The 288,358-nt window shown below is 40.6% G+C and overlaps 5 protein-coding genes and 1 long non-coding RNA gene across 14 annotated transcripts; 3 read left to right on the forward strand and 3 right to left on the reverse strand.

Annotated features, from left to right (window-relative positions):
• Window positions 1-728: 728 nt before the first annotated feature.
• Window positions 729-33,250, reverse strand: SLC22A16 (solute carrier family 22 member 16). The gene is made up of 8 exons (XM_035564846.1): window positions 33,201-33,250; window positions 14,144-14,620; window positions 11,209-11,326; window positions 8,813-9,362; window positions 7,079-7,206; window positions 6,577-6,686; window positions 5,988-6,087; window positions 729-941 (listed from the first exon to the last, which is right to left on the reverse strand). The coding sequence occupies exons 1-8, from the start codon at window positions 33,248-33,250 to the stop codon at window positions 729-731; spliced, it is 1,746 nt and encodes a 581-aa protein (XP_035420739.1).
• Window positions 33,251-59,297: 26,047 nt separating this feature from the next.
• CDK19 (cyclin dependent kinase 19) lies at window positions 59,298-186,355 on the reverse strand. 3 transcript variants are annotated; one of them, XM_035564833.2, is made up of 13 exons: window positions 186,074-186,355; window positions 167,698-167,773; window positions 138,510-138,620; window positions 126,565-126,705; window positions 96,377-96,434; window positions 95,049-95,180; window positions 77,712-77,855; window positions 77,385-77,454; window positions 76,122-76,194; window positions 73,106-73,203; window positions 71,479-71,557; window positions 67,282-67,548; window positions 59,298-63,627 (listed from the first exon to the last, which is right to left on the reverse strand). In XM_035564833.2, exons 1-13 carry the CDS (start codon window positions 186,199-186,201, stop codon window positions 63,496-63,498), a joined length of 1,509 nt encoding a protein of 502 aa, XP_035420726.1. In that variant the 5' UTR covers window positions 186,202-186,355; the 3' UTR covers window positions 59,298-63,495. The 3 variants fall into 3 exon arrangements, with proteins under 3 accessions (XP_035420726.1, XP_050565821.1, XP_050565822.1); XM_050709864.1 differs by lacking the exon at window positions 186,074-186,355 and adding an exon at window positions 181,509-181,537 and having other exon boundaries at window positions 59,299-63,627; XM_050709865.1 differs by lacking the exon at window positions 186,074-186,355 and adding an exon at window positions 171,792-171,814 and having other exon boundaries at window positions 59,299-63,627.
• Window positions 186,356-205,378: 19,023 nt separating this feature from the next.
• LOC118257132 (uncharacterized) lies at window positions 205,379-210,415 on the reverse strand. Its single transcript, XR_004781473.2, has 4 exons — window positions 210,379-210,415; window positions 209,018-209,098; window positions 207,474-207,560; window positions 205,379-205,999 (listed from the first exon to the last, which is right to left on the reverse strand). It is a non-coding gene; the product is annotated as an uncharacterized LOC118257132 (long non-coding RNA).
• Window positions 210,416-215,076: 4,661 nt separating this feature from the next.
• Window positions 215,077-232,052, forward strand: AMD1 (adenosylmethionine decarboxylase 1). 2 transcript variants are annotated; one of them, XM_035564779.2, is made up of 9 exons: window positions 215,077-215,539; window positions 224,696-224,782; window positions 226,275-226,401; window positions 226,885-226,987; window positions 227,800-227,842; window positions 227,933-228,077; window positions 229,063-229,155; window positions 229,235-229,390; window positions 229,909-232,052. In XM_035564779.2, exons 1-9 carry the CDS (start codon window positions 215,409-215,411, stop codon window positions 230,047-230,049), a joined length of 1,026 nt encoding a protein of 341 aa, XP_035420672.1. In that variant the 5' UTR covers window positions 215,077-215,408; the 3' UTR covers window positions 230,050-232,052. The 2 variants fall into 2 exon arrangements, with proteins under 2 accessions (XP_035420672.1, XP_035420673.1); XM_035564780.2 differs by lacking the exon at window positions 215,077-215,539 and adding an exon at window positions 216,306-216,473.
• A 20,500-nt stretch (window positions 232,053-252,552) lies between these two features.
• Window positions 252,553-259,890, forward strand: GTF3C6 (general transcription factor IIIC subunit 6). 6 transcript variants are annotated; one of them, XM_035564807.2, is made up of 6 exons: window positions 252,553-252,707; window positions 253,515-253,595; window positions 256,440-256,503; window positions 257,058-257,102; window positions 257,241-257,354; window positions 259,057-259,890. In XM_035564807.2, exons 1-6 carry the CDS (start codon window positions 252,645-252,647, stop codon window positions 259,428-259,430), a joined length of 741 nt encoding a protein of 246 aa, XP_035420700.1. In that variant the 5' UTR covers window positions 252,553-252,644; the 3' UTR covers window positions 259,431-259,890. The 6 variants fall into 6 exon arrangements, with proteins under 6 accessions (XP_035420700.1, XP_035420698.1, XP_050565698.1 ...); XM_035564803.2 differs by lacking the exon at window positions 252,553-252,707 and adding an exon at window positions 252,831-253,077; XM_035564804.2 differs by lacking the exon at window positions 252,553-252,707 and adding an exon at window positions 252,831-253,077 and having other exon boundaries at window positions 257,244-257,354.
• Window positions 259,891-261,037: 1,147 nt separating this feature from the next.
• Window positions 261,038-273,202, forward strand: RPF2 (ribosome production factor 2 homolog). The gene is made up of 10 exons (XM_035564801.2): window positions 261,038-261,176; window positions 261,342-261,474; window positions 262,310-262,347; window positions 263,018-263,057; window positions 265,420-265,501; window positions 265,606-265,682; window positions 267,118-267,217; window positions 271,551-271,653; window positions 272,642-272,786; window positions 272,940-273,202. The coding sequence occupies exons 1-10, from the start codon at window positions 261,154-261,156 to the stop codon at window positions 273,117-273,119; spliced, it is 921 nt and encodes a 306-aa protein (XP_035420694.1). The 5' UTR covers window positions 261,038-261,153; the 3' UTR covers window positions 273,120-273,202.
• The last annotated feature ends 15,156 nt before the right edge of the window (window positions 273,203-288,358 follow it).

A 288,358-nucleotide genomic window follows, 5' to 3' on the forward strand; every position in this document is an offset into this window, starting at 1 on the left:
CCTAAACTAAAAAGAATTTACTCAGACAGCAATAAATCCAGTGATTTTTTTTTCTAAGCCTAATAAAAATACATTTGCCATTCAACAGAATGAATAGTATACAAACTATTTGCACATTTTGCAAACTTAGTATTATTTTTTCAGTCAGAAGCTGTTCCACAGAATACTTCTCTTTGTTAGAAATGGCAGCTTTTCTAGTAGCAAATTTGAAAAAAAAAAAAGAATAAATTAGTTTAACTTTGAAATTATTAGTATGATGATGCAATGTTAAGGCTTCTCTCTTGGATTATAACTGTGTGTTTGAGTTCACTGTGTTTTGAAGTCTCAAGCCTGTAACTGTCAACTGCAAAAGGACAAGAGTGGACAAGGCACACTGTGGTGGGTTTACAAGTGTAACTGCAGAAAATGTGAAGCAAGGAATTGATCTGTTTTTTACATACGGACAATCAGGTGGGTTCCAAAATTTAGAGTAATCATTCCAACTGGTCACAGCAAGTCAGATAGGTTTCCTAAGGGCCAGGTAAGTTTGAGAAGTGATCTAGAAATCTCATCAAATTTTCTGCAGCACCTCAGTCACGTAGAAAAGGTTTCATATATTTGCTCTACTGAAAAAGCAAGACTGGTTACAAATTAAAAGGCACAGATATAGAACAGTCACGTTTCTTGAATAAAATGATCTTATAAGTTATTTAACTGTTAAAATTGGGAACAGCCATTTTGTTCTTGCTTTATTTCTCAGTGCTGACTGTTTCTGGACCACCCATCTCTATCTTTTCTAATGCTGCACCACTCTGTGCTGGAGGAGTCTTTTCTGAACAGCTTTTCTCGTTTCTTCCTATTTCTGTAGCTTCCTCCAAAGTATTAGTCAATGGTTTTCCAAGTGTTTCTGGTAGCATTATTGTTAGTATTCCACTCAGCAGAGCCATGATTCCAACGAGTAACTAGAAGAAACAAAAAGTAGCTGTAAGGGTAGAAAAGTCTTTCAAGTTATGCACATCTTTGCTTTTGCTTGAGAGTACACAATATAAAACTCAAGGAACAGTAATGTAAAGATCATAAGTCTAAATGCTGACTGTATACTGTATGGAATACAGTATACAGTGAAATATAGAATATATAGAATATAAGCATGTATATACTTTTTTTGCTGTTGTTTTCTAAATGAAAGATATGCAGCAGAATTAACAAAGAGAAAGTGAAGTGTTTTGTTCTATAAGGGATCAATACAGTGCAAGGAGGAATAATTCTGTTTGAGAAAAGAGAATACGTATATTTTTATTTGGTATTTCTACTACCAGGTATGTATTTACTAATGGATTCTAGGGTTGCATACATTTATCTTTACATGCACGTTCACAGATAAATCCCTGAAATATCCCTGCCACCTGCAACGTCAATTCTTACTCTAGTTCCTGAACTTCTCCCCCTGTATTTGCACACCCACTCCTCCTGTGCGCAGCCAGACCAGAATTTCTCAGTACAGATTGGAGCTACAGAAGTGTACATCCCTGTTCAGGAGAGCACTTCAGCAGATAATGTAGCTCTCAACAGGAATAATTTGCTCAATTGCCATCAAAGATCCGATAGGGGTGCAGGCATCTACTGGCATGTGTGCTGTGGCTACCTCTTGAATTTGTCCATGGTGTACATGCTACCTCAATGACAGCATGCTTCAGCGTGATGGAGAAAGGACCAGGATCATGTGGGGCAGATGCAGAAGCATGCACATGCTCCAGGACTCTCTCTTCTTTCCTTGCATTTCTGTGCCTTGTTCAGTGAGAACAATTTTCACTTTCCTCCTTTGAAGTACAGAACAGGCATTAAAACCCTGACATTCTTCCAATCTTAGATGATAAATGATCCAAATCTCTCTTGATTCAAATGCTTCCACACAATACATCATGCCTGGCCTCAGTGTTTTTCCATTTCATGACTGTGTACTTTGATACTGTATTATCTTCATCTTGCCTTATGCTAACTCTCAGGTCTGTCCTGTTTGTTTAATACTCGCCTTACAAGTGTGAGAGGGGACATTTGGAATTACTGTGCCTATGTCCCTCACACAGTGCTTGAACCAGCCAGCTACCATCTGCATCTAAGTGAGACTTTCTCCTCAGGTCAGAAAGCAGCTTTAAAATTGGAGTTCTCCATTGTGACCTTGAACAGAGCTGTCTTCATGCAAATGCACCATCCTGGTTTTCCTTCCCCCCTGAGTTAAGAGGACAGCTTGTCTCAAGCAAGCTTTTGAGAAGCAGAATTCACACTGTTGCATACACTCTTTCTGCAAAATACCATTGAATACTACAAGTGACAGAGAAAATAAAATGCTTATTCCCTTACCATGAGAAATTACAAAAAATCCTAACAGTAATAGGACCAGAGGAAATGGTACGAAGTGACAAAGAGAGAGGGAAATCCTTGCAGACTGGAGACATATATACATGGCAGGAGTGATATTTATAAACATAGTTCAAACCATTAGAGTCTCACCTCTGAGTGACAGAACTCTACTGTTAAGATTTATCTTCTGCCATGGTAAGACAGGATGAATTGCAATGTCAGCTATTCCACACTAACCTCTCTTATGTACTTCCTTTAGGCTGTCATGAGATTATAATTGAGAATATTGAGGGATATTAAGGATATTGAAACTTAACCATTACTAATTTCTTTGGATACCCGTATATTTTGAGTGTATGAGAACGGGGTCATTACTGACGCCCGACAGAGCAAGGTTAAAGCAACACTCTGTGCTTTGAGTATGTGTCTTCTCTGTTCCAGTTAGCTTTTCAGACACTTTGCATTCTTCTCATGTTTCCCTTCCTCATGAAACTACTTCTTTTTCCCCTGCGAACTCCCACTGTCCTGGATGCCTGCACACTACCTTTCCTGCCTTTTAATCTCAGCTCTATTCTTTTCTGTATTCCACTGCCATACGTTAGGTTGTTTTTTTTCCATTGTGAAAGCTGCTGCACACACTTATTCCCTGTGTTTCCCTTCTCCCTGGCTTTATAAAGCATTTTTCAACACTTCCTATGAAAGACAGAATATGAAACAATTAAGTCACAGTTTGTTAATGAATGGACTTTTCAAGCACCATTTACTTTTTTTTAGGAGCAGTATCCAAACTTATCCATGAAGTTACATTCAGTTAAGTAGCAGACTTTAGATCTTTAGCAGACTTGGCATCCTTCTTCACAAGGCATTGGACAGAATTTAGCCCTCTGTTTGTTCATAACAAGTGTGTATCTTACATATGTGTGTAATATTTTCCATATATAATTCAGCATCAGAAAATGTTTTTCTGATATAGCTAAGGAGTTAAATGTTTATGGATTGAAGTGTACTATTGTGCAAAATATTCATCGAAGTTTATGTGACAGCTATACCTATTTAATTCATTGCTTTTTTCAGGGTCTTAATTTGAAATCTGACTTTCTGCTTTGTCAAGCTCTTAGATTATTCCCAACGCTTCAGCGTAGTCAGCAGCTTCTAACAACTGTCATGAGTAACTTCAAAAAAGATTTGCCACTATTTTTCATGTCTTCCACCCTGCCTGGAGCAACAATTTTAATTGCACACTGGTGTAAGGCCAGAACTTAATATACTTGGACTAGAGAGAGAGATAATTTGCATTAAATATTCCTACAAAATAACACTTTTACTTCTGAGAACAAATTATTTTTCTAGTCTGCCAATCAAATATATTTATATCCACCACATCTGATTGTTCAGGACCAATCTAAAAACGTGATCTTATTTACAAAATCCCTACTTCAACAACAACAAAAAAAAGGTTAAATTTTGTCCTGAAAACCTCTCATATTAGACGTAGGCTTTGCATTCATGTAGCTTTACTGACCACAGGGGAGTTATTTTTTATTTACACTTTATGTTCTGAGCAGCCAATAAACACAAAGTTTATACATAGAGCAATTGCCTTTGTGTAAGTTTTCTAGAAAGCTGTCACATGAAAAACATATTTAGCAAGTATTCAAGATTTATAGGCATTCAAATGAGATGCTTGCATTACTCACAGGTGGCTCAACTGTACGTGAGGCAGGCTGTCAAACAAATAGTAGTATTAACTGCTCGACAGTGTGTGGTGTATACAACAGGTCAACGTGATGCAGATCAGTTTACTCAGAAATGTAATCCATTTCATTTCACTTTCAGTCCAAAACACTTACGTTACCTGAGACTTGGCAAGCTGTGCTCCAACCTAAGACAAGCCTATTTAATAAACTGACAAATGTTTTATAGTAGGAGCTAATAATGAAAATATATTCACAGTTAACTACTACACAGTTCTACAAATACTATGGACAGTTTTTGTACACTGAGAGTTGCTCATAGCTGAAATAATTCCTCCGTTTATACTGCCATTTGCACTGTTCTCCGGCATGTTTGAACATTCATCATCTGTGGTTTGACTGCAGCTCTTCTGCACAGATAAAGCTTATCTCAGCTAGTAAAGGAAAAACACTGACTGGAGAAAGAGAATGTTCTCCCATGGCTGCTCTGTTGTGCAAATGTTGTTTTCTGTGTCTTTTCTGGGATGCTATCTTGGCTACTGTGGAGTCATTATTAAGAAAGAAAACAGTTTTTAGGAGCTTGAGGGAATAAATAAGTTTGTGGTCTGCTTCATCTTAATAATTTTCATCCAAAGCAACTGAAAGTAATTAATTTAAATAACAAAACAAGTTCCTAAGAATTCTCTCAGACTGATCTCTAGCATCTATAATTTAAGATTTTATAGTTGCAAAATCAAAAGGACACAATGCCATTTTTTCAGGAAATTCCAATGTGGTAGACAAAATTAGTGTAAGAATCTAGGCCAAAGACAGATTCCATTACATTTTCACCTTCTGACACGTATAATCTATATATAACGTTGGTGTGTTAGTCACAGTGAATTCTAAGGGGTTTTGAAAGAACTCAGACTATTTTTAAACCATTAATAAGCTCTTCTCCACTTTGATCTTTAATGTAAGCTTTGTAATTATTTGTATTTTTGTATATATGGGCATAAATTATCCTTCCGGAAAAAAAAAGTGATTGAATAGCTGCAAGATTTCTAAGCAGCAAATGCCTCACAACAGGATTGTAATGAAGAAATACAATTCATTAGTGAGCAGGAATATTATATTATATTTGTGAGAAGGAAAAATATTTTGTCCAAAATGGATTTGAAGCTACTTAATGCAGAAGAAATGCCCAAGAACCATGAAGGAATGGTCCCACCTGTCTTTTCCTGGGGCATTTGGAGATAAGGATTCAATAGTAATATGACCTGGAAATCATCTACATTAGCGTGTGCTTAATGAATCCAAGGTTCTTTTCTTTGCCAAAGTCACCATGAATTTCATTAACATACCATTTGTCTCTCTTTTTCCCTCTCATGTATTGTTTTCTTTGGTTCATGTAAATGAAAAATGCAAAAAAGGAGCTATGGGACAGATTTGAAGACCAAGCAGAGTAATTCTTGATCTTTTGGAAAGCTGCTCCAAAAGTGAAGTATCCCAGGGAAGCCAGAGAAAAGATTAAAGAAGAATATTAAGAAAAGATAGCTATCATAGTGAATTCCTTTGAAAAAGGGTAAGAGTAAGTTATGAGCACGGTCAAGAACTGCTAGGCCTGCAGAGTAAAGAAGTATGGACCAAGACACCTCTCAAATATTATATGGGAAATAAAGTATAATTTTGTGGAATATATTTTTGTCAAATTTATACTAGGATTCAGTGCATACATATGTTTGTGCACCCTAGCAACTTTTCAGATTTCAGTGATTCAAAGTCTCCCTTTTGCTTTAGCTGCATTTTTTTTAACAATAGGAAGTTACTAAACTTTGAGACCTAAAATTTAGAGTAAGAATGGTTCATTCAATTTTGAAAGAAAAGTTCAGCCTCTTGTCCTGAAAAAAAAAAAAAAGTTACATACGTACTTTTTCAAAATGAGAAACATTTACCATTGAAATAAATACTTACAAGTGGCATGAAAATCCAAACACTTCTCAAATACACACAGAAAGGAGCAACCACACTGCCTACACGGCACATCATGCTCCCGCTTCCAACAGCAAGTGATCTACACAAGAAAAAAATATTTGTTAAGAATTCTGGCAGATACAGCAAAAAATTAGAAATGCATAGACACTTATCACATCAGTAGGATAATATGAAATTATACTAGGAAGCTATTGCTACGCCAGTGTAAATTTAGGTTGTTTGTAGTGAAATTCAGCTACTTCTATAATGAAGATTAAAAATACAATCAGCATTCAGCATAGACTATGAGACGAATGAGAACTTTTAAGAAAGGTATAACTAATATATAGGAAAATACAGAGTATTCTCTTTCCTCAGTGAAACCAATCAATGCACGTGGAAACGAAAAAATAAAAATTTACTGTACAGCCAAATATTAGACAACTCTGAAGCAGCAGAGGGACTCATCCTATCCTATCTTTTGGACCACTGCCATTAGTGTCAAGAGCTGCTGGATATGGCCCAAGAGTGTAAAAAATTGAAATAACAACAAAACAATGAAAAATACCTGCCTGGCAAAAATTCTTACCTTACAATTGTTGGGTACAGTTCTGCCGTGTAGAGGTATATAAGGCCAAATGCCACACCTATTGAAAATTTTCCAGCCATATTTGCCAAGATAATTAATACATTAAAATCCTATTGAAAGAGATCACAAATAAATAAATAACCATAAAACATCATTGTTCCAAATGTGAATTAAATCCTTCAAAAGATGTGACTCTTCTTTAAACATAAAGCAATATTTATTGCTTGCTTTTTTAAAAATTGGTTTCAAAAAGTAACTCATGTCCATAAAACTTTACCAGTCCTGGTTCACTGAAGCCCTAGGAACATTTTACATCTGACTCCAGCAACGATAGCGTGAAGTCTGTCTGAAAATACAGAAATCTATCCTTGACTGGCAGCTGCATTTTAAAAAAAGCCTTTAATCAGCCATATCATTTAGAAAGAGCAGCTGCATCTACAGACTTAGGGTTCTATAAAATTAATGTCTACTATAGGAACACTTTCAACAGTATGTGACTAACCTGAGGTATGAACATAATTAAAACACAGATCAGTGCACTTAAAATAAGGAACGGAATGAGTGTGTTTCTCCTTCCCAGTTTGTCCATCCCAATGCAAGCAATGATATAGCAAGGCAACTCCACAGCACCTGTCAGTATGAAATTATTTGGGTTTAAATCACGATTACACATGTTCATTTTATATTCCCCATTCTTTATGGGGATTCATTTAATCTAGGAAGTTAGCTTGACCTTACACATCATGAGTACGTCAAATCTAGAGGTAATCAATGTGTTAGGCAGTTCATTTGGTCACAGAAATGGCCACAGGCATCAGAAAACATGGCCTAGGATATGGTAGTGGGGGGTGAAGAAGGACAAGTGGAGCAGATTTTACAGCATGGAGAAGCTCCAGGTCTCTTTGGGGTGGAAAATTACAGAAAACAGCAAGGCTCTCTTTGAAGAGAAGGCAGCTGCTTACAATATCCCACGTGTGCGCAGATTTTGTCTTCCTTATGTCTCGTTCTGTGGAAAAATTTCTGCAGCCATAAGGGAGTGGCATTTGGTGAGAACTGTTCACAAATGCTGTTTAAGCATGGTTTGCTCCTAGATAAATTATATTGAGCCTAAGTCCGTCTGGACATGTTTTAAACCAACTTGCTCATGAAGAATGCTCCTATGCCTGGTGTAATGACAGGGAAGAATATAAGAACAAATATGCTGCATTCCTCTACTGAGCACATGTTCTGTGTTGATGCACCTATAATATTGGGAAACAATCTTTGAGGTTTGCATCGGTAAAAGAAGAGGCAGCTAGTCACTGTATGCCAGTCTGCTAAAATATTTTTGGAAGAGGTGGGTACAGTGATTTATGCACTGCACTCCATCATAACAGTTTAGTTATCCACTCATCCACTCTTCTCCACACCAGACTACCAATATACTATAAAACATGACAACCCAAACTGAACTCATGAGAGTCCCAGTCCTCCTGCGTGCTGATGTACCTGGACAGCCACATGCACTTCACTGAGAGCACTGGATCGCATAAAACAAAGCACATGATTTAATCCTTTGCTGACTCAGAGCTATGTGCCCTATTTGAAGTCTTCTGAAGTCAATGGGATATTTCCACTGATCTTAATGAGCTTCAGATCAGGTCTTGAATGCACCGAGCAGCCTTTATAAACAACTTACATACCACAGGACGATTACAGTCAGACCAGCAAAAGAACACCCTGACTAAATTAAAAATACACTTTTGAGAAAACTGAAATTACTATTGCTTCTGAGCATTGTGAATCTATTTTCTGTACTGACTGACATAGTATGTTATGACTGCACATGACTATAGCAGTAACTTTTTCTATCTTCTTCTTGTTTGTGCTTTTAACAGAACAGTATGAATTTTGTGTTGCTGATCTGCTGCCCCTGGGTTTTGCGTGAATCTGCTAGATGCTTGCAGGGCAAAGAGGAGAAAAATAGAACATGGTTTTACAATCACAAAGAGAGAGAGAAGAATTTTGTACGCCAACACATTCTTAATTCTTTTCTTTTCAGAAACAGTGAAATTTGGCGTGAATGATATCCTTCCTGTGTTAGTCAGCTTTATGAACAATTAACATGAAAATTTTTGATCCAGGTCCATAATTGAATGAATAAAGTTAAAAAAAAACGGCCATCAAATCTCTAGACATTTCTGAATTTCATGTCCTAGTTCTGTCAGAAACAGCATGAAGTACAAAAAATATTTACCTATGAGAAACAGATTTACATATTCATTGCCTCCTAGATTGACAGAACTCAGGGAGAAGACGTAGTACCCCAGGCTCCCAGTGAACCAGACCAGCCAGACTGTGACGGTCCTTCTTGCAATGTACCAGTTACAAAATAGATCTAAGATGTTGTGCTTCTTGGCTGAGGGCGCGTCATTGTCACCTGTTCCGCCACTGACTGAACCATCGTGTTGGACTGAGTACAGTTCAGCCACTTTGCAGGGAGTGCTTACTTTGTTCCATCTTGCCATTGTATTTATTACTTTTTGTGCATCTTCATATCTTTCCTCTGACAGGAGCCAAAAAGGTGTTTCTGGGAGCATCCAGCAGCACAAAACAAAGGGAAGAGTTGCTATGGAGAGAAATATCTGATAGACCCACCAGGTCCGAACCAAAAATCCCACGAGTGCCACAACCATAATTCCCATAGCAAAAAAAGCATGGACATGCATAGAAGCCCAGGTTCGTGCTTTAATGCCAACAAATTCAGTCACATAAACAAAAGCCACAACCAGATAGCCACTCGAAACCTGGGGAAGGGAGAGAGAAAACAAAAAAAAAACACAGTGTGAGATTTGTATCTACCCTCCATGTGCAACAGCTAACAGCGTTCCCCATTTGTGTACCTTTACTTGGCACTGCGGTGGCATATTGCTCACTGACAGAAAAAAACGGGTACCCTAAAAACAAATCAGCTGGACAAAAAGCTCACTCAAATTTTCACAATACCTGGCATTGTGTTTAAAGATGTGAAGGGCTTTTGGATGCTTTCCTTTAGTGGGGTAGAGCCAGCAAGAGATACCTGAAAAAGAGCCTAATTTGCTGGTGGTGCTAAGTTCTTCACCTCCAAAAATCAGGTCCTTAATGACATCACAGACTAGACATGAGGAAAAATGAGGTCCCCTGAAGTGCCATTTCTGAAAATCTTGACCTTGGCTTTTAAGTTGACTATTACGAGTCTGCATGTTACAGAGCAACAAATTTACTGAGAATCACCTTCCATACCATTTTAAATTACCTCATTAAATCAATTTTTTACAATGTTAGAAAAGAATCTCATTTACACAGTTGCAGGTTCTCATACATTTTCTAACCATGCTCACAGAATGGAACTACTGGCATATTCTGCATTTAAGTATTTTTTCATTCAATGCATATATATTTGAATATATATTTCAATTTCTCTAGTAACACTCTGAACTCTTGATAACTCAAAGCATTTCAAAACACAGCTAGAAAATCTATGCTAGAAAATACTCCAGTATATTATTTTGATTAATCAATTCAAAAATCGATTTTCTGGTTACAAGTCTTCCAGTTAATAAACTGAGCCCACCGATGCTGACAGAAAAGCTGCACTGATCTCAGTGGCACAGAACTAGAGCTTCACACCTTCACCTCTCAAATCTATCCTAGTGGGCAGTTAAAAAGCATCAGTTTGGTCAGAGCTTTTTGCTTTTATAAACTACCATAGTCCCTAGAATCAACAGCCAGAGAGTCAGTGGAGGGACTCCTGTTGATCTCACTGATCAAGGGTGAAATGACCATGCAGTTTTCCTGCTGGGAAATCATTCTGAGCTCTAACCAGGCAAAGGGAGCTCCAGGTGCAAGCTCCTCTCTTGACTACCCACCCACAGGAAAAAAATAAATGATGTGATTATTTTCAAGTTTCCAACCTCTTTTAAATAACTTATGTAATTTTTCTTGTGATAGTCTTCTAATTTCTTGAGGCATAATATAGGGAGACTATAAATATACCTTCGGATGTAAGAATGTAATTTAAAGTTGTTTACTATATATATTATATAGATATTATATATATGTGTATATAGATACACATACACACATATACTGGAATACCCTTCAGTACAGTATAAACATCTAGGTGCTAAACATGTCTACCTATATATCGAGTACTTCAGATGTACTTTAAAAGAACAAAGAGATGCATGGAAGAGAAAAAGTGCATCTCTCCTCCATCGCTGAGAATGGCAAAGATAAAGATCATACTTGTTATAGATTTGTTACTTTAAGTAAAATATACTCCATTTGTAACAACACGGAGAAATGCAATGCCAGCTGCAGTGCAGAAACCAGAATTCGCTGCTCACACTTGGTATTTAATTACCAGTCCAGCAGAGGTTGGGATGGAGGAGGTACCAAACATTGCTTCATACAGATGCTTTCTATTAATTCAAAGAGGAAAAGTGCTGTGGTCCAAGAATATTCAGACTCTCCCTGCTCTGCTGAAATAAGTGCAACAGAGGGGGCTTTAGAATAATGAAGTAAGGGAGGAAAGAAAGAATAAAGGGAGGTTTTCCTGAGAAGGGGTAGGAAATAACACATAAAAGAGAAAGGGTGAGCATCCTTTCTTACCATAGCAAGGAGAAAGCGCACAATCACGAAACTGTAGTAGTCAGACGTGAACGCCACTGCGATGCCAAATACAAACTGACCAGCACTTGTGAACCACATAACACGCTGTCTTCCCAGCCTGCAAATCACAGCAGCAGTAAAATGATGAGCAACCATAAACATCCTGTCAAAAATAAAACTGCAACTTCAGAGACCCTGTCTGGAAGTGAGTCTGAAAATACTGTACTTAAGACTTCCACTCACCACAGAACCATTGGATTAGTTTCCTGTATTTTCCTTACCATGTGAGAAAGAAAATTCTTAATTTTTCAGTAAATTTCCAACTAAACCAAAGAGAAAGGAAACTCCTACGGAAGGAGCTTCCATTCCAGAACTCTTGGCTGGAATCAAAGCGCAGAAGTGGTGTTACATATGCTCATGTCTAGTATCAAGCTTAACTTCTATGTAACTAATCCACAAATTTACTTTGTCTTATTTATGACGTCAGTTCCTAATAGTCACTTTTTCAGACATTTTATATTAGATAATATCTAGTTAATAAGCTAGTAATTTCTAACAAAAGTTATCTGTGATGACATATGCTATCTTTTGCCAAAGTAAAAACCAGTCTGGGTAGTACTTAGAGGCTTCTGTAATGTATCTTTGTCCTATCATTTTCAGTTAAATTGTCTAATAAATGACAGTTACGTGGTTTCCCTGAATTTTCTGATTGCATCACAGCACACATGCATGCACGTACAAACACAGATGCTAGTACAGTAACAGCAAAAAAAAAAACCAAAAAACAACCCACAGGTTAAGTACTAATTTCTCATCAACAGCATAGTACTTTCCAGTGCAAAAGAAGGGTGTTTATTAAAAATGAACTAATGTTTGTCTGTTTTATTCCCATACCTCAGGGAGAAAATATGCCTAGCATACTCACTTGTACCTAAACAAGTGAGTGTGTGCTAACAATGAGAAGCTCAACCGAGGAGAAGACCTAGAAATCTGCAGTCTACTACACAACACTCTATTGAGGAATCATTTTATCCCATTTTGTCTACAAAATGTACAGAATCATTTTTATTCCCTGATAATATTATATCTTGGGCTCTACTACCTACTCCAATGCAAACAGCTTTTCACAGATGCAGATATTACATTTAGATGGAGAGTTTGAGGACTTTCAGGGGTGGGGGCTCGTTTGTCTGTTCTTCTCCGTGAATATTTGGTACTATAACAAAACAACCCTGGGAAGTGACATTGTAAACAGGCGGTGTAGCCCAAACAGCAACATGGCACAGCTCTTTCCAGCGCCCTCCCATTTTTCTCCAGCCCTGACCTGGAAGGTCTGGGACGAAGGAGTCATCATTCACATTTGGTCTCTGATCCCTGCCAGAAGAGATCCCAGTGAGTCCCAGCTGTCCAGGCTCTTCTGTTGGGAAATCTGTTAATTGGGAATGGGAGGAACCCACAAACTTATTTCTCACCAGCCAGGATGTGTCAGAAAATAACAACTTTCAGCTGTAAATCCATGGTTGTAAATCTGCAACTCGGGATGTGTGTATTATCTCAACTGGCTGTCCATGGCTTGAATTAATGGAAATGAGAACAATATGATCATAACCTCATAAATCATGTCTGGGTATTAATTAACAAAGCCACGAATGATTTAAAGGGACACAGAACAAATGTTGGCATTATATTCTGGTTTTGTATTAAATATGGTTTTACAAATCCTTGAATAAGGAGGAAGGATTGATTCCATGTGTTCCAGAAGACAAATTAAAGGAAGATCATCTTTGATTTGCATTCCCATGTTGTCACACCACAGTGCTGTGCTAATGAACAATGTGCCTAGTCTCCTTTTCCTGCTCATACTTTTAGCTGTGGAACACATCTTCACTGTCCATATAGCAGAGCTGTTAGTCAACAAGCTCCTTTATAGAATAAGTAACACTGAAGGAGTCTTCAAATCAAAACACAAGTATATAAACTGCCTAGGACAGCACAATGTAGCTTTGAAATTAGAATGCCACGTGGGCAGACAGGTACAGCTAGGTGTTCTTCTGAGGCATTTGTGTTGAGAGAGAAAACTAAGAGATGCAGGAGGACACAGGCATACATCCTGGATCTCACTGCTGCTTCCGAGTCTGTCTGTGAAGTTGGCTCTCAGTGCATGACCTCAGAAAACACCCAGGGAGGCAGAGCCAGAGGGGGCTGGCTGAAGGACAGCCTTGGCACCGCAACCACGGGACAGCTCTGATGGAGGCCCTGCACCGGCTGACGCTCCTCGGGCCCAAACAGAACTCTGACCATGCTAGTAAATAACGGGAACCACAGCAAAGCTCGCTGATGACCAATTTTCCTCCTGTCTGGACCAACCTTCAAGAAACTGATGTTTAAACTAACCTTCTAGGGAAAAACTGCAATTGGACAGCAAGAAAAAATAGGGGCTTGATCAAACCCTCAAAGCCTTTGAATCAGTCCCACAGAGCTGTATTCATGATGGAAGTTGGGATGAAGCCCTTCAGCTGTTCATCATATCCAGAAATAAACAAGTATATACCAGGAGGTATCTTTCCTCATGGAAAATGAGGTGAAAACCTACTCCCAGGTTTTACTATTGCTAATACTACTATTACTATTCCTGTTAAAAAATAATAACAATAAAAAAATTAATCTAAGGGTAAAACACTAGCTGCATAGGAAAATTTAAGGGATTAACAATGGATGATATGAAGTAGGAAATAAATTCCAAACGCAAATGATTTGCAAACACATTTTAAAACTTATACTTGCAACAGGAAAAAAAATGAGTTAAGCATATCTGCGAATAAAACAATATCAAAACCTCCTAAATTCATACACAATAAATAAAACAACAAAACAGATAGATACACATGGAGTTACTGCAGTCTGAGCCTACAATGTTGAGAGGATGGAACTTTACCTGTCAGCAATATCACCAAAAATCACGGCTCCAATCAAGACTCCAAGCATGAATGTAGGCTGGATTAATTTTGCAAGCCATTCTCGGTCACAGACCAGATCCCACTGCGTAACAACAGTGCTCTTCCATTTTGTATCATCATAAAGAAATCCATCAGAACAAGAAAATACGGACTTGTTGCCTCTATATTCATATGCTAGATCCAAACTGACTTCTCGTTTGGCCTTGCTGCATTGATTAAGTTCCCAGATTTCTCCATTTTCCAGCTGGACTACAATGTAATTCTCTGTTGATGTCCATGTTGTCCAGATGTCCTCTAGACTTGCTTCAGAGGAGTTGTACAAGAGAACACTACTCACGTTCCCTGGGATCCCACATACGAAGTTAGGAGTAACGGCCATAAACACAGACGCTAAGTAATGGATGCCACATGACATAGCTTGAAAGACAGACGCAAAATAAACACATGCTTGAAATCTGCAAAGGGAAAGAAAAAAGGTTTACTGAAGAAAAGCCCTCTATATACACAAAACCATCAACACAACCATTTTGCTACGATCAGCCCAATCATTTTGGCAAAGTTGTAAATGGAGGCATCATCTAGCGTCTAGTGGTTTGTTACAGTATGGCTTCAAAATTAGCTAAGCTCTGCAAGAGACCAAAGATGAGGAAAGATGCTCAGCAGAAGCCATCTATCCTCAGGAAATATCAGGTGTCCCTTTTGTCAAAAAAATAAATGCTGCTCTTAGACACATGTACAGCTCTACACAGAGAAGACTATTTAAAAAGAAACAATTCTTAACTTAAATACAGAATTTGAGGTAACTCCCCACCCTACGATCCCATCCAGTACATCCCTCAAAACAAGGCCTAAGATTACTGGAATGGTTAGAGGAACCAAAATGTCGCAACCTCAGTTTCTGAGGGATAGAGATAGGCACATCAAATAAAACAGAGCAAACGCATTATGCCCTTCATTTCACCTCACTGTATCCATGTACCTGGACTTGACCTATCTTCTACCTCGTTTTATTGCCTCTGAAAGACAAAGAGAGAATACATGTAGACACATGTAAGAAGAAGACAGAATGTGAACAGTGTGAAAGGCTTTGTACCAGAACATAGCTGTAATTTGGGCTGGGTTTTCGCTTAAGCAGGGTGTGCAGTTATGCATTAAAGATTGTATCATAAAACAAACGTACTAAAAGAATGTTTTATACATAGCCTGAATTCTGGCATTTTAACAGCTTTTCAAATATGCTTGAGGTGCAAGCAAATCTTTGTGTATAAAATGCACACATATTCTGAATGTCAAAAGACTTGCAATGAACGAGTATCACTGATTGCAAATTCTAGGATAGCTTCTGACAGTCTAAACATTAAGGAATCTTTTCCTCAATTAACTTATAATTACGCACAGAATTAGTACATTTGTTCAGAAAAAAAACGTATCTGTTTTTTCCTCCAGTTCTTATTTCCTGGAGGCCAATCAATTGCGCTAACTTGAAGAAGCATTCAGTGTGCTTCTATATACACATCTTTATCACAGCATGTTCTGGGCCTTGATAGCAGGAAACAAAAAGATTTTTTGAACATGATCAGAGTCTCTGCTGAAGTTACAGGAAACGATGCCTATAAAGCAATTGCCATGTAATGTCTTGTGTGCCTGTAACAAATGCAACCTCCAGATCACTCCTCTCTGACATGTATCCAATCTAGCCTTGAATTCCTCTGATAAAGTCTGCAGCAGGACCTGGCCTAGGACCTTTAATCATCTGTCACCACAGTTTCTAATGAATTTCTAAACTACCCAGAGCCAAGGTACTTAAATAGAATTTGCTGGATACATTGTCTTAATGTCCAAATAACATTTTCAACGGAACAGTTCTCTAGTGTAACCTAACTCCACCCACCATCCTCACCTCACACAGCATCACAGGAGCGCTGAGGTGGGCAGGGACCTCTGGAGGCCACCTGCTCCAACCCCCGCTCAAGCAGGGACACCCAGAGCTGCTTGACCAGGTCCGGGTGGCTTTTGAAGATCTCCAAGGAGGAGACCCCACAGCCTCTCTGGGCAACCTGTGCCTGTGCTCCGTCACCCGCACAGCACAGAAGCGCTGCCTGGGGCTCAGAGGGAGCCTCCTGTGTTACGCTTTGTGCCCGTTGCCTCTGGTCCTGGCACTGCGCACCACTGAAAAGAGCCTGGCTCCGTCCTCTTTGCCTCCTCCCTTCAGGTATTTCTACACATTGATGAGATCCCCCTGAGCCTCCTCTTCTCCAGGCTTGAAGAGTCCCAGCTCTCTCAGCCTCTCCTCATAGGAGAGGTGCTCCAGGCCCTTCATCATCTTGGTGGTCCTCCATTGGATTCTTTCCAGTATGTCCAGGTCTCTCTTGTACTGGGGACCCAGAACTGGACACAGCCATGAACTCCAGGTGTGTCCTCACTAATGCTGAGCAGAGCAAAAGGACCACCTCTCTTGCCCTGCTGGTGATACTCTGCCTAACACAGCCAAGAATACCATTAGCCTACTTAGCAGCAAGGGCCTTCTTAGACCAAGGGCAATCTCCTCTGCCTTTTATCTGGTGTTGCTTAATTCTCTCCTTGGTAAAGGCAAACCCACTTGCATTTCCTGTCTTTCCAATTGCATTGCTGCTGTTTAGATGCAACGGTTTTTGTCCCGCTTTCTCTTGACAACAGCTCTATTGATCAACAGCAGTCTGAGGAAAGGGCCAGATTGCTAAACCCACAGGGGCAGCTCAAAAAGCTGGTTCCAAATCCCTCTCAAACCTTGCGAGAGATGTGGTCAAGAGAAATTGGACTTAACAACAGCAACCCTTAAGTCTATTGATACCCTGTCAGGAGAACAGCTTCTTGAGGACTAAGCACCTAGCCATAAACTAAAGCAAGGGTAAACCTGCTCTGAAAGGCTTTTGGACTATCTTGGACCACCCAAAACCAAAGGTTATTCTGAAATGTTACCTTTGTCCCCCTGCTAATGCAGACAAATATGGTTAGCAACAATTTTTAGTTCTTCAGTGTTATTTTAACTGCAACTGTTCTCATCAAAAGACAAACTAGTTTTAAAAATAGCAGAGCAAGCCCAAATTCAGTAACTTGGGCTATTGTTGCAGCATGCAGAATTGGCTAAAATCAAGACTAGATGACCTCTAGCAGATTAGCAAATTAAAACCCTAGAAACTGCACAGTTACATCTTCTAATAGGTAATAAAGAGTAGCATGGTTGGAACCAGGATGCCCAGTATTTGCAATATTTGTCATTATGCAACAAGACATTGTAGTGTCAGATAGCCCAGTTGATATTTCCCAGACACAGGAAGAATGAAATAATTTCAAACTCCCATACATTCATCTTGAGCTTACTAATTAGCTCTCCCAGCACAAGAAACACGAGGTTCATCATCTCTCTTCTGCCCAGTAAGAGTGAGAAAAAAAAATAAAAATGATTCCCCTTTTTGTTGGAGAGGCTCAGAAGAAGATAACCTGTTAGGATACGAGCTGAGAAGATGGCATGAACCAATGCTCTGTATCATTTTTGTAAAACCCAAATCCCTAGAGCATCGCTAGGGCCATAATTTGGATCATTTCCAGCTAATCTCTGCACTAACTTCTCCCTTGAGAGTTTCATTTTTTATCTTCCTGAGCACTTGTGATCGCGCTTCTACAACCATTTTGACAGACTGCTCTACTATCAAAGCTTTCTGTTGGAAAGTTTCTCATTAAATCTAATCTCGATGTCCCCTTTTTCAGTGTAAGACTATCAGCAGCTTATAAAACATCCTTGTGCAACCTTGAATAAATCTTCCTTGTCTCCTATCATTTATTCATAAAAAATTATCTGTTTTCCCCGTCTAGTTGCTATCTAAAACTGTATAAATTGCAATCCCTTACCCTTTCCTCATTTTTCCTTTGTGTCCTACAGAGCAGTGTCCAACTCTATAAAAAGCAATGCAGGATTTATTTTAGAGAAATATCTGTGCCATGCCACTTTTCACTCCTCTTTCAAGGGTTTAACTTAGAACTAGATATAACTGGTTCTTGTAAAAGTGTTCTTCAGTTTTCAGTGTTACAAAAATCTTATTCAGCTCCAACAAAGAAATCCACTCTACAGTGTCATTATTTTTCTTACTTCATTTGTAGCACCTATGCTAAGCAAATACAGAAAGTCAAACAGTATGACAGATACATGGTGATAGACATAATTCATAGATACACAGTGATAGACATAATTCATGCTGTTTCTGACTTAAGAACATGAAAATGTGTTTTTACAACAGAATGGCTGTGCTGTTGCTGAATCTTGCAGGATGGACTTCACTGCAGTTTTTAACCTCTAACTGTTCAATAAAGAAGCCAAGGAGCAGGCAAGAGAAGCAGGAATAGGAGAGAATAAGGCCAGATGTGAAGCTACAGAAGTGTGTGGCAGCACTGGTGGCTGAAGGCATCCCACAGCTCTGCCTCCGCTGCTTCCCTGCCTGTAAAAACGCCCTACTGCTCTCTCCAGTAAAATTCCACAATGGGCTGGCTAGGGCTCTTTCAGTAAATACACACACCAAAACCTAAAATCCCTCCTTTGATGTGAAGAGAAAATTCACTGCTGAATACACGACGATGTTGGATTGAAAAGCCCAACCTTGTGAACTGCTGAGCATCTCCTGGGGGTAGGAAGAGTTTTTCTTCTAGACAGGCTGGTTGCACAGAGGTCAGGAAATTCATTAACTTGCGTAGTTACCAAAAAGGAGTTAATTCGGCTGTCACTGACAACATATAGAAAGCATGAAAAGTATGTAAGGAGGATGATACGTGGGATGGGAGAGTACTATAGATGCATTGAGCTTTGCTTGCCACAGCAGCTGCAGAATGGATACAGGACAGAGAAAGCCACAGCAGCAGCCTCATGACAGACACCGGTTTGCCAGAAGTGTGGACGGGGCAGCAGAGGGTGCTGAGCAAGGAGGCACACGAATCTGCTCCATGGCTAGCCGGGGACCCCTCCCTTCGCACAGCTGGGTGCACGAGTTGTCCCAGCCTCCTGGTGTGGCTGTATCGCTACCCTTGCCCAGCCTTAAAATCCTGGGGCTGCTTCCTGGCCATGCTCACGCAGCGTCTCCTCTTTGCGGGAGGACTGGCGCGGGGGGCAGCTCAGGGACCCTGGGCACCCCCCACTGCAGCAGGCTGGGCTGTGGCAGTAGGTGACAGCAGAACCTGTGCACTTCGCTGCCCATGAGGCACGGGTTAAAGTCTGCACTGTCCTCGCTACCTGCTGTAAATGATTGACTTCTTCCCCTAACACTTGAGTTAAGAACGCTGGGTTGAGAAGAAATCCTCTATTACTAAGCTTAAAGCTCGCAATCGCTGGCAACCATGTAATATAGTAACCACACCAAACTCCATTTTAAAATAAGTTAAATTTCCCTGACATAAGAGAGTGTTGCTCACACCTCCAGATGTCAAGAAAATCCCATTGCCATAGGAATAAATACTACCAACATTTACCAAGAGAAGGCAAGGCTTCTCTCAGCAAAGTCTGAGATCTGTTTTCCGGGGCTGATTTCAAAAAAGGCCGGTTTTGGGGAGGATATTTTATATGCCAGTTATCCTCACATACACATATCAGATTAAGTAATGCATATCGTTGCAAGCAGTAATTTTCAACAGCATTTTATATGTTATTTTTCTTCTTAAAACATATTCTTTTTGCCATTTTTAAGATCTGTGAACATGATGACTGTCCTAAAAAGTATGATAATCTCTGGCTCTTCACAGTATTTTTCCATCTCTTCAGTGACTTGCCATGGGAGATAATTATTTGGCAAGTACATTTTGTCACTCTTGCCAGGAGTGTCAAATATAGAAGTCAAGAAGACTTTGTAGGTTACTGCTCCAGTACAGAGGCACTTAATGAATGCCAGAAGTCAAATGAGCATAAAACTGTCTTCATAAAAGCTTGAGCAAGACACAGCATGAAAATGTGCCAGCCCTTCCTAAAATATTTTTGTGAAATTTCGCCCCAGTTAATTCTTTTTTCAGTCTACTGCTTTCAGAAAAAAAAAAAAAAAGAAAAAAAATGCATTTTCTGGCTCTTCTGCACAGGTTTTATAATCTAAGAAAAGCAAATGCTAATATTGCAATTTCAGTACCTGAAATGAAGAAACAGTCTTGCATAAAGATAATGAACTAGATCTCAGACCACTGCCACTCTGGCTGTATTCTCATGACACAACATACCCTGTGGCACTGTCATCGTATTTCCTTCCCTCTCTTTTCCCACTGTTTATTTACCCCCTGAGACACAGTGATCCCCTGAGACTCCCCTCAGATGTGGTGGTACTTTTTATGTGGCCCGGCTGTGGATTTTATCTGGAAAACTGATCTTGAAAAAACGTCAGAACAGATGATGATTAAAATAACAAAAACAAAAACAAGCCAGATCAGTTGCTTGATCTAATTTGTTTTCCATCCAGGCAAACGATCTGCAGCAGTCTATTTGCAAGGCGGTACATCTGGGAGGCAACAATATCTGAAGCGGACATTGACACGTAGATGTTAGGGAATAAAAAGATAGGTTAGAGATAAAAAGATAATAGAATAAAAGCAAATATATTAGATTCTCCTCAAAAGCTAATATAAAACTTTAAAAATCCTTTCAGTGCATGATAGAGCGACAAGGCTGTGCTGTGATTAACAAGAGACTTGTACTATTCCACAGGTTTTACAAGAACTATTTTGACTGTTTGCCTTTTCAACCACCTTGTTAGCAAACCACTTAGTCAGAAAACACGGCATGTTTTTGCTGTGCAGCCTACACTCAACAGCATGGCTTCGGTGGAAAGAAAATTCCAGATATTTACTATTTCTGAAAGAATTTGTGTTCAGTGACCACTTTTAGCTCTGTATTCTATGCTTTTTTTTTTTTTTATGTGAAAAAAGCCATCCAGCATTCTTTCCACTTAAAACCAAAAAACTGTTATGCATTTCTGTACACTTCCACATTTATTTTTTGAGAGGAAAAGAGCTGAATGAGACTCGGGAGCAGTATTTTTGCTATGGTACAGAGAGGCAGATTTGGAAGCAGCCTTAAATACACAACTGACATGGCCTTATTTGCCTTGCAGCATCAAGAGCAAACTTCCTTCCCTCCTAGGTAGGGGTGGTTTAAACTATGCAAAGACTTGGTCTCAGCCCACATCAGCAAAATGGTCGTTTCCAGAACTGGTGTTCAGAGGAAGAAGATGCTGTGTTGGATGCAGATAAACACACCAACGGCACAGATGCAATGGGAATAAGAAAGCCTGTAGAAATCCGGAGTGCCCCATATACATCATCACTAGTAGTAATGTGTGCATCAATATGCAGTCACTGCAGACACCAAAACATTCTTACAATCTTTTAGAACTGATTTTCTGAAGAACTCTAACACTTCTATCCCAGCTATCATTTCTTTATGGATCTGTATCTAGGCGTCAGATGAGCAAACTCACTCAAAGTGAAGTGACGCCAGCATTTGTTGAGTGGTATGACGGAACGCTTTCCATTTATCCAAACAGCCTTTTCTCATATACTTTTTGTCCATATGCATCATTTTTACATTGTCTGGAAGAGTCATTAAAAAGACATTGTTGCCAGCTACCATAACAAACTGGTATCTGAGATACGATTCCTATGCTTGGGTTTCAAGGTTTTGCAAGAAGAGTACCATTAATTTTCATACTATCTTTTGGGAATGTTTACCTTTAACAGTGGCTATGGCAGGTCCTTTTTATTGCAGTGTCTATCTATGTAAATGACTCTTGACATGCACACAAACACAAGAAGAAAACTCTGCTTAAATTAAAGCAAACAACAAAAACCTGGTTTGTAAACTCCAGTGTAATGTCAAATAAAATTCATTCCATTTTATATACCCTAAGAAATGAGTACAAGGATGGCAAAGTAAAATTTTAGTGCAAATCCTGGAAAAAAAGATATTTTCTACTCAAAACCTTTACCAAAAAGAGGAAGTGAATTCTCTCTTTTTGCCATATTACGAATGTATTTCTGATATTTTTGTTTTCCTCTTCCACTGCAGCAAATATAAGTCAATCATCAGAAGATTCCAATAATTACTGCCTCTGAAAGTTTTTTGCTTCTCATGAAGTCTCCTCCTGATTTTTTTTACATGTTTTTCTATATAAGTCTGAAATTTAAAGAAAATCAAGATTACTTTCATTTTCTTGTATTGCATTACTTGATTTGAGGTAGTTGAATGCATCCCATTACTAATTACACAGTGCTTCAAAACATATTAGGAACTCCTTTTTGAACGTTGATTCAAACAAATCACATTGATTTCTAACTTTCTTCAGGTCGACCTTATTTTTGATGATCAAAGTCAGCACGAAGCACCTTTTTGTAATTTCTGAGCATTTGCACCCATCCAGGTGCCAGCAAAGCAGCCCCCCAGCTGGCGGTCGTGGCGCCACGTGGGGCTGCAGCAGTTATCGGTGGAGCACTGATCGATCACAAGAGGAGCAGGGCTGGCAAGCGGGGACGGACTGCTATTGCAACAGCATGGCTAACGCCTTCCAGTGGCAATGCTGGAGCCTGCCGATTTCCTTTTAGTTATCCACTTGTCCTTTCTGCCTTACGTGTCTCAAGGACATGTACCAGGTAATTAAATTAAAAAAAGAACATGACCATGCAGCTTTTAAGTTATTTCAGTTTGGTTTGGAATTATTTGGATCGGTGCTAAACACAGTGGGTAACTGTTCAAGAGTAACTGCTTCCAGCCCTGTACTTTGATGCTTCCTTTCCAGGAGCAGCATTTGTACAAACATCTACCATTCAGAAATTCAGCATGTACTCCATCTGCATAATATATTAGTAGCGCTACTTCTTACAGGGAAAACTGAATTCTAGTATCTTCAGTAACACCGTTTTCTTTTGGTCAGCCTCTTTTTTGGGGACAAAGCCAAACTACGTCTTTAATTCCCTCCTGTGCTGTAGTGTTTCCATCAGCTTACGTAAGCAAATCATTTCACGCCACAATCCCTAAAGTGTCTACTAGAATTTAAATGTTTTTACCGAGATTCCACCCAATTATAGGCAGAGGTACTACTTCGTGTACAAACTGTTAGCATGTTTCATTCCTCCTTTCCACTTCATGTGTTTTCAGATGTTTTCTGCTGTTTAACCTGATTACACATAGCACTAACTTTGTTCAAACTATGGAAGTTTATTTAATCTGAATTTTTTCCATCTATGGTCTTGAAATAAAACTCATCAGTTTTCATATGAATTCTGTGCTTACTTATTTGTTTATGTATTCCTATTGCGAGACCATGCCTGGTGTAATTGAAGGTACAAATACATGGAATGAACACTTGCCATTGCAGTGATTACATGATGCTTCTTAAGAATTGTTTCTTTGGTCCATATTCATATCAATGCCTAACAAAATTTGGATGGCGACAGCTCATTTTCAGTCTTAATTCTACATAAATTCTCTTGCCATGCCACATATTGTTAAGCAATAAAGGCTATAAATTTCTATATAGGAAATCTCATTGCTCCCCACTTGGAAAATGATTATCAAGTTTCTCATTCTTCACAGGTTTTTGAAAGATCTCATGGGAAAACGCAAAACAAGTAAGAAATCTGCATAATCAATTCAAGCATACTGGATGCCACTTTCCTAGCATGTTTATAATCATTTTTGCATATACTAGTATATTCTGAGTTTTCACTTAAAATAATAAAGAATATTAGCTCTACAAATCAAATTATATTTAAACCATTTCTGTAAGTTTCTTTCTTCCTTAATATAAGCAATAATTTTATCCATAACATTACTTTTGCAGCCAAGAATATTATTAAGATGACCTAGGCCATTTCTGTGGGCTGCATAAAGCCTTGTATCACCTGGGTAATGGGCATTTTACTATCCCTGGCTCCCTTTGAAACTTTTACAGCATTATGGTGTTAATCGTGACTTTCAACACAGTAAGTCGTCATCAAGAGCAAAACAGAAGAGCTAAAGCAGGTACATTTAATGTCTAATATCTTTTTAGGAATATTTCACAAATAGAATCACTTCAGATGTTATTAGTTACACTGCAGAAATTAAGTGCTAGATAATACGGTGCCTTGTAAAATTTGAGGCAACACATAAATCAAAGTATTGCTTAAGGAAAAGCAAATCAATTTCAACCGGAGATTCTTTGCTGCCAAAGACAACACAGCAAGTTGCAATTCTCCATGCATACAATTCTACATATGTAATTCTACAACTTGAAGAAAGGGAGTCAGAGCAATCTACAGTGTGATATGGTCTACATACTTTGTTAAACTTGTCTCTTGGCTCTTCCAAGGTCAGATGGTCCGTCCCACCCATGTTCCTACTTCTCAGCCAGGTTATTATCCCCAATGGGCTATCTTCTCCAAGATAAGCCAGGTTATCTCTACACCTACATTAAAAAAGGTTTCTGAGCTCAAGAGGACTTTCAGCTACTTTTGCAGGCTCACAGCTCACCTTCCCTCCAAACTGCCCCTACTCACTGTAAATGTGCAGCCCGCTCTGATTAGAAGTCCTCAACCGCTTTTCCCTGAATGGTCATGGGAATCTGCCCCATAACAAGACACAATTAAATGATTAATTCCCACTGGGGAGTTTTCAGTTTGTTTTGTTTCGCCTAGCAGCCTGGTCATGAACTTCTGTCCAGTTCTTATTTCCTTAGACCCCTTCCAGTTTCGCTGTTGGACAGTGGTTCACCTAACCTAACTGTGACTTCACAGGACAAGAAATATATTCCTGCTTTCTCTCTTCTGAGAGATTTACACCGTCGAGTATATACAATACTATGAAATGTCAAAAGTTGATTTAATAGATTTTGTATATTTGAAATACTGCCTTTCAATTTAATTAGACAGAGAGCTTTTTCACAACCTCTCCAAAGAAAAGTCAAAATCTTAACAGCATTATTGATCTTTCCAAAGAAAAGATATTTTCATTAGTTTTATTGGTCATTTGTCTCTTCCATCACCAACAGTCTGATTTCTTCTATACTGTTCTTGATTTCTTCATGGAAAGCAGACAACACTTCCATTTCCTGTCATTCGAGGAAAATGATTCTACCACCTTTCTCATTAAACTCTAAAAATTAATTTAACTTAAAAACAAAGAAATCCAGATGACAGATTTCACTGTTTCCAAGGCCAAGAATGCACTTTAACATCTTACTAAACATGTTCTGTAGGGTTCTTTTATCTGGTTATACCTCCACAGTAGAGCCAGGTGCTTTCTTTGAGTCTTTCTCTTATGGTACAGGGGAGTGATCTGGCATAATGCTGTTTTCAAACCTTACATAAATATTTATAAGAAATACATGGGGCTCCCATTCTCCAAAAGAATCCAATAAAAAAGCTGTATTCTGCTCAGACCTGCCAGGACTCTTCTGCACAGATCTGGTTTTGTACCACCCGCATCCGTTCAGAACAGAGACCAAACAGAGCTCACTCAGCTCCACCGATCTACAGAGGACTACGGTTCTCCAAGGAGCCTAAAATGCAAGTGTCAGCGACAGGAGGTTCCAATTGCTCTGACCCTGGACCAAACACAAATTCTCTCGCAGAAGGGTGGAGCTGAAACAAGTTTCTTGGTAATTCCCAGCTCTGCTGACCTAAGCCAGTGCCAAAGATCTAAACAGCAGAAAAAAATCCAAATGGCAATTTGTTTTGGAGTCTGACATGAATAAAAGTTATTTTAATGAAATGTGGTCTCATCTGTATAATTTCACCATATATTCAGTAGCTTTGTGTCACAAAATGCTTTTGGATATTGCTTATCTTATTGCTTATTTTCCACCTTTCATATTTGACTTTCTCTCTAGTACTAGACAGACATTCAAATGAAATATTACTTCGTAGATATGGTAACGTTTACTTATTGAGCAAAGGCTAAACGAATAGTATCAGTAGTATTTTCTAACTTTTCACCAAGGACACAAAGATCTATCAGCAATTTAAGAGTTATAAAAACGTATTTTTGCCTACTTTGTAAGTTCTAAATGACTGTATTAATCTTCCTTTTTTTCCTTTCCATGAAGTCAGTTGCAGGTTTTGATTCCTCACTTTCCATCTCTTCAGGACTCCAATGTTTTCAGAATTGGCTTGACCTCTTTGCTCTGATCTTAATGCTCTCAATTCAATCCCTGGCCAAACTCAATCTTTCCTGGAATTACCTGTATTCAAGGAACTGACAGCAGGTATTGCTGATGGAATGCCAACAAGGTGGCAAGCACTGTAACAGCAGTACAGTTGCATACCTGACCGTTTTCTGATATCTGACATTCAGCAGAGCTCAGGGTACCTGCTTTGAGTTGTCTTGAGAGAAAGATGTTGGCTAATACTGCGATGCAGAAAGCGTGCTGCCAGAAGCAGCTCCCACATCCCAACCTCCTAGCTAAGCCTTAGTTAGTTAACATAAGTTGAAAGTGAAGAATCTGGATGTATACTGTACACTTGGATGCAATATACGGTATACAGTGTGCAATCCAAATACATCTGTAATTCTCTAGATCCCCTTTTCACTCAATGAGGAAGCACAGACAAATCTAGGTGCAGCATTCATCCTGTCCTAAAGCACTCACTGAAAATGAGACAGATGAATTATGCCCTTAAAGGGTATTCTCCCCCTTGACAAGGTGACTAATGCAGGCATCTGAGGTTTACACTGTACACCTGTAAAGTCAGTGAGATGAGCTCACTAACTTTATTTTATTTACTCTATTGAGCCTTGATTTGAACAGCTAACTTCCCTGTACAGCTAGCATAGACTTATATGGATGGATCAGGTGGGAACCTAGATCCTTCCAAATCTCCTTCACAGCTTAGAGAGGAGAAGGTTGCAACGTGGCTGGAAAAGGCCAGGCTACATCGATCCATGGAGACAAGACACTGAAGTGACACTGAGCCCCATCCAAAGTGTGGTGCTGACTGCTCTTCGTAGAGCAGCAAATTATTCCCAGTTTTCTGAAGCATCTTTTTGTATTCTGTTTCCTGCTGTCTTACCAGCCTTTTCCATCTGTTCTCCAGGCTGCGGCCTCTACTCCTGTCCCAGCACCACTGCACCTCTGATGCTGCTAGCTAATAGTAATGCCTACAAATGACAGGAAGAGGAATCCCAGCTTCTCCTCTTAATGAAAACATTTTCTTGAGGAAAGGGTTCGGTCTCTGATCCAATGGATCGTGCTTCTAGATTCCTCAAACCACCTTTTTGTTGCACGTGAACTTCAGAGAACATCTGGTCTGAGTGAGCTAGGCATTACGATTTGGCTGTCAATGCATGATATGAAGGCACACATTAGCTGTCTAGGTAATTTCAGTATTTTTCAAGGAGATGAGATTTCTCCCCAGGTATGTGGACAATCTGTCAGATCAATCATCATTAGTACTTATAAATCTCTGTCTCATTTGTCTTCACACTGTTTCTAGTCTTGCCCTTGTAATAGAGACCTCAGTTGATATTTTCTGTCTTGCTATTTTTTCCATATTTCTGAGAAATTGATAATCTCATGTTCTTGCTCATATAGCTTAATACCTCAAGCCACCTGAAATGAAACATCAGCTGGGTACATATTTCAGTCCCATTCTTGTTGCATACAGCAACATGGTAGCACAGAAAATTTCATAGCATGTGCTGAAGGTTTCTGAGGCCTTAGACAAATCCTCTAAATATCCCACTTGAATCATTTCACTTCCCACAGTAAACTGGTCAAACTTCTTGTGAGTAAGCCCTTTCATAAAACATGTCCTTCCCACTTTTGAAAACCTCTGTGCTGCTGAAAATCATGACAATTATGAGAAAATTACTGGCAGAGCTTTTATAGCAGCAATAGAGCTTTCACAGGAGTGACATATCACGCACCAAATTACAGAGAACACACTGTGCAGTGCCTTGCATGTTTAATTTTTATTCATACCACAATATTTGGGGACGAAACAGCTGATCATCAGCTCCTTGATGCGTGTGATAATAGCCTCAGGCTGTCATAACTCTGTCCATGCTACAGCTTTGTCGAGAAGCCACCCTGGCGGGCTGCCGACATTTCAGAGGTGCAATCTGAATCTCAGCAGCTGGCTTACAAATCTTAACTGATTTACTATCTTTTGTGATTCTACGATTTTCTGTTATTGTGACCTACCTTTTAATTTACTGTTATAATGCCCTTTTTCACTCCAGACACAGGCGGGGTGAGGTTGCCAGCACACTTGGGTGCAGTACAGTTTTGTCTATGCAGATCCTGTGCTAGACTGCCTCCAGTATGACCTGGATCCCAGCAAATGTTTTTAGCACCCCTTGCAGACAGCACTGCTAGTGATTGTCACATTACCTAGGGGCACTTGCCAGTATCCATCTTTGGTTCTGAGCCCTGAGAATATTTCTACTTTTGCCTAGTCAGGCATAGATAATAAGAGCTTTGTTTAAGCTGCTAGAGTTTACTCTGTGAAAACACATGGCTTGTCTCACTTCTCCAAAGCTATTATGATGCTATGCAACCAATGGGATCGAGTACGCTTTGCAAAATATCCAGACACCAAAAAAAAAAAGTCAAAACAAAATGAAAAAAAAAAACAAACAGTTCTTACTGAAATGGAGCTAAGTCCACTTATTTTACCCTATGGGCACCTGAGACGAGCACAGGCTGATTCAGATGTTATAATATAGTACAGTTATAAAGCTGAAGAACATTTATCAAGCATTTCTGACAAACACCACCCCTGACTGGGAGCCAAAGGAGGACTTAGATTTGAGATTCTTCTCTCTGGCACATTCCAGTAAACACAAACAGCTGTCCACTGACACAGTTTGAAAACCGAATGACAGATATGTTGCTATAAATTTGTCCACTGCATAAAGTACCTAGCATATTGGGGAAAAAAGTTTTTCCAAAAGCAGTACCTATACCACCAGTATTTTGCTCACCTTTGGGGAACTACTCGAAGTTTAAACAGGAATTCACATTATTTTGTTTACTAATATCAATATTGTGTAGGATGCATTAAACACTAAATGTATTAGTATTCAGAAAATGCTTGTAATGTTTCTGTCTTTAAAGTAAAAGCAAATCATCTTTTCAAATGCTGAATATGATTACCTGCTTCTCCATACTAGCTTGGAAAAGAAAAAGTGATATTTTTGCATGTACAGCAAGAACACTTCTCAGCTTGAAAAACGTATTTCTGTTGGGGAAGAACCTTTCAAGAAGTCTATAAAATATGTGAATTTGAAAAATCATTGTTTGAAAATATTCCTATTTTCTTTTCCATGAAAAGGAATGAGTGAGCATGTTCTCTGAGATACTTGGGACTCTGGTATTTAATACACACCCAAAAATTCCTGGAAAATTCCTGAAAGTATCGTGTACACACCACAGTTTATAGAAGACATAATCAGATCTCCACAAGAGCTGGAAGCTATGAAACCGGAGAGGGAATAAGGGCATCAGCCTGAAAATAGGAGCCTGGAAAAGTTCTGAGATGTGAAGAGAAGACAGATGGTTTGGTGTAGGCCTTCAGAAATGAACCAAGAACTCTACAAAGTGGAGAGATGAGAAATAGTGTTAGCACCAAGTGTTCAAACATTGCTTTTATAGCACTGACGAGCAGGGACTGCATTGCAAACATCCATTGAAAGAATCTCTACAAAAGTCAAGGCAGTCTTTTATGAGCTAAGCATGGTCTACAATCTATTTATGCACACTAGAAAAGTTCCAGGGCAATTAACAGAAAACACTGAAACTGTTGAAAAATGTGGTCATCTCTCCTGGACTCTGTGTCCGGATGGAACAGGTGGGCACCCTGTCCTGCTTCTCTCCTTTCCCCAGTGCTAATCCTGGTAGGGGTTGCTTCTGAAGTCCAAATTGTAGCAGCTCCACTGACCGGGCAACAAGCTCATATAAGGCAATGACGTGAAGGTGTTAAAGGCTGAAGAAATGCACAAACATTTCACTAAAGATGAAAAGCAGTCATTGCTAATTTGTTAAATAGCCTAACTGCTGGTACAATACTTCAATTATAAAACCAACGTTTGAAAATCTGGCTAACTTCATTTTGTTTAAAACAAAAGAAAAAAAGGATAGTTTGAAAGAAAAGACAATTTTTTAAAAGATTCTAGAAATATTTCATTACAAAACTTGGAAATAGTGTCAGTGACACCCAATTATCCCCTCTTTCCCTGACAATTTCCACCACCCACGTTTAGCTAAAGTAAGAGCCAAGATGTGAAAGCTGTAAATCACAGAGGAAGCTCTTTGTACCATGTAAACTGCACCTCACGGCTACTGGAAATCTAATCCTTGCCCTCTAGCAGTGAGAGGCACTTCACCAGATTTTTCTCTAGACATCTATTCCATTTTATGTTATGTCCCCACTCAGCACCTTGCGATGGCGTAGATGAGAGCTGCAAAATACATAGCCTGTTGACCACAAGCAACCAGGTAAGTAAGGTCTGTGCCCTGCTGGTAGACTAAAGCCACTGAACTTCTTACAAGCCCTTTGGTTCACCCAGGAGCACGGTGTGCGGGCAGGTCCCCAGTTATCCACCAGGAGCCGGCAGGCCCAGGAGCAGCGTGCTTGCTGCAGGCCACCCAGCAGACGCTACCTTTGCAGGCCTGCAGAGCTAGCAGGGCACAAGTGTGCTGTGCCAGCAGCCCAAGGCCCGGCTGTCACTTCTTGACTGGACAGAGAGGGGCTGGGGAAGCTGTGGGGCAGTGAGGGAGAACCCACAGGGATGGCCTGGCAGGAGGTGCTGCTTGGGAGAAGGATGCAGTTTGATGCAGGTAAATCAGGAGCCTTGAGGTCCGGCAGCTCATTAGAGATGAGGCCTCTTGAGGCAGACAGGACTTTTTTTTTTTTCATTCACCTCTGCAACAGTGAGTAGTGATCTCACGCTCCAGAGACAGAGTCAAGAACGTTTAAAACACCAGTCCTGAATTTATGGGCCACAGATGCTCCTTATGCCCAAATTCAAAGACGGGCTGCAGGGGTGGCCTCTGTGAGCAGAGCCCAGGAGCTGCCCCAGGTCAGATCAGAGCCAGCTCCAGCCGGCTCCAAAGGGCCCCCCCTTTCAGTTTTTAGTTTTGTTTCTCACTATCACATTCTGTTTTAATTAGAAATCAATTAAATTAATCTTCCCCAAGTGGAATCTGTTTTGCCTGTGACAGTAATGAGTGAGCAGCCTCCCTGCCTTTGTATCAACCCACGGCTTTTTTCATCTGATTTTCTCCCCCTGCCTTGTTGTGGAGTGGCAGTGAGAGAGCGGCCGGGTGGGCACCTGGCGGCCAGCCAAGGGCAGCCCTCCACGCAGGCATACAGTCTTCCTTTAATGGCAAAGGAAACAGGAGCTGTTCCACTTTCATGCCTGTTCGTGCACGTCTCGAGACCCCTCTAAGAATTACAGCATCACTGAGACTTCTGCAGGAGAGTCTGATGGAAAGCAAGATGTTGTCGGTATATGTGTGAATGGCAATTCTGCAAAGTGGAAGGCTCATACATTGTATGTACATGTAATTATGTACATGTAATATTATAGCTATATATAATGCATACATGCTCTCCACATATATATCTATATAAACAGCTGGCCATTCTTTACTGCATCTGTCAGAGTTTAAGATAATCAGAACAGTCCCCAAATACTTGGACTGCTCAGAGTGCTTGGACTGCTCACAGTCTGACTGTGGCAGACCAACCAGATCTATGCGTAGTGCATGGCTTACATGGGCCTTGTGAGAATTGCTGGAACTGAAGAAACCATTGATTACCTGTGACTGTCACAGTCATGCATAAATACAAACTAATCAGAACTTACTTCAGTTACAATTAGGAATATATGTAGCAGATGTTTTATATGTACTACATTTATCTAGCAGTGTTGAAGGACTAAATAGATTTTTTTTACCACATTTTAAAAATAAGTTCATCTACTATAAGCTCGCGTTATGTTTACTTTTAGCGTGTGGTGTTTGAAATCTTGAACAGCCATAAGTATAACATGGCTGTGTGCATTTCAGTAGTCTGCAGTTCACTGAAGGGTCCTAAAGCGAGGTTATCGTTGTAGAATTATTCTCCCTTTAATGGCAAAATGCAGTTTTATCAGTACTTCAGATACAGTTTACAAATGATCTCAATTAGGAAAATTACTTCATTAGAAGTAACTACTTTCATGTTATTTCAGCAGAGTAAGGTGCTTATTTTTCACAAACAGCACGCAAGACAGAAGAACAACTGCACCAGCAAAATAAACCGTTTGCTAGGAATCCTCTCCTAGCTCACACAGAACAAAATATTTTGTTGCTGACCCAGAACTGATAATGAATGAGATATTGTTCAGATGGCTATGCATGTAAATCACAACTTGGCAGATTTCATTTTAAGCTGAGATCCCAGTTAAGCAAAGAAAAGGTCTTTCCATACTAAACAACTACAGAGGTTATCGATACCCGCTGACACTGCTTGCACGTGACGTTAGGAGCCTACGCTGCTGCGGAGCACAGGTATGCACCTCTACCATTAACAGGAGCTCCAAAGATTTGCTGAAAAGGGTGCTGCCTGCCCCTGATGGGGAGCAGGTCAACACCGTGGTATGGGCTAGCCCGCTGGTAACTGAGCCAGAAAGCACAAAGCTGTAACTCAACAGCTTCAACTCGCACGCAAACTGTGACACGAGGGTCTGCTCCAGCAGGACGCACCTGCAAAATCCACGCTGATCAGTGCATCAGGACAGGACACGACAGAACCCACGGAGGGTCATACGCCTGTCAGTCGTGTAAGTCATCCATGCTAAGGTGTCATTTCCGTGTCAAACACTTCTTTTCCATCACCTGCTCTACCCAGAGCCTCACCCTCACATAACCCACACCAGCCCTGTCCGTGGCTGCAGAAGTACGCACCCCCCAACATCTGCGCACCCCACCTCACAAACATGTTTGTGTGTACATCGCACCATCTATCACACGAGTGTGTCTGTGTGTGTCTGTCCCCGTCCGTCCACCCCGGTACCTGCCGAAGTGTCCCAGGGAGTCGAAGAGCCGCTCGGAGCCGGGAGCCATGGCGGGACAGCCGCAAGCTGGGAGCCTCAGCGCCGCGCTCCCGCCGGTGCCCTGAGGAGACACCGGGAGCCGCCCGGCCCCGGCCCCCCGCCCCCTGCACAGCCCCGGCCCCGGTCCCGGTCCCGGCCCCTGCGGGGCACCGCGTCCCGCCCCGCCCCGCCGCCGCCCCTGCCCCGGGCCCCCCGCACCCTCGCCCGGCTCGGCCCGGCGCAAGGTGGCGGCTGAGGGGCGCACGCCCAACGGTCGCGCCCCAACGGTCGCGCCCCGCCGCCAACCGTCCCTCGGCCACCCCCCCCCCCCGATTCCTTTAACCCAAACTGAGGTAAAGGAAGCCATGAGGTGCCTAAAGCCTCCTGGGGCAGTCAGAAACAGGCACATAACGTAAAACACTATTATCATTCAATAAGGTAAAATATATGTCCCATGTAACACGACTGTCACTACTAACCCAATTTAGCTTTTTTTTCTAATAGTAAGGTTTCACATTTTCAAATAGTAAGTTTTTTTCCCCCCCCAGAGCACTTAATTTCCCTTCTCGGTTAGATCCAGGTCCCTGCGCTGAGGGACCAGCCACGCTCCAAAGCCTCCTTCCAGGCAAAATGACCCTGCGGTTCTGGGATGAAAGACACATTTCCAGCAGGCTGCGTGAGCTCTGACTGGGCTGCTCTCCTGAAAAACAGGAAGAAAAGAAAAAAACAGCCAAATCAATTCCATCTTACCATATGCATATTTTCTTTTTTTTTTTTTTTAGGAAGCGCAGAAAAAGCTCCACAGAATAAACCCCAGAATTTTCTTCTTAAGTCCCTGGAAGCCAACCTTCCTCTTCCAGAACGTGCCCCAAATACTGCTGCTAGCACTGCCTGGCCGGACTCGGCTTCATGGGGCTCTGGCACGCAGCAAGCACCACAACTGCTGCTCTGCACGGAGCAGATGTTCGTGCTACGTGGTGACAATCTGTCCCAGTGCAGACCTACAAAAAGCAGATGTTTGTCAGCCCCCTTGGCTCCAAGTGGCTCCTGAGCGGACCAGCAGTGAGCAAATACCACGTTACGCAGCCAGGAATCTGAAGAACAGGTCCAGGAGAGGATTCCTCCTCACAGCTGCTGTGGTATATGCCCCTCATCTCACACAAGTTTAGAAGCATCGCTGTTTGACAAAGCTCTCTGTACATCTGTCTGCATCTGCAAAAGATTTTTAAAATACAGAGCCTGGAGTGTGCTGCTGCTACCTCCTTAGGGTACGTGAGCCAGTAAGTCCAAGGACTGATTTGTTTGTTTGCGGTAAGATTTTTTGTATTTGTTGTTTTTTACCTTAAAAATATCAACATTAAATTTAATCGACCTTGTTTTTCTCTGGAGAATGTTTTTCAGGTCGAAGTGGTACGTGCTTGAGTGCAGCACTGGTACTTTCACAAAGTGTTTCTTTCTCCGAAGAGTCGCACTAGTTAAATAGTTATTTGCAAAGCCAAACAGCAACGAATAGTAAACACTCTGGCTAAATATTGCATTGCTGCTCTTCTGCCTGTTTTTAGTGTCTTGCCTCCTACAACAAGTAAATTCATTAGGTTTCAGCAGGAAGATCTTTTTTCAGTGTAAAGGTCAAGCAGGAAAATAAGAGAGAAGTCCCTTTCAGCAACATTTTTAAACCTAAAAAGATCCAGAGTTCTGCAGAATCTCTCGTAGACATTCCCGCACACATTTCTCTCTATGCCTATGTCTTTACAAATATCATGACTTTACTGCCTGTATCGGAGTAAAGATAGGAAATTGGAAATCACTCCTATTGAAGTAAATACCAACTCCCGCATGTCTGCATTTCCAAAAGTTATTAATGTAATGTCTGCAATGCCAGCTCTCTTAAACATGTGGTGGTCACAGATTCACCTCCTTTCTTTCAAGCCTCAGAAGATGCACTACATGCTTTAAGGCTGCCTTCCCACTATCCTATTACACCAGTGCTACACAAAGTAGTAACTGTGCTTTTAGCTGCTGTTACTCCTCACTGAGTTGTTTTTCACCAGAACCACCTAGAAACAGTTACAGAGGTCCTTCACTGGCTTTGTTCACAGACAATACACAGCTTTCTTTCACTTTTTTTCTGCGTGATAAACTCTCGTGCTACAGAAAATACAGGGAACATCTGAAGAAGAAATGGAAGATGCCTGTAATTAATATGGTGTCAAAATGAGACCATCCACATCCATGTTCTACTTAGAATATTAGGGATTTTATTAGCAGAAGGAACTGAAAGGAACTTGTGATCCCTTTCCTATAATATCTCTCGAAACCACCGGGGTGGGATGACTGAGGGTGTTCACAACATTATCCAGGATACTCCAGAGGTTTTTTAATCCCACAAGGGGAATATGCAGTGGCTCATCTCAAAAAAAGAACTTTAGTTACAGGTTTAACCTCATTTCTGGCACTTGCAAACAAGTTGATGTTCAACAGAGGCATTCAATATTGCACAATCCTTGAGGAAGAAGTGATCTTAGCAACTCGTAATGGGAGAAGAGATGGCTTGCAAAATAATCTCCCTTGGTTTGTCATTCCCACTGGGAAAAATCTGGTGTCTACTGGTACAGACTGTTCCTGGCCTCCCCTTCTGTAAGTCAAATTACAGTGTCACCAAAATACGGAAAGTGTATGAGGAACATGCCTCTGATGTGAATTTACTGTATGTGTTCCGATGCATTCATACATGCTTGCCGAGCTTCAAATTACAGCTGAACCCCAAATACCAAAGTGGAGTGACCAGTAGATAACTGGTAGCATCACCAACACCTTTCCATAGACACAGCTCTATTTAAGAACTCATTACCTAATTTCCGACCCACCTGTTTCCCACTCCTTCTGACGTGGCTTGTAACCCACAGATGAGGTATTACAGGGAGCGCAGGAACTTCAGCTGTGTTAAGTAAGAAACACAGGTGGTCTAACTACTGCCACCAGCACTTAAGTACACAGGTAGAGTCCATCCCTGAGTGGTCTCCAATGCCTGTTTTTGTCACACTAAGGAAAGACAAACAAAACCAAACAAACAAAAACACTGGAATCAGCCCTATGATAGCTTGAACATAACATTCTCCCCTCCTGTTTTGAAGTTACCTACCTCTGCTCCTTTCCAAGGAAAGCCAAGCAAGTGGCTCCTAGTTGTGCTCTGGACATCCGCAAGGATACGTTTATCTATGACCCTTCAGTGTGTGCTACTTCAGCTTCATATTTTCAAGAATTATTCCTCCCCAGTACTTTTTTGTCTGGAGTCATTTCAGCTGTACAGGTGATTAAAGGATATGAACAAAATCACGGAAACTTTCTTTACTGGTCCAACATGAGTAAACAGTCTTCTTGAATAATCAAAGATAAATCTGAAAATCAGAAAAGAAAGATTAATGTGCAGGAAAGCAAGGAGAGCTTTCTGGGTCATTACTCCATCTAAACTCTTCGGGTTGACAGAAGCCCATTAGTCTAAAAGCAAGATGGCAATGAGAATTTATCTGAATATTGTTTCAGGACATGTAGACCTCGCCCCCTATGCAAAGCAGAAACTAAACTCTGTGACATCTTTAAGACAGAGTACTTCACGGGTTCCTTGTAAAAGTCAGAGAAGTCTGGTAGACATCTTAAGAAATACATCTTTTAGCAAAATCTGAATCTAAAGAGAGTTCCAATTAAACATAACATGGTACGCTCAAAATCCCCAGTCCCTAATTTTGTTTCAATTATTATTCTCTTAATATGTTTCCTCCTTTCCTGTGAGCGGAGGGATCACATATTAACTAGGGCACAGCATCAGAAAGCTTCCACGGGACACAGGGCTTAGTGGCAAGGTCTGGGCAATATTTTCTCCTGCTCCATGTGCTCCAAGGTTTTCAGCACAACTCCCAACCATTAAAGTGACCAGGAGAGTGACAGCTCTGCCTTGTGAACTCCACAGACAGCAGATTTGATTGCAACAGCAGTGTTGTCAGGGTTATAATATTGCTCCCTGCCAATCCATATTTAATTGGGGAACAAAAAAGGCATCCTTCGAATATGCATCATCTAGAATATCCTGCACTTCATACTAGAGAGATTTTGCTGGTTTGTACTTCTTACAGATTTTTATCCACAGGAGAACAGAAATAAAAGGTATTGGGAGGAAAATGCATCGAAGAGGGGGAAGCGAGCTCACAGTTTAATTCTGTAATCTTGTTAGACGTTAAAAAGTGAGTAAAAGTTATGCTGCATTAAACCTGAGTAAGGAAAACATACAAGTACCAAGAGGCTCTTTACACTATCAGAGACTGAGATAATATAAGCCAGAAGTTAAAAGTTAAAGCCAGATTTACTGAAATGAGAAAAACAGGTCCATGTTTGTAGCAGAAAGTGTAAATAATAATTGGAACCATGAACCAAAGAAACTGATGGATTGTCCAACCCGTGAAATTTTCTATCAAACATCATCAAATGAGATGTTTTTCTCTTGTGCAAGTAGGCAGCTACTCTCATATATATAGACCTTCCCTTACATATGGATATTCCATTACACAGAGAGGGATGTGTCAAAACAAGTTAGTACTAAAACAAATGTGCAAGCCTAGGTCCTTCGCTATGCAAGTGATCAGCCATGCAAGTAGAGCCTTCTAGCTTGTGAATATATTTAGTGAGAAAACTGAAGAGAGGAAAGCTTTGTTGCCACTGATTGATTAGTTAAACTGATTGATTGGTAATGCTGGCAATGACCAAATTCCTGTTGCAGCTGCAATGCCAATATATGGAGCTAGCTCTGAGCGCTGGAGTTTCTCCGGGACCTCACTGGCAACCACTGTGGTTTCTTAACAGTGCAGAGCAAACATGGCAGGCAGCATATCATGTTAGCTTAAACTATTCAGCACAAATAACCGAGGACTCAGTCGAGAGAGATCTGACAGATTTAGATGAAGTGACTGAAGATGATACCAATACCAGCTGTCTGCTTCGTGGCCCTCTACTTGATGCCTCAGCGAATATATGGTCTGTGAAACAGGCTGGCTGAGGCACAGATTTCGTATTAGTTGGCCCTGTCTTTGCTGGCAGAAAGGTGGGTTGGACCCGAGTGCCAGTTATGTCTTAAACCGCTGCATTTTGGACTCCCAGCTCCTGTCTGTTGGTGGTCTGCAATAATGAGGATGTGGCAGCACAGATTTCAGAGCAGGAAGGACGCCAAGCACAAGCGCCTCGGGGATCTGGAGTGCGTACTGTGTGTGCTGTATGCTGAGAAAGAGCACCCAGGCTAACAAAGCAGACAAGCAGAAATTACGCTCTGCACATCAGCAGAAGCTACTTATTTCCTAATGTAAGATGACTTAAACGTAGTCGTGAAGAGCAGTGAAGCATAATGGTTTGAGAAAAACACTTCCTTCTTACAGGAAAAGTACTAGAAACGAGAGGCATATTTTGCGTGTGTTTGACAAAAATCAGACAGAGGCTGTACGCAGATATGCAGCCAGGTAATGTCAGGTGCTCTCATGAATAATTCGCATTTAGAGGCAGAAATGTTAGGTAACTTTGCCAGCAGATTCAAAAGCTATTGCTACAGACAGTTAGAGAATCATTCCCCCCGCTGCACACCAATTAGGGGTACAAAATGCCACTGGTGAGTTTGTATTCTCTGCACTGACTGCATTTAGGCTATGAAGAGCCGAAGGAAAAAGAGGCTTGCTCAGCTGAATCTCCAAAGACACATCCAGGCATCCCTCAAGCCTGAAAATCCAATCTCAGGCTGACATTGGCCATGTAAACACTTTAAATCTTTAAAGTTTACTGCAGAACTGTGGCAGGTAAAATCCACAAATGGCTGGAAAGCAAATCCAAAATCTAAATACTGCAATTTCGTCCAAGCACAACCCCATAGAAAACCTCATACAAAGTCCTGTTGCAACAGCCATCGGTTCTTAAGAGATATAGAGCAGCCGCTCATCAAGCAGTACTCCAGATGGGTTTTCCCGCACAGAAGTAGTACAAGTAAAGCAGGAGCAGATGAAGACAGTGCCAAAGAGATGCAGCACAGACGGCAAAGCTGCAGCACGGACTTTCCAGAAGTCCTACCAAGCAGCAGTCTGGTCTCTCCTTGCAGGCACACCACCACCCCTCGACGGCAGGGGCAGGAAAAATGGCACGCTTAGCCACAGTTCGTTGTTCTTCGGACAAATGCCGCTGTGAAAGTACTACATGAACTTTGACAACATGCTAGCAAAGCTGGTAACTTTACAGCGTTTCTGCTGTCTTTATGAGGGTACTTTGCTTTCCCTTTGACACAATTGCCTCTTAAATCTTGCAGTGGAAATGAACCGGCTTACACTGATTTTTTTTGCAGTTGTTTTTTCTCCCAGTTGACCCAGTTTGTCTTGTACTGGATGTGCTGACGCCTGCTACGTGTTGCAAGACCACAGCGAGGCAGGTATGCTCAGAAAGCTCTTGCCAAACCTTTAGGATTAACAGTTTATTTAGTATTCCTCCTACAGCCCGTCACGCTGGCCTGTGTGAGATTTCAAGCAGAAAGCGGCAATTATTTAGCATGCTGCCACTGTTACTTTTAAATTCGTTTGGCTGACTTGAGAGGGACTGAACTAGGTCTGCCCATGCTCAGGGACTTCCAGTCCTCCCAAGGCAATTATTTTAAGGTACTAAATATCGTTTCTGTTCAGAACAAATCACAGAGGGTACACAAGTGAAGTTTCCAAAGGATACCGTCAAAGCACACAAGGCTTAACATAAGCACTTGATTGCAAAAAAAACAATCCAAACCACTTGGTATTTTGACAACTGTAATACAAGCAAGTCAGGAAACTATGGGAGTGACTTTGTGCACCAACGATACATCTTATGCTTCTCTGAGATTCTCAAGTGTGCAAACACAAATCATCCCAGGTCCCTGACATAAACTAGGGTGAAGGGAAGAATCAAGTCCCCGACTCCTGTTGCTGATTCAATTCAGGTAGAGAAAATGGGCAGCACTGTGGAATGAAAGAAGCAAAATAATGAGGTTCTGGATTTTCTTTTTTTCTTTTTCTTTTCCTTTTCCTTTTCCTTTTTCTTTTTCTTTTTTTCTTTTTTTGAGAAATATCAAATTACGATCAATTTCAAGCACACAGAAAAGAGGGGACAAACTCAGCTGGTTTTGGCTTTGGCTATGTTACTGAAGTCCCTGTTCCAGCAGGCTGTGCCCCTTCCCTGGCAAAGTGCCCGCTTCTTCTGTTTCCTTTTGTGTGTCCACATAATTTCCTGATTATGCAAGTGCACAGCAAAAACAATTCATCTGAAAATGAAAATCAAGACAAAACACAAGACTGAGCTGGTACAGGAGGTTTTTGTCATCTGTCTGCCATTCCACAATGGAGAGCTGGATAGTCTGAGTTAGAGGACAATATTTGAGCATGAGGGTGAGCAAAAGCCTGAGCAGCAGAAGCAGGTGATGTTCCAGCTTTCTCCTGTACCCTTTTCCAGCACAACTCCTGCCGGACTGCTAACGTTCCTGTGAGATTCCCCATGGGTTTTCCGTGTTTACCAGGTTTTGTTATTTTAAAATTCCAGATTAAGCTATAAACTGTATCATGTTTTTTAGAAGAATTAGGCTATTTGTTAATCATCAGGAAAGATGGCAATCAGATGGCTGAGGGAAAGCTTCCAGATGGCAGCACCACGTTCAGAGACCTTCCTCCTTCCCAATATGCTTTTGAGCACCTTCCTCTTCTTTTCCTTCACACAGAGCTGCGCTGAGCCGAAGTGCTTTATCAGAGGCTTTGTTAGTCATTTGGAATGAAATTCTGGAATATGAAAAGTCTTCCCACTCTTGTGCCAATCCATAAGGTGCTTCTGTCTTGAGCATGCATAGATTCGGTCCTGAAGGGCAAAGGCAGCCATTTTAGCATCTGAGGGCATCAAAGCCCCCCAAGGGTTCGAGCCTGAGGGAGATGGTACCTCTCTCCTGTGCGATAGCACTCTTTCCCAGCCCAATATCTGTTTCTCTGTGGTCTTTCTGCAATTATCCTCTGAAGGGCTCAGATTCTCAAACTACAGCAGGGGTGAATGGTGTCATTCAATTGATGCACTCGAGGAAGCTGTCCAAAGGTTTAAAACAGGATGAGAAGCTATCAGCTATTTCATTTCAAGTGGAAAAGGGAGGTCGTTAAAGGGGCTTGGAGGTGCCCTGGCGGTATTAAAGCGAACTGTTTGAGCATGGAGGCAGGCGGGCACCGAGATCCTCCCCAGAGCCTGGCTTCTCTGCCTGCACCAAGAGAAGTGCCTGCAAAGGGACTCTTCTCCTTCAGCTCTGTAGCATCTAAATGGAGCAGAGGAAAAGGAGCTGCCCTGAAAAAAAATATCCCTTCTGTTTGGAAAGCAAGTATGGTCAATTTTAATCAGTAACAGGGTTAGTAATTGCATGTTATTTTTAGTGCTTATGGTGATTTGTAGACAACTAAGAAGCAGCATTCCCATACATTGCTTGAAATAAAATCTTCATCAGAATTTGCTAACACATTTGAAGGATCTGTCAAAATAACAGAAGCAACATTTGCATTTGCTGACAAGATTTCCCTCTTATGAAGATAGGGTTAATGTGCCTATCCACAGTTCTCGGCTCTTTTCAAGCGCAGTCACTTCGTAGGAAACGCTGGGGACACCTGATAGGAAACATATCTGGTGGCTGAGCTTACCAGTTTTCCCAGATGCCATGAGGATGATAAAAAGAGGCAGTGAGTGTTGAAACATCTCAGCAATCAGTTTTCTTGCTAAAACTGAGTAATGCCATTTTTTTCTCTCAGTTAGAAAGATAATGGCCCTTTCTGCCTCCAAGTTCTGGACCAAATCCTTGTAAATAATTTAAAGGGAAGCCTGTTTCTACCAAGTTACTAAAAATCTGCAAGGAAACACTAGGTGAGATAACTCTGATAACTCTTAATTACACTGAACTAGATCCCACTTAGAAATCAAGTACATAATTATAACCTAAACTGTAGGAGCCACATCTTTAATCCTAGCTACCTGGTATAACAACATCAATGCTACTTATATGGATGTTAGTAGCACAATAATATGAAATCACTCCTCTGCTAGCAGGGAAATCATTTGGATTTGTAACAGTGCAGCTGAGAGCAAGTCAGAGCCTGATATTTATTGAGCTTATTCACATCCAGTGCAGCCGTTGACACCAGGGTAGCCATAAACCCTTGTGTTAACCAAATGAGCAAGACTTTCAAATGTATTTCTATTCATAATTTTACAGCTGCTACAGCTTCCTGATTGAAGTAGATAAATATTTATTTAAGGATTATTGTAGCAGGATTATAACATGTCTAGAGACAGATGTAATTTTTTTTTTTAGTATCAGACAAAATCCTTAAATCCTGAAATACTTCTTCTGCCAGAGCACGATCTGTAGTTTGCATCTTGATTTCACCACTGACTCAGCAGAAAGGTACTTCAGGGCAGCTTTTCCAAAAGCTCTTAACTGTTTTGAGAAACAACATTGCATCAACGTTTAACGAAGCTTGTATGTCCTGGAATGGCTGCATCGTTTTTTACAATCAGGCCTTGGGTTGCTAAGCCACTGGAGAGCTGCCAAAAAGCAGCTCTTCCTGGGTTCATGTCCATGCACTGGGTGGGGCGGCTCCACATCTCTGAAACACCCAAGGTGTTCTTGGGGCCTGAAAGCTTTCCCTGGTCTTGCAAATATCCTTGTGGTGGAGACGTTGCTTCATAGTGAAAACAATACTTTGGTTGAACATAACAAGTCACAGTAACACCAACCGTAGCGACGGATGCTCACTGCCAGAGGGACACTCATGGAGTGGACAAGCTTGGTGTGAGGACCTCAGGTGAGGCACACTCTTGTGCCTGAAGAAAGACGTCCTGACAGCACTCTCCAGACTATTTTTCCTCCCTGCATTTTGAAACGAGGAGAGGAGGAGAAGAAGGAGAAGGAGAAGGAGAAGGAGAAGGAGAAGGAGAAGGAGAAGGAGAAGGAGAAGGAGAAGGAGAAGGAGAAGGAGAAGGAGAAGGAGAAGGAGAAGGAGAAGGAGAAGGAGGAGACAAAGCTAAAATTAAGAATAAAAAATCCTGCAAGGCAAATGGTAGTGCTTCAAGGTTGCATAACTGTTGAACTATGAGAAGCTTTAGCTAAAAGCCATGGACCATTTTCAAAGTAAATCTTAACCAAGTGGTCATGCCCAGCGTGGAAGCACTGATCAGCTCCTCTCTGTAGAAAGAGAGCAGGGCATGGCTGGCACTTCCCACAAAGCATGTGTGAAAAATGTGGTGTCAGAATAATTTCTAGACTACAGCTCTCCTTAGCTGGCCTCCTCAAAGATGGGGATTTTTAAAAACACGGTGAAGTCCCAGCTGGTCATTTCCGTGTTATATAGAAGTGACAAAATAACCCTGTTCTTGTGTTACATATTTAGTTTCTTCTTCACTGCAAGAATCAAAATGCTGTTATGTTTTGTTTCCAACTGTTGTATACCATCCCTGCATACCATCCAAATACCTGTGCTTGCAGGGTGCATGAGTTGGGGGCATGGGTATTTTTTAAAGTGCCTCTCCTTATATTTATGGTCTTGTATTATTCTTCTGCAAAGGAGTGAAGAAAGTTTTATTAATAAGGTGTTCTGAATGTTGATCTGCTTGGCACAATCAAATGGGCAACTGAATCCAAAATAGTCACTGCAAAATATATTTCGGAACATATTTTCCCTCTGATCCAACATCAGCGGTTGCCAACAAAACAGTGAAAGATGGCTGAGGCGCAAATTTTCATATTAAAAACGTTTTTTTTCAGTTGTGTATTTTCACAATGCCTTTCTTAAAAGTTTATGTTGTAGAGCTCTTCAGAGATGCCTAGGATAACCCAAATTCTCAAAATAATGCCTGATTTGTTGATACCCTTGAAAGACTGCTATTTTTGTTTTTCCTTTAAACGGACAGTGAAAGTGAACTGCAAAAAAAAACACTTGTACTGGAAAAAATAACAAAGTGAATGATCCATGGACATGGACAAGCATTCCCAGGGCAGTCCCTGGGATACTGAAGGACTTTTTCAATGTGTAAGGAACACAAAGCTGTAACTAAGTCTCCCTCATATCTCACAGTGGTACAGGGGGAAAAAAAAACAGTAAAGAAATGTAGCTCTAGCCTTGAGATCAGGCATTACCTATTTGCAGTTATCATCTTCATTTGGCTCCAGTGAAGATCAGTCAAAGCAAAATAATCTGAGAATGAGAACAACAAAAACCTCAATGGTTGTAGCAGCAGTGACCTGGTGAAACACACCTCTGTCCCCCTCTGCTCCTGGGAGAGGCAGAAGGCTGCTGCAGCTGCCCTTGCTATGGGGTAGGAAAAGCTTTGCTGCACTTCCCAGCCTGGGTGCGGCCCCACGTCCCCACATGTGCTTCTTCACCGTCCCAGAAAGACGGCTGCTTCGCGTCTGGGCTGTTGTCCTCCTTGCTGGCTCTGTTCCACAAGCCGCACCGCTTTTGTGGTGGTGCATAGACAGGCGTGCAAAACCAGTAAACTAAAAAGGGACATTTTGGTTTTCTGGCAAAACTGAGAGCCAGGAAACTATGAGAAACCAGATTTAAAGCTGTCCCCGCACTCTTGCTCCTACACCTTCAAACATTTGCCCTGGGAATTGATCGTATAGCAGAGTGTCATGTAGTTCAATGCCATATCATAAGGCACAGGTTGAGCAATTTGCAAGGGTCGCCTTTTAAAGTTAAAGAAGGATTTTTTTTTTGCAACTTTAACACCCTCTTCTCCTCGTGTCATGTGTTACTCACAAGAGAAGGGTGGGTGAACTGGGGAGCCCGTGAGTTCCAGGCTGGGAGACTCGCTGCCTTCCCCCAAGTTGATACAAGTTGATATACTGGGGTTGTGGCCCACTGAAACCCAAAATATTTAACTGTGCTGTGACAACATCAGGGGAGCCCCCAGCACCGCCTGCTTCCTCCTGGCTCAGCAGTTGCTCCTCCAGCTGCCTGGCACAAGGGACAGCAACTGCTCGGGCCAGGGCAGCAGGCTGTTACTGCTGCAGCATGCTGCAAATGCTCCAAACAGTGTAAAGGAGAAAGGGAAACAGCACTGATGGATGGACAGGAAGGTTCATCCTGAGCCGTATTTTCTTGAAACCAAGTGGTATTTCTCTTGGCTTTCTGATGTGTTTTTGCAAACAGAGGGAGGTGATGGTAGTAGTGCCTTCAGTAAGAAAAAGCATACAGCAACCTAACGGCAGGGTGGTTTTTTGTTCCTCTTCCCTCTGTGGTTGCAGCCCCAGTTGCAGCCTCTTGGAAGAGTGTTAGGAGACAGTTTAGAGCAGACCCTTTCAAGTGGCAATCAGAAGCAAAGTCAAGATTTGGTAGAGCCTGGTGGTGTCTATCCTAGGAGGCAATGTGACCTGTCTGCTGGGTGCTTGAGTTCCCAGCAATTCCTCTTAAAAGTGTGCAGCACAACGGGTCCAGAAAACTTGGGAAGAAGCAGCACGTCTCCTGTGCACCTTTACAGACAGCTGGCACCAACGTAGGCACAGCGTGCCTGCCCACACTGAAACCTGGCTGCTGGCGGCAGCCTTGCGGCAGTGACATGAAGATCAGCACAAGCTTCAAAATCCAGCCAGCAAGTAGGGGAAACGACTGTGTGGGCAATAAAAATTGAGCCCATACTGTAACCTCCGGGGTGGCTGCCACCTCCACAAGCTCCACACGTAAACCAAAGGCAAGGTTTTATTTGAGGGCAAAACACTGTGGGGAAGAGGGACAAGAGCTGCTGTTGGAAGGAGATTCCCTCCATCACTGTCCCCAGCCATGCTCACCGCTGCCCTGAGGTCTGTGCGTGGCTGTGGGACCCCAGACCTCCCACTGGGGGGCTTCTGGAGAGTGCAGGCAAAGCCATGGCCACGCTCGGCCCCACTCCTCTAGCAAGGACAGCAGCAAAGTCGTGGGCTGTGGAGCATCCCCCCTGCCATCAGAAGATGACTCCCAACTCCCTCCTGGTCACTGTGGCTTGTCACATCTCCACCCGATTGCAGCAACCCATCAACACGCATGAATCCGGGCAGCAAATAACATCCCCCTAACTTCACACACCCCACACTGGGTCCACTGGCCACTTTGCTGCAAAGGGCATTGCAGAAACCGTACCTTTCCCGCGCTTGACACCTGGCTGTGACGGCCGGGAAGCGTCCCAGCTGGCTGGAGACCTGTGCCCAGCCCCTGCGGGGACAGCCCGGCTGCTTTCTGGGGCAGGGCACAGCCTTCGCTGTGTCCCATTTCCAGGCACCAAGCCACAACTGCCCCAGCCCATTGCAGCATCACCCAGTACGGCACGCGGCCCCTGGGCCAGAAACATCACCCTTTCCTGCACGCGAGACCAAAAACTGCAGGGTGAGGAGGTGCAAAGCAGAGCTCTGAGCTTCTTCCCTCCTTCTCTGCAACGTCTCACACAGGTACCTGGCCAAAGCACGGCCTATTCCCTCATTTCATTACCTGCTGCATTATTTTACCGTTATCCTTTTGGCCGCCAGTAGATGGTGATGCTTTATCTGCATCCAAGACGCAAGCATACATCGGAGAGGCAGGGGGACAGCATTACAGCTTGTTTGAGGAAAGACTGAAAAATAAAAAGAGCATATAAACCCTAGAGTAAGTCAGTCAGTCTCCAGGCAACCTCCTGCTTGTGCAGACACTGATTTCATAGAGCCTTGCTAATATCCCTGACCTCTTATGGGAATCCCAGCTACTTTCCCAGAGGTGCAAAAACTGCAACTTTGACTACATCACTTGCTTCCTGGTGTGTTAAAATGAGCACATGTGAGAGGGCCTGAAGGCCTCGCTCTTCATGGACACGGTGCAGTCTGGAGACCAGAGAGATCAAGCAAATGTATTTTTTGCTGAGAATGCAAACAACATCCACCTCCATCTGCAAAGAAGCAAGGTCCCGGAGGTATTTTTGGTGATCACATTCCCTTGAAAGCCTGCCTGGCCCTAAACCCCATGGCCTTGCAGGTAGGCTAGCGGTGACTGGGAAAATGTGGACCACGGGAGATCTCTCCCCTGTTATTGCTCCAATTCCAGGCCTGATCGTTCCCTCCCAGAAGCTCTGTGGATCCTGGGCTTACCACATCCTGAGGCAATCTGCTCCATAGGCCTCACCCTCTCGGTGGGATCCTCAGAGCTGGTTTCCAGCAAAGTGCTACTGCTAAAACTGAAGAGGTCCTGCTGTGGGCATGAAGACAGCACCAGTGTGAGCCTGTACCAGCTCTCCCTCTCACCCAAAGGCTGCAGGTCACCCACTGAATGAGTGTCCGTGAACAAAGCAGCCTCGGTGAAACCTGCCGAAAGGGAGAAGGCAGCTGTCGGCGTGCTTCCAGCCTTACCTCCTGCACCGCTCGCAGCGGCTAGCAGCACGGTTTTATCTCAGAGTACAGTTTCCAGACAACTAATTTGGACTCAAAATCTCTCTCTCTCTCTCTCTTTAGGGTTTGAAGAAGACAGAAACCCAAATTAGAGAGGAACCACCTGGATTTGGCAAGAGGCTTTTAACATTTTACCAAACGAAGAGAATGAGCATTGGCCAATAATTTTAGGATACCATAAAAGAAGCAGAACACACAGCCAGGCAGACCTCAGAGGGAGACCTCCAAAATACAGATATAAAAATAGGAAGTAAAGCAAAATTCAGTCCCTGGGAGCTGCTGACCAGAGCAGTGAGGTGGGGCTGTGCTGGTCAGGCCGCGCCGTGGTGATGCTCACCTGCTGAGACACGAAGCCCTGCTTTAGCTTTGCTTCGGTGCATGGGGAAGAGCTTGCTGCAGCAGCTGACAAATGGCCCTTGTGAGAACAGCAAGAGCCACCATTAAAATTAAAAAAAAAAAAAGAGTGAGAGCAACAGATATGTTTGACAGAAAAATCGCACTGGAGGCAAGTTACGGGGAAATGCCTGCGGAGAAATTGCAGCCTCAGGCTGAAGCAGCGCCTGCTGTGCCCATCATTAGTTAATTACCTTGGCCCCCAGCCCTTTCCTGGCTGGGGGTCTGGCCCCGGCCCCTCTGCCTGCCCAGTCCCACCAAGCCCCTTTCACCTGAAAGCCCACCACTAGGCACTCACCGTGCCGCTTCAGCATCGGATTTATTATTAATTATCAGTGTCGTTATTACACGGCACCTACGAGCCCTGGCCACCCAGCAAAGCCCCGCACAGAATATTAAAATGCTAATTTCCCTCTCAGATGAGGCCTTGCTGCTGCCTCTCTGCTCATTTGCTTGCAGATGCTGTTTCGCTGTCAGGGCTGTGCTCCCTGCAGGCACGGCACCAAAATGCTTGCATAAACAACCCCTGTTCGAGGAGCCACGTATCTCACACATTCGTGCATTACAGCCCTAATTGGGATTACTGCCACACCAGGAGAAAAACACTTTGCTTGGTATGACACATTTTGAAGATGCCATCGTGTCTTCAGCGTGCCGTGATGAATCGGCAGCCGTGGGATACATGGACGAGGGCGCAATTTTCTTCCACAAAGCGTGGCGTGGCTGCCCATAAAAAGTTATATCAGGGCACAGCGCGTTTCTGTGCCCCGTCAGAGGGCCCCGGTGTCGGGTTCCCGCTCGGGGAGCGGGTGGCTTTGGGCAGCCATCCCGGGCTGGCAGCCAGCGACACGCTGTGATCCTCCGTGCGGGTGAGGAGGCGGCCGTGCAGCAGGTGGGGAGGCTTGCAGGGGCTCGGGCAGCGCTGCAGAGGCCTGCCGCCAACTCCCACAAAGAGAGCATCTCACCGGGGTGAGCCGTCCTTAAACCGCCACCCCAGAGAGCTCAGGTCAAGCAGGGCAAAGGCTGCAGCTCTGCAAACGTGCAGCAGCAGAGCTGAGAGGAGCTGCTGCCCCTTCCCCACACACACTGAGCTTCCTTGGAGAGCTGCACGCGAGGTGTTGACATCCTGAGCATCATCCGCGCATCACCTTCACCTCTCACTGGCGCCTGGATTCTCCTAGCTCCTCGATTTTCAGCACTTGGTGAAGCAGAGGCATTGTTTCAGGCAGCATCTTTAAGGTGTATAAGCCAGCACTCAGCCATACAGCAGAGGGCCCAAAATCATTCGGCATCAACAAACACAAAGACAGCAGTTCAGCTTAAACAAGCAAGGAAATGAAACCAGCATCTCTCCCTGCAGGTATTTTTTGTAATAACCTGCCATTACTTTCCTTCTGCCATTAAGCAAGAATGGCAGCTTTTTCTTACATTGTGCAAGATCCCCAATGTTTAAAACTATTTCAACAGCTCTAAATCATGGGGAACAGAGAAACGCAGCCAGAAACTATCTTGGAGAGAAAGATGGTCAAAGTTGTACAGCATTATAGCAATCGTCTCACACATAGATAGCACAGGACATCTCATTAAACAGTGCCTTCCTTCTTTTTACAGCACCTGCACCCATCCCACATATAAATACTGCATCTGTCTGCAGATGCTGCTACAAAGAGATTGCAGTGGGGCACCCCGTGTCAGGTACTCATGCCCTCCCAGGTTGGGGCAGTCATGTTTGTCTGTGGTGTATTATTACAGGAGAGGCAGTGCATTATTACAAGAGAGGCATAACCGAGCAATGCAAGAGAGTCAAATGGACTGTGACAATTTGTACATAAAAAAAAATCAAGGTTAAGATGTAGTAAAAAGCACACCAAGTACTTGCTCCTGCAATTTTTGGAGCTAAAGAAACCACCACCGCCACAGCCAGATGTGGAACCCGGGGACACTTGTCCCCTGGTACCAGAACTACTCCTGGTGGCATTTCTGAGCTTCCCACATGTGGCTTCAATTCAGAAGTGGTTCAAAGTGTACAGCAGACATGCTGGCTGGTTTTGCCTGGACAGATGCACTGGAATCCCACAAATTCCTCCAAAAATCTCACCAAAAGCTGTTCTGCACCACTGGCACTGCTCACAAGCAGAGTCCGGCACTACTCCAGACTGTCCAGCCACAAAACCCATCCTAATTTAGTCCTGGCGGGAAAAAAAGGAAGGGAGCAGAGAAATAAAAAGCCAAACCCACAACCACAGTGGGCAATGCTGAATGGTTCAGTGCAGCCCAGCTTTTCACAGAGTGGGACGAAGTCCCAGGCAAAGAGAAGCAGGGACGAGCCAACAACAGGACCAAGGTCTGGGTCTGGCCTTCTGCTGAAGCCCCCGCTTGCTGCCTGGGGACTGCCCAGTGTCCTCTGTCACCATCGGGATGCTCCAAGCAGCTGCCACAGCAGGAGGGGCGAGCACGGGCTCTCCTTTTGCAGCTCCCTCCCAAGCTCCAGCCATCCCGTGGGATTTGCCAGCAGATGGCAGGCAACCCCTGGCAGAGGTCCTGCTCACCGTGCTTGGCTACTGAGCTCCTCAGCCCCATCCGAACGGCAAAATCGTCTCCTTCCAGCTCTCCTGCCCCTTCCCCTGCAGTCCGGTGCCAGGCACAACACGCAGCCGACCACCTGGACGTGAGCATGGATGCAGTGAGGTTTGGTGGGAGCTGGCAGCACTGTGAGGAGGTGGATGAGGAGCCAGTGCTCAGCTGAGGGTGCACAGAGATGTTTGGTTTGAATACCAGCAGCAGCAGAAGAGAGGCACACTCAGTCACCTGATGATCATTCAGCCCAGCAAAGCACCTTTACTTTGAAGGAAGAAAGAGCAGGCCAAGTACCACCTGGTCAGAGATGTGATGTCCCACATGGAGTTACCCACTCTAATCAAACATCAACAGCAAATTCTTGTTTAGTGTCTGGAGTAAAAGGGGTCTGGCAGCAGAGATGCAGGGCCAGCACCAAGAAACAGGCCGATGCTGCACTCCAGATTTGGGGTCCTTGTACCAACTCACTTGGGTACCCGAGTATTGCTTTTTGGCCAGAATGCAGGCAAACAAAAAACACATTTACAAACCCCATCACAGCCCTGTGGAGGCTTCCCAACCTAAAATAAAATAAAATAAAATAAAATAAAATAAAATAAAATAAAATAAAATAAAATAAAATAAAATAAAATAAAATGGGCAACTGCTGGGGCATATATTTTGTTGTATATTTTGTTTTCAAACCTCAAGAAGCTGTTTGCAAAAGCCAAATCAGACTGCAGCAGCTTTGCTCTGAAGCCAGCCAGTGAAGCCAGCACAAGCCTGCTCTCCAAAAGGCTCTGGGAAAGCAATTGGCTCTGACCCGTGCTAAAGCTGCTTGTGGTTTATGTGATAGAGAGCCCTTAGCCAAACTCCTGTCAAGAAACGTGAATTTCAACATCTGCATGGAGTTCTCTATCAAGAGGGAAACCCACAAAACAAAACCCCTAACTGATAAACAGCGCTAGCTTCCTAAAGAGACACCCCGTGCTGGCAGGGCAGCAAAGCCCCGGCTCTCCCCAGCTCTGCAGGAGGATGTCCTGGTGCTTGCTCCACCGCCATTTCGGGGGGCTGGTGGGCAGCAGCGCTTCTCTGCTCTCCCCGTGCTTCAGCTTGCACGTGCTCTCGCCAGCTGCCACGAGGCAGCACAGGTAGCTCGTACGTTTGTATCAAACAGGTTGGAACTGACTCATCCCCGCATGCTTTGTAATGCAACAGGCACAGACAGTCCACATGTCTCCAGACAGGGGGTGGGAACCACGGGTCCGTGATGACCCCACCACCTCTGAGGTCCAGCAACCACACAGCAGGGAGAATGAGCGTGCTGATGCTCCACGAGCCCAGGAGAGGACTCAAAGTGGGGATGCTGACGAGAGGACCTCACGCAAAGACCAGAAACCAGGAGAAACTCCCGCAGCATGGCGCTTGCTCACTGTTCAAGCCTAGGCAAGGTTGGTCCAGCCCGCTCCCACTGGGCCCGCTGGGCCTCGCGCGCACACGTGGCTGCTGAAGCGTGCTCTGGTGACAACGTGGAGTGATTCAAAGGAAAGTAATGGGGCCGCTCCCACCTGCCCATGCGAGCGTGAATCATGCGTGCTCGAACCCCAGCCAGATGCAAATCAGCAGATGGTAAATGAAATCACACAGGAGCACCTCCTGGCGCCCGCCCCCGCCCCTCGCAGGCCGTCAGCCATCCCAGTGGGCTCTGGCAGGGCTGGTTCGTGTCCTCCCCATGCTCGTCCTGTCAGCACCTGCAAAGCGAAGCCAGAAGCCTTGTTCCAAGGGCTTCTCAAAGGAAAGGTCCGGCTATCTTCTCGTGGAGTAGGAAGGTCATCGGAGTCGGTGCAGGTCTTTGGGTGTTTGTCCTTCCCAAAGCTCTGGGTCAGGCAGGCAGGTTTGCAGAGGGAAGAGGCCAAGGTGATGAAGCCGGGGCTGGTGGGGTGCTGAGGGCCCCTCCACATGGAGCATGAGAGGTGGCCAGGCCCCTCCTCACCGCCAGAGGCCTCAGGTCACCCTGCAGCCCGGAGACCCTTCTTGCTTCACCACACTGTGGCCTCCCCTCTGTCAGCGGCAGGATTGGGCCTCTGACTAAGGGCTTGCACAAACCTCCCGCTATGAAATCAGGGCTGATCAGAGCCCTGCACCTTTGCAGGCTTTCTTCTGCCTGTTGCAACCAGGGAACTCACATTTCTCTCAGCTCTTTCTGCTCGACTTGCAGGTCACAGAGGTGCAATTCCTCAGTTAGACTCGTGTCTTCTGAGCAGCAGACCCATCTCATGGCAGATGATGCCTGCAGCACACAATGCTTCCATCTGCTGACGGTATAATATGCAAGAAAACTTGAAGACAAGAACACTAGGAGAGCTCAGGGCATGCATTAGAATGCACCATACCCTTAGACACCCTAACCAACAAACACCAGAGTTGTCAGACAGCTCCCTGAGACCACCAGGACCCAGACAGCACTGGTGACAGGACAACCCTTCTGGCAGCAAAAGCAAAGTGAAACAAATACCCAAGGGCTCTCTGAATATACTCTGGTTTGGTGCATCTACCACTGCCTGCAAAATTGTATCCAAGGGTCCAGGCTGCAGGGGGTCAGGTAAAGAAAGGACTTAAGTAGGATTATACCAACAGGCCTGGGTGAAGTTGAGCCACAGTATGAAGTGAGGCATTTGGCCAAACACTGCATCCAGGAGCCAAAGCTTACAGCAGCCCTAGCAGGTGAGCAGAGCTGGAAGGAGAAGATGAGAGAGGCTGAGGCTTTTCCCAAATCCTTCCAAACCCAATGAACTCCCAGTTCCAGCATGAGTCTTCTGTGGGACAGACAAACACAGCAAAATGAGGTCTGGATCTGGGATGCTGCAGAGAAACAGAAGGACATGCTTCAAAAAAATCTTCCGAAAGTCCTACTGTCACCCAAGCATGGGACTTGTTGGACCTTCCTAGCAACATCAGCTGGCACATCGCTGCTGGCCCCAATCCTTTTCACATTTTCAGCTGCTTGTTCTCTCCTTGGCAAAGGCGAGATTCACGATCGGACTTTGGGGAGTTCAGGCAGTTTGCCTGAAGAGTCAGAGTTTGCAAAGCGTCCAAGAAAACAGACCTGAACACCAGAGCCTCTCCCGCCCCAGCACCGGCAGCACAGCAGCAGCAGCAGCAGCCCCTCCCGGCTCACCTCAGGTACTTCTGGCACCTTTCCTGCGACTCCCACTCAGCACAACGCGTGTTGACAGGTTGCATAAGGTGGGCCCGTTGCTCCCAGGGATTGGATAATCATCTCCCTTTCCATCTCCACACGTGGGCCTCACAGTTGGAGCTGCCCCATGACAGCACATTGCATTCATGGCTGGAGCAGCAACCCCAAAGAGGACCTCTGTGCCACCCACACCGCTTTCCAGCCGTTCGTGGAGGACCAAATCACTCAATACTTTGCAAACACTGCAGTCAACAGCCGCATGACTCTTGCAGACAAGATGGTTTGGGCTCAGGACACCTGGGTCTCAGTCAGGTAACTGAGTTACCCAGCAGCAGCTACAGCGCTGGTCTGGCACCCCGCTGCAGGAAGCGCTCACGTTACGTGGTGGGGGACATCTGGCCTGGAGCATCCGAAGCTGCCGTGCGTCGTGTAAACCTGAAACCCGCTTGATGAATGCTCAGCACGGTTATATTTAGTGTGCATAGCTCTTTTGGCTATGCAAGGTATCCTGTTTTGTCACTGCATTTTTGGGGAGCAGACTATTCCTTAACTCCATATTCGGATATGTGCATGAGAGGAACGAGACATAGGAAATTTGGTCTTTTTTATTTAACTCAAGAGAAGACTATCACTGTCAACATGGCTTTATTAGCCACATCAGCCTAAATAAACTTAGGACATTTCCTAATAATTTAAATAAGCATACTGCTGAAGTTCACCAGTCTGGCAAGAGCCTGAAATCCAAAAGCACAAGTGTCTTTTGCTTTGACATCCACACGTGGCACATCCAGAGACCATCCCCGATCCCACAGAAGTAGGGACCCTTCCCACTCTCTTGTCCTGTCCTCTCCACATTCATGTCACATCCCATGCACCGGAATCTCAGGCCATACAAGGGCAAAACTGAATACTGCTGTGGTGCTTTTTGGATTTGATTTTCAAGGTAGTCTGTAGGCTACACAAAGCCATAGACCTGTGAATTGCTGCTGTCCCCACAGTACCATGCAAAACATCATGATGGAGCTAGGTAGAATACAAATGGATTACCTCAGCTCTGACATACGAGAAGTTGCAGCGATAACACAGTCTTGGAATAGCACAACCACTGTGTATTAATAAAAGCATGACGCACTGTGACTGATATATGAGTTTGGCACATTAGGGGGGAAAGAATATGCCTGCTTCTGATCTAGCTGGCGGGTCATTTCTTACATCTTCCAGCACACACAGCCCACTGACAACTGTTTTATAAGATTTACATTAGCAAACCCTAGTCAAGCCTTTCTCCACAGACTGAATATATGTAAATGTTATCATGCAAGGCTGAGTTCTCAGAGATGAAAGCATGCGGCCAGTGTGCAAACGCGATACACGTCAGGATCTCAGATGACTCAAATACACTTAAGCAGCTCCAGTATCACTCTGGATGATAACAGAAGTTACTTCATCCCTGCTGCCTGGACCTGACTGTCTCAAAGTCACGGGGGACTTCCAGCTTTCACCCAGCAACAGCACTACATAGAAGCAACTCTTCTTGTAAATCCCCGCTGGGACGTACCCACCAGGGCGTGTTAGTAGATGTCTCCATTGTTTCGTTACATGGGTAGGGATTTGTTTTCTGTGCTTGTGGGATGCTGCAAGCTACAGTAAACACCCAACAATAACAAGAAAAGCTCTTAAACAAAGGCTCTATTATTACCAGGGGGAGTATTTTGAAACCATAACCTATGCAAATATTCATGCATTTATGGGCTGGTGAGACCAAAGTCCATAAGCTTTTTGACATGAATGATTGAGTCGGTTTGCTTGCTGTGTGCAGAGAACTTAGTAAAGGTGACTCATTTATGTCAACTTACCTATGTATAGCTTCTACAGTTATGATCCTATACTTGAGATAGACGATGCTCTTTAAAACTCAAAAGATTTCAAAGAACTGCAGTTATTACACAATGCCATAATATAACACTGCCTGCTTGGATCTCTGCTGTAACAAGAGAGGGCACCAGCAAGGGAGAAGCCCTGATCTCTTTTGGTTTCTCTTTGTTAATATTCAGAGTTTCAGTGCCAAAACCAAAGTATTGGAAACTGTCCTTCTTTCTTGTGTACCGCTGCAAGAATGACTCATACAATTCAAATAGGTTGAAAACAGAAAATCACAATTTCACAAATGACTCGTTCTACACCATATTAGATAAAGGCAAGACCAAAACCAGATGTTTTTGTGCTGTACAGTCTAGCACTAATAACACGATCTGACGATCTACAGACATCTCCTAGCACTATCTATCAAACAGAGCTACAGGAGACTTGTGGTAAGACTTCGAGCCTTTTATTTCGTAGTTCTCTGGTTCACTTTTCAGCCAAGGAAGTATGATTTTTTTAAAAATCAATTGCTCTTCCACAGACCTGTGAGACCTAAGTGCACAGGTTAAAGGTCGGTGTCCACTTGTGTAAATTGTCTACAAGGCTCCGAACTGACAGCCATGCCCCTGGCCAGGCCAAGCATTCAGAGCAAGAGGTCACCTTGCCAGAGCTGGGCTGCGCCACGTTCCACAGATAACAGTGGGAAGTATTTTTAATGTATATGTTAAAAATACATTTTCAAATCTATTTAACAGTTCATCATGTTCTGGAGAACTTCTGGCACCTAAACTTCATAGCATTATAACTTTTATGATGATAGCGTTATAACTTGTATGACCAAAAGGCCACAATATTGTCACTCCTTTGCTTTCTAACATCCCAAGAAATTCCTACAAGTGGAAGGAAGGAATTATCTTACCAAGCCATGCATCATGCAGCAGGACCTGGTCCATGATTAAAACTTCATTTGCTGAGGACAGCTATGAAGAATTCCTTTCTTCAGTGCTTTGCATGTTGGGTTTTTCATTATGTAAGACACTTTATTAGTCTTGTGAGAAAGAGAGTGCATAAAACGTGCTAGTCACCACACCACTGCTGGTTACCACACTACATCCAGGAATTGGTAAAAAAAACACCTGCCTTCTTTGTTCCTCATTTTTAAAAAATGGTATTTTAAAAATAATGCGGATTCTCCTTTACTTATTTATTGTATTTTTAATAACCTTCGCTGCTAGTATTAACAAAGCAAAATTCCATTCTGAAAACAGACTGGGACAGAGTTGGAGGTTCACATAGCTTCTTGCCAAACAGCATTAGAAGACCTTTTAGCTAAAGGAACATATTGCTGAATATTTCCTGTAGCTGTGTGTTCACTGTATGCAACGTGCCTGTATAGTTTACACGCTCCCAAATTCTCTACCCCCTTCAAGACACTTTGAAGAACATGCTACAAATTAATCACAGAAATGGCCTCTTACAGACCATGCAACACACTCAGCAGTACAAAGCTGGAGAAACTTATCCTATAGTATTCCAATACAAGCACATTATATAAAAATTATTAGGCAGGTTGGCATTGCTTTTGGACTTTAAATCCTAATGGTTATATTTTTCAAAAACATCTACCGTGAATTATCTTGAATATCTGTTACATAAAGCTGTGGTACTCACACAGCAATTTCAACAGATCAGCTATAACCGCACACATATCTTTCATAACCTTGTTGGTGGTTTCAATCTACCTCAAACAATTACTGCTCTAGTAAGTATTTATTTGGCCAATGAAAAAATCGTTGTAGTCATCATGCAATAATATTTTTCTTTGTTCCTACAAAAATAACAAAATAAACCAAAGCTGTTTTTTTTCTTTATTTCTCTGAAGTCTTAAACAAGGACATGAAGTTCTCTGGAATGCAAAAGATGTATCTACCTCTTAAAAAACATTACAGGTAAAGCACTGAAATTTTTTGGCTACTGGAATGATGCTTGCTGAAGTTCCAAGTTTGGCCAGATCAAACTGATAGTATTTGGCACCAATACGATGTTTTCTGTGTTCAAACAGCACGTGAAAACTGCTTCTCACACTACTACTGCATATTGACCTGCAGTAAAAAATGGGGCATTACAGTGGTCATTATCTGTAATACAGAGTGCCTGCAAGCACTCGTTGCGAAACTACTGCATTAGGACAAACAGACCCTTCCTGTCCCAGGGAGCTTACAATGGTGTGCAGAGAGGTGACGGATGGATAGAGACAGACTGGAGGGTACAATGAAACGCTGAGGCAGCATTCATTAACACGGTAGGTACGTACGACTCATAGCACACCAGTCGCTTAAAATATTAAACTTCCATAGATATCAAAGCTAAAGTGTTTCGATGAGGCATGCACAAGATACCTAGCTAGGAGGGAATTTTTCAGAAGCTTACACGACAGGTCTCCAGGAGCACCGGTTATGATGGGCCTGGATTAGCCTGTAAATTGCACGACCAGGCAGAAAAAGCAGCGAGAGATGCTGTAGAAGAATGAAGACTGGAGCGCAGCCAACATAAGAGGCTTTAAGCAGGACATCCACATTGAAGCACTGGCTGAGCACAACCTTACCAACAGACAGAAGGCAGAGGCAGAACTATGAGGAGTGCAGAGCTGGTGGTGCTCAGCTGTTCTGAGGCCAAAGTAGCAGCTCTTCATCCATGAGGCTAAGCTCTGCGTTTGGACAGGAAACAGATTTGATAGCAGTATTGTACTCGAGTTGCAGATACCAGAATTGGGCTCTAATCCTTTAGTAGCCAAATTAGCACCAAAGACAATTGTAATCCAATTGCTTGGCATTCCAAAACACGCCACTCTCCTTTCTTAAAATTACAGCTAATGAAACTTGCCATTCAGCTGATCATTTAGTATTACATATGAATCCTTCTGAGAATCCTGTGCCCCGTAAGTATGGCCTGAAATGCATTTACATCTTTATAGGAGAAAGACATTAGAAGTATAAAAACAATCCTTGGAAATATCATGTACAAATCATTCATGATTCCTCTGCTGGTATTATCCTTGTGCAAAAGGCTAATCCTGATCTTACCTTTGTGCAAAAGGCACGTAGGGAAGTGAATCCTCCTTCTTAATGTCATCTGTAGTGCAAGTAAGCCCCAACCATTCTTACCTGCATTAAGCATTACGGAGAAAACAGCAGGATTTTTGGAATAAGTTAACTGTCTGTCTGCGAAACGATGATTAGATGGGATAGAAATACACAGATAAGCAAAGCACACAAAAATCCACTTTGAAAAACACCAACGTGCTCTAGCTCCCGCTCTCCTTGTTGCCAGCTGAAATCCTTGAAATCTTCGAAGGTCCAGTGGGAGGAATAAGTAGGAGGACATTTAGGCTCAGCATGCAGTAACAAAGCGTTTCTTTCTATTCCATTTATTTATTTATTTTTCCTCCCAGAAGACAAATCTGTAGGATCATCATGCTGGTAACAATGAATCTCAACAAGTGGCATCAGTGTGGCACGCTGGAATACTTTTCAACAGAGGACAAAACCTAAAGAGAACCATTCCATCCATTCAGTTTTCCATAAGGCTTCATTCTATTCTGATAGACACATAACCATGAATATCCTCGTGGGCATTTTAAAAGCTATAATTTCAACTCTGAGGTTTTGCAAGCTTTGTTTTGTGTGGTGTATGCTATCATAAACATCCTGAATATAATTACAACTGCAATTTTGTGGGCTGTATTTTTCCCTCTTTGTAGCCCAAAGCCAATGTTTACAAAAACTTTTCAGCACGCTTATGTGATTTCAACTTTTTATTATTATTACAAATGTATATTATTTTATTAAAAAAATTCACACTGAAGCAAAGTCAATTCCATTTCATTACAACCAAGAATATAAAATAAATGCAATGAACTCATAGTTTAGTTTTAACAGTCATTTTGAGAGTGACATCAGGACAACTTAAAAGCAGTAAACTCTTAACTCTAGAATGAGAAAAGTATTTCGCTTTGTGGTTTTGCTAACCCATCGGCATGGGCATCGCTGAATGTGGCCACCATCGATCTGAAGCGGCAACGTTTTGTGGCAGCATGAGGCGCATACACAATAATTCCTAATGAAAACTACAAAAATGAAAGATGCTTGCATGAAATTATTAGAAAAAAATATAACTGAGTAGAGACAGGCACACTTCCACAAATAGTAAACATGGGAAAATACAACTAGAACAATTTGAAAAGTATACTACCTTACATATATAAAAAGTTCTTTAAATTGCTGTTAAAAAGGACATGTTCTGTCCACATTTTGTGTAATACTTTTTAGTGTCTACACAAGACAAATTTTTAAAAAAATTAAATAGTATTAATTTACTACTAAATATTTAGGAGATAACAGTGCATTAAGGACTTCTTTTCATATAGCAATACACATCGCTCCTGTCTGGCGACATTTTTTTTAGAAGATTACGTATGGCCTTATGTACAATACATTTATTTAATCCTAAAACAATTCTTTGCTTAATGGTGTTAAAGTACCATTCCTGGAGATTACGAAGGGGAACTAAGCTTATTATGTTCATATAAAATATTATACATATGTGAACACTTCTAGCTTCCCGCCACCCCTCCCGCTAAGGATGCTCTTCCCTCCCCCTCCCCAGGTACAGTGTCACAGATACAGTGCAGGACTCGCAGCTTTCCTTTTACTTCTCCTTTACCGTGCAGTTCAGCAGCCTGCTCTGCCCCCCTGCACACAAAAAGGAGCGACCACCTCTGCCGGTGTCCCTCGCCTCTCCACGTACCAGTGTGAAACACTGCCGTGGGGATAGAGCTTATGGGCAAAGGCAAAGCTGGGAGTACTAGCCAAACTGCACAGGCAGAAACTAGTATAAAAGTGACGTGGTCCTGGCTTCCCATGACACACACACAGTTCACTTTCTAAAACCTCAAGAAATTACCCCTGAAAAGCAAGGCTTCTTTCACAATGACTGCCATCACCCCAAAAATGCACAGCAAGCTCACAAGAAAAGGCAAATTATTTCCCAACCAGAAGACAGAAAAGCTAGAGGAGCGTGCACAGCTTACACTTTCCAGCAGACGCCTTTGCTTTTGCTCACTCTCCTTTCAGTTGTTACTTTGAAGGCAACAGGAGTCAGCTCAGCTCCGCATGTGTGCACAGAATCTAGAGGGGACTGGGCAGGGTCCATCTGTCTGGTCTAGCAGATGCAGAAATATCCGTTCAGCTTGGACACAGGGCATGGCAGTTGCTCTAGAAGCTGGAAGCTCACTCAATTGAAGGACCTTACAGTGCTGGGAGGTTTCACACTACACACAGATGCATCTACACCATGATTTTGCCTTGTTGGCACCAGAGCCCAGCGTAACCACACAGTAACGTGTCTCCCCGCCACTACGCGAATGCTGATCGTCAGCCTCAGGTCACAGCAGGGAAAAGAAACGTCAGGAAGAGACAAAAGGATCTGGGGCAAACTGAAGGCTGAGAAGAACAGGAGGGGACAACAATTACTCTGCCATGGGTTAACTTCCAGAAATGTGAAATTCATTTCACAAATATATAAAAAAAATGATGCTTCATGGCACTGAGCAAATGTCCAGTAGCTCAAGGTACCTCACACTAACATCAGTAAGAGGTGGGACATTTGATTTACAGGAAGAATGTAACCCCAGATTCACTGCAATGAAATAAACAATTAACATCTGTCCTTCCAAACAGGTTACTGGGGTACATGTAGCATTTCAAGGACTACACGTTGGAAGTATCCTCTGGGAGACCATTTTTCCCCGGAAAACAAATGTGATTATTTTTCTTTCAAATTGCTTCATTTCCTTTTCACCACCTGCTTACCTATTTGATGACAAAAGCAGGTTTTGGTCACTCTTCTAGAGAAGCTGGGTGTGGTCGAAACCACATGATGGTAGATATCTCCAAACTAAGCCAACAGCTCACAAAAAAAGCATGAGAACAACATTTTCGATAGGGAAAGGGGCACTAAAGGTCATCAGGAGATCAAACCCAGTAAAATTAAGTTCCAGTCTAGCTGTGATAAAAAGCATTCTCCTGACAGCAAACAGATCCAACAGCATTTTGCTGGGTCTGATCACAACTTCAGTGTGAACGTGTGCAGGTATATACAATATTTTCTTTTTTTTGTATGGGTACAGGACAGAGGAGAACACGGTATATATGATTGTAACATTGACTGTTTACATATAAACTCATCTCACTGTACCTCTTCTCTGAACACCAATTTTAGAAGCTCACCGATGTTACATTGCTGGTAGCTTTCTAACCTCATTAATATTTTTTTTCCAGGTTTTCTGCAACAAGAATCAGCCTTATTTCTGAAGGCTGAAGGAAAAACGAAGCTGTCCCAAATTATATGTTGTGTCTCTCCGAATAACTGTGGTTACAGAAGTTGGACAATGATCCTCTGATTATACTTCTGAACTCTGCTTAGTTACTGGGGATTTTCTGCCAGCTACCCATCCACTTACAGTCCTTAGGCACAATCAAAACATGTTTGCTCTGGGGAAAAAGAAACATTTCAGTGCAATCAAGCGCATCTGGTGTAACTAATCTGGGTTAATCACAGCAATGTGAGGGACATAGAGTATGCATTACAAACATGAAAAAGGAAGAATTTTTAACATGCTTCTCAAACCGCACAATAATTTCTCTTAATTATTAATTCTAACATAAAATGATTAAATGTATTTGTTTTTATAAGTCTTAGTATTTCTGTCACACTCAGGAATGTGAAAGAGAAGCTAAGTTTACAGGACTCTCGCATACATTAATCAGCTGCTTAACAGAAAAACAAGCCACCAACCACATTCCTACTGAAATTGGAGGGCAGTAAATACATTTTCCTGACTATTTTGGTGTCCAGCCTGGGAAGACATTCCATTCTTCTGTTCCAACAAATCCTGAAAGCATCTCCTTTTTCTGTGACTGTCATGGTCTTATTTAAAACCGCTTAATTTAAAACTAGTCAGAGCATGATCACTGTGATTTCAAGAATTCAATGTGAATGAGTTAAGAAATATCAGCAATCTTCTGTTTGGTGTTCAGTCCAGTAGCAAGAAGCATATTTGTCGCTGCAGAGACTTGGGTTGTTTTTTTTCCTTTTTCCTTTTTCTTTTTTTTTCTTTTTCTTTTTTAATTTTTATTTTTTTTAAGACCTCGCCTGAAAACTAGACTAATAAAAACAGAATAGTAAAATACTCTGGAACAGTAAAATTTTGCTGTTCTTGACATCCATGAGCAAAACAGTAATATCCTGTGAAAATAACATAGTGCTTTAAAAAGGTGCAATATACCTGTATAGCTAAACTGGTTTGCCTAGTATAAAACTAACTATATACAAGCTTGAAAGCCTGGGAGTTCAAGATTTTAAAACTTTAAAATCCCATCAAAGAGATTGAAAAGACAGATTTATGGCAATCACTACAGCATAAGGAAGGTGCACCAGGAATCCTTCAAAATTCCAAAGGTTAAAGAAGTTAAGTGCTGGGTTCAGATCAGAAGGGTTCATTAGAGTAACCACAATGGAGCACATGCAAGGGAGGGAGGAAGGAAAACTTCACGAGAATCTCCTTTATGGCAATAAAGGGGCAGGAAAAAAAAAAAGTCTTCAGTAAGTAAAGTTTTCCTTTTGCAATTGTGAATTTTAATTCTGCATCATAGTTTGTGTTTTTGGTTCTTCTCATCGTTATGAACTTCATATTGCTGGAGTCTTCTGGCTTTTAGTCCATTCTTTTTTTGAGTGCAGTCTCTTAAACCTCTCAGTACCTGTGAGACTGGTGAGATTGATGATACTGAGAGCTCTGCTGAGATGATGTGGAATAGCCCATTGTACTCTGGGACTGAGAAGATCCCTGAATGTTGCTTTGGTAACTCAGGCGTGAGCTGGAGTGCTGGAGAAAAAGAGAATGGGAACAGGGGCATGAAAACCAGCCTGTTAGGACTATGCAGCACAGGAAACTTTCAGCCTCTCTGAAGCTAATTAAAATTTGACTGTTGGAGAAACTAACTAAACAGTGTTACTGTTTGAAGTCCCATAAAATCTGATCTGTAATCAGGCTTAACACACCACAGAAAGTACACCACGTCACTGGCAGATATCTAAAAGTACAGCATGGACACACCTGTTTTTGAAGGAAAAATACACAATACAAAACAGAGAAAAATGCACAAGACAAAAGAGAAAGCAGCCATTTCTTAAACTTATGTCTATCATTATTGTAAGCACTATTAATGCAACAACAAACAACTACTAGTACCAAAAGCACCCCTTTCAAGATAGGCAATACTAAAACAGTACAGAGAAATAACTTACTCCGTTCCTTACAAAAAGAAAATCATGACCTAAGAATTACTTAATTTATCTAAACAAGAAAATGTCCAGTAAGATAAAATATTGTAATTTTAGGTAAGCCTTTCAACCTGCTGCCTTATTTACTGGAAGCAAAAAGAGCTCCTTAGTGATGGGCACATGTATGTTCAAATTTGTATGTATGTGCTAAAGGTTTTTTTCCCTCCACTCTTTGAGATGTTAGCTCAGTGGACCTCAATCTCAGCAAGCAAAATTCATGGATCATTTGTGATCTCTAGCCTGCTTATTTTGCATGTTTATTACCATATCCATTCCTCGTCAAGAATTAATAATGACCTGCAAAATCACGTAAAGCTGCAAAATCACTTGTATGAAAAGTACTGCTCAATGGATAGGAGACTCTCTAGCAAGGTAAATACCATCCCAATCCACAAGAAAGAAGTATCTACAAAAAAGGTACTATTTAATCAGCAAACAATTTCTTTTCAACAAAGTTAACTGCAGGGTCAGGCATCCATTCAATAAAGATTGCTGTTCACTGTCTAGGGGATTGTTCTACCTGGCTATGTCCAAGAATCATCAGCAAGACTGGCAAACTATGATCATCATAGAAAGAGTGTTAAAAAACTACATTCTGATTAAATATAAAAATTAGGAGTTACAGAAAACCTCTGGAGAAGTTAGAATTCTGAATGGAAATCCCACAGATAAAGCAGGTCCATAGTACAGCATTCTCCACAACTGCTCAGTGAAGGTAAGAGCCAAGTCAATGGTCTCATCTACCCAACAGATCCCAACTAGGAGAGCTGTGAAAGCATCCTGGCAACTTCTCAGCTGGATGATGAAGAGTAAGAACCTAAAGTTCAGGCAATGTAAAAACTTCTGCCCTTTCTTTTCCTGTATGTAGTTTTATACTCCTTAATTTCACATAAACTGGAGAACGTACTAAAACCTAAAAATAATTGCATTACTTTTTGTGTTCTGCCTAAATACAGGAATATGAAGGTTGCTTTCAAGGTGAAACAGAACATTGCTGACTGTCCAATCTTGCAGACCACTGTTTCTCAATATGGTATCAATATAACCAATAGATTGTACTGAGTAACTTCACTTGTTTGCAAGGGTCAGTCTGGGAAATAACAGCTCACCACGCCGGCTTTGGGAGAGATGCCTCCCAGTGGCACACATGCTGTTAACCAGATTTGCTTGACCTGCGTGATTAGATTGTTTACAGTGTCTACAAAATGGCTGAAACATGAAATTTGCCTCAAAATTCTGAAAGTTTTTACAACTTTTAACAGGAAAGAAAAAGAATTGTGATAAATACTATGACTTTATAGGAATTAGTTCTGGATGAAAAGCATCAGCTTACTGTGATAAGCAAAAAACCTGAGGTCTCATAAGGAATGCTCAGTAAAATACAACAAAAATTCCTATTGTCATTTTTAAAAGGAACATATATTGCTGGTGGTGAACTACAAAAAAAATTCAAGTTAGACTTTAGATCACTGTCTAAATGAAAATCAAAGCAAAAGGATTCTTCTTCCTACTTCTGAGTATGATAAAATGGAGTAAAATTAATGCGGTAAGACTACAAGAACATATTAATTTGCCCGTGCTTATTTTTGTTCTGCAGAAGAGAATTCGCTTTTTTTTTTTTTTAAACAAAGTCAGACTTGTACAAATTGCCGACATTCCTTTTTTGAACAGAAGACAGTCAGCTAGAATTTAAGGGCAGATAGCCAAATACGAGTGTAAAAAAGGATAATCAGACCATACAATTTAGCAAGTGACGTAAAGGGAACATACAGATCGTTATTTTGATGCCTGTGCTGTTAAAGTTTAGAAGGAAGGACCATAGGGGGTAAAAAAGAGTCTAACTATCTCAAAAAATGGAATTTAGACTGCTAAAAACTTGTAAGTGGGAAGCCTGCCAACATTTCAGAGAGCTCTGTAAGGATTCTATAATGGACATCATCAAACACAGCACACCAGTCCTCAAAATACAGACCAAAACAGGCCAGCCATAAATACTGTGTGGTCAGACAGCTGTAGTGATCTGTCCAGACCTCAAGGCTGTCTGGAAGTTTTCAAAACAAAAAATAAAACAACAAAAAACCCAACCTTGTTGTCTTTACCCTTAAGTTGCCCTCAATGCCTTCATGATCATTTGTAATTAAGAGTAAAACAGAAATGAGAGAAAGATGTCTGGCACTGAGAAATCAATTGTGTGTGGAGGAGGTCTGCATGGGTAAGTCAAAGCAATTCCAGAGCTGCTTTTTCTTTTTAAATTCATCTGCTTATTTAAGTTTAAAGTAGCCTGAACAGCATTCTCCAAGGTTGTGTCCTCTTGAAGCAGAGAGAATCCCTAACATCTGTCAAAATATACCTTTACTAGCTACCTTTCTATTATTCTACTTCCAACTTATTACTGTTCTAGTGAGCATATATTCACAAGTATTGAAGAGCATGGTTAAATCAACATTTTGTACATTTAGTGCAAGTCACTTTTTCAGTGGAAAATATTTTAGTAAGCATAGACAAGTATGCAAGTCAAAAAAAACCTCAGTGATACTGCTTTTACTAAAGAATGTTACTGCACTGGAAAACATGAAATCCATTCAATGGTCACATTAGAAATAATGCATGTTTATGCCCTGCTTCAGCATGAATCATACTGATGAACCAAAACATCACTCCTGTGCTAACATGCATTTTCTCTTTAACTTTAGAATTAGATTTAACAAAATATTAGAATAAACTACAGAATTATTCCATACGTTTGGTGATATGAGGTAGAATGAAGCAGAAATCAAATGGAAAAGCCTGGCTCTAATTTTGCTTTCACACAGGATTTAATTTTGCCAAGAGCCAAGTATTCTGAGCTTGATCTAATGCAGCATTTACATTCATGAAATAGTTCCACTGGTTTCAGTATGATTACTTTCAAAGAAACTTAAGCACGTGTTTAAGTGCTTTCCTGGAGTGGACTAGTCCTCAATCCTTTACAGGGTGCAGCAAATATAACTCATATTCAATTGAAAATTACTCACCATAGCACAAAACCTTTTTACTGCCCTAATAGGCTTTAAGCCTGCATTTTTATCTAATGTATCAGAGCATGCCTGCTCAGGTTACAAGAAAAAAATCATTAAAACACAATTTGTTCTTGCAGCGGGGAAGGGAGAAAATGACATTTTGGCTCTATCGGAAGCGGCAAAAGCTCGAGAGGTACCTGATAATCTGAAGGCATGACAGGCCCGCCTGAGTTAGTGCCTGAAGGCCCTATGCGTGGTTTCTTGTTTGGAGGCACCTGGTTGAGGCTGGAGTCCTGGCTGTGCTGGAGTCCTGCGCCTGCGCCCCCGGCGCCCGCGCCCGCGCCCCCGGCCGTCCCGTTGGTTTGGGTGCTGTTTTGCTGCTGCTGCTGCGGTGGCTGCGGCGCGGCCTGCGGCTGCTGCTGAGGTGCTGTTTGCTGCTGATGTTGGTTCTGCTGCTGCTGATTCTAGGGGGAAGAAGAGACACCACGCCGTTATTTCCTCCGTGACCGTGATGGGGTCACCGAGCCGGGTGGTGCCGTGCCGATGGGGCAGGCCCAGCTGCTCACCGGCAAAGCACAGCAAGGCTTTCACGCCTCAAATGGGGGTATTCCGCTTGTGGTTCACCTTTATTTTTTGTTGTGGTTTTGTTTTGTGAACAGAGCAAGCTTGACTAAAACTGGAATGAGAGTCTGGTGATTTCTGCAGCTAGCCAAGCACTCAGCCCTGAATAACAGAGAGGAGGGTGGAAGCAGCTATTTATAACGCAGTAATCACCTAATGAGCTGAATCAAAAAACCCCAAAATTTCACTAGTGCTCAGTGGCAGATGTGGTGAACCACAGTAAATTATTCTAAGTGCTTCAATAGCCCCATTCACCCAGAATCAAAACCACTTTTCCAATTTTCACAGATGACACAATAATGCAATAATGCAAATAATCCGAAGGAGGCTGGCAGCGGTATTGCCAAAAAGGTAAGCAAACCGAGACTGGAGAAATTACATAATTTCTTTCAGGTTGTGAGGAAATTTTGTGGCAGAACCAGCGTAGTGTCATACCCCTTTTGCTCTCCAGTGTGTTTAAAAGCACCTTGGAAAAAGCGGTACACTGGGAATGCAGTCCAGCGTGGTGCCTAGGTAGGGGGTCATAAAATCTTATTGAAGTTGCAGAAAGTGAAAATCGACCAGAGAGAACCAGCTGACGACAAAAGAGGAGGCCACAGATGAAAGACGAATCTGGTAAGAACAAGCAAAAAATAGCAAAGGAAGAGAAGCCAGAGAGTTAAGATGATACAGTGGCCTAACAGGAAGAGAGACAAGAGAAAGGTGTCACAGAAGGGAAAAAAAAGTTAATAAAGGAATCATAAGAGCAAATGACACCATACTCAGAAGGCTTCTGAGGGCTACATACAGAAAAGAGCATTAGAAAACCAGCAGAGTGCATCTCTGCCCTCCACGATCAGACACTTAGAAGGAAACCCACCCATTTGCGTGCTTGCAAGCACTAGGGAGGGCTCCTCCACAGAGCAAGTAAGAGAAGAGCAAAGAAAAGCAATTTCGCTCCAAGTGTGAGATACGTAGCTTGCTCATCATGAAAAACCCTACAGTTTTCATGGCTTGAATTAAAAAGCCTTACAGTTAAGTAACATCCCCCAGACAGACACACACTATACTGCCTGGTAGTATGGAACATTTCAGGACAGTCTTTTCCACAGAATATCTGCTTACAAAATTTTCAAGGCTTTGGTTTGGCAGCCTTTTATCAAAACCTCACATTATCACTTTCTCGGAAATCACAACAATCAATTGCCACTAGCACAAAATTGGTGCTCTCCATCACGAGAAGGCATTTTGTTACCTCAGACAAATGACATAAACATCTGTAACTGCGACATTCACCACCACAGTTTCCCAAGGTACATTCAAATCAAATTTGCAATGATATATTTATTTAAGATTACAAAGAAGCCTTGCATCTCCAAGGACTTAGAGATGTCTTGTATTTCCATTCCACATTTAGCAGGAACAGTAATATATCCTACCATGAGTAGTCCTCAAATCCCATCCCAGTTGGATTCTGCTTCCAGGGAGATTTAAACTCTTAAAAGTTTACGTCACGCTAGCTTGTCATAAACTTTGTTAAGAAGCAATTTGTCTTTTAAATCATGGTTTGGGCTTCACTTATACAAACAAGCACCAATAACTAAGGCAGTGTTTGTGCTATATTCTGAGATTCGTGTTTTCATAGGGATGTTGGGATGCGAGTGAGATGGTTGCTACTGTGAGAGCTGAAAAACTGCAGTTTTGTTAACTGTAAAAAAAATACAGCAGGAACTCTCACAATTAAGCACCACGGTTCGTCATGGGTCTAATATTTGGCACTTCGGACATTAGCACAAAGTTTACCTTAATAGCTTGCTCTTCCATGCAGCTACCACTTCTACTGCCTTGGTAGAGACTGAGATCTACTCTATTGCATTCTGGCTGTTGCCTAACTGCACCACTTTAACACATGGACACAGCTCACAACAGCAAAAATATCCACAGGTCGGTTTATTTCATGGTGGTTCTTAAACAAACACTATACAAGGTCTAAAGTTAGCAACATATGACCATGTGCCGTCTCTCGGACGCATGTTGCCAAAATTAAATTCCGATCCTGACAGAATTTTAATGAGGGAAGAATCCTTTCATTTTGTTTTACAAACACTCAGCTTAGCTTTGCTGACTAACAATTAGCCACGGTGAAGAAAGGATGCTTATGTTAAAGATTATTCAATTAAGATGTGAGTTCCAAATAAACAAACAGAGAGAACTCCTCTATATTTCCTAAGGCTATACAAGGGCTTTTGTTTTAAAAAAAGATCAGAAACTAACTGTATCATAAATAAATAAATAAGTCCTTTCACTTGCAACATCATCAGAAAGAAACAAAGCATGGAACAGATCCAGTTTTCAGGATATTCTTTACCTTCGCATTTTCTACACCGTGAGAACAGATTCAATGAGTAATGCCTAACTTAAATTACCTACACAGTCTGAAAAACTTTTATTTGGAGTGTGCATAAATACGTGACTGTCCCCAGCGATCTCAAAGATTGTTTATATAATGGCTGTTTTAAATATAAACATTCCATTGTTTTTTCTTCCCAATACTCCCATGGAAAAGACAGATATTTACTTTTAAATACACTGCCTAAACAAAATCCAGAGTAATTTTAATTCATAAGGCTTGTTCTTATTTTTAAAGTTGTGCGAGTTAGAGCAACACCAGTAACTAAATTACAATCAAATCAGTATCATGACTTTGATTGTATTTTTGCTTAGGTCTTTCAGTTTCCTCTTTTTGAATAACTATCTGGACAAAAAAATCCAGGACATTACCACTTGTTCTCAGTACAGAAGAATCCACAATTTCTGTTCTGAAAACAAAATCTGCTCTCTGAAATGCATCACAATAGGCACACTTTTAAACTTAGCTAGTTTCTCATGCTACAAAGAAAATCTGAAAAGAGAAGCACGTAGTCAAAAAGTTTCTCAAAACCTTAACAGTCCTCTAGCAGCCCTCAGATAATTACAGTTTATGGTTGTTTTCTTCACATTATGGTTGTTTTCTTCACATTTTGCTAGCTATACCTTACAATTGGTATTGGTATATACCTTACAATTGGTATTGTATACTCTTAAGAAAAAATACCAAGCTGGTCCATCACACACTATAGCAGTATTGTTCAGCCTTCACATCATGATGGGACAACCACTGCTGTCACGTAGCACGGCTGAACTCAGATAAGTTGCAAACACACCAAAACTTACTACGCACACAAACAAGCTCTTGCTCGTGTCTAAGGGACTATGGGAAAGAGGGTATTCAGAGTGGATTGTCACTACAGAACAGTTCATGCTCCTTAAAACTCTTTTGTCTGAGGGCCCTTAAAACACGATCAGGAAACGGCGTGCAGATGGATGAAATGTTCTGATGTAGTGCCAGAAGCAGGCTGCCACTATTTATTTGAGACCCTGACAACCATCTCCTTTCAAATGGCTGGATGCATGCCATTCATACAATGGAAATGCCATTCTTTTCCTGCGATCGCAGTGTATTTTCATTGTGCAGGACGAGGTAGGCAAGGTCCTCCTGGAATGATGGCAGCTGAAAACAGGCAACTGCTGACAGAACTCAGCCAGCTCATTCCCTGCAGGTCAGGGCAAATGGCTGGGGATACCACCCAAGACACCCCGAAGTCATCTGATACTTTTAATCTCACTGGAAAGTGGTTTTAAGACAGACTTGCCTGGAAAACACATTTTTGCTTAACTGTTCACATTTATTTGTTTTCATTTGGTAGCGCCATAACTCTTCCTTACTGCACACTTAAAAAAAAAGTTTATTATACCTTATCCCCTTTCTCTTCAGGTTCATCTTCATTAAGGAATTCTCGTTTAGGATACGGAATCTGACAGCCAGCAAATACACTGGAACACAGTAAACACACAATAAATACATATGACAAAATACATATGACGTACGTTTACTTAATGCTATATTAAAAATACAGATATAACACAATTTAATTTCTTTTATTTCATGATTCCTGTTTCCACAAGCGAGTGGCACTGAACACCCAAGCAGCAGATACCAGCAGCTAGATGCTGATCATAATGTCTTATCTCTTTGCTGTTGGCACGAGACCATCATTTAGAAATCATGGCATGGTTGAACATGCCCAAATGCCACAGCAACCACTTGTTGATTCCGATGGCAAAATACAGTGTCACAGCAGCCAGATGTTCCACAACACCTGGTTGGAGCATGCACGGCTCACTGAATAAAGAGCCTGATCCAATGAGAGTTATTGCCTTGTAAGCCCCTACTCGACTTACAACAATTTTAAATATATTTGCCAATCGCAACTACTGAGTTATGTTCAATTTGCTTCTCAGGTCTTGCGCAGAGGGAAAAGACAGCTTTTAAATTCGCCTGGCTAATAGGATTTGGAACATTCCTTTATGTTTATGGCAGATACTTTATCATAATGTTATCCTGTAATCCCTGCAGAGCTATAGGCCTGTGTACAACTGCATAATGTAAATGCTACGTAGAAAATTACTGGTGGATGCTGACCAGTATCAATTTCTTATACTTCTGTGCCAGCATTCAGAATTGCTGAAGGCATTTAGAATACGATACAATCAACGTGGCATTTTTTTTGAAGTGTCTCAACAGTGCCTAATCCAGGTGCTAAGTAGTGTTTTGACTTATCTAATCAGAGGAAAAAAAATGAAGGAAAAAAAACTAGTTTCAGCTCAACTTCATTTGTGCTCCAGCAACTGTTCCCTCCTTTCAGTGTTTGTTCCCTGCTTGCTGAGGAAGCAGTGAAAGCAAAGGTGGAAGTCTCTGTGCATTCAGCTCCTACAGATCATAATCCTTCTGAAAACTGGGAAGAGAAACTAGAAGGGGAAAGTCTGCCAGTAGCAACTGCATCTATCATTTGAACGTGTCATGACAGTAAAATATACAGATATACAAAATTTGTACTCTCAAGACCCTTGAACAAGGAACCTGTGGGACTTGTGGTAGTCATTGATCCCTTTTCTCTCCTCATACTGTTATGACCCGACACAAAAGGGCATGGGAACAGGCTGTAGATCAGAGAACAGTCCTAGTCCTAGGGAGAGAGGCAATGAAACGAAGTAACACAGAGCAGGGCTCTGTGAGGTAGAACAGAACAGGGCAGAGATGAATTCTCTAAATACTGTCATAATACTGTCACTGGCTTTGATAGCACATTCAGAATTACAACACCAGTGCAACAGAGAGTTGTTGCCCATGACCACTCAGTTCTGTCACCAGTAGATAAAGACATTGCAGCTCTACACTGTTTCTACTGAGCATGCCTGAGCTACTACATCTTGTGGACACGGGTGGGCACCTGTGAATTTTTCAGCTGTCATCTCATAACAGGGACTGGCATTTAGCAGAAAGTAGACCTTCCTGAAAAGCACAGAAGAGGGAATACATACTCTGATGTAGGCAGAGGATCCTCTTGGAAGTAAGGGTCCTGCAAAGCCTGCTCTGAGGTAATTCTCTTTGTAGGGTCCATAGTAAGAAGTTTCTGAAGCTGTAAACAACATTAGAAATAGCAAAAAGCTTATCAAACTATCACTTTTCAAACATACAATTTATACAAATGTTAAATTATCTGCGGCTTTTCCAGACAAGCCTAAATTAACATTTCTTGTTAAGTACCCAAGAACTAGAAATGCATATTCCCAAGAGCCACAAAATGCTATGGCTGTGAATGGCTCTCACGTAAGAAACGGCTAAGTGTAGCAGGCGGTATTAATTGCTAAGGCCAAACCACTGTCCTAAAGTAACATTAAATTCAGCTATTACAGGTTCATAAAGCATAATTTCTAAATAACTGTGCTGTGACACACACACAACTTTTATACTGTTCTACAGCACTGACACAACAGGAAAAGCGTGTCAGAAGAGACTGAATATGACCAGACTCTCCATATCACTTTCAGCCATAAACAATAAATCTTCATCTCTCTAACCAGCAAAATTTCAGAGTCAGAGCACACAGGTCCCAGTCCTACTCTAATTGGTTTTGAGATGAGAAAGAGAAGGAACATACCCTTCCTAGTAACCTTTTTTCCTTACTAGGAGGAAGGCAGTAACAAATTTATTAGCTAGAATGCTGCTGAATGCAGCAGGCTATAAAAGAGGATTATAATATATTAGTAGTATTAAACAGGAATTATAGGGATAACATACCCTTTCTAGTCATTTATCACATTCTGATAAACTCACTGTGGGAAATTTGGGTGCTCAGATTGTATTGCACAGTGTCATGCTGTCACGTAAGTCTCTCTTAATACAAGTTAACAGTGAAAATAAAATTCCTTCTGTAAACGGCATTGTAGCTCAAACTATCTTCGATGCCTCCAACAAAAATACTCTGGAAATCCAGCAAAAGAAAATGACATATTTCACCCTCACCAAAGGCTGCCTCCAAATATGTTTTGTATTCTTTTTCATTTAAGGATAGTGTTATTGTACCATAAAAGAAAATCTAAAGATATCCAGAACCTTTTAGAGATCTGCTCACAATCTTAATCATTCCCCTCTAACCCAGAGGATATAATGAGTTTGTCCATTCCAGGTGATGCTACACACAACATCACTCTAAGGGAGACATCCTGCCTATCAATGATACCACTCTGAAACAGCTTTCTTCGTCTGGTTTTCTGTAGCTTCTGCTACTTCTAAGAAAATGAATTTTAAAAAAAGTCTGGATGCAATTTGTTTTCAGGTTAGCAACTGCTGATACGATATAGAGAGCCCGTGAGACTGGACTTCATCAGTCTCGTACTTCTCAGCAGCTCTCAAGCTCACTGATTGCCAGACTCTGGCTGGCCTGACATGATAGCTATAAATACAATGCTGGTAACTTTTCCAGAGCAGCAAGAACAGATGCATCTCCCTGGACAGAAAACATTCTCCCTTTCACGTGGACATGAACATTCAGTGTCAGTCAGCAGAGTGGCACAGTATCTGCCTCTTTGTCAAGGGTCATTTGCTGTCCTGAACTGGTCTAATTGGTACCATATTCAACAATTCTGTACGTGCCACACATTCTGTAAATATTAGTGCAAAGTCTTGCCCAACGAAGCAGATGTCTTATAGGTCATCTTGCAAGGTGCAGGTTACCTCAAGAAATAACATTACTATCTTTGACGTGAACAACGAGTTTCAGGGAGTCTGCTTCAGAATTAGATGCATTTCTAATCTCTCAATTTGGAAGACTAATGCGCACCTTACCTTCAAACTCTGCTGGTTTGACAATCTTTCCCAAGATAAGGCAGTTACTGAGGCCCTTTGCTATAGAATGGTTAAGGCAATTTAGGTACGTGGACCTCCTCAGTGCAGAAATGAGTTATCAAGAAAGTTGTCCATGCTCTTGGGCACTCATGCAGAGCCCTGGGAGGCTCACTTATTTGAGACCAGCCTCCACTTCTGTGGTCAATGACTAAACCATACCTATTCATCCCTGATTATTAATAGTGAGAAAAAATTGACTGAAGAGAACCTACCTTGCTAAACAAACTAAGTCTTCTTCATGATGTTCCTGAGACCTCAGGAAATCTCAGTTCTCATGCTCACGATTATACAGCAGAACACATAGGTAGACACCTACCTGTTTAATCACCCTGTAATAACCCTTCCTCACTAATTCTCCATCATGAAAAGCTTATTTGTTTTTTTAATATATTTTTGACACCCTTTGGTAAGTTTTTATTCTCTAGAGATTTAGTTAATATACGCCCCTGGAAAAGCAGCCTACCCACCCCAGATGATTCAACTTGGCATTCACAGCCTTGATGAATTAGCCATAAAATCTGTCAGCAGCCCATTTCCTTCTTTGCCCTTCCACAAAAGCAGGCTTTCTGGTGGCTTTCACCTTTAGTAGGAAAGCAGGGAAATTCAGGGGCTTATTAATGATGTCTCTTGTAACTGTAGTCTCTTCAGTTAGACTTCTCCTCCAGATCATTCTAATTCTAGCCCAGAAAGCTGAGTTTAAGAAATTTTAATTATTTTTTCTTGAAGTCTCACACTTCCTATGTGAATGCCTCCCTTCACAAAAAAAAAAAAAAAATTCTTTAAGATGTTCCCGAACATGCATTTTTATTTTCCTTTCCTCTTCCCTTTATTTCACAGAAGTCTTGAACTCTTGGGAGCTCTTTAGCTCTCTGAAACCATGTGGGACCACGGGTTTGGTGAGGCGGGGTATACAAGTGCCTTGCAGATCATAATTACATGAAAGCTTCAGATCTGGAGTACAAGCAGTTTAAACACACCCTCAGCATGAATGTGAATGAAGAAAACATATCTTAAAACTAGCCAGTTGGTGATAAATAGCTTTGTTTTTTATCAGTGTTCAGTAGAATGAGGTAATAGAACAGACACAGACATTAACATTAGAAATGCATTTCACTCCTGTCATCACAGTGATTTTCAGTTAGTACCTACCAAAAGAAAAACTTTGCTGTCAGGCTTGACTTTGTGTTTCTCCATGTATTTTATGAGGCTACTATTGGCATATCTGAAAAATATTGTTAAACGAAGACATTTCTGAAATAATATAGCATTAAGAATATGGGAGTATACCAAGTGACCACAAAACCACCAGCCTTTAATACATGAACTGTAAAAAGAACTACTATCAGAAAATACGTCAGATACTTATCAAGCAGTTGACACTACGTATGCTTTTCACTAATAGGATTATTATCAACTGTGTGCAGATTATTTCCATAGAACATTCGATTTTTATAGTGTATGGATAAGCTGTTGACATTGGCATATGACAGTGAAACTCAACTTGAAGTTCACACTTGTTTTCCAAAGCAACTCCACCACAGAACATGTACAGCAGTTTCTAACAGTTAAGCTATTGTTTCCAGTTGAGATTTGGCAGAGAAGTTAACCTTTCTGTCTCCTCAACCTGCAGCAAACCACACAGTCCTTATAGTTCCCAAGCTCGAAAACGCCCCAACTATGTATGACCTGTGCCTGGCCCTGAATCTGCAAATCCAGAGGTTAAGTACAGCCATTTTCAAAAGAAAGAAGCCTTGTGCACAGATAGCTTCACATCTTGCCTAAAGCCAGCTTAATGAATCCATGGCAGAGCTGGAAACAGAACCCAAAACTCCCAAATCCCTGCCCCTTGCATTACAGCAGAAGTCTATGTTGCTCCTTACACCCTCTGATCTATCACCACCACTACTGACTAATTTAGCCAAAGCCCCTGGCAACGCTAAAAGAAGGAAATTCTCAGATCCCAGATAGGCTTTACATCACAACCTACTGAACGCATGACCTTCATACAGAAACTTCTGCCACTACTTTACTGTCACCAGATCTACGCTGGACAAAAGGACCAAGAAGTGCTTCCCTCTTCCTTCTCACACAAAATGAATGAAGTTACCTCGAACATCTAATACAACTTATTAAGGTTAAATCAACTTTGTTTGTGCCTGCCGTAAATCAAATTGCACTTAAAATGATCCCTTATAGAGAAATAAGGAGGCAACTCAGCTGATGCTTTTAACAAGTTCCTGAGGGAGAGAACACCATTCAAGCAAAACACCTAATTCGTAACAGGAACATCTGTCACAGCTTTGGAACCCAAACACTCCAAAATCCCACCCCCCTGAAAAATTTTCAAGACAATAGGGGCCAATTTCTGCCTATCTCCTACATTCACTGAAACGTTGTTTTATCATCACTTACGTTGTTCTCCTAAAATCTTTCTGAAGAGTTGGATATTCTGGCATCTTTCTTATGTCTTCCCAATCTTTATCTTTGGTGGGGGGAAAAAAAGAGGAGAAGCATTTACAGTTCTGGAAGTGAATGTTAAGTAACACACAAGAAGAAATAACTACAGAGGATGTTTGACTTTAAGTTTGTTGGCCAGTGCTATTGTTCCATAACCGTCAGCATTTCCGGATCTATCAAACTGACAGTTTCTTCACACCTATGCAAACAACTACTCATTTCCTTTAGGTAAAAAATCAACCTAGTAGCATTATGCCTGAACCTTTAATGAAAATAAATTACCTGCAGGGAACCCCATTACGCTGAAAATGCGATCTAGCTGATCGTGATGAAAGGGATTACTTGTTTTGATGTCCTCCTGACGACAGTGAAATATAGGTTCCGATGTCAACAGTTCAGCAAATATGCAGCCAATTGCCCAAATATCTAAGGAAGAAAGAAGATCATTCACGTAAATTTACTGCACGTCATCACTCTGATATTCATTTCTGTACAGTTTCTCAAAAATATGTCTAATCACAGTAAGATAAAATGCCTCACTGTATGATTTCATATAGTATTTTAAAAATACATTAGTATAATAAATTTAAAAGGATAAAATCTGGGGAGACGGGTGCTTTTTTTCCCCAAGCAAAATTAGACAGTCTCCAAATGCTGTTTCAAGTTGTATGCTGGCAGTCTAGCACCTAATGTATTCACAGTTAAGGCAGAAACCTATGCGGTATTTGTTGACAACATACCTTAAATGGCATTAAACTGACCATCCAAACCACAACATTAATCCCCCATAAATATACAACGAACTAAAAATTGTATCACTTTCCAGAACAATTCTAAACCGATAATTGATAACTAAATACATGCTAATAAGGAAAAGAGCCAATGATTCACATGCATAGACAAATAATGTAAGCTACTTTAAATGGAGAAAAAAAGAGCCTAATTTTAATTAAGAGTAGAAGAGTGATTAATAAATTAGAAAGAAAAAATCATACTTGACAACTAACTCCCACTGGAACAACACTGGAACCGTTTCATCTGTATCTCATGCACATACACAGAACAGCATAATTTACTATGCTTTTATGAAGGTATCAACCACTTTTTCATAAATTTCTCATTAATATGCTTTTCAAAATTAAGTATATTGTGGACAAGAACAATAGCTTCATTCACAGGAGAAAAAATCTCTAGGTTTTATATAATCACTGCAGTTATTACTATCACCACCATCTTAGTGTTCTGCATGACCCAAGTGCTTTACTATGCATTTTAAAACAAAAGTGTGTATTTGTCAGTGAGAAAAAGGTTACTAGCAGGAAAAAAAAAAGGAAAGAAGAAAAGGATTTGCTACATTGACAAATGCAATGTGTCTGGGGTATAACTCTGGAAAAAGACGTTGAGATAGATGAGTAATGAACATTGCTGAATAAAAGACTGGAACCTTGCTTAATAGTTGAGGTTAAAATAGATGACACTGGGAAACCTTTTGGATTTTATTAAATTATAGGATAAATACAGAAAGCAATTTATTCCTATTTTTAAAATCTAATAGATAAAAAAATTACCTAACCGGAGTTCGGTTTACTAGATTCAGACCAAAGAGAGCACCAAGAAAAGTCTCTTGGTTTTGTTACTTGCTTGCCATTAACCTGAGACCCAAAATCCCACCTCCTGTCAATGGTGCTGTTTAGATTATGCCACCTAAGAGAAATGTGGTCTTCTGAAGAAGAGAAAGCACAGCTCTCTTCATGAAATCATAAGGGATGAAGAAAGAGTCATTACACACTCTGTGCAAAAACATGTCTGTTCCCTTTCCATTAGATTACAGGTATGGAGTTTGGGCTTTTAGGGCTGTCCCAATTTCTAAGCCTTTCCACCTACTTCTTTTACTGTCAAGGGTGGTAATGAAATATTCAGACTTTACAGTTTCAACAGGATATAACTTGCTCCATGCATTACATCACTTTCTAAGGCTTTTATCTTCCTTTGATTCTCTCATTAGCCTTATCTGCATGAAAACAAGATCTCCAGCTCTTGAGATTTTATCTGCTGAAGCAGGTAATATGGCATATTAATCACAACTCCTACTTGGGCAGTCGGTATAAGTTATCTACTCCAGTATGGAAATTATTTATTATTTGAAGAATAACATGTTAATTTAATAACATCTATTGACTCATTTTCACACTAGATAGCAAGCCCTTTTGGAGATGGCTTATCTAGAGGCCCAAGAGGTTGCAACCCCGTTGGTTACCCTGACTTTCTGCAGTGCTTACTGTCATAGTTAGGGAAAATCTGGGCCTCTGCTCATTCTTCTATTTGCAACTGCTGTGTCCAGACTGATCTTTTCCATTTGAAGAATTGAAAACAACAACAACAAAAACACCTAGTATTCTGTTGACAGCAAAGTTGAACTAGGAAATGTCCCTGACCTGACACAGCAAATTCTGTCTGTTCATGAGATGAACCGTGCAAGAGAATTATCACTGTGGCAATGAATTCCCACTCCTGACTCTGTGATTAATACAGAGAGCACATTTTAAACCCTTTGAGAGTTTAAAAAAAAAAAAAAAAAACAGACATTGTAGTAACTGAAAGTTACATCTGAATAAACACTGACAGCTCCCAAGTTGGTGTTTTATTTACTATAGGATGGCATTACTAGACAAGTCAAGCATGAAAACACTCTAACCAGTCATCTAGTAGGTCATGGTGCTGGGGCTCAACCCTCTAGGTTTCTTGCTAGATACTCTGCAGCTTCAAAGTACTTAGTATAGAAAACCTGAAGCTTTCATTTCCGTAAGTGAAGATTAAACAGCTGGAAAAGGCCTTATAGCCTTGTAGCACAGGCAGGTCAGGCTCTTCTCTTTGTCAGTCTAACTTCTTTGTAACCTGATCTTGAACACATCCTTGGCACATATTGAAACCATTCTCACAGTTAATGATTTTCTGCCAAATTTGTCTAGTCTCCCCTCTTTTTTTTTATTTTTATTAATAGCATTCATAATTTACAGTGACCATTTACCACATGTGGCATTCTTCTAGCAGGAACACCTTGTTAAATTCTGGCAAGTTTAAGAGCTTCTTCAATACGAGCATCCCTAATTGGTATTTATCTCCCACATTGTTCATGTTAGTCAACCAAATACAAACTTCAGATATGACTATGGAAATATGTGGCAATAATTAGAAATTTCCCTACCAGGTGCCATTTCAAATGGTTTTGGTCTGTGATCCCCAACAAAGATTAATGATTATTACATGATATTAGAATCAATGTATTCCACATAAGAAGTACTGCCCCTCAGAAGTAGGCCTTTAGTGATTATGTGTTTTAAGCTTTGCTTCTGTAATTTTCAGCCACAGTGCATTATTACTCTAGTGCGCGTCTAACACAACAGGAATTTCTTAAAATGCTGTATTACAATGAACTTGTTATGAAATTTCTTTTAAAAAAAGACAAAATTTTCTAAGAATTGCTTTTCTCAATCCCATTAAATTAATAATCAAGAGGTTAAGTTGTTTCATTGCTCCTGAGCCAAAGTTGAACTACATACTGTATCCACTTTAACTTGTTTTGTCCCAGAACCACTGAAAACTGCGCCACAGAGGACCTAAAAGGTTGCATTGGATACTAAATGTTTTCCAATCTGATGTCTCAAAAGGATCCTAATGAATTTACCAGAGTGATACAACCATTCCTGTAAGGTGGGTTCCATTTTCTACAGTTCCCTCCACTGTCATTAGGTTTCAGAAATGATCTGTGGTAAAAGGTTTCCTCCTTAGTGAAACAGCTCAATGGAATAAGCATTCAGGAGGTTGGCTGTACAGAAAATATCCGTAAGCAAGGCTCTCGTGGAAAGCAACAAACTTCTGAAGGTCCAGAGACTTGACTGGTTATATGTTACATAGAATATTTGTATGTCTGTCCATGTCCCAGTTTTAAAACCTGTGACTGTGACAGCTTTATAGGTCAGCAACTAAATCTGAGAAAATCCTACATGACCCACTCTACTTCAGTGCTGTAGCCAAGGAGCAAGTACAAAAGGATGCCAATAAAGCTCATGTAATGATAGGGCTGATTAAACACAAATGCTCGTGTATTCTTTCCTTTCTAAGGCAGAATAATCTCATTGCTGTATTTGTTTCTGTATTTTGCAAACATTCTTTAAGAATATTAAGACAATTTAAGACAATAAGACAATTCATTGAACAATAGCCTTGATTCTCGAAATGAAACATCTTTTCCCATGCATATTAACTAAAACGTTTCATTTGAAGACAGGACTCATTCTTTAATAAAACTGTTGAAGAAAATAAGTTAGAAAATGGAAAAAAAATCATCAATTCAGCTGCAACCAATAGGGAACTCAACAATGGCGAGGTTTCATTTAATAGCATCAGTAGTTCAACCAACCTGGATTTTTTTCTTCTGGTTTGAATACAAAGTTTAGATTTTAGAATATGTGCGAACACTGGTAAAGGAAGAGAACAGAAAAGTGATGCCAGAATACAGCTTCTCTGCGTCTGTCAAGGGTTAATGCTACAACCAGGGTACCAATTATCTAGTTAGAAAAGGCTAAAGCCCAAACAAGGCACCCCAGGTCACATGTAGGAACTACCACATTTATGTAAGATTCACCAAAACCTTCAAATCAAGACAAGGACAACAAATAATCCAAGACACTGGAAACCTGCGAAGGGGCTGTGCAGGTAAATGTGTCTAATTTTTTCAGATGAGTATCAATTGGTCTAATCACAGAATCACCTAGGTTGGAAACGACCTTCAAGATCATGAAGTCCAACCACCAACCTGACCTACCAAGTCCCTCACTAAACCATGTCCCTTAGAGCCTCATGCACGTGCCAAACATCTCCAGGGATGGTGACCCCACCGCCTCCCTGGGCAGCTCCTTCCAACACTTAAACACCCTCAACATGAAGAAAGTTTTCCTGATATCCAATCTAACCCCACTCCTGGAGCAACTTGAGGCCATGTCTTCACATCATGTCACCTGACAAAAGAGACCAACACCCTCCTCACTGTAACCTTCTTTCAGGTAGTGGTAGGGAGTGATGAAGTCTCCCCTCGGCATCCTCTTCTCAAGACCAAACAATCCCAATTCCCTCAGTCGCTCCTCATAAGTCTTGTTTTCTAGTCTCTTCATCAGTTTTTTCATTCTTTGAACGCGTTCCAGCAACTCAGTATCCTTTTAGTAGTGAGGGGCCCAAAACAACATAGTATTCGAGGTGCGGTCTCCGCAGTGCTGCGTATAAAGGGACAATCACTTCCCACGTCCTGCTGGCCACACTATTTCTGATGCAAGCCAGGATGCCACTGGACTTCTTGGCCACCTGGGCACACTGCTGGCTCACGTTCAGCCAGCTGTCAACCAACAGGTTATCCTTTTCTGCTGGGCAACTTTCCAGACACACTTCCCCTATACCGCTTGAGTCAAACTTCCCCTATACCACTATACCTACGAGCACAGAGACCCTGTAAGAGTTTATTCATTTTTAAGCTCATTTTAAATGCCTAGACATTAGATTTAAAAAGAAATACTACACTTTTAAAGGGGAATTTCTCTTTTTTTTTCCTCCAATACGGTGATTACCTGTTGCTATCGCAACATACCTGTTTCTATCACATATGCACACACAAAAAGGTCTTCTCTTTCTTGAAGAGCTCTCAGTTTTTTATATTTCATTTAAACTTCAGTCAGCAAAATAGAAGGCTGAGGAAAGAGAGGTCACTAGCCTTTTAAATCTGACACCTATGAAGAATTGATAATGGGTCAAGCATTTAAATGTAACAGATTTTTCCAAGGGAAGCGAAAAACTTTGTCAGGTGGTGAGCAAAGGGTCAGAAATTGGATATCACTTGTTCACAAGTCAGGCAATGTTTTACTGATCTTTAACAACCAGCACTGCAACAGAACTTCACTGAAAAACAGAAGTCTATACTGTATTATTTTAAGTTGTCGAATTATTCTCCCACTTAAATTTCTATTCCTCAGTATATTTGCATTAAATGAAGAACCTGGGATCATATGACTTCAGACTTCTGCTGTGCATTAGACATATTAATTGGCAAGACTACACTTAACTTACTACAGTAAGCACGACAACACAGCTATAGTAGACTTAGTATGGGGAGTGGCAGTAAGATGAGGGGCACTAGTAAGTCCTTTTGTGAAGCAAAAACACAACTGCAAAGAATCCACATTAAAGAACTTAAATTTTAATTTACAGACATTCACATCCCAAAATTTAGAAATTCCAGATTTATGAGTTTATATGCAACTTTCTATTTTCCCTGTACAACCCATGTACTAAAGTAGACAGGCATCCTCAAGGCAGGCAAAAGGCAAACTTAGCAGCAGTCATAGCATAAAGCAAAAGAACTGAACTTTTACCATTTTTTTTCTGATTTTCCAATATTTTCCAAGTTTCCAATATTTGCCTTTGCAAAATAATAAAAAGTAACATTCTTTAAATATACCACTTTTATAACAATTTTCATTGCTTGTCCCCAGATCCTACATATGACATTTTCATCAGCAATTCTTAAACTCTTGAGTTGTATTTCCAAGACTACTACTGTATAAACTACTACTGTATAAACTTAACTACATCAAGGCCAGCAGTAGGGCAGGCTAACATCCTGGAGAGAAAGAATAGAGTGGTGGTCACATGAAAGCTGGCCCATCTTTTTTCTCCTCTTTTCTCAGTTCTTCCAGAAAATGGGGTGAGCTCCAACCCTAGGCGATGCCACCTCAGGGCAGGGAATTAGGTCACTGGGACAAGTGCTGAGCTCTGGGGAGGGCAGTGTGTTACAGCCTTGTTTTCTCCCTAATCCTAAGCCTTCAGATGCGTCAGAGAAGGCAGAGGGATATTATTTTTATGTCAGCTACAGTACCTCCAAGATGTAGTAAAGCACGCACTGCTGCGTTTGTTCCAGCAACTGCAGTGCTTATACCTCGCAGGGTCCAAGCATTACGTTGGCAGGCTGCCAAGGCTTTGCAGGGAAACAAAAGCAGAAGAAAAATGTTCTTTTAGTGACAACTCATCAAAAGCACAAGAAGTGTAATGGGTGACACAAAGGGCAGCTTTGTAGCCTGAGGGCTACTTCCCCCTACTAAATATCAAACAAGTGCAGCAAGTAAAGGAAGTAGGAAAGCTTTCCATCGCACAGGTCACAAGAGCCTTTTATGCTCCAAAGTACTAGGCACATCTAATACAGAAGTTGTTATAATTTCCTCCTACAATGAGGAAAGAATTAAGAACTGGCAAGATTTGCCACTGTTTGGTAAAACAGTATTAACAAAGCTTTTCAGGGAACACCCACAGTTTTGCACATTCACTTCATCCCATGCAATAATGCTCAACAGTATCACCTGGTCATAGGGCTGGAAGGCCAGGAACTCCTGATTCCTAATTACGGTGCTTTGCCATTAATTTCCACTTCCCACTCCATCTTTTTCCATCTCAGTCCATCACTGTAGTTAACATGTCCAATAGTGTACAATCTATATTGCACAAATAGCATAGCACATTAGAAAATGGTTGCCATTTTCTGTGCTCTTCTGAACTGTAGTGAATGAAAAGACAGCAGTACATGTTCTTTGAAAGGGAAATACACTTTTATTCTCATCCCTAATTAAACGCAGAATTCTGTATCAGAGTATCTTAACAAAACAGCTTTTCTGTTCACAATGGAGCTCTTTGGAGGTTAACTCCATGCTAAATGAAGAGGGACAATGAGTTTACAGCCGGTCGTGTCCTCTCATTTGGTTTGTGTCAGTAACTATTACAACTATTTTTACTAGGTCCGGCATGTCAGCACCTTCTAGTGCTAATGTAAGATGAGCAAAAGGCCTGCTATCTGGTAGTCTGAGTTATTACAAGGAACATGTGTGAAGAGTATTTTCATGGCCTCTTCCATTCACAAGTCAAGACGTTCTTTTCTGGGAATTACTAAAGGTTTTGATGCCTACCTTATTTCAGTCAACAGAGAATGCGCATGAAGAAATCTGGCCTCTTAGATGCACAGAGAGGCCCCTTTTTCCTTCTCAATAGAACCCCTCATGATCTCTTAACACTTCTGTTACTAAGGAGTCCAACCTTACAGCTATTTCTAATAAGGCACTGGGAATAACTCCTACATAATTATAAGCGTCTATATTGGCTAGGCAACGAAATAAACGGCTGTGAAATGCAATTCTGCTGTCAGTCACAGCTATTGCCAAGACGTCTACTTGTGAAGCAATCCCAACTGTCCTGGTAACGAGTCATTCTACTGAATCAGTACTGCAGTGTTGAAAGTTTCAGTTTATATTGCTGAAATAATTGTGCCTGAAGATCAAACTGATGAATTAACTAAAATATTCCTCCACACCTTGTTATATTGGTAGGTACCTGGTTTTCAACCCAGTTCGAAAAACAACTTTTGTGAATGAACTGTTTAGATTTGGTAGTAAACAGAGCACACTAAAAGCCTTCACTACTGCACTGGTTAGCTAGGGCAAAATGTTTACAGAAGCAGGTTTTGTAACAGACCACCTTTTGGATCTTTAAATGAAAACCTTGTGTTTAATTTAAGAAGATAAAATTAGCCTTTGGTACATTGTCTTATAAAGAAAGGAGAAAAAAAGCAGCGCCAATCATCTCTAAGACGCAAGCTCAGTTTTCCACCAATCCATTCACCTGTTCATATATATGTAAAAGGAACAATGTACTTGCAGTACATTCCAAGGAATCACAGTTTATCCTGACACATACAGAACGGTGCTGAGTATGAAGAGAAGGTGGGCAAAATGCAACTCAGCTTCCTCCAAATGCTGACTCTTGCCTTCTCATATCATCGTTTACTTTCCATTTCCACATTAGGATCCATTATTTAGTCTGGGCTGTGGCAGATATTGCAAAGAGAACTTCTGTCTTACCCACCCTAAATCATTTTTTAAACTGAGCTCCTGGAGCAGGCTGCTTGGGGATGGGGGGTTAGAGAATCAGTGGTACTGCTGCACAGCTCATCTGCCTGATCAACAACAAACTCGGTGAGATACAAGGGAAGGGAAACACAGGACATGCTTGCTCCTGAGGCCCCATGATTGTTAACAGCTGGGCAGAACATGAAACTGACAGGCTGAGGGAAAAAGAAATTAGAAGAAAAAGAGAAATGGGCAGACTGTTATGGGCAAGGAGGGTTTTTTGGCCCATAAATCACGGACAATTTTTCATGTACACAGTGCTAAGCATAGATGGATGTTTGAAGGCACCTCTTGCTGAAAGTGGTTTCTCAACACAAAGTCATTGCTACAGAAGATATTGTGCCTTCTAAATATTTTTGATGTTATTTTCCTACTCTAAAACAATCCACATACAGTTAAGTCAGAGTAATCACCATGCAATAGCAAATCTGCCAAAGTACTGAATAAAAAGGGAAAAGCATCTGTTTTTTCCCCTCAAACATTTTGAAGAAGAGAGAATCGTAAACGTATGAAAAAGTATGGGGTGACCACAGGTGGAAATTTTTAGATTAATTTACAGAGCAATCTAAATCAGAACAATTGGCAGACTCAAGGTATGATTGACAATTCAGTGGGGTATCTTTGCTTGTTTTTTTTAAGAAGTCCATAATGTATTTCTTAACAGGTGCTAAATAACATCCCAGGTTCTCAGGCAAATTTTTACAAAAGTTTTACAAAGTTAACAACAACCAAAAAATTGATAACACTTTTATTGGAGCTCCCTATTATCATTAACTGATTCTGTCTTCAGGACGCTACCGTTAAGTAGCATCCCCATTTTATAGATAATGAAGCAGCACATGGGATGGATTAAATGACATGGTGTAAAAGACCTACAACACTTGGGACTGAATTCATATTTAAATCTATGTCTCCAGAGACCCAGCTTATTGTCCCACAAGATAAAACTTCTGTATGTCCCACATTAGAGTACACCCCATGGATTTACATCAGAGATGGGTCTGACCCACGGCACTGTGAGTCAGTTCTCATTCTCCTAATTCTTAAGCTAATGGACACTTGAACACATATCCCAGACTCTTCGGAGTTGACGACTGCCACAGGCTTTACCAGCTTATTTCTAGACATCAATATATTTGAGAATATATAATATATTTGAGAGCAACAGAGCAGTTAGAAGAACTGGTATGATGGATCTCAAAGTAGTTGAAATGTGTTAAACTGTATAACAATCCCGTGGATGGTATCCCTTGAGATGCTGTCAACATCTCAAGTTTCATAAAATACTAATTAATGTAGCTTTAAAATGTTCTATTCAAATGACCTAATAAATGACCCTTTATAAAGCTTCACATTTTTAGGTGACTGCTATGATAAGATTGTGGAGGACAGTAAGTGATTTTTCTTTTTAAAGAAGTGTATACTATTTTAGAGATCACTGTCAAGCAAGAGGAAAAAAACAGCAGTAAATCATCTAGTACCTACAATAACTAGATAAGAGAGCAACAATTAATCTTTGGTATTTAAATGTTTTGCCTCTCAGAAAAAGAATGAGAACAACTGTGATAATCAAAATGAAGAAAGTTTACCACATGCCAAAATAAGTTTACCACAAAATATCATCTGAATCCAATTAGTTCCCATGTCGTATAACATTGCCCAGGGCATGAACAAGGCTCCCTTCCTAGTGTATCCTGAGTTTTTCTTTTCAGAGCACATACATGAGTATTTTCTAAACTTCTCTATACTTTTTCTTTTCTAGTTTTCCAACAACCCCTTACCCCCCCCAAAATGAAAGTCTCTAACAAACAGGGATGCATATCCCTATGCAGCAAACAGAAGGTAACTGACTATAGATTTGCCCTTCTAAATTACCTCAGGGACATTTAAAAGCACTCCCCATACTCCTATGGTCCACAGACCACAGGTGAGGAACAAACCCCCCTCCTGCATTTTGTTTTTTTTTTTCCCTAAAGACTACTCAGCCTTCTGGTTGGCCCCATTTGTAGTTTCTGGTTTACCAAGATTTTCCAGATAGGTCTTATTTCAACTCCTCCCCACACACCCTCCCAGAACAAGGGACCAGAAGAAGTTGAGGCATTGGTCCAAGATTTCCAGAGGCCCCACGGCAGGGCCAGCATGCCAACAATCTGCGCACATGGCAAGTACATCTGATGCATTCAGAACGTGCGGGACTCACTGCACGGGCGATATGGAACACATATGCACATATTTCCATCCTAAGTCCTACCTAATACACCCCAGTTATTTCCCTTTCTTCTTTTCCTGCATTGAATGGAGTTGTTGAAGCTCTAAGGGACCTCAGTGTTCATTATAAACTCACTCCCTTTGATACAACTAATATTTTCCTGTGACGTTTGCTTTCAAAGGCATTCTGATAGCAGCTTATACCTTTCACACATTTCCAGCTTCCATATCCATATGTCAGTCTGGAAACAGAACAAGGTGACAGCGTGCAGCCCAAACTTTAAATTACAGTTTTGCTATATGTAAATCTTGTTTTGGCTGGAAAACACAGTTGCCACATGGCCATTGCTGACATCCCTGCTGATTTACAATCTAGACAAGTGAGGAAAGGTAACTAAGCTGAAGAGATACCTCAGGTTCTCAGATTGGTTTTTCAAAATAAACAACCCCATCCTTCTCTGGGGCAGGACAGTTTTAGTCTTACTAAGGGGGTGGTTGAGAGATCATGCTAAAGAACTTTTTTGCCAACAAAATCCAAACAAACAATCTAAAATTCTGTAAGCCATCTGCTACCATTTATCAAATATACTAATTCATTAATTAAGGCAAGTGATAAGGAAAGGTAAGATAATGTTACCTGATAGCACTGCTAACTATACAAGCTACAACTTCATAAAAACAAACCTTAATTATGCTCTTTGCTTGGTATAATGCTATAAGATGTCCCAGAATGAATCACAGTAGACTTACATGCTTTCTTAAAAGCCTATGATAGAAAAGTCCTTACTTCTTATTTTACTTACAAAGTCACTTTCTTGTCTATTTTGATATGCCTAGAATGTAAAAAATCTGGCTAATGTCACTTTTCAACCTGACACCCAGTTTACTTTCTCCTTCATTTTGTGTCAATCATTTCATTTATTTTTCCTTAAAATTATATTGCAGAAGTCTTTGCCCATCAATGAAAGGAGTATTGAACCTTGTGGCTTCAACCTTGTTTCTTTAGTATTTTCAATATAAAAGCATTTTCTGTTGTGCTGCCAAATTTTTGAGAGTTCAATAACTATTAATGTTTCCACGATCAAAAGCATTTTATATTTTCCCGGTCATGTGGTTTCACCTGAAGTTTGTTCAAGTTACTTTTCTTTGCATGTTGTACTTCTTTGTTAGAGTGGTAGAATCTAATAGACATATGGGAACAGATTCTGCTTTTGAATTATGGTGCTGGAAATTCAAACCAAGGCTTCCACAGGCTACAATAAATTTAGTACAGATTTATATTGTGGTAATAGAATAGAAAGTGAACTTTGACTTCTACAACACCATTTCTCCCAATTTGTATTCCTCTGGTAAATTAGTTGCTTGTAACTATGGTAGCAGATTATATAGGAAACTTTATTAACAAGTAGGGCTTAGATTATAAATGTTCACAGTTCAGGAAACTTATGTTATTCCCCATGAAACTAACATAGACTTTTTACTATCCTTTTAACATGCAGAAAGCAAAAGATATTTCTCCGTTTTTAGCAACAGTACTTTCCTGACTCCTGTGTCTCCTCAAAATATGATGTTATACTTGTTATGAACAACTTCTTGTTCGGCAAGCAAATAAATGAAAAGTACAGTATTTCATGAGGATGATGGGGAATACTAAATAAAGAGAAAAATGTCAGTAAAAAAACTACCACTTAAGCAATGAAATATGCTTACATATTGTTTTGTGTAATACTTAATTATTTCTATACAGACTGTATTGAGTCCAATTTTTCCCCAGAGTTAAATCCACAAAATGTAACTAACATCAGGTCCAGGAAACAAGACAAGAGTCAAATTGTTTTCATACTTTGATCAGGTACAAGAATTACTTACATGTAAGCAAGCATATACAAAGGCTTTATGACAAGAATAGAAACAAATTGGACACTATAGTTGGCAGTGTCCAGGATATTATGAATACTCTACCAATAATTTCAGAAGCACACTTGCTGGTATGCACATTATATGTGAAGCTAAGATAAAGAAGATTATGAGATACAGAATATAGAAAATACACCAAAAAAATTAAAACTAAAAGCCAGTAAAAACTTAAGCAAACATCTGAATTTTGTAGCAACTGTGCTGGACAATGTTCAATGTTTTGCAGTAGAGAACCTTTGACAATGCATTCCTTGTAAATTCAAACAAAAGCATTTCTCACAGTGACAAAATTGGAAAAGAATAGACCAAAGTTGATATGACCACGCTTTTAGCCTGATTTTATTGATATTTATAATTATACAATTTTTTGTACTATACATAAGGCATAAGAAAACAGCTATGTAAAATAAACTATGCCAAGTATCCTGCCATTTACCTTTTCGTAAGTTGCTGTATCAAATCACATTTCTTTTAAATGAGTATGTTAAACTGAACAGCAGTTAAAGTAGAGGCTTATATAATTTATGAACAATTACGAAAAGTGATACATTAGGGCTCCTGAGGATCATGTAAATTTTAAGAGATGTTAAAATTGTATTTCTTGCACAGAGATTTAAGAGAGCTTTAAGAATCACATCCTCTGCCAAAAACCTTCATGTTAAACTGCAACTCTCACTAGTGTGATTAGCTCATTGTCTGCCTTTTTATAAGTACACATAACGCTAGAAGCAAAACACAAGTCTAGACTCATTAAGTACGTTAACATCACTGCTGTCATTTTGTTACTAACTTCTTCCCTTTACTTAAAGCTGCAGACAGATAGCCCCTATTAATCTTTTTTTCTTATCCTCTTCAGTCATATACTCTTCTAATCTATTATGCCTACAAACCTTACCTTGCAGCTCTCCTCATTTTCATTTCCATATTTTTTACTTTGCTATCCAAGCAATTTTGAATGCCCTCAACACCACACTGCATGCTGTGTACTACCCATTCAGTACCCATTCACACTCCTCTTGGAGATTCACGGGTGTGAGTCTGGTACAAGAAATACAAGCCTTAGAAATAAGAAACTACTAGGAAAAAACAATCTCTCTGAAGTAGCATTAATCTCCAAAATTTCATAGGGACTCCTGTCTGTGTTTTAGTATAGACTGCAGATCCCTCAGGACAAGAACCAAGTAACTTATGACATAATAATAATAAACAACAACAACAAAATGGCATTGTACTAATTCATTCTTCAAACAGAGATCCTGAGATAATGTTACTCACCAAATCTGCAAACAATACGCTACCTATCAAAAATGGGTAACTGCCAGGTAAGGTAACTCGTCACTATCATGCACACAGATCAACCAGCAACCAGCTCGCATCAGTGTTTCACAAGATCAATGGGAGCGGGGCAATTAATGTATCTCATTAATTTATAAGCATTTAAAGTAATTCCAATGATATTTTCTTTAAACACTCTTAGTAACTCTTTTCATCTGATGCAAGGTGCAGCAAACAGACTTTAGAGGTCAGCTGGCCAGTCTGCATGGTGGCAGATGCAAAGTAGGCCCTAAAAATCTGCTCCAGACAACGAGGGATTGTGCAACACCCAGGAAGGAGCACGGGGACACACTGCAAGGCTCCATTTCCAGCACCCACTGAGAAGATACGCTGGGAAATCAGAGGCCTCAACCAAGGGGGAACTCCAGAGGGACAGTGGTGACACCCAGGACCCTGGCTGCAGGGTGACACTGGCCTCACCCACCCAAGGTACGCTGCGGGAGGAGTTGAGCGAGATAAATAGCATCAGGGAGAATAAACAGGACATGAACACGGTCGTCACAGGGACTTCTGGAGAATACTGAGGTGAATTTTTTCACACAGATGCTGCAAATGTCATCTCTCAAATGTCCTAATTAGAAAAAAGGAAGAACTGGGTTGGGGTTGTGAGAATCAATGGCAGCCTTAGCTGTGACACCCACAAAACAGTGGAGTGATGAAGGAAAGTAGCAGATTACAGTCTGAGAATTTCAGGAAAAACTGTCTTGATCATCAGAGTCTGAGGACAGTGGTTAATTGGTTATACTCTGCCTGAAGGCTGATTACAAGAGAAGTAACAAAGAGGTCTATGGGACATACCCAACTTAGTATCTTCATCAGTGATGATGATGAAGAGCTGGAGCACATCCTCCTCAAGTTTTAGATAAGGGAAAACCAGGGAAACAGTCAATATGCTTGAATGTAGAGCTTACGTTCAGAGGGAACCACATAGGCAGGAGGAACAGGCCACAGGAAACTCATGAAATTCAGCGAGGACAAATACAAAGTCCAGCACCCATGATGGACTAACCCTCTGCAATAGCACAGGTCAGGGACAGACCAGCTGGGGAACATCTCTGCAGAAAAGGATGTGGGGTGTCTGGTGGACATCAGGCAGAACATGAGCCAGTGATGAAGACTAATAGCATCAGTAGGATCTGCACCAACAGGAGCACAGCCAGTAGATTCAGGGAAGTGATGACTCCTCTTTATTTAACACTTGTTGGATGAAACTTGAGCCACTTTGGGGGCCTGAATATAAGACAGACTTTAATAAACCAGAGCAAGTTCAGTGGAGACCTATCAGGGTGGTCATGGTCTGGAGCACCTGCCCTGAGAGAGGCTGAAGGACAGAGACTTGTTCAGATGGAAGAGAGATCTTTAAGCAGGCCCCCAACTCCTATGGAGAGGTGACTGAGATGATAGAGCCAGATACTTCAATGGTGGTACATGACAGGAAAATGAGAAATTATGGGCATAAATTGAAACAGGACAGGTTGACTAAACATAAAGAAAAAAATCTTCACAGTGAGAGTGATTTAGCACTGAAACAGGTCATCCAGAAAAGTTGTGAAATCTTTTTCCTCAGAGGTTATCATGACCTGTCTGGAAAAAAATACCTCAGCAGCATGGTCTGGATTCAGAGTGGATCCTGCTTTTTTGTATTTTATTGTCTGAGCCAAACTTCTCTCAGAGTACACAAACTTAATTCCTTTGGCATGAATTAAACCAAAAGATGTGCATCAGCCACTGATGAGCAGTAGTTCACTGAATCACACCAGAGAAATCCCAAAGTACTAGCTTTTCTCCAAAAGGTCTATAACATGGGTGCTAGGTACTCAGTACCATTTTGCTTTATGGACACACTTTCTCTTTGCCACACTACTTGCTAATGTAGACATTGCCATCTTAAGAGTTAAGTTTTTCCACTTCAACAAAGGAAAAGGAAGCCTATCATATAAACCCTGACTTTTTCCCTTCTTCATGCTGACAAATTTGGTCCAAAGATAGAAATGCAGATCACCTGCCCGCAAGACTGAATCTGTATATCCCCAAAAATGGGAACGCGCAGCTCTGATGATAGAAGGTTTTCTAGCTATGCTCATTGACTACAGTTATGGTGAAGTCTTTTTGCCCTTCTTTACAGATCCTGCACATTCTGAAGGCAAGATCAACAAACAAGCATTTTGTGCAGCTCAGCACTGGATGGATGCTCTGCTTAAATGGCAGAGAAGAGAAGTAAAGAAACGTGAAGTGCAAGTCCACATCAAAAGTCAGGTGATTCATTTTTAAAACTTTTTCGGTATGCTCATACAGAAGAGGACAGTTTGATAAACAACTGTTATTTGAGACTATGAAACCTTATTTAGTCTACACAACTAAGATGCTACTTGAACATGGTGTTTTGTACCTTTCTGAACAAAGGCCCACATAGCATGTCTGAAAATTTCTGTAACAGGAAGGTACCTGCAATTGCCAAGAAAGCCAACCTCTGTACAAATAGGAATGATTTATTTCCTTTCAACTTCCTTAGCAATTCTCTTCTGATACAATCACCTGCACAGACAGGATGCCTCCTGTGCATCTCAGTGTTTTTATTCTCTGAACATTTGGACACTAAGGCTGATTGTGCTTCTGGAACCTATGAAGTAGGGAGAAAAATAAGAGCCTAGCTACCAGCATTTCCTGAAAATGGAGCTTCAGAAGACCTCAGGAATGAGTGATCTGAAGACTGCACACATTGCAGGAGACTGCACTTCTCTTTATCAAGCCATACACTTCACAGAAGCACCTGGATACGTAGCACTCTAGATGAAAAACATTTTAATAGCCATAGCTTTTTCCCTTTTGAAGATTTTAGAAGATTCTAAGACCATAACAGAAAAAACATATAGACCAATCCAAATAATATTTTAATAAAAAAATAAAGAACAGAATACGTTTAAAATATGTATCGTTAATCTCAACTCACATTGAAAAAATAAAAGCACCAACTCTTCAAAAAGTTTCAATCTGGGTTAATTTTTTGTAGATTGGATCTATCCACTACAGACTGGATCTATTGCCTCTATCTACTGCTACTTCAGGAAAAAAACTAGTTGGTCAGCTTATCACCATATCTACTAGAAGGCTACCTTCCAATAAAAAACCTAAAGGTAAACCTCATTCTTACACCAGAACTTACCAATAGCCTTTGTGTAATGTCTGGCTCCAAGTAGCAGCTCTGGAGCTCTGTACCAGAATGTCACCACAACTGGATCCAAGTCTGCCAATGGCTTCAAAGGTGAGTTGAACAATCTGGCAAAACCCATGTCAGCTGGAAAATGCAAAACAAAAAAGGAACATTTAAAATTTTAATATAAATAGCAAGTCAGAATTTAACAATACTGCAAAAAGACTATTAGGAAAAAAAAAAGCTCAAAAACATTAGAACATACAAATTAAAGTTTCTAAGCAACCAACAGGTTACTCATAACAATACTGGGCCAAATTTATCTCAGACTAAATTCCATTTACTTCCTTTATAAGACTATGAAGGAAAACATTTGACTTTTAAGTGCTTCCACCATGGTACTGTTAAACTATTCATAATACAGATGCCCATTTATTTAAATAGAACTGAAATAGAAACCTATTTAACTAAATTCAATAGGAACAGGTCTCTAAATCCAGCGTGCCCCTTCTCTTTCATTTTTACATATAAAGCTATTCTGAAATGACATGCCTTGTGACTGCTACATGTTTATCTAAAGTGCAAAAACAAAATAACTACAGCATAGATTGTTTTGCCTCATCTTTGATCTGGATGGACTGCCTTCAAGATCAGCAAAAAAATATTTTCTCTTTCAGAGAATCAGAATAAACAGAAATTAATGAAATTAGCTAGTGTACACGGCTACAGAGAGATACTTGAAATGTAAGCAGGGATTTTATATAAACCTAAAATTCTCTCTAGAAACATCCTTGTAGGTAACATTAAGAAATGCTAGAAGGGAAAATACAGAATGTGTGTATGTATTCAAAACCACACATTTTATCCAAATCTGAAACTTGTCTTTTACCCAAACTTCACCTCTATCTTTCTGCTTCCAAAGTTATGAAATGCCATGTATGTTTTTCTTGCAGTTACCTATACTAATACAAGTATATGAACACAAAATGGTTAACTGAACATTTTGAAATACGACAGAAGTAAATGAACATAAAAAGAGGTTCCAGTATATTACTACTTTCTTGATGATTGCCACATGCTTTATTAAAAAAAAAAGTTTATATCCATATGACTAAGGCTTACATTCTGCACAGGTAATTAGATTTTGGATAAAATCCATCACACTTACTGTGGTTTCCTACCCTGATACCCAATAACCTTTTGCACAACAAATCTCTGGACCTCTGCAAACATATGCATGATATTTACATAAAAATAGTTCAGAACAAACACAATATATAAATAGCAATGCTATAGTAACTAATCCTAGCTGTGCAATGAAACCTTCTCGGAATGTTTACCTATTTTGACTCTTCCTCTTTCAGGACCTTCACCCATTACCAGAATGTTTGCTGGTTTCTGAAAAACCAAAAGCAGAATGTTTAGTTGACCAACTTTTGATTATCTTTAGGAATAACAACAACACGTATATTTATTTTACAGAAATAAGCATTTGCGTAAGTGAAAAATAAACATTTCTCTAAGTACTTTTAGATGTCTAAAATTACCACACAACAGTTTTGCTGACATTTGGTTTTTATTCCTAGCTACCAATTTCACAATTAGAAAAACTGTGAAGTACTTCAACATTTCACAATAAGAATTGCAATCTTTATTTAAATTTGCACTCCCATTTTTACCAAAATGGTCATGTTCATTTGTGAGATTTTCTTCTACAGGAAATTTTTATACCAGGTAATGTTTATCCTATACATCCATAATCCAGGAAGAATTACTTTTGCCAGTATAGCTTATTGAAAATTATGCCAAATCTTAGTATGCTAGAAATGTATGAATGCTAGAAAATTCCATTGGCAAAAAACATTTTTTTCCACAAAGTTGATTTCATGTGAATTTAGAGAGAGAATTTGACAGATTCTCAAATGAGAATTTACTTAGAACAGGAATATAACGCAGCTACATCCAGGAGCTTTTTTGGACTGTAGACAGAAATATATACAGAAATATATATACAAAATCTTTATAGGCATTTTGTGCAATCTACGGTTGTTCCCAACAAGCTGTTTGTGAACACCATATAAAATCTGCACAAGACATCACAGCATTTGTTCTGCATTTAGGATCTAGATTCCCTCAAACATCAACAGGCATTCCTTGGAAGCCTTTGCCCTATTGTGCTAGCAGCTGTAAAAAAGTGAACAAGATTGAAAACATTAAGTGGTTTGGATGAAGAGATACATAAACTTTCAAAGCAGAACTTTTGGAAAGTTTTCATACAAACATTAATTATATTTTGATTCACAATCTACAGTCTCTAGTGCCCAAAGAGGTCTGCTCAAACAGGATTTGTTCAAGGATCAGAAAGAGACATCAGAATCTCACTTAACTTCTCGATTCCTAATGTTTGCCATCATTTACCTGAAATAAAACAGTCAAACTAGAATTGCTAGTTTGGTTCAAAATTGCATGCAGCAAGTTATTACATTTATAATTATTTTTTTAAAACAACAACAACAACAACAAAGCTCCTTCCCTCCCTCCCCCCCAAAAAGCAAAGATGGCATTATTTCAGCTATTCTACTTCAGTTATTCTTTCTCCTTACTATCTGGTCCCATGAAGTTGTTCCCCCTTCCCACCCCTGCCCGGTGCCAGATATTGCTTTTTCCTTGGCTCCAACCATGGTTTGCTTCTCTTTCTCCTCTCCTTCTAACCCTGCTCCAGATGCCATTGCCTCAGTGCTCCTCCTCACTTTAAAAATGAACACTACCTGCTGTTTTGTTTTGTTTGTTTGCTTTTTAAATCTCAGGATAATTTCCTGAGGGAAAATGCACTCCCTTCTTGGAGAATGCAACAGGTATTTTAATTTCCTGTAAGTTAACACTCTTCAAATTAACTACTAAAAGTTTACTTATTAGACACTCCTTTCCTTGAGTTGATTAACACTGATAAATCACTGATCACTTAGAAATCGGTTAATATTGGTAAATCAATAATAACGACAATTTAAAAAAGTAAGGAAGGGCTTCTGCTAACTTATCTTGAGTCATCTGTCACCAGCAAACCTAGGAAAGATAAAGATGATTCTTGCTCTCAGCAATATTTAGAGATAATGAAATAAAACACTTCAAGGCAACTGGTCAAACTCAGTATTATGCTAGATTCTGGAGAGCAGAACAACCCCATTCTGCAGCAATGGAAGTACACAAGTTGGTAAGACATTTTATCTCTGTTAAGAATCACACAGCTCTAATTGTCCCAACCAAGGCAGCAAAATTTCAGTTTCCTCATCAGAATTCTTCCTTAAACTCCTACCCAGCAACCTTGATTGAGACTTGATTAGAAATTAAAATGACTTCTAGAGACCTTTACATTCAGGGTTGGATTTTAGGAACTAAAAAATGCAAAACAATTTTATTTTCAAATAAAAGGAGCTGATTTAAAAAAGTGGTTATTGCACTAATTTCTAATTATTTTTTTCTATTGAAGAATTTTGTTGTGAGAAATACACTGTGTAACACCAGGAGTTGTGCTAAGATTTTTATCTTTTATCTATATTTTTTTTTGAAATCTAAGCAGATAAAACAGGATTCTCACAACATCTCGTAAGACTCGTATTTTACCTGAAATATTACAAGGTTCTTCAAGCAGCAATTTCTTCATAGAAATAAGCTCTATTTTACCCGCTGACAAAAAATGCAATAATTACGGAATAGCTGAGGTTGGAAAGGACCTTTGGAGACCACTGAGTCCAAGCCCAGCAACTAAAAGCAAGGCCAGCTGCAGCAGGTTGCTCGGGGCCGTGTCCAGCTGGGTCCTGAACAGCTCCCCGCAGGGAGACCCCACAGCCTCTGTGTGCAACCTGCACCAGTCTTCGGCCGCCCTTACAGTGAAATAAATAAATAAATGGCTTTTTAGCGTGCTTAGTGGAATTTCCTGTATTGTAATTTACACCGTTCACCTCTTCCCGTGTCACTGGATAGCACTGAGAAGAGTCTGGCTCAGTTTTCCCTCCTCCCCCTTACCAGCTATTTATACCCATTGAGAAGATCTCACACGAACCTCTTCTTCTCGAGGCTGAACAGTCCCAGCTCTCTCAGCCTCAGAAAGATACCCCAACCCTTAAGCAACTCGTTGGCCCTATTGATACAAGGGATATGCTAGGTTAGAATCCATGGAAGCAAAAAACTTGAGGATGCAGGTAGCATCCTGATGCCGGCAGGGTCCCACTGGTCTGCAGGCCAAGGTCTCGTAACAGCTCCTGTCATGGCAGCTGAGAGGCCGTAAGCCAGGAGGAGCACACATCCAAACCTGCTTCTTATTTCCCACATGAGCACATCAACTTTTTTTTCTTTTTTTTTAATCGGCCACTAATAGATTATAACTTTGGAAGTTCCTCCTGGTAATCAGGGCTGTTCTGGTTAGAAAAGCATTTTAACTGCAGGTACACCGAGCCACATGAAGAGGAACACTACCCCGATAGTTAGGACACACCTTCCTGAGATGAGACACGAGATAGCCAGTTCCTGTGCCCACAGATTTTTATTTAGTCAAAATAAACCGCTTCAAAGGAGCTTAAAGCATAGGCTACGTGTTTTGTGGTCGTTTTTATATAATGATGGCTCAAACACCAAGAAGTAAACCCCACACACACCTCCCCAGTGTCTTCACGACATGCAAGCTACACCACGAGGAACCCAACCAGTTCCTGCAGAGAGCAGCGATGCTTCCCCCGGGCCTTGGCTTTGCTGGCAGCATAAAGGCAGGGTGGCAGACCTTCAGGTGCTCAGGAACGGAGAGGAGACTGCATTACTTCACGGGTTTTCATTTGGTATCAGAGAACCTCATTGCCGTCATGAGGTAGGAGAGAGGACGGCTGAAGAGAATGCGAACAACTTCTGCTTTTTGGAGAAGGAAGAGTGTGTTGGTCTCATCTCTGGGTATGCAGGAGGTGTTAAGTGTCAAAGCATTTTACTCAGAGATAGTCACGTAACAGCCTATTACAGAATTAGTCTACTCTAATATAGTTAGTGGACAACTGCAAAAATCAGAGAAATTAAACGGCTCCATACCTCAGGTACTTTTGAGTATGTGAATGTCATAAGCACGATTCAAGTTACAGAAACAAACCTTACTGTTATCCATGTGATGATGAAAACTTCGCTTTAGGTGGAAAAAGGCCCAAGCAGCTTTGAGATCCAAATTGACACTCAACAGTAAATCACACCTCGTTACCAAGGACAGAATTTCATTTAAAAAAGTTTGAGACACCCTACTTAGAATCCTTAACTAACTCCTCTGAGAGGAGGTAATCCAACGACGACTCGCCTTCTGTGCCAGTTACATCCCAATTAAAACATCCCCTATTTTCCTAAAACTCCCCTCTTGCTGCGAACACAAAAACACCAGCTGCGAAGCAAAGTGATACTGCTGCATTTCCACATCTTCAGTTGCTATAGAAACCTCCGAAACAGTACGGGTTTGGGGTCTCACGTGTAAGATCGGCTATAAAAATGAACAGGCTAATCCCTGCTGAGAAATGCGGTTGAGGTTTGACTGTCTACAGAACATGAGAAAAAAGGAGCAAGGTCAACAGCAATCACAGCAAAAATCTGAAATATCTGCAAAAAGACGTGGATGTATATGACTGTGATGTAATGGGTCCTTTAAAGTACTGAGCATAGATACTGGTATTTACTTCTCTGCATCAGGAGGACAGTGGGAATAAAGCAATTAGCAGATCTTGGTGGGAGAGAACTGACTGTGTTGGGCTAACAGGCATGTTTTTTATAAATAATACACATATCATGAATGAGATATGAATCCTCATTGACATCCATATTATGTGAATCAATGGGCTTCCCATTTAAACATTTAGACAGGGGACTAGAAGAAAGGTGAAGGAAAAGAAGCCATCTAGTCTTGAAAGAGAGTAATGGGTCAAAACAGGAACAACAGCTGAACAATAGATAGCAATGCTTCAGTTTTAATGGTTATTGTTGGTATCTCCTTAAGTACAGTGGTGACACAATTCTTAAGAGATTTGGTGCAGAATTACATTCCTATGAGAAAACCTCCGCAGGGACACGCCACTTTCCATACACCATTCTTTACTGTTTATACCCAAACAAATGTGTTTCCCTTTTGGAATGTATCGCTGGACAAAGAATGAGCTGAAATTAGGAGGCTTCCATTGTAAGAGATATTGCAAGTCTTCTAAATAAAAGCTCTCTCCACAATTAAAGAAACTGGCTTGTGATGAGGTCTTTCCAAGTCTTAATCATTTAAAAAATTGCAGACAGCATAGTGTCATACATAGATGCGCTTTCAGTTCACAAGCAAAAAATGAAAATAAAAAAGAAATGTAGAAACGTTCCCAAAGAAGATGACACATGGGCACTGCTCAGAAGATCACTGAGCCATAAAGTTCAGAATGCAGAGGGAGCTGCAGAATTTTCACATAAATTTGCAAAAAAAGGCTTTTGCGCTTCTCATCTGCAAGGAAACGTAGGCACATTTCTGTCTTCACCCAATGCTATTCAAGCCCAGACATTGTCTTCAGATAAATATTGCATACTCCTACTACTGCTTTTGATAGCAATTGATCTCATTAACGTAGGATTTGAAAAAAAAAAATCGTTCTTTAAAGATTTTACCATGTACTGCAAAACTCCAAACCACTATCACTTCCATTTCATTTTGTTCCACATACTGAAATACATAAAGAAAATGTGTTATCATCACTTCCCTCTCCTTTTTTAGAAAACCATTTGGTCAACATTTTTTCTGATACTGAAGCAGTAGACAGAAATGAACCACAAAGAGGACCGTATCTTCACATCTGTTTCTCTTTAGGACCCCTGCATAGTGTGAACTCCTATCAGACTCACTGCTCTGATTACACAGCATCACTCTCAACTCATTTTTTCAGCTGAGTTAGACTTAACTTCACGAAAAACTATTATATTATCTGTCTAAATGTGTAACCCACATTTTTTTTCCACTATTTCTCTATACTACTGAAATGCTTTACCTGACAAAGTACTACCATTAAAAATCGCAACAAGATATTTATCATTTCATTCCAACCAATAATGTTTCTAGAGATATTATCAAATTGAGCAAGGCCAAATATAAAATCAATCACTACAGCACATAGACTAAAAAGACAGTAAAAAGGACTGCAAAAATGTTTTGAAGTAGCAATCATTAAATGAAATCAAAACTTGTTTAAATCTAAAGAGGAGAAAAAGAAAACAGAGGCAAACAAATTAAGTAAATATATGACAACACAGGAACCAAGAAATACCACAGAAAGCTTTTAAAACTAAACTAAAAAAAAAAGAAAAGAAACAGTCCAAGAGCCACTATGTAATAACAATGAAAATACAAACAAATGTGGGCATGTAAAACTTTACACCTAAGTGTTGCCAGATTTTTACCTTTAAAATGCTTCAATGGCATACTTGATAATCACCAGAGGAATACCGGTGACAACAAAAACATTTTCAAATGCACTCACAGCAGTAATGCATACAAATGTTTTTATTAATATAGTAATAAATATGTGCTAAGACTATTTTTATCTCCACACTTGCTTCTTATAAAAATAATTTCAATATGAAATGTATACAGAAACATAGAAACATAGAAACGTGTGCCACTATTTGAGAGCAAAAAAAGCCTTTTGCATCATTCTGAGCAATGGAAACTAGACGCCCCATCATAAACCATGGTGTCAGAGAATGTTAGGGACTTATTTATTTCATAGCTGCTGAACTGATATGGTCAAAACAGTCATTAGCTTCAGATACCAGAAATTCCAATAGCAACAAGAAGCGCAGAATTTTATCTTGGGCTCTGGGACTAACAGTGAAATGAATTACTGCTAGGAACAAACTGTGGAGAAGATATCTGAAACATTTCTTTGGAATGTCTTAGATAAAGATTTTGGTTAAACACATTCCTTGCCCGTATCCGTTACGTGTTGAGAGGGGAAACATAGTGTTTTCATATCAAAGCTATCTATCAAAGAAATATTTTCATGTTTATATATTCCTACGAAACTCCTCTATGCAAAGAATGCAAAAGCAAAGGAAAGCAGGAACACCAAAACTATGCCCACAGTGCAACCACAGATCTGCACATATTAAAAATAATAATAGTAACTAAAAAAATATTAAAGAGGCCCTGCAATAAACTTGATATTATCTAGCCTACAGTAACAGCAAAGATGCCTACGTGGGCTTCAGCAAGGACCAATTGAAACAAGCCTAGAACTCTGAATACTTACCTGGAGAATGGGTTAAAAATCATACAATACTTCGAGGGGTGGGACCTTTGGAGGTCAGCTGGTCTCAAGCCTGCCCAAAGCAGGGCCAGCTTCAAAGTTACAGCAGACTCTGAAGCTGCATCAGGTTGCAGAGAGTCATAACCAAGGGAGCTGCAGTTCTCCATGGATGGAGATTCCTCAGCCCTTCTGGGCAATCCACGACCGCCATCATGACGAAAAAAATGTGCCCATCACCTAATCAAAATGTCTCTTGTTGCAATTTGTGGCTGTCCCCCCCTCCTTCCTCTGCATAACTCTTCAGATTCTCTGTCACCTCCCACCGGGCCGTTCAGCCCACACCAGGACGCCGCACGCTGCTGTCTGAGCTCAGTGGCATGAGGCTGCTTCATGCAGAGCTGCCTCGGTAATCCTGTTTTGCTCCTACTGCACCTCGGCTCAGCAGCGACACCGCTACGTGCCCAGCACTGCGAACACGTGTGTGAGATGACAGAGTCAGCCTAGAAGTCCAGCCTGAGGAACACACTCAGCATAAATGCATTTTACCATGGGAAGGAAGGACTTGTCCTTCTTTTTACCCAAATCTCGTATAACGGACTCATACAATCTAGTCCATTCTATACAGGTTGCTATGCCTTCAGTTACTCCAATATCCATCCTTATGATAACGAAATCAGTGATCAAGTAAAGTATTCGTTTCTCATTTTTTTCTCATTTTTCGTAGGTTGGGTGTTCTCGTGAGAGCTGTTTAAGCATATACCTCAACTGATCGTAATTCTTTAAATTCACTCCCGTCGGCGCTACCCAGGCACCCTCCAGAAATGGCCAGGATATTCCTGCTCCTTATAAGAATTTTCTGCTTCAAAATCGATTTGAAACAATGGCTTCGTAGGCAATCGCTAGAAAGACCATTTAATTTATAAACTCAAGGTGTTTGCTCATTGTTGACGCAGGAAAAGTCTATTAGCCAAACTCTATTCCCTGGCTAACCAATGGATAATGAAGTTGCAGCTGTGTCACTGGAAAGCGGGTTGCCAACACAAGGGTTATACGAAATAACAGTAATCACAAGAGGAGAATATAATGTTGGGCTACCTAATAGCTCAGAAATGAAACCACCTTCCTTTCATACACCACTTCTTGCAGCTTTCTTATGGCTAATGGTGCATTAAATTACTGCAGGACAGAACTGAAAACTCCAGACAACTCTGGACACCGGGCATTGCTTCTATTGTAATAATCTGCACAATGCACTTGTGGTTTCAACCCAATCCATGACAATGCAGATCAAGAGAAAAAAGGAAAAAGAAATGAAAAAAATGCACATCAGGAGAATGCCAAAACATTTGACACAAATTAAAGTTTATGTTGCTATGCAACATTATCCAGAGCATTCTGCTGGTGCTGGTTCACAACAGCATGCTTGAACAGAAAACGTTACGTGTAACCTTGAGAAGGACAAAGAAGGGGGAAGACAGATGGAAACAAAGAAAAATACCATCATAAATCATCAATGAAAAATTAAACGTCATAAAGCAAACATTTAAATAATACGCTGAATTCTCATTGTTCCTGGGATTTTCAACACGTTACAGCACACACTGCAGCAAAATTCCCGTGCAGCTGCTCCGCAGTCACTGCGGGCCTTGTCTTCAGATCTCGTCTGGGCTCTGGGGGCAGCGAGCCCAGCAGGGGACAGGATCCCTGCACCTCTGCTACGTTATTTCTGAGCAGCGCAGAGGTGCAGGCCCGTCGTGCACAGGAACAGAAGAAAGACTCACCTCAAAAGCGGTTAGAAAAACGTTCTGCTTTTTCATATATGACAAAGAGGAATGGAGAGAACAGATTTCCTCCCATGAAAGCACAGTTCTTGTGTTGGGGCTTCAGGAGATACCCTGAATGGCCCAGGCACTACAGTGAGCCAAGCCAATGCATCTCTGCCATGAAGCCCTGGCTAGGCATCCTTCACCATGGAATAGCTACCTGAAGGCAAACAAACTGAGAAAGCATTTGCACACGTGGAACACTACAAACAACTTCTTTACCCTTTTAAAAGCAAAACCTAAGACCCAGGTCTGACAGAATACTAACGTTGGAAAGCTTACAATTGCACTAAGCTTAAAATGAGAAGCAAATGACACAGGGTGATTTATACCTGTCTCCCTGCTGCTGGAGCTCTTTGTCTGCATGACTTTGTTTCTGTTACAATATCCTGAAAATTACACGCCATAATTGCTATGTCTGATAATTCTGCCAGCTACAGCACTAAACTCCCCTATTGTCAAATTCTGGTATTTGTTTTATACGACATTCTGACTACTCCTCCCATTTTAGTAGGGTTATTAAGGCAGACAGATGAAGCTGCTAGCCAATCAACGTACAAGCAGCTGACAATGAGACTACTGACATGGTCATAAAACATTTTGTTAATTGCATTTCACAAAGTATCTTCAGCAGTAAAACTCCAATACCTCCATTCCCCTAGGACCCTAGTAGAGTCAAAGAATTAACAAAGCTCTTCTAAGTGCAGTAAATAAACAGATATAAATGTAACCCATTTTCATTACAAATATGATTCTGCTTGGATAGCTTAGATTGATTGAATTAGGTTGAAATATTAAAAGTCCTTTAATGGAAATTTCAAAGGAGAAAAAGAATAAGAAGGTAGCACAGTTACTTAGAGAGGTCACTTCCATCTTGAGTGGGTTTGTCTGCACGTGGACATAGGAATATAGCTTGAGGGATAGAACAAGAAAATTATTTTCTTTTATTTTAGTGTAGAAAGTTTCAGCAAGATTTTGAAAAAAATAAGTTTTGAACAAATCAAATGTTTATGTCTAATTATATTTCATATTGTTAAATTAATTCTTGACAGGTTATTACATACACTATTCTGCAGTATTACAGTAGATTATTTAACCACTTTTCATATATTTTCATATATTCCACCATCATTCTGACAAATAATTGTTTCACAACACCAGAGTTCATGGGAGTGCAGAATCCCCAAATCCTCTCAAGCTCCATCCTGCAGCCCAGAGCCACAGCTGCATAACTGCACCCCTTAAAGCTGGGGCCTCCGGGGAGCCAGCGTACCCCGCAAGCCCCCTGCTCTTGTGCTGGAGCTGCTCAGTAATGGCTGGGTACACACTGGTTTATTTAGAGTGACATTCAGTAATGAGATTTTAAGAGGTGGTGAAACCTAACAGGAGACACAGCAAAACATCTTTTACTCACTGCCATTCCTTTATCCAGTACTAGACCTCAATATTACAAAGTTAATGAAAGACCAACGTGATACAATGATCCTCTTACGACTTTTTCTTCTACATGAAAATAGACTAAAAAAGTTAGACAGAGGTAACAGAAGATAGGTTTGAAGATAGATTCGTAAGTTACAGGATTTCTAGGTCTTTTGTGAAGCCTGAGATTATTCAGTATCTGCTAGTTTTAGGTATTTCCACACTCAAATAAGAGATGAAAATTAGTAAATGGCTTGCATTTATGTTAACTATGAGTTTTTAATGCATGTGAAATTTAGAAGAATACTGCACTCCCTTTCTGCTCACTTATTCATTAAGTGCTACCCCTATGGTGGGTAGATCTGACTGAACAGGTAGGGCCCAGGGTTTAAATCAACACAGATTCAGAATTATCAACATCTTAAAACAACTTGAAACATTCTCCACATGAAAATCTTCTGGGTAAATTAAAGGCCATGTGCTTAAACAGATTTTCCACCAATTCAACATAATTTTCTAACAAACCAGGTAGGAACAAGCACAAACCATTTCAATCCAGCATGTATTTTTGTTAAACTGTAAACAACTGCAAATTACAGGTCTAGAAAACTGCTGTTTCAAACATGAGCGACATACAACAAGGCATATTCCACAACAACCGAATTCAAGGAATTTATTGTTTGTTTATGCAGCCATTCTGGTACACCAAGGGTGAAGTGTACTGAAGTGTACTGAACTAATAGCTAGTAGGCCATGAATCGGAGAGAGACAAGCCAGAAGGATAAGAGGAGGGAACACAGCAGCGTGTGCTGCATGGGGAAGAAATGCTAACTGCACAGATGGGGCTTGGGGAGATTTGTGCAAGGCAGGGCACAAGCTTGGGGAACGTTATCTTATCATAGAAGGGCTCAGGTTGGAAGGGACCTTAAAGATCATCTAGTTCCAACCCCAATCTTGAGAGGTTCTCTCAAGCAAAAACAGTCTGGTAAAACAGCAGAGTTGGCAGGAGCAAGGGAAAGACAAAGGGAATGAAGGATCGTGTCTGCAACCACTGGCAGAGCTGGTGGAGATGGAGAAAGGGATATGAGCAGGAGGGAAAAAAATGGCTCGGAATACAGAGATTGAAAACCTGAACTTGGTTCAGAAAAAAACAGAGCTATTGATTTGATAAGTCAATTAAAAAAGTAATGGAGACCACAAATTATCTTTTTTTTTTAAAGAAAAAAAAAAGTCAAGCATTTACTACAGTTACTTAGCTGCCATAGGTATAGCCCAAGGTAGTTAAGTTTTCTTATCTAGGAAGGGAGAAATATTTTGGTTTCTCAGTTACCATAGTATTTATGCAGCTTGATAAATACTGATTTTCAATATCTCCTTTAACATAAAACCCTTCTCACTTTGTAGAATGGCATCAGTAACTTGTGTTTTAGTATCAACAGTCACAGTCCAAGGCAAACTGTAATGCCAGTAGGTACACTGGCATCTTGGACACGAAAAGTACTTTGCCCTACCCATAATTGCTTCTACAGCTTCCAGGTTTTAACTCAGAAAAACACCCCACATTTTCTGTAATATTTCCTCACTCAGAAGAGAAGCTGTCTTTCTGCAGAGTATTTTGCAGCCATTCGTTTCAAACAAGGGTCTCCAAGATTTCAAAATAAAGGCTTTGCAGATACCAAGGCAAAGTATGCCGGAGCAAACCTAAGGAAGATTCACAAATCCACACACAATATTACCATTTGAAAGTTGTGAACACTGCTCCTTCCTTCCTATCCCATGCATCTCTTACTAGCAACTGGAACTGAAAAGTAATGAGACTGTGTTTGCACAAGAGCTTAGACCTCCTGTTCTTGAATCTATAAACCCTGACCACAAACAGCTCACAGGGCACTTTAGTGCCTTGTGGGAAAGGCACTGTCCACTCATACCTTTGCTAGAACAACCAAATGCAGTAGTCTTCGTACGTTCCAACAGCATAAATGAGGTTAAATCCCTTTAAAATGGTTTACGTAGATAACTGTTAAATAGTCACAGTTACATTCTTAAACTTTTCTACAGGCATTTTTGTGTGCAAAATGACCCGTTTGGAATAGCCTTCGAAATTCATGCAGCTAGATGAACAAATTATCTGGGCTAAGTGAAAGCATGAGCTGTCAGCACCTCAGCTAACATGTGGGGAACTGCCATGGGCACACTCTTATCATGTGGTATCTTGCAGCAAGCAATAAACAGCCTGCTTCTTTTCATGAAGGAATAAAGCTATCTCTTATTTACCACAGGATGCCACTGGTAAAAGTGTGCCCACAGGCAGGTAGAACAGCTAAGAGGTTTCCAGTGCATATTCTCACTTGTACTCACAATAAAGTTGTCTCCACCAAGAAAACATGCTTGTGTTCTGACCTGCAAGACTGAAGAGGCTCTCCAGTTTAGAGATTCCACATGTCTGATAATCAAGTTGCAGCAGAGCAGTGGAGAAATCTCTTCAGAGTAATAATGGGTTTATCTGTCTGCCCCAATTTCTCACTGTATTTACGAAGTCGATGTATGGTTGATCAACAACACTTTGTCAAATTCATGAATATTCCATTAAGGCTTGCATAATATTTATGGCATCTCTCAGCCGTCAAAGTAAAAATAACCAAGGTAAGTTGAAGAAGAGCATTTGTACTGAGCATATTTGATAGAGTGATTTGAAGTGTTTACAGAAATGGCAACGGTTCATTAAAAGCTGCACAGTAACTAGTAAAATGTTAATCTTTCTGTCCTAAAACTGCATCTTGATTCATGAAAGAAAACCGAAGAAAAAAATATGTTGGCAATCAAGCCAAAATAATTTATGGAAAGAACAAGTAATTTCTTTGCTTCCATTTTGGAGAAGTGTAAAAGAATTGGGGGGGTGGGGGGGTGGTGAAGGAGATACACTAAACATACTTATTTCACAATATTTAGCCTTTCAGATTCCAAAAGTTTGTTTCCTTAGTATATTGCTAGTATCTTTATTTTTTATTTTACTACCAAATAAAAACACATCAAAATACAATTATGTTAACACATGCTTCCATGAACAAATATGACAGGTATTACTTGTCCTCATTAACGCAAACCAAAAAGTAGTTCTTGGCAGGATATAAATTGGTGGTGCTTAAATATTTTAGGTAGTCAACTTAAGAAAAGTTAATAGAATCATAGAATCATTCAGGTTGGAAAAGACCTCTAAGATCATCTAGTCCAACCTTTAACCTAGTACTGATAAGTCCACCACTAAACCATGCTCCTAAGTTCTACATCTAGATGTTCTGTGAAGACCTCCAGGGATGACTCCACCACTTCCCTGGGCAGCCTGTTCGAATGTCGCACAACCCTTTCGGTAAAGAAATTTCTCCTAATATCCAACTTAAACCTCCCCGGCACAACTTGTGGCCATTTCCCCTCATCTTACCACTTGGTGCTTGAGAGAAGAGCCCAACCCTCACCTTGCTATAGCCTCCTCTAAGGCAATTGAGTGCGATAAAATCTCCACTGAGCCTCCTTTTCTCCAAGCCAAAGAACCCCAGCTCCCTCAGCCACTCCTCATAAGACTTGTTCTCTCGACCCTTCACCAGCTTCATGGCCCTTCTCTGGACACAGTTGAGCACCTTGATGTCCTTCTTGGAGTGAGGGGCCCAAAACTGAACACAGTACTCGAGGTGCGGCCTCACCAAAGCCTAGTACAGAGGGGCAACCACTTCCCTAGTCATGATGGCCACACTATTTCTAATAAAAGCCAGGATGCTATTGGCCCTCTTGGCCACCTGAGCACTTTGCTGGGTCATATTCAGCTGGCTGTCGGCCAGTACTCCCAGATCCCTTTCCACTGGTCAGCTTTCCAGCCACTCTTCCCCCAGCCTGTAGCACTGCATGAGGTTTTTGTGCCCCAAGTGCAGGCCTTAGCCACGTTGAACTTCATACAGTTAGTTGGCCTCAGCCCATCCAGATCCCTCTGCAGACCCTTCCTACCCTCGAGGAGATCAACACTCAGGCCTAACTTGGTGTCGTCTGCAAACTTACTGAGGGTGCAATTGAGACCCTCATCCAGACCATTGATGAAGATATTGAAGGGAACTGGCCCCAGTACTGAGCCCTGGGGAACACCACTAGTGACCGCCCTCCAGCTGGATTTAACTCCATTCACCACAACTCTTTGGGCCTGGCCACCCAGCCAATTTTTAACCCAACGGAGCGTACACTCATCTAGGCCTTGAGCAGCCAGCTTCTTCAGGAAAATGCTGTGGGAAATGGTGTCAAAAGTTGTGGGAGTCTTTTGAAGATTAACTACTTTCAAATGACATATGCAGCACACAAATAAAAAAAAAAAGTCATAAAGCCATCTTATAAAATTTTAACCTAACATTTTATCAATTTGTTTATTAACTTGATCATGTCTCTGGAGTTGCTTGCAATACTTTTGTAAGAGTTGTATAGTAAACATCAAGACTCCTCTTATATCTTGTACTGCTGTGTATCTAATACCTTGTGAAAAAGCCAGTTAATTATTGATTTGGAACACCTATATCGAGTTTTCAGCAGAAACTATTAAGAGGCTTTAAAATCAATCACTAATCCAGGACAGTTCTGTACTGAAGTCTATGGTTGAAGATTTTTAGACACATTTACAAACTTACTGCATAAAATGTTTACAAGTTAATTAATGATGATTTGGGATCAGGGATCAGCTTGACACCTCTAAAAACAGTTTTCACATATACTTCCCATAATAAAAATACAACAAACATTTCTGGATAGTTTTTATTGGTCATTTTGGTTAGTTTCTTTTTGTCTTTTTTTTTTTAAAGTAGGACAAAAAGTCCAAAAAATCTAAAATGGATAGACACCGTTTCATTTCATAAGGGATTTTTCCAATAATCTCCAAATCCTTTACAAGAATTAAACTATTACATGTCAGAACTATAGACTGTAACAGCTTAAACATACACGACCATGATGACACTAGTCATTCTTAAAGCTACTAATTGGAGTTAAAATTTAGAAGGCAGAGAAAGATTATGTACATGTAGTTAAGTAGGGAAACACAGGAATGCATTTGGGGGAGATAAAGGGGAGGACTAAAGCTTTAAGAAAGCTGTTCTCAAAGTCTGTTCTGAGCAGAAACACCATGGTCAGGACCATTACCAACTTCAGAAAGACAGAACTTACAGAGCTTTGCATTTTAATGAATCTTTGAAGTTTTCAAATGAGTACATTAACTTTTAACTAGATCCTAAAATAAAGGAGGATCACTGCATCTGGAATGAGCAAGCTTTTCCTCCCATATTGGTCAAGGTAAGAAATGCAGAATTCTACATGTGACAGCCACTGCAGAGCTCGAAGTTGTGAATGCCAAAGGGAGGAGCAATAATTACTGTTGTGAAGATGAAGAAAGAGGAGTATTTCAGGAAAGTCAAAGCTGAGTCAAGGTTATATGAGTAATGTTAAAGAGATGGCAAAAGGTAGATCAACAGATACAGGAACGTGGGCAGAGGAGCAGGAAGCTGGAAGCAAATGAAAGATTTGCGTCAAGAAAGAAAACAGAAAAGAAGAGTTGTGAAGAAGGCTGTGCCTGCCAAAACCAAAATCTGAAATAGTTCAGAACTAATTATAATATTTTTCCATTCAACAATTATGCCATTTTTAAAAATGAAAAACAACTTGCATAGGCATGCAGTGGCTGTGAGATACCGCCAATTCCTGAGAAATGTTCTGTGATGCACGCCAAAAACATGAGTGTGTTCAAGTGTGGCAGGTCAAGCTGCCCTAATTTTTTATTTTATTTTATTTTTTAAATTAAACAACTCCAAGCACATAGTACACTTTCAAAGAAAGACGTGATTGTCCCAGCGGCAGCAAAGTGGCCTCAACTTATCAGGAAAAATTCTGTGTTGTTAGTACTCCAGATTTATGCTTTACCTTGCTATTGATGTTGCCGGCAAGTCCTTGGACATTTTCACAAAACACTGAATGCTTAAAATGCAAATAAACTCCCCAGGGGATTTTTTATTATTATTATTATTTTTCAAACTGCATAAATAGGCTAAGGGCTCAACTCCTATTCCTCAAAGCCAGATTACAACTTCTTAAAAGCCTGCAGTGCAACTAGTTATCTCTGAAAAAAATAGCTTTCCCAGCATACCGTAAGAGCACTTTTACTCTAAGGGCATACGTCCTGGTTTCAGTTGCGATGGAGTTACTGGTTTTCACAGGGGCTCACAATGCCGTGCTTTGGATTTGTGATGACAATAGGGGAGATAACACGGGGATTTTCCAGTCACTGCAGAGCGGTGCTCGCACAGAGCCAAGGCCTCTCCTGCTCCTGGTGCTGCCCGGCCAGCGAGGAGGCTGGGGGTGCCCCAGGAGCTGGGAGGGGACACGGCCAGGACAGCTGGCCCAGGCTGCCCAAGGTTTTACATTTTTTTCTGATTCTCCAGATTTCCAATTCTTAGTGGGATTCCTTATCCCACTGAGGGGGGAGTGAGTGAGCGTCTGTGTGGTGCTCAGCTCCCCGCTGGATTAAACCACAACATACTGTCTTATATTTTGCATATGCTATGCCCATCAGCTAAAATTATTCTCTGTATTTGCAACAACCATTTTGAAAATAGTCAAGTTACAAACTTCAGAACAGGGTGAAAATCTAAGGAAGCTTTACTAGAGTCAATAATAGATTTAACAACTGTAGTGTCCCTACTATTAAAAATCCAAACGCTATCAGCTGGCATGGCAACTTGCAATCTGATATTAATAAAATGAAAAGGGTACTGAGCCCTGCTCCTGAACAACATTTTTGTGAGACTGAAGTGATTGTCACATGTTAAACACTAAACTAGACGTGAACTACAGGAGGACTGTGCCCTAAAGGATCAGTCAAGCTGAGCTCTACAAGCTCAACATATGGGCACCAATCAGGAAAAAAAAAAAACATGCCATGAAGTCATTATATATTTTAGTTACCAACATTTTAATGAAATAACCATCAGAAACAATGTAAAATAGACACTTGAAAAATAACACAGTATCTGTCCAGTTTTAACAATGGTAAATATTGGGCAATTTTATCTTATTCTCATTAAACACGGCAGTATTAAAGGACCGTGCATCTTCTGCAGGATGAAAACAAGCAGCCGAGCAGTTAGTACAGAGTGGCTAATGCAGTGCAAACCCACACCCTAGGCTGCCTTGCTGCAACTTGTTCACGCAGCCATACCCTCAGCGTTAGTATAGGATTTTCAACTACACTAAATTAAGACTACCTAAATACTGAAGTAGGGTTCCAAGGTGCGTGCACCAAGAAAAATAGCTGCAGCAGTTGAAAGCGTTACTGCCTGTAGCAGCCCGCACTGACTCTTTGCTGGAGATAAGCGCCCCGACAGCAGACGACTGATGCGAGCGCAGAGCAGGACAGCCCCAGACTGCAGCATCTTGAACTGGCGTGGACAAATCGAGCACCGCTCAGGTTTTCAGACTGCTCAGAGTATCCCCAAAGAAGGCTGGTGTGATTTAGGTGACCTATTTCAACAGTTAATTAATACTTTCCTGAGCACTGCTGTGCACACAACCCCGAAGAGGGAGAGATGAGGGTCTAGTATTTTCCCGATGAAGCAAAAATAAAAACGATGAGTGACAAGGACTGCGGAGATCACTGCTTTAGCAAACTGCATATTTTCGAGGAAAGAGGGATTAAAAACAAGCTAGCATCAAAGCTTCCACCATGGGAGAAGTAGCTGGAAAAGGAGAGAACCTAGAAAACAGCTTGATCTGATGTTTTTTCAAAGATAACACTGCATGCAGGTGGTTTTGTGCTACATCAGAAAGATGACTTTTAGGTCCCCCGGTCCATTGCCATGGCAAACCTCTGACACCCAGCAGTGGGCATGGAGGAGGAACAGCAGCTCCCGAGCAGAGCCAGGAGCCGCGCAGAGAGCAGCAGGCTCCCGACCCCATCCTGCCGCCGGCGGCCGCCAGCCAGCAGCAGCCTACGGATCTGCTCATAGTAAAGTCAGCAAGAAGAGACTGTGAAATTATTACACTACCCAGATAACCAGAATTTGGAGCATATGCATTATCCAAAAATTAAATGAGTCTGCAACTCTCTTGGTTTCAACTATCAAGAATTCAAATTAATATTTGCTTGACAGGCAATCAGATCTAGGGCTGAGACTGAAATTCATATCTTGAATTTAAAGAAGTAAAAACAACTTAAGGATCCCATTTAGAGACTTACTTTCAGCTGAGCTGGCAAACAGCTAATCATACCCACAGTTCAACGGCCATAAAAATAATTTTCATAGCATTACAAGTCGATATCAGCTCATTAAAACATAGCCTACTGGATTTTGCACACATACTTCTAAGAATCATCATCCACAACTGCTACATCAAAAGTAATTACATTAAAGGCAAATCAAAGTAAAAATGTACAAGCATGTTTCATGGAATAAAGAAAAAATTTAGAACAGAAAGACACATTTGTGAAAAACCCACTCTTTGGCAGTGATTACAGCATAAGACAAAATGGCTTGGGCAGCTGAACACCAAGGGGAATTTAGGAATGCAAAATATTGTCTGCAGAATTATTTTCACAGACATGAGTTATATGTGAGAACAGCAGCTATACAGAACATAACCATGTTACAGGTTGGGATTTTGGCTCAATATTTGAGCAAGTACAAACACTTAATACCATCTTATTTAATTTTTATTACTATTTGGACTTTTTTTTTTTTTTTTAAAGTAAAACCCTATAAAGAAGTGGTTAAATAGAAATAAAACTAATATAAAAACCCTTTCATTCAAAGCTTATTATACCAATAAGAATCAAAGCAACACAGTGGGGGATTACCTCTGGGGTTGTGACATTTGTTTGAGACTGCAATATCACAATCCCAACATTAAAAAATATTTTTTAAATTTTATTAGCTTAATTAAATAGAACAAAAGAATTTCTACGCTGCTTTTTGTGTTTTTGTGATTTTTTTTTGTACTTTACAAAGTAGCTACTAAATTGCTAGGTAAGTGCTCCCACAAGATTCCCCAATACACTAAAAAGACAAGCGAGGATAAAATTTAGTTGTGCTCTGGTATCACTGGGGCACTGAGTGAAGGGGAATGGGGGCCTGTCTAAGCGCCTGTCACACATCCAGATGGGCTTTAACTTGCAGAGAGCAGAGAAACAGAAGAGCAAAGAAAGAACAAATGAAATGGTTAAAGAAAAATCCTGTTACTACCTGGGTTTGGTATACAGAGAGCCGTGTGTGTTCAGAACTGGCTACTTGCTCTATGACTTCTTCACTGACTGGAAAGCTTTGCTACCTCACTGTGAATAGGTGAAAGAACATTAGAAATACTTCTACCAGTGGTCTAGATTTGCTGAAGGTTTGTTCCTGTATTTCTTAAAGTGACTTCAAAAATTAATTCAAAGGTGTTTTTACACGTAATTCAGAAAAGCAAATGTAAGACCGCCGTCATCCTGCCTGAAGAAGAATTTGAAGACCTGATGCCCTGTTTCTGAGAGGACTGCCTCACACAGTTGGTCCCTGCACAGCTGGCACGAAGTATTTCCTTCACCTTCCTTAACTGATGTGGCTGTGTTGTTTGGTAGTGCAGCTACAGTAGGAACGATGATTTCCGAAACATTAGGCAGAAAGCAGAAAAGGAGGGATGCTGGAGGAGACAAGGAGGCCTTGAGATAAGCTGTCCGTGAAATACCAGCCCATCAGTCACTTACTGCAGCAGGGTAAGTTTCTTTGACAAGGTTCACACAGAATAAAACTGAGAAAGAAATTAACGGCCTTTATTAGTCACTGCAGCTTACTGGATCCCGGATCAAAGATACTTAATTTAAATGCAAGACAATTTGCAACGTTATTACAACATCTTAGTGGAGCACTAATGACTTCGGCATGCTTGCAAATGAAGAGAAATATGTAAGAGAATGCACAAGAAGGCAAGCGACATGAACAAATGCAAGGAAAAAATGAAAACATTGCACTCTCATACGTATATTTAATTTTCTTGAATATTATCTTGTCACATATAACTTAGCTATCTTCAATGATTTTAACATACTTCTTTTAAGCTTCATGAACTTCTGTTATTGTAAGAAAGAACATGCCAGCGATGTGGTGACAACCCTTTTAACCCTGTTCAGAAAGGCCAGTGAATCCAAACAGAAAAGATCTGACAGATAAACTTGCAGCCATTGATATTAGCCCAGAAAAAGCTACTTTCTCCAAGGGGAAAAAAAGTGATAGTCTTTTATAAAAGAAAAACCTCTAAAAGCTGTTTGTGAACTGTGCATTTCTCATTTGGAACATAATGCTCAGTTTGCTCACTCCAAGGGTCAGCTGCACCGGTACGATAAATACATCACAGATTTACTAGAAAGCTTCCCAGAGAGGATGGATTCTGAATTGGGGCTATTGGAAAAGATGACATTTTCCTTCTGTTTTCCCTTTATCAGAAAAATAAATAAATAAATTCTGGAATTACTTTTATATTTTTGTTCCCTTCTCGCCCTTTTCCTACCTCAGGAAAAGAGATACGAAGCTCACAGGAACCATATGTCATCTGTTGACTTTAGCAGCAAGACCCAGCCAAAAGAACATTAAATCAGTACCTTTGTTTCTTCTGACTCATCTGAATTTATATCCAGTCAGGGTTTTATGGGCGTAAGCTTGTTTCAGAACCTGGGGCAAAACATTTTTCTTCAACTGTAATTATTTTTATTAGTAAAAATTAATCTACAAACATCTTCTTAATACTCTTGCCAGCAACCAAAGGTATGCATTAGTCAATCTCAGAAAAATTGTTGTTTCCACATACTCAATGGATGCGATACTCTGTGCGTGTCTTCTCGAGTCGTTCTACACCAGGTGACGATCAGTTTTTACAGCTGAAGGAGAAAAAGTTCTGAGTAATGAGAAATGTGTCATTTCTGAGCAGGTGCCCCTCAATAATATAGAGCAGAATAGTTCGGTGTGAAGGGACCTACAGAGACCATCGAGCCCAACTGCCTGACCACTTCAGGACTAGGCAAAAGCAAAAGTTTCCGCATATTACTGAGAGTGTTGTCCAAATGCCTCCTGAACACTGACAGGCTTGGGGTATTCCCAACCACATCAACCACCTCCCCATGAAGCTGATTCCAGTGTTTGACCACTCTCATGGTACAGACATTTCTCCTCATATCCAGTCTGGTGCAGCTCTCTGCCAGCCCCACGCATCCTGTCTTTGGTTACCAGGGAGAAGAAACCAGACTGACATTTTGAAGAAGAAGAAAAGCATATGCTGATAAAATGGTTTGCTTTCAGCATGTAAAACTTTCGGTTTGTTTATCTATCTGGAAGCACACTTGCACACTGAGAAATATATAAGCACACATAGACTGTTGTTCCTCAGCAGTAAAAAAAAAAAAAAAAAAAAAAAAAAAAAGTATCTTCTCTCTCTCTTATGGGATCTAAAAGAAGAAAATTGTGTTAGTCTTTCTTGCGTTAATCTTTCAAATACCAAATTCGGATCACTTTCTAAAGCCTATCTCTTCAAACACATAGGTGCAGCTTCCATTTCCTTTATTTTGGAAAATCTACGAGCTGTGTATAATCACTAATAAGGTTTTTTGACAGTCGACAGTCCCCTTCACAGTGAAGGGATCGCACAGATGGAGCGATACAAGCTCCAGAGGCCCTAACCCTGCCTGCAGAACACAACATGGGGCTAGGCAAGAACGTCAGCCAGGAGCACGTGTAGGCCCACGTTCACCCGTCCTCCTCTCACACACTTACCCGCAGGCCCTGGTCACAAAACGGTGAGGATGACAATTAGAAACTGTTTATAGAAGTGTGAAGGCACCGGCAGGCAGGATGACCCGTTACTTATTTATAGGAGCTGGGGTGCCCGAGGGGGCACGCGGGGCCGAGCAGCCTCCCGAGCCAGCGCACGGTCCCTGGCAAGGGCAGGCCGGCAGCTCGGCATTCCTGGCTGGCAGGAGAGGGCTGTGGCAGTCCACGGCTAAATTTACTGTTGATATCAGCCTGTAAAAATCCTTTTTTAGAAGTGCTGCTGAAACAGGGGGTTCCCGCACGCGTCATTTCACAGTTTGTCTTTCAAAAGCACAGTTCACTTGCCTAGCGAAATGCGAGCAGCGCGTTCAAAACCCACGTCGGTTCTGCTGCAGTTTAGGTAACTTTTCTTATTATTTACTGGCCTGGAAAAACTTCTTGGGAGGGCCAAGGGAAGAAGAGGACAGAGTAGTTTAGTGTTATAAACCAGTAGTAATAAGCACTGAGAGTCTCTTCTCATTTCAAAGGCTTTGACATGAAAGCAGAGGTAAAACGTCAGTATCCACTTAAATATATTTTAATTTTTTTGATGTCTTCATACAACATGTAATTTACTTTAATTCCTAGCCTTTGTTAATACTTCCATCTCATTAGGGTAAGAGTATCAAACAAAAAAAAAGCTAACGACATAAACCACACATACACTGCTTTCATTCAAAGATTTCGTAGCACATAAAGCAGTAAGCTACAAATTAAAGCCATAAATAGCTACCAGATTGGGAAACGGAGGCTAAGGCAGGTTAAATGAGTTGTGTAATGCGAGAGCAAAGTTCAGAGCAGGGTCCACGATAAGAGACTGCAGATTTACATCACGGCTGGAGGAGCATTACTACGAGGAAATAATGACTGCATTAAAAGCCAGCCAGTCAACTGGAAATCTGAAAAGCGCTGGAGCTTTATTGGATTTATTAAAATTGAAATGATGAAAGCCTACTGAAATGTTGCTATTCTATACAAATACCATGAAGGGTCATCTAAAATACTCATTTAGATAATTTTCTGAATAATTTAATAATAGATTTTTTTAATATCACAAATTATCAGCAGAGTTAGATGGAAACACCAATCAGCTGAAGGATTTCTGAAGATGCTGAGCCTTTGAGGGAGGCTGAAGTTGCCAATCCCCACAGAAAGTCACCTGGCTGGTTGATTCACATCAGGCTTCCCCCCTCCAAGAGTGGGAAAAAGCCAGTCTCCAGACAGCTGCAGCCTCCAGGCAATCCCACAAGAGAACAACCACTACATCTTCCACCACACGCCGCTTCACAGGAGATGCTGGGCTGCAATGCCAAAGGAAGCAGCTTGCTCCACGCACCATACAGGCCAGCTTGAGCCAGCACCAGCCACTGCAGCGGCTTCTGGTGGCTCTGCTAAAGATGTGCCCTTGGAAAAAAAAAAAAAAAACAGGCTTGCTGCTGCAACAGCTGGCTATTCGGGAGTCCTGTTAAGAAGCCCGGATCTGGGAGTTTACGTGTCTGATCATCCTAAAGGCAGTGTACAGACAATCTCTATATGAAGAGACACGCTGGCTCAAAATTATATCAAACCTCAGCTGTCTGCTATGGCCTTCCACCAAAAATCACCAGATCAGCACTCCATAAATTCTGCAGGTGACAGAAGCACATGAGCACTTTGTAATCCACTCTGGGAAGAAACACAAACTGATTAGCTTAAGCACTCAATGAAAATAGCTTCAGCTAATACAGATGACATGGTGTAGTGAAGAACGCGATTCCTCCCCCCTGCTTTAAGAGACACAGGGATGGTTAAATAAATAAAAAAAAGCTGGAGACGGAAAACTAACAGCAAGTTTTTAATCCACCACCATTGGATTTGTCCTCTGTCCCCTCTCAAAAAAAAAAGAAAAAAGTGGTCATCTGCTGTCTCAAATTAAAACCCACCTCTATGATTTTTAGCTGCAGAGCAGGAGAGGAGCCCCGGAGGAACTCTGGGATGAGTTGATCAAAGCAGGGATGCACAGCCAGGAAGGTGCTCTGGTCCCAGCCCCCTCCCTAGGATGCTGCACTTGCTAGGAAAGGGGATTGATCCTCCCTACTCATTTTTGTTAGTCTGAAGCTCTGTACCTTCCAGGAAGTGGCAGTGAGGTGCAAACGATGAAGAAAACTAAAAACAAAGGCAGGGAAAACAAAAAGCAGGGAGCTGCACACCGGAAAACCAAATCTACAAAGTGTGTTTACTGAAATAAAAGGCAGAAAGTTGCTTTGGAGAGAAAAGGTTACAACGAGAAATACACGTGGGCATGGAAGTATCACCAGCTCAGCCCTACTTTGCAGCTGAAGTAGTGGGGAAAGGCCAGCTCAGGTGAGATTTGAGTGTGACTGGAATGATGGGGTGGAACATGACAGAAATACCGAGAAAAGCAAGCCTTCACTGCCAGCGAGGAAAATGATGCACAGTAGTGTAGCTTACAGGGCACGTACACAGAGACTGCTGAGAAACAGAACTGTAGAAAGAGGAAGGTTCTCCCTCCTCCTCGCTCTCTCCTTTAGCTGTCTTCTGAAAATATCCATCTTTGTTTTAGTTTCTCACTGAGAGTCCTTTTACCTGTTTTCCTTCCCCATTTTTGATTTCCATCCAATATCTCTTAGTCATAAACCAACAACAAGACACTCAGCTGATGTGTGCATCACCTTCAAAACTCTAAAACATTTGTTCTCTAAGCGACAAGAACAATTCTTAAGCTTTCACTACATCTCCCTTTCTTCACTGAATAATACCACCACAAGGGCTGTTCTATAGTGCACAAGGACCCTACAACCAGAATTTGCTTCAGGATTAAGTCACTCAGTTGCAGAAAACTGTGATGTGTTACCACCACCTATCCACTTCCACAGCAAAAGTAGAAAAAGTACCTTTTCCTTGCCACCACAGTTCATAGTTAGGATATTTGCTTTAAATGCCAAAGAAGGTGTATTTATACCCGCATGGTAGACCGTAAACTTGAGAACCCAAGATACAGGTTCCCTCTGCTTTCTGTCACTGGCAAAAATATGACCTCCAACAACTGTAACTAGACTCCTCACAAAACGCAATTCAAAACCCCCAATCTCACATTTCTGATGGATAACATCAATATGTTGAGAGATTTCAGATGCTCGTTTTCACTAGCCAAAAGGAACCAGGAAATTTACAGGTATCAAAATCATTACGGAGGAGGAGGATCATAGATCATAAATGTAAAACTGCCAGCAAAATATGACAACGTCACTGAAGATGGAAGTCTCCCCTCCCCTTACGCCCCATATCCTTGTCCACTTGGTTCCCACACATAAAACATCTTGCCCATACATCCATCTTACACCAGCACTGGTGTAACTGCATGCTGAACCAGATCAGGGAATGCACTCACATACAGACCAACACTTTCTTTGTGAGTCTCCTTTTAAGTTAGCTTAGTTTTGCAACCCCCAACTTGGAAGAAGAGGAGCACAGGGGAGCAGAAAGGAGCAGAGGCAGCACGGCCTCCTGCTGCATCGACAGCAACTTACACATCAAAGAGCTGAGGGAACCACCTTGTCTAGAATCTACGCTGCCTTGTGCTTTAAACACCTACATCTTCTCCTAAGAGGAATAAACACAAATGATTAGAATGAAATGGAATGTTTTAAATCTCTGCAACGTTACGACTCACGGACACCTTTTGTCAGAACATGTTGACTCTGCCCTCTCTATGCAAATCAAAATTGCGAGTCTGAAGGCGTGTCAATTGTGGAGCCTTTTCACCCATATCGCTTTGTTCCATCTATTCAAAGATTTTTTTTTTGCTATAAGTGCATCTCCTTAATTGTAAAATGACACATGGTGTCAATTTAAACATTCTAAAGCTGTAGAGAGGCAAATGAGAAACTGGGAAGTTATTAGTCAACAAGTATTTAATAAAATAATAAAAACACTTCAGGAGGGTGGCTCATTTTGTCAAGTTAGTTTACAGGTCTATTACAACGAGCAAGTTCCCAACGAGCAGGTTTCCAATTTCAGAATACGGAAAGCAACTATTTAACATAATCTTAGGGGAGAAAAAAAAATCCTTGTTTCTCTGTAAAGCTTAATTTCCAACATTTGTTTTCAACCAGTAGTTTTAATAACATTAGGCATTATTCTAGAAACATGCTCAAGGACATAAGTAGAATCTTAAATGAATTCCTCAGTATGGTTTCTGTGCACTTCAAACATCTTGTAGATAACGTCCCGCTCCAGGAGGATACATCCTATTACAAACAGAAATGACTTTTATCAAGTTCTAAGGGAAATGGTCTCTGCCTGTTTTTATCCATAAGCAACTAACACCATCTACCAAAGGGTTATTAACACAAGAGAAACTGCCAAACTCCTTTCTTTTGTTTACGTGAACCCACACCGTGAACAGTACATGGAAGATCTCCCTTTTCAGATGCCTCTGGGAAGCAGGAAAATACAAAATTATCTTTGCCCAACAACACGCAATCCGATAACAAAATACCATTCCAGGTGACTTGAGAGGACAGCAAATGTATGTGATTTTATAGACTTACATCAATTCCACAGTGAATAAACTGACACCATGCTACCCAAACCAATCAGAAACCCTAATGATCTTGTCCCATATTCTGCACTGATTTGAGTCGTGCAGTACAGGAAGTTACTGCGAAGTATTTTTAAAATGGCAGAATTTAACAGCTTAGTAAAAAAAAAAATATACCTAAAAGCTAACCAGCACCTTTCAGGATGAGAAAACCAGAAACAAAATATCCCTAACATTACAAGAAATTAAACTATACATTAAATTAAATTGCTTTCATATTATTAGAAGTATGAGTACAAGCTTATCTGGTACTATAATTTGCCTCAGTTTGGGCACTTTCCTGAATTTGGACTTGTGTTGACAGTTAAATCTGATGTAAGTCTTACACCAGAAAAGATTAAAGGTAGACACAAATTTAGAATTACAATGGAACTAGATCTTTTAAACACACTTGCACTTTCACTACGTTTAAAAAGTGCATTTTAGCAATAAATTGATCTGGTCTAATGGTAGGTGATGCCAGAACAACCTGTTCTGCTTTCTGACACTGTCTGCAATCTCATGCTGCTTTTGCACCAACCAGCTCCGGCACACATCCCACCTCCCAGTGAGATCGTTCAGGGAGCTAACCCCACAGAAAATTCATGCTTCAGGAGAAAAGTGAATACTTTCTCTGCATTTAACTCCCTGAATGAGCTTACCATGAGTTAGACAAGTGTCATCCACCAGCTAATTAAAATGGGTGGTAATGCCTTGGTGGTATTGAAGAGGAGACTGAGACTGTCTCCTTGTGGTAGAAACTATCCCTTAGGTCAGCCCAAGGACGTGATGATACGTATTGCAGGTCTGCAAATTCACATTGTTCACATGCATTATCACTCTATAAGAATTTTGCTGGCTAATGCTGATCTTAAAAATAACTTTTTTAAAGTATTTAACAATACGGATCCATTGAGGATGAGATTTTTTAACAAGCACATTTGGTGTTCTATCTTCTTTAAAACGTCTTTTGATTTAAGACACCACCAAATTAAGATTTAAACCCTGCTCCTCAAATACCTCCAAGTAAGTACCTAACCCCTCATGTTTGTTTTTCTTATTGCAACACTTGTTAAATAAAAGGTCATTTCTGTGATTGAGGAGAATTTAACTAATACTATGTTATATATTCTTAGAGAACCTGATTTTCAAACAAAAAAAAGCAATGAAACACAACAAAAAGCATACAAAAAAAAAAACAACAAAAGCATAACATGACTTTTGTGGATGTCACCATCTTTGGTCTACATCCAAACGCATGCTAAAAATAGTAGGAACAGAGTTATATTAAACCAGAAAAGTACAAGGTGTCTCGATGCAAAATATTGGCTTACATAAAATAGAAAAATATTTTTCCCGTGGAAGTAAACTAAAAGAGCTAAGGGAAAAAGCATCAGATGAACTGCACTTTGTCTTAAGAAGACACTGGAGACTTAGTTCTTGTTATTACACAAGAAACTGAACCTAGTGAAATCGGACCTGAGGTATGATTCTTAGACGCAAAAATCACATGTATGAGTGTATGAACAACAATAATACATATATAAAAATAGTTTCTTTGAATTTAAATTGATTACTAACTGATTGTATTAATACTAATTTCAAGAGCAAACATGACACATGCAGAATACCATCACTTGGTTGGTGTTCAAGATGCAAACCAACAATTTGAAATACCTGAATTCTTCAGAGATCCGCAATGATTTAAAAAAAAAAAACCTAAGAATTGTGAATATACCTTTAAATCACCACTGTACCAAAGAAATTTTTAATGTTTTTCCTTTCCCTCACGGAGGTAACCAAGAATTAGTTTAAACTTATTTGCATGACAAGAACACACTAGACTTCACAAATTTCTGTTCTTCTCCCTTTGTAAATATAAGTCAAGCACTATCATTCCAATGATATGAAAAATGGTCTTTTTCATAAAAGCAGTCTTTAATTCCCGAAGTTCAAATAGAAAAGTGAGAGACAGTACGCACCAGCTTTGCTATAACACATAACAACCAATACAACCTGTAAAGTAGCAGCACTGGTCACACAAAACACCTGGTGTTGCGGACAGGAAACACAAACACGTAAAAGAAAATTCTCTAGGGTATTTGTTGTTGTTATCCTAAATACCATCTTGTATTTCCTATCAAGATAACAAGTTCACGTATGGCATTTGACTGCATATATACTTCATAGTTCCATGACTACGTAGGTTTCCCTTATACATAGCTGAATACAGACTTTTCAGGTGTTCCTTTTAACCATATCTAACATCTCAGAATTCAGGCAAAGCAGCAGCTGTCTCCTTAGGAAAGCAGTAACTGTAGCATGAGAGTCGAAGATGTACTTGCTTCCTACTTTTGCTCATTGCTACTCTTCCAAAGGGAAAAAAAAAAGCCTACAAATATACTAACATCTGGAATTTAACAGAAAGATCAACAACAAATCCCACAGAATGAGGTAAAAAAATGATCCATACCAAAACCTAAGCCCCAATTCTGGCCACTGTTACCAGGTATTATGACTAAAATTAAATAAAATTTATTTCAGAAGACGTCTGTAACTTCCAGAGCTGTCTTAACTTATTCGTACCTTTTAAGAAAACATTTGATCTGCATCCAAAAATGAATCTAAGCCCCTTAATTATTATTAAAAGACTTGAGAACACTCTACGTCTACTTACTAAACTATAACAGTGATTATAAGCTCCTGGACATGCATCCCTGGTTTGACTTACCAAGGTAACTAAGAAACATCCAACCAAATAAAGACAGTGGCTTCATACACAGATTACACTGCATTTCCCACCATACTTACTACCAATCTTACTCTACCAATGCAGCGTAACTGCTAGAACAGATTTATCATATTAACCACCATGTTGTTTGCCTCACGCCAAAAATTCTGGTTATAATTTAAGTGGCAGCAGGCACTCTACCCATATGAATATTCTTCTTTTTGTAACCATTGAGAGCAACTCACTTAAGTATTAGGAGTGGTGGGAAACTTTAAGGGAAAAGGGTAACTAAGACAAGGCAACTGGCTGCCCTTGTAATCTGCAATCAACTTAAAGAGCCACTTCAGGTCATGAGAAATTTCTAAGATGACAACTCTTTCAAAGTTCTCTTCCCACGGTCAGAAAAAATATCACATGGAAAAGAAATACTCCATGAAAAAACTACTCTTTCACTAGCTTTTATGGTAACTTGCACGTAAGCCAAACAATGTACAAGAGTATCAATCACTTTCCTAAGTGCCTTTTCAAAGTAGTGCACAAACCTATAAGAAAGTTCAACGAATGTATACCAGCTGGCTCATGTACTGTTTTCGGATATTGATATCTGCAGCCCTTTTACCGGATCTAGCATCATTGTCCGAGCTCAGATGACTCAGACAAAAACAATGTAAAAACATCGTTTGTTTTCATGTTTAAAATCTCCATTGGTCTCCCACAACAATAACAGGAAGAACTGTACGGATCGATATGCAAGATTATTAATAGGGACTTTTCTCTTCCTACCCAATGACAGGCACGTGACACTTTCTTAACCAGGTAAAGCATGCAACACTTACCAGATCTCTATGAAGCACCCAGTTTGCATGGAGGTAATGGATTCCATCAAGGATCTGGTAGAGTAGTGATTTAACCATAGATCTTGGCAACTGCATGGGCTTTTTGTTTGCTTTTGAGGCACGGTGAAACTTGATAATATGCTAGAAATAAAACAAGTAGAAACATGAAGCTTGTTAGATAACCAAAAACCTTTCTTTTAAAAAAAAGGTATTAACACTAAATAATGGAATGAAATACAAAGTTCGTTGAAATTTGCAATTAAGAAGAATAGTGATGTACTTCCAATTTTCTTAAATTGTTTTTTATCTTCCAAGTTGCTTTAAAAATAGCTGTCAAGCTCTTGATAACATCCGAAGACTGGCTACTTACCTCCAGTAAAATTTCTTGGACATTCTCCTCCCTCCCTCCTACCCATTGGGGATCCTCTTACCCACACCACTGCTAGATCAGAAGCTTCTAAACCAGCAGCATATCCTGCAAAGAGGCCTGTGCTCTATGCTTTCACCCCCTTCCCTCCTCTCCAAAAACACCTAGGACAGAGCACCTACCACACTTTTGCATTCCCCCCCAAATCAGAATCCAGCAGAGAAAAATGAAACAAAATCCCACATACTTAGGGTGAGACTATGTGAAAACATCTAAAAATGTGGTTACATTCCCACTTCCAAGTTTTGACCATATACTTCATTGATGATGACAAGCAAGTCATTCCTGGGTTACAGAAGTCAGTCAGTCCATAGGAGAACAAATACCACTTGAAACCGTGGAATGCAAAAAGGGACCCTAGCATTAGTCAGTTGAAAGAATGAAAAAAAAGAGAATGAAAAGACTGCTGAGAGACCATGAAATATTCATAAACTAATTAATATTTATTGTAAGATCAACATGGAGATGATGGGTTAGTTTTGGTTTTGCTGCACCATATAACAAATGGGGTGAGGCCCTTCTACCTGTTCAATCCTCAGGCAGGGTGACGCTACTCAAGGGGCTATGCAATCTCAATATACTGTCATTAAGCAAACAACGAAATCTATTCATTCAGATGAAAAAATATGCACCCTTTTTGAAGGAGGTTCAAAGAAGCATCACAAATAATGAAATAGTTTCCAATTATGTGCTTTTTGTGAGACAGAGGTTGCAAAGGCAGTTTGCATTTTTAATGAAAGTGATTCAAAATGCTAATCTGTACAGCAACAAGACTACTGATTACCCAATTTTTAAAACAGGATTTGTCTAGCTCGAGATCATCCCCCTCCAAGTGTAAGAGATAGCCAATGGCTGTGCTTTCATTAGACCTCTGCTCCCTCCAGCACCACCCTCCACTACATCTGTCACTAATGATCCCAAGGAAAATGGTTATGGGTTAATGTTTCCTCATGGTTAATGTCACCTCTGGCTTTCACCGAACTTCAGCCACTCTTAACGCTTCAGTCACTGTTAAACTGCACTTGGCAAATGTGTAGGTAATATTGTTTAAAGAGAACTAAAAAAAGTAAATAAAAAAACTGCTTAGTCCCTATTAACATTAAAGTTTCCATTGATCCTTTCACTACTACATGTAACACAGCAGTGGCTGTCAGTATATTAAAAAAGTTTAAAAGAAATCTACAAGAGTATTAGATTAATATATTAATGAGGACCAGCAAAAAAAGCTCTTAGTACCTGATTCTGTAATTATGCAATCACTCTGAAAAGTATAGTGGAAAGCTTTAAGGAATTATTTCCCCAGAAAAGTTTTCTTGCTGTCATGTCACAAAGTGATCTTGTATCAAATTTTCAACTGGGAGCCCCTACCCTCCAATACTGTACAATGCTCACAGCATAATAACCTTCATGGGTAATTACAGTATGATGTAAAAAGCAGTAACCATACTCTAACATCCAAAATGAATATCTTTATTAATACACAGTTGTTTTTTTTAAAAAAGCACCAAAAGGCAAGGGTTATATACAACACACAGACCCCTAAACCAAGCTCAGCCCTTTTTTCAAAGCACATGCAACCACTAAAACACATTTTTATGCCTATTTAAAAACTGACTAGGATCCACAAAAACCATTATAATACAGGAATACAGAAAATGAAACTGCAAAGGTTCTCCTAGACCACAACGTGACTAAATCAACACCTGGTACTTCCAGAAGGAACTCTACCCTTCTGGCCCCAGTAGTGCTGTCTCAGCTGCATCCCCTGAGTGCAAAGGCACTAGGCCCCCTGCTTTCTGTCTCTGCCCTCTCATGTTGCTGCCAGCTTTCTTCAAATGAACCAAGAATGAACCAAGAACCCTGCCGAAGGCTTTGTCTCTTGAAATATTAAAGGACTCAGACTTTTGAAGTAATGGGAGAGCCGCAAAGGAGCAGGATGCTATTTATTAATGAAGCAACTAGTAGCATGCCAGGACCACCCACTGGAGCAAGACTTTTGTGAGGGTGCAGGATGGGAAGGTTTCCTCTTTTTCTGCTGTTCCATGAGCATGCCTACATGAACTTTTGAGGCAGGTATCCACCCTTATGTTGAATGTGAGGTACCTCTAAACCAGAGCTAGCACAACTGTATCAACGTAGAGCTAAGGTGAAGTACCCTGCCTCTCAACCAGACTTCCTAGCTCAAGCTACCACTTCAGAACATGGAAAGGATGACCTTGCTCTTTCTTGACTGTCACATACCACTTCGATATATCCTACATCATTTTGCTCATGTGCTGGTTTGTCCCAGTCAAAGGCTAAGAAAGCATGTTCCTTTCTGTCTGCTTTCAGCTCAGCTACTTACATGACCTTGTTTCTCTCAATCCTCATAGCATTGTCATTTAGTGGGGATCCTCAGGGCTCCATTTTGGGGCCAGTTCTCCTTGATGTTTTCAGAAATGAACTGGATGCAGGACTTGAATGCATACTAAGTTACTCTGCAGATGATACTCAATTAGCAGGAGCTGTTGACACCCTCAAGGGCAGAGAGGCCTTGGAAAGGATCTTGACAAATTAAAGAGAGCTGGACAATCACCAACCACGTGAAGTTCAACAACAGCAACAGACAGATTCTGCAGCCAGGACAGGACAACTCCAGCTACACATACACACTGGGGAATGAGAGGCTGAAGGGCAGCCCCACAAAAAGGAAGCTGGGGGCTCTGCTCAGCAGTGAGTTGAACACAAGCCAGCAGCGTGCCCTAGCAGCCAGAAGGGCCAACCGTACCCTGGAGTGCATCAGGAACAGCACTGCCAGCTAGTCGAGGGAAGGGATTGTCCCGCTCTGCTCTGATGCAGCCTCACCTTGAGCACTGGGTGCTGTTTTGGGTGTCACAATATAAGAAGGACGTAAAACTATCAGAGAGTGTCCACAGGAGGGCAACAAAGATGGTGAAGGACCTGGAGGGCGACATGTATAAGGAGCAGCTGAGGTCCCTTGGTGTGTTCAGCCTGGAGCAGAGGAGGCTGAGGGGAGGCCTCATGGCGGCCTGCAGCTCCCTCACAAGGGGAGCGGAGGGGCAGGCGCTGAGCTCTGCTCTCTGGGGACAGCGACAGGACCCGAGGGAACGGCGTGGAGCTGGGACAGGGGAGGGTCAGGCTGGGTGTTAGGGAAAGGTTCTGCACCCAGAGGGTGGTCAGGCACTGGGACAGGCTCCCCAGGGCAGTGGTCACGGCACTGAACCTCAGGCATAGTCTGATTTTTGGGTGGTCCTGTGTGTAGCCAGGAGTTGGAATGGATGATGCTTGTGGGTCCCCTTCCAACTTGTGATATTCTGTGGTTCTATGATTAAAAGCCCTGCACATTGCTGGCTGTGAACTTTTTTCAGTCTTCTTTTCTTGCAAAAGAATTAGGAAAACTCTTGCTCACAGCTATGGACAGCCCCCAGTCCCCAGGTGCCTCAGCATGAACAGGGCCCCTGCTCTGCCAGAACCACACACAACAAATGGCTCATGTGATGTCTAGCAAGACATCCCATGGGACAGGTTTACATCACCTTCAAAATTTCCTATCCTCAAGTACAATGCAGAGGGGAAACGAAAGAAATGTCAAAAACACCACACAACTTTGACAGCAGCAAGACATTCAAAATTAATAATACAAAGATAAAATAGCTCTAACCAAACAGGGTTATCTTTACATGTCTAAGTGTCTACTGTACATATTTTTGAATTTCAGAGGAGAATTACAACTGATAGTTCTGCTTTATAGCAAGCAATATCACCACTAAATAAAATTCAGTTTCCTACAAAAGTAAATAAAAATTATTGTTGCATACTTTGATATAAACAAGTTTATGTTACTCACAAGAGCTAATTTCACCCCATCACAGCTTAATTTCTGCTCAGTTCTCAAATCTAAACTGAAAACATACCACGGGGCCAAATAGTAAAGGGAACTGAAAAGCTGTATTTGCCCCATGCCACTGGAATGCATCCACAGTGCTTGTGATCATGGCCAATTCTCAAGGGGTTTGTGAAAAAAATAGTTCCCCAAATTTCTTGTATGCAACTACCCAAATATATATATATTTTAAAAAGAGCATTACACACAAGCAGCGCTAAACAGCAATTTTAATGCTGCTTTAAAAAACAGAAGGGGAAACTGGTGTCATTACTGAACGGCATCTTTTCTACTGGTGGCAACAAGCCCAAGCTTTTACTCATTACTCATTTCTTTGTAACTTCAGAAATAAATCTGTGTAGTCCCTACCATTGTTGTAGGAAAATATTCCTCATATAAAAATTAAAAATAAGAGCACTAAAACAGAAATAAGTGAATTGTCATAATTTGACAAGAGTTTCTCAGATCAGGCAGGTCAGGTGCATAGCCAAAGATGCTATACCACCACAACTATACTAAGGGAATTTTAACCTGAGCAATTCTGCTGATTTTTGCTACAGCAGGGAGATGTGCCTGGCAAGACCATCTTAACATTAGCAAATCCAAGACCATATAAATGGCAATAGATAAAGAAATGAAATATAATTAAGCATTCTGAATGAAAATACGGTTGCAACTCATGAAGCAGTATTCAATCCAGTAGTTCATGTGCCTTCTGTGTTGCCCAAAGTGTTGAAATTGGCTTGAAAATTGGCTCATGAGGAGCTACATACATTTTCTAAAGCTTCCACTGTAAGTAATGTAAACAGAATGCAAGATAATATAGACCAAATTAAATTGGTTTTTCCATGAAAAGCCCTAGTATTTACATCAAGTAGTTAAATGAGCATTCAAAAAGATCCTAATTTTATTCTCCTTGTAAGAAAGTCAAGCTGATACAAACACACTATGTTTGTTTCATCCCATTCCTGATTTCGAGAACTGCTGTTCAGTATGACAGTGGTTAAAACCAAGTTAGATCTGGCAAGTTTTCATGGAAGCAAGTCCCTAAAGCAGACATTTCACATATGTCTTACTAAAAGAAGTTACAATACAACTGTCACCTCAACAGACATGAGATGATCCATACAGGAGCTTGACCTCAAGACACAACTCCCTAGAAAAACTGATTTCTTGAGTTCTACTGATCAAATAAATTCTTGTTTTACAACTACATGCATTTCCATCAAAATGAAATTTTATCTTGTCAACGCAGATGCTTCTCCCCGATGATGTAAATTGTCTGCCTGCTCCCGCACTTCAGCAAAACTCTTCTTTCTATCCAAATCCTCATCCAACTTTTGAGAATAAAACACAAGCATGTCAGGCAATTCCAATGCACCATTAAAAAGTAAAATTAGGCCTTATAAATAAAGCGATGGAGGTTACATACACATTAAATCTGTGCCAGGGTCAAGAAAAAGGTTCAGAATATAAGGCTTCAAGTCTCACTTTAAACCCCTCTTCAGCAATCAATACTCAAATGAAGGTGATTAGCATTGTTGTGTGTTAAAGCACTTAAAAGGATATAGAAAAATAAAATCTAGAAGTGGTACAAAAACTAAATGTGCATTGTTTGCACAATTTTCAAAAACATGAAGCAAAGATAGAGCCATTTAACCTGAGTAACATTTCTTGTTGCAAAAGTAAATCACAGCTTCACAAGCCTAAGCTTAGAACTAATTTCAGACACCAAAGTTTAGACACAAAAAATCCATCCAGGGTATATCACAAACTAAAATCGTATCAAAACAAAAGTGGGTAGAAGTATTTCTACAGAGATTAAGTTTCCAATTTGGGGTGCATTAAAACATCACACAGTGGTCCTTAGAAAGAGGAGGAGAAAAAAATAAGCTTCAGCACCCTCTCTCTAAACAATGCTGTTCTGCAGCCATTCTCATCTTCTTTAGAGTCCCATTTAACCACATGGCCTGACAAAAAATCCATTTCCACGTGAAGAGGTCAACATTTTAAATAATGTATTAAAGCTCCTTTCAAAGTTAAGTTTTGCTGAACGTCACTTACTCTAAATACCTAAACTTTGAAGCAGAGAGTAAACGTGAACATAAAACAGATTCAGTATCTCTTTCCCAGGTTTTGCAGGAGTCTCTACTTTTTCTAGATCTTTAAGAAGTAAACCTTTTATTTTTAAAAGTCCATACAATAATCTTAAGAAGTCAGGATTCAATTATCCTTTCAGCATATATCTGAAATAACCAATATTCATGCTACTGTTAAACATAAACTACCCTCAACTCCCTACAGCTTTAGTAGAAAAAGCCAGAAAAATAATCTAAATCTTTTGTGATAATGACAAGTGCATTCTCAGAACAGACGGCTATCAACATGGAATAGTGTTGCTGTCTCTAAGTCCAGCTATCACTTTTGTGTCAAAAAACACCCTATCTACTATAATTGGAAAGGATAAATCACAGTGTAAAGACAACCTTCTGCAACAATGGCTGACGATAGAAATTATAACTCGAAAGCAATCAAAAACTATTCCAGCCCACTCCCTTCAATAAATCTTACATTCTTCCCTCATCTAGCAGAACCCTGTATTGGTAAATATGTACACAACGGGTGACTGTACAGAGAATCACCTCATGGACTGGGACTGAATTAAAAATACTCACATGACTACAAGAAATTAGAAGAGAAAAATTAAACTGCTACACTGAGAAAGCTATCTTCAAGTAAGTAAAAATATTTGTGATTGACTAACATTTGGATTATTCTCATGATTAAAAGCTAAACTGAAGTCTAAAGGAAGTTAAGAGTTATAACTGATTGCACCAGATCTGAAGACTTAAAACCTCAGATCTATTAAAAAACATTCATATGATTAAACAAATTTGCAAGGTTATTGCACAAATCAGTATGCAACACCCTCACAATTTTATTGAGTATACAAGAACATAATTTGTTATTAAAGTATATTTTTTCAGATATTGAGCGAGGCAGAGTGTTATGAAATTCACATACAGGAGGAATATTTTCTCCTTTTCATTAATTGATGATTATTTTTTAAGTAAACATGACTACCCCCATCCTAAATTTAAATACACATGACTACTCCCTAAGCTAAATTTTAAAAAAGCAGAATACATATGCAACAAGTATTTCATATAGCACAAAACCAGTCTGCCTATATATTTTTTATTATTATCAAAGATAACTTTGAGCTGAATTTTCAGTTTCTCAGTGATATTTGCTATTAAATAGTTACTTCTTAAGAGATCACTGGAATCTAGTAAGATATAAACATTCAACAAAACCTAAAAATACCCAGATCATTGTTTAACTAGTCTTAGATAGCAAATGTATGATCACACTCAATATCACCAAATAGTTTTTAATAATTTAATCACTTATTAAGAACCAGGAACGTTTTTACAGCTATGAAACACATTCAACACATTTTACCATGATAAAAGCGTCACTAGTTTTCAGAAGGAGTTTAAAAATCATTCTAAATTACAACATAGATTTCCAGAAAGGGGAGACCTTAAAACTTTGAAATTACACATACGTGTTAAATGAGACTGTGAATTAACTCTGTACTCTGCAAGAAAAGGAGACACCCTATTAATTCAAAATACAAAATCGAGTTACAATATCGTTTTTAACAATGTTAAAATCCTTTTTAAAGATATAGAGACTGTGGAATTGAACACATTGATCATGTGCTTGTTCGCAATACTTAAAAAACGTGTGCTTGGATTACTACCAGTATTAAAAAGCTGATGATGTAGAAGTATAGGAGACTAGCTGAGAGCAAAACACAATCTCTCAGTATTATAACCTCTCCAATGGCTAAAAGTAACAGTAACTACACTTTCAAGAAACAGAATTCATCCCTAGTGCAGATCTCACTTGTATCAATCTTTAAGAGAAGTCCAATTAAGTAATCATCATGCATTTAATGCTTTTAATATAATTTTTAATAATGACTCAAAGTTTTACACAGGAAGTTCTGAAACAGTAATACACTACTTAAGATATAACGTATATGAAAGTTGTATACAAATGTTATTCCTTAGTGATAAAACAACAAGACACATGCGTTCAAAATAACCTTTTTTTTTTCCTTTTAAGTCATTAAAAAACATAGAAGAAAAAGAGATGTTATCAGTTAAAGGAATGACACTTGTTCATCCATGCATAGTTTTACTGCAAGACTATGAAGTCTGTGTACAGGAAAAGGTAATTTAAAAATAGTATCAATTCCACCCATGGACTTAAGATTAATTGAGGTATATGTTAACTATTAAGTTACGTATATGTATTTTTTTAATCTAAACATGAATTAATCAAGAGAGAAAATCTGGATACAATTTGAACGAAAAGCATCCAAGACATTATGAGTAAATATTGCAAAAGGAATGTTCCTCACTAGAGAAGGAACAAGAGACAGCTGGTTCTCTGGCTGTGAACATCTGAAGCTGAAGCTTTCAGACAATCAAAGCATATAGCAAAGGTGTGAGACTGAAGCAAATTATCAAGAGTCAAGAAAGGATGTGGCCCATAACGTACAAGGTATTCAATAACAGCTGCAGCCATGCACCTTTATAAACCTTCTGTCAGATGCTTCCTTTACACCTAGTGAGGTACAAGCTAAGGAATCTTGCATTTAATTCATAGCATAAGCATATGTAAGCAGTGATGACAGTGTAGACAATACGCTCTAAGTTAGCATATGTGGCACATTCAATATCCCAAAGAACTTTACTAGTTGAGGCTAATAGCCCAGAAAAATCACAAGGAAATCATCTGTGGGTTACACTGAGAATTTTGGTAATAAAAATAAACACAAGGTATAAATCAATTCATCAAAAGATCTACTAAATTCTTAGCCATTCTGCACTGTAATCTCATGAATGATTACACATTGCTTTGTATAACGTAACTTGAGAGGTGATGAAGGAAAAATCTGTGGTAGGTTTAGCAGTCAAACTGTGTATGTTTGTAGGCAACAACAACACTAAGTCTTCATCAATACCTGTCAACAACACTAAGTCTTCATCAATACCTGTCAAAACTAGTTCTAAATAAGCATAAGCTTTCTTCATCCCCTGGTAACGATATCAACAGGAATTACAGCAAGTTATAAAGTATGTTGCTATCTTAATTCAAACTTCAGATTTGAGCAGTCTGATCCTTGAAAATTAAATGCAAAGTTAAAAAAAAAGTTGTTGCTCACCATAAAAGAACTTTTTAATAAGCTTAATTGGCACCATCACTTTTCCTCATTAGAATGGGACAGTTTTTTTCAGCATTACAAAACGAACAGAAAAAGATAGCATCTAGTACAGTTTATTCATCTCTTGCCAAATGTTTCCAGTACAGAAGCTGAAAACGTAACGATTTTAATTAATCTGATGTTTATAAGTAATGAGCATTTACTCCTCTCATTGAAGCCAGTAAGAGTTACTAAAGCTGGGCAGCTTTGAACATGGACGATTCCCATGCTTAAAGACAAATCTTGGTAAGTAACTCTAAGATACCTACATTTAAAACTGTTTGTCTTTGGGAATCCATGTTTCTCTAGAAATGGTACATCTATCGAAACTTAAATTCTACACTGATACCCACGATAAACAAACTTACTTTGTTTTTAAGTAGTGCTGGGGGAGCACATGGTGCAAACCAGTAACAAAACGTGCCAATCCCCTAGCACAATTTCTACCTCAAACTGTTGAAAGGGCACAAGCTGTAAAGCACAGGAAATGCAAAACACAACACAACACAGACAGAATGACAAGTGGTTGTTATTACTGAAATGCGTTACAAAATAAGTGGATTTTTAGGAGGTTTTTGAAGGAGGATAGTGAAGGATCTTTACGTACGTTAATTGGGAGGCTGTTCCATGTGTAGGAGGCAGCGTGGAAAAAGACACAAAGTTGGGAGTGAGCAAAAGAGACAAAAGGGGAATCAAGAGTGATGCTTGGGAAGTGCTGACGGTAAAGGAAATGAGGACCAAGGTTAAGCCAGAACCAAGAGTGCCTTGAATATGGCTAATTTTATGCAAAGGAGGAAAAAGAATTCCTGTAAAGGCTAAAGAAGCAAGGAAACATGGGCAATTATACAGGAAAGGAAAAATGATTTGTGTTGTATGTCCCATAGAAAAAAAAGTGTTAGGAAGTAGGAGACCAGTTCACATCAAATAACTAGTACAACAAACATTCAATCTCAAAAAATGGAAAAGAATTAACTTCACAGAGATTATGACCAATACCCAGCCAAATGTAACAAGTGGTAAGAACATCAGACCGCAGTGAGTCTTTATCTAAAGCGTTAAATGATGTGAAAAATCACCATGTAGTGTAAAAAGCACATGCCCCAAATAAATTCAAATGGAAAAGTTTAGAAAAAAGGCGTTTTAAACAAGTCACTCAATGTAGCAGTAAAATGTGTTTGTTGTTGTTGGTCTTTAAGATGAGTAAACCCAGCTGACGCACAAATAATTTCTATCCATACAGGGTTTTATCTGCTGCATTTCTATTCATCTTCACTGTCACCAGTTGTGAGAAATACACAAACTCTGTGTACACTGAAATTTGATGAAGAAAACTAATATACAAAGCTGCTGCCGTACAAGAAAAATCCAATTATTTTTAAGCATAAGAAGGGGCTGAAATGTCATGACTTTAATTGTTCTGAGCCAAAAATATCTGTTTGCATGGTCTAAGTTTGTCTTCCAGATTACATTTTTGTGTCATTTACAAGTGCACATTCTCTTGAACAAAAATGAGCAACCACTATCATTATTAATAGCAACTTGTGTATTACTGAAGCCTTTTGAAAAAGCATTATCAATATTAATATTACCACCTTCTCTCCTTCACAGTACTATCAAAGGAAGAACAAACATATTACTCTTAGTGTCTGATACCTTTTGGGTTTAAATTCTAACCCAGGTCCAAGCAACTCACTTCTTTGAAAGGTTTAGAGCTTGAGTATTTGTATCTGAGTTCAGCTCATGCTGTCATTCATGTCCACCCGTACAATAGATTAATCGAATCCTATCACATTTTGCTGGAAGTTTACAGACATCCAAGTCTCCACTCCTCTTCAATATAGTGACAGCATGTCAGTAGGCCCAATCAACAGTGCTTAGTTCTTTTCTTATTTTCATTCCACTCATTCTGCCAGAAATTCACCATTCAGAATTACATGATTGAATGTTGGTCACTTCCACTGTATCTCAGTGAGAGAGAACTCAGTGAAGTAGTTCCTGTCCCTCTTTTTTTTTTTTTTTTGGCAAAACTGTAGGGAAAAGAAAATATTAAATGCACTTCCAACCCCTATTTTGCAAGGTTTAATTTAGGAATACTCTCTTTAACTCCAATTAAATGTTAAAAGAATTGTTTTAGCTTCAAAATGAAGTTTGACATTTAAAAAAAAAATCTACAGAGCTTTTTGCATGTTTTAAAGGAAAGATCAAAGTATGCTAAGAACAGGATGTCAGTTAGACCCTTAATTACAGAGCAAGAAATTTATGCATCTGTGTTACATGAAGGTACACCACACATACTTCAGTTTGTTCAAGCTTATATTACACTATCTCAAACGCTCAGGGAAATCTGTACTTACCCACAAGTCATGCTCAGCATAATCAAACAGCAGCCAAACCTTTCTGTCACTGTGAGAAAGGAAAACCTTCTGTAACGCAATCACGTTAGGGTGCTTCAACTCTCGTAAAAGCTGCAAAGAAATAGACAAGCTTGCATTATTTCTATGCTTGTTAAAAAATAAAAAAACAATAATGGTGTCTTACCACAACTAAACAAACCAGCAATCCTAAAACAGGCCCTAGAAGAAAAGGTGCCACTGACTCAATACCTTGTCTCTAAAATGTCAAAATTAGGAGGATACAAATAGCCTCCATAGTATGGGCTTGTTGCTCTGCAAGCACAAGTTGACCATCACTAGCCACATTGCTCTCTTCCCAGCTCATCCCATCTGTCCCACTCACCCTCAGCTTCCATCTTAAAGATATGTTATACAGTTCTCTTATCAAAAGTAAACATCAGAATTTAAAAACGCCAAAGTGAAGCTTGTGCAGCTTGCCAGTTCTTCATGTGAACAGTCCAGTTCCTGATTACCACACAATTCCTGTATTACCTATCATTTTTTGCATTTCATTCCTGCCTCACTCGCCTAGAAGTCAATGAGGTTCTTGTTTTCAGTACATAAGGGTGTTTTCAGAGGAAAGTTTATCAAAAACTGTTTTTAATGGTTCTTTCAACTACTCTCCTATAACCCAGAAATAAATCCGAGCTTATTTTTGCTTGCCAGATTAAACTAGGTCTCATGATTACTACGCTCATAATTAGAGAGCACATTAAAGCACACACTGCTGCTGAAGTCATGGCTCTGACAGATTAAATCAGTCCTCAGAGGGACCTAGGAAGAAGTATTTCCAAAAATATCATTTCCATGGAATCTTTTTTTTTTGGAGACAGTCTTCCCAAAAATGATTGATCACTTCTGTGTTATCTGAAAATTGCTTGCATCTGCAGCACTACTATATAAATTGCCAAGCATCCATTTCAAATGGCTAAACAGTAAATAGAGTATGTTACAAGGCACATCTGAGAGACCAATCTACCCTTTTCTCCACAGAGAAAGTCTTCGTCTTCAGATGTTTATTTCATGGGAAAAAATAAAGGAAAAGCTTAATTATAAATTATACTGTCCTTTGGCTATACAGATATCTGCCAAGACAAGAGATCTGACAAGATCTTCTAAAGAACATTAAAACCGTTTAAATCTATTCCACTTTTCCAACAGATGAAATAATTTAAATATTTCTTCTACCGTGCAGTAAATCCTCTTTGTTTCTTCGTCTCCCTAACACCAAGGACTTCTAGCTCTGAAAGAAGTTCCTGCCTAACAAATTGATCAGTAGTCATTCCCAGGTATCACTAATATGATGCAGTAAAAAAATGTTATCACCTAACAAACAGTAACATTACTTCTCAGAATTATAAGCTACCAAAAACTCAGAGATTAAAATTGCAGCTCTTTGACATGTATCAACACATATTGCCATATTTCCTTGTTTTTAATAATACTAAAAAATATTTTCCAGTAGGGATTTGATGTGATGCTTCTGCCTTTTACGTAATTTAATAAAATATTATAGAAGGTGATTTTATTATTATTATTAGTTTTTTTCTTAAAGACACTGTTAGCAGCAATACTGATATAAAATAATTTCAAGTTTTCAAATCGTAAATGAGACGAAGTAAAGCATTCTCTCAGAATAACAAAAACTTTGCAGGAAGAAACAGCCAAAGAGCATCCAGTTCCATATTGAATGGCAGCACATAATAGAGAAGTTAACAGAAATACTATGTACAGCATAAGAACAAAACAAATGCCAAAGTATTCTGCATTAACTGAAAGGTGCCATACAAAAAGAAGGGAGGCAGCGTATATTCTGTAGTTCTAAGCAACAACGCTGCTCAAGCCAGTCTGAACAGAGGACTTTTAGGCAGCAGTGGTCACCTACCAGAACAGCCTGATTAATAAGCAAAGCCTGAAACCTTTCCTTTTCGTGAAAGTCATGAAAAAGGAGGATACTTTCATATTAACAAAAGCAGTAAGTTTCTTATCCACAGCAATGATATGTGCTCATTTAAAAGGAGTAGATTATTTTTAATGCATCTTTCAATTCACCTCAGATAAAACATCTTTATTTAAACAGAATTTTTCAGAGTCAAGCTCCTATTGATTTCTACGAAAAGCATGGGGAAAATACATTAGTTTTATGTTACACATGTTGAGCTTCTACCAGATTTTCTGTATGAGACCTGAAGTTGAAGAACAGAATACTGTAAGGCCAAAGAAAGCAAAGAAAACATATTACGTGTGTCTTTAGCTACTGAATGACAGTTTACAGTTGCGGTCAGATATGGAAAGAGTTTTCACCAAATTGGCAAAGTCTGCTTATGCACGTTACAGACACTCTCTGCCTGCCTGCTTTCTAAGTCTGCTCTGCTCTGAAAGCAAATTAAGACTCCTAAAGAATTTCGAGAGGCTACCTAATATTTTTTTCCAAGTCATATTGTAAATGAGCATATTAAAAGCAAAAATATTATTTTTAAAGTTGCAATCTAACAGACTATGAGATGTTCCCAAACCTTTGATCATAGGGGTTACACCAGCCTTATAAATAAAGACATATTTTTTCCTCAAGAGAAGCAGTTACAAAGCAAAACACTTCACAGGCATAAATGCTTACCAAAACATCTATTAACAGTCATACTTAATGGAATATTTATAATTTAACACAGAACATTCATAGAATTGATTGCCTGACCTTAAATCATTCTGTAGTTATATTAAACACCAACAAATATTAAAAACTAGACCAAAACCTTGTCAAATCACCTTGTTCTATCTAGAAGTATGTAACAGAAAATAGCCGTAAGTTATTATCAAGAATATATAAATAAGGTTGTTACCTACACTGTGCTCCAAGAGATGAACAAATACGTTAAGTAAGGAGAAAGACAACTCAGTTTTTGTGTTAGTCTCATATTTCTATCTTAAATGAATGCTTCAGTGATTACCATGGATAGTCATTTTGGAAGTTCTTTTGTAGTTTTAGAGAATAACAGACCTTTATACATTCATCTTCTGAGCCACAACCTTAACATAACAGCAAGCCAAAGGAAATTTCATGTAAAACTCAAAACTTCAAGTGAAAAAACAGTTTTTCAAGGCTTTGTTGCATTCTGGCCATCAGGAACATCGGTCCCAGAGCAGCCAGTGCATTACCAGCAGAAGCCAGACCAAAGAAACAGTGGCTTTGAAGTCCAACACACTGGGTCAAGAACACTAACTCTGTTTTAGCTAAACTGGGTTTGCAATCATGCTAGATGCCGACTGGAAGAGATCAAAAACTACAGCTTAGGGTAAAAGCATGAGTCATGAACAGAAACGTTAGAGAGAGATGCCTAAAAATCATCCCCTCTAGAGATGGACTGCAGCAGAAGTGAGGGTGGCCACAGGGGCTGAACTGATGTTACTCATGGGTGTTTAGAGAGTGAAGGTGAGGAGAATGATTCAAGAAGCACTGGGAAGACATGTTGGGCAGAACCAAAAAGCACAGCCATGGAAATCAGCATGTCTGAGACAACTGCTTCAATGGCAGGTATCGATCTAAGATTTAGCTGTATGAAATCAGAGACTTTGGAAACAGTAATTTCATTACAGCTGACAGGTAGAAGCCAATAATGTGAAACACAAGGATGTATTTAAAGTTATTTATATCTTATTTGTATCAACTGCATACCCTAATGACTTCCATGTTTAATTCAAATTTTGTCAAAACATTTACCTGCTACGCCAACCATTGAATTGTGTCATCATTATTTTGTGACTAACTGGCTTTGTAAGCATGTGTTGCTTTAAAGGAAGCCAGGGTAACATCTAGTTCTTCAGTTACCCCTACTCTTGAAAAGAACAGCCTAACTCACCTCACATCAGATTTGCCACTTTTGCTTTCCTGTCAGTTTCTGCTCTGACAGGAAGGGGCTGCCTTTTGCCTTCGTATAGGTTGAGAATTAACCCAACCCAAAGTTCTTTGAATGAGGGAACAGAAGTCATTTCTAAATACATTATCCAAACAGGAGATACAAGGCAGAAAAGAAAAAAAAAGATATTTGGAAGACTACAGTTAGGTAAAATTGCAGCCTAGGGGCTCTCTAATGGCTCTCCTTGTAGTTTCACCCCTCCAATACTCACTTTATGAGCTGACACATGCCAAACATGTCTAACAGTTAAGTCATGCACCCTTTCTCTGAAATGACTATATGTCATTTCTTCACCATAAACACACTTCACAAATGTGCATTTTAGTTACACCTAAAATCCCAAGACAACTTCAGAGCCACAGTAAATCATTCTCTACAGCTTTTCTGCACCACGGATTGCTGTATAAACTTTAAACATATAAACTGGATTAAAGAAACAGAATACCATTTTTCTTAGGTCTTGTGCAGAAGTAAATCAGCTTGGAGATTTGATTAATTCAAGTCTAACACCAGAAAGAAGACACTAATACACTGTTCTAGTACTTGAAAGACTGCAGTGTACCTGATGCACCTTAATACAAGGCAACAACCAGAACACAAAATGGATCTGCAACTGCTAAGTGAACAGAGCATCTTATTTCAGTAGTTCTTCAGCTTATTGTTCCTCCTCTACAATTTAATTGCCATTATACCCACCTTAGAGTAAAATGCTAATAAGAACCTGCCTCTCAGGAGACATACAGCACCCTTCTCTCTTGGTAACAGCACACAAAGCAGTTTACGCAGAAAGTAATTGAGAAAGACATAGTTTGCACTGTCAACATCCTGAGCAATGCTGACTATCCTGTACCCTTCTTGCCCTTATTAGATACTTATTATTATTAATTTGAATTATTACTTTTTTTTTGTATTATTCTTCTGGTCAAGAGAACTGACCACGCAACTTTGCTTGTCACAGCTCCTAGCTGATGTCATGGTCACCAATTTTAAAATGCTGCATTTGCATAGCCCAAATAGTATGAAACAGCTTGCAGGATTCCTGGCAGCTACACAGTGTACGTAGAACTGGTGGTCATTTCTTCTGCTATTTGATGTCTTTTTCCCTAGGGACATTCAGCATTTCCCTCACAAGTGAATGTCTCTTATAGCAGAGGAGGGGTGGGGGCCACGATGGGAAAGCCTGCCATGTTGGAGAAAACATTAAGTTGGCAACAGAACTTGTACAAAAGCATAAAGGGCTGGAAATCCAAGCTGTCAGGGGTCAGGCAGAGTTGGACTTTGCGTGGAAAGTCAAACAGAAAAGATTGTCTAGCCATGGAGAGAGCATAAGAGAGCATGCAAGCACAAGAATAAAAAAAAAGTTAAAGAGGGATATTATCTTGTTAAAAGACAAAAATAAGTAACCAAATTAAAAACTTTTCTGTGATATAGTTTTGAAATACTATACGTAGTTTTTAACTATGCTCAAACATCTCCTCATCCACACACACACAGATTAACTCACCCTTATACAGGGAAAGGGTGATTAAAGGAGCATACAGTCCATCCCTCAACAGGAAGCTTGCTCAATTACTGTAACAAATCAACTATTGAAAGGAAATAAGATTGATATCCACTAAAATACAAAGGCGTAAGCACCAAAGACGAAAGACATAATTATGCTAAATGGCAACAATGGTTGGAGAACAAACAGATACAACTGATAACAGATAAATTTACCCTGAAAGATGGCATCTCATAAATATGAAGGCTCAGGAACAGCTTCTCAACAGCAGAGGAAATGGCATATCTCATTTGCAGCTCGATCATCATAGGAAATTCATTACCTGATGAATTTGATTTAACAGTCTGCCACTAGATTCAGTGATGCAATGTCTGTGTAGTACTGTGTTTTTATAGAGGCTTTCACGAAAGGTGGTTTTGGTGGGGTTTTATTGTTGACACCTCCAGCAGATAAAAAAATAAAAGTACCAACAGCCAGCTCCTACAGTAATTTGTTTTAAACTCTTTGAACTTAGCCTATAAATTGTCTATCGCTACAGCGTACAAGTAATGGTTGCATGACTAGCAGCTAGGAAGTCTCTTGCTCTTTGAGGTATAGAAAGTTCTGCTTTTTTTCCCCAAATTAAAAAAACTTCTGTGAGAAGGATGGAGGAGAGTTACGCTCTTAATACTGTAAACAAAATGATCAATTATGAAGGCGTTTAGCACCTTCAAAAATAGTCAGACCGTACATTCCTCAAGGAAATAACTCACAAATGTTTTTCACCATTGGATAAATAATGCTTTCTAGCTACCACCTACCAAACTGGGGTGAAAACAGACACTTTCAACTCACTGTGAAGGTAAACTAAGAAAAATCAGAGAAAACGCAAAGACAAATACTGCTTTCAACGTTTACACCAGTAAATCTTGCCATAAACATGTATTTCTGTGACAGTGAAGACAAAACTCATAATCACCTTCAGAAACGCATTCTGAGGTCAGATCATCTCATCTAAGACGTGTTCACGTCTTCCACAAAGTTTACTCTGGCCTTTTGATCTACTTATTTAATCTGTTCAGGAACATCCTTGGTATTTTCTTTCATGGAAATTCAATGGGCAATACATTGACCTGTTTCCAAGGTTAGAACCAAGACCTTAGACTGGCAGAGATGTGGATCCAAGCCATCACAGGAAAGACCAAAGCATAAGCCTGATGGCTCACAAAAGACAGTTGGACGTTGCAGAATTTTAAAGCCGCCTACTTGTGTGATGAATATATTCAAAGCCTCTTAGGTCACTGAAATTTACAGGCTGGATCGGGCTTTGAGCAACCTGATCTAGTGGGAAGTGTCCCTGCCCTCAGAAGTAGGGGGTGGGGAGGAATTATATGGTCTTTAAGATCCCTTTCAACCCAAACCATTCTGACTCTACAATAAATTGGTTTTAAGTTGAAGTTCAGATTTTCAAAGGAACAAAGATCATCATTTCACTCCCACAGAGGCTCTTTAAAAATTCCAGCCTGTTCCTATGCCATTAATCAAGACTCCATCCTTTCCTCCCTGTTATTAATATTATTCTTTTCACATAGACCCTCTGATGCCTATTACCATACTGAATTCATGTTGCAGCTTTTCCCTCGGGGAGGTAATACGGGCATCTCTCAAAATAAAAAAATAAAACCAAGCATCCATTAATTTTATTTAACTTGTAAGAACCACCCTTTGTTAACTTTAACAAGGGTGCTACAGATCCCAAAATTATCAGGCAAGAAGAAAAAAAAGAGGGGAACAGGGACAGCGTGCCACATTAAAAAACTACTCAAAATCCAGCTTTGTTTAGCAACCCAATTGAGTCTTAAGCTTGGGATTTTCCAGTCTGGATTCCCTTTTCTAGCTGGGAAAATTCCATCTCCAGAGCTACTGCACAGCTGAAGTAAAAAAAAAAAAAAAATAGTCTTTACTCAGTCATGACTTCAAACCAAACTGGTGCAGAGGTTCATTTACCAGCCCATACAGCCGTAAGCTGCCTGTGGCAGGCACACATATAGGAGGTCTGACAAAAAGTTGTGGGCAACATATACAAATGGATATGCAAACGGGGGGAAAAAAAGGAAAAAACAGAAAAACTGCCGAAGGAACTCGAGGAGAACGCTCTGCTTCAGAGGGGAGATATCCTCCGTATGCTGGTCCGTTTATCCCTACCCATAGATAGCCACTGGCACACAAAACCAAGGTGGGTAGGCAGACTGAAATGCCAAAAATACAACTGGCATTCTTACATGAACTGCTATGAGTTCTGCCTCAGTGTACAAGGCAGACTTCGCATGAAAATTGACAAGCTAAAGTATCCTAAAGCATGACTTTAAGCTGACTCTTGTTCGCTCTAATTCTCCTGTTTTACCCCAAGCAGATCCTTGAAGCATCCCCCCAAGTCTGCTTTACACTTCCTTCAACCTTTTCCTTCCACACTCCCATCCATCTAAATCAAGCAGCCCCTGAGCTGCTGGGACTCCAAACTTCCACAAGAGAAGGAGAAAGAAAATTCTAAAAAATAAATACAGAAAGACATTGAAGAAAATTCTAGCCAGTAACTCACCAAATGTCAGGACAGGAAGAGGACAAAAAAGCTGTCACACCCTGCCCCTATGACAAGGATCAAGAAAGTATTTATAGAATAAATATTTTCATTTCAGGAGCTCAAAATGGTCTGGCATGGCTAAATAACATTATTCAGAAACAAAAGCTTGGCAAAAGACTTTTCCAAAATATTACATTTTAACTAATATAAACGAATAGAAACTAGAGTAACTACATTTTGAATTCTTGAGGTTCCCAGAAAAAAAAATTAACTAACTTCAGCCTTTTGCTTTAAGAACATATGAAGAAATACTATTCTTTCCATTTCTCGGTAACCAATACGGTATAACATGGCATGGATTTTCAAATAGAAAGAAAGGACTATTATAAAATTACACCTAAAACAAGGAAACTTTATTTTTAATACACCTATGTAAGGAAATGCTGACATAAAAATCATACGATGGTAACTTGGCTCCAATACATAGATTATGTATATAATATATTTTCATGGCTTTGCTATGAAATAAAACACATCTAAACGAATATTAAATATCTGCCTCTGAAAAAAACAAGTTTCCTTTATGATGTGTCAAATATATTAATTTGAGGCTCAAGAAATACATTATTTCAAGACATTATTTCAAGAACCAGCTTAGTTAAATCAACTGAGTGCACATTTGCATTTTTGGACCAGAGGGAAGAAGAAAGGCACATTTTAAATGGAACCTCTGGTTCTTTTTTCTATCTTTGTTTTGTTTTTAAATCAGATGCCATGCTCTCTCTTCTCTTACAAGATTGGCTTTTTAGTCAAACTTGGTCAGCCTGCCACAGAGTTAACAACCATTTTCCTTCCAATGGAAAGGTATAGAGAAATTTAAGCTCTCTATCTCTTCTCTACAGAAGATTTTTCTCCTCAGTTGGCGTACAGCAAAATGGAAGAACACTCATCCATTCAGATTATACCAACAAATAAACTGAAGTCATCTAGAGAAAGTAAACTGCTGAAAAGCAATACAGATTATTTATCATTTCTGAAGATTTTCAGATATTTTCAGATTTTTGGATTTGCTTTTCAGTTAATTAGAAGAAATTCTTCTGTTTCTGAAAAGAGAAAGGACTTTCCCATCAACATAACGAAGATGCTTAAACCTAAAGCCATCTAAGATCAGTCTTCATAATGAGGGGGAGGAAAAAAAAACACTTTGCTAATGTACCTTTAAAATTCAGAGGTACATAATTCCACAAACCTAAACATTCAGTCTGGGTTTTTAAACTGCAATTAGCCTACACTTAAAGTGCTTATTCTAATGGTTCTGCACTTTTCAGATTCCTGACAACCTCTGCTCTTGCACTGTATCTCACTAAGAATAAACGAGGCCAGCAACTGATGTTTTCCAAAACACCTGTAGAAGGTCAATGAACAAGATCGGACACCAATTATGATCAATTTTCAATTTTTCTAGGAAGGTTTTCCTCTCAAAAGGATTTACAAAAGAAACATTAATAAATCAGAATAAGAGGAATAGCATTTCTGCTTTTGTAAGTTTATAGAAAAAAATGTTTGTTCAAACCTACATGTGACAAACTATTACTATTTTTGACAGTAATACACCAAAAGCTACAAGACTGATACCGAGTTAACTGTTCATGACAGCCCAGTTTGGGTTCCTAAAAGCTTGCAAGCAAAACTAAGGGAGGTGTGGGTGAAAACGTCCCAAACATTTTAATGTATATAAGTGGAGCAAAAGAGTGGTGAAAAATTATGGTTGTCCAACTTGAACTCAATTAATTACGGCATCGCAGCAATGCATCTTCCAAGAGACAATACATCTCTAACCTATGCCAAGGATTGGGTAGTGACTGCAATACTATCCTGAAAATTCACATCTTAAAGAGAAAATGCATTTGATTTCCTGCAGAAAAGAAATACATATAATGCCACTTTGACTCATTATATATGTGGACCAGACAATAGAGAGATGTTCTCACTGTCTAAACTATACTTACTGTAAAACGTTACCTATCCATGGACCTCAACTTGGCTGTATCTCGCAGTTGTACATACCAAGTAACTAGACACCTAAACGTAGATTTATACAAGTTTATCAGCAATATTCATCAAACTTGTGCAGCTTCAAAGACTGCTGAACACATTTAAAATAGCAACAGTAGAAGAAAACAGTTTTGTCCTACAGTCTACAATGGGATACTTAAAATATACGCTGCGCCCCTATATCCAAAATCTCAGCCAAAGCCACCTGTAAAATCCAATCTACAAGGGGCTCTCCCAGACTAGACAAAGCAGATTATGCTCAGTAACAAAATGGCTGGGAGACCGCCGGCACCTCCTCTTAATCTGACAACTCAGCAACCAAAGCACTCCCACGAAGGGGAAACCTGGGTTCAATTTTCTTCTCTCCTTCACTGCTCTGTTGAATGAAAGGACACAGTGGCTGGAAGGACAGAGCTCAAGTGCTTAAGACTTCATGACAATACTTCCCAGAAAAGGGAGGTGACTCCCTGCAGCTTGAAGGAAGGTAGCCCAGCCCTGGAAAGGCCATGAAACGTTGCACACATAATGTAACTTAAACCCTGGTAGCAAAATGACACACCTCCTCAACTGTGCATGCTGAATGCTATGAATCCATCTCCAGAATTTAGTTCTGCCCCTACTTTGTAAAGGACAAGTGTATTACTCAAGGTCAAAGAGCAGGCTACTGGGGAGTACTGTCACTGAAAACAATTATTTCTCAGATACAAAAACACACGGGAATGTAAATTAGGTGGTATGATTAGGAAATGGGCCAAAAATAATTTTCCAATACTACACGAAAAAGGCAGTCTCATAATACAAAGTATTAATTCAACACTCACCTACGATTCAGAACTGTCTGAAAATTTGTGATGGCTTTATTTCATATCCACTGGTTGCATGCTAGGTCAGTATCTGCTATCTCGCATAAACCCAGCATAAAGCCCATGATTAATGCTCTAAGAAACTAAAAAGAAATGAAATCAAGTGTTGGTGCCCCATCTGGATCAAAGACTGATGGGTGACCCAGCAACGCAATGGCAATCTCCAGGTAGCGCACACTTCTGCTGGGTTCTACTTCCATGATGTAGAATCATAGAAATAGTAGATGTTTCAGGAAGAAATAAAAAAAATCTTGGTTACTTAAGTAAGTTTTCATTGATAGTATTACGTAGCATAAATATCATGTATTTTTGTTCTTCAGGGTTAAAAGAAAAAAATTACATTCTTACAGATAGAGAGAAAAAAAGAAAAAAGGGGGAAAAAAAGGAAAAGAAAAACTGATAGTTATTCTTCATACATACTCCAGACTGGGAGGCAGAAGTTTAGATATATCATTTATAGTTCGAGTCATCATTAAATGGAAAATTAAATCAGAGCTATGAATTCGAAACATATAAAGCACGTTAAACCTGTGTTCCTTACGTGAATCAAGTTAAAGCTCCTTTAGCTCTGACTGACAGCATCCATTAAAGTTTGATGTACTTGAATTGATCTGCCTAATGTCTTACCTCTTGTTAAGCAAGCTAATAGACAAGCCCACAGCTGCAAATATAAATTCAGTTTAGCACCACGCTCACAGTGAGAAACTCGCCTGCAGACTTGAGGAGAGAATATTTTGGGGGTCTTGACTTCCTTTCATTAATTTGGGTCTGTTTAAAATGGCAAAAAATTTGCACACAATTTTACTATCAGGTTTCTTGTTTGCTGTTCAGGATAACACTCATTTGAGAACATTACTCTTTCAGAGCTTTTATTCAAGAATTATAGAAGTGATTAGTCTGTTGACAGTTATTTACAAGAAACTCAGCATTTCGCTCTGGAAGCACAAGGCTAGAACGTTCTTTGAGTTTATTAACACAATTACCCATTAGATTTGTTATGCTTTTGCCCACAGGTTTTCACTTCTTACCCAAATCTTCGACAACCTTTTAGACACACGTTAGATAAAACCAATGCGTGAAGCAAGCTAAAACAAGATGTTCACTGGCTGTCTCCCAAGTCATTAAACGCCTACCACAAGATTCCTCTCATACTCTCAGGATCAGACTGCAACTGGAAAAAAAAATCCGTTTGTAATCTAAAGTCTATTTCCTCATTCTTCAATTAAATATGAAAAGTTCTTCGATGAGGCGGTAAACGTGGCAAAACCAGTATTTCCCCAGTAAATACTGATAAATTCGGGAAGGCTTAAAAGGTGGCTAAATGCAATTCACAAAATCCAGTAAGCGGAGATGAAAATATAAACAACGTATTTAAATATGATCTTATGGCAACCCATAAGGACTCAAAACAATGCCAGTTTTCTGGAATAGATTTTGAAACAACAGTAGGTAATAAGATGAAGAAACTAGTAACTGGCTAGTATTTACCACCATGACAGCATTCAATCTTGCACTGAATATAACGTCTCTCTACAGTAACTTCTGCTGCAAAGAAATGGGTACTGAACTGACTTCTTGCCCAAGGCAGCAAAAGCAATGCAGTGCTGAAAATAACATACCGTGAACACTCATGTTAGACTTTCTTCCTGGGAACCAAGAGCAAATACTTTCCCAGATATTATGCAGAAATGAGTAATTGGAAGAAGTCATTCTTGAGACCTACAACAGACCCGGCGTATCTCATTAAGCGTGCAATGAGCAGTACCAAATAACATTTTTATAATGCCAACCAAAACGACGGGAGTTCATTTCTCTGCACCTTCCTTCTGGAATAACAACTTCAGACTGCCTGGAGAAAAAGAAATGAATCTTTCAGAAATTAGTAAAGTTTCTTAGGCAATTATGCCATAACCCACTACTAAATCCCTGAGACTATGGCAGGCCTCCTGCCTTTTTGCTACCTCTAACTTGGCCAAATGAATTGTTTGGGCTGAAGTTTTCCAGCCCGGGTGCTAGTGAACATCTGATTGTTCGCAGAAGCCATTTACGAGCACACCATTGAGGACAAAATATGCAGTGCACGCATGTTCTTACTCAAAGAAAGAAAAGCTGCTGTACTTGACTCAGACTCGAGATTAGTTTTGAGTCTGCTTACTATCCTGTCCCTGACGCAACTGAGGCTAACGCCAAGGAAAAGAACATGTAAAGCAGTGCGGCCACAGCGCGAGCCTTCGCGGTATGCACGATCAGCTTCCAGCAATCCTCCGCTTCAGGGACTTGAGAACCATGGGTTAAATCAAGGCCCTTCACTGGTTTTGCTTGATTAGCCCTCAAACACATTCCCCAGTAATATATATTCTTAAACGTAGCCCTATCCCTGTTCCCTACAATATTTAGAGCTGTGTTTCAAAGTTAACATTGTACTGGGGAGAGGTTTGCTATTTTCATTCAGTTGCCCTAGTTGTTCTGTTCTGATAAACACTGAATAACCATTCCCTAATTCACTTTCCCATATAGTTTCTTGATTTTAGACCTACATTTTCCTTTGGTTTTCCCTCCTTCCAATACATTTTCCAATAGAAGAAAAGTTTTCTTCCCCATGTGCAGATTCCCAGACGATTTTGTCTCTGTGTATAAGGAGGTAGTTTTGTATCACCGGCTTTGTTGGCTCCCATTCTGTTTACCTTCTCTAGTGCTATTGTATCCTTTCTGAGGTGAAAGGGAACTGAATGACAGGCATATGAACACACAACGTCTGAACGCACCAGGGATTTATGAGGTAGACCGAGTCTGCTTTGTTCTCAGGTCTTGACTTCAGTACCTCACTTTAAAGTAATTCTAGTGACCTTGAATTTGCCTTTTTGACTGCTCCTGAACTTGGAGCTGTGTGCAGAGGAATAGTGATAAAAATCCTCCCCTTACTCCACCAGTAATGATCATTCAGATCCATCACTGTCTGTACATAGATAGCATGGTTTCTCTCATTTCCACCACATTAAAATTCAATACTGATACACACAAACATTTTTATCACAAAAACTACTCAGTATTTTTGCACTTCTACATAGGTTAGTAGAGAAACAAAACTTAGCCAAGTAATTTTGTATCATCAGCAAAACGTCACCTGATGCTTCACTTTCTCTTAGTGAAAAATAGACTTAAGACCTTTAAAGCTGTTAAACGATGCACTTCAGAGACAGCTCTGGCACTGAAACAGTGGAGAAAGGTTCACCCGTTTTCCTCCTGCTTTAGTTTGGTCCCTGAGGAGCGGGCTGCTTTCTTCTGGAGCAAGGGCGATGGTCACTTCAGGAACAGGAGAGGCAGGAAGAAGGCGTAGAAGGAACAGGCGAGGAGAACCACCCCAAGGAGAAGGAAAGACAAGCAGCAGGCAGGAGACAAGGACACAAACTGCAGCCACCAGGAACAAGAGGAATGGCAGAGCTGGAACCAGCAGTGAAGAAATGCAAGACCTTGAAGAAGGACACCAACTAGAACAGAGACTGAACTGGGCTGAAAAGGAATTAACTAGATAGGAAAAACCAGACTGAGGCAAAAAGACTAGTGGAAACAGCAAAGATAGGAAATGTCAAGGGGGTAGAGGCACTCAGAAAAGTGTCCAATACAGCAAATCCCCCTCCTAACCTTGGTGCAAAATCCAAAGCCCCACCAATCCTCTGGCAAACATGCCCTTCTTTCTTCAAACATGTCCTCCTTTCGTCTTTTACGCCTTAGCTACTGTCAAAGAAGGGCTTCTTAAGCCAGGATGCTAATGTCTGTGTTAAGAGCAGAAGGTCAGAAAGAAGAACAGAAAATGGGCTTTAAGAAAAGGGAGGCACTGCAGACAAAAAAAAGAGGATGTATAAGGAAGAAGCTTCTATTTCCAGGATAGACAGTGGAAAAATATACAGTAACTGTTCAATTCTTTTTTTCCTTACAGCTTGACCTTCAGAAATGAAATCAGTCAGATTCATACAAAAAGGGAAGACTGAAAAAGCAGACGGCTCAAAGAATATGTCAAGAGTGATAAAAAGAATCTAGGACTGAATATATGTAATACAATTAAATTGCAGAAATAAAAAACACTCATGAAAGCAGGTGCCAAATCTGCAGAAACTGATTGTAAAATTTCATTATAAGCACCCTAGCATATAAATGGAGCAGCAAAAGTAGCAAATATTGCTGCTGACAGACCCTGTGATAGAATAGGGAAACATGAGGAGAATCAAAAAGTACACCAACAGAAGAAAAGCAAACGGGAACGAAAGGATATGAGAAGTCATGAATACTTTTACACCAGAAATCATAAGGAAGTCTAAGCAACAGAGTTTGAAGAATACACCATGTTCCAAGCCATTATACAACAACAAAGTTTTAGAATAGGAATTTGAGAGACAAAAATGTTTGACCAGGACAACAAAAGAGCAGCTCTGCTAGTAAATGTGAACATTTAAGTAGTGTTTCCCATGACTGAAGAGGCGAATGCAAGCTAATAGTTAGAGCTAAGGAACCAGATGCATCATCTGCATTACATTACAGAGGATGAACACAGAAGAGTTTGCAGGAAGAGAACCAGGAACCAGGATCAGAGGAAGAATAACAAGCAAAAAAGAGTAGAAGTTACATGCAAGTAGCTTGGAAATAGGATTAGAAAACCCTGCAAGTCGTATTTCTCCCTACTCTGACCACAAATGTTTTACAATGGTTATTGAAATAACTGAACTTATTAAGACATTTTGTCCCAATCAACATGTCACTACTATACAATAGGATAACTTGGCCAAATAATCCAAGAAGTGCAACATGCATTTTGTTTCCACTCATTATGACATTTTCCACAGTTAGATAAAAATCAAAACATCACGTCCTTTATCAGAGCCTTATAAAAAGAGAACAGGTCAAGGATTCTTCCTTTATCGTATTATTGCCAAGACAGAAAACATGTTTTTGTAATGCCCTTCCTAAAAACAGAGAAGGGACCTTTTATATTTGGCAAGAAGCATGGAAAAGTTCAGGCAAGGGGCCAGATGTTTTGTTAAAAATGCATAATGGTATGGTTTAGCTTCGCTGAGGACCCAAAACCATGCCCTGAGAAATCTGGTCCCAACGCTCTGTTCTTACTTAATGCCCAGCACCAGACTTCATTCCAAAGGTGTAAGAATGTATTTTATAACAGCTTTTGGGGAGCTCATACAAAGACAAGAGCAGAGTTCACTAACCTGTACTGGAAAGGCTACAGTAATTTCCCAGGAAGACAAACCTATAGCCACAAGCATATTAAATACTGTAATTTGTACATGAGGTTACTTTAGCACAACATACAGCTGATGAGAGCTGCAGTGGCGCTCCTTGTTCCACACTGCCCCTTTCCCTTGAAGCTCTCCTCTTTGTCTTTCTTGTCGCTGTCATCATCTGCCTTTTCCACAAAACACATGCTATGTCCCCACCTAGGCAGAACCTAGTAGGGTTTCATAGGGTTTCATTTCAACCTCTGTTTGGCTCGACATGCCTCTTTTGCGCCAGCTTTGGACGGCACAGTTCCTATTAGAGTAGCCATACCTGAATTTTGCCACTGAACACCAAAATCTCAGAAGAGAGTTACCTAATTTAGAGAAGGCCCTCAGTCTCCATTCCAAATGTCCTTTTACCCCACTGGTCTCAGATTTTTAGGAATTTCAAAGAAAGAAGGTAAATTAACGTGATATTACACTGGCTTGATAGAGCAAAAGGACTCAAAAATCATGAAGGAGACATTATAAAGACTAAATAAAAAGACTGCACGATAACTGAAGAAAATACAATGATAAACAGAAGTGTGAAAAAGAACGTTGATGAGTGCTATTTTATAAAAGGCATATATTTTTCAAATACCTCATTCAGAAAACGGCACGCGAGGAAGATTCCTTCCTTTAAATTTTCTTTACTATTCATAGCCTATGAATTGGACCGTATGCAACGACAGAGCAATTAGTTTAAATACTGCTCATATTCTCCCTGGCGATAATTGGTTGCTTCTTTTAAGAACATCTGTTCTGTCTTTCTTAAGAAGTGAGGCACAGACCCTGTTACCTAGACGACAGAATCCTTCGGAGCATCACACGCTGCAAAAGGGTGACACCGACCTAAGTCACACTTCTTACTCGTTCTCCCCACTGCTCCCTTATCACTGTTAGCATAACCAAACGTCTTCACTTTTTAGCACGTCCTACCAGATCTTGACATTTCGGCTCTGTCTCCTTTAATGTTGTCCAGAAGCATCTTTGCCACCACGGCCGTGGATTACTGGAGTTAATTCATCCCATAGTGGTAGGTGCTCACTAGTGCCCTCCAGTCAAAATTAAAGAGGGTAGCAACAGGTTAACCTTTGGAGGACGCCTTCTGTTGCCTGAGCAAACTCACCACAATTTCATAAATACTGATGAAACACGAAAAACAATGATGTGCACCAGACGACAGATTCCCCCACATGCTTTAGTTAGTTGGATAGCTGTTTTTTTTTTCTCCTATGTGCACGTGATAGAGGACCAATGAACATGGAAGCTCAAATGATGTGTGAAACCTAAGAACTAAGCACTCACAAAGGAAAAGACAACTCACTGGGGAAAAAAAAGCTGCAAAACAAACACCACCAACCCACCATCTCCTTTAAATTCATACCACTTCATCCTCCTTCTGGCAATGCCCTAAGCTACTTTCCCTCCTTTACCTTTTTCCCTTCTTGACTGAAAGATGAGGAGGAACACCATTATCTTCAGATGTATGTGCTATAGCTGTCCCTGGTTGGAATGGAAACTTCTGTAGGAGAACCCCTATAGCTTTTACAGTTGTTTTTGCACACACAATAGCAGTCAGGCCCTGGGTACGTGTTTAAGGCTTCAAGTGAGTCAGACAATACAAGTCAATAGCAACAGAAAATGCCAAGTAGGAAAACGAGGAAACACTATTAAACCAAAATATAAACAAGCAGTTTACCACAGACCACACAAGAGAATTTAGCACTTCAGGACTCTACTAATGCAAACATGACTGATACTTTTTGAGAAAGCTCTGACAAGTTGTATTTCCACTAGCATGCAGAACAGCCCAGAAGTAATTACTTGAACATCTGATAAGTGAGTAGATGACATTTTGAACATTCACTAGAATAACCAGGAATATGAAGTTTAACCATAGAAGGTAAGACTGGTTTTCATTTGTTTTGCAAATTTTCGCATTTTTAGAGGGGTCTTCCAGTCACTTAACTTGTAAGAGAGAACAGGAACGGTTTAAAGGAAGACTTCTATAGAGTACCTTATACAGCACTGTTTTATACAGGAGAAAGGTACCACTGAAAATAAACCAAGAGGGATTCTTTTTTCAGTTCTATATGTGCTGAAATAAAAAGGAATTCTGGAAGCACAAAAAAACAGCGCCAAACCAACAAAATAAGAGCTGGAAAATGGTCCAGATTTGAAATGCCCAGAAGAAGGAGAAATGAAATAATCCTTCTGGCCTCAGACTGAAAATCTGAACAATGGAGATAGCTGAAAACCATTAAAACTTAAAATCACAGAAGAATTCCTTATTTAGACTACAAGACTTTGAGCAAGTTCAGAGAATTTCAGATGTGGAACAGTACCAAAAAAAATTTGCTAGTGGTAAAATATTTAAGCCACAAGTATAATAAATGGTTATAGAGAGAATGTAAAGCTGCAATGATCACTCCACCTCAAATAAATAAATAAATAAATAGAAACCCTAGATAAAGCGCAGGCAAGAACAAAATCCCTAACCCGTAACAAAAAGAACATGTCAAAAAGGAAGGAACAATTATTGCTCTGAAACACAAAGATGCTAAGGCAAACAAGGATACAGAACAAACCTTGGAGTTTGGTCAGAGAAAGGTCATTAATCACAGTAACAAGAACAGTTTCATTAGAGTAGAAGCTTAGAGAAGTCAAATCAAAACAGATTCAAGACAGAGCTAGTGGACAGGAAACCACTGTACTGCTTGCAAATATTAAAGGCATTTGGAGATAAAGGGAGAAGAAATCAGGGAAAATAGTACAAATAGTACAAAAGGCAACTGAGATAAAAAAGAAACTAAGAGTAATTTAATAAGTAAGTAAAAATACAGAAAGACAATGAGAGTTGAGAAAAGCTCTGCAGGGGCCATGAGATGGGAAAAGCTTGTTAGTACAGAAAGAAAAGGCTTCCTCAAATGACTTCAAGAACTGGCAGCATTTGTCATATTCCATAATCTGTCTATAATCAAAATTCTTTTACCGATAACTTCCTTTAATATGCTGTTCACATATTCCAAAAACCAACTTCTTTTTCTAATGGTATGGCCTGTCAAGACCACCCTAATTTTAATACCCTCAGATGAATGCATAGAAAAATGCTCAAGGTCAAGCATACTGACCATCAATGCACACCCACAATTTAGTGCATGCACAACATACAGGCAAAGAGCAGGTATAAGGCAACATCCTGATGCTGCTAACAAGGGCAGGAAGGATGAGCATGATGTTATTTCTACAAGGCAGGAGCATTTAGCCAGTCAGACAGCAAAATACAGCAGAGAACAAATCCGTGATGCTCACACTTTATTTTTCAAACTCATCAAATGCTACACAGTAATAACAGAATTCAAGATATCCAAGCAATTCATTTGGTGACTGCTGTACTGTTAACTGGCTTGCAAACAGACTTTGGAAAGCACCCCTGTGTCTCAAAATCCCCATACAATAATGTATCAAATTCTTGCGAAGACGAGGAGAGTCACAGGAAGATTTAATGGAAGCTGTATTTAAACACAGCTGCTTTTCAACTTAGAGAAATAGACACAGAGGTTCACATGAAAATGAACACCATACTGAAACTTTGAACGTAATGAAATTCAATGAGCTAATAAAGTTTCAGTGCAAGGTACCAAGACATCTTGCCTTCAATAACAAGGCTGGCTACAGCTTAGATACAAAACCTGTAGAGTAAACAATTGTAGACCCAAAACTCTATTTATTTAACCATACACAGAGTTGAAACCAATACCAGGTGAACTACTGAAGAAGTAACCTTTTCATTAACGTTTGATGATTTTCCCACTGACTTTCTATTCTCAATTCAGCTAACGAACTACTAATACCATTTTATTTCTGCCTCACAGACTCAATGGGCACAGAGAACAAGAATGATGAGCCTCTGTATCCAGTGTATGGAAATACAGGAACACTGATTTTAAGAACTGTTATTATTATGTATTATTTTAATAAAAATGTTTCATCTCTAGCCAAGTTAACTAGAAAAACAGTTGTAGACTTGATAACACAATCAAAATTTTTAATGATGATAAAATCTATTGTAAAGAATGAAAAAATCAAGACTATTACCCTTTAAAAGAAAAAAAGTGCTCCAGGGCTCTAACGTTCTGTACTCTATAGATTTGTAATTTATTCACAGTACAAAGTCATTCTCATTTCACAGTGCAGGACAAGAAACCACGAACAGGGATGGAAAGCAGAGGGTGCACGATGAAAGGATGAGACACCCCTCAGGACCAATAAATCAGAGCAAATGGAAGCCTATCTCAAGTGTACGCACGCTGATGTGCGCAGTCTGGGAAACAAGAAGAAGCAACTTGAGTTCTGCGTGAGGTCATGGAAAAATTGGGACACGGTGAGACAGCTCAAGAAGCTGCTGAGTGCTGCTAGGGACAGTTACATCCCCTCAGGAAAGACAGGCACGATTGGAGTGTTGTCCTCTATGCAAAGGGACAGCTCCAACATATGAAGTTTCTGCGTGGGACAGATGACAGGCTGGTCAACAGCTTGCAGGTCACAGGGCCAGCAGAGAGACCAGTAGGGATGCCATCCTCTTGGGACTGTTACAGAGCCACCTGATAAGGATGGAGAATCAGATGAAGTCTCTACACCTCAAGGAAGTCTCTGAATCACAGACCCTGGTTATTACGGGAGACCTCGATCTCCCTGACATCCACTGGAAGAGCAGCATAGCAGGGTGCAAGTAAACCAGATGATTTCTGGTGGACATCAGGGACAACTTCTTGATATACTTACTGGATGGACCAAGAAGGCTGGCACACAACTCTTCAAACAATGAAGAACTGGCTGGAGATGCAACAACCAATAGTAGCCTTGTGTGTAGCAACCATCAAACAGTATAACTCAAGATCCTGAGCAAAGAAGTCAAGCAGCAGAGTACAAATCCAGGGCTTTACGAGAACAGACTTCAGCTTATTCAGGGAACTGGCAGGTGGCCATGGGAGGCAGGCTCTGAAGAGCAAAGGAGCTCTGGAAAACTGGCAGGTCTACTCAGAAATACAAATATCAGAAGTCTGGCTTGGCTAAGCTAATTGTCAGAGCACCAATGGGCAGTATAGAGACAGGGCTGGAAACAGGAATGGGCTACAAAGGAATAATTTCAAAGCATCACCCATGCATGGAGGGATCACACCAGGAAAGTCAAAGCTCATTTAGAATTGACACTTGCAAGAAACATCAAGGGCAACAAGAAGAGTGTCTACTACTACATTAGCTGTGAAAGGCTGAACAAGAAAACGTGAGCCTGTTGCTGCAAGAAGCAGGCAGAGTAACTGAATACAGAAGAGTCCTGCCTTAAAAAGAATCCATCATTTGAAAACCCATGCAATCACCTTTCAGTCTGAGGCATCAAAAACAACCACACACGATGTTAAGTTAAAGAAAGACTTGTAAAGTTACGGAAGTCAAGATATCAAGCAAACAATTTTACAACGCTACACAGAATTAACTGAAAACTTATATAAACTAATTTTGCTTGACTACAAAGAAAGAATAAATGGAAGAACAAAAGGATATATGTAACGAAAAACACACAGAAGAGAAAAAAGATAGAGGACAAATTCACAAAACAGGATTTTTAAAATGTACCATCTGAAGCATTAAAATATATACAGATATGTTTTTGTACACACACACAATCTTGCAAGGAATATTTGAGTTTGGCAAATAAGTATTTAGAAGGTTTTTTCTATGTTATCTGCGACTCTTCTTCTTTATCTGAGTGATAAAGCAGCTGTTTCCTTTCAGCGAGTTGCTGCCTACAGCTTAACTTAAAGAGGCTTGGATTTGCTCTTTTTGTTCATTTCTGTCGAAGTCACCATCACTTTGGGTGCTTCAGAAAGTACTCAGGATACCAAGTCAATACCAAATTAAAAGTGAAAACAACCGAGTTGCAACAACATTAAACAGCAAATTCCCCCACTCAACTTCACTGGGAATTTGGATGATATCCTAAATGATGTCAAGTACCGAAGAATTCATAGAGAAGCTTCTTCTCTGCATTGGAATGGGGGGAAAGCTTTCTTCTTAAGAAGCTTGCCACAGATTTGTTGATAGCTGTTTCCTGCTCTGAGCACAGAGATACAGTTTCAAGAAAATGAAAATAACTTGTGTGAAAAGTTTCAAATACTGTAGCTAGAAAGCAACTGGGTACTGAAAGCAATGCTTCTCTTTCTTTCCCCTCTGCATGCCCTTTTTGTTAAACTGCTGAAGGAGGTGGTTGTAGTTAGATAATGGAGCTGACCGGGTTCTTCAGAGGACACTCTACTTTTGTCATAAATGACAAAATATTGTACTTCGGGCCTGCAAAACCTATTTTCATAAATGTTTCGGTGCTTTTATGTGCTGATAAAAGTCACCTTAATTGATTAAAATAAAAATCTTTTTATTCAGCAGATTTATTACCTGTGTATTTTTTCTATTTTATGAAGTTAATTTTTCTTTCAGATAAAATAGAAGAGGACACAAAATGTCCGCAGAATCCTTTTGAAGAATAACCAAATCAGGAATTTATGTACTCCCTTACACAAAAAGCATTTAAATTACACAGATTATACAAGATTAGGGCATGTAATTCAGAGAGCTCTTATTCATCCTATGGCATGCAAAACATGAGTTGTCATGTAGCTGAACCAAAACCTCCCTTCCAGCTGATTCATACTTATAAAATCATGATAGGCAGATACCTCTAGCCAACACATGCCCTAATTTTCTAATAAAAAAATCCTTAAAAAAAAAAAACAGCACACGCCTTACACTTATTTCACTACCTCCAGCTATTGAAAGAGGGAGCAGAGTTTCAAAATTTCCACAAACAGAAATGTAACAATCTTTTCTAATTAGGTAGTAGAGAATTTATGGTGAGATTTTATACTGCCAAATATTTTACATGTTCAGATAATCTTGGCTAAGGGAAAGCAGTTCTGACATTCAAAAGGAATCTCCTACAGCAAATGTACTGACAGAGACACTTTTTTTTAAACACCTTGTTTTACCTACATTTGTCTTAAACAAAGCTAAAGGCCAAGGTTAAAAACTTATTTGTCTACGTAACAGCAAATACTGCAAGCTGCTGTGATATTTAAAGTCGATGAAAGTGTAACATAACCAAATCAAAGGACTTGTGTCAATTATGAAATTCCATGTAACTGTACTTGCAAGGAGTCAATGGTGCTACGCATTTTCGGAGTGGTTTATTGATACCAAAAAGCTATTGTTAGTCCAGTACAGCTGACCTCCTCTACATCCCTAAGAGATACAGAGACAGGTCAAAAGGTTATTAGGCCAGCCCGAACCAGGGTCTCAAATTAAGTAGCCTAATGCTTAGCTCATTTGAGCGCATGGTTTCCAGCCTGCGAGGTGAGAGTAGCTTGCAAGCGATGTGCAGAGGCTTTCCCAGTGCTCTCAGCAAGGCAAGACCTTGAGCACCATGCACTGAGCTGCCAGCAGCACTGCTGGAAGCACACAGCAAAGACATGAAGGCATCAAGTCTAGCTGTACCTCCTTGGCTCAGCCTCAGCACCATGACACCACAGACCCCAAAAGCCGAGAGGAGCGAGAAGCAGCCCCAGAAGAGCTGCCTACATCCTAGGGAAAGCCAGGGACAGCAGGGAGGAGGAAAAGAAGAATACAAATATTGAGGGGACAGAGCCTCACTCAAAGAGATTTGAACACAAAGATTAGAAAACCATCGTTTAACCAGCCAGGCTTCTAAAACATTGCCCACCCCTGGAAACTGAGGAGCCCAAAATATCTGTACCCTCTAGCACTTTGTAATATACTTTGCATCAAGAGGCAAAAGGCCTGAGAATAATTTGTGCAGGCTAAATTGTTTGAATGAGCTTTCAGTAACTCATTTAACATCGGCCTGAATTATTTTAGCCTGTACCCGTAAATGCGAGCCTGAACACAAAGGCCAGCTAATGCTCCCACCAGCGTCCCACAGCGTGCTGGCACCACGTCAAGGTCTCCCAGTAGGAGCAGCCTCACTAACAGCCGGCACACACAGGCACAGGATGTGGCAGCTGAACGGGTTACACATCCCAGACCCCAAACTCGCACGGGGCAGAACTGCAACAATTCAGAGCACTCGTGAGCAAGGCTAGGAGAAAAATGCTGCTGTTTCATGGCTCCGCTTCTCCCGTTTCAACCGTCTGTAACGGCCTCATCCCCCCTGCCCACGAAAAAAGGCTACTGAGCTACAAAAAAAAAGTGCTGAAACAAAAATCCAAAATGAAGCTTAGAATGAAGACCACTATTTACAGAAAAGATGGCTAGCGTTGATCATTTATCCCCGGAAGAGGGTAAATTCTCAGTATCAACGGTGGGAGGGAAAGCTGGACAGAACCAGGAGCTGACAGCCAACCTCCTAGCACCTAATCCAAGTCATTGGTTTGTGGGAAAAGAAACCCTTATTAGTTGTCATCTTTGTCTACAGGCTATGCGTTAGGGGGAAAAATTGGACTTGTAAAAAAAATCTTTAAAAAAAAAAACCTTCGACTTTCCCCTTTTGGATTAAGAAGAATTTCAGAGTAAGACTGTACACACTGTGGTACAAGTGATTTACAAACACTCATTGGTTTCCAGGACAGTTTTACTACTATATGCAGTACTGTCTCGGTAGAACAACAACCAGAACACACTAAAAACATTGACTGCTTTCCAGAGGAAAGCTGAACTTACTTCTGATTTCTCATTGCCTTTTTTGAAAATATGTTTAACTCACACCAGGGAACTGCTTTAAATATTGGATTAAGTGTGTGCTTTGGTGAGAAACAGATCAGGAAAAAAAAGGGGGGGATAAAGTTCAGACCTTTCAAAAAAACTTCCAGGAACTTTGCATAAGATACCTAATTTCAGTGACCAGTCAGAAACAGCAACTCAGGATAGAATCAGGAGACCAAAGGTACCTGTATCTTTTATTGGAACTTATCAAATAAATGTTTCTTCATTGTATTTTACTGCAGAGTAGTGTACAATCATTCTATTTTGTTAGTGCAAAATATTTATCTGCTTATTAGAAATACATCTTAAAGGCGTGGCTCAATTCCTAATAAATGGAGAGAAATACTAGAAAATTGTTTTACAGAATCACAGAATGTTTCAGGTTGGCAGGGACCTCTTAAGATCTGGTCTAACCCCCCTGCTCAACCAAGGTCAGGTAGAGCAGATTGCCCAAGTTGTGTCACGTTTTGATCATCTCCACAGGTGAAGACTCCACAACCTCTCTGGGCAATGTGTACCAATGCTCAGCCACCCTTGCAATAAAAAAGTCAACAACAACAACATGCTTAAGTGTTCACATGGAATGTCATGTGCTTTAATCTGTGCCTGTTGCCTTTTGTCATGTCACTGAAAAGCGCCTGACCCTCACTTCTGTGCACCCTTCCTCCAGGTATCTACAGGCATTGATTTAAAAATAAACAAACTTCTCCAGCCTCCAGTCCCAGCTCTCCCAGCCTCTCCTCATACGAAAGATGCTCCAGTCCTTTAATCATCTTTACAGTCCTGCACTGGACTCCCCAGTTGCTCCATGTCTCTCTTGCACTGGAGGGCCCAGGCATGGCCTCGCCAGTGCTGCACAGAGGGGAAGGACCACTTTTCCCAGCACTGCTGGCAACGCTCTGCCTAATGCAGCCTAGGATGCTGTTGACCACCTTCGCCCTGAGGGTGTCTGGCTGGCCCATGGTCACTTTGCTGTCCACCGAGGCCTTCCACGCACAGCTGTCTTCCAGCCAGTCAGCTCCCAGCATGTACGGGTACCTGGAGTTAGTCCACCTCTGATATGGGACTTTGCATTTCTCTTCATGAGATTGCTCCCAGTTCATTTTTCCAGCCCAGCAAGGTCCCCTCAACAGCAGCACAACGCTCTGGTCTATCTGCCACTCCTCCACTTCGTATCACCTACAAACCTGTTGAGGGTGCACTCTGTCCCAGCATCCAGTTCAGTAATGAAGGCTGTGATCCTGCTTCTTGCTGGGCTCACTTCTAGGATCCTGAACTCCACCACCTCATCTAAATAAGCCAATAACAATAATACTGTAGCTCCCCAAGTTGTTCAAGACTTGAACCTTTCTGAGATCTTCTGAGCACTGAGAATCCTCTACTACATTCAGCCTTTAGTTTCTGCAATCCCTCATGTGAAAAGCAACAGAAAACCAGAAATTCTGAGTGACTCAGCCACTAACTCTGATTCATATTTTCCAGCTTTACTTTTCAAAAGTATTTATGCTTAAGCCCAGCAATAAACTGTCTGACAAGAACACACAAACAGTTGGCATTTCAGTTATCTTCACAGTAGACTCCAGTTACAGAGAATAAACTAACTTTTTGGGTTTTGTTTGTGTGTGTTGTTTTTTTAAGATACAATTCTTTACCATATAGGACTGTCCTCTAGCATTTTCACATTCTAGCACAACAGAATTGGCTGCAATATGGATTCCTGCTTCGGCAGGTATCACCCCACAGTCGAAAGAAAGTAATCATCACTCGCCCCGGGAACCACTGCCTGTCTGATGTTATCACTGACATACGCCTTCTTCCGTGAAAAACCAATAGTAATAACGGCAAAGGAAGCTTTATGTTTTCCAAAGTATGAAGCAAAGACAGACCAGTTTGATCTGTAACGCCAGAAGAGATGAGTAGTCTGCCTTTTATCTTAGGGAAAGATAACCAGTAGATCTTATTGTGAGTATGTAGGCAAGACCATACACAAACCAGGCTTGGACCACAACACTGAATGCCTTTCAGTTCGGCAATTTATTTCTCAAGCACATTGGCTATATCTTCAGGTTGCAGAACTACTGAAATATTCTGAGCACACACAGAACCAAGTACACGGATGTTTCTTCCATGTGAGAATTGGGGGGGCATGTTAAGATAGACATCAAAAGAACTACCCACAGTATTTTAAACGTGGCCTCTTTCCTGGCTTATAATCTTCATTTAATCAGTAAACACTACCTGTTTTGCTACCTGCTTATGCTTTTAAGGACAAGATTAACTATTAATGCATTAATCATAAGTCTACTTCTCTTTGTGGAAAATACACTTGATCCTGCTTGTTTTTGTAAGGAAAAAATATAAGATTGTGGTTCTTTTTCAACTATTTCACCTTTACCCTTTACATATTTCCAATATTTGACTAGCCTGAAAATTCACTGAGGCAAGCAGTGATTTGCTACATTATCTCAAGTTATAATTTTACTCTGAAGTTTGGAGAAGAGTAAAATAGAACCCATGGGAAAATTAAAGGAGGAACTATTCAGAGGATTTAAACGATTTATGGAGTAGTTATATTTCCCAGGTTTTATTGAGCCTTTTGTACAAAACACAATCAATTTTTTAAAAAATAAATAAATAATCAAGAATGAAATGCAGATGTACTGTCAGAGGACAAAATAATTTGACACTATTTCCTCACGATGTTGCTTCTAAGTATGACAGAACCATCTCCATACCACAGTGCTATCATGACAACAGAAAAGTCTCCTGTGGGCTATATTCCACACATTGATTCTTGTCTTGAGACCAGGCTGGATGTGGCTTTGAGCAACCTGCCTAGTGGGAGGTGTCCCTGCCCATTGCAGGAGGTTGGAATTAGTTGATCTTTAAGGTCCTTTCCAACCCAAACCATTCTGTGATTTAGTTTTTTGTCTGTTTTAAATTATACTACTATGGTGACAAAGAAACTGAAAAATACTCCACTGCTGTCAAAACAGACTTTAAAATAAAAAGAATATGATCTAGTCTTAATGTTAAAGGACTTCCTGTTCCCTCCAAAGGTAGAAATATTACCAAAAAGGTGATTGAATAGACTCTGTATAAATTAACTGACAGCAACGGAGCCACCTCTCAAATCCAGGAGTGACCTTGACCTTCTAGTGACAAGCACTTTGAAAAGATAGTACTATTATCTGCCAAGTCTCTTGATAAAGCACTGTCACGTGCACTACACTAAACACAACACAGTGTTCTGTTCAGTTCATGAACATCACAAGTTCCTAATGCTTCACCATGCATTGCACACCTGAATACTGTATTTCTATGCAACACTAACAGATCATAAAAGCTTTGGGCACAAATCTTGTGTTACATTTCAACAGCCCTCAGCATAGTGACAGCATTCAAACAAGGTAAATATTTAATCAAGAAAATGCACTTCTTTTGCAATGCAAAAAATTCTTGCATTACAAAATTTTACTAAGTGACTCAGCACTTTGACAATAATGTACATTTTCAGTCATAGAATAAGCATTTAAACATTTAAATAGATTTAAATTCTCTCTTCATATAAAAATACCTGGTTCTTACCTCCTTGGAAGGACTTTAAATATATATATATACACACACGTATATATGCATGGACACTACTGTGCTCAGAAGTGAATCCATTTTTTCCTCTTAAGGTACATGCAATAAAAACACGATTAAAGCTGTTTTTATTTTGCTATCAAAGTTCTCTGTACTTAACAAAGCACATAGAGAATGAGGGGAACAAACTCATCAGATACCAAACAAGAGTAAGCTACCATTAGTCTGAAATAAAATACACTGTTAGCAAGCTGACTGGTAATGGCAGTTGTAATCTTTCAGAATCTTTTTCCTACAAGTTATTTTAAAAACATCTGGGTTTAAAATAAATCTTCATTAAAAGACTCTCATTTATTTCCCTCAACACATACAAGCATATAAAACAAAACAATACCCAGAAAGAGGCATTACCATTAAACTAGCAAGAACACCTCATTCCACACCCAAAAAAAATTTGTAATATTTACAAAGCATTTTATGAAAAGCGCATGTTTGAGTAACTTTCATGCTTGCATACTTCAAGGAAAACATTTACATAACCTTTCTGTTATCTGGTGTAGAGAAAAGAAAATATCTGTTTAATAATAATGTCAGTAAAAATACTTTCATTTATGCACACTTACTGCAATCTCTCTACAGGCCGACATGGATATCCCTGTACCTTCAATTTGCTTCAGTGCATACTCCTTTTCATCTTTTCTGTACAAAAAAAGAGAGAAAGAAAGAGAGAGGGGAATATTTTTAGCTCTGATTTATATTACACCAATCAATACAAATATGATGGTTTATTTTGATTTGGTCTAGATCAAGAAGCTGAAAAGCCAATCTGTTTTTATGTATAAATTACACTTCGGTATTAAAAGCAGGTTTCCTTTTTAACAGAAACTTCAAAAAATACAAACAAAAACTCCTGTGTAAATAAGCTTTGTTAACCTATTTCCACTTCTCTCTAAACCATCCTGTTAATGGAAAATACATCTATAGAGTATTTTGATGGACACTTTTCCTGAAATTTTCGAATTCTCTCTATCATGAAAAAGCAGCACATTCGCATCCCATGCCCGAAAGACTCCCCTGGAAGTACCTTGAAACTACAAGGAACTTACTTGATTTTATGAGCCAGCATCAACTGACCTTTAATTTAAAAACATAACAGCATTTTATAAGTAATTATACATTGAAAGAACAAGAATTTCACCGGGCAAGTCTGTGTCTGCCAGCCACAAGTACAGGACTCCTGTCAAGCACTCACTACTACGGACCCCTACACAGTACGTGAAACTGCTCTGCCTGAACACGGTATTATCCTTTTAAATAAACATAGTTGGAAGTAATTTCTGGCTGTCAGGGAAGACAACCAGAACAAGAACATGAGGAGTACCTCAAAGCCCTTGTGACACAACATAATCACCTTAATGCCCATGGTAAGGTTGGGTAGGATTCAGCTGGAAGCGATGGGTGTTGATAAGCAGCATTACCCACAGTGCTGACACGCTTACACAGGCCCACCGACTACAACTTCTGGACCACTCAGTAGTCCACAATCCCCCATCCAAATTCCCTACAGCATCTCTGGTTGACTCAAGTTTCCCCCTTTTCTGGTCCCACACCGTTTCATTTTGCTGCCCTGGTTTCAGTTCGTCTTGCTTCCACCTCCAGGTCCAGGTCCTGCCCAGCTCCAGCCTCCTCCAGAAACCCCATCTCTGAAACTCGGTATGAGCGGAGTGATGTAGGGAAGAGATGGGATTGACCAGAAATTAAAACCGCCTACACATGTTCGTAACTACCGATTATCGTTTTTACCAACAATTTTCAGTAGCAATTAAATCCAAAAGACATATCTATAGCTAAGATTGTGGTTAGCTCCCATTTTTCCTGTTTCACACTACATTTTTTGACATGAAAATTCAGCAAGAAAAATTCCAATCTTATTCTGACTACAAATTAAGTCGGCGCACTGCAAGTTTTGCAAAAAGATAAATCCACCTCTGAAGATGAGTCATCCAGCAGCTGTTCCAACTGGAAAACCTGGGCTCTGTTATTTCACCCTAGCTCAAAAACAGTTGTTACTCCTCTCTCAAACAAGCACCTACGTGAAATCTTTGGAAATCATTTGCTATGTTTGAAAAGATATCCCCTCCAAATTAAAAACAGAGAAAAATCAGTTGTAATGGAGTTACCATCTGCTTTATTTCAAGCTGGGCATTTCGTTGTGTTTGGGATTTGGTGCAACAGTGCTCCCAAAGCCAGCAAGACTAAGCATGTTAGGCTACAGGCTCCAACAGGCCTCTCTCTACTGATAGGCCTGGAGAAACAAAAGGTCCTTCTGCAGCTGAAAGGAAAGAAATGGGTTACTTTAAGGTGACCTAAATTATTCTAGAACTGCCAAAAGGAAGAAATACGTTCTCATTCTGCACTGATCTGTGGAGAAATACAAAGGACAGCAGCTTACATCATGCCTTGCAACTACATCAGAAATATTCACTTATTCGGACACTTAGATGCAAATCTTAGCAACACATATGACAAATGAATATAGCAAGATTAGACCCTTCCCTTCTAAAAGAAGTTTTTGTTCCTTTATGCTAAATAAATTAAATGCTTTATAACACACTATTTTGAACATATAACTTCAGATTCTGCACTGAGGGGAAAAAAGAGTTTAAGAAGTTACCATTACTAAGATTAGGCCACACACTGCATTAACAAAGATAATCCATAAGAGCTGCTCACCAAGGACCCTTTTAGGAACAATTTCAGAAATGGAAGAGCCTCCTTCCTAAGCAGGACCCATCACCAGGATCTACTAACATGATAAATCAGATTCCATCTTTGCTCCCCATAGAGCAGCCCTTTATTTTCGTGAATTAGTCATTTACAAGAACTTGGATCAAGACACAGATATAGAACCAAGAAATCTGTGCCTTTACAGGTGATAAGTTCGTATTTTATCTTTTAGAAATTTAGATTTCATTAAATTTTAAAAAGTGAATAATAAATGCTCATCCCCTCTCATAGAGGGTTCTACCTATGCAGATACAGATTTACATAAAGTGCAAAGTATTAACTTCATTATTTGGATCACATACTGAAACTATGAAGACAAAATTGTGTTGTCTGCAGAACCAAAACCAACTCCAGACATTTAAAATTGCTCACAGGTTTTAAACTAGAGTCATGCTCACACTACACAGTACAGAATGATCCTGCGCTTACCAGCTGAAGTCCCAGTACAAAATGGTCACTACGAAAGTGAAGTGTGCCCTTCCTTCAGCACATCTCCTTAAGCAGGCACACCACCACACGGATACAACTGCACTGACCTAGCTCTGCAAGGCAAGCATTAAATTCAGTCACCCAGGCTTGGGCAGACTGAAGGACGCTGCAGAAAATGGGTAAGCTGTTTGGCATACGCTGCACTCAGCAGAATTGCTTAACACCACTGCAAGTCTGTCATAATCTAACACCAACCATTCTACATAGGATTTTAAGATACAAATAAGAAATGATGAAAGATGCTTAAAAAAACAACCCATCACCATAAAACATGTGGGTTAAGAAGACAGTATCACTAAGCAGCAAACAACATGCTTCTAGGACATCGGGTTTTGTGAACAGTGAGCAAAAATGGGGATAATTAATACACCTAAAATAAATGGGCATCAAGTACAAAGAACTCCAAAAATACCATATTCTAGGTCTCACAAAACATCTGTTTGTATTTTACCAACAATTTCAAATCATAGCCTCCTTTAAGTATATCAATATCATTTACTAGTTTTGGCAGAGAAGCAAGGTTATATGAATATGTTTCCAAAGTTAAAGGTTCTTATTAAGCAAACATAATGGCTACTTAAAGCACTTTACAGAAGATCTCCACCAACTGGTACTTTAACAATATTTCTTATTTAAGAGTAACCTCAAGATAATTTGAGAAAGGAATATATTTAAATCATCGACACTGAGTCAGTCAATGCAATCTGATGAAATACACAATTCTGTTCACTCAATAAAATGGTCTTAAACAGCCAAAGAAAAAATAGGTACTTTATTAGCTACTTCTCTGCTGTAAGAGTTCCATAAATAATGTAAAACACAGTGATATGCAAGTATACTGTTCAACTCCCTCGAGACCTGTGCTCTTAAGAAACACCGTGGGCAGAGGGAATTATTTCTACTTAATGTTGAATATACAGAAAAGTTCCAGTGAACCTGAAACATATTTCAAGAACTCATATGGAACAATTCAGTTTTCATTTTCATAAATTCTTCTCTGACAGATGTTACATCAGTGCATTTTTTATTCGAGAGTGTAGCAAGCAGGATCCAGTTTAGAAAACAAAGCAGAACAATGAGCTCCACAGGTCTGGAAAGAGGCAGAAGGCACCATGACGGGGGCAGTCAAGCAGAAGCAAGGTCCCTGTGCGAAGATACTACCCTCGGGTCCACGCTACCAGCATCTTAGAAGCTGACCAGCGTGCCAGGAGGTCCTGCTCTGCCCATCTGTGCCTGAGGGCAGGGGAGAAGGGTGCATGGCAAAGCTGGACCAAGAGGGTTCAATTAGACAGCCACCCCAGCGCAAAGGTGGCAATGTGCTCTCAGGTCTGAGGGAAAACACAGCAGAATGCAAATGGAAAGGAAATCTGTCCCTTTAAGAGGCTGCAACTTGATTTTTTATTAAAACTTTTCATAACAGATGCAGAGGAATGTGACTTACAGAATGGCTTCTCTCCAAGCTCTCACTTCCCTTATCCAAAACTAGGAGTAGAAATTAAAATGAACGGTGTTTCTAGGCTCAGAAGCATTACAATTCATACTACTTTAACAGGAAATAGCTTCTTACAAAAAAAAGAGACTGATGATGAGTTAACTCCTCAAAACTTCCCGACCATGTATTCCACATTACCAAGCACAAGGATCCCTCAAAGGCTACCAGCAATCGTTCAGAACATCTCTCTGAGAAAAACCCGTATCAGTGTAAGGCTGCAACTTGGTCTTTCAGCTTAAGCTTTCCTCCCTCGCCAATAAAGATCCCATTCTGTAAGTCCTTAAGGTTAATGTTAACATTTTAATTTGTACAGTGCAAAGGAAAATTCTGTCCTTTCCCCACAAATATGTACTCAGCTGGCTCAATGTCCAGTTACAACATTCAATGCAGAAAATAAAAAATGTTACCTCCTAGGTAACACTTTCACTTTTCCTTTTCCACATACTTTTAAAAAAAATCACTTTAGAAGTGTACAGTTCGGATGACTTATAACACAACAAGAAACAAACCAACGGAAGACTAGAAACAACTTGTCCAAGACCATAAGGAAAAAAATGGAGGATCTGAAAATAGCACATGGTTCAAGCTATTCTTTTTTCCATATTATTCAAATTTTTCAACTTCTAATGATGGTCCCTCTTGAATTCAAAAAAATATTTAACATACCAAATCCATAATTAATTAGCCACATCAAAGAACTGGCCTGGAAGCCTATAATCACACTTAAGCTACAACTGTGACTATTATACCAGTTAATACAGATATTAACATTATACCATATACTAATTTTCTCAATTAAGAGCAGAGCATTGAAAATAGAAAACAAAGTGTGCAATGCCTTAAACAAATAAAGTACACAATAAACATTCCAAGACCTAGCTAGAAAACACTAACAAAATAACGAGTCACCCTTGTAAGCAATGCTAATAGAATAATCACATTTTTGTGGCGCACATAATTGTGCCTTTATAGGGCAAAGACCGGGAACACTACACAGCCCAGTGTCCTTGAAGCAGAGTGCTGCAGGAGCACCACACTCCCACAGACAGCCAGTTAGACTCTAATCACTGTTTAATTGTGCCACTCAGCAAGAAGTTCAGCAGTCAGCCAGAGATCCCCAACAAGAGTTACAAACTTTTTTTCCCCTAAGCAATGACAAAACCATGACACTGAAGAGCACCTAGAAATTAAGTGAAAAATCCCTCCATGGTATTTGGCTCACGAAGCTTTCCAGGAGCAAAGCCACTAAAGGGATCCCATTCGGCACTGGCTAACGGGCACAAGCTGCTCGCAGATACAGAGCATGTGGCCACAGCCCTTTAAGAAGGTATTAGCAGCAGTGAAAGTGAAAAGGTCCAGAATTGACTGGAAAAGATGTTCTGATCCTTCCAGGAGGACAAGTGCGTTGGGCACAGGAAAGGAGGACAAATGTGTAGCGCACATGAAAGGACCATTCATATGGATACAGCAAACACGCATCCCTTTGCGCGCTTGAACCTGGGCCTGGCTTTTCCTCTTCACAGATGGATAGAAAGCCAATTTCCCTAGCAGGCAGCAGCTACGCAAGCCCAGCACCATTTCAGAGTCCTGATGTCCAGCCTGCAGGCACGACCACCACATACACTCCTCTGCTGGTGCCATCCACACTGCCTGCAAGACGGTGAGGTTCATCCCTTCCAGGATATACTCTCTGAAACTACATGCCAGTGGTTGGAGTGTGGTGTCGAACAAGTCCTAAATTTTCTACCTTCAAAAGATGGCTGTAGGAAGCTGCATTCTTCAAAGCCTTTCATAAAACACTGTGACACTAGGAATTACACAGAAACAAGGTGAAAAAAAAACCACAAGAAATGGTGCATTCATTTTTCCAGAGGGCTATGAAAAAATAAAACAGCAATTACAAACACATGCTCAAAGGTGACAGACAAAATATGACAAACCATTTTAGGGGATTTTCTTTAAAAGTTGCTATCAGTGAAATGGAAAATGATATGCAGACTTAACTGAAGTCAAGACCAAAAAGGGTTGCAACAGAAAATATACTATTACGCCCCCTAGAATTAGAGAAACTATTTCTACCTCTAGAACAGGAGTTAATGTCTCATTAGTATTAGCATCGTTATACTAATGAACTTTTTTTTTAAAGCAAATCTTTGCTATGGTTTAGAGCCATATTAACCAAATGCTGCTGCTTGGTTTTCACTAGCAGACCTGAACAATTTGTGCCTTTTGCATGTAATTGTTGCAAGATCAGACCAAAAATCTTGGGGTTGAAAAGCAACCAATACAGATTTGCCTTTAAAAAAAAAAAGTCAACATCACCAAATAGAACTCAGTTTGCACTCCAATGTATACTGAAGCATCTCAGTAGCATGAATCTTGGAGGACTAAGGAAAGAAAAAAAATCATTAAAGCTGAGTTTGCATCTCCTCTGCAACTACATGGCTAAGTAAAGACATTGCAAGAGATGTTCAAACATGGAGCAAACTGCTTACAACAATTAGCCTTAAAAATAATAAAAAAGACTTCCATCACATACATTATAAGAAACACACAGGAGAACAATCTCACAGAGCTTAGCCTGCTGGAAAATCTGACACATCCCAGCGATGTAAAAGAGCTCATGTTACAAGTACCACTGGCATCAGGCTATGAATAGACACTCAGTGTTATCACACTACCCTATCAGAAGTTGAACTATACCCTGATTTTGTTCTGTTATCTATAGAATATCCTCGGGTGTACCTTTAAAAACCACTACTGATATGGCTGCTCTTCTGTCTATTTATTCCTCTGCAAACCAGTCTATGAACTCAGGAGAAGATCTGTGCGTTAAAAAAGAAGGCAAGTTCTTAAAGTGATGCTGGGGTACTTGCCTTTAAACATGACACCCTTATACTCTGCCCTTCCACAGAACCTCACAAAATATGCAAAGTAACCATTAAAAAAGAAGTGATCTTCACAATACCTATGATAGACACTCTTTATGTATGAGAAGACAGCTGATTAGAAAAGACAAAAGAGTGAATCTGAGCACTGCTAACACTCTGTACATCTTAAAAAAATACTCCATTTCCCCCCATATTAATTTGATCAGACTGGGAGTGGGGAATAGAGGTCTCTTAACATTAACATAAGACTAGGACTGTTGCAGCACCATTAGACTTGACCTAACCAGATCCACTTCCTTTTTCCAGCAGTTCCCAATTCAGAAAATTAAAAGCAAATCTTTATAGCACAGATACCGTCTAACTGTTAACAACAGTTAGAGACACTTTCACAGCCACTGACAGATGTTCAAGATCTCTCTAACAACAGAGAACTGGAAAACATATCAGCCACAGCTAAGCCTTTACATAATAAAGCATAAGGAAAAAGAGCACTTCAGCCACTGCCACTCAAAAGCCCCTGGAGAAGACCCAGAGACCTCAACCAGCTACAGGGCTTGTGCCACTGCTAGAACCAGACTGGCTCCAATGAGTGGTTGAGAACCATCAAGCTCATGCGAGTAGGTTTATTTTATAACAGACTGGCATAAGCAGACTCGACAACTTGTTTATAAATGTGAAAACCAAAGTGTTCACATTCAACTTGCAAAGTTGTAAAATTATTCTGTCACTCCAGGTAACTTCTTTCAGCCTTTGTTGTGTTAAAGCAGGGGATGGAACTGTACCTGACCTTATTTACAGGTTCGATTACAGCTAATTAACAGCTTTAGGAAACACCTCCTTTCTGGAAAGGCTACTGATTATTTGTTGGATTTTAAGGATCCATATTTGAGCATCTGTTACCTTGAAATAAGCAGCAGCAGCAAGAAGAAAAAAAAAAAAAACACACTGAAATAAGGAGAAAACGAGCTTTTATTTATCAGTGAATTATGTATCAAGGACACAGATACAGGGTCCTTTAGACTATGCCAAAAAGAAATCTGCCTTTTGTTTCATAAAATCACTTTTAAGGAGCATGTTTGTGACTAACCACAAATGTCAATAACATTAGCCACCTGTTTTTCAGTAATTTTAAAAGTCCTAAAACCTCAGAGTAAAACCATACTGTAAATACACAGCTCAGCTCACTGCACACCATGTCTCTTCCTCTGTAGTGCACATCTGGTTAAATACTGCAATTTGGATAGGTGGGAAATTGCTATTAAAACAACAAACACTATGAAGCCTGCATTTGTTTTAAGTCTCTTCAGCAAGAACCTCGGTTTGAAACACAGATATTTTTTTTTCTAAATTTCTAAATTAGTATGATGCATTAGTTTCACCCAGAGCAGGAAGAAATTATTGACTCAATGTAAGACTTAGACAACAGCCTAAAAACTGACTTATTTAGTCTTCCTTTCCTGGTTCATGACACAGTAAGTGTCTCCTCTAAAGCATGTAGAAAGCGCAGATTCAGAGATCTGTCACACTTCTGCTCTTCTTTTTCTCAGATGTTTCAGCTCAACAGATTGAGCACATGAAGTCTTCAACTCTCTTTACTAAAGCTACATGAAAGTTCACACAGAGTGAATGTAATTCTTAGTTAATAAACTAAGTTAGTTAATAAACTAGCCTTTATGTCCAAAATCTACAGTCCAAATCATTAGCAAGAAGCAAGACACAATGTTTATGAAGCATCTCCATTTTGCCTGAGGTTGAAGCAGAGAGGAAATTAGAACTCCACACAGCTACAAATGTCTTATTCCAGCCACTAAGAGCATCCTGCTACTTCCCAGCAATTAACAAAGTCTTGAGTCAGCACTCATCTTATCTGTTCCCAAGGAACCCCAGTCAGGTGCTGCTTCCTTTGAACTTTAAGCCTGTGCATGCACTCTTTTGGGTTAAAAACTAGCTGGATGGCCAGGTCCAGAGAGTGGCAGTGAACAGAGTTAAGTCCAGCTGGCGACCAGTCACAAATGGCATTCCCCAGGGGTCAGTGTTGGGGCCCATTCTCTTTAATATCTTTATTGATAACTTGGATGAGGGAATTGAGGGCACCCTCAGTAAGTTTGCAGATGACACCAAGTTGGGGTGAAGTGTCGATCTGCAAGAGGGTAGGAAGGCCCTGCAGAGGGACCTGGACAGGTTGGGTCGATGGGCTGATGGGAGGAGGTTCAACATGGCTAAGTGCCAGGTCCTGCACTTCGGCCACAACAATGGTACAGGCAACACTACAGGCCTGGGACAGAGTGGCTTGAAAGCTGTGAAAAAGATCTGGGGGTGCTGACTAGTGCTTGCCTGAACATGAGCTGGCAGTGTGCCCTGGTGGCCAAGAAAGCCAATGGCATCCTGGCTTGTATCAGGAATAGTGCGGCCAGCAGGACCAGGGAGGTGATCATCCCCCTGTACTCTGCTCTGGTGAGGCCGCGCCTTGAGTACTGTGTTCAGTTTTGGGCCCCTCAGTACAAGAAGGACATCGAGGCCCTGGAGCATGTCCAGAGAAGGGCTACGAAGCTGGTGAAGGGCTTGGAACACAAGTCCTATGGGGAGCGGCTGAAGGAACTGGGGTTGTTTAGCCTGGAGAAGAGGAACCTCAGGGGAGACCTTACTGCTCTCTAGAGGTACCTGAAAAGAAGCTGTGCGTCGGCCTCTTCTCACAGATAACTAGTGATAAGACCAGAGGGAACAGCCTCAAGTTGCTCCAGGGGAGGTTCAGGTTAGAAATTAGAAGTTTCTTCTCAGAAAGTGTAGTCAGACATTGGAATGGGTTGCCCAGGAAGGTGGTGGGGTCACCGTCCCTAAGGGTGTTTAAGGAAAGGTGCTTAGGGACATGGTTTAGTGGGTAATAGTGGTAGTAGGGGGATGGTTGGACCAGATGATCTTGGAGGCCTTTTCCAACCTTAATGATTCTATGATTCCATAGTGAAAACAGGCTTCTCTTGAGCTCTTTCAGTAGCCTTTAAGGGCAGCTTAGATCAAGTTTTACACCAACATTTTCTCCCTACCACTGAACCCATGCTAAAGGTAGAATAAATGGCATTCAACTGGTAATGGTCTTTTCTGATGGGAACTGAAGTTCAAATTAAATTTGGTAGTTCATCTATCTCTGTTTCTCATTTGGAGCATGACAGAACTGGGCCAAGAAACAACTGGTTATCCTCTGCAGTGACTGGTTTTAATCAAAGGAATGAACACAAAGCTAACTTTGAAGTCTGCAACGTCCTTGAGAACATGACAACAACTCACACAGGAAGTCTGTTTCAGGAACAGAAGCACTCGAAGACAGGCTGAAACCCACTGCTGCACCAACGGCACTGAACACAGCCAATTCTGAGTGAGCAAGGTGCTAAATCTTATCATGAAGCTGTGGTAATCCATGGAAGCATTAATACTGGTGAGAATTTTCTCTAAATGCCTTTGAATTTGCAGAATTCATGAACCACAAGACAAGAGGCTCCTCTTCGAAAAGAATCTGCTTCGGAGTCAAACAGCTCATCTGACGCTGCCAGAACTTCACGCATGAGCGGCCTTTGTATCATCAGATCTCTTCAGGCACAGGGGCCCTGTGAGACAGCAAAGCCACAGGAGAGTCAAGGGCACTCGTGGTCAGAGCAGTCCCAGCGCTACCAGGCTGGGTGCTCTGAGCACTCCGGTAAGGACAGGGAAAGAAAGGGGGGGACAGAAGAGGCAGAAAACCTTTTCTGGCCACACAGAGACGACTGACTCTTTCTGCAATTAATGCATGAGGAAACCAGATATATTGCTTCAAAACATCAGAGCGTCCTACTTTACCTCTGATGTCGTTTCCTTTCTGGAAGATCTAGCTTCTGCCTCCCAATCAATTGCCTATAACATTCATTTTCACTTGACTGTATAAGGAAATCAATAGCATCTTCTACTTCAGTCAGCAGGGAATGGCAATCGACAAAATAACCTTACTGTACACGAGGCCCGGTTTATGAGAACATATGTTTAAATCCATATTGTCTAAGGCTGTCCACAGTTCATACCTGTGCTCTTATTTACAGCAGATCCCCTACCTGCAAGTGAGAAATCCAACACTGCTAGCATGCACAGGGAGCTATAGCTGCTGCTTTGCCTATCGGAAAGCCTGATCTCTGTGTGGCTTCATCTACACAATGCATGACCCCAGAACTGTTGAAATCCATAAACTCTGTGGAAAACAGATGACAACTGAGGGAGAAACAAGAGGTTATCCAAAGCCTCAACCTAAAATATTCATTAAAAAACTGCTAATCCCAAAAAAGACAGAAGTAAACAGAAACAATGTCCTTCAGAGATCACCTGTTCCAGTAACCTCTGCTCCATCAGTCTTTCTCACGGTAAGAAAAGGTACTTCTACTTTCCAGTTCAAAAAATAAACATGAAATAAGACACCCATTCTGCAAAGATCAGTTTACACAACCTCAACAACACTCCTTTCATCCTTATCAGGTACACTAATATTTCATAAATCCTCTAAGAAAATACTGCTAAACCAGACTTGCACTCCCACAGAAAAGCCTAAGGAAACATTAATGAAAAATTCAGACATAGAAGTATCCATTGATTTAAAGGCTATCGCAGGATTTTGTTAATAACAACTAATTTTGATTTAAAATGTTTCCTTTTCTGTAGTTTATTTGTTCTTGAATCTACTGAGATAACTGAAGCTCAGAAGAGTCATTATTTCTAATACCCTCACAACTACCATTTTTATCTGTCAGTCATATATCTTATAGTCAAGTGATCCATATAAACAAAGTCCCCAGAGCAGGGAGGTCTTTTATAAACCTAAATTATTTAGATACATTCACTCATAAGTCAAGCCAAAACAGTAAAGGTTTTGTCTCTGCTATACAAGTAGAAATTGTTCTTCATTTCCTAAAGTGACATGCTGAGCTAGGCAATTTAATCCAAAAGCAGTTGCCCTGGACCAGCTTCAGCATTCCTTCAGGCAAACACACTGTTGTTGAAACAAATTATTATTATTATTATTTTTTTTTTAAGTTCTGATACTTCGCAAAAGAAATTAAAAAAAAAAAAATGCAGCCTGTGTCAGTTCTTGAATACTAGGAAACAAGCTCAAGAAACAACACATCTTTGAAAGTCAAAGGCAAGAGCTGAAAATCACTTCTCCTAAAGATCCTTTCCTGTATCATACACATGGACTGTACGATATCCTGAACTATACTTCAAGCAGCAGTAAGCATATGTAAATATAAACTTATTTTGCAACACAGAACTCGTGAGTTTAAAAGAGAGGAGAAAGATTTGGGTCAGACAGACAGCATCTGTACAAGTCACAAGTTTGATTAAGGCCGCAGGAGAGGCAAATGCTCTTTCAGGAGATATTTTCAAAAGGCATAGGAAAACGTTACGTCACTAAATGAGTCTCTAATGAAATTTGGTTAGACCATCTCACAGAAATTCTGATTACATGTGCAACTAAACATGAGGCATTCTCAATCTCAGCAATTTTTTTTTTCTTAAATCATGCATGATGTGATAATCTTGAAGGTAAGTTTATGAAAGAAACAATTCTACCTACAAAACAACAGATTAGATAGGATGACCCAGAAATACACCTACATGTTAAGTTTCTAGGTGAGGTAGTTCATGTGAGAAATATTTTGCCCCTTTTCTATCTTGCTTTGCACCTTTTTCCAAGTGGGGTGCCAAAAGCAATCTTTTCTCCCTCCTCTGCTCTCACTGCCTTTTCCTGTAGTGTTATTAGAAAACTCTTAACCCTTTCTCCCTGTAACAGGAAACTTCTTTAAAAAAAAAAAAAGAAAAAACCTAAATCTTGAGAGATTTTCCTTCATAGCTTATTCTGGGCTACCTTATGCACGAGTCCTCCTCTGCAAGCTTGGCAAAAATCTTCATCTGCTTCTCTCTCAAACTCAACCTCTTCTGCTTCTCATTACCCACACTCAGCTCATTTCTTCCTCAATCTCCTACCACCACCCCAATGCCTCTGCACTTGCCCTAGCAGAAAATGAAACACCGGCTGAATGCTGTTTGCATTCTGGCAGGCCACGGGCCACACGGCTCATCTCTGTGCTCAGAGGGCAGCAGAAGAAAGGACAAACTCGCTATGGGGGAGACCATACGCGAGGGCCTGTGGGAAGCACTAAAAATTACTCATCACCACTCACACTGTCCTCCTGGGCAGGAAGCAGAGCCACCAGCGTAGCTGGACTGCCAGCTCTCAGCGTGGCTCAATTATGAAATACTAATGAGCTCTTCCTACTTCAGGGGAAAAGGCATTGCAGACAACTAGTTAGACAAGTTTGTTTTAATTCGGTTTCTTCTCACACATGTTAACAGCGCTTGCTGCTATAGTGTTGTCAGGATTTGCATGTAAGCCTCATATTTAGGCTTCCTTAGCAAGGAGAGATCATAGCAAGGCATGAACACCTTTAGCTATTCAATCTTCCCCAAGATGGCAAGTTTCATCGAGGGGAGGTACAAATGATGAAAGTAAGGAGCAAAACACTGCTTCTCACGTATCATCACAGGTAGAGATGTTGCTGCAGAGAAAGGTAACTGTTCAGGATCCGTCGCCTTCTGACTGGGGTCAATATTGCTGTGACGGAGCCTGCCACAGGACTGTACTAAAAACAGCAACCACCACTGACAATTCAACTCACTTAAGTTCAAGACGCTGTCAAACAGAGAAACTGAAAATTAAGCAAATAACACATCACAGACTTTCAAACATCTTACAAGCACTTACTTGCACTGGTACATAACTCTCTAGTTTCACATCCAGGAGAGTATAATGCTTGCCACATCAAGGAGCTGCCTCTCTCAACAGTAAACGTAACTGCAGTATCCAAGCTCTCGGTTCCCTGTGATTTTTACCCCCAGCACTGTTCATTTGCAGCACTTAAGTCAACTCTGGTGCGAATTTCATTTCCTGACACAGTTGTGCTCTATTACTTCAGCAATTTAAATGCTGAAGAATAGCAATATGGGGAGAACTGCACACAAATTATTGCTATACTAATATTGATTTAACAGAATAAACAGACTGCCTCTGCCTGTTCTACATCGAAGGTTTTCTGCCACCGCAGTGATCTCAGCCGTAAGTGTGACCAGAGGCAACCTCTGAACAACCCAACTCCGTTCGCTGAAGCCACGGTGAGTCGCAGCAGGAGAAAGGCTGTTTTTCCAAGGCAGCTGTGCCTTGCAGCGTTCCTCTTCTCTCTTTATCAATATTTTTCACTTCTGCTTCAAGCAAATAAGATTCATAATATAAATAAATAAATGAAAGTGAAGGTTCCTTGGCTGGCACCAAAACCAGCATTCCTAGGTTAGATTAAACACCTGCTCTGGCTACGGACTTCCCCTTCCTTTCGCTTCCCATGCCCTTTCCCTGAAGTTCACCTGACCTTGGGCAGACTTAGACGCTGTGAGCACTTCAGATCAGCTTTAAGGACTTCACGTTCACGCTTCTACACACCAACATCACACAGAAGAGAACAGGCTCCCCTTTAGTTACAAGTCTACAATACTCAAAAATGGGGGAGGAAGGGTGAATTTATTCATTTCCCCCCTCCTATGCCTGTAATTTACAATGATGTTTTTGAATCCGCGTCACTGCTCCCCAGTTTCCAGAAGGGAATTCTGTACTTGGCAGATAAAGTGGAGCCTGTTTTATACCAATTCTTCTTTGAAACTTCAGTATATTAATAACAGTGCAATCTGACAACTTGCAAGTTGCAACTTTCCTTTTAAAAAGTGTATTACTCTATCAGCACATAAATCAGTGCTCTTCATTCAGCAGATACATTGTATTAATCACGAGTGATTTTATGACTGCAGCAGAGCACCGGGCAGTGCCAAACTGTATATACTTGCCAAGCATTAAATGGCAGGGTGGTCATTGCTGTCATTCCCTGCACTTACATGCTTTCTAAAAGGCATTTTGAAACATGAGGATTAAAAATATTATACGCATTGTTATTTAGGAAAAAAATATATCATTTGTAATTGTATTTTAATAACCGCTGTTGCCCAAACCCAGGTAGTGAGCCAAAGAACAATAACGCAGCCGCAGCACGAGGGAAAGCCGACAGCTCAGTTGTTTGCTTAAAGGCAAGCAGGAGCAGCAGTACTAGAAAGGTTTTATTCACATGGAGCACTCAGGACCAGCTTTGGCTTTTACAAGCGTTACATCTACTACTGCAGAACTAAGAACAGAGCGGCCTGTTTCTCGCTTGGATCCTGAATCCCATTATTCCTGGCGTGTCCCTGACTAATCAGCAGCGGTACCTTATCAGCTTGCTGACTTGTGCAAACATCCTCCTGCAGGTGAGCAGACATTCGGATGAAGGAACAGAAATACTCTGCAGTGGCCTGAACTTACAGACTGATCTTTCCCGAAGAGTAAAGGGAAATAATTCAGACACATACAACAAAAAAAACAAATTCCAATCCACACTTCATCCTAAAAATTGCCTCTGATAGAGGTACATGAAGTCGAACAACTAAACACACCATGGAGGCTTAAACCGTAATCAAAGTACCAGCAAGGAATGTAACGAGGAGAGGTGAGATGGGAAACTAATCATACTTTCCTAGCCATGACTGGAAAAATTGCAGTCTTTGTTTTACTGGACAAATGTGAACCAGTGTCCAAAGAAGCGTTAGCAGGAGTCAGCATGACGTATTTAAGGTAATACGCACACAGAAAAATAACAGCAGATTTTCCAGCTACATGAAGAGCTAAACACTTAACGTCGGCAGCTGAATTGCCATCCCAAGGTTTATCTGTATATCACTGTTCCCCCTCCAGTGATTTCAGTGTCCACTGAAATAAACCATGGGACAGCTTATACAGAAACCTGTTTTCTAGCCCTACTGGACTACAAAGATACCACTGAAAGTTTTGCAAACCCAAGTGCCTAATTTAGCTAAACACATAACAAAGGTAATACTCCAGACCTTGTCAGACCACACAAACACTTCTGAAGTAAATGGAAGCTGCAGGTGCTCAACATCTTTAAAAAAAAAATACGCTCATTCAGTACATGCAAATGTCAGACCAACTTTTTTTTTTTTTTAATAGGCAGTCAGGTTTGAACAAAGTCTTTCACAACTTTCACAGAAATCAATTGGCTCACTAGAAACACGCCCAGTGATACTGCATTCTAGGCTGAAAAAGCCAAACTACATTGCTACTTTGTTTAAAAACTGCTTTTATGCCCAGGCCATTCACTGAGATCTAAGCAATGCAACCACTTTTTTTTTTTTTCTAAGCAAGCATTTTATCCAACAGCTTGCCAAGCTCTGTATAAACACATTTTACTATTTCATAAAGTTTATAGGCCAAGTTTTTGAAACATGAAGTGACAAGCTCTCAGTGGAATTTCTGCAGAGCTACATGGTTCTTATTGCTCTCAGCCCCCTGAGACTGCAAATTGACTATGAGAAGCAAGTAGCCAGGATCTTTTTAGTTGATACAAGAATGCTTTGCAAACTTGAAATACTGAAATAGTCCCTCTATGATCAAGCAAAGAAGAATCCCTTTACATGTGCCTCAATATCCCCCAGTGATCAGCACGCTATAAATATGCGTCACTGCTGGGTTTCTGTTGTTGCCAGCACTGGAAAAAGTTTCTCTCTGTCGTTAAGAAACCCTTAAATTTAACATCTAATGGTAAATATGCTCTGCTGCACGTTTTAGGAAGCTTTATTAGCTTTAGGTAGCTTTATTTCATAAAGAAATCACCCCATCTTAATTATTTAGGTCGCTCTCTACATTTTCCTAATGTCACATCTCCGTTTCACCATAGGTCCTAATGTCAAACAACAGCAATTGAGAGTGAACTTACTGATGCTGTAAAAAAGGGGCTAACAACCCAGTTTCTATGCCTCATGAAGTAAAACCTCTGACTACAAAGTACAGTTGCATTTGTGCCACATTATATTGCGTTTCAATCAAATTGACTGCCTACTGAAACTTTTCACTTCCTTTTACCAGCAGGCCTAATTACAGCTCAAGGTCTCCCTTGGCTAATCAGAGCTGGAGATAATCATTTTGCCATGTTTACTTTTGGTTTATTGCCCATTTGTATTTCTAATACTATTATTTATGGATTTTGTAGACACGTTCTTCATGGTGCTTCGCAGCATCCATGCAATCCTTGCAACAATGTTCCATTACTACTGAAGGAAATGAAGCAGATAAGTTATAGACAGACATCAAACTTCTTTTTTTTTTTGGTCATAGAAAGAGTAAACCCAAAGTTCCAACTCTTTTATGTTTTTCTTACAAACAGTAATTTTAGGACTACTACATCAGGGAGCAGCAGCAAATATTTTATCAGCATTTTGGGTATTTTTACCACAGCTTCCTCTCATATAACTTTTATATATGTAATATATTCACATGTGAATAAATAACTTAAAATTATAAAACCAAGATGACTAAATCCACCAATATTAGGAGAACTCGGGGGCACCTGTAATACCCAGAAAGGCTTTAAAGTTTCTTTTTAAAGTACGTTATGTGTAATTATTTTTTTTAGGTTGCAGAGCCAGTTACAGTCAGAACCAGAGCTCCTTTCTCAGCGTTCAGTCCTCCACCTGAGCTGGTGTGCTAACTTTCAGTTACTGATCTCTTTGATACTGCGTCTTCTTAACTGAGGGCTTAAAGTCGAGACACACATGAATGCAATTTACTCCTACAAAAAAAAAGAAAAAGAAGAATATCTGGGTTTTTCTATGAAGTTAAAGCAGCATTCCATCAATCACTTCCAGAACTTCGTAAAACAAACAGAAAAGGGTATTTTTTTCATATTGAGGGGTTTTCTCTTTCGAAGTTTCGGTTGCCTGGAGTGGAAGGCTCTTCAGCTTTCTGCCTGAAGGGTACCGTGTGAGATCTGCAAGCATGTTTTGCAAGTCTTTATGCAGCACGGTTGGCACACTTCTACAGACACGGCCTATGTCATCGCAACGAAGGGGAAGCGCTCGATGGCTCTCGCGGAGGAGAAGGGTCACTGCCAGCCCCTGCACCTGCACGGGTGCCTTTCTGAGGCCTCAGCCCCGCTCCCCGAGGACCCGGCGGGGTCGGGGAGCTGCAGCCCGAGCCCGGGGCTGCTCCTGGCCGCCCAGCACGTGGCCGGGAGCCCCCGCAGCACCTGCGGGAAGGGGGGCGGCACCCGGGGGGGGGGGGGGTGCCGTGCGGGGAAGCCGGGCGCCCCGCAAACTTCGGGGGGCCGCAGGAGGAGGAGGAGGATGAAGGGGGAAGGGGCGAGGGGACCCGGCGGCGGTTGCCGGCGCTGTCGGCCTTACCCGTCCTTGCGGCGGGCCTTGTAGACGTGCCCGTAGGTGCCCCTGCCCACTTTGCAGCCCTCGTACTCGAAGAGGTCCTCCACCCGCTCGCGCTCGGCCGCCAGCTTCGACTTGAACTCGTAGTCCATGTCTCGCCCATGGGCAGGGCGGCGTGAGGGGGGGGGGGGGGGAGGCCGGATCAGCACCCCCGGCCGGCGGAGCCCCCTCCGGCCGCCGCCATCTCGTGGGGGTGCGGGGGGTGGGGGTGGGGGGGGCGGTTTGTTTTTGTTTTGGTTCGGGGCTCTGCGGCGGGGGGGGGGGGGGCGGGGGGGGGGGAGGGGGCGCGCGCCGCCGCCGCCCGCTTCAACTCGGCTCCCGGCGGCGCGGCGCGGGGGGTGCCGGGAGTCGTAGTGCGGCGGCGGGAGCCGGCCCCGGCGCCTGCGGACGGGATTTTAAAGCGGCGGGACTACAACTCCCAGCATGCCCCGCGCCGCCTCCCTTTCACTCTCCTCCCCGCCCCTCCCCCGGCCGGGCGGGCGGTGTCGGCTCACTGAGCTCCCCGGAGCCGGCCTGAGCGTGTCGGCGGCCGCGGGGAGCCCGCCGGGCACCCGGCGCTGCGGGGCGGGGGCGGGAGAGAGGGGAGCGCTGCCGAGCCCGGGGCCTCCCGCCGGGACGGCGCCGCGTAGCGCGGCCGCTTGTTTACCCCGGCGGCTGCCACTCAAGACGTTAGCCCCGCCCCCCGCTGGATGTCGGCCCCTGATTGGCCGGTCCGGCCCCGCCCCCGCCGCCCGGCCTCGGGGAAAGGCTTCGCGCCCGCAGCCGGCGCCTGGGGGCGGGGCGGGGCGGCCGTTGGGGCCGTTACGGCCGTTGGGCCGCCTGCGGGGCGCGCTGAGGGGATCGGAGCGGGCTGAGTGGGCTCGGTGTTAGAGCGAGGGGCGCGGGGAGGGGATCACACGGTGACCCCCTCTTAGCCATGAGGTGTGGTGCTTGGGGATCCTTACAAAAAGCTTCAGTACCAGCCGCAGAGATTTGGGGCAAAGGTGCTGCTACCTACAGGTTCACGTGTATAAATCACGTTTCAGTCAATTATCCCTTTTAAAATCACATTCCAGTCAATTATCCTTTTTAAAATCACATCTCAGTCAATTCTCCCAGGATTTCTCTAAAAATATTACTCTGCACGCTGCCTTGCGTCACAGAAGCACCACAGAGATCAGACCTCATCCCAAGGTTATTTCTTGGTACACAAGCAAGCTATGGCCCCTGCCTCGTGTGCTCAACCCTACCTTACAAGTGGATGAAACCAAACGAATCAGATGAAGGAAAGAGTGGAAAAGGAGGTTGCACGTAGACGGAAACCATCCCATGCCCAGCCAGCCTTAGCTGGTTACCTGCATGGAAAGTTTTTCCACGTAGCGCGGCGGCTGGGAGGGGTAGGGTGGCTGATGGGGAGCTGTCGCTGCTGACGAAGCACAGGGAGGGGTCCGCTGCTCAGGGAGGCACTGTGTGATTACCAGCACATAGCTGAATCATGAGGTCCCGGCCAGGAGTTTGGTTCCCAAACCAAATATCAGTATCACCGTTTTGAGGTGATTATTTCTTCCAGAAGGCAATGGCTGGTCCAATGTGCCGGGTATCTAACAGTCAAAATTCTCAGAAAACTGTCACTCCGTCGCCAAAGTAATATTTGCCAGAGAACCACAAGTACTTTTTTTTTTTTTTTCAGCTGCAGATATGGATCTTTCTGAATGAGACCAGATCATGAGCTGGCAATTATCCTAAACACAGCAGAGAGGGGGCCATTTATCTTTCAGCATCAACATTAAAGACCTTTGCTAAAATTAGAGCTAACCGTTTTAATTTTGCAAAGCTCTCACATCTTTAGTCACCTGGTAATCAAATCCAACGTTGAGAAGAAAGGGACACAGACTCACAAGGACAAGCGTGTAGCTGCTGCAGGAGGTTGTGCTACCTAGGTGCATTAATCCAGACTTAAAGTCACAAGGATTAAGGAATACCTTGCTGTCAGTAATAACAAACTCTATGAGTTCCCGTTGCCCTCAAAGTAATAATTATTATTTCCCATTTTCGTCAGTGACATTTGTTTTCTTCTCTTTCCATTACACCATGCAATGAAAGCCTGCTTCTTGCTATAATTCGCTGCATGTCTGCAGCCCTGGTTAAGAGGGCTGACAGCACACCCAGGTACAGAAGGTCAGCTAGGCTGACATTTGTAAGCCAAGGCAGCTTAATTCCCCTCTAACCTGTACTGGACCCGGCTCCCTAGCGCTGCAAATAGTTTTATCCTTTCTTCCATAAATCGATTATGCTTTGGCAGTCAGTATTTTGCCCCTTACTGCTGCTCCTGGGAGCCTGCCCGATAGAAACCTCTCTGCCAGGTGGAAGCCTTTTTTTAAATTCCAAGCCTGTGTTTCCGTGTGACCAGCCTACATCCATCTTTTCTTCCCATGCAAATACTGCCCTAAAGTAGCCTTTCCCTCTCTCCTGTGTGTGTCCCCTGCCAAAAGTATTTATAGACAGCAATCTCATCCCCTCACAGCCTTTTATTTTGCTGGACTAAACCAGCCGAGCTCTTCTCATTCCCCTCATTAACTCCCAACCCCTCTTCTTTTGATCATCCTGTGGTATTTGCCAATCCTGCAAAGGAGAATTTACATTAAACATTTCATGTAGCAAGCATGCCATTGCATCTTAAATATATGTTTTGTTAGAATCTGAAATGACCTTATGAATTCTCATAGAAACAGATAAATAAAATGCATTCCTTTTTATTTAGAAATTCATTTTCACTTGTTTTACCCTTGAGAGGTTTGTGTCTGTTTAATAATAACACAAAATGGGACTCCCTCTGATCACTGTACCAAAAATGGGAGTTTGGCTGATTCTAAGCAAGATACGTGAAAAGCAAAATGTTATCTGTGCTCCCATTCCTTCTCTCATGGCATAGCCTTACTTCCAGTTTCTGAAACCTTCTGCTGAAAATGTAAATGAACACGTAAAGCACAGCATCAGCTCAGCATCAGCTAAGACTAGGCCAGCTCAGAGGGTGGTAGGAACGAGGGTACCTCCTGCAGAGGTTTTATCAGTTGACGGTTAGAAGACGGGCACATTTGTCTCGTCTGGAAGTTGGGGCACACGTCAGGATTCTGCCTCAGCTCCATAAAGATGGAGAACGTCGTCGTCATCCGTCTGGCACAGCCGCCACGCTCGCTGGAGAGCAGCTGCTTGGCACCCTGTCCGCACTGTGCCCCGCGGCGAGCAGCCCTGGGCACATCCTGCGGGCTGCAGCAAACGGGCCAAGGGAGGGAGAGCGGTGCTGTGACACGGCCGCTGCTCTTCCTAGCGTGGTCGCGATCCGGGTCATACACATCTTGTAGCACTCACTTTTTTAAAAAGTCCAGCAAACAGACTTTGGCTGAGTGGAAAATACGGGTGGGAGGTAAAAAGAATCAGATTGTACTTCTCCCCTACTTGGACAGTCTCCAGTTACTGAACTCCACTTTGACACTGTTCCTGTTCTGAGAGACTGTACTCCCGTGGAAATGGCTGTTGCTTATTCAAAAGTTTTTTCTACCGTTCTTCACTCTGGTTTATTATCATGTTATTCACTTCTAATCAGAAGACAAGCGAATGTAACACTTTAAATATATAATGCCCTACCCTTTGCTGGTTGTGCTGATGCAGAAATTCTGAAAAGCCACATCAAAAATAGAAAGTGAGAGGCTTGCAGACTGCAAGCATGATTCTGGGGGGCTGACAGCCTAACTGAAGATGCAGGGCTGTTGCTTGTTAGAATCACCATTTCTTCACAGTCTCAAGCTGCTGAGGCTAAGGAGTGCCCAGGCTCTTGGACAGGAAAGGTGTTTAAAGCAAGTCTGAAAGCTGAGGAATTGCATGTTCTCACCAAGTCTCTGTTCAGTTCTCCCAAACAGTAAGACATGCATTTCTTGTGAAAATAATAATAATAATAATAAAATAAAACAAACAAAATAAAATAAAAAGCAGAATTTGTTTTTTAACCCTTCAACATCAAGAAAGTGGTACAGACCGTTTTTCTTCTTTTCAGATTGCCTTACACACAAAATACACTTTTTTATTTTATTTCCACTTTGTTTTAAATTAATTCCCTGTCTTAATTAGTTACATTTTCTGTCTTAGCCAACCACATACTCTTTCCTGTTTGTGTATGGGTGAGACCAAAAAAAAAAATAGTTTTTAATTTTTTTTTCTAGGCTACATCTGGAAGTAGTTGCACCTTTTGTTAACTTACTCTTTGTAGATTTTACTTGTTAATCCAGTAAGAAATTTTGGATTCTTAGGGATCAGGGACAGACTTTTTCCAGTAGATCTTGAGTGGGACATTAATAAATGTATAGAAGCAATGTTTACTTACGTCAGTCACGTTGGACTTGATGTTACTTCTCATGCATCTCAGAAGCCAAAGGAAATGAGAGTAGAGAAAATTCAAAAGGAACAGCAGTCTCACATGAACTGCATTATTATCTCTACAGACGCAGAGAAAAACTAATGGTTCTGCTTCAAAGTGTAGAAATATACTTGGGAATTTTAAACATATTGGCATGAAAGTGTGAAGAGCCTAATTAGAGGCTTAGAGCATGTCAGAGGATTTTTGGTAGGCATAGCTTAAAAAGTCTTTGGCTGTACATTTAGGTGTTTTAATTCTCAGTAAAACTCTATATTTTGGAACCTTTTATGTCAATTAACTTCAAAACACGTATATTAAAAGTATTAACTTTATACGTTTAGAAAATAAAGTACAGCACTAAGGTGCTCTATCAAGATTTTGCAGTAAATCTAGAGAGAGTGCTAGGAATGGAAGATGGGAGGCCTGACTTCTGCTCCCATTATATAATTATTTGGCTAGCTCTGTGGTTTTTAAATTTGTTTTTTACAGTACCTTAATCCAAATACTACTAAAATAGAAACCTTGTGTTGTTTTTCTTGAGTATAATCCAAAAAATGGGTCTCAAAATAGGCAGCACTGCTTTTAACCTTTTTTTTTTTTCTTGAGAAAAAGAGAGCCCTCACAAAAACTCACAAAAGCTTCTCCCTAACCTCTCTTTACAGACAGGCAAGACTGAACAGTTACCTCACAGAGACAAAGGAGTTCAGTGTTCAGCAGGTAAAAAAGTGGGACACAGCAAAGTAAATCAAAATAATTCTGCATTGCTTGGTGTGCAACTACAATTCAACCTTATCACTGACCCACCAGTGTCATCAAGCGTGTGTCTTAGCACATCCACTCACTCCCTATGAATTGTGAAGCAAGATGTATGAGCTTATTTCAGCTGGAAACACAACATGCAGTACAGCGTGCTTGCTTCAGTTTGCCAGAAAAGGCAAAAAGTCAGAGGATACAACTAACTAATGCCATCACGTTCACATAATGAGCCTGATAGCTGGTTTAGAGGGCCAGTCATTACAACCAACATAAAGCAGGGATTTAGAGAAAGCCTTGAACTCTAAAAATGTGGAATCTGCACTTAATTATGGAGAAAGCATAAACTCCAATTCTGAATATAGCAGCCAAAAATTTGGAACTGGGAGCCATGCAGTCAGTGTAACTGAGTTTCCTCGGCTTTTTCAATCCACGTGCATCATTGGCATTCCAGCACAACCACATTACACCTACTACTGCTTCCCTTACGACGGTCACAGTTTTCAGAAACTAAAATAATTCTAAACTTCCCTGTAGAATACACTGACTTTTTTTCCGTGAACTGGGAAAGACGGTAGTATATAATGAAAAATGAAAGATGTTTCTTTAATTTCTAGGGAAAATACACTTGAAGAATACAGAGGAGAACGCATCAAAACAGCCCAGTGGGACAGCTTTCTGAAGTTAAATCTGTTCCGACAGACGAAACAGAACTCTGCTAAACAACCTCAACCTTATCAAGTTCTATTATTCCAACACAATAGTAACTGCTATGTTTTCAGCTGTTTCCACTGAGTATAATACATTTTATACCAATTTACTGGGAGAACCCATCCTATGGATGGACAGCTATGGCTATGGAGTTGTATTTCATGACAAGTCTATAGGACAGTATTTAATTTTTATATTCCTTTTACCCAAATAGATTGTGATGTCCTTATTACAGCAAATGTTCAAAAGGGCTTTAATAAATCATCAACAGATAGGAGACACTGGACAAGACTGGACAAGACATAATAGAATTCAGTTGTACCAAGTGAGATTTATGTATAGAAAAACGTCTGAGCGGTAAAGGTATTTACATATTGGAATTTTCTGGAGATAGTCTGTAATCATTAGATTAAAATCATTAGATATTTTTAAGAAAAGTTTAGATAAACTTCAGACAAATTTTGTAGGTAATGAAGGTCAATATGATGAGAGGAGAGGGGATAGAAATTAAATTTCTTGCCTTTTTTTTTTTTTTTTGTATTGCCCTATTTTTCTATGGCACTCTGATTCTATATGACATACAAAGGAGTGTCATCTCATGGACAAAGTTAAAAGACAAAAGACAGAAGTAAACCACGAGTTTCCGTGACAGAAAGGTTATCCCATATGGATTGCTTGAAGCTGAGTCATTCACAGCTCATAAATGAACTGGGAAAAGGAATGAGTGATGATGTGACAACATTTGAAGAACATATATAATAACTCAAATCTAAAGCTGATTGAAAAGTGCTGCAAGAGAGACTCCCATGACACCATGTGAGTAGTGGTAGCTGAAAAGCAGTGTTCCAAAATGCAGTGTAATGCACATGAGGGAAGAAAAAAAAAACTTGCATACGTGATGACGGACTCTAGAATAGCTAGTATCAGTCAGGAAAAAGTCTTGAAGCAAAGAAGGGGTTATGGCTATGTGCTTGCCCTTTTCTTGTTCTCTTTCATTTTTTGCTAGATGGACCACTGCTGTGAACTACTACAGCCGTTCTTATCATCCAGTGAGGAGAGACTAAATAAATTTGGACCAGTTAGATGGCAAAATGAATGAGTAGGGGGTGATGACTGATCAAGAACTAAACTGATTTGAAAGAGGCTGGATAAACTTGGTTAATACAGTGTCATTTGTGGCTATTACATACAGCGTTTCAGAGGAAACTACCAGCTCCAAACAACTCAGCTTGGTAGAAGCTGAGAAGATGAACTGGCAAAAGAAACCAGCAATGCAAGAGCTGATTCCATCCTGCCTGGGAATGATTTTGAGCTTTGTGAAACTATGGTGGAATTAGACTTAAGAAAACCAGAGAAGAACTCCTGTATTGAGAGCCTTGATACATTACTGAAGTTCTGTTTTTCTTCTCTAATTTTATTATTACCTAATTCTATCCATGTCTCAGTGGCAAAATCCTAAATTATCTAGGTTCCAGAACTATATTTACAGCCAAATAGGAAATGACAGAATTGGCTGCTGGCTCATTATGCTGAAGAAGTTGAGCAACTCTGAATTTTAGAAGAAAGCCAGATGGTCTAATGGGAGCAGGAGCCAGAAGTGCCATTGCCATGCATTCTTTTATTTCTTTTGGATCCAGGCTTTCTATCTGTAATATAAGGCAGCGTGCATCCCCATCTTTAGGAAAACTTTTGGATTAAAGTTCTACCAAAACTATCACTTAGCTTTACTAGCTATGTCCGTCCACCAGTAAAGAATTTGCAGTAGGCCAAGTGTCAATCAGCCTGAAAAAAACAACTGACCAAAATCTTTTTATAGTTCAGGCTGTGATCTTGCCACTACAACTCAGTAAAAAAGATTCTCCTGAGACAGATGCCTACTGCTAATGCCATGTAGAGAGAAGACTAAGCACCAACTGTTGGAGCAAACCTACTTCTTAAAGCCTTGCCACCAGACCCTCAAAATTTTATTGTCAAACACCTGCAGTGCTTCTCACGGGGTGAACTATCAAGGAGAAGGTGACTGGTGACTTTGGCCTGCCAGAAGGTGCAGAAACAAGGGTTTATGTGGGAGAAGAGCGGGATCGATGCATCCAGACACAATAACTAGTGGCTCTTACAGCAGTACGTGAAGACCTTTACAGCAGAGTAAGAAGACTTCTTACCTTATCACCAGTTTCTGTGTTGTTCTTACTCTATTGTACGCATAGAGACTCAGCTAAATTAAAGAAACCAAAGGTATTAAATTAATGCACCTAAACTGAAGCACTTTCAACTGCCACATTAATGCTTCTTCGATGTATAAAGTGCCCTTGGTTCTCTATAGTCTGTGAGAGCATACTGCATCTGGCTGGGATGGAGTTAATTTTCTTCACAGCAGCCCGTACAGTGCTGTGCTTCAGATCTGTGACCAAAACACGTTGATAACAAACCCAAGTTTTGGCCATTGCAGAGCAGTGTTTGCCCAGCATCAAGGCTTTCTCTGTTTCTCACTGCCCCCGCAGCGAGTAGGCTGACCCAAAGTGTCCAAAGAGATATTCTATGCTGTATAGCGTTGTTCCCAGGAACAAAACTGGGGTGGAGGGGAGATTTGGCAAAGTAGCCATTGTTCACAGACTGGCTGGGCATCAGTCTGCGGGTGGTAGGTGATGAGCGAGTGCCTTTGCATCACTTGTTTCTTTTCTTTTTTTTTTTTCTTTCCTTGACTTATTAAATGTCTTTATCTCAACTTTTATCTCACTTTTGTCCTTTTAATTCTCTTCCCTCGTCCCACTTGGAGCAGTGAGCAAGCAACTGGGTGTGGGTTGAGCTGCTGGCCGGGGTCAACCCACCACAAATGGGCAAGGTCTGGGAAAGAATGAGAAGGAGGGGGATGCATCCTACCTGGCTAATTGCCTTGCCTGACTCTTGCCTTCTGCAATGTGTATGGGAACTACCAAATCCCTATTACTAGGACTGCGTGGAAGAAGTCACAGTTACTTTTCTCCTTCTTATCTGCTGTGTCAGTGAGAAGATATTATGGATCTCAAAAGGATTCACAAACTGGTTGTTGGGGGAAACAACCAAACAAACGGGCTGCTTCTTCCAACCTCTAATGCAGGCATAGGCAGCCTATAGCTCTTAAATCGCATGAAGCTTCTGTGTGGCTTCTGCAAGAGCTACACCATATGACAGACAGCAGGCAGCATAAGTACAGAAGTTCCTGCAAATTCTGTATGTCCAGCTGTTAGAAAATGCAAACACTGGAGCTGATGAATCTGGAACTACCCTGTTGCCTTGGACCTAGCTCTACTCTGCACTGCAATGTCTGTGACAGACAAGTCTGTAAAATTGTTTTGCAGTTCGACCACTCCTTTGGCATTGACAAGATGCCAAGTGAACTTAAGCTTTCATCTCTCATATTCCTCATCTGAAACTTTGATACTGCACAACCACACTCTGACCCCATGACAGCCAAACTACAGTCTTCCTCTGATGGAAGTTTTCTTATCATTAGGTAAACTTGCAGCAAAATAGGCTCCTCCGCCAACTCCGTGACTCCTGATGAACTGTAGGAATTTGCATTCTATGGGTGCATGAGCTTTTCAGGACTGTGTGGAAGAAAAAAAAAAGTGGAAAGTTTTGGATTTTTTTTTTGTTTGATCGTTTGCCTTTTTTTTTTTTTGTTGGTTGTATATTTTTCCTCAGAGTGAAGAAACTTAAATTTTAAAGAGTGAAACTCATACACTGAGCTTCAATAGTAACTTATTGGAACTGCATTTACCCCAGAGTCTATTCTGAACCTCATTTTCACCATTGGAAAACTCCATTATTCATGTTTTGGTTCTTATGTCTATAAAGAGGAACAATAGACATCCTTAATAGGACTATATAAATTTAATTGATAACCTTGGACAGAAAGCTCAAAGCTCAAAGTATTAACCATTATTTTATTGCTATTACTTCATTATGGCAAAACGATAGTTGCTAGTGCAAACAGGACTTCCTTCATATAGCCTATAAGTCCATCACTTACAATGGATTCTTTGGTTTAAGACCAAACAAAAGGAACTGAAACTTTAAGATACTTGTTATAGAAACAAGCATGGCTTGACATAGAAATTAGTGCGTTATCAGTGGTAACAAACGGTAACAGTAGACAAGTATCAAGTTAGCAAATTGTTCATATGAGAGGTCCCAAATATTGCGTGTATTGAACTGGATGCTTATGGAAAAGAAGATAAAGTAATATAAATAAAATGTCTTTAAATGGTGACCATTGTGCTGGTTCTTTTTGGGTGTCAAGCCCCTTCAGTCTGTCTAATTTGGTCGTGCTGCGTTTGACTTGGGTCATTCCCATTCGAGTTGTGCTGTTACGAAGAGGCAGAAATGAGGCCCTGGCTCCTCTGGATCTGCGTGCCACCCTTTGTCCCTCCCCTGTGCCACAGCTCGGGCTCCCGGCCCATCATCCATCTTCCCTTCCCCCAGTGCCCCCAGTTCCCTCCTCCTGCCTCCCAGCTCCCAGCTGGTGACAACCACTGAGACGTGGCTGCTTTCTATCCGGGCATGTGCAGGCTGGCAGAAAAATAAATACAAGAAGTTTTGAGCTCAGGCAGCAGCCTTTCCTTCACGGTAATAATTGGAAGGAAGTGATCTTTCTTTTATGATTCACAAACTTGAAGGAATTTCAGTTTCTGTTTCAAACAAAGTTTCCTGTTTCTGTATCAAATGTAACTGAAATAAGCTCGCGGGTTCAAAAGTTATTAGAGAGGGTCTGACAAGATCAGTAGGCAAATGGCATTATCACCTAAACCCTGTTTCCTAAGGCTTACAATCACGGAGAAGTGCCCTCTGATGATAAAACAAATATAATAACGTCGAGGACAGGTCTGGGCAACAAGGAAAATCTTGGTCTCCGGAGTTTCCAAACCATTTAGAACATTCAAGGGGGTTCTCCAAAACCATTTAGTGGCATCACAGCAGAAAAACTATAATTGTTTTGATTTATCAGGATTAATACAGAATTTAGTAGAGACCAGGGCGGCATTTCAGGAGCCAGAACTTGAGTCTTTGATAAATGTCCTTGAATCAATTCCCAAACAATAAAATTGTAGTTTGTTGTCAAAAACCTAGGGCTTTTTATTTTGAAAAAAAAAAAAAGTATTCATAGGTGCTACTATTTGGAATTGAAAGATTCATTGGGAATGAAAGATTCCCACTGCCTTTAGAACTTCTTGCGTATGAAAGACCTTCTACTTGACCATACATAGATGAGAATTATACGCCATGTATGGGTGTGTTTTCTGCCTTTATTAAGTGCATTCTTCTTTCACATTGCCAACATCCTAGACTGTATCCGGCTTAAATTCAGATACAAAAAGAGCTAGTTTTGGCACAGCACAGGTAACAGATGGTACCTGTTCTATAGTATGATAAAACTGAATGCTTCCTTTTGTGTATAATATCTTTTCCTCGATATCACTTAAATGTTGATACCACATGTCATCCTTATCCCTCCCAGAACACATTAAAAGCGAGGGGAAAAAAAAGCCAAACATCAAATTCACCTTGGTGTGACTTTGATGGAAATAAGACAGAGAGATTAGATGAACTCAGTGGCTTTACAAATTATTTTATTTTTGTCTGTCAATAATTCAGTTTTCATTGAAAGTCTGCCAGGTCACTGAAATGGTAGAAAAAGCCATCTAGTGTCAAAAAGATGTCTAAGAAGAACTTAATGTGTGAAAGTAGTATCGTGGTTATACCAACTATGGATGAACTGGAAGCAGAGAAGTAGATGTGATAAACTCCTGGTGAGCAAACAGTACGCAGTGACCATAGCTCGTATTGGTCGGGTGGTCGGGCACATAATACACTTTCACAGAGGAGTGATATAATATAGAAGTTCTGAACATCTACATGAGAAAGGCTGAAAATAAAGATAAAAGATGGAGGAAAGTCCCAGAACACGGGGAAGTTAATTTCCCAGTTCAGTCTGGTCATGCAAAAAAAGCAGATCCAAGTGCTATGATGTGAACACCCCAGAGCTTTAAGTGGGACAAATCCTGTAGAATCCCCTCCAGAAACTCATTCCCACATCCATGAGCTATACGGAGTAAATTCAAGCGATGTTAACTACAAAAGTTGAATTGTTGTATGTGGTTTCTCTTCTGTTGACTTAAAGCTGTTTGTACCTGTTTATTTTACAATTATACCTTTAGGCCATAAGCACGAAGTAAGTTTGCAGACAATTGTTCCCTTCAGAGATGCTACCACTCCCTACCTCCTCCTCACCGACCTTTTGCAAAAGGCCACCGAGTCCTGCAGCTCTGCCAGCCTGCTCCAAAACGTGCCAGCCTGTGTCAGAGGAGAAGCTCCCAATGAAGCCCCTAAGGGGACAAGCCAAGGAGCACCGACACAAACCCTGCCACCAGGAGATGTGGGTGAAGTAACCTGCTGCTGGGGGTGACGAGCCACAGGACGTGTTATCTCTTCAACTGTGCCAGGTATGTTGGGAAGGGAACAGCAGCCTGCTGCCTCGCTGACAGCTTAACCAGTACAAACAGATCTAAACCGTGCTAAAACCTTGCCTACACACAGCTCTGTGTACTATTCTTGCCATATTGATCTGGAAAATCAATACAGCTGACGTGGTAAACCCCTCTTCTTGAATAGAATACTATACATAAAACTTATTTATAGTATTCTACAGTTATTTTTTTACTGATGTGATATTCCTATAAATTTAACTCTAATACAATGTTATTTTATCATATTCTACAACAGGAGGTTGTGTTGCATCCTAAGCCGATGTAGAAACATCCTAAGCCAATGCAGAAGCACAAAAGAAGATAAGTATCTCATCTTTACTCACATCTTTTATTTATCTATCATCTCAAAAGACATTTTAAATTTAATCTTGTCTTAAACTATACTGTAACAAAAAGGAGTACAACTTTAAGTAGTTCTAGGAGGTTCTTATTACCCTAATGCACAGCAGGAACAGCAGGAAAGCTGCTGGGCAGGGCCAAATGAAGCTGCACCACAGCTGGCAGGGGCTGCGGGTCGCGAGGTCACTCCCTGCTAGGTGGCACACTGAGGGGGGCTGAGAGCCCCCAGTGGTCTCCTGAATGCCTGCTGGTGGCATTGGAGTGGATACAACTTGAAACCAAGTGAAACAGCAGAAAAAATAGCAAACTTCTCATTTTAAAATCCTTCAGTTACACAACATATTTCTAAATGATGCTCCATATTTAAACAGTATCTCTTTCTTGAGAAACCTAGCAAAAGCCATTACTATATACAAATATATATTAAATGCATAAAGGCATGGCATATAAAAGTATTGCGTTTCTCTAATTGTAAGGTTTCATTAGCAGGGGTAAGATGAAAAAAAAAGGCTCCTTACCTGCTCTGATTCTTCTATCTGTACATTCACTTTGAGGGTGTACTCTGTGGTTGTATTGCAGGTTATCAGTTTTACAGCTGCAGGATTATTGCCCGAATTGTAATCTCCAGGTGCAGTTTAGCACCATGCCACCCACATATGTACGTAGTTTCATCAGGGTCTGTTCTTCCCTTTCAGTTTCCATGAATCATGTACTCCTCAGGACTTATCTTCCTGCAGAAGGAAGTGAGCTGTAAAGCTATACACACACACAACAGACCTGGAGAAACAATTCCTAAAGGCAAGTAATTCATACTCAAGCCCTTGTCAGTGCCTGTGGCCACATAGTGGGCAAGTAGCGCCATACTCAACCCAAGTCCCTAACAGAGTGTGAACTCTGTGACAGTCTTCCCAAGGGCAGCATCAGAGTTAGAGACTTCAGAAATGGCTCAATACTTGATAGAAACCCCACCTAGGCACTCCATACATCTTAGGAATTCAAACAATTTGCAGCGCTCTGTTCCTGGTAGGAGGTTCCTTCTTTTAATCTCATAACAAATCCAAATGCAATCATTTTATTCCATGGGACAATTTCCTCATGAAAAGAGCAAACTCGGATATCTTTCTCAGTCAGAGGATTTAGAGCTTAAGTCATTCTGAAAGCCCCACTCTAATTAAGAGAAAAAAGAAAGTGCCTGCTTGGCACCCAGCATATGCAAGCAAGAAGCTTTTTTTCTTGATTTAAGTAATTTAGATAGAGCAGCAATTTTATTTAGGTGAGACATTACAAAAATCATACATGAGGACATGAGGACAGGAATCCATCTGCTATTTCTCGCCAAGGTTCAGTTTACCAGAATAAAAGCATTTTGACAGGTAGGTACCAAAAAGTGGTGGCATGAGGTGATACCCTGGTAATGATGGTATATTGTATCAGGGTATATCCCACAGGAGAGGCAACTTCTGGGACTGCATGCTAAGAACCATAATAGTTATTTAATCCAGAATTGCTTTGCCTGCCCTGGAGTTAATGGGATTGCCACTACCCTTTCCTGTTTTTTCCTTTAGAATAACCTTGCGTAAACAGAGAGTTTGATGGAGAGTGTACATAGCTTCCCAGCTCAGGAATCAGAAACACATGAGAAGGACCCTGAAGATAAACTACCCCTGCAGCAAAGATCTAGCATTTCCTGTTAAAATTCAAGATACAAAGAAAGCTTGACATAAACCCTGTGTCAGAAAATGTTTGACAAATCTTGACTCCATACTTCCCATCCAGTAGCTTGAAACAAGTGGAGCATTTGGTGTTCTGGGTAGGTGGCCTGCAGGGGATGGCACTGCCTGTGCACTCTCTTGCGTAGCAGAGGGCACTTTGCACCACCCCGTTTGTTGATAGAAAACAAGGGAGTGGTATATCCCTTTTTTTTCAAAACAGATGATCTCAGCTCCTGGCACAGGACGTTTGAGATGCATTTCTCTGAGTTCAAGTAGATCAACGTGTGGCCTGTGCTGTACCAGGGACTGCAGCCCCTGAGACTGTCCTTTACCTCTGTGAGATGCTTATCTGTCACTGCTGAGACATTTATGCAGAAAATGCAGGAACTCTCAGCAGCTTGTCCAAGGAGTGTCCCTGAAAGACATAAATACCTTGTAGCCATTTGCATGAAGTTTAATTTACTCCATTCAATCAGTACAGACAAACTTGTGCCCCAGAAGAGCTTAACAAACCCAACCTTGCGAGAGCTGAATTTATACAAAAGCTTTGCTGTTCCTCGAAAGAAGTCCTGCTGGAGATGGGGTTTGAGAGGAAGATAATCTGTTGTTTAACTGGTAGACTTAAGGTGTATGAGAGTCAGCTGTGACTTCCAGAAATTTAGCATGAAATCGATACTGGTGTATTCCATTCTATGCACTTGTGTCATTAAAAAAAAAAAAAAATCAATAGCTGCATTATCTTTGGATTGCCTCATATATTGTGGCACTGTGAGAAACTAGGTGTAGGAAATAAAACCTTAAGCCACCCAAAGCCACTGCAGTTAATCATATTTAACACCTGGCTAAATTGGGCTCACCCAGAGCTTTTGGGAGGGTTGGGAATAAACAATCCTGCTCAAATCGCTCTGCTGTATTACCTGAGAGCCCATTAATAGCTGCAGTTTCTATTAGAGCCGTATGTAATTGTAGAAGCCATGGGCCCTGATCAAGTTTAGGAAAATTTTGTACTTCTCATTTCTCTGTTCAAGCACACAAATGATACAGCAACTCTTGGAAGGGCCTCCCATTAATTTTTCTATGACCTACAGACAGACTGACTATTGATCATAAATCTATTTACTTTTAATTAATATATTTTAATTAATATATCATTATGAAAAGTACATGAGAGGAAATTGCAGAGAGTACGCTCTGCTGGTCAACCTCCATAGCGATGCCATAGCACCGAGTTGCAAAAGCTCGGTGCTTTGGGATTTGCTCAGTTGCAAAAGAGTTGTTTACTCTCTTTAATCTATAATGTAAACACATGTACTCTATGACAATTTCCTCCAAACTGATATAAAAGCTCATCTTTTGTGTTGCCTGAATAACATAACTTCCGTGAACAGCTCACACTTCAAGAGGAACAACCAAAACCTTCTGAAGAGCAGAGGGGAGAACAAAGTGCCAAGGTAGGGCAGGTACCAGTGGGGAGAGCCAGTTCTTTGAAACAGCATGGGACCAGAGACAGATTCCTGGAAGAGTCAAGATGAGTACAGCGAGGAAAGGGGAGAGGAGCTCAAGGATTTCCTGTTGCATTTTAATTTGAAATGTATGCTTTTTCATTTGCAGCAATGCTTGAACCTGACTTTTTCCTCTCAAAAGGACTGCCTTCTCTTTTTTTCTGTGGCTTAGCATAACAAAGGGACAGGCTTTTAATGGCAGCTGGCTTTTCTTTGCCTTTCAGACAAGGGAAAAAATCTGATTACCTCAGAATATGTATTTTAACTGTAGAAAAATGTCCTTTTTATCCTCCTGGATCCTTACTGATCCCTTCCCATACTTGAGTTCCCAAGCTGTTCTTATCTTTACTCAGTGAAGATAGGCCCTTGGGTACCTGGGCCCTTGTCACTGCTGAGGACATTATGGTGGCCATAAGCACTGCTTCCCGTATTAACATTGCCTCCACTGCCCCAGTGCTCATACTTCAAGGTCCCCTATATCAGTTCCCCTTCCATAGGACTTTGGGCTCACAGGCAGTCCCTGGCAATTTAGCATCCCTGCAGCAATGCTGATACCCAGAGCAAGCTGTCTGGAAGGAAACAGACCCTCTATATCTGTATCTGGAAGACCTTCATGCAGGGAAAGTTATCTAAAGAAGTTCCAAGTTCCTTCTTTTTCCTGTTAATGAGCAAATCTTAACGATCTCTCAGACGGACGGTCCTAGAAAACCACTGGCTTCCATAACTGCTGAAAGACTGACATAGATTAAGGGGAAAAACAGGGTTAAACAATGGATAACGTGCTTCCAGAGCCTCTTTATTCCATGGAGAATGATGATACAGATGAACATACGCAGCAGAGGGACAACATGCTGGGGAGATCACAGAAAACATCACGTTGCTGAAAAACAACATCCTTCAAGAAAAACAGAGAGGCAGATAGGTGCATCTGTTATCAATCACTGCTTCAGACAACAAGTTTAGGAGTCACGGAGCAAAAGAAACAAGCCTTCCCCCCAGGCTCAAATTCCTCCTTGGAATTTTTTCAATTTTCTTGTCTGCAGAGCTGTATTTCCTCGTCCACCCTGTGCACAGCAGCTATTGCCAGCCTCTTTCCCAGGTTGACTGCCCAGCCAGGGAAACCAGCAGCATTTTGACAACAAAAAGCACTGGCTGGCTACGAAAAGACACGATTGTCTTCACTGTATGTTAGCAGCTTTAGCCCATTAATCTAACAATCCCAGAAAGTGTTGATCTATTCCCAATCACATACGTATTCAGTCATTGATTTTTTTTTGTCCGTTTTCAATAAGAATATTTAAATTACAATATTAAATTCCTGTGAAGTTGTCTATAGTACCAGTTTGGCTTGAGAATGTAAAACTGTAGAGTGCATTACCACTGCACCGAGTGCTCATATATTCACGTTAAAAACAACCAAAACCCAGCAGTTTCCTTAGTGTAAGAATAGGCTTGCTTTGGAATTCCAATACTAACTGAATAGCAAAAATCTCTGTAAACACCACTGCATTTAAAGCTGGAACATGTGTATTTGTATTATTTGTAGTCTTCAGGCCACTCTGTTCTGGCTCCCAGCTCCCTCCCCATTCCCAGCTGCCGCAGGTACACGTGTAACCCTGTCTCTCCCTCCAGGCAGCCCAGTTTGCCTTGCCATTTACTCGTCCTTCCCGAATTCCCGAAGGCAATGGGGGACTTCTCACTGGGAGAATGGGGCCAGAACCGATGAGCTCCTGGGAGGGGGAGAGAGGGGAAGTGGACCCCAGGGAGATTGGCCCAGCCATATGGAGAGGGCAGCTACAATAGCACCTGGTTTTGGAATTGGAGCTTGCTTTTGAAAGGAAACTTTTGATTGTCCCCATTCTTTGTACCATGCTTTGGTCCATGCTGTAGAGTGGTCCTACAGTACACGAACTAGATTTCTATAGGCTAAAACTGTATGTGAGAGTGCACTGCAGGAGCACACATTGTGTTTTTTAATGGATATTCAGTCTTGGGAGCAGACTAGAAACAATCCAAAAGTAAAGACCCCTGAGATTCACATAATATGGATACTGAGCTGTCAGAACCAGTTCTTTTGTTCTGCAGACCCGTTCCCAGAGACGTGCCTTATGGTCCTGCGTACATCAGCAAGAGCAGGACCTCCAGCAGTACCCTGCGTTGGTGCTGTGCACTCCCTTTGCTTCCCAAGTCTGTTCTTTTGCTCCTGGATATTTCCAAACACTCCTCCAACCTACAGACTCCAATCTCCAACTGAGGAGAATTCAGTAATGAACGTAGTTAATTTGAAACTGATTATTTTTTCTAAGGTCAATAATGGGAAAACCGACTATCAAGCAAGAGCCATCCTGAGAACACAATACTACAGGGATCTAATGTTACCCTTAACAAAGCAATGCTATAACAACTAGCCTGACGTGTGCCTGCTCAACCTGACAACCTACTGCCAAGCTTTCCCTATTGCTTAAAGCAGGCTTCACAAAAACAGAACTAAAAGCACCCAACGGTTACAACAGCATGCTCTCTTCACTGCAACTAGTCTTAATACGATGTGCTGCTTGTCAGTTTTAAGTCATCCAAAGTCACCTCGCATTTGCTGAAATGAGCATTGAATCTCTTGAATCTCTCCTTTTTGGTTTCTGCATTTGAGAAGGAAAGGCTAAGTTTCACTGTCCATGCTTCAATTAAAAAACAAAACAAAACAGTCAAAGAAAAATGTTTCCTATAAGTATTGCACGTCTTTCTTGATCAGCCAGGGTTTACATCATGGACAAATATGCCTATTTGTATTCAGAGGGTGCAGACTCAGGATGCGTCCCGTCTATTTCCCTACCACAATCTCACCATCCCCTGCTTCAGATGGCTCTGTTCCCCAGGCACCACCCTGAGTCATAATCTTAGGAAAGTAGGAGATACTTAATGGTCTTGCAGACCTGCATGACAACTGTCTTTATTGTGGATTTTCCAGCCCAATTGATTGCCCACTGTCTGGTAAGCATGCTAGCAATGCAAACTTCTAGAGCGTGATTGGTATTTGCTTATCTGTCGTCAGAGTGGCTCTCGCTCTGATGTCTCTTTGATGAAGGGCCAGAGCCACTACCTCTTCAGCATGCAATTTCATTTTTGTGGCTTTCTTCATTCTGAATTTCTTCATCCAGCACTCGTCATCCAAAATCTGCAACATGCACTTTCACCCTCCGGTGTGTTTTTCAGGCCCAGAAACATTATTATTCCGTGGTCTGAAGTTATTTTTTTTCTCCTCCCCAAAATTTTGTCATTCTTCTCCCATCACTCATCACCATTTTAGAAGGGGTTGCTGAAGTCCCACGTATATCAGAGATATGCGAACCAGAAATGTAAGGTACATTAGCCTTTGCAGATCTCATGTTGATGGCAGAGAGACAAAATAGCAAAATATAGATCTAATAACTAAAAAAAAAAAAGTTTTATTTTAGAAAACACCATGTAATACAGAATTGTGGGAGACTGATTCTAATATCTTGACACTGGAAGAATTCTGCACAGAGAAGTGCAGTACATGTTGGTACAAGGATGCCTCCTGACATTTTGCTGTGGCTCCACCCAACACAACCACACATAGTGAGGCTGGGTTGTGTCAGGCTAAGCGGCTACGTATAAATGTACTCTGATGTTGCAGCGTCAGCTGTTGTAGGCTGACAGCATACTTGCTCATGTAGTCATATCTTTAAACCTTGGGGTTGTCAGTTACAGACTCGAGGTCTAGAGAACTAGCTGAGATGCAGACATCAGTAATGCAGACATCTCAGGGCAGATAAGACAAATTCCAGTGCTGATGCTGTAAAGGCGGAAGACAAAAGCTCTCAGATCGATGTAGGGATGTACACCTGAACAGGGGTATTTGTAGCCATTCTTCATAAGTTTTCTAAGAAACTTAATATGATTTTCTCTCCAGCAAAAATGCATCAGTCTTTCAGTCCCTGAAAGAGAAAGGCATGCTTTGATGCAGCTATTTCATGCAGCATTCATGCAAAATCATTGGCAATTTAAATAGATTATGTTAATAAAATAAATTATTCCATATATTATTTTTATTATAACTTAGCTTGTAGTGCTCTTGAAAATGTGTAAAAAGATCATTGCTGTTTCTGCATAGGAAGTTAAGTTCTCTGCTCACTCTTCCCAGACTGGCCATAGAGTTTCACTACCTCCCTGATGCCTACTCTTCCATGTTTTTAAACCTTTCGTGAGCCCTTCACAAGAAGCTACTACGGTCACAAGAAACTATTTGTGGGACTATGCCTCATTTTTGAACATCAGCAAACACCATTCTATTGAAAGAGGTTTGAATGAACTGTGACACTTTTCCCTGTTTTGGAAAACTGCATGGTTTCAAATTAAACTGAAAATAAATGCCCCAAAAACTAAGTGATTGTATCCTGAAAGAAATGAGAGAAAGTTTACATGCTGTACTGATGGACCTGTAGAACAAGTAGCCCCTTTGGTGTACCTAGAAAATTTAATGAAACCTTGTCTAAAATAGATCGGGTGATTCATGCCCTAGACATACCTGTTCTTCTACGCTGACCACCAAGTGAAGCGCTGGGTGACAGGCTAACTTATCAACATCTACATTGCATATGTAAAGTTAAACGTCATGAATTTCTCTGGTTGCATCTGTAATCACTTCAGACATTTCCTAGCAAAAAAAGAAACATGATACCTTCCAAAGAGCTCAAATGCATGGCTTTTGAAAGCCAAGAAATGACTTGGAAGTTCTTTGACCAAAGGGAAATATCGATCAACTTTTTCATGAATAGTTTTGCCACAGAGCAGTCGGACATCTTATAAGTGTCCACAAAGTAAACAGACACAGACATCGTTGAGAAGAATACTTCAACAGGGAAAGGTGCAAAAATATGGGGCAGACAATCAGAGGCAGAGGAAATAGGCAGAACCTGGACAGAACTTATTGAGGGTCTGTATAAAGAGTATTTTCTATTTTTCTATGTAAAATTCAATATGTGAAGTTTCTCAAACTAAAATGTGTTCTGTTCTAGGCTAGAAAATTAAACTGAGCAACCAGTAAAACTTCACCACTCCAGTAGTCATAGGAAATGACATAGTGATAGCATGCTGAATTACATTATTTTTCTGACATAAACAGATCTGATATGGATATAGAGGAAGGTAAATAAATTCTTAATTACTTGTCTAAATCTTGCCTTTTTTCCTTGTAAAACTAGAGATTGAAGAGAATAGCTAAATTAACACCTTTAAATCACAGAGAAATCATAAGTAACATCTGTACATGATGCTTTACAATTTGAAGACATAATATTAAGTTATTAACTTCTTGTACTCCCAAGTACATCAGGTGACTGTGAGTCAAGAAAATGTATACTGTCTCCTACAATTGTCCATGTATGTCACTTACTACAAGGACCAAATTACCTTTTCTTGGGCAGGTTTGGATGTAGAGTATCCAGATCAGAGGAGTTCTTCAGATGACAAGTCTTGAACACCTTGTTGAAATATGAACTAAAGAGAACAGAGAGAAAGTAGGACGGAGATGAAAACAGAATTATTATTTTTTATAGCATGTTATATGTTGCAACAAAGGTTAATATATATATATATGATTAAACTGACTATATTGCTCACGATGTGCCTTTTTTTCATAACCAGACAGCATGTAGTCTATCATTACACGTGAAAGGAAATTGCTATTAAGAGATATTCTATCTGTTGATCAAATGACAAAAAGACCCTTGAGCTTGCAGTCAGTAATATGTGCAAAAAACTTCCATGTCTGTCATCTACCACAACGAGCCTTGCTGGTGCACAAGTTCAAAGCTGCAGCCAAAGAAAGTCGTGCGTTGCAGACCTTAGTTAGTATTTTGAAAACATAGAGGCAAGGGTAGTATTAAACTACTAAAGAAACATTCATGAACGGTAAGGGCCCAAAGTACACTACAGTTTAATTCAGGACTACTGATCCATGGCAAAAAGGGCAAAAAGGAGACATGAAAAACTAGTATTTTTTGCCAGAACCTTGTTGGATGTTATCAGCAGCAGCTCCACTTATGTACAAGCTTTGCCTTCCAGACTTCAAAATGGATAGATTACTTCTTTCTGTCATACAAAAGTACGCACTCTGTCACGATTTATCCTAGACCAACTTTCAGAAATGAGTCACAACCTTTGTTTAAAGGGTGTTGGGTTGTTTTTTTTGAAATGCTGACACAAGCTCAGCTACTGCATTGTCAACAGGGAACACTACTGCAGAGAGACGTAAATGACAGTCGCATAGAGTAGAATAAATTAATTCAATTGTAAAACAGCCAATTATACATTACATCTGGTATCTACTCTTCTTTGTTATAAGGCAGCTTTTTTCATGCTATGGATGAAATATAGCAGCCTGCAAAAGCAGTGGTAGAGCCATTTTGCTTTTATCATATCAATATTGTTCAGTGTCTTATTTTAAGGTTTGTATTTCTATTCATGTGATAGCCTCATGTTTTCTTTTGGCTTCAGTTTCAGAGTTTTAAAATTTTGCCATGTACACATTGAGAAACATCCCAGAGGTCAAATCCCTATTTATTGATGTCTGAAATCTCATTATTTTTGAACAAATCTCATTAGTTTAAGACCTAACTGGTGATTTTTTATTCTTAGGCTTATTAACGTTGATAATAATATAACTAATGTATATCTCTTCTTTATATAAATGAACAATTAGAAACAATATAAGCAATTGCAAGCAATATAAATATTTTTTTCATTGCTTTTGTGACAAATGTGATGAAATTTTCCCTGAAGAGGGTTGATTATAAATCAATTACAATCGGATGTCTCTGCAGAAACGACCAGTATGAAGAGGAGGCAGCCTGGTTTTCTTCAGTCAATTCAATAAAGAATGAACATGCTTCACCGCCAGCACAGACTACATGAAAACAAAAGGAACATTGTCTTAAACTGAACTTTGGGCTTACCTGTGCACTCTTTATGAGAAACATATTTTTCACTGTTTCAACGATGACTTCCTGAGAATCCTTTTAACTTCAACTATAGGCCTTGCATGTCATGTCATAAAAAAAAGAGGGGGTGGGGGAGAGAGAAGGTAGGGTGCATCTTTGTAAACTCTGTGTAAATAAAATTCCTCCATGTGGTTGAAATTCTATCCTTCCCAGGCTGGGTCCTTCAGATAAAGCTCTTATAAAGTCCAGACTGGATATTTGAAAAGTTGGAGTTTTGACTTTTCCTTGAAGTATAAATAATTTTTGCACTTTTTGCTGAACCAAATCATCTGTTTTCTCTCTTGACTGCTACAGCTTTTTTGGTTTACCTGCTTATCAGAAGATAATGGAGAGAGGTCTCAGGTACAAACTGTTAATGATCTAAATGAAGGAAATGAAACAAACTAATAAAGATGTCTTGTGTTTTCATTTAGCATTTAACTACAGCACGTGTCAATGCAAATGTTAGAAACTATTTAACTTAAACATCTAATTTTTGGGTGATGTTTCTCTTGTACATTGGGTATGGGTGGGTAGAGTAGTGGGTGGGTGGGAAAGTAGATGCAACCTGAATTCCTATTGTGAATACAATTCCATTCTACTAATTTCTTGACCAAAAAAATAAATAAATAAAAAGGGCAGCATCCATATTCCTCTGTGGAAGCCCTCCTTGAAGGTCACCTCTGATTATCTTGTATCCTGGTGACAGAATATTATAATAGTAAAAAATTACCCTTTTTTCCTCTCAAGAACCTAAGAGGAATCTGCTTTTCTCATTGTTGTCCACACTAATACTTCAGTACATGAATAGCATCATAGATTTGTGTACCTCTATTGATTTCAAATTAGTTTAAATGTTAAACATATAAATGTTTGCAGGAGCAAGGCCTTTGTTTGCATATTGACCTCCTTTAGACTGGAATCTCATGACCGATATGATTGGGGCTTCTGGAGATTGCGTTTGGTCTTAAAGTATGTAAGATTTTTATTGACTGAAAGCTTTGTTTTCAGGTGCCATAGGAAGACTAGGGTCATAAGGAAAGCTGTTGGTTTGCCTCATTTAGTAAGGTAATCTTGGATATTTTTAGGATCTCAGATGGTAATTTTCTTGCTTTGTAGCACTGACTGAAAATCAACATTGCTTCAAAGTTACTACTGATGCCATACCTCAGAGTGAGGGAGGTTTAGGAGAGTCAATTTATTTTCAGGAACACAACTGCAAAACATCTCAAGCAGCAGTTTCTGTGCGGTTTTTAATTATCCCAAGGTAGAGATTGATACACAACTTTTCAGAATGCTGAAAAAATAATATCACTATGAAAAAAAAGGATGATTACCTAAATCACTTTTTTCAGTCCCCCTCTGAAGAACACCTATAAATGCAAGTTTAGAATATGGTTAAATTAAGACCATATATTTAATAGATTAAGTATAAATTAAAAAGTGAAGTAGAATATAACTCCAATTTAGATAAAAGCATTTATGAGCAATCTTCATAAAGACAAAACATTTACATTTGAATCCTTACATTGTGAATTACATTCATCATTGCATTCAGTGCATTATATTAATTAATCAAATGTGTATAGGCATGATAGTCACTGACTAAAAAATAGGAGTTCAGATTAATGACAGAAGAGGGTTACAATAGATAAAATTTGCTTAGGTCAAAATTGATTTGGGGAAAGATGGTAAAAGCTCCTACTCCAAGAGTACACAATACTCTCAATTTCAAAAAGACAAGTTTGATAAATCAAGGGAACTTACCTGTGAAGTCAGGGACTGAGGAATCCAAATATTGAGGATAATGTAATTATTTTCAATGAAAAGGATCATGGTATGCAGACTTTTTGTCTTAAGAAAGCAGGGAAAGTTCTACAGAAGGGCTTCAGAGCTAGTTCAATAAATAACCATAAGCAAAAACTGAAACACTTAGAAACTGGCAGAGGACTAAACACAAAGGAAAAGTTATCTGAGGGATCATGAAAAGAAAGGACAAAATGAGAATTGCCAAAAATCAAGCTGAGTTAGACTTCAAAAAAGATATGAAAAGCAAACAGCAACAAAGATTCTTCATCCCATAAACAAAAGAAAATAAAAGACTGTAGCTGCTATGCAGTAGGAAGTGGAGAGAGATGGAAGATAATCTTGGCAAAAGATAAATTGTGCTTCACTACCGATCTGAAAAAAAAAATAATGTGCCTCAGTTTTTAATGAGGACAATGACCCATTACTGGAGCAAAGATGGTTTAGATAATAGCAGGAGTATGGAAAAGCAAAGTTCAGAACAAAGCAAAACTCAGGAAAATTAATGCAGTCTGTTCAAGAGACTGCATCTTGAGAGAGACTTCTCCATCTCCACTCCATTTCTGAAAGGAACTAGCATGTAAACTCAGGGGTCTAGTACCCAATGAATGGAGAGAAACAAATTTCACACCTATCACCAAAAAGGTGGCTAACACCTGCAGTGGTGATTTTGTAGCCATGACGTGTGGACCTCTAGAACACAAACTAATATCAACTACACTTTAGTTCAAAGTTGAAATTCTTAGTGTGTTTATTTCATTCACATTTTCAAAGTGGAATCAAGTGGTTATTCTATTGGCCAAACATTTGCTCCTAGACATTTAAGCTAAACTTTGAGAATCTTCAGTAAATTAATAATAAAAAACAACATACAATGTCCAAGTATTAAATGAATGTTACATCTACTGTTGCTATTCAATGTATACAGAATTTTACGAGAATTAATTAATTGTCAAAGTTTCCTGGTTTTGATCAGCAATTGCCATTTGTCGGCAGACAAAGTGAGTGTCAGTGCTACACTTACAAGTTCTGTCAGTCAAATCTGAGCTAACTGCAGGGGAAACCATAATGGCATCCTGAGAAGGATTTCATAGCAGGACAATTCTTTGTATTTATTTTCTCATTTAATTTAGAAGGATATTTGCTGGTTGTAGACAAGAAGTAGGAAATAACCATTTGAGATACTTGAGATTCCAATTTTGTGCTAAAAATTGCTCGAGTTACTGAAACGTTGCTGTTGCTTGTTACTATAGTAAAACAACTCAGAACTTCCCTAACGTAAATGAACAGCCCAGATTTGCTACAAAACTGTTCCTGACTTTTGACTCACTGAAATGTGAAGTTGGCTCTTGTTGCCATTCTCCCTGCAAGCAGAAATCTGAGAAGTGGGGCAAGTAAACTGAAACAGGAATGGAGGAGCAGGGCCAAGTTGGCCATATTATAGATGAACTGCTTTTGTTTTTTAAAAAACAGGGGGGAAATATCGTGAAAGTCATGCATTCTCTGGGCATGCACTGGCTTTCTAGCAACTTGCTTTTTTGTTCTTTTTGTAGCGACCATCAAAATGATTGAGGAAGGCAGCAAAGGTGCTCCTCCTCCTCACAGCACACTAGTTTTTGCTTCTCGTGGTCACATGCCAGGGTAGCAGAGAACTAGCGTAACATTAACCTTTACGTAAATATTACAATGAATGTTCTCCTTCACAAAGAGCGAGCATGAGCCTTTGCTGCCGTTGCCCGTAAATGAGGCTTTATTCCATATTTGAATCTTCATTATTCTTGGCAATGCCTCTCATCTAAGTTGGCAGCTCAGAATTACTTTGCTGCCACAGCCCCCTATGGATCGTTGCAGCAGCTCAAAATAGCTGTTCAAAGTGAGGAAACCTCTGCACAAGGAGTAGCCTCAAGGGAGAAATTTCAAGAACTCTACAGCCCCTTTGTGCTACTGGAAAAGTGTAAAGAGACTGGGTAAGAATACGGAATTCATCGTTGTCCTTTCCTCACAATAAAACATTCATACTTTCTCATCTTTCTTTCTGGACTTGGTTATTTGTTGACACTAAGCTTGCCAGATTCAAGAATACGGGTAAGAGCAAAGGCTGCTTCTTGCTGGCTCTGGGAGCTCTGTGTCTGGCAGCTGGTTTGGTAAGGAAAACGGGGAGCAGCTTCAGCGCCACACAAGTCTGCATCCTGTTTTGGACTGTCCAGAAGCTCTGTTTTGGCAAGCAGGAACTCTGAATCATTCTGACTGCTGGGCTCGGTTACACACCTAACAAAAAAACAAAGTAAAACCAAGCTGATACAATGACATCAGTTTTGTACTACACACGAATTCCTCCTGTTTACGGGGTAATGCACCTGGCCAGTTGCAGCCTGCTGCACCAGCAGATCGCTACAAAGGAGCCAGATCATAAATAATTTTTGGCCCTATGTCTCATGATCATATGATGATGCCTGAGCCTTCCTGACTTCCAGAGCCTGCCTTCCTCCAGACTCAAATGTTTGACTAAGGTTATTAAATCAATTTTAAAACTGCTGTGGTTAAATTAGTACGACCCCTTTTACCAGATATTTTGAAACCTGCAAGTCCTTCAGCTCCATTCCCATCCCTTATCTGTGGGTAATCTCACTTGTAAACATGAATTCAGCTACCATCTTTCCAACGATGACTCACAGAACCTCTCTCTAATCCACAACAATCTCCTTCTGTCCTTCCTGAAACCTCAGCCTGTCCCTCAGACAATACTTTGTTCATGCCTACTTGCCAGTCAGGCTGAAAAAAGGGCTTTCACTGCTCTTTTCTCTCCTCCACCTGCTCTCTCTCTATTTTTCAGCAATCAAGCCTCTCATGAAGGAAGGCCTGCGGCCTTCAGCAATAATATAAATCACTCTTTAGGTGTTCGTACCCACACTCTCTGGCTTCAGATATTCTACATCGCCCTGCTGCTTTTCCATTACATCAATGTACTTGTCTTTGTTTCCAAATTCTTTCACGGCTTCATCTTACTCAGTGCTGAGATCATTTCCCTCCTCACATCAGCTGGTGATACTGGGATGCATTGTCACTTGTTAAACTTTCAAACCAGTGCTTTCCACTGCTTTTTAGGTTATTCCCTCACATTGAGAATCTTCCTAGAAATAAGAAAGAGGGACTTTTTTTTTGTTGTTGTTGTTTAATATTGTCCTATTCTGCAGTGTCTTAAAGATAGTCTTATGGATGATTGCTGTGCCTTAAAACCAGGAGACAACTGCCACAGTTAGTAGGCTAGGCCCACTCAGACTAGCGTCTGGTAGCAGCTGGGAAGAAATTGAAGCCCAAATTGGGAAAGTAAGAGAAAGTGGTGGCTGAATGGGGCAGACAAGAACACGGAGAGCCTTTGGGAAATCCTGGAGATGGTACATACACACGTGGTCCAAGTCATGGGGTGAAACTACACTGCAGTCAAAGGTCAGCAAGGCAGGGGCTCCAACCAAGACAAGACGATGACATGCCTGGATGGAGCAACATCACAAGGACCACTTGCAGACAGAAAGCGGGATCAACCAGATGACTGAAAACTAACATTAAACTGACAGAAGATGGGATTTGGGATTAGTGTGATGGATGCAGAAACAAGTGTAGGGGGACTAGTATTAAAAATAAACGGGGTCTGGAGCTGGACAGAGTTCACAACCCCATGGCTTTGGCTTCATAAGCACTTTAAGGTGATATAACCTTTATAACTACTGGAACAAGTGGTCCTGCACTCCCCACCCGAGGTTTCTCGTTTGTGCCCAAGCACAACCTCTTTATGCCAGCACAAGCACTCCTGCAGCTGGGACACGGACCAGCTCGGGGACCTGATGCAGGTTAAAGCCGATCATGACTAAAAACTATTAACCGTGATTAACACCGAGCAGTGAGCATTCAGCCTGACGCAGCGGGGAGCACACACTGGGCGGAGGGGGAGCGCTTTATTTCACAGCGGTGACAGCTCGCACCGAGTTCGCCGGGACCGCAATGGGAGAGCTCCCCCCGCGCCTGAGGAAATGGCACCGGGGAGCGGCCGGGCCGCTGCGGGCGGGTGGGGCCGGAGGAACCGGCATACCCCTGACGGGCGTCCGCGCCAGCCTATGAGAAGTGGCGAAGGGCGGGCCGGAGAGGCGATGGGCCAATGGCAGGCGCCTCCCCGCCCGCCCCGCCCCCGCCGCCCCGCGGGGTATAAAAGGGGCGGAGTGCGCGCTCGGCCCTCGCTTACACAGTATGGCCGGCGACATTAGCTAGCGCTCGCTCACCGCTCTGCTCTGTAACAGGGGAACGCACGGACTGCAAGGAACCGCACCGCATCGCCCGCGCCCCGCTCGGACTGTAACCCCCGCACGCACGCTCACGCCGCCGCCGCGCACTCCGGGTGGTTTAAAAAAAAAAAAATAATAATCCTTCATCTTTTTTTTTTTTTTTTAAATTAATATTAAAAAAATAGAAAAAAAAAAAAAAGAAAAAAAAAATCCCCCCCGGAGGTGAAACCCGCGGCGGGGCGGCCGTTAATTTCTGTGGTTGTTGGTTGCCGAGTTGTCTCACCATGAAGGAGAACGGTGCACACTTCTTCGAAGGGACCGAGAAGCTGCTGGAGGTGTGGTTCGCCCGGCAGCAGCCCGCGCCGCAGGAGCCGCACCAGAGCAAGGGGTCCGGCGACCTCCGCACCATCCCCAGGTCCGGTAACGGCCGCCGGGAGCGCGCGCGGGGGGGGGCGGGGGGGGAACCGTTGACCGTTGGTCGCAACGGCCGCGCTCGCGCCCTCAGGGCTGCGGAGCTGGCTCTCCGCGCCCCCCCCCCATTTTCCAGTCAGTGACAGCGGGGGTCACCTTGGGCAGCCCCCCGGGGTTCTCCTCCTTCCTCCTCCTCCGAGGAAGGGCAGGAGGCCGCCATTCCGCGGCGCCACCGCGTGCGGCCCGGTGCGGTCCCTGCTGGCAACATGTGGCGCCGCCCGGTCCCCGTCCTCCCCCTCTCCACACCCCGAGGAGCCCCCACAGAGCCCCCCCAAAACCGGCGGTACCGGGAGGGGGGAACCCCACCCCTGTGGCCGGCACTGGGGGGGGGGGGGGGTTGGGGATCGCCCCCTCCTCCCCCCGGAGTGCGGCTGGAGCGGCGATTTACACGTGAGTTTCTTGGCGCTGCTCCCAGACCGCGCCGCCTGGCTTTTTTTTTTTGCCTTTTTTTTTCTCCTTTCCCTTCTTCCCCCCCCCATTGACAAGTTGAAGCCAATGAGAGCTGGGCGCCGCCGAGGGGTGGGCCCCCGCCTTGTCACCCAATGGGCATCTGAAGAATGTGCTGGCGCTTCTTTCGCTACCACCCAGCGAGGCAGGAAGAAAGGCCCGCGGCCCGCACGGCCCCGGCTGCACACGTGTTCCCCAGGCGGGCCCGAGGGCAGCCCCCGGCCCTGCTCCCACAGCCCTGCTTCCCCGGCCCTGCTCACATTAGGCAGATGGGACCAGTTGGAAGGCTGCGCTCCTGTCAGTGGTTCATTACCAGGCTGGCGCCTGGAGGATCTGGTGTCCTCGGCGTGTCCAGATTTGCACGTGTATACGGCTCTGATCCGGTGGTCTTTGGTCAGGGAGCTTGGAGGAGATGTTGTGATGCATTGAATGTATGTATTGCCATAGTCGTTTCTCCATTCAGAGGTACATACTTAGGAAAAGGCAAATTCCACATGCTTTGTCTTGGCATTTCTCAGCATCTTTCCTGTGTAAATGTACTGGTAGAGTTAGCTATCCAAAGATCTGAATCACCAGTGAGCAGATAACTGCCTTTCCTGAAATAATGAGTGTCTACCTTGTGCATGTCTATCACTAGCTCACGGGTAGAAGCTTAATTTCTGCCACGACAAAAGCAGTGCATGATACGTGTTTAGCTGTGACCTGTTGCGGTGTGGTATTCTCGTGTAACTCTGACTTGCAAAGCTGTTCAGACCTCTTTGACTTAACATTTGTAACATGGCAGTGATGAGATAGGTGGTTACACAGTTCTTTGCTACATAGTGGTACTGCAGATACTATAAGGTTAGAATTTGTATAGTTAATGTCCATGCAATCCTGGAAGAGCAAATTCTTGCTGAAACGGGTGCTGCTGATCTGAAATATTACGTAGGCACTTCAGGGTTCCTGTCGCGTTTAATATCTGTAAACGTGAAAGATTCCAAGGCTTGACTTCGCATTCATGTGCTGGTATTGGAATATGCACATCTTCTAGTTTAGGGATGGCATTCTGCAAATGCTTTCCTCATTGACGCATTCGTACTTTCTGGGCTGTTTGTGTTCTGAGGCTCGCATTAAACCAGCAAACTGAATTTTTAAAATTGCTTAATACGATTTAATGGAATTGTAAGGCAGGTACTTCAACAATTCCTTTACGAGGCTTAGATATGGCTGTAAAGTTTTAATAGGGCAGATACAAACTGTTAACTGTTGAACACGTGGCCTTTAACACAGTTTCAGAGCTGGGAGCCAGCTTTGAAGGTGTTTGCGTTAATTGGGTCTTAATACAAGATGTTGATTGAAGCCGTCTATCTTTTGGGTAGGGGGTGTGACATGTTTGAAAACTGCTGTTAACCTGTGTTCAGGGGTAACAGTGATAGTGTGTTGCTAGCATAAAAGGGAGTTTCATAAACATCCTCTTGTAGAAAAATGTTAAAAGGAAATTATTTTCACTACAGCTAATAGATGCAAATGAGAAAATTCTGAATACAGTATACCCCACTATGCTAATTCTATAAAGGCAATTGAATAAGCTAGTTTGTTGAACAGAACTTGAAATCAAAGCTGAAACTGAGAACAATAGCTAAATTAGAGTCAAGTTGCAAACCAGTTGAGCTTGCCTTTTGTACGGTAATACCTGCTTAGTAGTGAAATGCTAGCCATTCATCTACTGAATGACTAAGCTGGTGTTCAAAGCCAAAAATTTCCATGTTGTGTGTGCTTGTTAGAGATCAGATAGTTTGAAGTCTTTGCTGGATATTACCAGCTATTAAGGAAAAAAGTTCAAGCACTGGTTAACTAAGAAATTCTTCACAACTTTCTCCTGTGAGCAGGCATGTGTTCAGAAGAATAGTTTGGATAGAGGTGTTTCAGAAATTGACCTGTAATTTACTGTTTTAGTACATTCAGTAAAAACCCCAGCTAAAAACTCAAAATGAATTATGAGCTTGGCTTTGTTGGGATTTGGGGGCTTTTGGTTCGTTTGCTGATCGGTTCTGCAAAAATGTCTTGTGGTTGAAATAATGGACAGCATCTGAAGATGCCTACCCCACTCATACCAAGAAGTGGAATGAAGTTAACGTTTTTGTGGTTTCAGAATCATTTGCTTTAACTTAGTGCATGTTCTCACTATGCTATGTAAAGCATGCTTGTTAAAAATAGTCTTCAACTAAGGATGAGAATGAGGGCTTGCTGGAAACATGACTAACACGCTGTGAGTGGAGTTCCGTGATGATTGAGTAGCGCCTTCACTCTCCCCAGAGTAAAGAAAGCGGTTTATGCCTTCAGATGATTGAGCAGCTCTGCATTTTCTCATCTCAAGGCCTATGATCTTAATTGTACAGGCATTTGAAGCCATAGGTTAATGATTCCAGTATTTGGGAGTCCATGCCTCAAGCATTCAAATCTGAAAGATACTCTGAAATAATTTATGGACCTTTCATTTGTTTCTTTGCACACGTATTATGTGGCCACATGATAAGAAACTGGAAAAAGAACAATGCAGGAATGAGCAATAGGGAGTGACACTGATACCGTGAGGTTCTCAGCCTGTGCCAGATGAGAACTGCTAAGCGACCGTACAGTCAAGTATCTGAACCAAATTTGTACAACACCCTGCAGCCTGAGTCAGCTCACTGCTGTTGTGCCATAGTACCTCCCTCTTCCCCCAGCCCTGCAGACCATAGCGGGGCTCTCTGCGTGTTTCTCCACGCAGTGGGGCACCAGGAGGCTGTGAGTCTGTCCTGCTGTGCTCGTGCTCTGCCAAGCTTCTCAACGGTGCAGAACTGGGTGGCACCTGCGGAGGGCAGTGCGGGGAGGTGATGAGAGCTCTGTCACGGTTCTTTCTGAGCTCTCTTGCGTGCAGTTGAAAGATAATGCGGAGAACTTTATCAAAGAATTCAGTCTTCCCCTCATCAAACTGATATTCTTAGAAACTAGATTTTTGCAGACAAGTTCAAAATTACAGATAAAATAGGTTTGCCTGTAACTCTCAAATGATAGAAACGAGCCCCTTTACACTCAGTACTACTACTAATTGTGATACTGCTTGCAGAAAGTTAGGACTTGCATCAAGGCTTTTTGATGTTTTCCTACCTTACCACTGAAACTTCAGAAGGACTTGGTTAGTCACTTCCTGTCAAAGATCTGGTCCCCTAGTGACACTTCATAGAGTATCCTGTTAAGACGTGTAGCCACTCATATGTTAAAATGGCTTTCCTAATGGCTGTTTTCTCAGCCAGGAGAGCAGGAAGATTTGAGGCAGGCACTTGTTGTCTTACAGCATGTTCCTTCTGGAGAAGGTTAGACTCACACTTGCCCTAAAAGTTGCCTGTAAGACTTCAGTTGAAGTTCTGAGGTGCCTACCTGGGGCTTATGTGTCCTGAAACATCTTGTGTGTCAGGTGAGTTTTCTACTTTGATAGAACAGGACTGCCCCTCAGATATCTGTGGATGTAATGGATGGAGTCCTATGATAGTAAAGGACCTGTGAGAGTAGCAATTTGCAGCCTTTAAAACAATAGGATTCTCTTCAGTAGTTGGCTCAGGATCTTGTAGGCAAAAAGTACATGGTGGGGAGTGCTGTTCGGAATTGCTAGTGCTGTGGATGTCATTTGCCATTCAGGTGCTTGCCTTTAATTTGAGGTCATGTGCGTGCCCCTGGAGAGTTTCTTAGGCTTAAGATAAGGGAGATGCAGAAGGTCTTTCTGTGCATCTGTGTGCAGAGCATATAGAGGGTGTGTAGGTTTTGTGCACTCCACAGATACTGCAGCTGTACAATTATCGAGTTGCAAGTGCCTTGTGTCTAAACTCAGGGTGGATACATGATTCAAGGTAATCTATATTCAACAACAATTTATAAACTAAATTACAATTCCAATAGGAGATAGCTCACATAATTCACACCTGTCAGTTTGCAGGGAAAAAAATCAGCTGCTAAGAGATGTTTTAAAAAGTTTGATTTGAGTAGTTGGCCTGTACTGCTTCTGCCTGTTTTGGAATTCTCATCAGTAATATTGCAGCTCTGGCACTGGTCTTGAGTCAGCTTCTGTGCTCCTCACCTATAGCTCCTGTGCACAGGTGGGTTAGACAAGGCATTACACTTCTGACTATTCTGGATCTTGAAACTGGCAGGAATTTGCTTCCCAAACTGTAGCCTGTTAATGAGGTAGCTAATGCATCTGTTGGCTCCCAAAAATTCTCAGGAAACAGGTGAGGGAATGAAAGGTGTTCCTCCAGCTCAGTGCTTGACTCCAAACAGGGTCTGAACAGTAAAGTACAAGGTAAAAATTGGTGGTTGTTTGCTTACTACAGACTATTGAGTTGTCTTACTTTAATTGGAAGTTTTGTAGACATTTTCCTTAGAATTCCTGCCTTGCTGCAGAACAGTTTTTTTTTCCCGGTGCTATCTGGGTTGCACTAGCAGGTTGTACCTAGGTACTCTTACTGGACTGGGGCGGGGGGTATGTTTGTGGAGGCTGTTGACTGTTTAGAAGAGCAAGTGCTTGAGATGGTTCTAGATCAGTTAAATTGCTGGTACCCCCTTCCTAGTTGGCCTGAAATGCTGTGAGCAAACATGATGGTTTAGAGCTTTACTGAGATGGACCACTGACTGTTCATTTCATTGCATACTAAAGCATATACCTCCTAAAACTAAAAATACCTCTGAGTTCTGGTAGGATTTCCTTGCTGCCATGCCTGGGTGGCAGATCGAAAGGAAGTTATTTGCATTCTGGCAATGAGTCCACTGATAAGACACTAAGCTTTGCAACACAGGTGTAGGAGTAGATTGCTAAACCTGATTTTTTTTTCCTTTTTAGTATATTTTGCTGTTCAAGTATAGAACAAGTAGCTGGTTATCATTTAAGCACAGACAGTTGTTCACACTTGAGCACATGTATTCTGGTTTCATTTCGTATTCTCTGGGCAGGTGTGACCGTTTAAGAAGTACACTGCTTGCCTACTGGAGAAACTTTGGAATTTCAGTGGGTGTCAGTTATTTTATGTTTGAGAAAGAGGACTTCATAGCTTTGGAGGGGGTAATAAGTTCCCGTGACTGAGTAGTGCTTTGTCAGTTTGGAGTTCCAGTGGATGCAGGTCTGCTACAGAAGTCACTTAGCTGCCAATGATACTCAGGCATCATGTTCTAATATATTTAGCCCAGTTATAGGGAAGCAGGCTCCAAACTAAGTGTCCAGGGTTGTCCCAGTGATGTCTGGCTACAGAAAATGTAGGAAATAGTAATGCAATCCTCAGTTCCCTTGAAGGGGGAATTTTGAGGAGCAGAAACCTGTGACGGCATCTTATTGAAAAGGAGTCTTGCTTCTTTTTCAGTTGGAAGTTTTGCTTCACAGTTAAAAGTTAATTATGAAATAGGATGTAATGTTCTTAGGTCTTTCACAGTTAATAACTTTGAGGTTCTTCTGCTTGACAAAATAAAATGGGATTAATTATAATACATATACTGGTAATATTGAAATGCTGTTTTAAGGTGGTATATGTCTCCAACCTGAAATACTTAAGTAATTCTACAGATTAACCAGAAGGAAGAAATGCAAGAGTTAGAATTTTAGTAAACTCTAAGTGGTACAAAGCAGTCCCAGATGTTTTTTAGCTCTGCTTTAAACAATGGAAAATGTCAAATACTAAGGTCATCTTGTTTAAATAGATTATATTGAGATCAAATACAGCATGTTAGTGGCCTTGTAGTTTTTTTCCTGTGCTTAACTTCAAAATGCATATAGATACAGGCCAGTATCTCCACAAAACTCTGCAATGTGGCCAAGTCTCATCCTGGCTGCAGCAACCCGGTATTTTATGTATGTTTCTGGATGAAGCTTGGTATCTTGTGTATTTCTCAATATGAAGGCTTTTTCTTTCTCAGTGCAACCCTTATCAGATCAAATCGCGAACTTCATTCCCATAAATTTATGCACGAACACATAGCATATGCTTAGCTATGGCTTCTGTACTTGGAGTAGTGAAGAGTTGAGCAAAGCTTTAATATTCAAACATCTTGTGCAACTGTGGTTTTCGGCAATAGAACCTAAATATCAATTACAGTACTAACAAACATAAAGTGGACATGCTATGCCTTGGACTTAACATGCAATATTGCAGTGTTAGCAGTATGCTGTACTGATCCCATCACTGTTAGGCTTCTTGAACACCAGAATTTTTACGTCTTCCACTAATATGATTGAAACTTGGGTAAGCCATTTTCCTGAAATGTCCAGTGCTGCAGTACACTGCTAGTTAGAAAATTTGTTTGCCTACGTAATGCTAGGGCTTTGACTGACCAGATGTAAGAAGCCTGTGAAGGCAGAGACTTAAGCTTTTGCAGTGCCTGAGATAGTTACATATCATTAATGCTCAGACTAGTACAAAATCAGATCTGTGGTAGTGTACCTGTAGGTTCACTGCAGCTCAGCATCAGGCAGTGTGAGGGAGCTATGCCTCAGCTTTCCCAAATGCTGTGTTAGATGCCGAGTGTTTCTTTAGTGGCAGATAGAATATCAACAGGAGTGCTGCTGAAATGTTTTGAATGATTATTCCATGATAACAAATACAGCTAGCACATCACCTAGTTCAGTTTACAAGAAGATAATAGGATGTTACAGGAAAGATACTAAAGCTAGCAAATGCATGCAGGTATGCTGTAGCTTCCAGAGAGAACCAAATCCTAAAGTCCTCTTCTCACCAAAATTCCCTGGTTGTCTAGGAATTTTTTTTCAAGTTTAATATCAACTATTTCAGTCTTTGCATTTGCCAGGTTGCTCAAAGATGAGCAGACTGTTGTATTTTCTTATACACTTGAGTATCAGAAATGGGCACAGCCCATAGCAAGAGCATAGGATCTAATGAATGTGTGAGTGCATTAAAAACAAGCTGGCTAATTTGATCTGCAGATCTGAGTGGGCTGTACTTTCATGTCTCTCTAGCTGCTGAAAAGTGTTTCATCAAGGTTCACTAAATAGAATGGTAGGGAGAAATTCACTCTGAATATCTGGATGGCTAAAAATCAGAGTTTATGAACTGGATCAGATGTGCACTTAATCACAAGGGATTTTAAGGTGCAGAGAATTCTTTTAAACTCATATGTAATAGCTTCACTTTTATCTGAAAGGAGGCTATAGAGAGTCTGTAAGTTAAGTATGTTCTGGTTGACTTGTATAACAGTTTAGTCTAATACAGACTTGAGAAGAGAAAAAATTCTCAAGTGTTAGTAGCAAAGGTACAGAGTTCAGTTGTAGGAAGCATTCTCAAGTGAGGGAGAAATGAGAGGCATTTTTGTTGGGGTGTTTATAAAAGCAAAGTGCATCTGGATTACAACTGAGATAGCATCTAATAGTTCAACTTTGCCTTGAGGTTTCACTTCAGTAAATAGGCTTGTTTTCTATGGGGAGGGATTGGTAGCTGCTGGAGGAATCCTGCTGAAAGATCTAACAGTGAGTGCTTTGTCCTGAAGTACAGCTACGGAGCTTTCGCAGTGCCAAAGGGTGAGAAGGTCTGACTCCTGAGGAAGGATTAGGCTGACAGTTATGTGAGCAGCTTGGGCCAACCTAGGAGCTTGCCTGGTGATCAGAAAACATTTTCTTCCAGTCTCCCAGCTGTGAGGAGGCATCTACCTTCTGGCTGCTGGTAGAAGGGTCTTCAGTTCTCAGTTGGTTCAGCTCTGTAACCTGGTGGGTAGCTTAGCTTTATGCTGGGTTAGTCAGTTCCTTGGCTCGTGACAGGTCTGAGCACAAGAGCCAGCACAAACCCACAGATGGGATAGGCTGTGGGAGGGGAGAGACAGGAGAAGTGGGAAGCTGACAGACAGTCCTGTAATTTTCTGACTTCAGGAAGGTGTATCTGTTCCTGCCTGTTCTGTACCAAACTTTACTTCTATATTGGACTCTACTAATCTATGTAGACAAGGCTGAAATGACATGCGTGGCTCTTGCAAGTCTGTCACTTCTCATGAGTGCTTGGGAGTTTTCTCTCTCAATTTGAGCCTTTTGATTTTCAGTTTCTTAGTAGAATTCCTTGTAGACTGAATGATGACAGTAAGTAATTGAAATGTTAAACACTATCGTAGTGAAATCTAGCAGTGTAGATTCAATGTCTTCTAGAGGTAGCAGGAATTCTATAATCCAGATTGATCAAAGAGGAGTTTGGGTCACTGAGATGTACTGGTTCTTAGGGCTGATTTTCAATTAAATTGTGCAGTTGAAGCTGTACAAATAGAACCTATTAATGTTAACATGTTGTATTGCATTAATAGCCACCAATGGCTACTGAAATGGAAAGTATGTGGATATTCAATTTAAAGCATACATTGCTATAATAGTGAATTTCATTTTCCTATGCATAGAATGTAGGACATGAGATTTATCCTGACTTGTCTTGTTAGAAGCTTGGCATTGGTGTTTAACAGTTGCACTCATGCAGCAGAATTGGATATTGCTGTATTGTGATACGTGCAGTTCCTATGTGAAGTCTTGAGTTGCTAAATCTGAGAGCGTGAAAGGCGTGGATGAGAGCTATAATCCTGTTTGAGCTATGCTTTTTTTTAAACCAGGGTTCCAAAAAGCTTCAGTTTAACCTGTTTGGGCTCTTCTGTAATTTCTTTACAGGATTGAGTGGGACAAACTTCTGGAGAATGTGCATTGTTTGATCATAAGTGTGACAAAAACTGACAAGCAGGAAGCTTATGTACTCAGGTAAGCCAGTGGTGGCGGCTTATAGATTCCCAGAGGTAAAACACCTAAAGCTGTTGTATGGGATATGTTTGGCTAAGAATCCAGTCTTGGGTTGAGATCCTGCTGTTAACAGCTACAGCTTGCAAGGGCCTCCTAATCATAGTGCTGTCATGCTTCTGTTCTGTAGCAGAAATGTTTTCATAGTAATTAGTGTTTGTACTTTTACTTTCCTTAACAGGATTAAAGACAGGTATTTCTGCACCTGATCATTGATTTTTTTTGTCCTGGGATAAATAATTCTTCCCCAGTTAAGCGTCTAAGTTACAGAATTACTTCAGCAGAACAGTACATATAAGTATTACTCTTAGATCAGCAAAAACTATCAATAAATTGGCTTTAAGGCCAGATAATGCAATCAATGGAACAACTACTACAGCTGAGGTAAGGACATCTGTAAAAAAAAAATGTAGCTTTCCTGAAATCTTGGAATTCTGATCTTGTGCAGCAGTTGGTCGTAAGGATACTACTTTTGCCATGTGTTTTTCATCTTGCAAAATATTTTCATGCTTTTTCTGCATGAACTTTACAGACATTGACGTTCTCTGCTTTACTTCAGATTACAAAAACTGAAGCTTTTGTACTCTGAAAGACTGCCTGGAGGGCAAGGTTGGGTTAACAGCAAGCCAGTCAAAAATTGTGCTGAAGTTTTGTTTCTGCAAGCTTCATACTTAAAATTCTAAAGGGGAAAAAAAAAAGTAACAACTAACTTGGATAAAATATAACCTTTACTTTGCAATCTTAAACAGCATTCCAAACGAAGTTAAAGCTATTTCATCTAGACTTTTCCTACTGTCTGGTTACTTGGTGAGAAAATACTTGCTGTACACTTCAGCATACTGGATATAGCATCAGTGATTATCTCCAATTCAGTGGGCCTGTAGATTTCTGTAAGTCACAACCATATGTAAACTTTATCTTATGCGTAAGGCATATGATGGAGCTGTGGTTATACTCTGTGATTTCCTCTTCCAGTGGACAGGTGCTGATTTACCACTCTCTAGTAGTTAGTTTTTTCTTAGAAGATGCAGCCAGACATACTAAGTTCTGATCAGGACTTTGCCTTCTCTGAGTTGACCTTCTCAAAGGCCTTATTTCAGCTGAGAAAGTCAGCTTTCAGGTCTGACCCTGTTCTGCAGCTGGGTTAAGAATTTCATGCTTACTGTGTACCCACTTCACAGCACCTGTGTGTTTCTTGGGTAGATTGAATACAGATTTTTCTGCAGTGTGGTAACTGTGATAATGCAGCTAGAGCAGGTAGTTTTAGGGAATCATAATAGATCTCATGCTTGTGAAAATTAATAAATTTGATCCATTTCCCATTGTGTTTATGCATTATATGCTGAATGTTCACTTGCAGTAGTGCATTTGGTTGGGATGAGAACCAAGATCTAACCATTCTCTCCTGGTTTGTTTTAATAGAGCGCCTAACACATTCTTCTTGCATCTTTTATAGTGAGAGTAGCATGTTTGTCTCCAAGAGACGTTTCATTTTGAAGACGTGTGGTACCACCCTCTTACTGCAAGCACTGGTTCCCCTGTTGGAGCTTGCTAGGGAGTACAGTGGGTTTGACTCAATTCAGGTGAGGTCCTAAAAATGCATCTCCCTTGGAATGTACAAAATGCTTTTTATTATTTCGTATTCACTTAAATATTCTGAAACTTTTGCCATTTGTGTATGGTTCCTGTAACAGGCTGTATATGATTGACTGCTCTGCTAGGGGATTTATCTATTTGCCTATTAAAGGATGGTACATTATGAATGCTGCTGTGTTGAGTTAACGTTACTTGAGCATGCAAGACTTGATTGATTTTAGCACTGACAAACATGGACATGGATTTCTTCTTGTGGAAAACAAATTTGGAAGTAAGCTGTCTCTTGTAGCTTACTAATCAAACTAGGAATAACCGTGTATCTCTGAAATGGAAGTCTTAAATACAGGTAGCAGCATTTTTGACAATGAAAACATGTCCTGTGAAAGCGTATGTTAAATTCTCTAAATTGTTTTTAGATTTCTAGGTGGACAGATATACTTAGTATCTAAAATGCATCTTTACTTTTTCAGAGCTTCTTTTATTCACGTAAGAATTTCATGAAGCCTTCCCACCAGGAGTACCCACATAGGAATTTCCAGGAAGAAGTCGAATTTCTTAACGAAATTTTCCCAAGTAAGTTTATAAAACTTAAGCAAAGTCGCATAGCTTGTGTAAAGTGTTGATATGAAGGGAGAAGCAGTACAATACAGAGACTTGTGAGGCCATTGATTTAGCAGACCTTGCACGAGGTTCAACTGCACAAAAATAAAAAGCTATACATAACTCTTTGATGCTCACTTGCCAAGATTGAACTTTAAATCATACTAAGCTTGACATCTAGCACCTTACTTTAACAGAGATTATATTCAGGCTTCTAAAGGGAGTATAGTGAATAAGCCTGCAGAATTCAGCTCATGTTGACCCTAAAAGCCTCATCACAAAGACAGGGTAGTAATGTAAGGTAACCAATGCACTGAAGAAAAAAGTAAGCTTTGCTCTAAAGAATCACTGCACTAAAGATGGAATTCGAACATTTAATAAAATCTAAAGCCTACAAGAGTAATCTTAAATATTAACTATTGGCAGAAAAGTTTTTTTGAGGAAATGTGGAAACTAGTACTTCAAAACTGAGTGTTTTAAAAGCAGAAACCCTAGCAGTCTTGAGCATCTATCTGTGTGTAGCTAAAGCTATAGTATGAATTTCCTGCTAGTAGGCTCTGAACTGGGGGTGCTCAGGCAACCTGAGGGAGCCTGTTTTTCTGGCTGTTGGCTTTATGCTCCCGAAGTTAAATGTCTGCTTATTTGATACAAGTGCTAGCTGTATCAGTGAACCTCTTAGTGTCCTGTGAAAGACTTTAAACTTCCTTTAGATATGAAATGAGGCAAATCTCTTACCTAAGGGATCAGCTGTGGTATGTTAACTGGAGCCTTCTTGTCTTTACTAGATGGAGCAGCTTATTGCATGGGACGTATGAATTCTGATTGCTGGTATGTATGACAAGACTGAAATCTTTGGGGGCTTAGAGTAAACTTGGTGCTGTTAATATCTATTACACAAGTGCTTTATATCATACATAGGTACCTGTACACCCTGGATTTCCCAGAGAGTCGGATATCCAATCAGCCTGATCAGACACTGGAAATTCTGATGAGTGAGCTTGACCCAGTTGTTATGGACCAGTTCTACATGAAAGATGGTGTTACTGCAAATGATGTCACTCGTGTATGTTTGCTTGAAAACTAAATACTTTGGGGGTGGTGAATACTAGGTAACAGAATGCTTTTCTTGCATTTAATATAAGCTTTCTTTTATGGTAGGAAAGGTCTTATAGAAAATGTCAGGTTAACATTTTGGGGTTTCTCTGTAATTTTTCCAATGTCCTTGCTTTAATATATTGAAAGAAGCAATTTGCAGTGCTTTGAGTGATCGGAAGCTTACTCCTCTGGAAAATAAAGGAACAGGCATAAAGGCACAATTGAGTAGCTTCCACTGAAGGATGGAGATGTCATTATCTTCAGTCTAAATCTTACTTTGTCAGTCTAGCTGTCAAGATTAAATCATGGAGCTGCTTGTATGGTTTAGGATGTAGTATGAGGAGGGTTAAGGCTTAAGCATAACTTGATGGTTTTGCCTCCTTTCCTCTGATTTTTTTATAAACAGTCAAGTCCTGTTACATGCATGACTTTCACTGATAGGTACGTTGACTTCATCTGTTTTTTCCCCTCTTAAGCTTTGATTCTTATTACTGTATTTGCTACAGAGATTTGGCTGTGGCTCAAGTACTGTGTGGGGAATCAAAGTGCTTGGGATTCCGCTGTATTCAGAGTATAAGGAAGGATGTCCGTATTCGAGTAAATGTAAACGGCCTTCATTTTGTGAATACTTGCTGATCAGGAGCTCCATTTCAGTTGCACAAGCAGTTCTGCGCTATAATTCTAGGCTGCTCCCTCTTGGAGCTATGCAGCTTGGTTCTGTATGTGTCAAAATATCTGATAATTTGCATGCAGCTCAGCACGTAACAGATAAGTGACAGGATGCAAAGCAAGTTTATCTACAGTGGTACAAATTATCAGACAGACTTCATTGTTGTTGGAAGAATTCTGGTGTCATAGCTTCTAAATTGGTATTCATTCTGTTTGAGTTAAACAGAAAACAAGCCTAAGGATATGTGATGAATTGAGTGGTGTAATTTTAACTTCTCTTTCAGATGAGTGGAATTCGTGACCTGATACCAGGTTCTGTTATTGATGCTACAATGTTCAATCCTTGTGGGTATTCAATGAATGGGATGAAATCGGATGTAAGTTTTTTTAATCTAATGAGGAGTTACATTAAGTTTTAATTATTTGGTGGTGATAACTTGCTTTTTTTTTCTTCAGGGAACTTACTGGACTATTCACATCACTCCAGAACCAGAGTTTTCTTATGTTAGTTTTGAAACAAACATAAGTCAGACTTCTTATGATGACCTGATCAGAAAAGTTGTGGAGGTTTTCAAGCCAGGAAAATTTGTGACAACCCTCTTTGTTAATCAGGTGAGTACCCTTGCAGTAGCATGTTAGCTCCTGAAATGAGTATAGAAATGTGAAGTGCTAGAGGTGTTTTTACCAGGGTACTAGTAGTCTTCAATTTGCCACTATGCTTGGACACTAATTTGTTTGGAAAATAAAAGTATCTTCAGTACTGCTCTGGCATGCTCTAAATCCAATCTCCAGAAAACTAAAGAAATTTTAAGATAAGGCAGTCCAAATTTAGTATTCCAGTGATATCCTGTAAAGTCTTGTGTAGGTGTAACTTGCACTTTTCTGAATTGGCCACTTTAGTCAGTTGTAGAAGTGCTGCTACCAATGGTAGTGCTGCCAGCTAATGATTCACAGACAAGCAGTACCCTATGTAAGGAGCAAAACCACTGCTTGGGTTTGAAACTTCCAGCAGCATTGACATGCAACAGTTGGAAGCATGTTATGTGTCACAAGAACCACACATTAAATACATACTGTGGTAGTCTTAATGCTAGATTAAAATGAAGTAAATGTCACTTTTTGTTTTCTAGAGCTCTAAATGTCGTACAGTATTTTCTTCTGCCCAGAAGATTGAAGGGTTTAAACGTCTTGATCACCAGATTGCTCAATTCAGTGATTACAACTTTGTTTTTACCAGTTTTACGAAGAATCGCCAGCAACAGCACAGTTGATTAAGAATGAAGAAAAAGCGCAAAAAGAGATCCCATAGAGAAGGTGGTGGTTGCTTTCTAGTTAATGATTCAGGGGGCCATGCTTTCCACTCCCACCACCTTGTAGTTGTGGAAAGCCCTAGGTGTAATCATAGTATAACCATTTTGAATTGTATGCATTATTATATCAAGGAGTTAGATATCTTGCATGAATGCTCTCTTCTGTGTTTAGGTACTCTATGCCACTCTTGCTGTGAAATTGAAGTGCATGTAGAAAAATCTTACTGTATGAAACTTAACAACACTTGTAAAAATGATTCAGGTAGAATTACACACAGTATAGTTTTTCTCCAGGTATCGCCAAAAATTCCCCACAGACAAGGCTTTCGTCCTCATTAGACTTCAGCCTCAACCTACTCACTGGGACAGTTCTTTGTTAAATTGTCACTGTTTTTGCATCTATGTTGTGACTTCAGTCTAAAACAATTTTTGACAAACTTGTATGATTTGTAATGAAACTGATTCCTAATACTTTCATGTTCGGAGAAAGTTCTTAAAAACAGTTACAAATGGTTTTGCTACTACAGGTGGTGGTTGATTTATTTTTAAATCAGACTGACTTTTCATGCTCTAATCAAGCTTACAGGAATCTGTTCAGCTGTACTGTAACACTGGGCTAATGCATTGGTCTTTCACTTTTTAGAAACTTGGGTACAGGTACTAATGCAGGTTAAACTTCATCTTAGCTTAATGCTGATATTTATCTGTCCACATCTCCAAGCTGTCACATCGCTGCACAATGGCAGAATTTGAAGAAGGTCAAAGACTTTCATGGGGGAGAGCTGAGTCAGGATCTAAGTGCTTTGGCATAGTTGTGTGACAGCTTTGCAAAGTGCAAGTTCACATTGGCACCAGACATTTTTCTTTCCTAATCACCAGTTGTGACTGACTAAGAAGCTGGTGCTCTTGAGTGCTGGCAGGTAGATCTAGCAAAGGAGTGGAATTTGCTGGGCTGGTGTATTGATTGGTTTGGATTTTCTTGGTAAAACTTCTGACCTACCATTTCTGACTGTAAAGAGTGCTTCTAAACTGCTCCAGTGTCACTTCATTTTGTTGTTCCGAGCAAAGCTAATGCCTCTATCTTGTGACAGTCCTGTGACATTGTTGTGCATGTGACTTATGTTGTATTTGAGTGTTGTGACTTCATCTGTTTTTTCCTCCTAATTTCTAAGGTGGTTCCTCTTACTGTGACTTGAGGGCATTAAGTGAAGGCATAGAACAAGAACTGTCTGGCACACCTGGACAGAAGTGAAGTAGAATGCTATTCATAGACCATGAATAAGTGTGTAATTCAAAGTCACTTTAATGGGTATTGACTAAAATGCAGACTTTAAAAAAGCTGGCAGACTTTCAGCTATGCCGTTTGCGAATACTGGGATTTTAACAGCTGTGAGACCAGCACATTACCTACAAAATTGAGTGTTTTTTTCTCTTGTCCTTGCAATGTTTTGACTCTTTCTGGTTTGACGCAATGGTTTTTTGTTCCTTCCGTATTTATAAATGAAGCACTTTTTCAGTGCTTCTAAACTAAAGTCTGCTTGGTTAGAAATCAAGTGGTTGGAACACTTTGAATTTTTTATTTTAAGCATATTGTTGATGTTCTTTACCAATGTTGTCAATTACATGCTGTAAATGGCACTAATGCTTTTTGGTGTTAATATTGAGGACCAATATTTGAGTGGTTTTTGTTCTTAAATGTTGTCCCGACCGATCTGACATTTGGCTTGAGGTCCTTCAAGTAGACTGAAGATCCCTTTTCAAGTAATGCTGAAATACACATTTTATAAATAGAAGCATAAGCCTTGGCTATAAAAATGAAAGCTGTTGAATGGATTATTGAACTATCTAGGGTGATCAGGATGGGGGGAGTATGGTGTTTATAATTTCTGTGGTGTTAGACTTTGATCATTTAAAAATATCTGTACCACAACTTAATGCTTCAATAAAAGTTTGCTTAAATTGTTTGTAGTGATGATCCAGCAGTTTTGCCCCATGCACTCACATGCTTTTTGGTACCACTTGGTTTAATTCTGAAATAGGTTTATGTATTCCTTATCCTGAATTACTTGACTAAATTCACTTTGCCTTTGTAGGAGATGCATCTCAGCTGTTCATATTGGTAGTTCAGAGTGAGATGGCATGTCAGAGGAAGCCAAATGAAAATGTTAAGCTGCTCTTGAGGCTAAAAATGTCTAAATGAACACGCAGATTTGAGATCTGTCATAATCTAATCTGTATTTTTTCCTTGACATTAAATATTTAAAATACTCATCTGAATTAAGCCAATTCCTGCTTCTGCTGGTCTTATGTAACAAGCCTTGGCATGCGTTTATGGTACTTTAAAGCTTAGACTGACTTTGAGAGTTGAAGGTGAAGTTGGTCTCTTGAGATGAAGTAGGCATGTACCTAATCTGGAGAGTAAACTAGACTGGAAGCTAGTGGTTAGGATTCTCGTTGCTAATCAGGTGCAAGAAAGATTAGTGAAATTTCCACATTCCATGTGAACAGTCCTGTAGAAATAGCAGCATCAGGTTAACCCTACTTACAGTTAACCCTACTTATAGAGCTCTACCACTGTTGAAAATGCTTAATTAAGCCTCTTCAATTAAAAGAAGACATTCCAGGTTACAGCATTGAGATGCTGTCTAAATCAGAGTAGTCTCAGCTATGACAAATTAGCAGTAACTTAGCTCTGAAGAATGTTTTCCAGACTGATGTTTTCAAAACTAAAGGTCCATCTCCAGTAGTCAGTGTTTTTCTAGTTTGGCTCACTTTGCCTGAAGTTCCCAGATTTCCTGTGAAATTACTCATCTTCACATTTTTCATCTCCAGTTGGTTCTTCAAAAGCACTTTCACAGTAACCTTTCTGTCTGTAAATGGTGCTGGTGTCTGACAACAGAATACAGTATCTTTGCCATTCTACTTACCGCAGCAACACAGGTGAAACAGATAGACCAGTAGAAGAAACAACTGGTTGCAAGTTCATGTTTCTTCCACTGTTTTACAGGAAGGACCACTGCAAAGGGGTGGATGTCCTTGAGGTAGCAAACTGGACAACAGTTAAGCCAAGCTGTGTCTTTAACTCCTAGTGTAACTCTGATATACTGGGCAGAGTGGAAAATGTTGTAAGGACTCCCTGTAGATGACCCATTCTTAGATGAATTCCATCCAGTCTCATGGGTTTGTGCAGGTCTATTTTAACAGTCTAACTTAATGCCATCTGTCCTGTAGGGAGCGTATCTCTTTCCACAAACTCTACTACTAGGCACAAAGCTGTGTGGTATGAGAGGAGATGGTCTTGAGACTTAGTTTTTTTCTGGTGCTGTCACATGCTTGATTTAGCAGTTTAAAAACAACTTGGCATTTCTAGTTTCTTTTCTGCATGCCTAGGAACTTCCATATTTTTCTCCTCAGTAGCCTGTCTTTAATTCCATATCTTGTGAACTTTTTGCCTTCAAGCCCCATCCAACTTGATCTTAAGCACTTCCAGGGCTGCTCTCAATCCATTCTCCACCCAGCCTGTATTTGTGCTTGGGACTGCCCCAGGCCAGAGGCAGAACCTTGCATTTGGCCTTGTTGAACCTCATGAGGTTCATGTGGGCCCACCTCAAAAGCTTGTTAAGGACCCTCTAAAGGGCATCCCTTCCCTCTGGTGTATCAACTGCACCCTCTGTAAAGGTGCTGAGGGAGCACTCAAGTTCCTCAGATGAGAATGCTTATTCAAATAGTCATTAAAAGCCACATGGTTTTCAGTCCGAGGTCTCTACCTTAATGTTTTGGCCAAAAGATGGAATCTGCACTAGTGCTCGGATGTGAGTGCAGAACCCCTCTGAGAAGGGGTACCTGTCAGTCTAACTTCTGGGGTGGTGCAGGATTAGCTATTGGCGAAGAAATGTTGAATTGATTACTTCTGCTCAGGTTTCCCACCTGGGGTGATACAAACCTAATTTGCCTAGTGATAGTCCTACAAGCAATGCAATGTGCCTGAAAGGCACAAGGCTTGGAAATGATGCTGAGAATCTTTTCCAGAAGTGAAATGTTCTCTCAGGCTGTACAGCCAAAATTGTTAGAGGTGGAAAAAATTGCTTCCAAATCCATTATACATAACATGAAGCCTCCTGAAGTGTTAAAGCAGAGCCTGCAGCCAAAGCCTAGAAAGAACAGGACAGTTGAGCAATGACCTGCTAAGTTCTGTGCAACCACAGCAATGACAATTCAGTAGGAAAGTTAATGAGCAACTGAAGAACTGCTCTGACTCAGCTATAGGAAGCTAAGCAAACAGTGTTCTTGTGAAAGGAATGCAAAGAATCATCTGCATCTTCTTAAATACACTCAAGTAAAAAAACATCCAGATTTCAAATGGTTGCAGAGCTGCAGTGTGATTGTGCCTACAGACAAGCACTTCAAAGAGAAATCTGTCGTTAAAAAGCTAGTGAGACACATTTCTTGGAAATTTGTTCCATTTGACTTTCAATTACAAATTTAATTTCAGACTAAATTACTCCTCCTGCATTTCATGCTGTGAAATTATTCCTGCTGTCCTAGTCCAAGGGGCGTTTTGCATATTGAAGTTCAGGCAGGCACCTGCTTTTTGGGGGAAATTGGATTGGTGTAAACATTGCTTATAATATTTGCTGTTAGTACATTTCATGCCTGCAAGAAAGTACCACTGAAAACAGTAAGGTTTAGCCAAATTCTGAGTTAACAGTTCAGTTTTCTATTATTTCTTGTTACACACTGTACTTAATACCAGAGCTGTTGTTAAATTAAAAAAATAAAAGCAGGCCCTAGAGTTGCTTCTGCAGCTGCCTGAGAGCTGTATCTTGATAAAAAGTTTATCTGCAAGATGCTAAACTCTGCCCTTTGGCAACTGGCATCAATTTTAAATACATATGTGCACATGCGTAGTCACATTTAAGAGCAAATTCAGACACACGAATATAATAATCTTTGCCTTTTTCATTCCTGGATTAGCTGGAACACAAAGCCACGTTTTTGCTGTTACTTAGCTCCTGTTGTGCATGTTTCATTTAAGCTGTAAATTCAAGTTACATAATCTAAAACGTCCTTGTTATTTTCCCCACATTCTTTTTTTCTAAATTATGCCAATTCACTCAGTCCGTTGCTCTAAATTCATCTTAAATATTTAAAATTTGTGGTGCCTGCCCATCTGAAGACAGGCACTGGAACTACTGCTTTTTAAGCCTGGAATGAGCAAGGGTGCCAGCGCAAGGTTGGTGATGCTCTATCCAAACCCAGAAAAAAATCCATTAGCCCCAGGAGAAATCAAACTCGATCCTTAGCCAGTGACCTTTCCAGGCAGGGAGCAACGTGTTCTGTGACTGACATCCATTTGTTTAGCAACTTGTAGGCCTCCTTGAGGAAAAAATGTATTTTGTCAACACCTTTGAAAAAGAGCTCAGTTTGCTGCCAGTCTGAGCTGGGTTCATTCCAGCTTTAATTTTTCTAAGGTCTTAAAAGATAACAAAAAGTGCAACTTCTTCCTCTCCTCCATGCCTGCTATCCACTGATTTTTACTTCACTTTTTAATGAGTAGCAGAAACTTAAATTTAATTGCAATAAACAGGAGTCCAGGTACAAATTTCAGATTATCTATAGTACGTAACATAATATTTGTGACTTGAAATATGTTTCTGACTTGAAATCTTTTAATTTCTCTAGTACCACTTGAATATTTTATGTTCTCAAAAAAATGATTTATAATATGCAAGGTGTTTGACCTCAGAAAGGCTAAATTAGAAATCCATCTGTTTTTCAAAATGTTCCTCCACTCTACATTTTGCTCGACTGACTGATATGTGCAATCTAGTGGACTTAAGTATCACCTGTTAAACATAGCTGGAGTAAACATGTAGATGCTGGCACATCAGTTACTGTAAACTCGTAAACAGCAGCATGGGTTAATTAAGATAATTTTTACTAGGCTACAGAGAGGATTGCTTGAGTGCAAAAACATAAAGCATGTGTGTGACAGCCAAACCACACCCATAGACATATGCACAGTCTATGCTTTCTATTTTTCTGCTTCTATTTGAGCAGAAACAAAAGCTCTTCAAACAGGCTGCTCAAGATGAGCTCCATAGCACTGGACCTTCTTTTGAAGGCTTCACTGACCAAAAATATGTCCATTCTTGAAGATGTGTTAGGAAAGCAGCTACCTCTTGTTTATAGCTTCCTAAATGGTTTGCTCCAAAGTAAAACTCTGTATGGATGCAGCGCTTGGTCTCGGTGATCCAGATTGCAATATTTAATTTGTGTTTCATCTTGAGTAAGATGATACTTAAGAACATTATTTTGGAAATGCAGAGAGACTTCAAATTGAACTTCCCTTAAAAATAAGCATAGATTTTGACTTTGAGACTGATAAAACAATAGCATTATTGTTAATTTTGCAACTTCTGTGTCTGTTGAGGCACTACCACAAATAAGTTACAGTTTTATTATTTCACATTTTTCTCAAAAGGAAGATAGACCACACACCTGTTAGGCAATTCCATATTATAGCTCATCTTTCTGAGAACATTTTTTTTTGTATTATATTGTTATGACATAATGCGATTGTGCTCGTATTTCAGTTACAAGGAAATTATTGTGCAAATGATTTCTATAGACTCACTGCTTTTTAACTGTAGATACGTAGATACCTGCCTCCACGTTGGAGTTCTGGTTTGTTTGTGAAATGACCATAGAAATGGAAGTTCTGGTTCCATTTGTTTAATTCCCATCTGTTAAATCTCATTGTCTTTGTGGGCAAAAGTAAGGATTTAGTACTTGTTTTACTCTTTAACAAGCTGTACCAACAAAGCTAGGAAAATTGAGAAAAGCAGAACAGGACTGAACAGAGCTGTTGGTTGCAGTTCAAGGACTAACTTCCATCCTCACTTCTGTGTGCGGTCTGTCTGTAGAGGGGAGTTGAACAGACAAATGTTGAACAGACAAGATGGTCCAAGTCCATTTTTCTTGCTCATAAACTTTAGTCCTAAGGGGCCTCTTTGTCAACTGCTTCTTTCAGACAAGGCACTGGCCTCTGAACCTGACAAAGGTTACTCTTTAAAAGCAGTGCATGTCGGCCCCATACCCACAGCAGGCATCGTAGCTTCTTGGCCACCTCCAGTCCCGAAGATTGACTTGTATCTTACAAAGAGGAACTTCGTGTGAATCTGTCGGCTTCACTGGATTCATCTTTAACAGCACGTGATATTAGGGGTTAGAAACTGTTTAGCCAAATTCAAGGTAAGATTTCCAGTTGCAAAGTGAGAATCCAGGTTATAAAAAGGCAAATAAAATCAGACTGTGCTTAACTAGAAGATTCCTTCTGAGCTGCTCTGGTATCCTGCAGCCACAATCCCTAACAGCCTCTGCAGCAGTAACATGCGTTTTCCACACTATTTCAGGATGAAACCTAAAACTAATCAGAGGGAATAAGCCCTTGAGGGCCACTCTGTGCTGGTAATCCTCTCCAAACTCACTGTCTTCTCTTTGTTTGAGATGACTCTCTCCTGTTTTTACTTTATGATGCTCTAAAGCAAAGATAGTACTGCTGCATTAGCTGAGAGGAGGGAGGAATCTGGGGTTTTTCAATTATTAAGTCATTCCCAACACCGTTACAATATCCTGTAAGGCACCTACGATATGGAGAACTCCTTATATGTTCATTTGCCTGACTGGACTTTGAGATGTGTTCTTCACGTGCCACTTACTGCCTAAAAGCAGTTATTAGTACAGTTACAGATAGGATGCGCTGTCCAAACCATCTCCCTCACAGCCCAAATTTGCCAATTTTAAGGATTCTTACAGACTGTATTTTACAGATGTACTCAATACACACATATATATAAAACAACAGAAAAAATAAGGTTATCAAAATGACTCATTTCCATTACAGAAGATATATTGTACCTAGTGCACTGTTGCACTGTTGGGAAAGCTGGCACATTTAAGAAGACGACAAAATACTAAAGTCTCCAGGTTGTACCTGCTGAAGCTCCAGTACCTACAGCTCATGGATACTGAGCATGACGTTGACAGGACTAGTGAAAACAAGTAGAAATGATACAAAATGAACACGTGAACAGCCGCCGTTGAAATTGATGGTACTCTTCGATGATTAATATTGTTTTTAATGTTAGTATTTAATTTGTTCAGCTGTGCTTTTACTGGCTTTAGCAAGATAATCAACTGTAAACTCATAGTTCTAACATTCTAGTTTTAAACTGTATAAAAGGTTTATTTGCAGCTGTACTATGTTATTAAGTGCCATGACATGGAAAAGCTGAACAATTTATACTGGTGCCTTTCAACTCTTCCATTAATGTGCTGCTACAGAACAGGAGGATATGTTTTCTGATTACCTGCTCCCTTAACATCCTAATCTCTCAAATACTTCATTCCTGAAATATTTCAGCTATGCAGACCACCCAGAAGGGCTCAGCAGACAAGAAGTTACAAACTGGAGACTTTCTCTTCAACTCCTCATGTTAGTGGGCCAAGCAGTAGGTAAGAAATGAAGCGGCTCCTGGAGAAAGCTATCAATTTTTATTTTTAATGAAGAAGCTATCAGAGACACATAGAAGTCACCAGCTTTCATAAAATGTCCCATCTAGCCCCTTTTTAAAGAACTGTAATCCAGCTGCAAACTTGGACAATTGCCATCTCATTTAGCCACTTCTCGGTTTCTTGCAGCAGTAAAGCTTGACTATCGGATTTTAGTGGAAAAGCCGACCTACGGATTACATTTGTTTCCTGATGTTACAGATCTCAGTCAAGCAAAGCCAGGAGAGCACTTCATTTTACACAACATAAATACACCTCTTTGTATGCTGGAGAAACATGCTAGCACTGTTTTTAGTCAAGCTATATTATTATGCGTTTGGTTAAAAATGTCAAAACCTATGTATAATTACAACCACTCCTTGTCCAGGTCAAGAGCTCTCAAAATATGTCATTGTCTAAAATAAACACGCATCTGTACAGAAATCAGAAGGGTGTAAGTGGAGGGTACTGCTTGGTGTGACTGCGTGCGTATATTGAAGGACCACTACAGAAATACCTACAGGAGGAACAGCCAACCACAGTCACAGCAGGGCCAGTAATGACTCAAAGAGAAAAGCATAATGATAAAACTATCAGGCTGAGCGCTAACTGAAAAAGAATGGAAGCTCTGAGAAACTATTCTGCTTGATCTCTTCTGTGTTCAGAGAAGCAGGACTCTGTATATCCTTTTTGTTGCAATATTGTATACAAATCCCTGGGGAACGTGGCAGATTTGGGAAGAAGGATTAAATCACAAAACATAGGTGGTTACAGAAACAGGTGGTCAGTTCATACTGAATCACTCAAAATATTCTCTTTCTTCAGTTTATGTGTTGGTGATTCAAAAAAATACAATCTCTATTCCACGTGATACACATTTTAGATTTAAAAAATACACCTGCGTATACTTTTATGTAAATATGCAAACTATAAACACAACATATAAACAATTTTAATATACTATTTGCTAACAGCCCACCAAGTGTTTTATAATTCTTAATATTTGAGATTGTTCAAGACTGAAGACACTTTAAACTATTTTGACCTCTCTGTTTGCAAATCTAACCAAATTTCCCTGTGGCTAGCAGTAGAGCCTGATCTCTAAGACACTGTGATGTGAAGTTGCTGTTATTCAGGAACCGTGTGTCCTGTACAATTAGATTTCTGAATGAACCTCTACCCTCCTGCAGCCGGATACATTTTATGCATCCTGGAACAGAAAGGGAAAACTTAAATTTAGGCCTTTGCAAATGATGGATCGTACTTTCCACCACCACAGGGACGCTGTAGGGGTGTGAGGAGTGGTTGCCTGCTTGCCTGTGAGAACACAAGCGCGATGGGCATCTCTCCCTTGAAGAACAGGCTGAGTGGACTCAATCTCCCAAGGAACTACCACACAGCATGAAGCAAAAGTACAAGATGCCATACAATCCAAAGAGACATGCAGGATTTTGCTCTGCTGATAAGCATCCTGAAATACAATTAAATCTGACGTCCTCTGAAACCGCCCAGGAAGATGGCCAACTATCTGGCCAAACTTCTGAAGGACCAAATGGGAGTGAGACGTGACATATGGGTCTTCCTTCACCTTGTAATCCAGACTTGCAGTGAGTCAGTAGGACTGTCTGCAGGAACTGAAGTCCTTATTCTTTTCATGATCTTATAAACCAGTTGTTCAGCATGGAAATAAGGATATTCTACTTCACTTGACACAAGCACCAGTGGCAACCAGGATGCTAGAAAAGTGGCAATATGCAGAGGCTGAATGAAATGGTCCCTCATTAGCAATGACCCTGAGTCCCCAGTGTAATGAGGATTCCTTTGATAAGACAATCTTAAGGCTACATAAGAATAAACATATGTGTCCTGAAGATCAAGAGGTCTGATGCTCTCTCTTCTGAGAAACCGAAGTGACATTGATTGAAGTCACCAGCTTGAAGATGCAGAGGTCGACTTTTTTGGAAGTATAGGGTAGATCATCACCATTCTCCAGCACCAAAGATACTCATCAGAGTATCTCTTGTTTCAGAGCTGCATGAGGATTAGTTTCTAAAATTCTTGAACACACTTCCTGGGGAAAAAAAAAAAAAAAACAAAAAAAAAAGGATGCAGCTGGGGAATTCCAGAGAAGCAGCAAAGCCAACTACACTTCTGGTCACTCTGCGTCTGCTAATGTGGGAGGAAGAGCTGACTGGAAAGGCACAGAAGAAGGCATGAGACATTTTCTCTTCACTTTTTGCTTCTAGTCACAAATTCAGGGCTGTTGCCTGCAAACTCTGAGCTGATTAAAGAAACTGAAGTAGAGAGAGATGTTGGCAGTGACCACTGTTCCTGCTGGAAATGCCAGAACTGGCCATTCTGTAGCTCTTGCCAAACACACAGTCCCTTGCCCAGACCAGTCCAAAGCTGGACTGATACCAGCAGAATCTTTCCATCTGGATTGTTCCCAAAATGAAGACGACAGAAGGGTTTTTGTAATGCTTGTAATGCTTTTTGCCTTGCATTTTGTGTTTGCCAGAACAGTGAGGGCAGAACAAGCTTAAAGAAACTCAGATGGAGCCAGCTACACACATCATTACGTGCTTTAGCACACTGAATATAAGGGAGAGCAAGTCTAAAATGCTACTCTGTAGCTTATACAATGGGAAAAACTTTTTTTTCTTCCAGGTACTGGTCATGCTTTCATATATATGCATAGTAGAAGTGTATGGTATTAGTCCTTAAAGACGGAATGACTTGGGTTTGCTGTAGCACCTTTTTTAATGTCCCCTTCAAAATGAAGTATTTTGGTATGTTAAAATTGGTAATTGGTGGGTTTGTCATTAGGGCATCTGCATCTAAAAGCCAATGTAGACTTCAATTTATTAAAACAGATGGGAAGAAATCTCTTTCTTCTTTTCAGGGAAATCCTGAGCCCATGATAGATAGTAATAATGGACCCAAATGCTAAGAGGTTCAAGTCTGACATTTGGAACGTCATGCTCAGTCCTTTAGGGAGGTTAAAGCAATAATAACAGATCAAAACACAGATATGTATGGCAGTTTAAGATTAAAGGGTATTTTCTCTCATCTCCTGTAATTCTGTTGCTCAATTGCAGTGCAAAGGCCCTGCCAGATAAAGCAGTACTTAACAGCAATCTTGTAGTATTTGTAATAACTCAGGTACCGCGTTTAAATGAATCTACTTCAGTATCAATCGCCATTCAATGAACAATATTTTATTCAGTAGGAACTACTCAGAATGCAATAAATGCAATAAAAAGGCATAAAATTAGTTACAAAAGAAGGTATTGGAAGCTTGCCCACTGGGGAGTGAGTGAGTCTGACTACAATGCATGCTTACAAATTTAAGTAATGCCTGTTTTAAAACTCTGGTTAAAAGGATGTACAACATCTGCAGCTCTGTATTATTTTTACTTTGATAAAGTAACAGGTTAAGGTTTTCTATCCCTACATAAAAATAAAGTACCAAAGACCAAAGCCAAATCTAACAAGAGTGCTTCTAAATGGTCTGTTTTAGGAACAGCCCATAGTGGATACACGGATATTAAATGTTCCCTCTGCGTGTGTCCCTCCACATCTAATCCTGAGAAAAGGATTTGTTGGTGTTAGACTAAAACTCATTTTTACTTTTATCAAATACCTATCAATGCATTCCCATTTCCAGGAGCAGGGGAAGAACAAATCACCAACTTAAAGACAAATTGCAGAATTTGGACAGCAGAATGATCTTGACACACAAGAAATATCATACAAGACCTTACTTAGAAACATAAATGCAAATGAAACTATCAAAACAAGATTTTTTTTATTATTATTATTATTTTTAAGAATAATATTCAGTATTTAAGAAATATGGAATCACCAAATATCCCAAGTTGGAAGGGACCACAAGGATCATGGAGTCTTAACTCCTGGCTCCACACAAGACCACCCAAAAACCAGACTGAGAGCGTTGTCCAAATGTTTCTTGAACTCCATCAGGCTCAGTGCCGTGACCACTTCCCTGGGGAGCCTGTCCCAGTGCCCGACCACCCTCTGGGTGCAGAACCTTTCCCTAACACCCAGCCTGACCCTCCCCTGTCCCAGCTCCATGCCGTTCCCTCGGGTCCTGTCGCTGTCCCCAGAGAGCAGAGCTCAGCGCCTGCCCCTCCACTCCCCTCGTGAGGGAGCTGCAGGCCGCCATGAGGCCTCCCCTCAGCCTGCTCTGCTCTGGGCTGAACACACCAAGGCACCTCAGCTGCTCCTCATACATCTCGCCCTCCAGGTCCTTCACCATCTTTGTTGCCCTCCTTTGGACACTCTCTGATAGTTTTATGTCCTTCTTATATTGTGACACCCAAAACAGCACACAGTGCTCAAGGTGAGGCCGCACAGCGCAGAGCAGAGCAGGACAATCCCTTCCCCGTACCGGCTAGCCGTGCTGTGCCTGATGCACCCCAGGGTACAGCTGGCCCTCCAGGGCACGCTGCTGGCTCGTGTTTAACTTGCTGCTGACCAGAGCCCCCAGCTCCCTGTCTGCAGGGCTGCTCTTATTCAAGTCCTGCATCCTGGTCATTTATAGAAGTATTGAAGAGAGCTGGCCCCAAAATGGAGCCTCAGAAAACCCCACTAGTGACTGGCTGCCAGCCTGAGGTAACCCCATTTACTATAAACTTTCAAGCCCCACCCGTCAGCCCATCGTTCATCCATCGTACCATGTATTGGTTTAGCTGTGTGTTGGACGTTTTGTCCAGAAGGATACTGTGAGAAACAGTACTGAAAGCTTTGCTGAAATCCAGAAAGATTACATCTCCTGCCTTCCCTTTGTAGAACTGAAATGGGAAAGAGGCTCCTGAATTAGTGATACGTAGAGGATATAACACATGTATTGCTGCTGACTATAAAAGACGGTCCTAAGTAAACAACGTGCCTCCAGAATCTCCATGAGAGCAAATAAAAAGAGCTAAAAAGACCAGCACCAAGGGGGTTTGGTATCTTCCATTTTTATTACAGAACTGCATAGAGTGGCTGAAGAAGTCTATTCACTGTTTAGAAATCCTCGAGAAAACTCAGAGCAGATCTCCACAGCAAGAAAAGAATCAAATCATCAGTAGGTACTGCCGAGGTATTTTCAGACAGCTAACCACTCCTCCAGAGTTTCCTAGGTTCAGTTTGGAATCTGAGCTCTCTCAGTTGCTTGCTGGGAAAAAGCAGCTATGTTTCCCTGCAAACATAAGTAATAAAGGATGGCAAGGTCTCTAAGCCTTAAGGGTAACCGACCTTCGGTTTTTAAAGTGTTCATTTGGATTTCTAGGGAAAAAAATCTTTAAAAGGACACTTAAAAAAAGAACACAATTTTGTATAGTTCAGAAGTCAAAAGTGTACATTCCTCAGTATTGAAAAATATCACAAGCTTATTGTTAATTGAAGCAGTTGTCAGCATTGACTTTTTCATTTTTAAATAAAGGCAAAATCTCCATGACAGCAGCAACAGAAATATAGAGAAATTCCCTCAAAGTTCATCTCCTGATCTGCATTTCTGACTAGCTTGCAAGCCGGCACAGTCACGTCTTTGCTCTACTCCTGCTTTGAGCCAGCTGGACGGAAGACCAGCGCCTTTCCAGAAATCATGTGGCCACATTAGCACGGTTCTGAGACCGAGCTAATACATCCTGCCTCTCAGCCAGCCTTATTAGCTCAGGCTCTGCAACACGCGCACCACGGCTCCACAGCTGCTAGATGGGAGCTGGCTCCCAGCTGGCTGGTTCAGGGCGCAGGCAGAGAGAAGGCGTCACTGCCTTCACCCATCCATGTAGATGTACCCTCACATGACCCTAGGCATTGTGTACTGTAACAAAAGCTTTGTTTTGTGAAGTGGTTCTCCAAATAATTGCACTTTAATTACATAATACAAACCACATTGAAAGTGAAACAACAAAATCTTACAGGATATGGTGGTGTGAGTATTCATGTCAAAACAGCCACACCAGCGTGGTACCTGGGTGTGTCTATGAGCCAAGTCAAAAAACACTGAATAGAACCATTAACTTGCTTTATACTTGAATTATTATTGAAAATACACAAATATGCATTGTCTTGCAGTAGGAAAGTGATACTTTATAGAATGCTACATTACCAGCTAATACTTGAGACCACGTCATTTCCATTGTTGCATCTGAAGTGTTACTCTCCTCTTAAAACAGCACTACATGTAAAATATTTTAAGATCTAATTGGAATGGAAAAGATTATCACGTTGCATTAGTTTCCTTGCTTCCCAGACACATTATCTATCAACCGAGGCAAACCAGGAAAGCAAAAACTACTGGAAGAGTGTGGTTAACTATAGCAATTTCCTAGCTTCAGCTTTTTGTTTGTCATTTCTTCCTCAAGTAGTGGAAATGGTACAGATTTGCTACAGATTCAGGTCCTTCTTTCCCCTCCTCCCTTCATCCTTCCTCTTAAAAACAGAAGCAAGATATGCTGTCAGTGGCTCAGTGCACTGGGTTTGCATTGGACAAAGCCAGCGTAACTCCTCAAAATTACTTTTCCAATAGCTTCAAAGCCTTCAAAATCATTCACAACAGTACTTGTCACAGTCTTCCTCTACAGAATTCCTTAAGAGCTCAAAAAGAGTCTTTGCCAGGTAGTGATGCCTTCTTAAGTAAAAAGCAGTAATTGTAAGCATACCAGCTGCCATGGTATGTTAAGTGACAGCACGATCTTTGCAGTGATCTCCACCTTTCATTCTGTCATCTGCTGTGATTCATCTACTGTGTTATATTCCTCTGCTTCTGCACAAGTTGAGTTAAGTTGCAGGAAAGAAAAAAAAAAAGAAGCTACTAAACAGAATCTAGGAGCAGATACAAGGGTTCACCTCTGGGTCTAGTGAAGAACGTAAGTACACACGGTGTACTCCCAAATGTTCTCAGCTCAGTTATGTCCTGAGTCTGGTAAGATTTGCTCATTTGCAGTCCCCAGTGGATCCCTCTTTCAAGTACTTGTCCAGTCTCCCATTGAGTCCATTTACAATTTTAGGAAAGGAGTCTCACAGGTCTGTGATCTGTTTTGTTTGTCATCCTGAATCAAATACTTAAGGGCCCAAAACAGCCATGTTTTGAGCTAGATCAAAACATCCACCAAGTCAGTAAGTAACTTTGTTGCCTAAGTCAGCCCATGCTGAATGCCTGGAAGAGAGCACAATAACAGGCAGGACCAGCACACAAAGGTATTTCACCTTGTCAGTCTCAATCCTCAGCAACCTTTGGCTCAAGACTTCCTAAACCAGAGAATGGCTGAAATTCACCTGCCATTTTATCATCCAGACACTCATGTGCAGGTCTTTGCAGGAGGCTTTCATTTGTACAACCCCAAAAACACTGAGTTATCGTCCAACTTCAGTACCTCACTTTCCACCACTTTCTTTTTCTTTTTGTTAAGTAATTTAGGAATATGTTTAAGAGTACTAATTCCCATAGAACTCCGCTAATGATCTCTTCATTTTGAAAAGAGACCGTTTACTCCTACCTTTTGTTTCCCGCCATTTAACCATTAGTCAATCCCTAAGAACAACTTCTTACTACAAGGCAGCTTAATTTCTTTTGATAGCCACAGTCTGCAGCACTCATTAATGCAAACAAATCTTCACTGTGGTGCAAGAGTATCAACTGCAGGTACACTCAGACCAGTATTTCAGAAGGGTTCTTTCCATAAAAGCACTTTGAAGCTGATCGCACACAATGGTGATCAAGAATCGAGCCCAGAGTTAGTTTCTATCCTGTGGGTTCCTTCACTATTCCCTCCAAGAAGCCTAAAATTTATGGCACCAAGAATTTAAGTCTCATCATCCCAATCAATATGACATTTACCTAGAATACTCAAGAGTACTTAAACAGTATTTTCTTCTTCATTTTCTGTTTTACAGTGCTTGATTTTCCATATCAGGAGGTGATTGGCACCATCTAGGTATTACAGTCCCAGTAAGATACTTTTTCTACTAAGGAACTGAATTTCAATTCACAGCACTTGTATATAAATTATTTTTAAAGATGTATTTTAACTCTGATTTGACTGAACACTCTTCAGCAGTGCCAAAGGCTGTTTTTACCATCCCTACATGTTTTATACAGTGGCATGTTTCAGTGGTTATCCTCCCACCATTAAATGCCTAACATGCATGGTATTGCATTATGTTTATTTAAGAACAGCTCTTCCTATTCTCCTACTCTGGATTTGGGTTATTTTGGTGCTTATGGGGCAATGGATTTTTAGTACTTACAGAGATGCACACACAGGTAACTCAGCACATCCTTCTGTATGCTGCTTAACTGGACTTCATTTGTTCAGATGACTCCACTTCCTGCTTACTTTTGGCAGTTCTGTCCTGTTCTTTGAAAATACAGAACATTTATGAATTCACCCACATAGTATGAACTAACATTTAAAAAGCAACATTCTAACACCTTGTTGTAATATCATAGTAAGAAAAACAAATTCATATACCATTTACTCTCCCTCAGGCTTCAGTAATACGATTCTTACTTTTTATACTGGGTGAGAAACACTTTCTGTAGGTCAGTGGACATACCTACAAAAGCACTAGACTACCAGGAATTCCAAATCGCTGCCAAGTTACACCTCAATAAAAGCCTACTGAATTAAGACTCTGATGTTTCTGATGCAGATTGACTAATAAGTACTTTTTATTTCCTGAGCTGCAAGCCACTTTGGCAGTTCTTGAGGTGTGGAGAAAAAATGCTTTTAAAAGCACTTCACTAACAGGCAAAGCAGTGTTCATGTATAACGAAAACAAAACACAATTCGATAAAAATATTTCACTTTCATAAAACTAAGCCCTGGAAGCACTGATCAAAATCAGTAAATAAATATGGAATATAATCTGCTTTTACATAAATTGTATGGAAAAAAAAAGCCAAATGCCTTTTATATCAGTTTGTTTTAAGCATTTTTAAACAAATACAGAGAAGCCAGCTGAGGCCATTAGAGCCTGGCCCTGAAACATAGTGAGTATTCCCAGTGACCTCTGAAGTCCAGGGCATCCAACTGCTTTCAGCCCAACAGGTGTAACAATTTATGTTTATGTATCTCAAATAACTGATGCCAAATAATCTGAGGTCATGTAAAAGATTCCAAACATTAACATTTCATAAATTAACAAGTCACTTCCATAGAAAGCCACCCTATTCTGAGTCAGCTGGATAACAAGTAAACATCACTTACTCTCCATTTGTCACCAGTTGCTTCAAAAGATGATCAGCTGCTGAGTTTTACTGGGAGGGATCCCAGCTCTAGGACTCCACGCAGGTCACTGCAGCAATCCTGAGCTCTGCGGTGCCATTCTCCTCCTGTCCCATCACTCACAGGCTGAAAGACGTCTTCCTCCTATTTATGGATACAGCACCAAGTTCCCCAGGATGTTCCCATTGTTATTCCCCTCATACACCCCAGGACATGATATCAGCAGGAGACAACTCCTCACTGGAAGTAAGGAGTTGCAAGCTCTGAGCTGGCTGTGTGCAGGAGGCAGCTTTCGTTGCTTTTAACAGCTGAGCCCTTTTCCCACAAGGAAAAGGCAACAAGACAAAACGAGCCATCTTTGGCCTTTTCAAGGACCTGCTTGGTGGAGTCCCATGGGATAAGGCCCTGGAGGGCAGAAAGCTGGTTCATATTCAAGAGTCACCTCCTCCAAGACCAACAGTGATCCATCCCAACAAGTAGGAATTCAGGCAGGAGACCTGTGTGGATGAACAAGATGCTCCAGCCAAACTCCAACACAAAAAGGAAGTGTACAGAGGATGAAGCAAGGATGTTTAACACGGGAGGAATACAGAGGCATTGTCCAAGCATCCAGAGGGGAAGTTAAGCAAGCTAGAGACTAAATGGAATTGAATCTGGTCAGGAATGTAAAAGGCAACAAGAATTGCTTCTGTAAGTACATAGGTGACAAAAGGAAAACGAGGGAAAATGTGGGCCCATTGCTGAGCAAGTCAGGGGATGTGCCTTACACAAGGCAGGGAAAAGACTGAGGTACTGAACATCTTCTTCTCTATTTGTATTAGCAAGACCTGCCTTCAGAAATTCAAGGTCCTAGAGACCCAGGGGAAAGGTTAGGAAAAGGAAGATGTACCCTTGGTAGAAGAGGATTGTATCAGGGAATATTTAAGGAAACTGTAAGTACGCAAGTCCCTGGGCTCTGATGGGATGCGCCTACGAGTGCTGAGGGAGCAGGCAGACAGATGTCATTGCAAGGCCACTCTCAATCATCTTTGATCACTCGTAGTGACTGGGAGAAGCGCCTTAAGACTGGAGGGGAGCAAATGTCACTCCTACCTTCAAAACGGGCAAGAAGGAGGATGCAGGGAACTGCAGCCCCACCTCAGTCCCTGGCAAGGTGAGGTAGCATCTAGTCACTGCTTCCAGGCACATGAAAGAGATCATCAGTGGTAGTCAGCATGGATTTACCAAGGAGAATTCATGCCTGACCAACACCATAAGCTTCTGTGATGAAATGACTGGTTTTGGTAGATGAGGGAGAGCAGTAGATCTTGTCTGCCTCGACTTGAGGAAGGCGTTCAACACTGCCTCCCATGGGATCCTTACAGAGAAGCTGCTGAGGTACTGGAGAGATGAGCAGAAGGGGAGGTAGACTGAAAACTGCCCCAACAGCCGGGCCCAGACAATAGCAGTGAGTGGCACAAAGTCTGCTTGGAGGCTGCCAGCTGGCAGTGTTCCCTGGGGGTCAATCAATACCAGATGATCCTGGTTAACATCTTCATTAATGATCTGGATGATGGGGGCAGAGTGCACACTCAGCAAGTTTGCTGATGACACAAAACTCAGGGGGAACTGGGACAGCCCACTCTCTTCTTTGAGGAGAGGCTGAGAGAGCTGGGGCTGTTCAGCCTGGAGAAGAGGAGGCTCAGGGGGATCTCATCATAAACACCTGAAGGGAGAGTGCAAAGATGGAGCCCAGCTTTTTCAGTGGTAACAGAACAAGAGGCAAAGGGCACACGCTGAAACACAGCAGCTTCCATTTGAACATCAGGAAACACTTGTTTTTACTGTGCAGGTGACTGTGCAGGTGACCGGGGAGGTTGTGGAGTCTCCTCCTTGGAGATCCTCAAAAGCCACCTGGACATGGTCCTGGACAAGCAGCTCTGCGTGTCCCTGCTTGAGCATGGGGTTGAAGCAGGTGGCCTGCAGAGGTCCCCTCCCACCTCACTGATCCTGTGATCTCACAGGCTATTACTTGTATTAATTTTTTTTCATGGGCTGTTTATGGTAAACTTCCAGATTAGGAGTGATGAATTCCTGGCAGTGGTAGAAACTGAAGTGCACTATCTTAGCTGCTGAACTGGTTATAACATTTAAGGTGCTACAAGTAAATGCTGGAATCTGATTCCAGCTAAGAGAAAAGCAGCAGCCCAGCAGAACACTGTAGGATCATTTGTGCTCAAGAATCCCTCCCAGCCTCTCTCTCCCTCCTCCTACCATGCTCTTGGTATGCTGATTCCAAGACAACTGGAGTGACAGCACCTAAATTAAGAACTTGGAATAAAAAGGACTCCCTCACTCAGCTTCTTCTCTCCCTCCTACTGTGCTGCATCTCACTCCACAGTCTTTGATGAGACATATTAAATAGAATAAACACTGTGGAAATAAAACACCCCCTTCACTTTACTACTTTTCCCTGGCTGTGCTTTGTCTAACAGGGTTGCTAGGATTTCTTTACATGATCTTTAAGGGGCTTTTCAAAAAGGCAAGACAGACACAAAGGAATCTGGCAGACTTTTTTGGTGACCCCTATGAGCAGGTTTGGCTTGCAAATTCATAAACAGAGGCTCATCAATGTAGCTTTAGGGAAATTAAAATCGTCCTCTGTAATACTACCAGCAAATTACTTTTGTCCCACAACTGATTTATGTTTTGTAACCCTGACCTCCTGTCCAAGGTCTCCAGCCAGAAATACACACTAGTCTCTCACAAGCCTTCTTCTGTGTCTCTTTGCACCTCACAGCACTGTATTTAGCCATTTCACACAAAAGTATTTTACTGAGGAGTCCCTTCTGATACTCACAGGCAATCAGGTTTTGTCACATTATCAATTTCAGTTACATTTTCAATTTAAAATAAGCCTAGAAACTACGATGCTCTTCTCCTGAAGCAGACAATTCTGCAAACAGTACAGATACACTGACTATATGTATATATACAAACATACACATGTATACCTAAATGTATCATCTATTATCATTTTGGACTACTAAATTCTGTCTTTTTTCACTACAAAATACAAAAGGGTTTTGACCACAGGCACTCACCATCTAAACTGACAGATAAAGCTCAAAAAAATAAAAAAAGGCTCTCTCATCCTGTGTTTTTAGAGAACATTTAACTTTTTACTTAGACAAACTACAGCCAGGGCCTCACAAAGAAAGTAAGTGTTTAGGAGGGAATGAAGAAAGGGCAATTGCTTTCTGCAAAATGATTGGGAAGGAATTCCAAGCATGAAGATAAAAATCGAAAGAAAATGGAGAAACAAGAGAAAGTAGAAAGCCAGATTTATTCATTATGTGTTTTGGTGAACTTTTTCTGATTTCCTGTAAAGTAACTTAACTGCAATAATGTTTATTTGCTAAAAAAGGAAGTCTAAGTCTCTAATCTATGATCTTCCACAACTAAGGTGTGCAAACTTAGACAGCTCAAACTAAAATATGCATTAGCATGCTTAAATTGCAAGTAAACCCACAGAAACCAGTGCATACATATTAGAGATGTAGATCTCAAACATGATTGTTTAAATTTACCAGTTGGTTGTCACTGACTCAACCTGACCTATGTACCACCTAAGTACTTGCCTCTTGCAGCATGCACAAATAAATCCCTTCAAGTACTGACAGGATTGCTAGCTGAGGCCACAGAAATCCAAACCCTGGATCCTCAAAACATATATTTCTGTATTTATCTCATCAAGCAGTTCAATCTCCCTGGCAGACTGCGAGGATCCTTACAGCATCATTTTCATCCAACTCATTTAAGAGAGAAATTGTTGAAATACGCTTGCCAGGATATGATAGACCAAGGCAAATCACTACTGCCCATGGCAAGTTTAGCTTGACAATGAGCTAGAGCCTCTTTTAAAATACATTTAGCACTAATGCACCAAAAATTTCCCATCACCCAACCGCACACCCTGACTCAGAAGACTGAGATGACCCCGGTTACTACATGACACTGGGGCTGCTAATAAAAGCAAAGAAATGTACTGGCTCCTTTGTTAGCACTTCATGCCAGTCTGTGATTTACACAGGCTGATCTGGCCCACACTGACATTCTCATAAGGGCTTTCAGCACTTTTAGAAAGTCACTTAAATTAAAAGAAGACAAAGGTATTAATCAGATTTTATAGAAGCTCTGTTAGTTATGATGATTTTTAAATGTGTATTTAGAATAGGGTGTTTATTCTGATTTATTTGGGCAGATTTTTTTTAGAATCGTGCTAATTTTACCTGAAGACACAAAGAGCTGGTCCAAAAACGTAATTATCAAATACAACCATTCAGTAAATAGAAAACAGTTAAGAACCATTAAAGGGTGGGTTCACCGCACATGTGCTTGTATTATGCAGTATAAGGTCAACTAGCAACATTTATATGCACCTTTAAAAGCTACAAGCTCATTAAAGAACTCTCCCAGAAGCGTTCAATGAGCTAAGCATCTATTTATCTATCTCATCCTAGTAGCAGGACATGAAATTAGATACTCAAAAACTTATTTTTATTTTTCTGAAATCCTTAAATACAGCAACCCATACAACCTCCCCAGCCCGCTCCCCCCTCCGCCGCCAGGGGGCCGTTGCTGCTGCGCCGCCATTTAAGGGCCGCCCAGGCGCCCGCCTCCTGCTGGGGGCGGCGGGAGGCGGGTCCGTTCGCCCCCTAAGATGGCGGCGGCGCGCTCACGTGGTGTGCGCTGAGGGGACGGAGCGTGTTGGCCGTTGGCGACATGGCGGCGGTAGAGGGAGTGGAGGGGGGCGAGAGGAAAGAGGAGGACGAAGAGGAGGTGGAGGTCGGTCAGCGCGCCCCCCGGGCTTCCCCTTTCCCCGAGGCGGTGTTAGGGGAAGGGACGCGGTGTTTCCGGCTCCCTGTGGGGCCGGCGTCACCCTAAGGGCTGCCCGGGCCGCGCTGAGGGAGATGGCGGTTTTCCTTTTCTCATCATGTGTCTCTGCGGCTCGGGGAAGCCGCGGGAGGAGGCTGGGTGTGTGAGCAGGACCGGGGCGGGCAGCTGGCATGGCTCCCCCTGGCTGGGCAGGGCAGTCGCGTTGCCCTCAGCCGGTTGCGTTTCTCTGTCTCCTCAGCGGTCATGTTTCCAAAGTTACATCCTTACGGTTTTACTTAAAGTTTGTTGGAAACCAGTATTGGCAGAAAGCACTCTTCTGGTAACAGTTGCTTCCTATCCCTGTAACGTCTGAAAACACGAACTATTACTTTTGTAATCTTATGTATATTCACGTTTACTCAGAAGTTGACAGTTTTTGAAAGCTTTGCCTTCAATAAAAATATTTAAAAGTTTTTATTTTCTTATTTTCTTTCTGAATTTTCCTAACCCCAAACATTAAGGAGTTGCAAATAATAATGGATTTCAAGACGGTGTGTTGTTGTAAAGAGTTAACAGCGGTCGTATCATGCAACGTTTGCTTCACTTAACCTCTCATTGTAATATCTTGTCTAGGTAAATACTTAATGTTTGGAAAATGTAGGCAGTGGAGAATAAGTTGTTTTGAGGGTCTGTTTATTCTGAAGGTCTTCATCTTTGTATATTTTCAAGAGTTCAGATACATCAATTACAGATGTGTGTTATAAACTTATCTTGTAGGAGCAGCTGGTCATGGTGGAACTGTCAGGAATTATCGATTCAGACTTCTTAGAAAAATGTGAAAACAAATGCAAGATTTTGGTGAGTGATTACAGCACAATAGGAAAGGGGTAAGTGAGTACACGTGTGAACAAGGGAGTGGGGATGTTTCCAAATTCCTTAAAATTGATAACATTTGCATCGAATCTTTAGTAGAGAATTGCATGCACTGTCTTGACTGTGCTTGGGTGCAGGTTGTTGTCTCTCACTGTCAGAAGTGGCATGTTGTTTCTGAAAACAATATTACACAAATATAAAGAAATATTTTCAGAGGTATCTATAAGCTAGGACCATTATTCCCTCTGCTTTTAAGCTCTTAGTTGAGTATTAAATGATGTATTTTACCCATTTAAAAACAAAAAGAAATGTTTAGCACATTCCTTAAAGAAACTTAGACACAGCTTAGAGGCAGAGACCACATCTGTCTGTGTTGCGCTGTACTTAGAATGTTTTCTTGTAGATACTGCCTGACAGGTTCCAGTGTTGTAAAGGATAACTCAGTCTTAAGCCTATGGTAAAAAGTTTTGGATGTGTGGTTGTTTGCTTCTCTGTGAAGTTATTGTAAGAAGTAAGCTTACCTGTCCTTCTATTTTGAGTTGTTTTAATCATTTTCTCTGTATGGGACAAATTTGATTTGCCTTTCAAAAACCTACTCGAGCTATGAGAGTTGTGTAGATTGTACAAGTACTACCGACATGCAGGTAATTTGTGAAACCAGACTTCTGTTACAGGTTGTCAGTTGCTAAGATGGAAGAGTACATCTCAGAGCATGCCATTGATCAGACTGTAGGTGAGGTGGTAAAGTCAATTTTGAAAATCTCAGATATAGAAATACAATCCAAATTCAAAAGTTAGCCATTACTGGATGGTCATGCTTTTATAAGCAAGTGATTTTATAAGTAGGTTTTCTTGGATCTAACTTAAGTCAGTTGAAATGTGCTAAACTGATGATTTATTACTGGTTGTTGAATGGCTGTATGTTTTTCAATAATGTTAATGGGATGCTTTTAAATGTTGTGCTTTGAGATTCTCTTATAATGCTGCTAGAAAAACATTTTAGTATCTTCACTGTATGCTACTCATACAGAAATCCTCTTGCTCTCACTCCACAGAGTAAGCATTCCTTGAGATTTTTTCATATTATATAATGGGAAAACTTCCTAAATCTCCAATAAAAGATTCTGCTTTGTGGTGTTCTGATCATCACATTTTCTGTGATGCTGGTCATATAAGGGGAAGACAGTCTCCATTTTCACATGATCTAAAAAAGGACTTCCAATCAACCAAAGAAATAAAGTTTAGAATATTAAAAGCCTTATAGCTGCAGCATACTACTGTTCAACTTCTTATGATTTTCCTGCTGTATAAAATAAACAGAAATTTTACCTGTTAGCTTACTGCTATTAATGTTCTCAACTTCAACTGCTGAAAAAAACCTCACAGAACATTAATCTTAGGTACTTCTATTCATTAAAAGTATGAGAGGAAAATTGCACTAATTCCTGTTAACCTGTATGATACTTTGCATTTTATGAGATTTACTACATGGTGCCTTATCTTGAAAACTTTTGTCATATACTTATGCTCATGCATAATGTTTTTTGTAATAGGACACCGTAAACATTTTGCCTTGAATGTGTTCTATCCAGGTGATCATTTTTATATATTAAGAAGAATATCGAGTTTCTGGCCTATGCATTTGGAAAGGCTTACTCTCCGTAGAACATGGGAGGCTCTGCTGTAGTGACAGGAAAAAGCTGATAGAAATGCTGCCTTACTCCTCCATCCTTGTTTAAGAAAATAAAATAACAGCAATTTCCAACTCCTACACAGTAATGACAGGAGTTTCTGTGACCCTGCAGTTGAACTGCTGCTTTTGTAATGCTTTATGCTGGACTCTTTCTCCTTTTATCTTTTCCAAAAGCTTGGGAGTTTTCCTGCTCTGTAAAACTTGTGTTAAATGGAGCTTAGAAAATAACTTTTTTTTTCCCATGCAGACTTTTTTTTTGTGAACTTAACACTGGGGTTAAATCAATTTCTTAGAAGAAATAAGTGTTTTAAAATTACTTACTATAACCTAAGTAGATAGTCTGTTGAGGTTTGGTGTACATTCCCCTGGTCCTTTTTAACATACTAGAGCCTTTTCTATACCAGTTCAGCATTATTGATTTTGCTGTAATTAATAGACCAGCTTATCTGCTTATTTCCTTGCATTTAATATATTTAACGTAGCATGTATGGTGATAGCCTGAAAAAATTGTCATAAAACGTTGTTTTTGTTGTATTTTAACAGTACGCTGATTCTACAGAAAGACTGGCTATACCATTTGTAACAGTTATTAGCACTGCTTAACTAAGCCTCCCACAAAAACTGAAAAAAAACTCATCCCCTTGCCCTCTCACCCCTGGGCCTAACATTGCAGAAGGCTACAGGGCCAATTTAATGACTACTTCTATTATGTTTTATGGAAACTAACAAATATTAATTTAATTGTATCTCTTCACCTTCCAGGAATCTGCTGGCTTCTGTAAAATAATAGGCTCTGCTGAATTCTCTAATTCATTTGCATAAATCTTGTTTTAAAGATGTCCTTTTCTTCACATGAAGCTGATGGTTTGGGAACGGTTTACAGTCTGGAATGGACTCCTTTTGTCTAATACCGAAAGAAACTTCTTATTTCATATGTGTAATGTGATGGAGTACTTATTTTTATTGTTGCTACCTGATGTTGTTTTGTTGTTGTTGTTTTTAACCTGCATTTATCTTTCCAAGGAATTAACGTAATCTAGATTCTGCTCTGTCTGTCTGCTCTGGTCCTTGAGTAAGAAATTTGCCTGGACTAACAGACATGTAACATCTATGCAATTTTTTCCATCTTTTTGTAGGGAATAGAGACAGAGAGGCCCATTTTACAAGTGGACAGATACGTCTTTGCAGGGGAATACGAAGGTAGGAAAAATAATGTATCTCCTTTTCATGTAACCCAAAGAACTTTCTTAATATCAGTTAATTTCACTGCAAATGGAAAATGTGAGACCCTTAAGCACTGAAGTTCTGGACGGTGTCTGAATAATACTATATAGAGCAGCACCAGCTAAACTAGCCATGCATTCATGTTTAGCTATTGGAAAGTGTGCCTGGAAGCTGACTCTGGGGTGTACCAGCTATATTTCTGAAAGAAAAACATAGAATATAAAATGCCCTGGAGTGCCCCCTAATGCTTACTGTCTCACATACAAGCAGGACTCATGTGCTGTGCAGTCTGTGGCTTTCCTGTTTGCCCTATGGTGACAAAATTCAGAAGAAAATGATCTGGAACCCTCTCATAGTAACATTCAGTGACTGTGGTGCTCCTGTCTGTTTCTGAGTTGGCCGTGGTTACCAGATGCAGGGCCTTTAGATGAGGCTGGAAATAAGAACATTCCCCGGGCTGTGCCAGTGGGTGCGGTATCTCTGGCTGGTGAAAGTTAGTCTCTAAGGCTGTCACACTTTGTTTCCCACAGATGCCTTGGGAACCTGCGTGGTCTTTGAAGAAAACACAGAGCATGGTAATTGTTACGATTTGATGTCCTGTTTGCTGTGGCAGCCTGTGAAATTAAAAAATAATTTCATCTTGTTTCAGCTGATAGTGGAATTCGCTATAATGATTGGGCTTTGGGTATTGTTTTTCTCTCCTCTTTTCATAGTAGATGCAGAAGGCAACCAAAAAGTACAGCTCAAGTACAAGTGCCATACAATGAAGAAGTTGAATATGACACGGACACTTCTGACAGAGAAGAAGGAAGGAGAAGAGAATGTTGGTTAGTGCCTCCGTGCTCTTACTCTTCTAAAAGTTTGGCACTAGTTTTCAAATCTGAGGCGATATCTTTGCATTGAATTGTTCTTCACTGATTTTTTTTTTTATTTCCATCAATATATGGACTGACTTCTTGAGTCTGTGTAGTAGTTGAAAATTCACAATGTCCTTAGCAAGAAGTTCCATGTTTTAGGTACTATAATTAAATTGTTCTTAGTGAATTTACAGTTAATTGTACCTGAATTTAACTTACTTGCAAGGATATACGTAGCAGAGAATACATTTTGGTTTTTCATTCTGTAGGCAGAACTCAGTGCTCATATGTTTGCTTTACTTCTGTGGAATTTTTTTTATACAAAATTCTCCTGCATATTCAGATACTGGGTATCCACTACATACAGCAATGCTAATTAGCAGCGTTCTGCTTTTAGTTGCTGCTTTTCACTCAAGTCAGTGTTGCTGCTTCACATTTTAAGAACACGTAGCCATTTAATGTTAAATGTGAGACAGTCAGTGGGACGTTGCTCATGGGAGATATAACATGAAATGTTATCTAGAATCTAACCAGAGATCAACGTTCTTATCAACACCATGCATTCTTCCTCTCCGTGTCATTAAGTAGGACATACTAACACTGAAACTAGTGTTTTTGAAGTGACATTAGCTAGAGAATGTGCTGCTTAATAAAAAGGCCGATTTATTTCCCAAGGGAGCATCCCTGCTACCTACTGCAAAATACTTTGTGTTTCGATACCCTGAAGGAAGCTTAGTATTGTGCATACAAAGTAACTAAAACATCTTGCGAATTGGCAGTGTGTATTGCCTAAAAGTCCGTTGAAGGGGGAGTGGAATTGCAGTTCCCTTTGGAATCTGAATATGTATCTCAAGAGCTTGATGCTCCTGACTTTGGGAGATGGTACATTGGTTGCTCTCTCTATCACTCCCTGTCATGTTACTAGATGTTCTGAGAATCAGGTGAACAAACATTGCATTCTCTTCATTGTATTTATAAAATATTTTCTTTGTGTTTTGAAAGATATAAACATCCCTCTGAGCTGCTTCCTCCAAGTAGAAGAATTCTAATCTCTCTTTTTAAGTCTCTTTGGAGCTAACCTTTTGCTTTGACCAGTTCTACTTTCTCTCTAGTTTTACAGGATGGGTTGAACAGGGCACAGTGTTTGTGCCATGAGCATAGCGTAGTTTTGTGTTTTGTCATAATGACGTTCTTACTCTTTGTTACTTTCCTAATAATTGCACCTTCCTTGTGACTGTTCTTTCCACACTGAGCTGATGAGTTCAGTGAATCTTACAGTCACTCCAGTATCTTCTCTTGAATGACAGCAGATAAATACTCATTGCTATATAATATGTCGTAGTAAAGTAAGTTTAGCCTATGCGTATTCTTGTTAATTTATCAACAGCTAAGTTTATCTCTATTTTAAACAGGTCTTTCTTTTTAAATACCTTTCTGTTATTCATAGCCCTGTATTTCAAGGAAAACGAATGGTATGAACCTGGGGTGAGACTCAGCACACAAATTGGTGTTGCCCCGAATTTTTAATAGTTATCTTTGTATCCCAAGTGACTCTTGTACTTAAATGTTTTTCTGGCTCAGGGTTAATAAACAACAAACTTAAGCTAAGAACAAATGCTGTTAAGACTTCACTTCTCTCGTCACTAATATCAGTTTTCCTTCTTTGCATCAGATGGTGTGGAGTGGTTACAGATCAAGGACAGAGACTTCTCCTACAGCAGGCCTAATATGATTTGTAGCTTTCTGCACGAAAAGGAAGATTCTGATGAATCAGCTCAGGCCCAAGACAAACTAGCTGAAGAGTCAGAGGGAGAGGTGAGTGACAAAGGAAATTCTGACACGAACTGTGATCAGGCTCAAGACAAACCAGCTGAAGAGTCAGAGGGAGAGGTGAGTGACAAAGGAAATTCTGACACGAACTGCGATCTGGAAAAGCAGCACGGCTTGGAAGTAGATGCCTCTCCTCTTCCTCTGCCTCATAGTCCAGCTCCTGAGGCAGAGGGTTCTCCTTCTGGAAGTGTTGCCTTAGATGATACCCCTCCGTGATGTCAGCTCTCGTCTCTTCAGGATTTCTTCGTGGAATTAAACGGGCCAGCTTTTAAAGACCAAATGTATAGGCTAGGACATGATTTCCAATTTATCTGAGCAATTAGCATGGGGAAAAACTGACATGTTCTTGTGCATTCCTTTTGTGTTTGGAGTTGAGTGGGGAGGGGTGTAGTGCTTTGTTTTTAAATGCCAATTGGAAATGTGTGCATCTCTACCTCAAATTGAAGAAGAGGAAACAGCTACATAATTAAAAAATGCCTTTGAAAAACATTGATATATCGTATGGTTTGGGATGCTTTGTAAAAAGGGGAAAAAAACATTGCTGAAAGTCCTGAAACTCAGGTATAGCCTCACCTTGTGTGTAATATTCAGCTGCCTACTGTGTCTGTTCTTGTACTGCACTGACTGAAAGAAAAATTCAAATAAAGGTGGCTTTCGTAAGGTTTGATACAATCACTGGTGTTTGATTACTTGTTAAACTTACTTTGCTTTTCCTCTAGCATCTTTTGTTTCCCTGACTCATCTGAGAAATATTTCCTGTAGGAAGGGACTTCAGGAGGTCTCTAGGTTGGCTTCTTCCTTAAAATAGGGTCAGTGCTGAGTTCAGGCCAAGTTGCTCAGGGCTCTGTGTAGTCAGGTCTTGGGAACCCCTGGGTGCTAGTCAGCGGCTGACATCTAGGGCATAACAAGGCACCTGCCACACTTCCCTTCTCCATTTTCTGTATTGACATAATGTGTTACATAAAAGGAATCTGTTTTTCTTCCACCCCAAAAAACTTATGGGCTCTGGTCTTTTCATATTTTTCTGAAGGTTTTTGTGCCTACACTCCAACTGCATTGGTGGTTCCTAAACTGAGCCACCTGACTGTATCGTGGTACCCAGCTAGTCTGTGATAGTGCATACTAACACAATTTGTTATTTATTGTACTTTCATGTAAAAAAATGTATGTGTGGTGCTTTCATGACTTTTTTTTTTTAAAAAACAGCATTTTTAAGTGCTACTGATTTCACCCCAAAAAGCCTAACATGTTGGCTATTTGGAGTACAGCTCAAAATTGAAAGGGGGGAGGGTGGCTTAAACTAAAAAGGGTACTGGGTAGATAAGGTAGCTGAACACAGAACTACAGCAATCATCATCCTTGTGGGGTTATTTTATACTGTTTGTGCCCGTGTGCATGGATACCCGACATCACTACAGGTAGCTGCCCTGTCTGCCATCAAGCACTGTGTGACAGTAGTCTGCATGCTGCACACACTGACAACTGATAAAATAAGCATTTGGTTTTGGTATTAGCACTGAAGAAAAATACCTAAAAACCTTTGGAATATATTTGGAGGCAACCTGCCTCAGGGCAGGGGAGTACAGAAAGCGGAGCTGTTTCGTTTCAGGAGGGGTATGAGGTGATTTTGAATTAGTTGTAGGTGGGCAGGGGAAGATTTTTCTGCTTAATGGCTGAGGATTTTATTAACAAAATGCCTTCTCTTCAGGGTACTTGGTGTGCTACTGACGAAGTGCTTTTCGTTAGGGGTGTTCTGGCTTTCTCGTGCTTTCGGCTCACAACCAAGGGCGCGCCTGAGGCGCGGACCCCTCGGCCCGCAGGAGCGGTGGGGAGCAGCACCACCAGCCGGGTGGAGGCCGCCTGCTCGCTGGCAGTCTCCCTGCGGTGGATGTGACGTGCTAAAGCCGAGCCGGCAGCGAGGAGCGACCGCGAGGCCGCGATGGATGCGCTGGAGCGGGTGGTGTGAGTGTGGGGCTCCGGGCAGGGGCTGCCCGCTCCCGAGCGCGGCCTCCCCGCCGCCTCCTCTTCCGTTCTCCCCCGGCGAGGGGAAGGCTCTGAAAAGCCCGGGGCTGAGCTCGGGAGGGAGTTACCCGTGCGGGGCCCTGATCTGGTCGTGTCTCCTTACAGGAAGCCCAAAACCAAGAGGGCGAAGAGGTTTCTGGAGAAGAGAGAACCCAAGCTTACGGAAAACACGAAAAATGCCATGCTTATAAAAGGGGGAAATGCAAACTTAACGGTGACGGAAGTGCTCAAAGACATTGTAAGTTGTTGGGTGTGTGCATGCGGTATTTAATTGTATCGCCTGTCGCACTATACTGACGTACCTTCCCTTTGCTTTTCCTTACAATTCACATGTTGTATGCTGCAATATCAATATTTTCTTGCTCTCCTATTCTCTAGATCTCAGATTGTGATCAGTACTCCAGAGATGTCATCACCTCCCCATCAAATGATGTTTTCTTTTTTTTTTCTATTTCCTCTCACTTTGCCAGAAGCTTTCAGCTTATTCTCTTCCTTATTATTTTTCCGTGTATGGGGTGAAGCATTGCAAGTGCATTTAAAAACAAGAGGACTGGGTACAGAATTGGGACTGGATCACGCAGCTGAAATCATATCTCAGGATCTTATAAACCGCTTCTGTTTGTTAAAGCAGAGCATTCAGCCAAAACTTGCCAATCCAGTCCTCCAAACTCTGTACCTGAAAATATTGTAGTTGCACTTCTGCTGTTTTTTCTCCTTGCTTTGTCCTTTTAACATCTTATGCTAATGATAATCGAGTGGCTGTTCACTCACTGTTTTTCCTCAAGCAAGCAGAGAGATTCTATTACGTGGCTTTGATTTCAGCTGTTCTTTAGCTTATTTCTTAGTTTCAAGAAATAAATCCATCCCCAATTAATTGAGAGCCAAGATTAGGATTACTGACCTGAAGGGTTTTATTGTGAGCAGGCTTTTTGAGGCGACTTCTTTTCTGCATTGTTTTGCACAAGCAATTATTGTATTTCATGTGGTTGTGTAAGTTGTAGGGTTTTAGAAAGAGCAGTTCTGTGCCTTTAGGTGTATTTGATATAACGCACGTTTAACTTTGTCTCTTGCAGTATGCTGTGAAGAAACCTTTTGCTGTACTGTATAAAAAGTAAGTGGTCATGTACAAGACCGCATTTGGTAATTTCCAGCCATGAAGAGGGATGTTGGCTAGCATGGAGGCTTGAACAATGGAAGGGGTCACAGAAGGTGGCAGAGATTCATCTTAAATTTTAGTAGACTGGAAACAAGCAACAAGTGATCGGTGTTGATGTTGAGCCCGGTTCTGTGCCAAGTGTTACAGAGCAGTTATAGCAAACTTGAGCGGTTGGCTTCTCCGATTCTGCTCTGTGCAGCCAGCTAGCGAGGTTCTGTGTCAGGTGGGTAGGCTGGGCTGGTTATGGTGATAGGTTGGGCTTGCTCAAAATGGGAACCTGGTGTCCGTATAGATGTAGTGCAGAAGCATTAATAATAGCAGCTAAACTGAACGTGGGATGAACAAGCAAAGCCAGTTGTCTGTGAAGTGCCGGTGGCATAGTTGTCAGTGGCACAGGAGGCCTCAGGAAAGCTGCAAAGGCTTACTGAAAATGTCAACAGGCAGTGCCAAGGAAGGAACACCTGGCAGTATTAATACTGCTTTTGGTAGGAGCTGAAACTGAACTTCTAATGCCGGAGTTTCCAGCAGAATGCAGAATCTTAGTGTTATTAGAAGATTAACTAAAGTGCTCATCTCGGCTTTTACTATTTTTTTAATCTTTTTTTTTTTCCTTGCCTCCTCTCAGGAAAAATATTACCAGGCCTTTTGAGGATCAGACATCATTGGTAAGTATAAGCCATGTCTTTTCTTACGAGATTTTGTAGCTGTAAAGTTATTCATAACTTTATTGGAGGATAATTTTCTTTCAGTCTGTGATAAATTAGATGAGAAACCAAGTCTTTAATAATTTTGGGTAAGCTGAAGGTAGGTTTACATCTACATTTATGGCGCCAGTAGTCATTTTATTCCTCTAGCTTTGAGACAGAATCCTGATATTGTGGGAATGTTTTTTTGCCTAAAATGCATGTTTCTGCAAACTGACAGGCAAATTTAGGAGTGATGTAACAGTACTTCATATAAAAGAAAGGTGTTTATTTTGTTTTTCAAAAAGTCCGTCCTTTTAAGTGCCCCAGCTTATGAACAACTAGTTTTCCATTTGGTGAATTCATAGGTTAAAGCAATTAAATGGAGGGTTCGTAGCTTTCTGTGACTTTTGACGATACTTGAATGGGGGAAGAAAAGCTCAGCAGAGTACCAAATACTTTCATACTTGCTCTGCTGATGCGATCTGAGCTGAGAGTTCTGTTCAGTGTTCAGTAAAGAACTGTCAGAAGTGTGAGCAATTTCACTTAAATACATATGTTTGGCCTGCAGTAAAGTTGGATAAGGGGCTCGTCAGAGGCTTAGAGGATATTTTGGAAGGGAAAGGGGGATTGTAACTCCATTTAGTGATATGCATCTGTCTGGATTTTGTCTCAGTTTAGTGCTTTAAGGTCAAGCTAATTTATGAGCAGGTAGAGAAAAAATAGAGGGGCTAATTCCAAGATTATATTGCACACATTTATACTTTAATTGAAGCATTACTTTAGTTGCTGAAATATCTGTCATTAAGTCACTATACTCAACAAAACAAGAGAAAGCTGGTAGTGATGTACAGTCCTGCTTTTTACATTAAAGCCAGAAATGAATGATCCCCAAATAGGTTGTTTGGTTCCCACTGATCATGCTTTAGTAATGCTTGCTCCGTGCCACTGCTGACTTGTGTTTAGAAAATAAGGGTTAGCTTTCCAATGTGTGAGGCAGTTGTTAAAACAACTCCCTGAAAATGCACACTGAAGCCAGGAATTTGGGGCTACAGAAGTAAACCTGTGGAAAAACAATCACTTAGACACACAAGGCAAAAATGCATTTTCTTGTCTTAAAGGGATTGTGAAAATAAAGGGGAAAGGGGAAACATCTGAAAACTCTGTAACTAAGAAAGGAGAGCAGAAGAGAGAGAGGTAGTGCTCCTTAATGGTCATTAAAGAACATTTTTTTGAAAAGTGAAGGCAGCCAGTAGTGATGGCCAAAGGGGAGTGGCTAAAGTTCTGTTGGGTAGTTGAATTAAAACATTTTTAATGTGTCAGGAACAAAAAAGAACAGTAGTTGCAACCAAGATACTGATGTAGAAAGTTACTTAGTCTGCATTAAAACAGATGCTGAGGTGTTGTAATACATGCTTCTATTCTGTTCTTTGCGTGAAACACAGTAATGCAGTAATGATAAAAAATAGCATGAATGGAAAACTTACTGTAGGCAGTGAGGAAACTTGGCTACTTTTTAATTTGGCTATGAACATTTTTAAAAAATCAGTTCTGTGGTGTATGGATGTTGCAGTATGTGTGGGACACATTTGAGGCATTTGAGTTGCATCTCTAACAAAATATCACACAGCTGTTAAGAGAGCTTACGGATATCAGGGTAGTGATGAAGAGCTGTACACACAAGTGTTTCAAGGGGAGTCCCCTCAGGGTCTGTTCTTGATTTGTCTACAGGCAGCGTTTTTCTGAGACCCGGTGGCAGAGCACGGTGCTGATCTGTGCTCTGTATGTGCAGTTCCTCCAGCCTGGGATTGCTCCAGGGAGTATCTTTCCTGCCCTCCCAACAGTGAAGAGCTGCAGGCTGGGCAGATGTACCTGGGTTTGCCATTGAGAGAATTGACTAGTTGTAGATTATTTGTCAGGCAAAGCCAATAACGCTGCGTAAAGCTTAGTTAGGGAACTAAATTGAAGCATTACAACTGTGGCAGACTTGCAAATGCTCTTCAGGCAAAGAAGAATAGTTGAAGATGTGTTATGTAAAAAGAAATAATGAGGAATTATGAAAAAGGACATTACAGATGAAGTGGCAAGAAAAAATATCTGTAAGAAAGAGTGCTTTGGGAAATAATAAAATAGATAAAAGGAAATTGTTATTTGAACATTGGATCCAGCTGTCAATTTTAGCTTATGGGGACTGAGATGTACGCTTTTCTGGTAAATACAGTTGTTCTTCTCATTAAGCAGTTCCTAAACTCACATGTGTGTGACGCATGCCTTCTCTAAATATTTTTGAACACTTACGAACTGGAACTCACAATTTATTATGTTTTCTTTTTTCCAATTGTAGGAATTCTTTTCAAAGAAATCAGATTGTTCTCTGTTTCTGTTTGGCTCTCATAACAAGAAGAGACCTAACAACCTGATAATAGGTAATAGATCTGTCTTGGGTTTTTATTCGGATGAAAGGTCTAGCTTTCAATAAATATTTAAGTATCTGGATTTTCTTCCCCTCTTTTTTTTTTCTCCTTTACAGGTCGCATGTTTGACTATCATGTCCTGGACATGATTGAGCTAGGCATTGAGAACTTTGTATCCCTAAAAGATGTCAAGGTAAGGAATTGCTGCGGTATTTCAGTGACATCTATTGGTGGATTTTGTTGGTGCATTGGTGTTTTCTGTGCATTAAAGACCAGAACCTTTTTTAAAAAGTGTTTCATGCAGTGTTTGGGGACTGCTTATTTGTACTAGTGTAGAATATTACTTTTTTTGCTCTGCTTTTTGTCTGGGTTGCATAGGGCAAGCTTGCTGTAGGCGTTCTACAACTTCCTTTAAAAATTTCCTTTATTCCTAAAATGTTAACTTTTAATTAAAGAGTTACATTTACAAAATTCCTTATTGAGATTCTGCCCATGGGAAGTTCCTATATAAATTGGCATGCACTTTTAAAACTGATAACACGTTTAAAAACCAGAAGGTGGTCCAGCCATCAGAAGAGACAGCACTGGGCAGCTGTGCTTACAACCTCTTCCCGCCTGCCCCCAGTAAAGTTTGTAGTGCTATGCAGCAAGTGGGTTTGCAGAATTGATTTAGTAGAAGACAAACCCGTAGCAAAGGGGAAAGGTTATTCTCCAGCTGGGTTATCTTCATGAACACAAATGTTGGTGTGAAGATGGGTTGACACATGATGGGATCACTTCTTTCAGCTGCAGCAGTGCTCCTACCAGTTTGAAGCGTTTACAGTTTATAACCGGAGGGGCACTCTGCTGAAATCGCGATGAAATTTTTAGTCTTCAGTAGCATATAAATTCCAGTTTTGAGGGAACTGTACTTAATTCAGACAGACAGCTAACATTTTGATTATTTAAACTCAGAGAAGATTCACCTTTGCTCGTCATGTTATGTTTTAGTCTTGCCAAAATGAGCCAATTTTGTACCAAACACTTCATGTGCTGCAAAAATAAGGTTTATGGTCCTGTTTTCATTAGTTCAGTGACAGGACAGTTTAGAGGGATAATGAAGGAATTTACTTTTATAAAGGTGAATCTTTCCCATAAATTCAGATAGTTTGTAGTAGGTATCTTCATACTATTGCATACTACATAGATGGTAGCACCATCTATAGCAGGGAAATTATAGTCAAGTAATTGAACCAAAATTAGAATGAGGTGACTGACTAGACCGTACTTTTAGCTTTTTTCATGTACTCTCCAGTGTTATACAATAGATCTGTTTGCCTCTAGTTTTTTCGGTAGTAGTTGCAGTCAAATTAACCTTTTGTTTTCACTGCAAGGTGTTATCTTGCGTGTTTTATAGTAAAGAATCTCTTCTTTTACCCAGCACAAAGAGTAATGCAATTCAGCCATTTAGAAACAGTCCTTCTGTATGTATACGGTGTTGTTCAAGGAGAAAAGTGTCTGTTCTGTTCATGTTGATCATAGGTCACAATTTTTCATTCCATGTTGAATGGATAACAAGCCATTAAGTCAATAATATGTTCCCTAACATGGTCTGAATTTTTCTTGTGTTTGAAATTCTTATTCCATAGAACAATAAATGTCCTGAAGGAACAAAACCTATGTTGATATTCGCTGGTGACATGTTTGACCTAAATGAAGAATACAGAAGACTGAAGAACCTTCTTATTGGTCAGTGTTTTGATTATTTGAGGAGGGGGATTGCATAGATCTGTTGGGAAATGCAGGTTTGTCAATAATTGTTTGCTTCTGTTCAGCACAGAAAGAAATCAAGAGGGGGCACTTGTAAATTTCATGTGACGTGAAATTAGAGTTAAGTAATCACCATGACTGACAGAGGTAAAGAAGACTGGCCTAAAAGATTCCAAAGTGGAAATTTTGTGCTCACTGAAATTCATAATTTCGATTGTAAGAAAACTCTGGCATTTTTCAAAAAGTCTTTTCCTTGTAATTATACTGGATTATTACTTTTCTAACCAAAAAATGTTTTGAAATACCTGATTTTGAATCGTTGGATTAAGTTCATGAAGTGGATGGGATGTCTTTGCTTACAGAAAACGTCACATCAGTATAACTGAGCCTTTTTTCATCATGCAAGCATTTTCTGCTGGAAACTTGACCAGTTCTAACAAAAGTGCCATTGATCTGACTATTTGGAATTAATACGTGTATTAAAAATTAGCTGTAGATAAAAGATGTGTCATAATTTCAAGGCATGCTGGGATCTTAGTAAAGTAGGTAGTGTTAGAGTGTGTGGAGTTACTTTGGTTTGGTTTGTTGTTTTCTTTTTCCCCCTTCTGTTTCAAGGTTGGAAGCATCATAAGTTGAAGCATGTTTTAGGATTTTTCCAGGGAACTACAAAAATGATGAAACTTCTCTTAGGGTAACTTTTGGGGACCTAGAGGTTGTATGTTACAGCATCTCCTGACACTAGAGGGAAAAAAGTCTTGCTAGGGTGGTGGGGTTTTTTTGCTTTTTAATGGGTTTCCTAGAAATAGGTTACTTTTTTTTTTTTTTTTAAGCTGTAGTAAAATTGTGAAACTGGCCCAATAAAAGCAGGAGTGTTCCTTCAGTTCATTCCTGGGTTGTAGCAATTCATAACTGTTGGTCTTTGTAAGATCTCCCTTTCATGTAGAGAGAATATAGGTTGGGCTCCTTTTTCTAGGCAAACAAACAGAGCGATTGCTCTTTGGAAAGCAACCTTAGAAGTGACACCTCCCCCTACCCCCCTTGCTCTTCGGATTCCATAAAGCAAGATGCTGCATCTGGAATGAGACTAAAAAGGGAGCAGGAATGGAGAACACTTGCATCCTGTCAAGACAGCTGATTCTTTCTTAGAGTAGATGAAAGATTAGTAATTGTGCTTATAAACTTTTGAAGGTGGTGACTGTTGAATGTGAAGATCAGTGGCACAAAGGTGCGTTATTTAAACTCACTGTAAATGAATTTTTACATTGCAAGAAGCACGTACATTATTTCCTAAGGTGTATCTTGTTCCGACATCTGCATGATGTTGGTGATTGGCATCCAGGTGTGCTCCTCCACCCCATTATCACACAGCTTGATACTTTAAATGGAAGACATGCATCCTTAGATAGTTGCCAAATAACTAACTAGTCTTTCGTGTCCTATTTCTTTTGAAAAGAAATCCTCTCTCCTCTCCTGCTAATTTGCCTGTAATGACTCTCTGCAGTCGAATGTGCTGAAATTGATATCCAATTTTTCTTCTTGAATGTACTCCAAGTACTCCAAGTCTTGATGTTCTGTTCTGTGAAATGCCTGGATGCAAAACAACAGACAAAGGAAAAGGTTAAGTCATACTTAAGGCTTGAAGGTATCAGCAACCAATTAAAATAATTTGGCTGATGATTTGAGTGCTTTTCCCTGATAGGGAAGAACAGATTCATTCTGTTTCTGCATAAGATTTGTTTTTAAGCTGCCACTCTATTGCTAAGAAAGACAGAAAAATGTCTTTAACAACAGCAAGTGGTTTGTTACCGTAGCAGTACTGTTGAGATCCCAGAGGGAGTATTAGATAGCAAACAGCTTCTTTTTGCCAAAGCAATGTGATGCCAGGGATGCTGGTGAACAACCAAGCTTTCATTGGCTTTTGTGGTATCAAAAGGGTTTGTGCATGTTTGGAGTATTGTCTTACAGCACTTTCTGTGTAGAATTAAAAAGCAAGGGTGAATTATTGTCTTCATGGCAGCCAAACCATGCTAAAATGACCTCTGTCACTTAAGCTGTGAAGTGCAAGAAGTTATTTAGAAGGTAATTAAATGGCAGCTGCATTTTTCTTTAGAGACCTGGAGGGCAAAGACATCCTGTTCTTTCTCTTTGGCTTTCATTGCCTAGCAAGATGGTAGTACAGGAATTCATTTACAGTGTAACTCCTTGGAATTCAGTTCATAAAACTCTTAATAACTTGTGTTTATTAAGCATTTCTTCTCTTGCAACACTGCCTGCTGGCTAGTTCTGCTATTGCACGCTACTAGCCATTTAGAAATGGCTAGGCATTACATGGCTTGCTTATGTACTTTCTAGGCCATTGATTTGTAGGAGTCCTCTACAATTTCGGATTGGCTTTCAGCTTGTTCTTCATACTGTCTTATACGGTTATTTTTGGAGCGTCTCAAGGATTTGTGGTTTCTATCAAGCCAAGAAAGGGGATGGCTGGGGGGAAAAAAAAGTCTGGGATAGGCTTTAAACTCCTCCCATGATAACCATGGCTACAGAAGTTACAGTATTACCAGCTTTTGGATAAGAACTGATGCAAAAAGAAGTGTATAGGCTCATGGTCCAAAAAAAATTAGGAATTTGAAAGTTAGGAATCTGAAAATGAAAAAGGTTCTCTGAAGCTCTCTGCAGGAAAAAGTAAATTAGAAGTGCTGGAAACATGTTGAGCACACGAGGAAGAACTAGGAATGGAAAGAGAGGAGAAAGCAGTTCTCTAGTCCAACCAAAGCAAGAGCTGTAAATTAAGAATACATCAAAAATGTCAACTCTCTGGGTATACTGAAGCGTAAAGTTTCTGCAGCTGTTAAACATTGCCAGGAAACAGAAATTCCTGACCACCTGCATTTGTTTGGAAGAGATCGTCCGGTGGGTAAAAAGATGTGCGATGCCACAGGAAAACACAAAAGGGAGAGGTTGCCAATAAAACCACTAACATTGTGAACCTGCAGAGAGCTTGTCAAAGGGAAGATATATGCAAAAAGAAAAAAAAAAGTATTTTATTTGCAACTTTTCCTCACTACAAGCTCAACCCAGGAGAGGAGGAGTTGTGAATATTTAATTGACCAAGAACATTTCCTGGCTAGACTCCAGCTGATGTGTGCCAGCAAGACTTTGTTTTGGATGTCATTCCAGTGCTGATACTCTTGAAAAAGGTAGTGGAGGAAAAGACAACTTGCCGAGGAATCTGCAAATGGGACAGAACGGAAGAGACTGATGTGTTTTGCATCTGTTAGCAGTTCTCCTATGTTTCGGTGTTGCCTTGTCATGTTTATTAGCACACCTTGTTCCCTCAGACAAGGTCACGTTCTTTCTCCACCCTCTGCATGTGTTGGATAGATTGCTGTGCCTGTTGCAGGCTGTCTGATTGCACAGTATTTTTCATGACCTTATATGAGAACCCAGCTAAAGATGGCTAATTTTGTATTTAACCTGTATTTCAGTGTTCTATTTGCAATCGGAGTAAGTACTTTAAGTGTCTATTTTTATAGGTGTGTTTCATTTATTAAGTAGAGAAAATATTAACTGTAATCATAAATACTGCATGCCCAAAGACCAGAAGTGCTTTGTTGGGGGGGAGGTATGAAAGAGCTGTGAGAGAACCTTTTTCCCCGGAGTCACTGAGAGAGAATGTAGATAAGATTAAAGAAAACACAGTTTTATTCTGTTTTGTACTGTTTTTCACTTCTTTGCACTCTCCCAAATTTGGCTCTGATTAAGTATGTTAAGTATTAGTTTGCTGTCTTAAAAAAGATACCTGAACTAATGGCTTCTCTGTGCTAATCTATGTTTAACTAAGCTTGAATTGGCCTAAATATCAGAGATACATTTCATTTTTATGACTTTGCAGGTAAAAATTTAGAGGAGTAGACAATTCAGTTATCCCAATCACCTTAATAAAAATAGGTTACTGCTCTGAAAGTATATTTGCTCTGATCCATTTACTTGGTTTTAGATAACATATATATATTGCTAGTGAATTGTGTCTGGAAAGTTGCTCTATTCCTGTCAGGATCACAGAATCACAGAATCATCTAGGTTGGAAGAGACCTCCAAGATCATCTGGTCCAACCTCTGACCTAACACTAACAAGTCCTCCACTTGGATTCACACACAAAGACCTTATTTGATGTTAAAAAAGAACCTATATAGGCATCGCATCACTGCTGTGATGTGGATCTATTATAAAATAAGCTAATCTGTTAGTCATCTCTTGGTTTGATTCTCAGTCAAGAAACCTGCCTCTTATTCTTTTCAAATGTCCTTTTAGATTTCTTCAGAGGTCCTACTGTGCCCAGCATTCGCCTGGCTGGTTTAGAGCATGTTCTGCATTTCACAGCTGTAGATGGGAAGATTTACATGAGAAGCTACAAGTGAGTGTGTGTTTCTTCTGTGTTTGCTTTTTCGGTATGCTTGTCAAGGTTTTCCAAATCTTAGCCTGCAGTTGTGTAACTGAACTGCCTGGAGCAATGGTTTACTTCATTTAGAAGACTGTTACGTGTAGAGGTTACTCAGAGTAACTTGCATGACAGAAGGAGAACGCTTAAGACCTATACCTACTGCTTCCTTCCTTGTTGAGCTCCTTCTAGCTCAGAGGGCTGCTCTCTGATACGGTTGGATTGGCAAGGTGTAGTGAATTCAACCTTGTGAATTGGTAAAGTCTGAGTGCTATCTTACGCTTCAGAGACCGATCTCAGGCTAATTTATAGGGCTCTCCTCACCTCCATTTGTCAAAGAATGACAGGAGGTAGGCTGTAGCCAGAGATACACAAGCAAAACACGGACAGAATTATCTTTTTCCTGCATTGGTGTTCGCTCACAGTCCATGGCCTTTCCTTAGCAGGTTGTGAGTGTTCATAGCTTGTGTGTTCCGTGTGACTTTATGATTTCTGTTATAATAAAATATCTACAGTCTCATTCTAAAAAAAAAAACCTTACACAGCAAAACAACAATGAACACCACCACCAAAAAAATTCTTGGCTAGGGCTCAGAATGTTTTGCTGTAAACTGTAGTGCTTGTTTTTTCCCTGTCCATTAATACACAGGGCACTACTTAGAATTTGAGGAATGGCATGGCTTTTAGGGTACTGCAATTGAATTTTTCCCGTTTTAATGATAATGCTAGTCCTATTTAGAAATAATAATAAAGTGACCTAAACTAGATTATATTTTGGGTACATTCAAGTTGTAGTGGAAATGAATTATAAAGGGTTATTGACAGAAATCTTTTCTCAATAATGGAGTTTGCAATAGCAACTGTTTTTAATAGTCTTCCCAACCACATGATTGAACATGCTCTTTAGGAAGACAGATAAATCTGTATCACAGAGGACAAAGTAGATTTTTTTTTCTTCTTCTAGGGTACTTCTGAAGAAATCCGGCTGTAAAATACCAAGAATTGAACTGGAAGATATAGGGCCTTCATTAGATCTGGTTATGAGGAGAACACACTTAGCTTCAGATGACCTTTATAAGCAGTCTTTAAAACAACCCAAAGCCCTGAAGGTACGTACCTTGGGAACATAAGTGGCCTTGCTTTTAGGCACTTGATTTCATAGTTTACTGGTAAATGTGGATTGTAAAGCCAGATACCTGGCTTCTCTCCAGAGCTATGGGCACGCACTACTCAGAAATACTAATGTACTTCTTCCCTTACAGCCTAAGAAGAAAAAGAATATATCCCATGATGTGTTTGGTACAACTTATGGTCGAATCCACATGCAAAAGCAAGATCTTAGTAAACTGCAAACAAGAAAAATGAAGGGGTTGAGAAAGAGGCCAGCGGAGAAGTCAGCTCAAGATGGTGGGATTAGTCCCAAAAAGCCAAAATCAGCGTGATAGTCTGGAACAGCTTTGGAAACTCTTTTGTATCTTTGAATTTCTTACATAAATTGTAATATAAAAATGACAGACATAAAACACTCAGCTGCCTTTGTTGCTTTTTTAATTAAAAAATATTTTTAATGATTTGTTGTTTTAAAGGGAACATTGGGGTATTGAGCTTTAACATGGAATCTGGTTATTTAGAAGAAAAAAACATGATGAAACTTACTTAATTTTCCAAAGCTGAATATTTATTCTCTTGGTGTTAGCAAACATATGCTAGTTAAGCAGGTGACTCATTTCCCAAACAGTTTTGTGGCTATAATGTTGGGAAACCTTGATCAATCAACCTATCTTATAAATTCCCTGCGGGACCAGAGTAGCGTATATGCATAATACATGCAATATGATTTCTGTGTTCATTTATTGTTTCTGTATTTCAGTTTTTGCACAACTGCAATACTTAAACTACAGATCATTTTCTAAAGTGCGAACTCTCAAAATGTGTCTGATGCCAGACTGTGTTTTTAATTATTGCACCAAGCCCTACTTTACACTTGCAGAATTGGGAGCGATTAAGGTGTTTTTACCATGTTCATCACCATGGTAGCAAAGTACCTGATATTTGCTTTAGGCATAAATGGAACCTTTACAGTTTGAATTTCAATCTTTGATGCTTGATTTGTGCCCAGATTAGAAGGAGCAAAGGTAAGTTAGTGTTTTTACTGTTCTTAAGTATTTCTACAGTGCTTCATTTTACAGTATGTTTAGCAAACATGAAAGGCCCAACTATTTTTTTTAACCTGCATTTGAAAGCTGCTTCCCTCTGAAGTTTATGTCCATCAGTTGGTGAAGACTGTTAAAGGCTTGGATAAAAAGGATGAGAGCTTCAGAGCTTAGTGAAAAAGGATGAGAGCTTCAGAGCTTAGTGAGACACAGCTGTGGCATTCTATGTTTTGGAACATACTTTAAAAAAATGTTTTTTTTTCTTCTGCTCATCTCTTTGGACACTATTTTTCTGTCCTTTAGGATAATTATGATGAAAGTGTGTACACAGCAAGCTTGCTCTTCCCAGTTATATTTTCAATACTTCCTTGCTGTTTTTCTCAGAGTTTAATCAACTGAAGTGCCACATTAGAAACAGGCAGTTCATTATTTTTACTTCTCTCCTGTGTCCTGGATGGAAGCTGTTGGGAAGCTTTGCTCTCCTTGTGAGAGTGCTGAGCTGAACACATGGCTGTGCAAATACCTCGTATGATGTTCTTACTGTGCTGGTTTGATCAAACTCGCAGTGTGACAAAGAAAGGGCTTTAAAAATTTGTGGCCTTTTTGAGGGTATTTAGCTAAGAAAAATATATATCTTCAATGTTTTACCTAAAAAATATTATGCATCGTTATACAAAATAAATTGCACAGCTCTCTTGATCCTTATTTCTAGTCTCTAACTATGTATTTGAGAAATTGATAATTCCATAAGCTACTTCAGCTTTGTGTTCACCACTTATCTCTCTGAAATACAAACCACTCCAGTGTTCACTGAAAGCAACATTTGGTAAAAGTTATACAAGAACTGCTCTACTGGACATGCTGTCTTCTAAGAACTTCTAGTCAATACCCATCTTCCTGATTTGAAAGCTAATACTGGTGCTTAATTTGGTGTGTGAGGACCGATTTTCACAGAAGCAATGTAGACTTTATGATGTCCTATCATATCTTCATGCGAAAAGGGAGATGGTTATTTGGTTGTGCTCGGAGATGAACTGTTGCATCGTGACACGGGTTTTGTTTAACGCTGCTGCTGGTTGGCTCCTGGTATGAAGAGGGAGCTCAGACAGGTGAGGGCTGCTTGACCTTCGGACAACTGAGTCTCCAGTCCCTGTGACTACTGCCCAGCTTCCGAGAGATGCAAAATCCCTGGGCACAGGAAGCTGGTCAGTGGAGAACTTCCCTGCATCCATTGCAGGTCTTTCGTCTCTGCTGACTAGAGGTAGAACCTGAAGTGTTTGAGGCCTGCTTTTGCAAATATCCTTTTATTCTTGCTTTTTGTACAGCTCAAACAGTCACATGAAGGACAAAATTTGAGGCAAGATGTTGCCTGGATACAATGTAAGGATATTTAGGCTGTAGCTTTTTCATACTAATTATTTTTCGGTTATGTCATTAACAAGGATTTAAATTTGCTCCATTTCTAATAAATACTTTTTGTTAGTCGAAGTGGCACCATCTTGGTGCAAACTGAGTGGGCAATGGAAATTTCTTATGGCAGAAGTTGACTCACTGAGTGTGTGAGGAGATGAGACGATGGCAAGTCACAACTGAGCTCACCCTGCTTCTTCTGAAGTTCAGCCTTGCTGTGAAGCAGTGATTAAGGCACAAGATGTGTGGCTGATGTGATCTCAGACGTACAGCGTGCACAACTGCACCTCTGCGTGGCAGGCAGTTGGTACTCTTTGAGTACCTGATTTAACTCAAGGTAAATGGAGATATGAGGGCTAAATATAACAGCTTTCTGGTGGCATGTTCTAATTTCTCACAGTCTTAAAAGCGTGAGGAAAATTGTCAGGTGCTGCAGCGTAGCTGTGTGTGTGGGGAACAGAACACGCTGTGCTCAGAGGGCAGCTGATGAAAGGGGCCTGCCTCACCTCAGTTGCCCCTTGCCTCCAGAGCTCACCGGGTTCTGAAAACATAAACATGGCCCCAGGGTCTGTGTGGTGTGGGCAAGGCACTACTGGTACATTCACCCCTTTCCCTTGGCTTTCATCTCCTTACCTCCCAAAGATGCACCAGAGATAGCTTTGCTTACGGGTTGAGCGCAGAAATGAGTTTGGTTTGGAGAAGCTCCCCGCTGGCGAAGCATTCCTCCCGAGGCTGTGCCTGTGCGGTAAAACGGAGGTGGAGTTCCAAATCAGTAGCCGAGCCTGTGCTGTCTTCAGCCGAGCTCCAGGATGGCAAGGGCAGGGATTTGTGCCTGCTGCAGAGCTGGGGTTTGTAGGCTCACGTTGCACCAGCTCTATGGCTGGCATCATCGCTGCTGCTGTAATTAAAGCTAACCTAACTGGTGATACGCTTAGAATTTGTAGTCTACCTGCACTATATGCTTGCTTTGCTCTTTTTGTGTGGTACGATTTAAAAATAATGATGGAAGTGAGGTAGATACTGAGTGACACCGTGCCAGGCCCTTGTGGGAACCTAGGTTCTAGGTTTCCCAGGTTTTTGGGAATTAGTACAACAGGACAGAATGAGTGCAGAAGGGAATGAGCAGCATCTGTCTGAAACGAATGTATGAACTCCTTTCCATTTCCTGGATTTTGTGGGTTTGAGTTTATCTGGTGTTCCTTAGCAACCTTATTTGTTTTCACTGAGTGCCTTCTGGGTTTGACTGTGATGGGTTTCCCGCCCCCGCTCGCGTGGGTGCAGCTGGGGAGGGATAGGAAAGAGCTCGACGAGAGGAAAAGTCAAACACCACAGCCATCCTGGGTATAGCACTGACTGCTGCCTCCTTCAGCCGGGGGGGAAAGGCTGAGAGGACCGTCGCTTATTCCAGATGCTGTCAAATGTAAGGAAGCCAGAGCAGAGCTGTGTTACCGAGAAGTTTCCAATATTAGAGAGAAGGAAGTCGAAAACATTAGCTATATATAATACATATAACATAGCCATACATAATCCATATTAACATGTGTGGTGCATGTGGTGCGAGACGTATGTTTGTGAGTGAGCTTCACCACAACTTTCCCTGTGAAGCAGACACCATTTCACAGGTGTGACAGCAACAACTAAATGACTTTTGGAAGGCATTTGCTTTGGGATCAAAGGTAAACCATGCAGGTTGTGAGTTCCCTGCCTATTTGATGGCTTTCATGTATTTTCCTGTGCCTGTGCTGTAGTGGAGCTGGAGCAGCTGGCACCAGCGCTTGGCTGGAATGATGTTGACCTGCGTGGAAGCACTCCACGTGGGTGTTTTGCTCTGTAAAGCTCACAGAAGCTTTGAGGTTTGTCAGTGCAGACCCCTGACATGCCCTGGTCAGTAGTAAGAGAGGCACTAATTCATCTGCGTACCCTCTAACAAAGCACAAAGAAACCTATTCAGATCAGTTTTAAGGCAAGCTTCAAAATAATGTTCAGAAAACTTCTTGAAATGGTCTCCTTTCCCTCAGGAGTAACCTTCTGACAAAACTTCTGATGTGGCATCTCTCTTAGCTGGAAGGATTTTCTCTGCTATAAAGATTTTTTTTTCAACAGATTTCTCTCCTCCCCCCTCCCCGCCTTGATGCTCTGGAGCTATGCTGTGAATGAGGCTTTTTGAGCTGCATTGAATGCTTTTGTTTAATGAACTTGAATGAAATATCAAGTTGTACTTGTTCTAGTCTGAGCATGAGCAGAATACTGCATGGTGGTATGTTGTACTTGGAAAGCCAGCACTGCAATTCTCAAATCTTTTGAAGACAGATTTAGTTATTTTCCTCAGTTATGAAAAATATTTTACATTTCTTTTAAACCCCGTTAGACCTGTGTTGCTCTTTTCAAGAGGTAATAGCTGATTAGGCTCTCAGTTATTTCTTTTCCTTCTGTTCCTGGAAGGAAATCGTTCTGTGGCTTACATGATGAAGTGACCGAAGAGTTTAAGTGTGTATGGACAAAGCTGCCCAGTTAAAGAAAAAAGTATAGTTAAAGGAACAATAAGGAAAAGTTAAATGCTTTTGCAGCATGTACGTGTATAGGACACAAAAAATCTAGCCCAAAAGATGCTCTCATAGTTGAGGTCCTATCAAGGGTAAAGCTCGTTCCTTTAGGGACTTGTGCTTGTGGCAGGAGACTTAGGCTACCTGACGTGTGCCTCGAGGGAAAAAATGTATTAAATACTAGAAGAGAAGAAGGAAAAAACTTGTCAAAATTTGTGCTTTATTAAAATGGTGCCAGCATTTGGTCAGAGCCAGCTACACTAGACTTGTAATGGATTCTGGGAGCTGAGTTTACAGGAAAATTTTGTTCTATTAAAAAGTAGAACAGGATGAACTTTTCAACCTAGTGGGTAAAGAGCTAGTTTCCATGGGCCTAATTCTGTAAGCAAAACAAATGTGTGCTAAGAAAGAACAAGCAAACTTTTAAGACACGACTTTGGAAGAGGTGTTTTCTCATAGCAAAAGCCAGATGACTGAAATCAGAAACTTTCTGGTCTTCTAAGTCTTCTCCTGGGCATTGAACATCTGACTTGCAAGATGAGAAAAGGAGAGATCAGAAGAACTTATACTTACATCTGCAAAAACACTTTGAGGCCTGTATGAAAACTGACATGTACATAAGTGTTTTTTTCAGTTGAGAAAGAATCATCAATTATAAAATGAAAGAGTAAGTTCTTTAATGGCTTTTTCTGTCTGTCACACAGAAAAAGCTGTTGCTTCCCCACACACATAACCATATAGGTGTCCATAGGTGCACCACAATATAAAGTAACATTTCATTTCTACCTAAGGATCGTGAGTCAAGTTCAACCTAAAAAAGGTCTTAGGGCCCACTGAGACTCTTATTTAAAAATAAAAATCACAACTCCCCAACTCTAGATTTACTTGGCACAGTCTGTTTTATAGCAGACTCATTGGGGAGGTTTGCCTTGAAACTTATTCTATCCTTATCCAAATCAACAAAGTCCAGCCTTCACGAAGAGCCAGTTTTGAATGCTTACAATTATTTATTTGTTGTAGGACCGTAATACTTAGTTTCCTCAGAGAAGTATCGCAGAACCCTGTTGTGCTAGGCAGAGTAAACACAGCGTAAACAAGAAGTCCTCACCAAGATATCGACGCAGCACATGGCTCTTCAGAGACTGAATGTGCCTTTCCCACATTGTAGTAGCTTCCCTTTAAAAAAAAAAAAAAAAAAATGCCTTCAGATCTTAGCCTTCGAGGGCTCCTGTATACTTGCATTGGACGCTGTAGAAGAGTGTTGAGGACAGTCTGCCCTAGAGAACCCTGTTTCTTGCTGCTGCTGAGTGAAATCCAAGGGAAACCCTTAATGAGAACAAGCATTCCTGTTTTTGTTTGGAGAATCGTTATTCTTCTTTTGTATTTTGTGCTTGCCAAGAAGCACTTGTGTGATTTAAGCGATTTGTCGTTTTAGATCGACGCTTTGGGTGGGGGATATGGGAATTCCTGGATCCAGGTTCTGTGGACCAGAAAATCTAACTCAGCTTGCTGCTGAGGGAGAGATCTTGGTGGGATCACTAAGGATTAGCAGTTGTTTAAATAACGCTATCTACAGTATAAATGTTTGTAAGCGACACGAAGCCTCCTTTTCCAAACACGCTGGCATCTCCCAGTCTACAATGAGAAAAAACTGTTGAACTTCTGGGAACAGTAACATTTGCAGACCTTGTGGAGTTCCTAATCATGTGAAAAGCCAAAACTTCCCATTGAAGGAAAATTCTGGGGGTAGGAGAAAGTTGATTTGTGATCATGGAAACATTTCATACCTTTATATTCAGTACCACATGCTAGTAACGCTAACAGTAATGCTAATGTTTTGTAAGTTGAAGAACAGTTAAGTAGAAACAAAGTGCTTTACTTCTTCGAATTTTCACCCATGTCGCAAGATCAAAATCAAAACCATGCTCAGTTCAGATCAAGAGTTCTTTTGATCTGAGGTGACATGATTCAGAGAAAGACTTTTCTAAAGATAGACGGGTTATCTGTGCATTTTCCCCAAGACATGAGAAAATAAACTGTGTTATCTGAGGTGGCAGAGAGCTACGTGTGTGCGTCACCCTGGAAGATTAAAATGTGGGCAAGTGTCCTGTTCCAGGTGCTTTGGAAAAGGGTAAGAGAACAGGGAGAAACTCAGCAGAGTTTTATTTCAATACCTCCTGTTATCTCATAGTATTAGGAAACCAGCAGTTTATAAATTTATTGAGGTAGAGATAATTTCCTGTTTGTTGAGGGTTTTGTTGTTAATGGATTTTTCTTTTATGACTACCTATTGGTTTGTTGAGTAGATCATTTTGGTATCTCAAATATTTTGTATTGATTAGTTCCATAATTTAGTTTTGTAGAGTGAAGTAGTAATTATTGGCTTAAACTTGAGGCCTGATCATCTTTTTGGATGTCCATTAACAGATAAACATTTCCCTTCACCTGTTTCATGCCAGTAATGACTTAATAGGCCTCAGTTTCCTTAGTGATTTCTTCCCCAAGCTGAGGAGTTCTGATTAATTCAAGTGCTTTTCCTGTAGAAGCGGTGTCATATTGCTAATTTGTCCTCTTTGTACTTTTTCTAGTTGTTACATTCTTCCCGAGAACGTGATGTGCAGAAGCGTATGTAGCATCAAAGGTATTGTTGCAAGACTAATTACGATGTGCAACAGCTTATTTTGATTTTTCTCTTCTTAATAATGATTAATGTGCTATATACCTGTTAGATATTGTTGTTAGTGAGCTATTACTGTCAGAGAAGGAGCCAACGTAAGCCCAAGATGTCTCTTCTCTACTGAGCTTTCTAATGACAATAGCATACTAGAAACTATTAATTTATGTACATAGAGAAGGGTGAATTTTTTTTCCATTTATGCTCTCAGTGTTGAATTTAACCTTCTATTTTCCTCCCCGGTTACTGGCTATATTCAAATTCTTCCACAGCTTATAATTTGGTTTAGGTTGGACATACTTTTTTATTTTATTTTATTTTTAAATCAGATTTTATATATTTTTAAAATCAGTTTTTATCCACATTCTCTGGGATTTTTGCCAGGTCCTCTGATCTGGCAGTGCTGACCAGTGTTCTGGTAACTCAATGATCTTACAAAGTCTGCTGCTGATGGATAACTTGGTGTTGTAGAGATGAGTGCCACCTGCAGAGATATCCAGAAGTCTCTTCTGAGAATGCTATTTTAATGCCAGTCAAATTTAATTTGCTGTTGGTAAGTGCAAGTGATGAACAGTCCTGACATCAGCTTTAAAAAAATAAAATATCGAGTTAACCAAGGCTATTTAGGAGTAAGACTTTGAGATTACATTAGAGTGAAGAAATCCCTCTGATATCTCAGTCAAAATAACATTTAAAAAAAAAAAAAAGGCAGACGTTAAGAATTATTATGGGAGAAGGAAAATTAAAGTGTATGAAAATTTGCTGCAGTAAAAATTTAAAGGGTGTCTGTATCCTGATTTCTGTGTGCAGTTCAGCTATCCCTGACCCCTGCCTTGAAAAAATCTATAGCAGAACTAGCTCAGAGAAGGACAGAGATAATCAGGAGATACGATATGGGGTGGCTTCTATATAAAGAAAGACTGAATCAGTTCTTCAGACTGAGAAAAATATAACTGAAGGGAAATATAGCAAATAGATTTAAATTTATGAATGATGTGGAGACAGTTAAAAGGAAATGGTGGTTCCTGTATTGGAAAAGACAGTGAATTTGGGGCTATCAAATGAAGCTTACAGGAAATAGGTGGCACATAAAAGGATGCAGTTTTTCACACTGCAGTTAAACTATGGAGCTCCTGCCAGAAAATAGTGAGTGATAACTCCATTTATTACAATTCCACTGAGACTGGGGAATACTATAAGACACTGCTTTACTTCATCCCACCCTGTTCAGTGGCATAGTCCACATGTTCATGAAGCTCACAGATGAGCTGAATTAGAGGAAGCAGTCCTGCTGAGGTGCAGGATAGGTAATTCCTCCACCTTAGCAAGTTCCTTCTGAGTGGCCAAGCAAAAACCTTATGGAGTTCAATAAAGGTAAATGCCAAATCCTGCACCTGGGATGTCAAAACCCCATGCACCAGTGCAGGCTGGGGACAGGCAGGACAAACAGCAGCTTTGCAGAAAGGTGCTGGTGGGCAACCAGTTGAGCGGGCATCTGCAATTTCTCTTGCAGCAATGGGGATGAACCACATTATGGGTCTGTATCAGCAAGAGCATGGCCAGCAGGCTGAGGGAAGTGAATATTCCCGTGTGTTTGACACTTCTGGGTCTTTGTCTGGAGTACCGTGCTTGGTCTGGGGCTCCCCGGAGCAAAATGGGTATTTACAAGTGGGGAAGGCCCCATCAAGATAGTCGGGATGCTGGAGCACATCCTGCACAGGGAGAGGCAGAGAGCACTGAGCTGTTCAGCTGGCTGGTGAGGAGACCAAGAGGGGGCTCCAGCTCCTGTCTTCTACCACCTGATGGGTAATTGTCAGGGAAGAAGCAGTCACATAAACCCACCCTGTGTCTTCTCACGCAGAAAGCTCTGAGAGCGACGAAAGTTAATTTCCAACCAGGGCTACTGATCTCCTTCCCTTGAAAGTAAAAAAATTCAAGTTTAATTTCCAGAAGAGAACAATATTTTTCTATCTATTTTTAAATCAACACCTCACCAAACCATAGGAGTGTCGCAGATCCCTGAACACCGTTCCCTGCTCTGCTTTTTTCCCCCATCCCTTTACAGAGCGAGCCTGAGCAGCGTGCACATGCTTCTGGCCCCGAGTGCAGGCTCGGCTGCCGATTGCGTTGTCCTGCTCCCACGTTGCACCATCTCTTTTGCTCAAATCCATTTCCAAATTTAGCCACGCAGATGAAGAAATAAACTGTGGGCAAAGACCATTCCTGGCTTGGCCGGCAGATGGCAATTACTGCTTTCGTTATCTCTAATTAGGAAAAGAGATCTTGAGGCAGCCTTGAAAGCTTACAGAAGCAGGAGTTTGCAGCAAGCGAGTCTCCGTAATATTGCAGTGAGTGTAAAAAAACACCTCTGAAAAGGGACTTTGGCTTTCTTGTCACCTACTAACAGATCAGATATCAAAGCTTACAAGTCTGTTTTTTTTTTTTTTTTTTTTTAAATCTGCTTTGTTTCTGGAATGCTTCCTCTCACATCAAAGGGTCCTGATATTCATCGTCATGAATAGCTGAAATTAAAGAAAAAAAATAATGTATGTGTGCCTTTCTTATCGTTGTTACAGACCTAGGGAAAAAGAGCTGTTCATTTCATAAGGAAAAAAGTAAAGCAGAGCATGCAGGTAAGGATAACATTAATAAATTACAAACTCCTGGAGCAGGTTAGCAGTGAGGACTGCTGCGGCAAAATAATGTAAACTAGAGTCAGATCCTTTGCTGAATAAGGAGAATGATTCAGGGGTGACGTAAAGACAGTCCGTAGACACTACGGTTCATGGACAAATATATCAACGCTATCCTTTCCCTTGCCTTAATTCCTGCTTCATTTTCACAGTGAGATGGCTGCGTAGTGCTGGCTGCAGCCTGGTGTTTTGGGGCCAGTGTCTGGGGACAAGGAAGGGGACAGGGGCCTCGAGCTGCCCCTGGGCCTCCGTCCCTAGCCATGCTGCCGCCCGGAGTGCAGAAGTCCTGAGTAAGCACGGGGGAAAATCTTTCTTAAATTGTTCTCTGGAGGCATTTTTACCCGGAGAAGCATAAAGAGGGCATGAAGCAAGCTTTATTTAGCTTTGCTTGGCTCAAAGTTGAGTTGCCCTGACATGAGACTGAGGGCTGAAGGGAGGAAAGAAGGAAATTAGTGGGAAGAGGAACTCGGAGTCCTCCCAAAAAGGCTGGTTGAATTTTAAACACTTAATATTTCAGAGTGACTGAAACAGCACATTTTTCTTTCCAGTCATGCTGCTATGACCAAACTATAATGAGAATGAGTTCCTAGACTGAGCATGCAATTAGCAGTTTTTAACTCGAGGTCCCTTTTCCTGAGCTATTGGAGATAAAGCAGGAGTCAGACGTCTGCTGCTGGGTTTGTATGTGGCCAGAGCCCTGTGAAACCTCGCCTTGTCAACAAAAGAAAGTTTCCTTGAGTAAAGAGAGGGCATGCCACCAGAAACAAGCCAGTCAAACGGGAAGTCTGGAGGGGCTGTCTGGCCTCAGGCTTCAAAGGAAGCCCGGGGTCTGCTGGTGGTGAATAGTTGAGGCAGACCACAGGGACTATGTTCAGAAGTTTGTTTAAAAACAAACAAAACCTGTAACTCTTACGTGTTTAGGGATAAGAAAATCCTGTACGAAGGCTGTGCCCCTTGCTTTAACACCAAACTTGTTTCTGAAAACTGTTGTTAGGAAACAGTGTTATTAGGATCAGCAAGGCAGGCTGGGAAGGAATTTGTCCAAGTAATTAGAGAGGCTGGTTGGGGGCAACGGGTGGAAGAGGCTCATGGTGGTGGGCATGGGGTTAAACAGGGGATCTGTACCTGGCAATTTGCTTGGGAAATTCATAAAGAGAGACACAATGGGTCTGTCTGCACCAGTGAGGCTCTGAAATGCCTGAGGTTAAGGCTGGACACAATTGCAACAAGTTGGTGTCTACCCAGAAAACAGAAATCAATGCACCTATGACAATTAGCACTCCCAGTCAATATCTCAGAGAGATATTGTTCTCCAAAATTAGCTCGACATCTTGTCCTTTATGAGAAGAATGCATCTTGGCTAGGGGGAAGAGGAAAAAAAAAAAAAAAGGTGGTGTAGTTCTTTAATAGCATAGGAAAAGCAAAATAAGCAGAAAAGAAAGCACGCAAATCCCCTTGCAGGTTACCCCGAGGTGACGGTGTTGCTGTGAAAGCTAACATCAGACGTAGGGCTGGAGTTCTGTGTTTGTCTCTCTAATTGCTGGCTGCGGTTGGACTCATTGCACAACCAGAAAACTGCTTTTTCCAACTGGTAGCCCTCTCCCATCTGATTGCCTTGCAAATTCAAACTGGAAAATGAAAATAGTGTGTACTTTGGCTGAGGTGTCACCAGCCATAAAGATCTGGCAATGGCAGCTGGTGTAACAATTTTGCTAACGATATTTAAATTGGAGTGAATCGAGCATTCGAACACTGAATAAAGAACAGCTTTATTTTTCCTAAGGAGAAAAGCAGATAGGAGACTGGATGTGTTCAGGTGAGCTTTTTTTTTTTTTTTTTTTTTTTTTAAACACACTACAATTTAGCACTGGTTTAACTCCATCCATTCATTAGATTGGTGTAAAACAGTAAAGTAAAAGCTGATCAGAAGTTAAAGCTCTGTATTATTCCACAACAATTCACGATCCATGGTTTGTATGTAGTTAGTCCACAAAGCACAACAGTTCATACGTGAACAGCCTTAAATCAGAATACATTTTTCTTCTTGTTCAACTTTTTCCACATGTCTATGATATATTAAGCTAACTCATGCAAAAGTAAACCCCCCTTCTATGTGTGGATATACATCGGTATGTATAAGAAAGGTCCTGTGGTCCTTTAGCTTCTGCTTTTCTAGTGACTGGTGGCAGAACGTCAGGTATGCTGCAGAAGTGCAGATAGCAAAATGCCTTAAGATAAAAAGGAACTGTAGAATTACAATGTCTGGGAACAAACGGAGTCATAAAAGGTCAGAAAGCACTCTTTCTGAAAAAAGTAAAAATGAAAAAATAAGGGACACAGGTTGTTTTTAAGATCACCTTCCCATGTTAGTCATGACTTTCTTAGCAAGAATACTAGGTAGGTTTGGGTAGTGATACAGAAAGCTGAGATGACTTAATGATTAATAATGCTATTCTGCATGGCAAATTTACCCTGCATTTGGAATCGTACGCCACACAGTGCACAGTTTTCAGGCCTATTCAGTAGCATTATAGATCTTACTAACGTCAAATCCTTCTTTGTGCACAGTAGTATCCTGCATTATATTCCAGCGCAGTGTATTTTGAAACAATGATACTGCTGCTTGCAAATGGTTATAAATTGGATTCCTACACACTTAGGAATCATTCATGTGGGTTAAGTGCCTTGGGTCTGTGTCATCTTATAGCTTATTTGTCCCATTTTAAGCATAGGGCACTGCTCTGTGTATTAGATTATTCAAGCAGTTGATGACTGCTTAAAGGTTTGGAAGATGTTACTTCTGAACATAGAAAGGTTGAAGGTTTCTAGCACAACGCCTTAGATGGGCTCTCATTTAATCTTAAATATTGCTATCTCAGGAAGAATTAACTCTTAACTGAAATGATCTTGTTTTCAACCTGGTGAGGGAAGGAGGGAAGACGCACCTTTTTCTTTTTCATTGTTAGTAACTAAAATATAAGACGCTGCAGCACTTGTGAGCTGCTGAATCTGGACAAAATATGCCTGACTTTTAAGTAAATGCTGCATTATGAATGACCAGCTGTTTGCTAACTTGGTAGTTAGTCCTCGTGAGCGTGCTAGCCAGGGGTAGCACACTGTCTTTCTTGGCCTAAGCAACATGGGAAACAGTAACAGCTAAATTTGGGATTCCTTTATGAAGTTTTGTAGCATCAATATTCTCTACACTATAGATTCTTTTTTCTTTGTATTCCTTTATATTATTTCTATACCTAAAATAAGGTTTACTGTTAATCTGGTAAGGATTATTTTTTTTTTAATCAGAGTGTAAAGAGAAAGTGCAGGATCTGCGCGTGTGCTTACTTTTGAGCAAGTGGTGTATTTATAGTTAGCACTAAGCAAGCATGTATTTTGAGGAAGGGCATTGATATCTGATTTATTTAATTTCAAAAGAAGAAACCCCTGTCAATTCAAGAATCACCTCACTTCTGCTTTCTGTTTCATGTTAATTATTTTACAAAATGCAGTTGTTGCAAAATGAATGAGGCATTTCTATTTGACTTTTAAAAAAGCTATTTTACCCATATTACCAGATATGGGAGAATATGGGTAAAATATTTACCAATGGTAAATTGGGTGGGTAAAATATTTACCAATTGGAGAAAACCATAGACAGTATGTATTTTCCTTTTTTCTGGATTGACCTGCAACCGACTAGATTTTTTTTTTTGCTGTGGCATACATCACTTTAAAATCAGTATTTCAGATAGAAGTTAAGGAAGAGATATAGAGCTAGCAAAGTAATTTCAAAAAATGTTTAAGAGATTGCCATTCTGTTACTTTTTATATATATTAGAACAACATTTTGTGAATAGAAAAATAGAATGAAGATCTTTTATGCCAACTTTCTTTTATGAAGTTCTTTTAAAGTGCTTTTATGAAGAACTTTTATGCAAGGTGTTATGCTGTATGAAGTGATTTATCCTATATTTAGTATGTGTCCAATCTGGTTTAAGTATTTCAATGTAAATATGTACACAATCTGAAAATATTCCTTGGTATATTTAGTATCCTTATACTACTCTTAAAATGTCTTTTTTTTTTTTTTTAATGTTTGTATTTTTCTACAGAAATCAATTCAATTTGCAAAGGCAAGTAGACTTTCCACACGGAAGACTTTGTTAACAGTTTTAATATGTCTTAATATTTGAATTGACTCATCCAGATACACAGTTTTGCTTACCCAGTAAGTAAAATGCTGACAGTGTTGTAAATCATATCTTGAAATGGGGCCACTAACACCTGCTAACCCTTGCTGTAGCCTTTCATATAGAAGCACTTTCAAAGTGACAAAAAGAAAATTGGTGATATATAAAATTAATTTAATTGGAATAGAAATTAGAATTCTTAAAAAGCAAGTGAGATTAGTGTCGCTTCTATTCTTGGTGATTTGTTACTTACATAGTATCAGCAGTGGTAGCAGCTCTTTTTTTTTTAGTCTGAAAAGTTAATTGAGTAGCAACTGAGCAGACAACAAATCTACTTCTAGAAAATAATCAAATAGGGTTTATTTGATAAAATATTTGCTTCTCTGACCCTCCATACTCTTGTTTAAAACAAAATGGAGCTATTGAGATTGCGAAAGTGTTCTGAAAGATATTAAATCTATGTAAACAGACGAAGGAACTTAGAGGTAGTTAGATCCTATGATAAGGGATGCAGTATGAAATACTTGACCTGGATAGTGGTATCAAGCCAAGCCTGAAGACATCCTAAAATGATGGCTTGAAGCAGTTCCTGCTCATTTGAAAGAGTTGTTAACTTTGAAGCTGAGTGAAAATGTTGCCAAAAGTGTTAGTTATTTCACTGCCAAGGAAGAGGCAAATGATCATGCTACGGCAATGTATTCTTCATGCTTCCTCGTTTCTCAATGGGATCAAAACAAATTCCACATTTGAGGGTCTGAACAAAAGTTATCTTAAGATGTTCTTCAACTTGATATCTGAGGGTGGGATTAATTTCACCAAATTTTAGATGCCTGGAGTTCTCATATCTACATCTAAGTTATTCATCTGGGCTCCTTTAATATCACTTATCTCATCGTAAATGTTAATGTTTAAAGTAAATCCTGTGAATTGTCCCCTGGAATTTGCTATTGCCTCCTACCAGCAGTATGCAGATGACCAGCTCCGATTGGGTGTTCACCGTGGAGCAAGTCACGAGGTAGTC

Source organism: Cygnus atratus, chromosome 3, assembly GCF_013377495.2.
Source record: "Cygnus atratus isolate AKBS03 ecotype Queensland, Australia chromosome 3, CAtr_DNAZoo_HiC_assembly, whole genome shotgun sequence".
Lineage (NCBI taxonomy): Eukaryota > Metazoa > Chordata > Aves > Anseriformes > Anatidae > Cygnus > Cygnus atratus.

Coding starts and splice junctions, on each gene's coding strand:
- GTF3C6 (XM_035564802.2), top strand. CDS start 252,856: ATGTGTCTCTGCGGCTCGGGGAAGCCGCGGGAGGAGGCTGGGTGTGTG. Junction 253,078..253,514: donor TGGCAGAAAGCACTCTTCTG/GTAACAGTTGCT, acceptor CTTATCTTGTAG/GAGCAGCTGGTCATGGTGGA. Junction 253,596..256,439: donor AAAACAAATGCAAGATTTTG/GTGAGTGATTAC, acceptor ATCTTTTTGTAG/GGAATAGAGACAGAGAGGCC.
- CDK19 (XM_035564833.2), bottom strand. CDS start 186,201: ATGGACTACGAGTTCAAGTCGAAGCTGGCGGCCGAGCGCGAGCGGGTG. Junction 126,706..138,509: donor ATGCTGAGCATGACTTGTGG/GTAAGTACAGAT, acceptor TTTTATTTCTAG/CATATTATCAAGTTTCACCG. Junction 67,549..71,478: donor CTGAAGAGAAAGGGGATAAG/GTATAATAAACT, acceptor TCTTCCCCCTAG/AATCAGCAGCAGCAGAACCA.
- AMD1 (XM_035564779.2), top strand. CDS start 215,409: ATGAAGGAGAACGGTGCACACTTCTTCGAAGGGACCGAGAAGCTGCTG. Junction 224,783..226,274: donor CAGGAAGCTTATGTACTCAG/GTAAGCCAGTGG, acceptor CATCTTTTATAG/TGAGAGTAGCATGTTTGTCT. Junction 228,078..229,062: donor CTGCAAATGATGTCACTCGT/GTATGTTTGCTT, acceptor CTTCTCTTTCAG/ATGAGTGGAATTCGTGACCT.
- SLC22A16 (XM_035564846.1), bottom strand. CDS start 33,250: ATGGCTCCCGGCTCCGAGCGGCTCTTCGACTCCCTGGGACACTTCGGC. Junction 9,363..11,208: donor TGCGCTTTCTCCTTGCTATG/GTAAGAAAGGAT, acceptor TCCCTTCCCCAG/GTTTCGAGTGGCTATCTGGT. Junction 6,088..6,576: donor CTGTACCCAACAATTGTAAG/GTAAGAATTTTT, acceptor TTTCTTGTGTAG/ATCACTTGCTGTTGGAAGCG.
- RPF2 (XM_035564801.2), top strand. CDS start 261,154: ATGGATGCGCTGGAGCGGGTGGT. Junction 263,058..265,419: donor TTGAGGATCAGACATCATTG/GTAAGTATAAGC, acceptor TTCCAATTGTAG/GAATTCTTTTCAAAGAAATC. Junction 267,218..271,550: donor ACTGAAGAACCTTCTTATTG/GTCAGTGTTTTG, acceptor ATGTCCTTTTAG/ATTTCTTCAGAGGTCCTACT.